At 40.4% G+C, this 288,358-nt stretch overlaps 3 protein-coding genes and 1 long non-coding RNA gene across 5 annotated transcripts; 3 read left to right on the top strand and 1 right to left on the bottom strand.

The window, feature by feature from the left end:
- Nucleotides 1-64,457: 64,457 nt before the first annotated feature.
- Nucleotides 64,458-106,646, top strand: LOC100551729 (putative N-acetylated-alpha-linked acidic dipeptidase). The gene is made up of 19 exons (XM_003219368.4): nt 64,458-64,730; nt 67,908-68,013; nt 75,202-75,388; nt 78,642-78,743; nt 80,661-80,786; nt 83,022-83,208; nt 84,187-84,280; nt 87,790-87,888; nt 89,762-89,847; nt 90,303-90,422; nt 91,742-91,824; nt 93,434-93,497; nt 95,660-95,727; nt 99,127-99,218; nt 100,957-101,047; nt 101,864-102,128; nt 103,245-103,326; nt 103,567-103,659; nt 105,447-106,646. The coding sequence occupies exons 1-19, from the start codon at nt 64,601-64,603 to the stop codon at nt 105,634-105,636; spliced, it is 2,265 nt and encodes a 754-aa protein (XP_003219416.3). The 5' UTR covers nt 64,458-64,600; the 3' UTR covers nt 105,637-106,646.
- Nucleotides 106,647-115,911: 9,265 nt separating this feature from the next.
- On the top strand, nt 115,912-166,770 carry LOC100564848 (N-acetylated-alpha-linked acidic dipeptidase 2). The gene is made up of 19 exons (XM_003219350.4): nt 115,912-116,124; nt 122,706-122,817; nt 133,356-133,542; nt 135,011-135,112; nt 136,667-136,792; nt 145,563-145,749; nt 146,293-146,386; nt 148,215-148,313; nt 150,085-150,170; nt 151,716-151,835; nt 154,519-154,601; nt 155,087-155,150; nt 155,769-155,836; nt 158,310-158,401; nt 158,852-158,942; nt 159,482-159,746; nt 161,762-161,843; nt 162,716-162,808; nt 163,805-166,770. Exons 1-19 carry the CDS (start codon nt 116,043-116,045, stop codon nt 163,992-163,994), a joined length of 2,223 nt encoding a protein of 740 aa, XP_003219398.2. The 5' UTR covers nt 115,912-116,042; the 3' UTR covers nt 163,995-166,770.
- Nucleotides 166,771-172,384: 5,614 nt separating this feature from the next.
- Nucleotides 172,385-193,397, bottom strand: chordc1 (cysteine and histidine rich domain containing 1). Of its 2 annotated transcripts, none has more exons than XM_062974524.1 (11): nt 193,188-193,397; nt 186,960-187,009; nt 186,103-186,159; nt 185,257-185,414; nt 182,517-182,617; nt 182,230-182,288; nt 181,632-181,702; nt 181,388-181,493; nt 180,023-180,139; nt 178,526-178,588; nt 172,385-176,823 (listed from the first exon to the last, which is right to left on the bottom strand). In XM_062974524.1, exons 1-11 carry the CDS (start codon nt 193,249-193,251, stop codon nt 176,671-176,673), a joined length of 999 nt encoding a protein of 332 aa, XP_062830594.1. In that variant the 5' UTR covers nt 193,252-193,397; the 3' UTR covers nt 172,385-176,670. The 2 variants fall into 2 exon arrangements, with proteins under 2 accessions (XP_062830594.1, XP_062830593.1); XM_062974523.1 differs by lacking the exon at nt 193,188-193,397 and adding an exon at nt 193,031-193,179.
- Nucleotides 193,398-210,970: 17,573 nt separating this feature from the next.
- LOC134297329 (uncharacterized) lies at nt 210,971-217,052 on the top strand. The gene is made up of 2 exons (XR_010004033.1): nt 210,971-213,349; nt 215,811-217,052. It is a non-coding gene; the product is annotated as an uncharacterized LOC134297329 (long non-coding RNA).
- Nucleotides 217,053-288,358: the final 71,306 nt, after the last annotated feature.

Here is a 288,358-nt window from a genome sequence, read left to right on the forward strand (position 1 = left end):
CATGAAGTGCTGGAATGCAAAAAGCACGCACAGGGAGAAACAGTGTGTGTTAAATACAGCTGCACATGCCAAGCCATGACAAAGGGCTGAAAAGAATGGAGCGGAAGCTGCTGGTCCTGCTTTCTGATGACTGACATTAAACTACAGCTTACCTCTCAGCATATGGTTTTAGGAATCAAATCAGATAAGTATGAATTATTAAAGGACGACACTATTGAAGATGAAGGGGCTGCATTGCCCCATCAAGGAGTGCCACAACCTTAGCGAAATAATGTTGAAGCATTTGTCCCCAAATTTCTATGGTATCAGACACATATTGTCCAACTTCCTGATGGCAACTTTTTAAAAGCCTATGTGAGGGCACGCTTATCAAATTTGCACATGATCCTAAATTGGGAAGGATAGGACATATCCCAGAAGCTAGGATCAATATCTAAAGCAACCTTAACAGATTAGAAAGCCGGGCCAAGACTAATAATATGAACTTCAACAGGGAAAAATGTGGGTACTACACTTAGGCAGAAAAATTGAAATGCACAGATGTAGGATGTGTGATACCGAGCTTGAAAACTGAACATGTGGAAGGGACCTAGGAGTCTTAGCAGACCACAAGCTGAACATGAGTCAATAGTGTGATGCAGCAGCTTTAAAAAAAAAACCCAATGCAATTCTAGGCTTCAATAGAAGCATAGTGTTGAGATCAAAAGAAGTCATAGTCCCACTCAGTTCTGCTTTGGTGAAACCTCACTTGGATTTCAATAAAGTTATTGACAAATTGGAACATATTCAGAGAAGTGTGGCCAAAATGATCAAAGCTTTGGAAACCAAGCCTTATGAGGAAAGGCTAGAGAACTGGGTATGTTTAGCTTGGAGAAAAGATGTCTGAGAAGGGACATGAGAGAGGGGATAGGACTTTGAATTTTGAGTGAAATGACTTTGGATTACAATAGACTCCCATTTAACCCATGATAAGGTCAGAAGGGATCCCCAGAGATCATCATCCAACCCCCCATCTTCAGGAAGACACCATCCGATCCCTCCCGACAGATGTCCATCCAGCCTCTGCTGGATTCCCGTCCCCTTGATCTGGTCATATAAGTGTTATTTATTGTTATAATTGTATTATTTTACTTTGCTTAATAATGTGTTATTATGTTGTTATGTAATGTTTGTGTTGTTTTTATGACTGGAAACCGCTCTGAGTCCCATCTGGGAGATAGGGCGGTATATAAATAAATAAATTATTATTATTATTATTATTATTATTATTATTATTATTATTATTATTATTATTATATGATAGCCATATTATAATATTTGAAAGGATGTCACATTGAAGAGGGGGCAGGGTTGTTTTTTGCTGTTTTGGAGACTGATAAAGAGCAATAATAGATTCAAATTACAAGAAAATAGATTCTTTGGGAAATATTAGGCTAAAGGCTATGCTTTTTTTCAAAGTGGAAGTCATCGAAAAATGACTGCATAGTTACTTTCAGTTGAAAAATGGCTCAGGGACCAAATTATATAGAGAATGTAACTGCACTTCCCCCAGGCAGCATTTAATGACAACATTATTTTTAAAAAGTGGCATAGTAAAAAAATATCATCAACAATGGACAGCTGTTGGAGAATAAGCATGTCACTGGTATATAGTACAATCATAGAATCATAGAGTTGGAAGAGACCTCGTGGGCCATCCAGTCCAACCCCCTGCCAAGAAGCAGGAAAGTTGCATTCCAACCATCCCTGACAGATGGCCACCTAGCCTCTGTTTAAAAACCTCCAAAGAAGGAGCCTCCATCACACTCTGGGGCAGAGAATTCCACTGCTGAACATCTCTCACAGTGAGGAAGTTCTTACTAATGTTCAAGTGGAAGATGTTACATTTACAAAGTGTTAAAGCATCCCTCCCCATTCCAAGAAGCTTTGTTGTTGTGTGCCTTCAAGTCATTTCTGTTATCACTTGGTTTTCTGGAGCTGTGAGTGTGCGACTTGCTAAGGGTTCACCTAATGGGTTTTCATGACTGAGTAAAGATTCAAACCTTGGTCTTCAAAATTATAATCTAACACTCAAGCCGTTACACCACATTGCCTCCTACGTACAGTTTTACTATCTAAAATGCAGCCCAGCAGAAGCAGCAGAAGAAGAGGGAGCAAATGGAGGTAAGTCCCAACAATAAATTGTCATAACTTTGTTTTTAGTAACACACATAATGAGTTACAGTATTGCACCTTCCCCCAAGGTGTGCCCCTTCAGGAGCCTTGAGCTAAAACTCTCATCATTCCCAGTCCTGCATTGTTTTCTATTATTTATCTTCTTTTCTCTCTTGAAGACAAGGTTCCAATATGATGTGATTTCTTTCTTCCTGCATTTCAAAGGATCACAAAGCTGGAAGGGACCTAAAGGGTCATCTACTCCAAGGGATCTCCTGCCATACTAGATGACACTACTTAAGCATTCCAGAAAGATGCCCATCCAACTTCATCCAACGATCTCCAAAGAAGAGGAGTCCACCACCCTCTCAAGTAGCCCATTCTACTGTTGAACAGCTCTTACAGCCAAGAAGTCCTTTAAAATGTTGACTGCGAACTTGCCACCATATATGAAGTTGTTTGGAAATCCCAAGATCACCCTGACGACTCCTAATAAACAGGACAAATTGATGCCAAACCTTCAAATGTCTGCAAAGTATTACCTAATCCTAAAGCCAGTTTTCATTTCATTGGGGATGGGGAAAATCATAATATGTGGCCTTGGAATAAGGGAAAAACCTTTCCTCTGTTTTCCAACATACATTCCTATTCTGTTGCTCATGCTTATTTGTCTAAGATGTTATGAATGATGTATAAACTAGAATAAATGAAAATGACATTAATTTCTCCATTACCTTGGGCCGTTGGTATGACCCCCACCTCTTGCTCCATGATCTGTTGTTGATCAAGACTATTTCATGGTCTAGTAATCCAAAACATGAATTCAAGCTATAATTCAGTTCTGGAAGCTGGGTTCCCACTGGCAAAACAAAATGCTTGTACAGATGAATCTGTGCTTTAAAATAGGTTTTCTCTGAGCATGAGGGCTACCCATGGGACCCCTGAAACTCCTCACCAGATCTCCAGGTGCCTTAATCTTTTGAAGAAGAAAAAAAGAAATTGCATAATGTTTGAAATCTTTGTCCCCAAACCAGGCAGAAAACACACAGCAAGTGTAGAAATATTCCATCCCCAGAAACACTCCAGAAACCCATACATATGTTGAACATTAAATCCTACTCCACACAACAGCTGCTGATGGCTGTAACCTCCCAGCGTGATGAAATACAGGTTTAGCATCCCTTATCTGAAATACATTTCTTGTCTGAAGGGTTTTGCACCAGAAATAATAATAGTAATAATAATAATAATAATAGAGTCATGTTGGAGGACCTAGAAATTCCTAGAGAGAAAACCTCTCTAGAGATTTGTAAGTCCTCTGGAGCAATTCTAATTTTCAGCAGAACTGCATTAATTCTACAGTATAGATGGACTCTTAAGATTGTAACAACAATCACTATGTAACCAAATTTGGAAAAAAAAATCTGTTCCTGGCTTGAAAATATTATTTCCTGTTTAATTAATAATAATAATAATAAAAATAAAACTTTATTTATACCCCGCCACCATCTCCCCAACGGGGACTCGGGGCGGCTTACATGGGGCCATTGTGCAGTACTTACTTTGAAAGTAATTGTTATACTCCAGAAGCTTCAGTTTTGTAGCATCCACAAACTAAGTTGAATGTGCTGCAGGATCTCCTGCAAAAGCAAAGTTTTTGCAGTTTAATAAACCCTTTTCATGTTTTTATGATAGAACCAATTAGAAAATGACATCTATAACTCGGGAACAACATTTGTGTACATAGTGTAATGAATGAAAGCCTCCAAGAGTTCCAGTCTTCAATTGCCCTACTTAAACATTGCAAATTCGAGTCTGTGGCTTCCTTCATTAAATCAATCACCTATAGTGTGGTCTCCCTGTTTTCCTTCTGCCCAATGCTTTATCAAGTGTTATTGCTTTTTCCAGCATAATCTTATGATATGTCCAAAGCAGGACAGCCTCAGTTTACTAACATTTGCTTCTAGTTGGGTTATCTGTTATCTGTGCAACTCTTCTGAAGCACCACCTTTCAAAATGAGATTATTTTCTCCCCACCAGCTTTCTTCACTGTCCATTTTTCATAGCTATACACAGAATCTGAATTCCTGCTGCTGTACATTTATCCATTTATCCATATTAGAACTCAATCTGTGTAGCCACCTCACCTCTCTTTTTTTCTAAGATGTTCCACATCTTTAACATCCTTATGATGGCCAAGTACATGTCTCTCTGTTGCATCTGAATGTGAATGGTGACAATGTTGAAGAATTTAATTAGTTTTTGACTAATTTACCCCCACCTCCCTATTGCACAGACTTCAAATTCAGGATAATAAGAACATGACTGGGAAATCTAATGCAAATGGGAATTAAAATGGATTTTCCCATCCTGTTCAAGATCACTCTTTTTATGAGGAATATTTTAATGATATTGAGGACGTGTGTATATCTCAATCCTCTTGAAGGGTAAGAAAGGATGCAAATCAAATGTAAAAAAATAATGCCATTCAACACTACTTTAAGTATCATGGCTCAAAGGTATGGAAACCTGCAGTTTTACAAGGCATTTAACCATCTCTGCCAAAGAGAGCCTGTGTCTTACCAAAATACAATGTCCATGATTCCACAACATTGAGCCATGGCAGTTGAAGTGATGTCAAACTGCATTAACTCTACAGTGGCGTAGTGGTTTAAAGCCTTGTTACTTGAAGGTTGGGTTGCTGACCTGAAGGCTGCCAGGTTCAAATCCCACCCGGGGAGAGCGCGGATGAGCTCCCTCTATCAGCTCCAGCTCCATGTGGGGACATGAGAGAAGCCTCCCACAAGGATGGTAAAAACATCAAAACATCTGGGCGTCCCCTGAGCAACGTCCTAGCAGACGGCCAATTCTCTCACACCAGAAGCAACTTGCAGTTTCTCAAGTCACTCTTGACACACACACTCTACAGTGTCACTAGAAGTCTTATAAGATCAGTGCAGCCTTTGGAGGGACTCATATGATCCCCCTATAAATAAGAATGTGCTCCGCACTACAAAATTCCATAGCCAGCAGGGGAAGAAGAAGGCACTCTGTTTTGAGAGGAGAAAGAGGGGCCCAAGATGTCGAGAAGCATTAATCTGTTGGCTGATCAAAGAGTGAACAATATCATTTTAAGGACTCTTGATCTGAAAGATGCTCATCATGAATGGTCAATGCAAAGCCAACCATTTGGAATGGCTTCGGATAATACGAAAAATTGCCCAAGCACATTCCTGACAAGGACATTCCATCCCTCCAAATCCTCCTTATTCAAACAAGCCCACGTTCTTGTGCTGCTTAAGAACAAGAATGAAGGGGCAATAGGAATGATCTCAATTGCTGGCTTCCAGGGTTAGTCATCAAAGTATAATTTGCACATGTACAATCCCATGTGCTGCTATGGTCACTCTTTGCCCACCACTCAATGGTGGTATAATATTCTTCTCTTTGCTGCTATTTACCAGTAATTTCTCCTTGCATACAGAAAGTCCCATGTCCAATCCTTGACATCTTGGGCTAGTTTTTCCATTCTAGGTTTTCCATTCTATAACCCAAGAAAAACTAGCTATTTATCATCTGAGTTGCTCAGGTTGACTAAGAAATGCACACCGGGGGGGGGGGGGAGAGAGAGAGAGAGAAAAAGAGTTGTTTTTCACATGGGGCCCAATTCATTTTTGGAAGGCCTTTTCATTAGCATTGTAAAAACATAATAATAATAATAATAATAATAATAATAATAATAATAATAACAACAACAACAACAACAACAACAATAATAATATGCCCTAGCAGAATATGTAAAGCAAAGTGAAGATCCTGCATTGATTGAAGTCAAAAATCAGAAACTCCTCAAAACACAGCAGACAAAAAACCAGTACAAGAAAACCACACTACAAACTAGAGCTGACAACTGGCACAACAAAACATTGCATGGGAAGTTCCTTGACAAAATTGAAGGAAAAGCTGATAAGGAGAAGACCTGGCTCTGGCTCACGAATGGGACCCTGAAGAAGGAGACAGAAGGCCTGATCCTTGGAGCCCAGGAGCAAGCCATCAGGACAAATGCAATTAAGGCCAAGATCGAAAAATCAGCTGATGACCCAAAATGCAGACTGTGCAAGGAAACCGATGAAACCATTGATCATATCCTCAGCTGCTGTAAGAAAATTGCACAGACAGACTACAAACAGAGGCACAACTATGTGGCCCAAATGATTCATTGGAACTTATGCCTCAAGTACCACCTGCCAGCAGCAAAGAACTGATGGGATCACAAACCTGCAAAAGTATTGGAAAATGAGCACGCAAAGATACTGTGGGACTTCCGAATCCAGACTGACAAAGTTCTGGAACACAATACACCAGACATCACAGTTGTGGAAAAGAACAAGGTTTGGATCATTGATGTTGCCATCCCAGGTGACAGTCGCATTGACGAAAAACAACAGGAAAAACTCAGCCGCTATCAGGACCTCAAGATTGAACTTCAAAGACTCTGGCAGAAACCAGTGCAGGTGGTCCTGGTGGTGATGGGCACACTGTGTGCCGTGCCAAAAGATCTCAGCCGGCATTTGGAAACAATAGACATTGACAAAATCACGATCTGCCAACTGCAAAAAGCCACCCTGCTGGGATCTGCACGCATCATCCGAAAATACATCACACAGTCCTAGACACTTGGGAAGTGTTCGACTTGTGATTTTGTGAAACGAAACCCAGCATATCTATCTTGTTTGCTGTGTCATACAACGTCGTCGTGTCAATAATAATAATAATAATAATAATAATAATAATAATAATAATACCTGGCTATGGCTCATGAATGGGACACTGAAGAAAAAAACAGAAGGCCTGATCCTTGCAGCCCAGGAGCAAGCCATCAGAACAAATGCAATTAAGGCCAAGATCGAAAAATCAGTTGATGACCCAAAATGCAGACTGTGCAAGGAAGCTGACGTAAGCATTGCTCATATCCTCAGCTGCTGTAAGAAATTCACACAGACAGACTGCAAACAGAGGCACAACTATGTGGCCCAAATGATTCATTGGAATTTATGCCTCAGGTACCACCTCCCAGCAGTAAAGAACTGGTGGGATCACAAACCTGCAAATGTAATGGAAAATGAACACGCAAAGATACTGTGCAACTTTTGAATCCAGACTGACAAAGTTTTGGAACACAACACACCAGACATCACAGTTGTGGAAAAGAAAAAGGTTTGGATTATTGATGTTGCCATCCCAGGTGACAGTCAGATTGATGAAAAACAACAGGAAAGACTCAGCCATTATCAGGACTTCAAGATTGAACTTCAAAGACTCTGGCAGAAACCAGTACAAGTGGTCCTGGTGGTGATCTGCACATTGGGTGCCATGCCAAAATATCTCAGCCGGCATTTGGAAACAATAGGCATTGACAAAATTATGATCTGCCAACTGCAAAAGGCCACCCTACTGGGATCTGCACACATCATCCAAAAATACATCACGCAGTCCTAGACACGTGGGAAGTGTTCGACTTGTGATTTTGTGATACTAAATCCAGCATATCTATCTTGTTTGCTGTGTCATACTATGTCGTTGTGTCAATAATAATAAACAAACACTTGGGAAGTAGCATATATATCTTGTTTGCTGTGTCATACTATGTATAATAATTATACTTTATTTGTAAACCATTCCATTTCCCTGAGGAGACAATACACACTATAGGCTGGGGAAAATACAATAATATTCTCCTGACATATATTAGGAGAAAGTTCCCCCTCTCAAAAAAAGTGTACATTAGGAAAAGAAAAACATTGCACATGAGGCAAGAAAGCCAGTATTATGTAATGGTTTAAGTTTTGAACTACACTTTCCATTTGCCACAAAGGGGCCCCGAATCAGCTTGGTGGTGGCCAGTGTTAAAGAAAGTTACATGATACTCTGAATTCTGGAACAGACCACCATATCATGCTGGCTCCTTTAAAGTCTGTTTATGTAATATTTATATATTTGTAGATTTTAAATTGTCCTGAAATGCTTTTAATGTAAGCTGCTTTGAGTCTCCTTATGGAGAGAAAAAGTGGGGTATAAATAAACATCATCATTGGGGTTGTTGTATAAATAAACATCAGCAGCAGCAGCATTGGGCAGAAAAGATGTGAGATTTTTTAAAATAATGTAATGCAAAGGAAATTAAAATTTAAAGTTGAGGTCCTGAGCAGTCCAAGAACTATGACTATTCAAACCTTAAGGCAGTTTAAAGCTAATAAAAAGGAAACACCCTGAAATCATTCACCAAATGCAGAATAATAACATCTGGTTCAGTCAAGAGTTGCAAGTGTTTCAGCAAAGTGCAATGCATTCTTGGAGAATGAATATTTATTTATTTTTAAAAAATATCACTCCTGTTTGCCACCATAGGCCTCCAAGGCATTTTACAATCCTATTAAAAGACAATCGGTCATAGCAACAAAACAAGATTGAGCAATGAAAAGATTCAGTTAGATTAAAAAAGAGCAGTAGGAACAGTCAATACATACTAAAGATGCATTACATTTCCTCGAAGCTTGGATTAACACTATATGTCATTTTGGGGGTTATGATTCAGTTTTGGACATCAGGGCCTAAGTGTGACAACCATACAGTCACACCTTGAAAGAGAATTTATAGCCAGTCCTCCTAAGGGATGTCTTTATCTTTATGATCTTCAGCCAGGCTGAAATGTGACCTTTCCGTTTCCTTTAGGAATGAAAACCATTTTGAAAAGGTATCTACTACTGTGTGCCTTCTAGTGATTTTTGATTAATGGAGACCCTAAGGTAAACTTTTCATGATTTTTTTTGGGGTGGTGGTGGTGGGGGGGGGGGGGTTTCTTCTGAGGAGGTTTGCTGGTGTTTTTGTCTGAGGCTAAGAGCGTGATTTGCCCATGTTCACCCAATGGGTGTTTAATTATCTATCTATACCCAAGTGAGGATTTGAATTGTGGACTTCAGGGATGCAGTCCAATGTGCAAACCACTATACCATGTGTGATGTCTCATGGGCCTTGTAGTCCCGTTCCTAGTGCTATTGTGGCAGACGAGGAGGAAAACGTGGGATTTCCACCGGTTCAGCTTGAATCGGAGCCTCGCCACCTGGAAGATGTTTGTCCTCAGGAAGTTGACCAAACAAGCCTTGGGCAGAATTCTCCCCCGTTTTCCCGAAAGGACAATTATAATAGAGATAGAGGAGTCAGAGAGGCTAATCGCCAGAGCCTCAGAATCGCTGCCAGACAATTAGCTGATTAGGTCTGCTTCCCTTGGGAAATTCTAAGGAGTCATGCATCTGGACACAGTTTGGGTTTCACTTCTTGTTCTCCAGGGAAAGTGTTCTATTGGCGGGAAAACAAGACCCTATATAGGGGTTTTGCCGCAAGGGGAACCTTGCGGAGTCAATTGTTCAGCTTGAGGAGAGAGATCGTGTGTGGACTTCGTACCCCAGTTCCTTGTTTCCCGGATCAAGTTTCCAGCCTTGCCTCGTTTCACGGACCAAGTTTCCAGTCTTGCCTTGTCTCACGTTTACCACAGACCTTGTTTCATGCTTCAAGTTGTCACGTTTCCAGTCTTGATCCAGCCAAGATTCTAGCTTAAGATCCAGCCTTGTTGTCAAGCTTCAATGGACTAAAGACCTTGTCATCTCCCCACACTATTGCTTGGCAAAGTGTGTGTTTCGGTTAAGGGATTATAACTTTGAACTCTAATATCTTATATTGGACATTACTTTCCTGGACTATATTTGGCCTTTCCTGAAAGGTCTGCTTCTGAACTTTATTCTTCACTTGTTTTTATTGACTTTATATATTTCTTTAATAAAGATATTAGATAGGTTCTGGTCTCTGCGCATGGTTATTGGTGCTCTGCAGCCTGGGTCCTGACACCATGCTGGCTGTCTTAAAATAAATGTTCGGGTTGAGAATCCCTCGTTTGGGATTCTAGAATCCAAAACTGTCCAAATGGGTGGCTAATGGCTCAGTGTGCAGAAATCTTGGTTTGTGTGCAAAATTATTAACATTATTATGTGTAAAATTACCATCTGGGTATATGTACGAGGTGTATTTGTGTTTAGACATGGCTTCCAGGTTCTCTCATTTGCGAATGCAGGTTTTCCAGAATCCAAACAAAAATCCAATGTCCCAAACGCTTCTGGCCCTAAGCATTGTTTCCAGATGTTTAATTTCTGGCACTTTTAGTTTTGTGAGATGTTTACCCTTCTCTGTCAAAGAGCTCTGCTGTCACCACAAATTACAAATCCCAGGATTCCACAGGATGGAGCCATGGCAGTGAACATTATGTCAAATTGCGATAATTCTGCAGTGTAGATGGTCAACCAGTCTCTGAAAGCCCTGGTGTCTACCAACCATGGAAAGTGTTGGGTTTCTATCAGATTCATGATCGCCCAAGAGTCAACTGAAAACATCCCAGTGTTTAACAAGAAAATAATAGACTGTTTCCCCATGTAATTGTTTGTTTCTCAAAGTACAAGACAAGGGATGTATACAACTCCTTTGCTCCATAGTGGAGAAAGATAAAGCCATTATATAACATTGTGTTTGTAGAGCTAAGTGCTTTTGAATGGAGTGGAGACCTAGGGATGTTATTTAAGGCATTTCCCTGGCAAGCCTATCTAATGCTTCTGTTTTTGAAGTCCAGGTCCTTTCTTTCGCTTTGTTTTGTTTTGCAAAGGACAGCTGCTGGAGATGAGACAGGCACACCCTGTTTAATCTGGTAATACGTGGATTGAGAATTGTTCAATCAGAAGATATTGCTGAAGTTAACAATGCTTAGTGGCACATTCCTGCAGGACAAAGAACAAGGAGGTGAATTCTGAATAGCCTATGATTTTTGGATCACTTTGAGCAAGTAGATAACACCAAGGAGGGAGGAAGAAGATAGCAAAGTGAACTCTTAAGAACTAATGCAAAGAACACACACATATATCCTCTTTCTTTGTACTCTTCCTTTGTGCGTTTTCTCAAGAGGCTTCTAGGATCTACTTTGTTTTATTTATAAGAACTTCAAAAATCATCAACTAGAGTGAGATGCAAAAGACATTTTTTGTTGAAGTGTAATGTACTTTTAAGTCGGATTTGGCCATCCTATCTTGGTTTTTTTCTGGCAAGATTTATTGAGGAAGGCTTTGCCATTGGCATCCTCTAAAGCAGAGATCCTCAAACTTTTTCAGCAGAGGGCCGATTCATGGTCACTCAGATTGCTGCGGTGCCAAACTGTAGTAAAGGTAAAGGTTTTCATCTGACATTAAGTATAGTCGTGTCCGACTCTGGGGGTTGGTGCTCATCTCCATTTCTAAGCTGAAAAGCCAGAATTGTCTGTCGACACCTCCAAAGTCATGTGACCGGCATGACTGCATGGAGTGCCATTACCTTCCTGCTGGAGCAGTACCTATTGATCTATTCACATTTGCATGTTTTCAAACTGCTAAGTTGGCAGAAGATGAGGCTTACAGCGGGAGCTCACCCTGCTCCTCAGATTCAAACCACCGACCTTTTGGTCAGCAAGTTCAGCTACCTTATGTAAAATACTTAGAACCAGTAGTGTTTTGGATATTGGACTTTTTTGGATTTCGGAATACCAGCATTTGCAAATGGCATATCTTGGAGATGGAAGCCAAATCTAAACATAAAATTAATTGATATTTTATATAAAATCATAACGGACTGTGGTGGAGGCTCCTTCTTTGGAGGCTTTTAAGCAGAGGCTGGATGGCCATCTGTCAGGGTGCTTTGAATGTGATTTCCTGCTTCTTGGAAGGGGGTTGGACTGGATGGCCCACGAGGTCTCTTCCAACTCTATTATTCTATTATTCTATGCTTTTATAGGTATCCCTGCTAAACTGTATGCATGTGTGTACAGAGAAAGAGAGGAGATAACACACTCTTATACTCTACTCTGGAAATGAAAAACAGCAATGATGTCAAAATAGGGCATTAACACCACATTGTGCACACTGCCTCTGTAACACAATATGTCATATATATTGCTAAGAATCTCTGACAGCTGGTAAGTGATTAAAATATTGTCATTGTTGTTAATATTTTAGGAGACAATGGCCTTCCAAAAATGAGAATGAACATTTGGAGGGTGCTGTTCTAGGCATCATAAATATATATATATATATGATAAGAAAGGAAACCACATTTCCATAAATAAATCATTTCTAACTAGCCTTCTGTGCCATGTTAATTTTTCCAATAAGCCTATTTTCCACATTTTGAAAAAAGCAGCTGTTGCTTCTCCCTTATTCTCCCTCTCATTCCATTTCTATTCTGGCATGTATAACTCTATGTATGCTTCTGGGATACAATTGTGATAAGTCCTGACATTTTAAGGCAAGAGCCTGAAATCTTGTGATGACTTTTTGTGATCTCACTGAGGACAGGACTTGCAGTTGTTAAAAGTATGATGTTACAAGGGATGTCTCTCAATGATGCTGTTGAAACATTGACCAGTGGTGTGCAAAATGCACCAACTAATTTTTAAAAAAATATTTACACTTACGTTTAACAAATTTGAGAAAGCATGCTTGTACTCACCTTTCAAGGTAGTGCTCTTGCCCTGAGATTCCTTTCTCTCACCTTGCGAATTGGGTAACAGAGGCAAGGTCCTGAGAACTGACAATCCTAACTCTAACACTTTGGCAACTGGAACTCAGAATTTCTTGCCAGTTACTTGTAATTCACCTTCAGATTTACTAGTTACAATGCCCATCTCTGTCCCTTTTCTTGCATCCATGCTAACAGATACTCAAACATTGCGAATGTTGTGTGTGAATGTGCTGATCACTATGTTCCTTTCATGGGTTTTCAGTCTAACATAGTCCCAATAGTTCTGTTTATTGCAGAGATTATTAATAGGATTTGACTTGCTTCTTTCACGAAGGTATGATAAGTATCAACAGAAACTAAGGTTTGTCCTTGTCACTGTGTCTCATACGTTCTCACACAGCTAAACACATCTAGTATATTGCACAGCAGTCAGGCAATAATCAGTAGCAACAAAATAGCACCCTAGCACCTCTGCATATGTTCAATTGAGCAATTTTCCTGATCCATAGTACCATGTCTGTATTTCCACTTAGCCTTGTAACTCTGTCCTCCTGCACTTGAGTTTTTCAAACTTTGAAAAGCAATTTTGCAATTCCAAATAATGTTATTTTTAAAAATGAAATAAAGCTTCTAATCAATGGAATAGTGATTGGGAAAATTGGAAAGAAGTAGAGTGGCACTATTACCCCAAGTAGGTGATGGAAACATGGTGTGATCTGCAGCTATAGATGGTTTTTCATGTCAATAGTGAGGAATACATTTATCATGAGAAGGAGGCAGATCAGTGGTGAGATGCTCACAGCATTATGCAACTGGGACCTGCTTCAATGCCAGTCTGCTTTCTTCATATAATAAAGTTCTAAATCTACTACACACTCAGCCTTTTCATTTTTGTGTCAGCTCCAATCTCTGCTTTTTGGCTTCAGTTTCTCTGCTGCCCTAGTCATGCCTGATTACCAAAAACAGCTTCCTTTCTTCCACCAGAATGGGTTCCCAGAGCATGAGGAAGCAGGTGGAGAATCCGGGGCACTTCCACACTCCAAGAAATCTCAAGAGAAACTGAGTTATTTTAACCCCGTTCCTCCTGAGATTTTGTCCCCACTCCCAACTCAAAGCCCAAAAGCATTCCTAGGAGTCAAGCCCCACAGGCCTGGCACCTGCAAAGATGTGGACCTTTGCAGGTGTCAAATTAATCCAGGTTTCTCTGAGGCATCATTTGGACACCTCGGATAAACCCATTATATATCATGGATATGGCAATCATACTCAGCTATTAGTGATAGCCTATTACGATGATGATGATGATGATGATGATGACAAAAGAGGATGGAAATAAGGTCCACTTTTTGTGATTGTACATATACTTACATTCAGCCTTCCAAATTTGCTTTGATTTAGGGTGCAGAATTCGAATGAAGTTTTAAAAGTGACTTTTTGTGAGAATGTTGACTTTTCCTTCCCATAGTGTGCATTTTAATGTTTGCCACTATAGCATTGAGTAATCCCATAATCTGGACCTCATCACATGGAGGCAGAGAAGCCAGGGAACAATGGGTGACACAGTGGGGGAAACCATGGGGCAGTGTACCACATTGTGCCCTTTCCATCTTTGGTCATGGGATCCCTTCCCATAACATTTTCCCGCTATCTCCAGCTTCTTCCCATATCCTCCCTGGCTTCTTCTAACAGGAGTCGGATGTACTCTGTCTCTCTGTACTTCCAATACACTGCCAGCATGAAGCCCGATGGGGTCCCACCTCCATGTGATAAGTCATCAGTTTCTATCTCTCCGGGATGAACTCTGTTGAACAAGCAAAATAGGGAAAATAAGGGCAGACAATTTTGAGCCACTCAACAGCTGCCAGAGCCAAGTCTTAGCAACAAGAATTTAAAATGGCAATTATATTCCACTGCATTGCAGATAGGAACATTAGAAACTGATAACCATCTGCAGAATACCTATTCAAAGATCCTGCAGCTGAAACTCTGGTGAAAGTCCTGAAAATATTCAGAAATTACTGTGAATGAAATAGGGATGGAGACACACACATACACCACGGAAGTGAAAACATACTAAAATATAATCTAAACCTTCAGTTCCCTTCTGTCCCATATAGAAAAACAACCACACAGACTGGTAAACTCTTTAAAAGACTTTATATATGTTTTATATCCTTATGTTTTATTGAATTTGTGTTTTTAACTGTTTTGTTATTTTTAACTATGCTTTTAGTTTAACCTATGTTTTCTGCTTTGATAGATTGTATTTGTGTCTATGGGGATTTTGTCCCATATGTAAGCCGCCCTGAGTCCCATTTGGGAGATGGTGGTGGGGTATAAGAATAAAGTAGTAGTTGTTATTATTATTATGATTATTATTATTATTTATCCTTTTCTGTCAAAGAATACTGATTCCTTTCCGAACTACAACTCCCAGGATGCCATAGTATTGAGCCAGGGCAGTTAAAGTGGTATCAAATTGTATTAATCCTACAGTATAGTCACATCCATGGAATAGAACCATAGAAATGCTATGAAGGAGTCCACAATCAAACTACTCCTAACAGATGGCCATCTATTTAAACTGAAATGAAATGATCCCCCATCTTCACTGGGAACATTCCAAAAATACAGCTTTTCCCAATGTGGAAAAGCTCAAGTTGCAGTTGTTTGTCATACGGTTTTCAATAATAAGAGACTTCTCAGAAGATAAGTGGCAACATCACTGAAAAACAAAGTGTCCAACCTTTGTTCCTCTAGGTGTTTTGGACTTCAGCTCCCAGAATTCCTGAGCATTGCACAAGCTGCCTTGGACTTCCAGGAGTTGGAATCTCAAACATATGGAGAACCAAAGGTTGAACACAACTGATCTAAACCATGACAATACTATTCCATGGCCATTGGAAGTTGACTATAAAATCATGCTAGAAGACCTAGAAATTCCTTCAATAGCAATGCCTCCATTTGCAGTTTTTCACTTCGTGAAGAACTCGTGCCTCTAACCCCAATGAATGTGGAGGGCTGACTGTATTATTTCCACTACAATGGGGAGATATTTTAGTTCTTAAGTGCATGCATCCTGCAATATGTGTGTACGTCAATGTGGGTGTATGTACATAAGTTGAATAACATTTGCAGGCACATAAAGGAGCCGTATGTGAAACCATTAGGGCTACTAATATCTGATATTATTCCAGTTACTTTCCATCAGCAAGGGAATGGAACAAAAGCTGCTCGTAAATACATACTGCCTATGAAAGAATTGAAATAGCCATTATTTTTTTGAATCCACCTTCTGAGAGACGCTGGAGAAAGAGGAAAGCGGTCCTTTGTGAGCAAAGTTCTCAAAACAAGTGGCTTTATTGCATGGTAGTTTTCAAACTAGTTGTTTTGTCATCAATTGCTTTGAAAGAAAACAGAGGTATTTGTCAAGAAAGGTTGAAACAGAGAGCAAAGTATGCAGTTTGAATTGGGTAATTGCTTCATTTCCCCCACTTCCAGTTGCAATTCTTTGCTTTGCTTCAGGGGGAAAATACAATGTCCATCCAAAAGATTTTCCAGGTGAACAGCTGACTGGAAGATGTGCTATTATTTTCAACTAGATTGGCCAGTGACTTGTAGGTGAAGATAACTGATGTTTGTTTTGACCTAGCCCGGTGGTTCTCATCCTGTGGGTCCCCAGATATTTTGGCCTTCAACTCCCAGAAATCCTAATCACTGGTAAACTGGCTAAGACTTCTGGGAGTTTCAGGTCAAAACACCTGGGGACCCACAGAATGAGAACCACTGGGCAAAACCAAAACAAATATCAATTATCTTGACCTACAAGTCATTGACCTACAAGTATCAATGTCAGCTGTAGAGGCAAATTGTCCAACATTTCACAGATAAAAACTGAGATACATATGGCTTGGCAAGATCAGAATATCAGGAAAATGACAATAGTTATTAAAGAGAAAAAAAACACAGAATCTAAGGCTGGATCTACACTGCCGGTTTTTAAGTAACTATTATGTTGTTTTTATCTTGTATTGCATTGTTTTTAAATCTCATTGCTTTAGTTGATTGTATGCATTGTATGCTATGTTGCTGCCATATCCTCGTTGTAAGCCGCCCTGAGTCCCCGTGGGGAGATGGTGGCGTGGTATAAATAAAGTTATTATTATATATTAGTATATAATCCAGTATCAAAATGTGGATTAACTGTATTGAACTGCATTATATCAGTCCACACTACCCTATAATCCAGATCAATGCAATGAATCCACATTCTGAAACTGCATTTTAGGACAGGGTAGATCCAGCCTAGGAACAGCTGTAGCAGTTTGTAGCCTTATTATTTTCCTTCTCCTTTCTACCCTACCAAGGATTACTGTCATTTCTAGTGAGTCAGGTCTTCTTCTCAACAAAGTATGCTAATCTCAGTTTAGTCATCTAACTGAACTCAGTTCGAGTTCAGACTTGATTTCCTTTATGTCCCATTTAGTGCCCTTCCAAACTGCAACATAATTGGAACCGGCATAAAAATTCCAGTTCCATGCTGTATGAAGTACACAAACAAGTGCTCCTAAGCCACCTCCGCAGTGGGACAGCAGACATACAGCCCAGCCATGCTGAAGTACAGACGCTTCAGGGATGGTAAGAGACCAGTTTATGTAGTTTTTTGTGGACACATGGTTGAGAGGGATGGGAATCAACTGGTTCTCCCATCCACCCCCCTCAACCCCATTCCCACAAAAAACTACATAAATGTGTCCTTTACCATTCCTGCAGGGTCCATACTTCTGAAATCAGCATCATTCTGGCAGTGATGGAGCCTGGGAGCAGTAAGCCTCCTGCCCTCCCCCAAAGCTCCATCATTGCCAGACTGACAATGATTCAGAAAGCACACAGCCTGCAGGGATAGTGAGGGGCACTTTTATGTAAACTAAACCAGGGGTGCTGGAGGGTAGGAAGGCATTCCCCTGAGCCTGGGAAGTGAGGGACAGCTATGGGCACACAATCTTGGATCGCTCATGGCTATCCAAAATTACAGTCCCTCCTGCTGAAACATGGGCACAAGGTCAAGATGGATTTTGTTTTACCCTGGATTAAAATACATTTGCCTGTGTGCATCATATGAACATACCAGGCTAGTGCCTTCCCTACACTGCATTAAATAGCAGTGTAGATGCAGTCATAGTTGTCTTTTTTGTCAGAATTCTCTTCCATTACCCGATTTTCTTCCTATCTTCTTTCTTCACTATCCAGCTTTCATAACTATACATAGAAATCAAAAACCCAGTGCACCTTTGGAGCCTGAAATCCAGGTCTCTTTTGACTTTAACTCCCAGAATCCTCTCACCAGCATGGTCATCCTCAATGACATGGGGGCTCAAGGAGCTGTAGGCCAAACTCATAGAATTGTAGAGTCAGAAGAGACTACTCTGTCCGTCCAGTCCAATCCCTGCTATGTAGGAAAAGCACAATCAAAGCACCACCAACATTCTAGTTAAGGTATTCTCAGAGTCAGCATTTCAAAAAGGAATTTTCCAAGTTTTACCTCTGTTTGTGTTGTTCCTCTAAAGCTTTTTAAAATTTTATTTTGCTACCAGAAGAGCATAAAATAGCCTCTGTTATTTATACATTTACTTATTTGTGCAAGTGGAAGGTAGTAGCTGTAAGCAAGCATAGCATGAACTCATGGAATCAACATGACTATAATCAACGGATTTACTTCCCTGGACTGAATGTGTAGCAAAACAAGATGTTGATGGGCTTACATATTAAAATACTAATATGGGGTGAGAAGAAAGGTCATATTAAATTGAAATCTTTCCAAAAGCAAAGGGAAAGAGGAGGCTGGTGGGTTATTGGCAACAAGTGCAGTGTGAGGATTGCCTCTGATCTAAGCTTTCAATAATTTAACAGGCTGTGATGATATAAAGAAGCGTTGGATGTTTCTGGTGGAAACACTCATTTATCAGCAAGATGTCTGCCTCAGATTAGAATGATGATAGAGTTGCAACAACTAAAATACTGATAAAGATGCTAGGAGCACATTTGGACTCATTTGAATTCTCTCTGCTACTTCAGTTCTTTTAAAGAAAGAAATTGTGAGCTTAAATTATTGTCTATGCCCATCCTTAATATACTTATTTGGGAGTGTTAGCTATACCAATGAAATCAAGACCTGCACTTTCAAATGTAATAAAGAATTTGAATTATACCAGTCAAAACTCATACTTGGGTTGTTCCTCGTGTGTTGCATATGCTAAGCTGTGATGGCATTCCCAAGCCTTTGGGAAAGCTATGGTATCTGGCTTTACTCAGGGGCTATCTGTATACCTTCTGATAAGACCAAGACCCTTAACACACAAAGGCACTTCAGGCAAGGTGAAAAGATAACCAGAATGAGTTTACTGAAAACAAGATGAATAAAGGGTTAACTTCACTCAGGACTATTGTAAAATGGCTTAAAACAATACATTACGAAAGGAGATTTTGCTGATTGCAATCATCTCTCTGGAATTCTTGAAAGTCTTTTGCCTCTGATGTAAAGTGGTTGTAGGCTGTCTTGATCTTCTACTTTGTGAAACTTGGGCTGACCACAAGCATCTGTTGTCACTGGGACTGAGGGTATACGAATACTGCTAAATGCAGAGTTAAGTGCTAAGGATGCCCTGTTTTGGATTGCTGGGCCTAAGATTACCACACAATGACCAGGCTTTTAATGACTGTTGCAGAAAGAAAAAGGAGTCTAACAAGAAAGCCTTGTAACAAGCAAATGGAACAGGCCAACTAAGGCTGGCCTCTAGGTGGATTTTTATGCTCCACCTCAAAACTAATACAAATGGAGGCATCTACACTATTGGGAAAACCTAAACAGGGGAAACTAAAGTAAAGGAGAAGAAAGGCAGAGCCAAGACTTCACTTCAACCTTCCTTTTCTGTATCTTGGATCATATGTGCCCGGCCTCCCATTTTATCAGATGGCTACTACAAGGCCAATTTTTGTTGTAATTTTATAGCTGGATTATTGCCATATTAAAAATACCACAAATGCCCATATTAAAATGTATTGCTATAAAAGGTACATATTAAAACATAATTCTATAAAATACATATTAAAATACCCGAAACAGATTAAACAAAAGACACAAGTTTAACATTCATGTTTTAGATGATTATTAAATTCTGACAGCTCATTCCGGCAGGTTGTTCCACAGTCTTGGAGTAGCCGATTAAAATGTCCTCTGGGTGACAGCTGCCAGTCGGGTTCTGGCAGGCTGGAGCAGACACCCTCCAGAGGACCTAAGCGTTCGGGCCAGTTTGTACGAGAGAAGGCAATCCTTTAGGTAATCTGGATCCAAACCATTTAGGGCTTTAAAGGTCAAAACCAACATTTTGTACTTTGCCTGGAAACTAATTGACAACTAGTAGAGTTACTTTAGGATAGGTAACTCTACCTATCCTAAAGTAGATGTTCCTGTAACCAACTGGTTGCCATATTTTGAACCAACTGGGGTTTTTGAATTTGGTACGAAGGTAGCCCAATGTAAAGGGCATTGCAGAAGTCTAACCTTGAGGTTACAAAATAATTACAGAAAGAACAACACTAAGCTAATTAATATACTAAAACTACATATCTTCACAGAAATAACAATGTTCTCACAGGGATAGATACATATAGGCAGTCCCCAAGTTATGAACAAGATAGGTTCTGTAGGTTTGTTTTTAAGTAAAACAGGTGCATTTTTAAGTATTACTCTGTCTAAAAATTTATATTCCTTAGCATTGGATAGCAAATGGAAGGGCTAACACCCTTGTGGGTGTTTGCTTTGATGTCTATGCACCTGTTTGTAGATTTCAACTCACTTTCTGTCCCCGTGAAATTTGGATTTTGAAAAATTTGACTTGCTGTGGAATCAAGAATTGATGAGAAAGCTTCAGTGGGGGGAGCCCCAGTTTCCCAGTGATAACTCTTTCAGGAATGAATTTCCCTTCCTAGAGGTAGATTTCTCTCACTCCCTGTTGTCTCAGCCCCCTTACTAACTATAAGTCATTGGTAAATTTGTAACTCGGGAACTGCCACTTTCCGGATTGCTATTATGTACTATATAATATATAGGCAGTCCCCTGGTTACGAACAAGATAGGTTCAAGGCTCATTCTAAAGCTGAATTTGGATATAAGTCAGGACAGGCCAAATTACAAGCCCCAGAATCTCACAGCATTGAGCCATGAAAGTTAAAGATACTATACTATACAGTTCTGGTTGGCTAGAACTGCATTGGCTTTTTTGGCCAACAAACTCAGCCATTTCACTGGCTGGCCCATGCCCTTCTTGCTTTGGATAAATAATGCTGTTTTGTCTGCAGACATCTTGCCTAAGGTAAGATGTTTTATCCCTTAGAACAGTACTGTTTAGTTTTATCGGTATGTCTAGCATTCGCTATATAAATAGATGTTGGTGAGGCCAGCAATTGGCTATATTTTTCATTGCAAAAGGACTGGAGTTAAAAAAAACCTCACGAAACAAAAAAGGACCAATTCAAGGAGTTTCTTTCAGGCAGTTCTGTTTTATAAAGAGATGCCAGGGCAGAAGGCTGTTTTGTACATGGGTGACTTCAGGCTAGTTGCATCTGCTTTCCTTTCCTTCAGAAAGCCCCAATTGATCAATAAGAACCAAGCTCAAAATGAGTGGTGGGTGGGCCAGGAGGGAGGAAGTTCTCCCCAAGTCCTCTCCCTGCCCTTTCCTCCCCTTCCTCTTCTCTTTCGGAGGCAGAAAGTGAAGGAAAGATGGGAAACATTTGGATTCCAAAAGGGTTAGCCTTGGTCAGGATGAGATGGTGGACAGGAGAGAAAAAATGTATCCATTAGACCCCATATTGCCTACTCCTGATATAGAATCCTAGAATCCTAGAGCTGGAAGAGACCCCCAAGGGCCATCCAGTCCATCCCCCTACCATGCAAGAAGGCACGATCAAAGTGCTCCTGATAGACAGCCTCTGCGGAAAAGCCTTCAAAGAAGGAGACTCCACCACACTCTGAAGCAGTCTATGCCACTCTCCAACAGTTCTTACTCACAGGAAGTTCTTCCTAATCATTTCAGTTGAATCTCTTTCCCTGCCATTTGAAACCATTGCTCCCTTGTGCCCTGGTCTCCAGAGCAGCAGAAAGTCAGTTTTCCCCCTCCCTCCTCCTCAATGGGACACCTTCTTAAATTTTGAAACATGGTTCTCATGTTCCCTTTCTACCTTCTCTTCTCCCAAATAAACAACCCCCAGGAGGAAAGGAGGAAGGAAAAAGAGAAGGAAGGAAGGAAGGAAGGGCAGAAGAGAAGGATGGAAGGAAATGGAGGAAGGGAGGGAAAGGAAAGAGAAAAGGAAGGAAAAACAAAATGAAAAGAAGGGAGGGAGGAGAAAGAGAGAGAAGGAAGGAAGGGTAAAAGGTGTAAGGGAAGGAATAAGGAAGAGAGAAAGAGGGAGGTAAGGAAGGGAGGGAGGGAAAGAGAAAGGTAAATGAAAAGGAAGGATAGGATAGTGTGGGAGAGGAGGGTCTGAGAAAGGAGCCCAAGGGGCCTAGATTTGCCCATACATGATATAACAGGGTGTTTGGAAAAGAACTCCCTATTCACCATTTAAATTAAATGGTGAATAGGGAGTTCTTTTTCAAACAACATGTGTACTCATGCATCCAGCCATTTATTCCAGAGCTTCCTGGAACCTCTGGTATGATCCTGCAGTTTTGGTAATGTGAACAGTTGGATTCTGGATCCATTGGTGTTGTGATCCAGTGCTCACACTACCACTATTCTTGTGTCACTGCCAGTGATAAGGCTACATTTAGAAATAAATATAATCACACCTATATATTGTATGCCTAAGCAGCTGTCTCTCAGAGGCTCGTTGGTGATGTCCCATGTCTGGTGATGTGCTGAGCCATCAGAGATGTGACACTGCCAGCAAGCCTATGGGAGGAAGTTGATTGCTGGTGGCAATTGCAGTAGGCAAATGCACTCTTGGTGTGTGTGGCCAAAAGACTTTGGGGACACACCGAAACTGTATCAGAGAAGCTTCAAAGAATTTTAACCTACGACCTATGAACATGACCTATGTATTCCAAAGTACTCAAATATTGTGGGACAGAAACAATATATTATATGGAGAAACCAATAGATTCTGCATAGAAAATAGTATGGCTATCTATTGTGGTAAGATGTTTGACTAGATGGATATTTATTTTGAGAATGTAAGTTAACATGGTGTCCAATTGATTGACATTGACTGAAATATTTTTGGTATCATACATAAGTGTAAGCTTCCACATGTGGTAGTATTTTGGAGGGGAGGGGGCTTTGGTATAAGTATACACCTATTCAGTTTTGCGTATATTGAGTCATACAAGTGCAAATGTGTAACATGGGTCTAAATCCTAGAGCAGAACCATTGAATTAATCATTTTTTCCTATTGATTCACAGCAATCAATTCAATGGATCTACCCAAGAATTCAATGGATCAACCAACAGGATTTGAACCATGAAGCTGTGCAATCCTCGATTGTGTACAACCTTTTTCTTCTGTGTCCTCAAAATTACAATGTATTCATTGGTTTTGCAGAGACTGACACTGTTCTTCCCACTGCAGAATAGATTAATAAGCAGCTACATTTGCAAATCCACAGTTGATTGCAGAATGTTAGTACAAGCATTCTTCCATATCCATGGATTCTGAAGCCACAGATTCAACCATCCATGGTTTGAAAATATTTTGCAAAATTCCAAAAGCAAATCTTAATTTTCCTTTTTTATATATAAGGGACACAATTTTGCTACACCATTGTGTTAAATGTGACATGAGCACCACAGGTTTGGTATCCACAAAGGATCGTGAAATCAAACCCCAGTGGATATCATTGGCCAGTTCTATTAAGAAGAGTGATGTACCACCACCATGTAACTAATAAGTATATATTTACACCACGTTATTGTATATATATATATATATAATTATATATATAATTTGCATATTCCAAAAAATGAAACAAATCTATATACATAGAGCAGTATAATACTACCTAACATCTATACAATATTTATATTTGACTATGCCCTTCCCTCCTCCCATTCCTCTCATTACAATGTTTATTTACACCGCGCTTTTCCTCTCCTCAAGGAAACTAGCACGATAGTCCAAGTGATGTCACATCTATGCCACACATTATCACCCAGAGACAAACTAAAGTACCTGAATCAAGTTTCATACCTTTGTGAAGAGTGAGATGACATTCTCCATCTCAAAGTACGGCAGGACTTTACTGTTCTTGATACCACTGAGAAATGCATAAGGCTGTGTATTGCTCATTGATTTGAATGTTCTCTTGATTCTAATGGAAAATGTTGCTTCAAAATCTGTTGAGTCAAGTTGGCCTTTCCATAAAGTGGAGGAAGCTGAGGGCAACTAAAAGCAGTGAAGTTACGAAAATAATGAGGGAAGTCAGAACTAGCCAAAGGCTGGAAATATGAACTTTAACAAGATATATTATTAAGTGAAGGAAAAGTACCCTTTAAAAAGTCCCATAGAACATGTGAAGAATGTAATTTGCAAGTGTGCAAAAGGTGGAAGTGGGATGAACATTCTTGCAAAGTAGATCAGAAACAGGTAGAATCAAAAGAAGCAAGATTCATGCCTGTAGAATAAGAACGAGCAACCAAAGGCTTTGGTGAAGGAACACACATTCATTCATTATTACTTAACCCAGTGCAGGGCTGCTGACTAATACCATTAGGGAGGAACTTGACAAAAGGTCACTGGACAGAATGTAAGTAAATGGATGTGAGGAGACAGAGGAACATCCTGGAACAGGACATATTCATGGTTTTATTTTTTGGAGGGGAGATATTATAATAGAACGGAGTGTAAAGGAAAGGACTTCCTGAACTTCTGTGAATGCATATTCCATCACTCACAATAGTAGAAAAAAACCCATAGAAAGCAAAGAAACAATGAAAAGATTAAATGTAAAAAGTAGTGTGTGATCAAACCCTTCAAAGGGGCAAAAAAGTGGGTGGGGTTCAGAGGGGAACCATGTGAACATAAATCCAAATGGTAGTCCCAGTTACAGTAGATCCAATGAAATAATGGAAGTTATGGAAGGGTAGAGAAGCAGCCAACATTTTATGGCTCTCAGCCACGCCAAAGTTTCAAGGGTGGTTTGGCCCATCTCAATGCACAGCACAGCGTAAGGCACACTTTTAGGGAGCCTCATTAGTTTCCAGAGAAACTTGAAATGTAATATATTAAATGATTTATTGATTGCAGAGATCCAAATAGGGGAACAGGGAAGCAATCCAAGCCACAAAAGCCTTGAGAGCAGTAGGAATATATTGGTTACCTTTACTCTAGAAAAAACGATATATTACTGCAGTGTTAGTATGTGCAAAAGCAATTACTGTTTATCACTGTGAGAGCCACAATAAGTTATATCGGTAGCAAATACCAAGATATTGAAACCACAAGAGGTTTTTTGGCAATGTTTCCTCAGAGAAGATTTGCCTTCATCTGAGGCTGCAAGCACGATTTCACCCACTGAATTTCCATGGCCAAGTAAGGATTTGAACCCTGGTCTCCGGAGTTCTAGCTGTTGGGAATTGATGAGCCATTAAGCTCTAATCACCCCCTTTATGAGGTAAATTCCCATTAAAATAGCAGAGTAAAATGCAGCAGTGAGACTTACACGGTGAGTTTAGGAAAGCCTCTGTGTATTCAGGATGGCAAAGAACTGCAAAGTTAGCTTTAAAATTTAAAAGCATGTATTGAGGTAAAAAGAAATCCATTGATGGATAGAAAAGGTTTGGAGCTAACTATCTAATCTAATCTGATCTAATACACATAGACGGATCAAAATAACAAAGATCTAGATAGCTACATCTTGGCTAGTAGAGGGACAAAGTGTGTCCTCTCTCTGGAACAAAGCAGGAAGCAGGAATGGCGACCAAACCTCATGGGTCGCTTCTTCTCTAGGGCCATAAACATTCCAAAAGCCAAATTGGGGAAGTTACGTCAAAGCCCTAGGAGAGATCACATTTCTAAAGCATCAAAGGGTGGGACTGACCTAAACAGGACAGGGAGGAGGAAACAATAGTAAAGCCTAATCAAAGCATGCAAAGGACTGGGGAAGGTGTGTCTAACTCTTTTCTTGGCTTCCTATATAACCATAGAGACTTAAGCAGTACAGGATGACCATTTTCCAACACTAGCCTCATCACATTGAGAGGGAAAAGCTTGAGTGACTGTCCCTTTAAGAGTAGAGAATCCCTCCTCTTACATTGTCAGCCGTCCTATTTTGCATTCTCCCTCCCCATCACACTCACATTCACATGTGGAAACAAGAGCTGGCTATACATTCATCTTACATTCATCACAAGGTCAGTATTACTTTTTTGTTTTTAATCAGGAGAAAAAACGATATCCAAAAACCAAGAAATCCCTTGCCCTGCCCAAAGCCCCTTACATTAAAGGAGAGTGATACCAATTTAAAACCATTGCTTTCTATGGGACCCTATGATTCTACATCCAAACCCATAGGATACAAGAGACAGTGGTCTATTTTAAAACCATTGCTTTCCATGGGATCCTATGTTTCTGCATCAAAGCCCATTAGATTCGAGATGTTGACCCCAGTTCAAACCATTGCTAACCGTTGGACAATAAAACAGGACAAGAAACTGTGATGGTTCCCATTGCACCTGTTTTTCAGTTGTAAACGTGGGAGTAAAAAGTGTGATAAGAGGTAGAAGTCCCATTGCTGTCCCATGTTCAGAATTCCCTCCTTTTGTGGCATTTCTGCCTCTTTTCGACCAGGGAACATGCAGTGAGCTCCATCTCTCTCCATGCTAGAAAAGAGGCTGACGTGTCCTATGAGGTGAAAAATTCTCAATGTGATGAAGCCGATTGTCAGTGTTACTTCCTTTCAGAACACTTCTCCCTCTTTTCAACTATGGAGGGCCATTCATGACAGCCAGAAGTAATTTAACTCATGTGATAAGCAAGTGGCTTCTGGTGTGAGAGAATTGGCCATCTGCAAGGATGTTGCCTAGGGGACGCCCGGATGTTTTACCATGCATAATTTTCTCCCTGATGTTGCAAGATGCTGCCAGATGTGTGCACATTACAAATAAACTTATAAAGATAATGATGGTGATTTTTTAAAATCCTAAATTGTATTCTACAAATGTGAAACTTCACATCAAATATTGTTATTACTTAAGTCAAGGACATTATGATGTTTAAGTGATGCGGTGTTCCTATTGACCACGGTGGATCATTTGGAGAATTGAGACTTCTTAAGAAAACACATTCTCAGGATAAGGCTGAGATAAACAGAGGATAAGGAATACAAATTATTTAATTTTATTTTCCTGGATGTAGGAAATGTTTTTATTATTTCTGGATAAAGTTGTTGAGTTTTAAATAATATTTGCTTTCCTGAAGATGACCAGTGTGTCCTAAAAACAGAAGGAATGGTGCCTAAAACAGCAGAGAAACATGAAAATATAAAACATATTTTGGCATGCAAGAACATCACCAACTTTTGACCTGAATTGGCTGGATCCATCCTGCTCAAGACCAGTAATAACAAATGAATTTTGTGCAAAATAAATGCCCCAAATGCTGTAGCATTTTATGGGAAGTAAGCATTATTGCAGAGTTCTCTTGGCAAGATATCATAGGATCATAGAATTAGAAGAGACCACAAGGGCCATCCAGTCTAACCATGTAGGAATACACAATCAAAGCACTCCCAACAGATGGCCATCAAGCCTTTGCTTTAAAACTTCCAGAGAAGAAGACCCCCACCACACTTTGAGGCAGTATATTCCACTGCCAAATATCTCTTTTCATTAGGAAGTCCATTCTAATATTCAGGTGGAATCTCTTTTCCTGCATTTTGAACCCATAACTCCATGTCCTAGTTTCCAGAGCAATAGTAAACAACCTTGCCTTTCCTCTGAGGCTGAGAGAGTGTGGCTTGCCCAAGGTCACCCAATGAATGTCATGGCTGAGTGGGAATTCCAACCCTGGTCTCCAGAGCTGTTATCCAGTGCTCAAACCACTACATCAACAATATAAACCACTAGCTTTACCCAGCCACGCATTGCTGTGGCTTATTGGAATCATTTGTTGACCAGGTGGAATAGCAGTGAATAGCCTTGCAGCCTCAAAACCTGACCTTTTTCTTCTTATGGGAATCCTTGTTTGGTGAGCTGGAATGCAATGGAATAGGCTTGCTGCTAGGAAGGCTGGGTACTTGTGTTCTAGGGGACTGCATTGAATAGTCTTGCAGTTTAAAAGCCTGGCCGCTTTCTACATAGGGCATCTTTGCTAGGCCAGTTCAATGGGATGGAGTAGCCTCGTGGCTTCAAAGCCTGGGGATTTTTCTCCTAGGGGAAATCTTGGTTGGCAGGTTGAATAGCACTGAATAGCCTTGCTGTTTGCAAGCCTGGCCACTTTCGACCTTGCGGAATCCTTGGTTGGCCAGTTTGAATAGCAATTAATAGTCTTGGTGTGGCAGGTATGAATGCTGCAATTAGCCACCTTGATTAGCATTTAATGGCCTTGCAGCTTCAAAGCATGTCTGCTTCCTGCCTGGAGGAATCTTTTGTTGGAAGGTGTTAGCTTGCCTGATTGTTTCCTTTCTGGAATTCCCAATTTCCCTGCTTTCAGAGTGTTGCTCGTTATTTACTGTCCTGGTTTTAGAGACTATATTGTTTTGTATTATTATATCACAGTAATTTTACATATTATATTTATAATCTTATACTATCTGGATTATATGAGGCCCCTCCTACACAGCCGTATAAAATCCACATTGAACTGGATTATATGGCAGTGTGAACTCTAGATAATCCAGTTCAAAGGAGATACTGTGGATTATCCTGCCTTGGCATTCTGGGTAATATAGCTGTGTGGAAGGGCCTTGAGTCTACACTGCCATATAATCCAGTTCAAATCAGATAATCTGTATTTTATAGCCAGTGTGGATCAGGCCTAAGTGCACTATGCCTCTGCCCTGGGCGCCAGGGTCCCCAGATGTTTTGGTCTTCAACTCCCAGAAATCCTAACATCTGGTAAACTGGCAGGGATTTCTAGAAGTTGTAAGTCAAAACACCCTGGGACCCACAGGTTGAGAATAATTGCTCTAAGCAATTGATTTTGTAAATGTAGCCTTAAAATATCTTCAAAAATTCTTTATTTAGGCCTTATATAATTCATGGTAACAATCCTCTAAAGGCAGCAGATCCTGTGTAATCTTGGAAGCTAAGCAGTTTTAGCCCTGGTTAGGACTTGGATGGATGAACACCAGGGAATACCAGGTGCTGTATGTGATATTTCATAGTAAGAACTGGCAAAACCACCTCTGAGTATTCTTTGCCAAAGAAAACCCTATTACATGCATAGGGTCAACAAGCAACTTGAAGACACATATACACACAATGGTCTATTATGACTGAAAAATACAGTCTTAAAATATCATCAGAAGTTATTTATTTTGGCTTTGTGTAAGTCATGACTGTGGCACCTTTCTTCCATAGCCCTGACAGTAGCTCTCAATTATGGCTGAGAGACTTCTAGGCACAATACAAAAGAGGCCAAAGATGAAAACAACCGAGAGACGAAAGGCACTGAAGAAGTCACTTCTGTGAGAATAAGAAACCAAAGCATCGTTGTTCTCTGGCAAGTTGCTGGAGGGATTCTTGATATCTCATCGTTCCCTCATGGCACCAGCTGGAATAGTCACAGATAGCTATGGCCCCAGAGGAAGAAAGTCAGAGGCAGCTGGTCTCAGCCAAACTGACAGGCAAGACTTCAATTTTTCCTTTTGAGGTAGCCAGAATAATAGCTGATTGTGAAATAGATTCAGCAGCTGATGGTAAAATGAAGGAGGGGTGGTAGTTCAGGATAATCCCAGTCCCTGATGTTTCTGGACCAAAATCTTCACTGTTATTAAGCATTATGCATTAAGTACCAAACACAGTTGCTCACAGATTGCCATTCAAACCCAAATTTGGATATTCCTAGATCATGGTGAAATTGGGGAGTTATTCCTCCTCACTTAGGTGTCACTCCCTGCAGAACCTAGTCAGTAATTTAGACCACTCACAAAGCTCCCTTTGAATATAGTTTATTGCCCAGGTTTCTACAGTCAAGAGAAAGTCATTAATGGTGCTCAAAAGTTCCTGATTTTACTACTCGCTATCCTGTCCGCTTCTTGCCATTTCAGTCTTCCCCTCCTCCAAGTCTCTTATCACAGTTTTCCCACTAGCTAAGAGTTAGTCCTTCCAGATGCAACATTGTCTTCCACTAGCACCTCCTACTGGCCATGAGATGTCATGAAGAAGATTTATGGTGAACATCTTAAACAGCAGAAATTGGCTTCTGACATAAGGGAAATTTGATAAGAAACACTCTAATCATCTTGCTTCTCATCAGTGAATGGAAAACATGGTCTAGTCATCATACTCTGTATACCTAGGTATTGTTGTGAAATGATTGTGGGAAGAAAATTGTTTGTTTGTGATATGCTGGAGAAGAATGCTACAGTACCATAGGCTGCTAAAAAAACCCAATAAATAGGTTCTAAAACAAATCAGGTCTGAACTCTCCCTAGAAGCCAAAAGAGGCCAGTCTGTGGTGCAGGCTGGTGAGCACCCAACAATTAAAAATAAAATATAGCCCCTGCTTGTTGTTGACCTAAGCATCCTGAAAGCATCCTGAAAGATAGTTGCATTTATCAAGTAGGAAATTTAGGTACCATTTATATGTGGGGAGGCTAATTTACGACACAAAAAAATCATCCAGCCGCTGTTGGAATGAGGAAGTTGCCATCACAGTGGATGATGAAGCAGCTGCTCCCCCTGTGGCCGGAATCAAGCAGGAAGCTGGAAGCTGGAGAAGGTTGCCTCTGAGTCTGTCTCTATCTCTGTTCTATGTTATATGGCATTGAATGTTTGCCTTATATGTGTACAATGTGATCAGCCCTGAGTCCCCTTTGGGGTGAGAAGGGCAGAATATAAATACTGTAAATAAATAAATAAATAAATAAATAAAATCACTAAACAGGGGCTGTCATATTTTGGCTATATCATGAGAAGAGAAGAGAAGAGAAGAGAAGAGAGAAGAGAATACTCATTAGAAAATACAATAATGTTTGGTAAAGTGGAGGGCAATAGGAAAAGACTCAGTTCCTCCCATTCATAGAGTCACCATAAGTCAAGGTTGACTTGAAGGCACTTAACAACTTTGTTACTTCTTTACAGAAAGTGGCTAAGAGCAGAGTGGCACCACCATGACTTAGGAAGAAAGGAGGAAGCTAGCACACAAACCCTCCAGAGAATCTTTGCAAATTGCAGCAGCAACTTTCAGATTAGGTGAATATTCAGATTAGGGAAGTGTAGAAGGGCCCCATGTTCTCCAGTACAACTCTGAGATAGAAGTCATCCTGAAGGACCTAGAGATTCCTAGAGAGAACATATGAATGAAATTTGTGAATAAGCAAATCCACAAAAATGAAACCCATAAATGTGAAGGACCAATTTTTGAAAGTCACCTAGGAGCTCATTCTTGAGAAAGACAGGATATAAACTAATTAAATTAATAAAATATAATTGTGCAGTGTGAATATATCCCAGGAGAGAACACCTGATCCCTCACATGTTTCTGGATTACAGAACAGCAATTATTATCATTCATAACATTTGACCATGCTGAAATATATTGTTGTTTTGTGCCTTCAAATTGTTTCTGAAGCTTGTTCTACAGCTTTATAAGCTATTGCTCAAAACACTATGCCACACTGGCTCTCTCTTCTAAAGGGACAAGAAGAGCACTCTCCAGTTTTCATCACCTAACCTTTCAAAGCTATTCCCAGCATGGCCAATGGGGAAGGATGGTGAGAGTTGCAGATGAAAATGTTTTCCCACTGAAGGTATGTAGAGTTTTGAGAACAGTTTTGCTTCTGGAATTTCTCTCTCCTATGAACTATTGAAGCAGAAAAATGACAGAAATATAAAGATGGAGGCACTGTGGAAGTCAAAGAGGTACCACTGAACTGTTGAACTCATCTTTTATAGCAGTCTTTTTATCTTGTGTCTGACCCTATAAAGAGAAGAGTTGCTGTTTACAGCAGGGAATACACTTCAGCAGCTCAGAATGTGGAAGCGATTAAAGTTCCTTCACAAAAGGCATATAAAGTTGTGTAATGTAGCTACACATCATCCTTTAATGTGCCCTTCCCAGCAAAACTATAAAGCTGCACAGCGAAGTTGAATGCAGAAGGGGAAACAGAGGTGTTTGCAAAGTATTTTTTATTAAAGCTATAGTTAAGGAATGAGAAAGTTTTTTAAAACAGTACCAGGAATTTTTCACAAGTGAAAACTGGCATGACTGTGGCCAAAAAACACCAGCATGTGCTCAGAATAGTCAAAGTTATAATTATCTCTTTGCATCATCTGCTTTAAAACCACTTTGTAGCAGTTCTCTACTAGCAGCATTTATTTTCTCAAAAAAACAGGTCTTGTCCACTCAAAGATGAAATCATCTCCAGATCTTTCAGGTTACAATGGTCATAACATTCCTTGTCTGTTTAACTTGTATACTGAATATATCACAGGTTTTTTTTCATGATAGGATAAACTTGAAAAATTGCAAGTTGCTTCTGGTGTGAGAGAATTGGCTGTCTGCAAGGATGTTGCCCAGGGGACGCCCAAATGTTTGATGTTTGCCATCCTTGTGGGAGGCTTCTCTCATGTCCTCGCATGGGGAGCTGGAGCTAACAGAGGAGGGAACTCACCCACTCTCCCAGGATTCAAACCACTGACTTGTCAGTCAGCAATCCTACCAGCACAAGAGTTTAACCCATTGCACCACCAAGGGCTCCATATCACAGTAAAGAGCATTAGCCTTGGAGGCAGGAGACATGAAAATTTGAGAGGGGAAATATCAATGCAGTTTAAGATATATAGGATGTCATACTACTAGCAGGAAAAAAAAGCAAAGGCGTAAATTGAAGCTGTTGTACTTTGGACTCAATCAAGGAAACTACAACCCTGAATCTGCAAGAACTGAACAGGGCAGTTGAGGATAGATTGACTTGGAGGCCTCTCATTCTTGGGGTCACCATAATTAAAAGTTGACTTGGTTGTAGCTGACACCAAATATTTAGCTACAATGGGAACTGAAGCATTGGTGGTGGCAGATAATGTCATAGTCCCTCCTGATCAAAGAGTCCCTGGATTTCAACTCAGCAAGCCCTGGATGCACTATATTGGTGCATGTAATGCAGTTGGATGGAAAGTTGGCATTTGCTTATTCTAACTCAGGTAAAATGAGTATACAAATCTTCTTTCTTCCTGAGCCAGTAAACCTTATCAGTGGTGCTTTCTCTGCTTCTCACTTGCTCGCTTTCTTTGCTTATAGGAAATCCAGTGGTGTCTGCTAATTAAGTCTCCAAAGGAAATCTTTGCTTTGGCAAGTTCCCTATTTTAAATTCACACTCCTGTGCTGACATCTTTGCAACGGCACTTCCAACTCCCCAAATGCTGCTTTTCTTTTTCCACTTCCTTGCCTCTCCCCACTTTCTCCTGTCCCTGCTTGCTACAAGAGTGCTGAACAAACATTGCCAGGTGTTAATGTAATGCAATATAGCAGAACATACTCCTTTTTGCATGGGGAATTAATAGGGCTGGTAGCTGACATTAAAATGCTGTTAGACGTTTCTTTCCAAAGCAGACTGATCCATGTCAAGTTCAGCACTGGTTGCTGTACGTTAATTTAAGTTCCCTGGCAAGCTGAGCACCAGTTGACCCAAAGCTTGGGAAAATCGCATTTTGTACTACATCTTCCAAAATCCCCTTGCTAGTATATTTTGGGAGTTGTCATCCTGAAAGAAGTGTAGTGGTCAATAACTGGCTTTATCATACTAAGCTCAACAGCAGACCTGAACACAGGTTCACATAGAAGGTGGTAAAGTCATTTTTTTGAATAACGACTCTCAAGATCCCCTGTTGACATTTTCTGGGAGATGTAGTCCAGAAAGGAATGTGGTGGTGGACAATTATGGTTTCCAGATTCAAAAACTGATCTATCATGTGTTTTGAAATCTTGGATGAGTCGTCATCATCATCATAATCTTTTCAATAGTCTCCAACCTTTGATTCTTCAGGTGTTTTAGACTATCACTTCCAGAAGTCCTGACAGTTGGTCAAGCTGACTGGGGTTTGTGGGAGTGAGGTCCCAAACAGTACAAAATATATGATTTTTCTTTATATTTTAAATATTTTCCATGGGTCCAAAGTTGCAAAATGCCGAAGCCGCTAGAGGTTCCGGGATGGACCTAGCAGCAGATGGATCCTAAAAACTCTATCAAATCTAACCCTTCAATAAATGCATCCACTTGGTGATTTATGTGTAACTTGTATCTTTTATATACTGTGTCAACTCTTAAAGATATAAATCTTTATATATGTATCAAATATATGTATCAAAATGTATTTAGAAGGCAGCTACCTCTCCATGCCCTGAGTTTGCATAATCACTTGGGAACAAAGATCATGGCAAGGGTCCCTCCAGCTATTTCCTAGTCAGACAAATATCAAAACCTTTTTCTGTGAATGCAGGCAGATGATCCCCTTTATCACCAAGGTGAGCTCAGGATGTTTGTCCATTTAACTTGAGGCTGAGAGTATGCTGCTCCAGTGGAAGAAGGTGTTCAGCAAACATGAATTCATTAACTTTCTGAATGGGCAGCCAAACCTCTGATTATATGGAATTAGCACCTTTGTCTTTTGGTCTTGCACCTTTTGTCTTACACAGAATTAGACACTTCAGTTAATCAGAGACTCATCAGCATATCCACGTCACCATTTCCTCCATAGGATGCATCTATGCAACAGATTGGTCCTTTAAACTGACCAACTACCAGCCGTCTTTCTTGACATCAATCCTGGTGCCGATCCTAGCCTGCCCCTCTTTTCAGGATGTAGCAGGAAGTTTGAATAGCTGTCAGAACTGCATAAAGTGTCATGCATTTTCCTGCAAATTTGTGCTTGTATCTTTTGAAGTGCATTGCTTGTACTTATACTGTTTGGCCAAATTGTAATAAATCTCAGTAGTTTTGCCTTCAGCCTGGAGCACTGGGCTGATCTGGTTTAGCAGAAGCTCACCCAACTCTCTGATTCTATGAAGCTATGAGTATAGTAGCTTTTCCAAGATCTGGTTAAGATAATTTTGAAGTTCCCAGTCTCTTAATGTCTCTGGTCTCATTGTGAAGTTAACAAAAATATCCTCATTATAAAAGTAACATTTGAACCAACTTTCTGAACAGTGAGGAATGGAGACAATTTTTAAGAATGTGGCGGTCTGCTCTGTGAGGGGGAAAATTGCAAATTGGTATTCAAAAGCAATCCATTCAGATGGGGATCTTTTAAAATAGTTTACTAGATATCTAGGAAATAGGGCATCTCATTAAAATACCAAGGCTGTGTATTGCTATCTTATATCAATGCTTTCTGTTGTGTTACTTGAGAACAGAATCCATAAACTAATCAAGACGTAATAGAGAATATGCCAAAAATCAAAGACAAAGAGCCAATGTAAAACCCAGAGAGGAAATCCTATACTTACTTGAATGAAGATGGTTTCAGACTGGATTTGAAATTCAAGGTTTTGTAGGAATCCCCAAATGGTATCATTGTCATTGTCCTCATGGCATGCAATTTGTAAGGAGGGATGCTAATTTGTTTGGATTAGTATTTCACCTTTTCTTTCTATGACCTTCTTCTATCAGGTATCACTCATCCACATACCATGAAAGCTGAGATTCTCCCAACTTCCATTCATATAGCTTTGATTCATTAATAAAAGAAAAAATACCAATGGCCTGGGCTCAATTGTTATTTTCAACTACAGCAGATGCTTTGAATTAGTTTCCAAATAGTAATTCAACAATGATGGAAGTACTGATGAGTTTACCTTATGAGGAGGGTCTAGTAATTGGACTTCTTTCATTGAAAACCTTGTTTTGGTTTGTGTTTCAGGAGGAGGAGGAAGTTAATGTGAAAAAAAAGGTTTAAGTTTTTAGAGGTATCTGATCAATTGGTTTTTTTTTTGCCCTTGTAGGATTCTCCCTTTTGTGGTTTCTTGACTCTTAGTCACTCGTTTGAATATTTTTTTTAATATTCTTTACATATTTGGAGGGTGATATTATTGTTTTGGGAACCTCCGCTGCAGTCTGGCCACCTGGAAAAGGCCAGATGGGCGAGGGTGAGCTGCGCGGGAGGCGGGGCCAACCCTGGCCCCGCCTCCAGCACGGCTCACCCTGACCCCGCCTCTCGCGCAGTGTGAGAGGCGGAGCTAGGGCGCACAGGGCGGGAGGTGGGGCTCTGCCTAGATGGGGCCCCGCCTCCCGCCCCGAGCGCCCTTGGCCGGCTGGCCTCCACGGCGCCCCCGGGACCGTGCGCCCGAAGTGGGAGCTTCAGTGGCCTCCGCGTTGGGCCAGCCCTGTCTATGGTTTTAACATTATTAATGCTATTATTCCAGCAAGAACAGCTATTTTTGATGTTGACGTTATGTTATGTTTTTATGTTTTCATTAATTGCAATGGTTCTATTTTAAGTTGTGTTAATTTCTGTTATTATTATTAGGCTGAGGAGAGCATGTGACATACCATATTTGGCTGTGCCACCCACTAGAGTTTGCTTGTGCTGAAGAAGAAGCTGCCTCACTGCAACTTGCAAAAAGTAATGAACTTCTTACAAAATCTCTGTTTTCATTCATTTATGAGGGGGGGGGGTGAGTGGTGCAACATCATCACATGGGTTGTTAGTTCCATAGCTGAGGAGCCACCACTGAGAAGGCCCTGTTTCTTGTTTCCACCAATCGAGCTTGTGAAGGTGGTGGGATCAAGAGCAGGACCTCCCCAGCCAATCTTACTATGAGAGAGGGAACATTCTGGAGCAATTGTATCAATTACCCTAGTCATCTCCCATTTCCAGAGAGCAGTCAGAGCATCAACAGGATCACCTACTGAGGTGGTGGGAAACTCCCCAAGAGACGCCAGGAATCCATCAAAGTGCCCCCCTCCCCCGGTAATCTGCAAAACTAAGATTCTAAAACAGCATAGAGTTATAGGTTGGTCAGTCTTTCTTCAGCCTCATATCTCATAAAATTGCACAAGTAGTTAATGAAAAAGATGTGAGGCTATTTCAAAAAGGTACTATCTCCCCAAATCCCCAAAAATCAGAGATACAGAATAGTTCTGATCCCAAACATTTCAGGTAAAGGATATTCAACTTTGTATAGTAATGTCAGGAAAGTCCACAATTACCTTCATTAGAATCTAAATTCTCACAATGGCCTCAAGTTATGAAAAATTGTGTTCCATTTTGCTATGAATATTTCCTCTAGCTCTGAGTATAGATTCTCCCCAAGCCTAATCAGTGTTCAAGGAGGCTTACAAGTATGTGAACAAAAACATTTCAATGTTCACTACCCCGTCTCAATAAATCAGTTGCAGGGACACTACAAAACCAGCTGTGTGGCCTACAATGTGTTTCTTAATTACTCTGATTGTTGGGTGAACTATGTGATTGGAATATCTGACCATGCATCCTTTCATTTGGTCACTTCTTTGTTCAAGTCAATTCCCACAATTGTTTCTTGCAAACACTTGATGTGATTTCTGTTAGATTAAGATTCTGGCTTTTGTACTTGTTCTATTTCCTTGATTATTTGAGGAAATATGAACAGTTCAACACCATATCGAATTCTAGAAAGTTCTGTTCCCAGGCAGCAATGTAATAAGTCCTTCCTCTACTGTATGGATCTTTTAATCATGGCCATGACCATATTTTACTGTCTCTATTTAATAGAGGTTGCTTTTATTAATTTTATATGTTGGTTTTATCTATTGTGTTATTGACCTGATATATCATTGTATTGTATCTTATATGTTATGACACAATTGTGTGTAATCTTGTAAGCCAACCCAAGTCCCTATGGGAGAAGGAGGCAGGATATAAATAAATGTTGTTGTTGTTGTTGTTGTTGTTGTTGTTGTTGTTGTTGTTGTTCACTTATATTCTACCTTTTCCTTGAGTCCTTGGGACTCAAGAACTTTCAAACTTTAAAACACCTAAGTTAAAAGGTGCCAAAAAAGTATTGTTTAAAAACTCAGTTATGTTGTGTTTATAGTTATAGGATATGGCTACATGTAGAAATTATTTATTTATCATATCACAAGTGAAACTGAGGGTACAGTTGTAATATATTTAAAAACACAAAGTTAAAAAACCTTGGCATTATGCTAAATAACCTTTGACCAGTAGCTGGCCACTTGGAGTGCCTTTGGTGTTGCCATAAGAAGGTCCTCCATTGTGCATGTGGCAGGGCTCAGATTGCATTGCAGTAGGTGGTCTGTATTTTGCTCTTCTCCACACTCACATTTTGTGGACTCCACTTTGTAGCCCCATTTCTTAAGATTGGCTCTACATCTCATGGTGCCAGAGCACCACCTTCCAAGTCTGTATGTCCAGGAGGGAGTTTCTCATCCAGTGTCAGCCACTGATTGAAGTTCCGGGTTCCAATCTGCCACTTTTGGACTCTTGCCTCTGTGGTGTTCCTGCGTGTATCTCTGTAAATCTTAAAAAACTGTTTCCTGATTTAAGACATTGGCATGCTGGCTGATATCCGAACAGAAGATGGGCTGGAGATATCATTGTCTTGGTCCTTTCTTTATTGGTTACTACTTCCCAGTGGATGTCAGGTGGTGCGATACCAGCTAAACAGTATAACTTCTCTAGTGTTGTGGGGCATAGACATCTTGTGGTGATGCAGCATGTCTCATTAAGAGCCACATCCACTGTTTTAACGTGGTGAGATGTGTTCCACACTGGGCATGCGTACTCAGCTGCAGAGTAGCAAAGCGCAAGGGCAGATGTCTTCACTGTGTCTGGTTGTGATCCTCAGGTTGTGCCAGTCAGCTTTCGGATGATGTTATTTCTAGTGCCCACTTTTTACTCGATAGACAAGCAGTGCTTCTTATAAGTCAGAGCACGGTCCAGGGTAACTCCCAGGTATTTTGGTGTGCTGCAATGCCCCTGCCAACCTAGCAGCTCGAAAACATGCCCATGTGAGTAGATCAATAGGTACCACTCTGGCGGGAAGGTAATGGCGGTCCATGCAGTCATGCCGGCCACATGACCTTGGAGGTGTCTATGGACAACACTAGCTCTTCAGCTTAGAAATAGAGATGAGCACCACACCCTAGAGTCAGACATGACTGGAAACCTTTACCTTTACTTAGGAATCAGATGGTAAAATTAATGTAGATTTAATGCCGTTCGACACCACTTTAACTTCCATAGCACAATGCTATGTAATCCTGGGATTTGTAGTTTGGTGGTGTAGGGAACCAAACCCCAATGAATTCCAAGGACCCATTGTTTCAACCTATCCTGAAACAACATTCTTCAATTCTTTCCCTTTGTGAATTTGACTGGAGTATTTTCATCAGCAGCTCAACTCAGCATACAACAGAAGAAAATCTAAAACACCAGAGGGGAAGAGATTGTAAAAAAAAAAAATCATAACTGCACAGCATGTCTCCTCTTTTCTCCCCTGTCCCTAATGAATATCTTCTTTCACAGCAAAGAAAGAGAGGGGGGGAGGAGAAGAAGAGAGACCAGAAGGCATTCTTGCAAATGACTCAGCACTGTCATGCATGCAGCTGTCCATAGCTAGCTCCATCTCCAGCTGGTTTCTCCAGAAACCAGATTATCTGAATGGTTGCTGGAAAGAATATTTTCATTCAACATTTAATGTAACTCAGTGGGAAACCGTCTCAGCGGAAGCTTGCTTCTATGTTTGGGTTATTTGGGGAATGGATGCCTGGGTGACTTTTGACTTTTGTGATGTTTCCATAACTTCCCACTAAATCATGGCAGTGAATACTAGTGGGGTCATCAAAAATGCTGAATACCACTGGTTAAGTTTGTATATGTGTCTTTTGCCTGAAATGGATCCTCCAGATCTGAAGACATTGGAGACATGATTTCCATTTAATGGGACTCAACACGTCCTATGCATAAAATGGAGGGTGATGTGAACTTGGATGCCCTGAAGTATCTCTAAGCACTATCCATGATTCGCACTATCTATATGCACATTGCTAACTGGGAATTTGATCATCAGATGTTATTGATATCTACAAGGGGGGTTCCAGAATCAAACGTCCATGAATTTGGAAGGCTCAGTATAGTTAGTACTGAAAAACTATGAAACAATTTGTACCTGCAGGAAGCAGTGATGAAGGAAATTAACACTTGAATGCTCCCTCTTTTGACTTGGGGACTTGATTGCATGAAACCATGAACATGGTGTAGAGGTACAAAAGGTGGAATAAGACTCAGGTACGTCTACATTATAGAATTTAAGCAGTCTGACACCACTTTAATTGCCATGGTGCAATGCTATGGGATTCTGGGATTTGTAGTTTTACAGTTGCTCGTGCCTCACCAAACTACAAATCCCATGATTCCATGGCAGGTAAAGTGGTGTCAGGTTGCATTAATCCTACAGCATAGATGCACCCTCAGAGAAACCAGAATCATATCCCCACTCAACCAGTAGAACTCACTGAGTGATCTTGGGTGAGACACACTCTCCCATATCTAGAAGTATGACGTGGCAGCCCTTGCCATGATGGGGTTACCATAAGCTGACATGAAGGCATGTCAGAACACCAAATATATGAGAAATGGAGCTAACTTGTTCTCTGCTTCTCATGAGGTAGTTTCCAAACCAATAAATTCAGATTTCGGACTGGAGATTTCACCTAAATAGGAGGAAGAATATTGGATCTATCTTAGAGAATATTGAGCTCCCCTTAGCTGAAGACTTCTAAATATTGCTTGGATGGACACTTCTTAGGGTTCTCTTGATTGTTGATTTTCTGCAAAGGATTGCTCACGGATATCCTTCAGGTTCTAGAATTGTATTATACAGTTACCTCCCCCAATTTTTAGATGGAAGTGTGTTTAAAAAGTGTCTTACAGATTTTTGATATATACACCTCTTCCAATGCCCACTTGTCAAATGCGCATATTTTCCTATCCACACTTGTCAGCAATGCACAAGGTTTTTGTTTTCCATGTTCCAGATGCCTCCATACCATCTGTCTATGTGAGAGCTCTGGAGTGCAAATATCATCAATCCTACAAAAAATCAGAAGCTACAGATTTAAAACTACCGTAATTCCTTGCATAATGCTTTTGGGGATTGGGCTGAAGAAGACTGACCCTTTCACCTGCCAGAAAAGTGAAATAATAATGTTAACATCATCAAAAACAAAATGTATTTATATAGCACCATCATTGTTCCTTAGTTTCCAACTACACAAAGGTTGCGTCTCAATATACAATTTATATATGCTTCTTTGGAAGCTTTTAAACAGAGGCTGGATGGCCATCTGTTGGGGGTGCTTTGAATGCGATTTCCTGCTTCTTGAAAGGGGGTTGGACTGGATGGCCTATGAGGTCTCTTCCAACTCTACTATTCTATGATTCTATGATTCTATGTGAAATTCCAAAGGATACAAAAAGTTGCAATAATATCGAGTTCTGTTGTTGTTATTATTTTAAAAGATCATAATTATAAATTTAGTTTAGCTTCTATGAATCTGTAAACATACTTCTTGGAATTCTGTTCACACCTGTTGATTTACTTTTACTTGTCATTCCTCTTTCTGAAGAAACATAATAAGGGAAAGTGAAGATTCAACATCCATACATGCCTGGCATGCATAATTGGGAAGATTTTATGTGGAATGACAGAGAGATGAAACACTCACGCTGCTTTTTCTGCAAACTCATGCTTAAAATTGTATTATGCAGGTTTATCTTAAGCCTTTTTTGCTTTATTTTTTTTAAAAAATTAAAGGATCTACAGTAGATTTGTATTATCCTCCAGGATTCATTATTTTTGGGGAAGTACATACTTTATCTTAAACCAAAGCACTAGTCTTAACTACAACAAACCCATTTAATTAGTAGAACTTTTATACATGTTGACTTACCAAGAATCATAACATATTATTAATTTGAAGAGACCACAAGGCTATCAAATCCAACCTTCTGCCATGCAGGAACCCACAATCAAAGTGAAGTGATTTTGGCTAGGACCATGGATAAGAAGGTCCATGGCCAGTGAGCTTCTGCTAAACCAGATCAGCTAGGACAAAGAACAAGAACTCTCGGTTGAAGGCAAACTACAGAGATTTATTAAAGTTTGACCAAAATGGATGCAAGTACCAGACAATGCTCAAAATGTACAAGCCTAACTCTATAGCAAAATACAAGACATCTAATACATTCTTGACAGCAATTCAGACTACCTGTGCCTACTCCTGATTGGATGAGAAACTGGGTTGGCTAGGATCCACACAGGGATTGGCTGGAGGTTTCCCTGACATCACTGACAGGAGGAGGACATGGTGGAAGGAGAAACAACTGATTATTAGTAGATTTAAAGGCCCAGTCTATTGCAGCCACCCCCGGGAGGATGCAAAACTGAGGGGGATGATAACGTGGGTATGCAGATGATTTCTTAATGGACTTAAGTGTCCAGTTCTGTGGGGACAAAGGTACAAGACACAGAAAACAAAAGGTGACAATTCCAAAAAACAATGTTTGTTTTAGCCTTCTCTTCCATGGAAATGGCAAGCCTCCAGTCTCAGTCAAACAGGTAAACATCCTAAACCCAACTTGGTGACAAAGCAATCGTCTGTCTAATACACATACACAAAAGGATCTGATATTATCTGGCTTGGGAGGTTGCTGGAGAGATCTGTCTTAATTGGGCAGAAATCTCTGTTCCCAGCAGTTTATGTAAATAGGGGTTACTGGGGAAGCAGATGCCTTCAGGATACATTTGATACAGCTTTGTACATTTAGAAATTGATATCGTCAATCAATATAAGTTACACAAGAAATATCATTTTTATACATTTATTAAAATATTTAGCTCTGATATAGTTCGGAGTACATTTGCTGTTGGGTCCTCCTCCAGGAGGCCTCCAGCGGCTTCAACATTGAAAACTTTGAAAGAATGGAAAATGTTTTAAAAATCATATCTCTTCTTGAAGTCTCATTATTGTTGAGTAACTTTTGGGGAGAGGGGTGCCCTGGCTCAACAACAACATCACTCCTGCCAATGCAGCTTTTCCTGCCCTCCATGTGTAAGGAGGGGAGGAGGGAGGGCACCCGGGGTGCCATGAGTCACCCCGTGCACCTTTCCTTTCTCTGACAAAAGCCAACGAGATGGAATGTCCTACCTGGACCATGTGACAATGTCCCTAGTGACATCATTTCACCATGGAAAAAGAAGCAAGCACATTCATAGATAGGAATTGGTTCCACAAAGTTTGCATTCCTCCAATGCGATTTCCTGCTTCTTGGCAGGGGGTTGGACTAGATGGCCCATGAGGTCTCTTCCAACTCTACTATTCTATGATTCTATGAATGAGTGGTATATCACAGCAATGTCTTAAAATGTGACTATAGACTGACACTATATGAGCACCATGTTGGATTTTAGCTTAGGTCTGTACTTTTGGGGCTAGTATGAACTCAAATCTTTGCTGGTTTTGCTTATATACTGTTGGTCCATCTACACCTTAGAATTAATGTATTTTGACACCACACTAACTGCCATGTCTCATTGCTATGAAATCTTGGGAGTTGAAATTTGCAGAGGTGCTAGCAATTGTTGGCAAAGGAAGCTATAAACCTTAGTAGAACCACAACTCCCATTGATTCCATAGCATTCAGCCCTGCCAGTTAACATGGTTTCAAGCTGCATTAATTCTACAGTGGAGATGTCCCCATATTCACACATCTGTCTCTATTTGCATCTATGTTTGGTAGTGGTAGGCATGGGACTCTTCCATGTTACACAATTATACCAATATGATTTTGTTTTGTATAACTTATATTATAATAATAAAGTATTTTAAAAAAGAAAGAAAGAATGAACAAGGGAAAATGAGTTTCAGTCCACGGGTAAATAAGTATCATTTTGCAAACTCTGTGATGGTCCTTTTGAAATTGGTGTACATTGATTGATACTATCATTTTGAACACAAAACAACATCGCTTTGTCATTTTAAATTAAAATGGGTATCTTCATTCACACAAAGTGCCCTCTGTTTCTCACACATCTTTCAGAAATGTCTTGTAAGTTAGAGATAGCGACATGGTTTAAATTAGCTCTGTCAGCCATATCTTTAACCCTGTCTTCAAACAACCCCACAAATATCAAAGCTTGTCTCTGTCAGGCATATCTGTCTTTAGACAATAATGCAGCTTTCACAGATTATTTGAGGATAGGTGTCTGTATTACATTCTTTTTTGTGTGCTTTCTGACCTACAGCAACTCCATCACATAGTTTTCTCAGGAAGATTTGTTCAAAAGAGCTAATCATTTGTTGGTCTTGTGTGCCTTCGAGGAGTTTTCAAACTATGGCTAGCCTACGACAACCCTATCACAATGATTTCTTGGCAAGATTTGTTAGAAGAGGTTTGCCATTGCCTTCCTCTGAGGCTGAGATAGTATGACTTGCCTAAGGGCACCCAGTAGGTTTAATGGCTGAGTGGGGATTTTAACCCTGGTCTCTAGAATCATAGTCCAACATGCCAAGCCTTCATCAAACTGGCTTTGCTACAATGGTTAAAATATTAGAGAAATGGGACCTGTAGTAAAATGTTGCCTTCTCAGGTATCCCTGTTGTAAGTTCGAGCCAATTATGCCTTCATCCAAGATCCTCCATTCCACTCTCTATCCTTTATCCAGATTTCACCTCTTGATTACAAGTCATATTGAGGAGGGAGTAAGCTTGTTTTCTGTTGCTCTAGAGCAGCGTTTCTCTGCTGCCCTAGACCCCTGGGGCAGGGTCATGAGTAGGGTGTCAGAGGGGTCAGAAAACACATATTACTCTTTGATTGTAAGTTAAATATAAATTCCAGCAACTACACCTTACAAATGACAAAATCAATCCCCCCCAACCCCACCAGTATTCAAATTTCAGCATATCAGGTATTTGTGCCAAATTTGGTCCAGATCCTTTATTGTTGTTGGACATTGGTAAGCCATTGAGAGTTGTTTACATCCAAAGTCGACTCACTGTTCATTCATCTATTCCATGTCCAGTCCACCAGGAAGCAAAACCCAGGCACTGACAGCTTTATTCATGTGATGAGCACATCAAATGTCTTCAGGAATTCATCTTGAACATGTTTTTAGAAAAACAGAAATGAGACAAAACCAAAAACAATAATTTCTAAGGCGCTTCTCTTTTATCATGCAATGGTCTTGAGGGCTAATATATGGCCATCTTCAACTTATAATTGGAGCCTCTGGTGGCACAGTGAGTTAAACCCTTGTGCTGGCAGGACTGATGACTTGAAGGTTGGGTTGCTGACCTGAAGATTGCCAGTTCAAATCCAACCCGCAGAGAGCATGGATGATCTCCTTCTATCTGCTCCATCCCCATGCGGGGACATGAGAGAAGCCTCCCATAAGGATGGTAGACATCAAAACATCTGGGCATCTCCTGGGCAACTTCCTTGCAGATAGCCAATTCTGCAAGCGACTTGCCAGTTTCTCACCAGAAGTGACTTGCAGTTTCTCAAGTCGCTCCTGACATGGAAAAAAATCTTATAATTGTCCAACGTTTTTACCAACACTTAATGCTCAGTTTTTCTTTTGACATTGTTTAAAGACAGGAAAGACAAAATGAAATTACACAATGATTAGGACCCCATTTATCATTTAGAGTGCATCTAAATGATAAAAGTAATGCAGTTTGATACCACTTTAACTGACATGGTTCAATGTTATGGGATCCCAAGATTTGTAGTTCTGCAAAGTTTTTAGCCTTCTCTACCAGAGTGCTGGGGTTTCACGAAATTACAAATCTCAGGATCCCATAGCATTTAACCATTACAGTTAAAGTGGCATCAAACTATACTAATTTTATAGTATAGATGCATCCAAGCATGCTGCAGTTACATTTTAAAAGTAGCATGCTGCAGTTATATTTTAAAAGTATCATTTTTTCCTGTCTCAAAAGTGTAATGCAAAAAAATTGCAACTCTGAAATTTGTAACTCTGAAACGTAACCAATTGATGTTATTCATTACAAACCCTATAATAAGTAACAACAGTTAATTATTTGAAAAATCTTTGTTGTAAGCCTGCTAGAAACAAAATGCATGCACATTTGTGTCATTTCTCCTAGTATATAGACACTTAATTGAAATTTGCCTTTCATGATCTTTCTGTAATATAATGAGGGTTGTCACACCAGCCAGACTTGCACTATTACAATGTAGGTTAATGGTGTGCAAGTTTGTAATGATTTGCATAATATGAAAATTAGCAATCCAGATGTGAAGGGCAAGAAATCATAAGCCCAAACATGATGCAGGAGCTAGGATGAGTCATGATCAGAGCATTATTATATGACTCTGAAGACCACAGTCCAAATCCCCACTCAGCCATAAAACTCACTGAGTGAACTTGGTCAAGTCACATGCTCTCAGCCTAAGAGGAAAGAAGTAATAGCCAACCCTCCTTGAACATATCTTGCCAAGAAAACCCTGCCTTAGGGTCACTATACAACTCGAAGGCACACAAGAACAACAAATTAGAACACCTTTCAAAAATAAATTATTATCAATATTCTCTAAAATATTTCTAATTGGAAAACTTTTGTATAAATGTTAGAGAAGTGCATGCCTATTGTTTCAAGAAAGCAAAATCAGATAAACTCAAGTGGAAAGGGTTGCATGCAGCTATGGCACTGCTGCCCCCTGGCTTCCACAAGCATAACTTTACAGCTCCCACTTTCTCCTTGACGCATTTCTCAATTTTGGGCGCACATGTGTATAAAACTGCAAATGCCTCAATTGCCCAAAGGCAAATAAACCCAATATTGTACTGTGAAATATATTGCCCCCCGAGCAAATAATTACCTCTTGAAAACATTCTCTCTTTCTCTTAATACCAGAACTCCTGAGGCATATTTTAACCATAGATCCTTCTCTTTGGCTATTTATTTAGTGGCGATGGGCATCCTGATTATGAAAAATTGCTTAACATATTCTTTCTTGTGTCTTTGATGCGTCTGCAGGACTTTTTACATTGATCTATCACAGTACAAATTCAGTATCTGCAGAACCGATACAAAGGGTTTCACTTACAGTAGAGTCTCACTTATTTTATTTATTTATTTACAGTATTTATATTCCGCCCTTCTCACCCCGAAGGGGACTCAGGGCGGATCACATTATAACACACATAGGGCAAACATTCAATGCCCATAAACACATCAAACAGAGACTGAGAGGCACACACGCAGAGGCAAGTTAACTTTCTTCTGAGGGGATGTTCGATTCTGGCCACAGGGGGGAGCAGCTGCTTCATCATCCACACTGACGGCACTTCCTCATTCCAGGTCGTAAATTAGTTAATCTTGCCTCCCCACTTTTATTAGTGGTACCTTATCTCCTACTTGATAGATGCAACTATCTTTCGGGTTGCTAGGTCAGCAACGAGCAGGGGCTTTTTTTTTTATTTTTAATTGACGGGTGCTCACCCCGCCACGGGCTGGCCTCGAACTCATGACCTTATGGTCAGAGTGATTTAAGGCAGCTGCTCAACAGCTGCGCCACAGCCCGGCCCCAAGCCCCGCTTATCCAACATTCTGGATTATCCAACACATTTTTGTAGTCAATGTTTTCAATACATCGTGATATTTTGGTGCTAAATTCGTAAATACAGTAATTACTATATAGCATTACTACTTTTTCTGTCAAATTTGTTGTATAACATGATGTTTTGGTGCTTAATTTGTAAAATCATAATCTAATTTGATGTTTAATAGGCTTTTCCTTAATGCCTCCTTATTATCCAACATATTCGCTTATCCAACATTCTGCTGGCCCGTTTATGTTGGATAAGTGAGACTCTACTGTACTTACATCTCTAGGAATTTTCTAGGTCTTCCAGGCAATTCTGTTGTTGTTGTTGTTGTTGTTGTTGTTGTTGTTGTTGTTAATTCTTAACTTTATACCCTGCCTTTCTCCCTGTGGGGATTCAAGGAAACTAACAATTCTACACTTTAGTCAAGTTTTAAAAAGCACAATACAAAACAATTACCGTATATACTCGAAGATAAGCCGAGTTTTTCAGCCCTTATTTATGAGCTGAAAAAGCCTCCCTTGGCTTATAATCAGGTCAAGGCCAGCAAGGAGCCTGCAGGCTATTGCTTGCAATATGTGATCTATTTCTCTCTTCTCCCCTGTTTACTTTTCCAAAGCCTCCCGCTCTTAATCCAGGGAATGTTTTGAAAAGAGAAGCACTCTTGCAAATCAAGAAGAAGAAAAATATATATTCATTAATCTTATGAAAGCATTTTCCCCTGAAATATTTGTTAAACTCTCCTACAGATATATAGGCATTAACCCCTTGCAAGCTTTTGACATCTCTATGTACTTTTATATGTGTATCTATCTATATACATTAATTTTATATATAAATTTCCCCTCATATGTTTGCAAGTTTCTGCAAATATCTATATAAAGAGAGATGTCTGGATAGATGAATATATTCTTGCCTACCTATATTACAGGAGGGAAATGCACACACACACACAGAGGGGATTTGCAAATGTTTCAGGGAGAAATACATATGTGAAATTAGTATCTATAATTATAGATCTATATCTAGCTCTGCATTGTTTATATAAGCATTGAATGTTTGCCTGTTACTATGTTGAAAGCCGGCCTGAGTCCCCATGGGGAGATAAGATGGCATCCAAATGAAGTTTTTGTTGTTGTTGTTGTTGTTATTGTTGTTGTTGTTATGTTATTGTTGATACCATATTGTTTTTGTTGCCGCTACTTTTCCACTTATAGAGCTAGTTTATTGTTTTTCTTTGAAATACAGTAAATATTCAAAAACATTTAACCTATTGATGCCTCGATTAATGAAATTTTATTGATATCTATTTTTATTTTGAAATTTACCCATAGCTTCTGCATTTCCTACCCTCGGCTTATACTTGAGTCAATAAGTTATCCCAGTTTTTTGTGGTAAAATTAGGTGCCTCGGCTTATATTTGAGTCGGCTTATACTCGAGTATATATGGTAAATAGTACAGAGTCCCCTCGGGGAGAAGGGCGGGGTAGAAATATCAGAAATAAATAAATACAGTGTGGTAAAACAGATTAAAATATAATACATACACTTACAATAGCCTTTAAAAGTCAACCCCATTCCACCAACAACTTCTCCAAAGCCTGCCTCTTATCCTTCCTCAAATACTTGCTGGCAGAAGACAGTGGTATAATTCCACCGGAAGGTATCACAGATTGGTGCTGGGGATAACTCTCTAGGACAGGTCCTCGAGCTTCACTTCATGGTAACTTCTGTGGAAGTGGTTCATTTCAATAGGTTTTGCTACAATCCATGAATCCTGTTTTCATAGTGCATTCAGGAAAGTATCCCCCTGTGAATATGGGGGTCTTACACTATAACACTAGATCCAGTGGGAGCATAATGTCTAGATTGCAGGAAGACGTGGTACCACTCTATTCTGTTTTGGTCAGACCTCACCTTGAATATTGCATCTAGTTCCAAGCACCACAATTAAAGAAAGATATGTGTCCAGAGAAAGGTGTTCAAAATGGCAAAAAGTCTAGAAACCAAGATTGAAAAAGCTGGGTATGTTTAACCTGAAGAAGAAATGATTTAGAGGTGCCATCATAACCATATTTAAATATTTGAAAGGATGCCATATTGAAGATGAAGCAACCTTGTTCTCTGCTGTTCCAGGGACATGGAAGAATGGATCCAAACACCAGTAATACAGATTTCATATAAAAGTTAGGATGAACTTCCTAAACTCAGAGCTGTTGGACAGTAGAATACACTGAATTGGAGAATGGTGGAGTTTCCTTCTTCAGGAGTTTTGAAACAGATGCCAGATAGACATCTGTCCAGAGTACTTTGTTTTCTATTTCTGTATGGCAGAAGGTTAGACTGTGTTATCTTCCAGCTAGGGTTGTGCACAGATCCATTTTTCAAAACGGGTTCTGGTTGTTTTGATCCTTTTGGCCATCCATAATGGCATAGGCTCCACCACCATTTTTTTTCCAGCCGTAACAGACCACATGGCTGCTGAAAATTATTGCTTTCAGTTTCTTTCAGCTACATGTGGAGCTTGGAAAGGCAGCTGCTACACGGCTCCCCATGAGCCCTGCCTGTTGAGTCAGTTAGAACAGAAGAAAGCCATGACATGCCTTTTAGCCAAGATGAGCTTCCATTTTTCTTTTGTAAGCAGGCTTCTCAGAGGGACAGATTTGTGATCTAAATTCTCAGTGCTGCTTGCAGCTCTGTGTGGCTTGACTTGGTTTTTTACTCAAATAGCAATAAATAAGCAGTTTGCTTTCTATACACTTAAGAAACTGCCACCAATGGTGCCCTTCACATGAGATAAGCTTCAAATATGGGGAAAAGATATCTTACCATTTCTAAAGCTACCATAAAATCAGGAGGTAATTGATATCTTTTTAAAGAATGGCTAATGTTTCTTCTGAAGGAGCTCTGGTGTGTTAAAGCACTGAGCTGCTGAACTTGCAGACCGAAAGGTCCCAGGTTCAAATCCCAGGAGCGGAGTGAGCGCCCACTGTTGCTCCAGCTTCTGCCAACCTAACAGTTCAAAAACATGCCAATGTGAGTAGATCAATAGGTACCGCTCTGGTGGGAAGATAACAGTGCTCCATGCAGTCATGCCAGCTACATGACCTTGGAGGTGTCTACGGACAATGCTGGCTCTTCGGCATAGAAATGGAGATGAGCACCAACCCGCAGAGTTAGACATGACTGGACTTAACGTCAGGGGAAACCTTTACCTTTACCTTTTTAATGTTCCTTCTGGTGGTGTGGCTCCCATTGAAATAAGTGTTTAAAAAGGGTGCCTTGACTCAGCTTCATTAAAAGGGTGTTGAGGAGAAACAATCCCAGAAAGGGTGGTTTTTTAAGTCTGATGCCTTTAATACAGGTCATATTAAAGAAGAAAGGATCCCAGAAAGAGTGGTTTCTCAAGACTGATGCCCTAAAAACGACAGAATGGGGAGCTTTGTAAGCTCCCTATTGCTGCCAACGGGCTGGGTCTTTCCGGATCTTTCCGTTGCCAGATCAAAGCCCTTTTTTTCCAAAACGAATTTGGGAAAAACGAATCATGGGGAACACCGAAATCCAGATAAAGAAAACAGAACGGGGTTTAACTGAATTGCACACCCTTATTTCCAACTTTATGACTTAATCAACTTAAGATAGAAAGAAAGAAGGAACTAAAGAAAACCTTTTCCTGAAGCAGAAATACACAAATGCTTGAGATGGCTACTAGAATTGCTTTCATCTAACTCTGTTAAGAAAGATGGCCCTTTCCATTTTACTTATCACCTCTATTAATCTCTGTATCCTTTATACCTTCCAACACAATCTCTAGTTCTGATATCATTGGCATTTGATGTGTTCAAAAGGCAGCTGATGAAAGATAGCTGATGAATTCCCAGGACCAGATGTTTTCTCCAACTGTTGTGGGGTAAATGAAAACCATCTACAAAAAAATGTTGCTGTCCAGTTATCCTGCACTGGCAACATCTGGTCATTTGCAGACACCCCATTTTGCCATTATGGTATTACCTCCTATGTATCATCTTTGTTGCCTTGAGTTAATATGACAATAGAGGCTTCTGTCAAGCAACAAGACGGAGTGTAAAGAAAAGTAGGTTCAAGAAGGAGAAAGAACATAATCATTGAATTACAACATAGACATGGTCTTAGACAACTTTAAAGTATCATTTGGGCATGTATTTCCAATACAGAGAGTTAGGCATGCTTGCACAAAGTCACTGGATCACAGCCATGCATTTGAAATTAAAATTAAGAAGCAAGAAATTAAGTGTGCACTCTGTTTACCAAAGTGATAGCTGTGTCTTTTAATCCAGTTGTATATAAACTGAAGTATGTGCATTGTGGTGTTTCTTTACATAATGGCCGTTATTATTGGTTTTAAAAATATGAAAACAACTTCCTCCTCCTCCTCCAATTAACCTTGCTTTTAAAAGACATGGATCCTTTTTTGAGAACCAATCCATTTTTCACCACACTCATTTTCCTCTTCATTTTGATTTGGCTCATTAATCAGACCCTCTTGTTGTACAAATTACCCCATTTAAATAGCTGTCTTATGCAACAGCTGCTAAACAGGGAATAGTTTTCATGGTAACGGTAGAGCAGTTTATCCTGGTTATGATTTTAAGATTTAGTCATTTTTATATTTAAAGAGTTGTCATCCTGCAGAATACATTTCTATCTATTTAATACATATATTGATTCACCCTTAATAACTCAACTAGAGATATTGGGCCGATCCTGCATTGTACTTGCATAGTAGAAATCTATCTTCATGTACTTACAGTAGCTACACCACACTGTTCTTCTGCTGAACACCAACCTTATGTAAATTGATCATGTTTCTGTCCATGTGGCTATTTTTTTCTGCAGTGTGGAATACACATTTTGTCACTGCAATCCCACACAGTTTTTGCTGACAAATAACTTAGTACCATCTAAGAATGTACAACACCTGTATGCCTAGAATCTTGTCGGTTAGTCCCAACCAAACTACACCCATTATATTAGTTGTTGGCTAGTGGATCTACGTTTAGCCAAACAATTAAATCAAGAGATCTAATCAAGCAGGAACTAACAACAGGAATTTGCTGTTCTTATTGGTTGTTTTTGTTGTTATTCTGTGTGCTTTCAAATTGTTTCTGAGTTATGGTAACTCTAAGGGAAACTTATCATGCAGTTTTATTGGCACAATTTATTCAGAGTTTGCCATTGCCATCCTCTGAAGCTGAGAGAGTGTGACTTGGTCAAGGTCACCAAGTACATTTTCAAGGTTGAGCAATGATTCAAACCCTGGTCTCCAGAAGCAAAAAACAAACTACATCATTCAAAGCAGATGCTGGCTATTAAGGTGGGTTTGGGAAGGCACTTACAATTGTGTTTAGTGTTTAGTGTTGATGCTTGCTTAGAATGGCATTTATGATTGTAGCGGTAGTGCCTTAATTATGAATATGTAATATTAGTGAATCCAGAATGATGATTGATCTATAATTCTAGATTATGAATCTGTAAGTGCAGTATTGAAAGCCAGCCAGCATTTTGTAACAGACATAACCACTTGGAACAAAAATGGCTGCAACAGATCTGTTGCTTTTTTGTACATCTTTCCATCAAAAGTAACAATGATGCAAACAAAGATACAAACAAAGATACAAACAATGATACAAAGATACAAACAATGTCTTGTCGAAGGCTTTCATGGCCGGGATCACAGGGTTGTTGTGTGTTTTCCTGGCTGTATGGCCATGTTCCAGAAGTATTCTCTCCTGTCCTTTCACCCACATCTATGACAGTATATGTACCTCACAACCTCTAAGGATGCCTGTCATAGATGTGGGTGAAACGTCAGGAGAAAATACTTCTGGAACATGCCCATACAGCCCGGAAAACACACAACAACCCACAAGCAATGTCCCTTGCTGTTATTATTTGTGAAATGTAGTGTCAAGAAGCAAAAGTGTTACATGGTTACCCACAATTGGGGTAGGGAGAATAAATGGTTCTAGTTGGTCCAGCTGGAAGGTTCAGGTAATCCCCATCATCATCATTATCATGCTTCATCTTCTACAACAATGTTATATGATTTCAGTGATAAATCTGCATACAAGCAAAACTGAAAGTTCATTTCTACACAGGTGCATTTCAAATGAATGGGAGATTCCCTCCTTGGATTCTGCCTTTTGAAAACACCAACTATTTGGTGCAGAAAGCTAAACTGGGAGGCTGGGTGGGGAAATCAATGAACATAAGCATGTGTGGTGTGCAAGCTAATGAGATTATTATTGCAGCGGAAGGAAATGGTGCAGCAAGCAAGAGAGGCAGTTTCAGCCAGCGCAATAAATTGCAGGCAGATGCTTGGCATTTAATTTTTACTATAGGCTGCACTAGATAGTTGGGGAAAGACTATAAATATCCCATCTTTTATTATGCCTTTTGGAAAAGCAAGAGACCAAGCAGTCCTGGAAATAAATGGAGAGGCAGCAGCACATTGTTAGAGAAATCAACAACAACCTTAAGTAGAGCAAACTCACAATTTATGAGTTGCAGCCCAAGGACAGGCTGAAAGAAAACTCAATTCCACTCATCATTCAAGTTCCACACATTGCCCTGACTCTCACCTTCTGTTGGTCTTGCCATGAGTTCAAACCAATTCCCTTTGTGGCTTTGTGTGCTCCGATAAATGAAAAAGTTGGAAAATGTAGGACTCTGTGTGGGACTGAGCAGACAAAGGATCTGCCTAATTTGACGGCCTTCTTGGTTCTTCTCCCATCTCCTGATCTTTTAGTAGAATCATAGATTCATAGAATTGGAAGAGAACACATGGACTATCCAGTCCAATCCCATTCTACCATGCAGGAAAAACACAATATAAGCACTCCCAACAGATGGCCATTCTGGTGTCTGTTTAAACTCCACCACACTCTAAGGTAGTATAGTGGACAGAACTTTGACACAACTTTAAAGAAAAGTATAACCACATATGGAAGGGACTTTCAACAGGTGTATGAAACCAACAGGATGCAGCTGCAGTATTGCTGTCTAAGTGGTTGAGCAAAGAGCCAAGCAAGTGATATCACAGTCATGAAACTAATCACACTTCATTGTGAGATGATATATGGAGCCAATCAGAGAGGAAGCCATGTCAGGCATATCACAATATACTCATATTAAAAAAACATAATGGCCTGAATGGGGCAGGGGAGGTTTGCAGCTAAATATCAGTGGGATAGGAAACCTGCTTTAGGTTTTAGTCTGAATTTTGAAGGATCTATGTAAAGTGCTGCTCATAGTTTTGGAGATAGGACTCAGCACCTTAGGTAATTCTTTTGAAGTTCAGACTTGAATGTATCTCAGTTTTATCACCCAACTGATACAAGAGCTCCCATGTTCTATGCAGAGGGTGGGATGGTGTGCAAAAATGGATTTTCTCTGACAATCCATTATGAGTCCTTCAGGATGGGAATGAAATTAGGCGGGAACAATACATACATAACTTAGAAAGATAAAGTGTAGATGAGCATGTTGTCTCCTGAACTCTGTTTCTACAACTGTCAGCAGAATACACCTGTGTGCATATTTCCCCAAGTAAATTCCAGCTTTAGTACATTTCCAGTGGTCAGGATGCAGAGTTTCGGTTGCAATCTGTATTGTCACCAAATTGTATATGTACGTGTGTGATATATGTACCTTCAAGTCTACTTAATGTGACTTCATGAATTTCATATGGTTTCCTTAGGCAGGGGATTTTGCCAGTTCCTTCCTCTGAAAGATAGCTTCATGAATTTCATATGGTTTCCTGAAATACAGAATGACCCTCTTATCTACAGAGCCGGTATCCATGGTTTTGCTAACCCACACTCCAAAAAATACTTTCCCCAGAAGTATTTGTTGACCTCTGTACGTCCTTCAGTGATTCTATGGTATGTATTTCATCTCAGTATAATAAAATTATAGATTTGTTATTATGCATAGTTTCTAGAATGCACAGGAGGTTTTGGAAGTTACTCTCCATGGAAACAGGAGCTGTACACCTGGTATTCATTGCGACTTTCCATCCGGGTCTCATCATACTCAAGCATCTATCCATTGTAATCCACTTTACATCTGGTTGCTGCCTCCTGCATAATTTAGAGGTTCATAGTTTAGGCCAGGGGTCCTCAAACTTTTTAAGTGGAGGGCAAATTCACCATCCTTCAGACTGTTGGAGGGGCTGAACTATAATGAAATAGTTCAAAATTAGGGTTGTTGTTGTTGTGTGCCTCCAAGTCATTTCAGACTTAAAGTTTAGGACAGGGGCCAGGTAAATGACCTTAGGGCCTTAGTTTGGGGACCCCTGAATTAGACCCAGGGCTTCTCTGGATGAGCAATTTAAAGGCCCTTCCCTAAACTACAAACTCCAAAAATCTTCAGGAGGCAGTCACAGCATTTAAAGTGGATAGATGCTCGAATATGATGATGCCCTAGGTCTGGCCCTGCATAGCTTCCTGAAATTCAGGCCAATTTTTAAAAGGCTTAATTTGTGTTGCTGTTATGCGTCTTCAAGCTGCAACTCATAGCAACCCAAAGGCTATCATGGGGTTTTATTGGTAATATTTAATCAGTGTTGCTTTTACCTTCCTTTTAGGATGAGAATGTGAGAATTGCCCAAGTTCATCCTGTGGGTTTCCATGGTTGGGCAGAGATTTGTACCTTGATCTCCCCCTTAAGGTAGTTTAAAACTCAAACTACATTGCCTTTAGTGCAATGCTTCTCAAGATGTGGGTCCCCAGATGTTTTGGCCTTCAACTCCCAGAAATCCTATCAGCTGGTAAACTGACTGGGATTTCTGGGAATTGTAGGCCAAAACACCTGGGGACTCACAGTTGAGAACCACTGCTATAGCATAATCATTTTGGTTTCCTTTAGCACTGATGACGCCTTAGAGATCCTGCCCAAAAAAATCAAAATTTCAAGAATTCAGTAGAAGATTCAAGTAGCCTATGATGAAATCATGGGATATAAGGGATAACCAAAAAAATGCAAGTGAAGCAGCCACATATAAAAGCCTATTCTAATGTATGAAGTGTATACGGGAGATATCCTGAAATGAAGTAATTCACAGTGCAAGCTTTTATTGTCCTCTCTTATACAGAGGAAATTACTGGATGCAGAATTTCTGCACATCCTCTACATGCCCTCTTGAATGATTTCCATCAGTTGGTTGATCGTCATGGCTTAGAAATGGCTGTCAATTTATTAACAACAGCAAAGGTCACCTAATTTTTTATTACTGGGAGCAGTCTATTTCCCTTCCTTTGTCTGCAGGATTTGATAGAAACTGGGACATGGCTATTATGTCTCAGCAAATGTATATTATACAGTCTATAGAAGCAGAGATTTGTAAGAATTCATTTAGAGACTGTCCATCCTTACAATGCTTTGGGACTTCAAGTTCCATGGAGATGATAATAGGCCTTGTTGTTGTGTTGTTATTGAATTCTTCCAAATCATTTCCGACTCATGGTGACCCTAAAGTGAATTTATCATGGGCTTTTGTGAGATTGAGAGAAGCCCATAGTCACCTAGGACCTCATCACACTAGAGAGTATGGTTCCACTTCAAATCCAGTGCTGCCTCCTGTAGAATTTTGGAGTTTGTAGTCCAGAATCTGCTGGCGCTGACTTGCAACTTGGGTCCCATTCACACTGCCTAATGTTATCAAAGGAATTCCACTATAATTTCCATGTCTATATCTTACAGAATGCTTGGGGCTGGACTGTAGCACAGCTGGTAAATCACCAGAAGTAATAAGATCTACCAACTGAAAGGTGGCCAGTTCAAAGCCCAGTCGGTGTGAGCTCCCAACCATCAAGCCCAGCTCACTGTTTACCTAAGAAGCTTGAAAACAGCTTATAAGCAGTAAGTAGAGAAATTAGGTTTGGCAAATTGAGGGGGAGGTATTTTATGACACCATAAATAACAAGACCAGAAATCCGGTGACTGAGAGGAAGGTGGAAGGAGGAAGTCCTGATGTCTCTTCATCATAGAGAATGGAGCATCAGCACCCCTTGTGACTGAATTTGAGTGCAACCTCGACCTCCAAGGCACCAAAAAACTGGACTTCAAGACTACATACCTCCTTCTGTCTGTCTTAAAATCACAGAATCAGAGAATAATAGAGTTGGAAGAGACCTCATGGGCCATCTAGCCCAACCCTCTGCCAAGAAGCAGGAAATCGCATTCAAAGCACCCCTGGCCATTGGCCATCCAGCCTCTGCTTAAAAGCCTCCAAAGAAGGAGCCTCCACCACAGTCCGGGAGAGAGAGTTCCACTGCCAAACAGCTCTCACAGTCAGGAAGTTCTTCCTAATGTTCAGGTGAAATCTCCTTTCCTGTAGTTTGAAGCCATTGTTCCGCGTCCTACTCTGCAGGGCAGCAGAAAATAAGCTTGCTCTCTCCTCCCTATGACTTCCCCTCACATATTTGTACATGGCTATCATGTCTCGTCTCAGCCTTCTCTTCTGCAGGCTAAACATCCCTAGCTCTTTCAGCTGCTCCTCATAGGACTTGTTCTCCATTCCCTTGATCATTTGAGTCGCCCTTCTCTAGACACATTCCAGCTTGTCAACATCTTCTTTCAATTACAGTGCCCTGAATTGGACACAGTATTCCAGGTATGGTCTGACCAAGGCAGAATAGAGGGTTAGCATGATTTCCCTGGATCTAGACACTATACTCCCATTGATGCAAGCCAAATCCCATTGGCTGCTTTAGCTGCCACATCACATTATAGGCTCATGTTTAACTTGTTGTCAGCAAGGACTCCAAGGTCTTTTTCACACGTACTGCTGTTGAGCCAAGCGTCCCCCATTCTGTATCTTTGCATTCCATTTTTTTTCTGCCTAAGTGGAGTATCTTGCATTTGTCCCTGTTAAACTTCATTTTGTTAGTTTCAGCCCATCTTTCTAGTCTGTTAAGGTCGTTTTGAATGCTGCTCCTGGCTGAGTTTTTCCTGTTGTTTTTTGTCAATGCGACTGTCACCTGGGATGGCGACATCAATGATCCAAACCTTTTTCTTTTCCACAACTGTGATGTCTGGTGTGTTGTGTTCCAGAACTTTGTCAGTCTGGATTCGGAAGTCCCACAGTATCTTTGCGTGCCCATTCTCCAATACTTTTGCAGGTTTGTGATCCCACCAGTTCTTTGCTGCTGGCAGGTGGTACTTGAGGCATAAGTTCCAATGAATCATTTGGGCCACATAGTTGTGCCTCTGTTTGTAGTCTGTCTGTGTGATTTTCTTACAGCAGCTGAAGATATGATCAATGGTTCTTCAGTTTCCTTGCAGAGTCTGCATTTTGGGTCATAAGCTGATTTTTCAATCTTGGCCGTAATTGCATTTGTTCTGATGGCTTGCTCCTGGGTTGCAAGGATCAGGCCTTCTGTCTCCTTCTTCAGGGTCCCATTTGTGAGCCATAGCCAGGTCTTCTCCTTATCAGCTTTTCCTTCAATTTTGTCAAGGAACTTTCCATGCAATGTTTTGTTGTGCCAGCTGTCAGCTCTAGTTTGTAGTGCAGTTTTCTTGTATTGATTTTTTTGTCTGCTGTGCTTTGAGGAGTTTCTGATTTTTGACTTCAATCAAAGCAGGTTCTTCACTTTGCTTTACATATTCTGCCAGGACATGTTCTTCTTCTTTGACTGCTTGTTTTACTTGTAAATTATTATTATTATTATTTTGGTTAGTCAATAGAGCTCTGTGAGTGAGAATTGAAAGTAATGTGCCTCTCTTTAAACTGGAAACCTTAGGGTTCCATTGCATGTTCCCATGGCAGTCAAAGCAGAATTATAGTGCTGAAATGTAGTGTGAAAGGATTAAATAAACAGGTGAGAACAGGTGGAAGACCATAAGCAATTTCCTGGATGACTCATGTGTAGCATGTTCCTGCCATCTAGTGGTAAAATTCTGACATTACAGAAAACTCATTAAAAAATGCTGCTCAAAACAATGCAAGGCAGATTTCTTTCCCTAGAGCTTGGAAAAACAACTTCTGTAGACTGTGGCTCTGAGCTTTTCACAGCCAGGTTGCCACTGACCCCAGGCCTTTGGTCTTTAATTGGATGAGGCAGGAGGGCTTTTCATAGAGTGATTCAGTATATAGGCATCAGATCCTACTTGATCTTGGAAGCTAAGCAAAATCAGCCCCAGATTGGATGGGAAATTGCCAAGGTGCTTGTAAGCTAGATTTCTGAGGAAGGAACTGCCTTTCCTTAACTAATAATACCATAAGGGACTCATGAAATCTATGTAAACTGGCAGACAACTGGAAGGTACATACAGATAATATTTTTAGTTTATATTTTGTGCACATTTTAAACTGTTTTATAGCTTTAATTTTTAAAATTGTTCATTCTTTTAACATTTTTTGTTATCATATGCAATCAGCCATGTTTGATCTCATATTGGGAGAAACATGGAATATAAATAAACAAGTACAGGATTTGGCTCACATTCTGAACATTTAAGACTTTATCAAAAGCCTGGATTCCTGCCATTACTCGACAGACAAGACAGCAAGATGATTTACTACTTGCTTGTCCAAGTAGTGCAGTTATATTTATCAGAAACAGACATAACTGTGATGGATGGGGTCAAAATGAAAGGGAGGAATCTCAGAGTAAGAGCACTGCCTTGAAAAGTGTGTGTGTGTATTTCCCTCTCTATGTAGATCTTCTGCTTTTATCTGGTGCCATAATGTAGCTTAGATTGACATCGGATGTATTGATCCTGAAGGCATCACCCTTGATACACATCATAAGGAATTGTTTTTGTGTTTATTTGTTTATTTGTTTATTTATTTACAATATTTATATTCTGCCCTTCTCACCCTGAAGGGGACTCAGTACGAATCACAATGTACATATACATGGCAAACATTCAATGCCATTAGACATACAACATACAGACACAGACACAGAGGCAATTTAACATTTTCCAGCTTCTGGTTTCGTGATGGTATGCTCATTTCCAGCCACAGGGGGAGCTGCTGCTTCATCATCCACTGTGACATCGAGTCCTTGATGAAGTACTTTCTCATGCTGCTGGTTGTTTTATGGTGTCATTAGTTAAATTAGCCTCCCTGCATAAAGCGGTACTTAAATTTCCTACTCGACAGATGCAACTGTCCTTCAGGTTGCTTAGGTCAACAAAGAATTAGGCTATTAAATGGCTGAATGCCCAATCCGACCCTATTATGTATATCTATGTGAAGTTTGGGAACCTATCCATCACAGATATGGGGTTGAAATCTACCCCGACATTTTGCCTCTTTTAAAAATAGGAACATAAGACTCTGTTTTCTACTAAGAGAGATGGTCATCCTACCCAGCACCGCCAACCCCAATGGAAATAGTTCAAACCATTTAAAAATACTTCAGATGCCCAATGAAGACATATAAACACATGCTATTTAATCTGGAAGCTATTTAATCTCATCTCTCCTTCAATGCCCTCTGCAATCAAATGCAAATCAAAATTAAAACTAATTCCCTAAAGTATATGTTTTATAAACCCAGGTTAGTTGTGTTTCTAAATCAATTTTCCCCTGTGCTTTGATAAGAGTGCTAGGGATTTCTTCTTTTCATTTGATGCATTTTCTGATGTTGGGCAGGCTAATAAAACATTCTTTAATATTGATGTGTATAAATGTGTTTGCAGCTCAATATTGATTTTTTCCGTTAAAAGTCAACACAGTTGGAATATCAGAATCGTTCGTAGTACAGAAGCTTCCACCAAGAGATGTTTTGAAAAAGGGAATGTAAGAATTTGTTAAAAAATACTGTTAAGTTGTTACCAAAGTTTTCAGGCAGGATTTCCTCCTAGCATTACATGGTGATCCCTGGATTGTTTACCATCCAAATAGTAACCAGGATTGGCCATGCTTAACTTCCAAAATCAGCATGTAGAGTATTGAAACATTTCAGGAACTTCTGGGATAGTTGCTATTGAGATATAAGAAAATAAATATGGAAAGATTGTTCAAATATATTTTAAAATGGATTGTTTTGTTCACAGAAAATTCTTTAAAAGGGTTTTATTCTACATAAATATCATAAATTATATAGAAAACAGTACTTTCTGTGCAGAAAAGGACATTTTCCATGCAAGGATTAATATTTCTGGACTTAAATGTTGTTTTTTTCCATGCAGAAAATGTTTTGCTGCAAAAACAAGGACAACCACCTGTGAATTTTGCACAGAATAAGTTACAAATGGCAATTACTCTTTGAAAACTCCACATATGTCTGTGTAATATAGGTGAACAAAGTCAGCTTTGACAGTATGAGAAATTATGGAGGTGGAAGTCACCACAGGGGCCATCCACTCCAATCCCCTGTCATTGAGAAACACACAATCAAAGCACTCCTGACAGATGGCCATCTAGTCTCTGCTTAAAAACCTTCAGAGGAGGAAAGTCCATCACACTCCAATATATTCCACTACCGAGCAGCTCTTACCATCAGGAAATTTCTTTTAATGTTTAGGAGGAATCTTTTACTTTTAATTTGACTCTACTGCTCCATGTCCTAGGACCTCATCAGATGCAGCCCCCCCCCCCCCCCAAACTCTATTTCTACACACTTTAAAAGCAATTTACAGAGCTCTGTGTCCCATGGAGCCTATCATATGATTCAAATCTACTTCTGGTCATTCTCCTTGGGACTCCATCTTAAAAATATGTTCAAAGTGTGCAGAATCTGAGATTTTAGGAGTTGGGTAGCCATTGTCTTTAGAGCTCCCTATTCATGCAGAAATGGGTAAAGGTGCTTATTTACATGTGGGATGATAATTGCCAGATCCCCTCCTATGTTAAGTCATGATAGGGACAGCAAACATTAATGCCAATTACACAGTTGACAAGGACAGACAACACAGAAGAGGTAAAGATAGTTCCTCGATCAGGTGCATTTATAACTACATTTAAAAGTGCTACATATTTTATCTAATCACATATTTGTTTTCGACCCTGCTAGGTGAGCAGGTGAGCTGGGGTTAACAGCAGGTGCTCATCCCCAACCCAGGCTCGAACTGTTGACCTTTCGATCAGTAGGCTCTTTCTGCAGCACAGTGGTTTAGCTTGCTGTGCTAAGCCTGGCTCCTTCTCTTCTCCAAGCTAAACATATCCAGCTCCCTAAAGTGCTCCTCACAAGGTGTGGCTTCACAGTTGATGCAACAAGTCTCCTTTTGTTGGAATTAACCAACAGGATTCTAGCCGTACGGTTGTACATTCCTGAATAGTGCAGAACTATTCGTCAGTGCCTTGAAAGTACAATCATCCCTCTAAATCCATGGATTCTGCATTCATGGATTTAGCCATTCACAGCTTGAAAATACATATTAAAAATCAAAAAAGGAAACAAGGCAGAATAGAGGGGTAGGATGACTTCCCTGGATCTAGACGCTATACCCCTATTGATGCAGGCCAAAATCCCATTGGCTTTTTTTTTCGCTGCTGCATCACATTGTTGGCTCATGTTTAACTTATTGTCCACAAGGACTCCAAGATCTTTTTCACACGTACTGCTGTTGAGCCAGGCATCCCCCATTCTGTATCTTTGCATTTCATTTTTTCTACCTAAGTGGAGTATCTTGCATTTGTCACTGTTGAACTTCATTTTGTTAGTTTTGGCCCATCTCTCTAATCTGTTAAGATCGTTTTGAATTCTGCTCCTGTCTTCTGTTGGCTATCCCTCCCAGTTTGGTGTCGTCTGCAAACTTGATGATCATGCCTTCTAAAGATATTATTAATAATATCTTTATTAATGTCATTTATATTAGGAACACCATTTTACTACATCATTGTATATAATGGGACATAATAATAATAATAATAATAATAATAATAATAATAATAACTTTATTTATAACCTGCCACCATCTCCCCGTGGGGACTCGGGGCGGCTCACAGTGTTACAAAAGTAACAGCGCAAATACATTAACAATATACACAGTTTAAAACACAAGAAGATGATAAAACAGAAGTTAAAACAAAGGTTTATACAACAGTAATAATATCAAACAACCACCAATGCAATTCAGTCAACTTTAAAGGTGGGGGGGACTTGGCCATCCATGGGGTTTGGTATCCATGAAGGGTCCTGGATACAAACCCCAGTGGATACCAAGGATCCACTGAACCACTTTCTTCACTGTGGAGTGTAAAAACTGCCCCTCCACATTGCCCCATACAATAATATGCAGGCCACTGGCACATACACAATTGGATGCACAATGTCAGTGTTCAGTATGTTAGTGTAAAGTAGTATTTGTCATCATGGATGCTTTGATGCTGTAGAAATAATAAAGTTTGACATCATTTCAATTGCCATTGCTCAAAGCAGTGGAATCATGAAGAACTTGAGCCCTTCTCTTCCAAAGAGTCCTGGTATCTCTGTAAACTACACACTCCAGGATTCAATAGCATTGACCCATGACAGTAAAAGTAGTGTCTTTAGCTGTTCTTTTCCAAAGAGTCCAGGTGTCTCAGCTAACTATACACCCCAGAATTCCATAGCACTGAGCCATGCCAGAGAAAGTAGTGTAAAACTGTATCAATTCTACAATGTAGATACACCCTTTGTTTGGGTATCTTTACATTGTGCCAGCACAACGTCACATCTTGGCCAATGAGATATGTGTAACAAATTGTGACTACAGTGGAAGCTAGCTACTTTTAACAGGGCTTAGAATGATATATCTAACTATTTCAGTTCAGAAAGCAGACTTTTCAAGCTCTGCCTCGGCTTCTGAAGGCACCTGTCACCCAGCTCCTGTGAACAAAGCGATGGCAGTGCCAGGCCATGAGTGTTGGCACGGGATCAACACTTGGAGCCTGGCCTGCTGAAGGATCTGTCTTCTCCCATCTGCATAGCCTGCAGGAGGAGCTGAGATCTGTGCAAAAGGAGCAGAGCGAGGAGGACTTCGCCCCCTTGAATGGAATGTGCGTGTGTTGCTTGTGTGCTCTTGTTGCAGGGATTGGAGGGGATCAGACTGAATACAGAGCTTGGGGAAAACACTTGAGAAGGAAGGATGTGGACCACTCTGCAAGCTGCCACCGAACCCACTTTCACTGGGGGCACCAGCTGTGGCAGCCGGAGACGCTTCTGGGTGCTGGCTGTGGGGCTGGTAGTCGCCGTGTTCCTGCTTGGCTTCCTTATCGGTATCTGTCAGACTGTGCCAACTTTTGATCTGCTAAAACAGTGTTTGTAGAGAAAGAATCGGGGGGTGCATGTGTGTGTGATTTGTCATTCATTTTGTCAGGAAAATGAATTCTACATTCTATGGAGAGAGGTCTGTTCCTGAAGATTGTTGGGGGCAAGGCCATTTTTCTTTCTTTTTTTGAGTAAGGAAATTGATACATTGTTTTACTAAAGGCTAACACAAATTTCCTTACTTACTTTCTTCTGTCCTTCCCTTTCTTTCTTTTTATGTCTCCTTTCTTCTTACATTTCTTTTGAGGAACCCAGAAAAACTACAGTCTTCTCCCTCGCAGCAAGTATTATTCACCAGAGACTTTGAGACAGGCAAAGCATTTATGGAATTCACTAAGCTGCACAGCCGGACTCAAAAAGGACTTGTTAAAAAAAGTCTGGAAGTAAAGGAAGTAAAGTCTTTGAGTACCAAGAAATGATGAGGTTTAAACTGAATTTTATGAATATAGAGCAGCACCTTTAAATGATAGATTATGAAGCCAAAAACCAAAGAAGAAAGGGTAGCTCTTTTTGTTCTAAATTGTCACTTTCCCAGGACTAGTTGTAATTGGGAGGGGAGTTTTGGATGACGTTTGTGTGAGTTTTATCTGGGTGGAAACTTCTTTGAATACTTTGGACTGAGCTGGAAGCTGATTTTTGATCTTATGTTATGTTTTAATCATGTATTATGTGAGGGTGTATCTTCATGAGCAGGAAATCCTGGGACCAGTCTGAAACTGAAATCTGCTTTTACATGGTTCTGCTCACAAACTGCATCAGTGGAAGGAACAGTGTCTGAACTATTCAGTTGGCCTGAACCCTGAGTTCCTAGCCATCACATTTGCTGACATTAGCAAAGGCAGGAAAAGCAGGATAGCCACGTGAACAGTGGGGTCATCACAAATTAGAGCTGGCCAAACTGTTCACACATATTCTGAAATGTGGGTCCTACAGAGCTTCGAAGAAACTTTGGAAAAGCTTTGGAGCATTTCCTGGCTTGTCTTCCTCGGGGCTCAACCAAGTCAAGCAAATGTGCCTCAGGTTGGGAGTGAGATGACTTTGTGAGTCATGTGGCTGTCACAGAACACCAAGGTATTTGGTCCACATGTACCCTTATTCTATAATTGTTAAAGGCACATTAACTGTATATTTTTGTGTATTTTAGAACACCTTATCTCCTGTCTGTTAAGATTAGGGAAAGGTTTTTTGTTGTTATTGTCTCTTCTTTCCCCCCCTCATTATTTCTAACATTCAGGGCTGTGAGCATTGTTTGCATAGCCCATCAACCCACAGGGAAAAGTTTCAGCAAACATAGGGAAATTTACACAAGTATAAAACTCTTTACAGAAGCAAACCTTTCGCTTGACCCCGTCCATAGCCTAGTGAGGATTCAGGGTGTTGATCTGTCATGGAATACTGCATATCTGTTTTGAGATGGAAGAGAAGGGAAGATGTGGACTAAAAAAATTGAATCCTCAATGGGAAACACTTAACACTAACACCTTTTTTATGGTTACTATTGTAGTATTATTTGCTATCCGTATCCATAGTTCTTCACAAGGGCGGGGATTCTAGTGGTGTAAGTTATTGAATATTAGTGTCCAATGCAAAATGTTGCATTTACTTATGGAAGTGACATTGCACATATAGATGTGGCCACTCATCTGAATACCCAAGTATATGTTCACATGGTTTGAATTCTGTATCCAGTTGTACCCTTTGGTATGCATCCAGTTGTGCAATGTTGTTATTCGGTACAGACAATTGTCTGCTATTCAGACAATGTGTAACTCTACAGTAGGTGATTTACTGTAGACAAATGTGATGTAGCTGGAGTTCTCACCAAGTCAAACAAAAAAATATAATAATGAAAGAATGGTCCTTCATCCTAGTGTTTATATACTGCTGGATTTCTATGAGGCAGACTATAACTGAATATTGCAAACATAATGACAAGAAGTCCATGTATATATAACTAGTTAAAGGTAAAGGTTTTCCCCTGACATTAAGTCTAGCCATGTCTGACTCTGGGGATTGGTGCTCATCTCCATTTCTAAACTGAAGAATCAGCATTGTCCGTAGACACCTGCAAGGTCATGTAGCCGGCATGACTGCATTGAGCGCCGTTACCTTCCCACCGGAGCGGTGCCTAGTGATCTACTCATATTTGCATGTTTTCAAACTGCTAGGTTGGCAGAAGCTAGGGCTAACAGCGGGAGCTCACCCCACTCCCTAGTTTCAAACTACCGACCTTTGAGTCAGCAAGTTCAGCAGCCTAGCGGTTTCAATCCACTGTGCCACCTGGGGCTCCTATATAACTAGATAGAATATAACTAGATAACTAGATAGAATATATATATTCTATATAACTAGATAGAATATATTAAAATTATGCAACAAATTCTATATTACATTTGACACATATGCACTGCCCCCAAAATTCCAGGCATCCAAAGAAGATACCAGTAGTGCAGGATGTGATTGCAGAAGCCAATAAAATTCTATGGCTAGCTTCTGGTGCAGCTATTGACAGAAGCTGACCTACATACTTGAGCTGGAAACCTAAAGAGAACACTCCTCTAGGCATTGCTAGGTTCTCCAGCACAATTCTACAGTATTTAAAGCTATCATATTTCCTCTTGACCTTCTCTTCTTCAATCTAAACACACCCAGTTCCCTATACCATTCCTCATCAGACTTGGCTTCCAGAACTTTGCCCACTTTGGTTGCCTTTCTGTGGACACATTCCATCTTGGATTCCCTCCATTTAAGTACTAGCTCAATTTGACTCTACTTAGCTTCCATGATCAGAGGGGATTCAGTGCCTCTATGATATTTAAGCTCTTCCTATTTCTGATGTAAAACTTCTGGCCCTGTTTCTAAGGAGAGAAATGCAGAGCATTGAATCCTGCACAGATCATATGGAGATGTCCTCCTGGTTTTGGAGACTAGCCTTAAAACATAAATGGATTCTTCAGAGCATGTTCAGATCACTTTGCTTGTAAAGACTTTGGGAATTAGTGTGTGCCTGTGCAAAGAAGGAAAACTCCATCTTCTTTTTGTAACAAACTCTGTAAAATGGTTTTTGCATATGTTGCCTGTCATATTTCCTTTTGGGAAAATCATCAATTTCATCTGTCTACCAGGCTGGCTGAGTAATACAGATCAATCACCAAAGACATGCTCTCATCAGAAGATGAAGAGGGTATTTATGAAAGAAATGAAAGCAGAGAACATCAAGGATTTTTTACGGTAAGTGAAACAGACCCTACTGAATGCCTTTACACACACACATGCACAGACTACTCATCCTTTGAATTTTATATCATGGTTGTTTTGTGCCTTCAAGTTGACTCCTATTTATGGCAAACTGTTTGGAGAGTGTTCTTGGCAAAATATATTCAGGGGGAGGCTTGTCACCACTTTGTTGTTGTTATCGACTTTCCAGTTTGTTAAGGTGAACCTGTTGTGGGGTTTTCTTGGCAAGATTTGTTCAGAAACTATTTGCTTTTGCATTAGGGGTTGGGCTTAGCACAGTGGGTTAAACCACTAGCTGCAGAAAATCCTGCTGATCTAAAGGTTGACAGTTCAAGCCCTGGTTGGGTGAGCACCCGCTGTCAGCCCCAGCTCCCTACCCACACAGCAGATTGAAAAAAGAAATGTGAATAGATAAATAGGTACTGCTTTAAGCGTTGAGGTAATAAAAGGCATCCATAAGGACATGCCAGTAATTCGATTAGGAGGACGTCTAAGGGCAAAGTTCCTTGGCATGGAAGATGGAGTGACAGCATCCCCCCCCCCCCCCCCATGGTCGGAGTCGAGTACAGTCTCCAGATGAAGGAAATGGAAAAGATGGGAAAAGCCTTTGCCTCTGTTTATGTATTGTTTGTTCTTGTTAAATTGTAGAATGGCATTGAATGTTTACCGTATATGTTCTGTAATCTGCCCTGAGTCCCCTCAGGGAGAGAGGGCGGAATATAGATAAAGTTTATTATTATTATTGGAAACACAACAAGATGAGTCCACAGCAGACACTCTGCTGGCTGTTGTACTGGATCACACGTTGGACACTTCCCAAGTGTCTAGGACTGTGTGATGTATCGGTGAATAATGCAGGCAGATCCCAGTAAGGTGGCCTTCTGCAGCTGGCAGGTGGTAATTTTGTCAGCTCCGATTGTGTTTAAGTGCAGGCCAAGGCCTTTAGGTACTGCACCCAGTTTGCCGATCACCACTGGGACCACCTTGACTGGCTTGTGCCAGAGTCTTTGTAGTTTGATCTTTAAATCCTCATATGTCAACTTTTCCAGTTGTTTCTCCTCAATCCTGCCATCACCTGGGATTGCGACATCAACAATCCATACTTTGTCTTTTAACACGATCGTGAGGTCAGGAATATTGTGCTCTAAAACCCTGTCTGTCCGAATTTGGAAGTCCCAGAGTAGCTTGACATGTTCATTCTGTGTAACTTTTTCCGGCTTGTGATCCCACCAGTTCTTTGTCACAGGCAGATGGTATTTGTGGCACAAGTTCCAATTAATCATTTGAGCAACGGTGTTATGCCTCTGCTTGTAGTCTTGTCTGTGCGATCTTCTTGCAGCAGCTGAGGATGTGTTCTGTTGTTTCATCTGCTTCCTTGCAGAGCCTACATTTGGGATCTGTTGTCGACTTTTCAATTTTGGCTTTGATGGCATTGGTTCTAATGGCTTATTCTTGGGCTGCCAGAATCAGGCCCTCCGTCTCCTTTTTCAAAGTTCCATTTGTGAGCCACAACCATGTTTTTTCTTTGTCAATTTGACTCTCGATTTTTCCTAGGAACTGTCCATGGAGAGCCTTCTTTTGTCAATTTTCTCTTCTGCTCTGGATTTTGTTTTTATGGTATTCACTCTTCGTATTTTGAACTTGAAGCAGTTTACTACTGTTGACTTCCCTCAATGTTGGTTCTTGACTGCCTTTTACATAATCTGCCAGGGCATGTTTCTCTTCCTCTACCGTTTGTTTCACTTACAGAAGCCCTCTTCCTCCTGATTTTCTGGGCAGGTGAAGTCTGTCGACATCACTACGTGGGTGTAATGACTAGTGGATTGTCATCAGTTTTTTATCTTTCTGTCCAGATCATCTAGCTCTGCTTGTGTCCAGTTCACAATTCATTATTATTATTATTTTATTATGACACAGCAAACAAGATATGCTGGATTTTGTATAATAATAATAATAATAATAATAATAATAATAATAATAATAATAACTGACAAAGTTCTGGAACACAACACACCAGACATCACAGTTGTGGAAAAGAACAAGGTTTGGATAATTGATGCTGCCATCCCAGGTGACAGTCGCATTGACGAAAAACAACAGGAAAAACTCAGCCGCTATCAGGACCTCAAGATTGAACTTCAAAGACTCTGGCAGAAACCAGTGCAGGTAGTGATGGGCACACTGGGTGCCGTGCCAAAAGATCTCAGCCAGCATTTGGAAACAATAGACATTGACAAAATTACGATCTGCCAACTGCAAAAGGCCACCCTGCTGGGATCTGCATGCATCATCCGAAAATACATCACACAGTCCTAGACACTTGGGAAGTGTTTGACTTGTGGTTTTGTGAAACAAAATCCAGCATGTCTATCTTGTTTGCTGTGTCATACAACGTCGTTGTGTCAATAATAATAATAATAATTATTATTATTATTTCTCTATGGCTGAGAGAGTATAACTTGATCAAGGTCAGTGGGTTTCCATGACTAAGCAGGGATTCAAATCCTGTTCTCCCAGGGTCCTAGGGTACATTCATACCATAGAATTAATGTTGAGTAAATACCACTTTAATCCTATGGAGTCATGGGAGAAAAGAAGATAATAGCTTTTTGAAGAGCCAATGTGGTGTGACAGAGTAGCATGAAAGTAGTCTGACAGAGACTATATTGTCAGTGGTACACACTGATTTCTTTTGTCTTGCTTTCCCTTCTACAGCAGGAATGGGAACAATGCAGCCCTCCAGATGTTGGTGGGTTGCCCTTGCTATCAACATGGCTGGTTAGATCTCCTAAGAGTCCAACAATATTTGGAAGGTTACAGGATTCTTGCAACAGCCCTAGGCAAATGAGAAAACAAGACCAACTGGGTAACCAGACTGATTGAAAAGTCCTATATATTGTTCTTGTTCTTTCTGTTGTTGTTGTTGTTGTTGTTGTTGTTGTTGTTGTTGTTGTTGTTATTAGCCTCCAAGTCATTTCCAATTTTTGGTGACCAAGGAGATTTGCTTTGCCATCCTCTGAGATTCCTAAAAGGTTATTTTCCCAGGTAAAATAGAAATGGAGAGTTGTGTGCTTTTTTCATTTTTGTTGGTGTCCTGACCCCTAACCTCAACAAATGTTAAGGGCTGACTATACTTCCAATAACAAAGAGATGATATGCATTTATCATTTCTGTGCAAAAGAAAAGGGGAAATCCAAAGGGAAAATAGTAAGACCCTCTGTCATTCAAGGCAGGAGAATCCATTTACATTGACTAGCAACCACTGTACCTGTTTTACAGCATCCTGGAAATATTATCAGTTATTGGGACTGTGGTATTTTCTAAGATTAATTTGGTTACATACTCTGTATCTTGCTAAAATGACTTACAATACACTGACTTGCAATTATGCTGACTTGTAATTACAACATCAGCTGGTTTTTCATCCATGCCGCTGTTATTATTCGGAATGCTAGAGCACAGCTCACTTTTCCAGTGGGGAAAAATACTATGGCACAGAATCATTAGTGATTTAACAAAGCCACTGTTCCAGTCATGATTTCTAACGTGTTGAAATTTGTCTACCCACTGTCAGCTCTATACATTTTGTGGTCATTAGGCAGCACTGAAAAGGAGTTTTGAAGTCTCTCTCTGTTTCATTCACTCGTTCATTCATTCATTTAAGACTGCAATATCTCTGAGGGCATGTTACATATTTTAGAAGTTAACAAGGGGAAAGCAGAGACTCATTTTGTTCCCCAAACAGCCAATATAAATCTTAAATTACAGAAGAAAAATGGCATTTAAATGATTGGGGAAATAGGTATGTGCGTCTTAATTAAGTAGGCCAATTGGGGTTTTCAAATTATAACTGCCTTCAGCCAAATGTGATTTTTAATTAACAAGAAGACTTCAGAATTGCAACCATGGAAGCCTGCCTTTCCCAACCTGGTCCCTTCCAGAGATGTTGTACTACCATCCCCATCTTATTTCAATTCTCCTTTCATCTCCTGGTTTGGGAATATTGGAAGCTATAGTGTCCTATACCTGGAAAGAAGAAGGTTGCATAAGCTTGATATTAGCTATGTGCTTCCCTTTCCCTTCTGCATCAGTGAAAAGTCCCTCTTTCTTTACTTTTTTACTTACTTAAGTGATCCCTCATTGTCAGAGTATGATGTCCCTCCAATTGTAGTGTCTTGGTGGTGGGTACGTAGGTGACTGTGGCGTCCTATTCTTGACTCACATGTTCTTTCACAGTGAGGACATTGATTTCCAGGTGGAATGTGGTCCCAATCAGGGAAATTTCTCCCTTTCACCTCTACTCATGCCTCTTCGAACTCCGCAGCACTGCTGGTCCCAACTAAACTCCAATTAGAGTGCTCAAGGGCCAGGGCTTCCCAGTTCTCAGTATCTATGCCGCAGTTTTTGAGGTTAGCTTTAAGCCCATCTTTAAATCTCTTTTTCTTTCCACCAACATTCTGTTTTCCATTCCTGAGTTGGGAGTATAGTAACTGCTTTGGGAGACGGTGATCGGGCATTCGGACAATGCGGCCAATCCAGCGGAGTTGATGGCGTAGGAGCATCACTTCAATGCTGGTGGTCTTTGCTTCTTTCAGCATGCTGACATTTGTCCACTTGCCTTCCCAAGAGATTTGCAGGATTTTTTGGAGGCAACACTGGTGGAATCATCCCAGGAGTTGAGTGTGACATCTGTAAACAGACCACGTTTTGCAGGCATATAGCAGGGTTGGGAGGACAATAGCTCTATAAACATGCATCTTGGTGTCCCCTCTTTCTTTAGTTGCCCATTGTATCTGGAGCTTGGACAGGTTGTTTTTAGAAAATATTGCCCCCAGAATCTTCAAATGGCTGATCAGCAAGGAAACCTAGAAGCTGAAGTCCCAACATTTTGTTTCCCCAAGTTCTGTCCATATTTCACTCACAAAATGATCTTCAAAGAAGATCATAAAACCTTTCTAGGTGGCTGGAAACATTCATTGATATGAACCCTCACATCCCAGCCTGTATGGGTCCTTCAGGTTTGTAACCAGCACTTTTACTGCTACCTTTCTCCTGATCCGATCCTGGAAACCTCAGGGTCTGGAATGATTCAGAGCTGGTAATTTGACTCCCTTGTCTTTTTCTCTTTCTTTCCCTGTCTCTCATTAGCCCTCTAGTGATAGACTGCAGACTCCAGTTTTTACTCTCTATTTATCAAGTGACACATTCTATACCCTCCCACATTTCACAGCTGAAAACCAGAATGAAGGCAGCCAAGATACAGCAGAATGTAGTCAAGTTGGTAAAAGTTATTGAGGAAGAACACACAAGCTAAGATATGCAGGAGCAGTTTTCTTATTCCTGAACCTACTGAAAAGGGAAAAATTTCATCTCCTCTCCACTCTGCTGAATTACCTATGTGTAAATTACTTTTGTACTTCGAACTCAGTTTGCAGCAATTGAAGCAAATGGAGAGCAAGGGTTTCAAAAGCAGCCCAGAAATGGGACAGCGAGGGCTTCATCAGGACCGTCCCTACCAAAACAGAATAGTTGGGGTGGGGGGTCTGGTTTTCTACTTCAGAAAAGTTCTTTCTTTTCATTAGTTAGGCTTTAGAAATACAATATGACCTTCATATCAACAGGCGATACATTGCTGAACTTACCATGGGAGTAGAAAACTGGATTATACTGAACTCTACTGAAATGAATGACTTCTGCTGGAAATTACCTTAGAGTAAAACTGGAGGGTCAAAAAAAAAGATAGATATCCTAGAAAGATATCCTCTCTAGAAATTTGCTAGACTCACCAGGGCAAATCTATGAGGGTTGAATGAAAAGTAATGCCTCCACCTTCATAACTCTTCAACAGATGACAGTACGGTATGCGGCAGGTACTGGCTTGTTTAGTAGACTCTCCTCTACAGTTCCATTTGGCGGGAAGCCTTAGCATTGAATGGTTGTGTTGTTAAAGTGCGAAGTATGGAACCCTGCGCAGACGGTCAGTAAACGCGACTTAAGCAACGTGCAGTCATTGAATTCTTGACAGCAGAAGGTGTCACCTCAAAGGAGATTCATCAGAGAATGCAAGCTGTTAATGGTGATTGGGTTGATGTGAGTACTGTGCATTGTTGGGTAAGTTTAAAGATGTTGAAGTGGGAACATCTGACTTACGTGACAAACAAAGAGTTGGACTGAGTTTCACAAGCAAAAGGTTGACAGATTGATTCAGGATGATCATCGTATCACTCAGAGAGAAATTTCAAGCATAATTGGCATTTTACGATGGGTACTGTGAGACGCTGGTTGCAGAAACAGAGTGTCACCTTCTTCCATCACAGCTTCAGAAAACTTGTTCATCGTTGGCAGAAATGTATCCAGTTGTCTGGTGATTATGTGGAAAAGTGATTAGTGATAGTTAAAGAGCACATTCTAAGGATTATTTCTGCATTTGATTTATTAAAATATTCCCATCCAAACTGAAGTAACGAAGGTGGAGGCATGACTCGTATGGTAATGTTCAGTGGAAGTATACTATATTTATATATTAATTTTTTATTTACAACATTTATATTCCATCCTTCTCACCCCAAAGGGGACTCAGGGCAGATCACAGGAAATATAAACGGCAAACATTCAATACTGTTAGACATATATGACAGACAATAGATAGAGGTATTTGTTGACATTTTTTCCAGCTTCGGTGTCCTGGAGGTTGTGCTCAATTCCAGCCACAGGGGGTGCTGCTGCTCCGTCATCTATGACAACAAGTCCTTGATCACCGACTTTTCCTCCTACTCTTTGATTGCCAGCATTTTCTGTTTTTTTCTTTTTTTATGGTGGTATAAAAATACCTCCCCACTTAAGTGGTGCTTAATTTCTCTACTAACAGCTCACAGCTGTTTTCTAACTGCTTAGGTCAACAGTGAGCTAGGCTGAAGGTCGGGTGCTCACCCTGACCCGGGCTTTAAACTGCCAACCTTTTGGTTGGTAGAGATCTATTACTGCTTGAGATTAGCCAGCTGTGCTAAAGCCTGGCCCCTGGAGGGCATAGAAAATTCCAAGGGCAGATATCTTTTGTTGAGCACAAGCACTTTATTGTACTGAAATTTCAAACTCCGTTTCAAAACTGGTTAACAAATCTAATGAAACAATGGATATAACTTCCACTCTCAAATAAATAACACACTTGTCTCTCTCTTCCAGTAATTTTACTCAGCAGCCTCACCTGGCTGGCACACAGGAGAATCTACACCTGGCTGAACAAATACAAGCCCAGTGGGAGGCATTTGGCCTGGACTCAGTTCACCTGGCTCCTTACGACGTTCTGCTTTCCTACCCAAATGAGACAAATCCCAATTACATCTCAATTCTTGATGAGCATGGAAATGAGGTAAATGAGAGAAAATCTTCCCCCACTTTTTTTAGTCAACAATTCCTTGTAAAAAATTTCACAAGAAGGAAACCATAAATACATGGAAAAATTGGTGTTCTCCACATAAGTCAAGACATATATGGATATGATTCAATGGTGTAGCTAGCTACCAATTGGGGGGAGAGAATTGGGGTACCCCCATATTGGGCTGCTGGAATCAAAACAGAGATGACTGTTCTACCTTTAATGGCTGTGTAGAAGAGGAGATTTCAGCACATGCAACCTGTTTGCACGACAAGTGACACGTACTGAAATTCCATCTTCAAAGGGTACAAAAGCCATTTCCAATTTTTTGTCAATTTTCACTCCTACCCTGTTCTGCCTTCTCCAGAATATTGCTAACACTGCAGAGAGTGAGGCCTGAAAACTGTACACATTTGTAACTTTGGAAATGTATTGCACCAATTTCTAACATTGCAGAGAGTGAAGCTTGAAAATTGTTCATATTCAAAATTCCTATAATGGCTGTGTTTGTTTATAATGGTAATTTTGCCTGCCTACTCCTTTTCTTAAGATACCTAAGCTATATTTTAAGCTATCAACTGAAGAGTTTTTATGGGTTTTTTAAAAAAATGTTGGGATCCCTTTTGCAATTGAGCGATGGTAAAAAGGCTTCTTACATCTAATGAGAAATCAAAATTAATGAGTGAGATTAGAAGTGATCCGCTGCATCAGAGGTATGTCTAATTGAGATTATGTTTCTGCAGTAGCACATCAGGTAGCTGTGGGAGTCTCATAAAGAGGTCATCGGTGCACATGCTCCATCTCAGTAACTGATATTTGGAAATGTAATGGAAGTTGGAACCCCTATCTAGACTGATCCACAGCTCCAACCCTTCAGCTCCAACCACTCACTTTTTCCTTTTACCCTCACGATCCTTCCTTGGATCCTTTGCTCTCAAGGTGGCTGCTACATTGGGAAAGTTGCTGTGTGGATCAGTGAATTCAGAGTAGTAACGTGGGACCAGTTCTCCCTTTCAGTTCAACACTGTTGTAGAAAATAAAACCAATCACGATGTGTTATGCAACAATTAATTTCAACATGAACTCTTTGAAATTTTTATATATATTCCCAGCTCTCAAAATCATATTCACACGGTGTCAGTTCTTCTCTTCCTGGCTGGTTTTCATGCAGTACCTTATTGCCTTGCCTGTTTCTCCCTGACTCTAGTCCCATCTACTTCGACAACCTAAATTATTTTTGCTTCAGACTGATGCTGGATTCTGTTAAGGGATTTGTACCAACCCGCTCTCGAACTGCGACAGCAGTGGGAGTGGTGTCCTGGCTGTCTAGTTGGGCCAAATCTAGTTCAGCCCTGCTGGATGGGCAACCTTATTTTTTGTGTTATTTGTCACTGCAGCAGCCGCCACAGACTTCTGGTGAACTCCTGGTTGTCACTCGTGACCTTTGCCAATGTCAGCAAAGGTGCCAATGTAACTTGGAAAGAGGAGGGGGAAAGTAGAGGGCAACCCCCTCCTCTCTACAAGCCTTTGCTAACACCAGTGATAGTCCAAAACTCAGTTGCCATGACTGTGGTGAAAACTGATGCAGAAGGAAGTGCTACCCATTTACTATGATCTGTGAAGCACGGGGAAAACAGGATAGTGGCACTGACATACTAGCAGGCTTATGTTTGGCCTGTGTGGGAAAATGTGATTGGGAAACTATGTTTTTTAATCTGTTTTATTGCATTTATGTGTTTTAACTGTTTTATAATTTGAAATGTTATATTTATTATTTGTATGTATAATGCGGCATTGAATTTTGCCGTAGTCTGTAAGCCGCTCTGAGTCCCCTTCGGGGTGAGAAGAGCGGGGTATAAATATAGCAAATAAATAAATAAATAAATGTGCCCAAGTGAGCCATTTCTGAATTAGAACCAGCCCATTTGTTTGCACCAACCTCAAAGTGTGGAGTTTCTCCAGACTTTTAAGAAAGCATTCACCAACTTCTGCTATCGTGAGTAAAATCAGGTCACCGTAACTGTTTTTACCTTGCATCAAGGGCACCCAGGAGCAATTTCTGGCCTGCTTTGGGATTTGTGGTCCATGATGATAAGCCCTCTAGCTCTTTAACAGACAAGTGTATAGATCTTGTGCCCCACTGACTCATCTTCATAGCATTCCAAAGGCTACAACGTGCTACCCAGGCTCTCTAATTCTTAGAAGATATTTGCAATCCCAACTTATTGCCCCTTATAGCCCCTTATCTATGGAATGCCTTGCCAGTTGAAATTCGAACTACCCGAGACCTACTTGCTTTTCGGAAAGCCTGTTAAACCCTTCTCTTCCGACAAGCCTTTGAAGGGTGAAAACTTGGGGCTATGTCCGCTCTTATTGTTATCTAAAGCTAACTGTATTGTTTTATCTATTTTGTAAACCGCTCCGAGCCAAATTGGGGGTAGTGGTATATAAGTCCAATAAATAAATAAATAAATAATCAGTTCATTGTTGAAGGCTTTTATGGCCAGAATCACTGAATTGCTGTGGGTTTTCCTGGTTGTATGGCCATGTTCCAGAAGCATTCTCTCCTAATATTTCATCCACATCCATGGTAGGCATCCTCAGAGGTTGTGAGGTATATTGGAAACTAAGCAAGGGAGGTTTATATATCTGTTTATATATCAACATATTATTTGAGAACACAGAAATGCTGGACCAATCTAACAACCACCATGTCAGACTACACAGAGAACCCATTGAATTCCACAAGCATGTGGATAATTTCAACAGAAAACCATGAAAATGAACAAAATCAGTATTAAAAAAATCTCTAAAATCAGGACAGTAAATAAAGTACAACACTCTGAAAACAAGAGAATTACAGGCACAAAACAATTAGGGCCAGCTAAAACTTCCCAACAAAGGATTCCCCCAAGCAGGAAGCAGCCAGACCTTGAAGCTGAAAGGCTATTCAATGTTAATCAAGCTGGCCAATTGCAACATTAACACTTGTCTCAAACAGACAAGAGTTCTTTCTCCCATCATGGACGTTCCAGATATGTAAAGCCCACTTGAGTAATTTTCAACATACTTCACAACCTCCGAGGATGTCTGCCACAGATGCAGGTGAAACATCAGAAAAGAATGCTTCTGGAACATAACCATACAGCCTGGAAAACTCACAGCAACCCTCTAATCAGTGCATTGCTTGAATGAATCAGATTTGTTTTTAATATGCTTCCTCCCCTTCTGTTTCTGTCTCACCTAGATTTTCAATACCTCGTTATTTGAGCCGCCACCCCCAGGATATGAAAATATTGATAATGTTGTACCTCCTTACAGTGCTTTCTCAGCCCAGGGAATGCCAGAGGTAAGAATCAATGGGAAAAATTGCTTTGTTAAAATGGTTATGGATTGTTCAAATTGTCACGTTCCTTTGTATTTTTTGACAGTGCAGTAAACCTCACAGTCTGGTATCTGGTGGCATATTGAAGCTGCTTGGATCTATGTAACTTTCCTCCAATTTGGTGGAATTTAAAGGTTTTTTCTCTCTCTTGGAAATGTGACAATGTGACAGCACTTAAAAGAGACTTATTGAGTACAGCAGTACTAGCCTTAAGAAGTTTTCATTGTCTCAGTGTCCTAAATTCAATTACTAGAGTAGACATATTGAATCAACTTTTGAATGGAAAGTCAACTCATGAAAATCCTATTCATTCAATAGATTTGGTCTAGTTCAAATTGCTTGTTGAATTTCTAAGTCCAGTATGACCCCTGTATCCATGAGTAATAGTGAACCCCAATGAAATGAAGAACATTAGTCCAAGAATACCATAAAATCAATCTCGAGGAGTCAGCAATTATACAAAGTGGATATATTTTTTCAAATATGAATCTCAGGTACTGGTCCTAACCTCTTTGAGATACCTTATTATCTCTTCTTTTGCTGCATCCTTGTTTTCTCACTACTACTAAATGTTAAACTATCTTAAGTTCTGTTTTGGCTTAGCACCCCTTTATAATTTTTAATGGAATCTGCCTAATGTGAGGGCCTTCCCCCATCTCCTGCTCTTTTCATAGAAAAATAGAGCTGGAAGAGACCACATGGTCCTTTCAGTCCAACCCCCTGTCATGCAGGAAAAGCACAATTAAAGCACTCCTGACAGATGACCATCCACCCTCTGTTTAAAAGCCTCCAAAAAAGGAGCTTCCACTGGACTCCAGGGCAGAGAGTTCCACTGTTGAACAGGTCTCAGAGTCAGGATTTTCTTCCCAATGTTTAGGTGGCATCTCCTTTCATGAAATTTGAATCCATTGCCCCGAATCTTAGTCTCCAGGGCAGCAGAGCCAATTAAAAAACATTAAAGTTTTTCTTACATTTGAGTTTGCCCCCAAAAGCTGTTGCTCACCACTGGAATATTTCCTCTGTATAGTAATAATGCAGTTATTATTGTTCTTCCCTGTGCCATTATCACACCCCAAAACCAAGGAACCTCCGGTGGCACAATGGGTTAAACCCTTGTGCCAGCAGGACTGCCTACCAGATTTGGCACTTCGAATCTGGAGAGCGGGGTGAGCTCCTGTCTGTCAGCTCCAGCTTCCCATGCGGGGACATGAGAGAAGCCTTCCACAGGAAGTAAAACATCTGGGTGTCCCCTGGGCAACATCCTTGCAGACGGCCAATTCTGTCACACCAGAGGTGAAAAAACCAATACCAGATAATGGATGCATCTGCACCATAGGAATAATGCCATTCAACACCACTTTAGCCAGGGCTCAGTACTATGGAATTATGGGAGTTGTAGTTTGCATCAGCATTTTTTGGCAGAGATGGCTAAAGTTATTATAAAACTACTGCTTCCAGGATTCCATTGCATTGAGCCTTTCCATTTGAAGTAGTGTTGAGCTGCATTAATTTAAGTGTAGATGAACCCTAAACTCAGACTAAAACCTGGAACACATTCTATTGATGTGGAAATGACATTATGGCATATGCTTCATGTGTGTGTTTAAATCTGAAAAAAATAGAAATATGCACAATGAATTTTTTCTGATTTCTGCTGGAGGGTGGTGTTGAAATAAAAAAGACCATCTAAGTCAAAATCCATAAATTACCATTAATCCCATTGGGAGAAGATACATGTGCTTTGCTCCTTCTTTTCTTCTTAGCTTCAGTGTTTCTGGTCAGTTATCTGCTCCCATATGGTCCTCTAATGAAGCCAAGTAGGTCTTCTGCCCTTTATCATTTTTTTACACATCTTTTAAACTTCTGCTTTCAATGCTCTAGGGAGATCTGGTATATGTAAACTATGGCAGCATAGAAGACTTCCACAAACTGGAGCGAGAGATGGGAATTAATTGCTCTGGGAAAATTGTCATTGCAAGATATGGGAAAATCTTCAGAGGAAATAAGGTAATTATAATATTGTATCTCAGAATGTGGAAGCCATACTCTCTGGGGACACAGATAGAATTTTTGTTAAAATTGTTAATGTTGCTTTGGTGTTTTGATGTAAATGTACTATAATGAAGGGAAAGCCATAGCTATGTGACAGATCTTATGTTCTTCATACTGAGGACTGATTTAGTGAAATTACAACAGCACTGCAGTCATCTCTCTTATCATTTCTGAATAATTCATTGATCACAGATGAGGTGGTAGCAGAAATCTCCGAATGTGCCTATGCATTCATCTATGGGTGTTCCCTATTTATTATACGCCTTCATATACAAAGCATTGTAGTGTAGTACAAGTGCCCCCCCCCCCCACATTTGTGTGTTTACATTTAGTGGATTTGATTATTTCCAAATGTTATTAATGTGGTCTGTCTAGAACAGTGGTTCTCAACTTGTTGGTCCTCAGGTGTTTTGGCCTACAACTCCTAGAAATCCCAGCCGGTTATCCAGCCGTTGGGATTTCTGGAAGTTGAATGCCAAAACATCTGGGGACCCACAGGTTGAGAATCATTGATCTAGAATCTCTAGCTTCAACTATTGTTTCAGTTTCTGCCAGAGGTTGAACACAAAGTTATGCTGGAACACCTAGGTATCTCCAGGAACTCTATCCTCCAGCACAACTCTGTAGTCAACTTGATCATAAAGTCACACTGGAAGACTTAGAGTTCATGGGAGTTGTAGTTTTTCAAGGTCTTTAGCATTCTCTGACAAAGTGGTGGACTTTCTGTAGGTATCTGGCTGGGCATTTTGGAAACAGTATGGTAGATGTGATGAACTTGATTCCATTAAACCAGGCATAGGCAAACTTCGGCTCTCCAAGTGTTTTGGACTTCAACTCCCACAATTCCTAACAGTAGGCTGTTCTGAATTGTGGGAGCTAAAATCTAAAATACCTGGAAGGCCGAAGTTAGCCCATGCCTGCAGTAATATATTATATTTTAATTATATTCTGCTCTCTCTCTCTGAGGGGATTCAGGGTGGATTACAGGTACCTATATGGCAAACATTCCAGATATTCTGTTATACAATGGACAGAGACATGGTACATAAACAGAGGCAAGACTTCCCTCTTTTCATTTTCTGGCATCTGACTGTGCTGAACTTGGCCATGGGGGGTTGCTGTGGTTTCATTTTCTACTCTGAGGAACCTGTTGTCCATGGATTCCTTTCCTGGTTGGATTTTTTGCATGTTTTTCAGTGGTACCTATTTATCTACTTACATAGTTGTTTTTGAACTGCTAGTTGGGCAGAAGCAGGATTTTCTATAGCAGGCGGTTTAAACCGCTGTGCTAGCCCAGCCCCAATTAAACCATTTAATGTGACTATAATCAATATTTTGCCTACTGCTATGATTCTCATTTGTGACATAAGAATGTAAGTGGAGTCATGTTAGATCAGACTGAGTAATAATAAATAAATAAAACTTTATATTCCTCCCTCTCTTCCCAAGGGGAGTCAGGGCGATTTACAACAAATACTGGCAAACATTCAATGCCGTAGAGACTGGACAAAGACAAAATACCAACCCACTCAGATCCCTGATCTACATCAAAAATAATAACACATTATTAAATTAAACAATAACAGCATATACAAAATATGAAGAATTGTGTAGTCAACATTCTGTCAACACTGTGGCCAACCAGTTGGGGACCTCATCAAATTGGATCTACTTTAAATCCAGTTTCTGTCTCCTGCAGAATCCCGTGGCTTGTAGTTTAAGGAGGGGTCTTTAAACTGCTCAGCCAGGCAGGTCCTGGGCCTCACTAAATGACAAACCCCAGAATTATGCAGGAGGCAGAAACTGGATTTAAAGTGGATCCATGCTCTGGTGTGATGAGGCTGTGTCAGCACAACTTCTATTGTACATTCTGTGCCTACTATATAGAGATATATTACCTCTGACACTAGGGCTACTTCACAGCTATCTTGATTCACAGTTTCTGTGACCCTTAACATCCATTAATTCAGTGGTTCGCAACCTGGGGCCCCAGATGTTTTTGGCCTTCAACTCCCAGAAATCCTAACAGCTGGTAAACTGGCTGGGATTTCTGGGAGTTGTAGGTCAAAAACATCTGAGGACCCCAGGTTGAGAACCACTGCATTAATTGTAAAACCCTTCACATGGACATTTACTACATCTTGTGCTAGCAAGTTCCCCAGTTTAACTGTGTGGCTCTTGCCTCCCTAGGTTAAGAATGCTGAAATGGCAGGTGCCAAGGGTGTTATTTTGTACTCTGACCCTGCTAACTCCTGCGCTCCTGGAGTAGATCCATACCCAGATGGCTGGAATCTTCCGGGAGGTGGGGCCCAACGTGGAAATGTGCTGATCCTGAATGGCGCTGGGGATCCACTTACTCCAGGCTACCCAGCAAAAGGTGAACAGTCCCAAGGAATAATCTCTACACAACTGCCTGGGAGTGTAGTGAAGCCTCCTTCAGAAGTTTTCAAAGGGAGTCTGGATGACCATTGACCAGAAGTGTTTTGGTTGTAAATTCCTGCATGGTAGAATAGGGTTGGACTGGATGAATCTTGTAGTTTATTCCTACTCTATGATTCGACAATGTATTGAGATTCCAGGCCATTTAAGGCTTTGAATGTTATCACACTTAAGTGATATTGATGGAAATGAGGAACACACCATGCCTCCTGCAACTACCACCAATCAACATCTGTAGAAGTGATAACTGCTCTTATCTTTACCATCCATGTTGCCAAATATGAGGTAGTTTCTTCCCTTCTTTTACTTTCCTTATGTTTCAAGGGGAAAAACAGGCTCTACTCTGTGATCCCTCAAGACTGTACGGATCAGGCTGCTTTTAGAGTCCCCCCGCACAAGAAGGATGTCTTGCGGTTCATAAAGATTGTATAGAATTGTCTTCAGACTCTATATATAATGCATTTCACAAATACCTTATAGACAGAGCCTGAAGGTAATTGTATACACTACTGTTAATCATCATCATCATCATCATCATCATCTTTATTTATATCCCACTACCATCTCCCTGAAGAGACTCGGGGCAGCTTACAAAGGCATATAACATGCAACAGGCAAAAATGGTACAGTTGCTTCTGGTGTGAGAGAATTGGCCATCTGCATGGACGTTGTCCAGGGGATGCCTGGATGTTTTTTTGATGTTTTTATCATCCTTCTCTCATGTCCCCTCATGGAGCTGGAGCTGATAGAGAGAGCTCATCCGCGCTCTCCGCGGGTGGGATTCGAACTTGACAGCTTTCAGATCAGCAACCCAACCTTCATGTCACAAGGCTTTAATCCACTACGCCACCAGGCATGCAAGTGAATGTATGTGTATAACATTTGACCTAATGCAAATTAACTTTTCTTGCTCCAGAATACCTTTACCGCTATGATGAATCTGAAGCAGCAGCTCGTTTATCTATTCCTGTCCACCCCATTGGCTATCACGATGCTGAAAGGCTGCTGAGGTAAGTGTGATTTCCACAACTTATGGTTTATGGTATCCTGTTCTAGAAATTGATTAGCAAAAAGATTTGCCATTGCCTCTCTCTCTGAGGCTGAAAAAGTGTGACTTTCCTAAGGTCACATCGGTGCATTAATATATTTGTGGATTGCTCATAACCTATAGAAGAACCAGCATGGTTTGTTTGGTGAACTACAACATTACTTGGACATAGAAACCCAGTGGTAGACAAGTCACACACTCTCAGCTTCAGAGAAAGGCAAAGATAAACACTCTTTAAACAAGTCTTGCAAAAAAAAACAACCCCGAGTTATATATATTCAACTTTGATATTTCATAAATCAAAAATGACTTGCTTACCTCTCAAGGCCCCTCCAATTCCTGCTTTCACACAACTATTAAAGAAACAGGATCTGTTTCCAGTTTTCATGATGCCAATCCTAATTCATCACAATTGAAAAGACTAGAAACATGGTTTTTAAAGCTTGTCAGCAAGCTGGGGTTATTGGGAAGTTGAACTCTTTGTCTTTCTAGACTTTGTCTTGGCTGCATTGTGATAAATCCCCCTCTTCTTATAATGTCTATTAGTTTGTGATTTGTTGCATGTTAACTCTTCACAAACGTCATGTACATGTATGCAAGCATGCATTTTGAATATGAATTGAAGACAGAGTCACAGCTGTATCCTCAAAAAGAAGAAAGTGAAGATCTGCTTGTAGTGAAGCAGCCTGCAATAAGTACCTTTGTTTCAAAACCATGACTTTTATAAGAAAGATCACTTCAGAAAACAATGCTTGAAAGAACACCCTGTGCTGGTACACGCTTTCTGACTTCTTCTTCCTTGTCTTACCCTTACTAACGTTTTTGCAGAAGTTGTTGAATTGAGCCAGAAAAGTGTTATGAGAAGAGGGAGGAGGAACAGCAAGTGCTTCATGTTGAAAACAAAGAGGCCCAAGAGCATGTTCCCAAATGTATTTCTTAAAGGTTCACACTGTCTCTCTTTATACTGGAGCATGAGTGTTCTTTCTTTGTTCTCTCATTTGGGGAATCAAAAAGGGACTTTTCCCTTCTTAGACATCCCTACATGTAAGAAAGTCCTAATTACTACAAGAAGATTTATTTCAAAAGTAAAGTTGTTACAAGCTCCACTGTTAACTATGGCTGTGTCTACACGGGATGCTTAATCCAGGGTCAGTCTGGATTACTCCTCTGTCATCCCATTTTTCTACATAATTTTTAAATGTCCCTTCCTCTCACTTTCCATTGTCATTCTCAGTTTACAGTTGCTGCAAAGTAAGGGCATTTCCAAACAGGCCATATATCCCAGGATCAGATCCCAGGTTTTCTGCTTTAAACTGGATTATATGAGACTGCCCTGCCAGATAATCTGGGATAAACAGGATTACCTTTGGGGAGATAGGCTGATCTATAAATAAATTTATTATTTATTTATGTATTTATTTAAAACCTGGAATCAGATCCTGGGATATAGGGCCTGTATGGAAGGGCCCCGAGGGAGCTTTTATCCCTGGAGCTCCCATGTCAACATGGAGGGTGGACAAACGACATCCCCAAAAATGCGGGAGCAATCTCAACAAAGGCCAAAAACCGCAAGATTTTCAGGTGCTGGAATATCCCAGTTCTGGCCAGAAAATGCAGATATTCAAATCTCTATATATCCTTACACTCAAAAAATAAGGGAATTTTTATGTTGGTTTATGTTGGTTCCTGATTGGTGTATCCTAAAAACATGGTAGCAGTTGACTAAAGGGCAAAAACTTTATCCTGGCAAGAGAAACTTCATCCTCCATACATTTAATGAAGTTTGTGAGACACAAACAAAGGTTTTGCCTTGTAATCATCTTTCCCCATGTTTTTATGATAAAAGCAATGAGGAACAGAAATATATAACACAAGAACAGCACCCTGTAGTTCCCAGGCACAAGTATATAGCATACTTGTCTGCACAGATGGCCACTCAGCCTCTATAACCCAGGAACGGAACATATACAATGATTCGCTTATTCACATCTCCAGTTTGTTTGTTTTTTAAAAAACAACACTGAAGTTTCCGGTGGACGTCCCACAGCAGCCATCTTGGGAGCCTCTAAATCCCGCAACAAAGCAGCAAGTGTGGACAATGGAGGCAGAAATACCAGGACCAGCGGGTCCCGGGATTTTTTGCCTCTGACTAAAACCCATGGAACAACAGACTGGTTCAAGATTGTGAAAGGAGTGCGGCAGGGCTGTATATTTTCACCCTACCTATTCAACCTATATGCAGAATACATCATGTGACATGCGGGGCTTGACGAATCCAAGGCAGGAGTTAAAATTGCTGGAAGAAAAATTAACAATCTTAGGTATGCAGATGATACCACTCTGATGGCTGAAAGTGAGGAGGAGCTGAGGAGCCTTATCACCAAGGTGAAAGAAGAAAGTGCAAAAGTTGGGCTGCAGTTAAACATCAGGAAAACCAAGATTATGGCAACTACACTTATTGATAACTGGCAAATAGAGGGAGAAAACGCGGAGGCAGTGACAGACTTTATATTTCTAGGCATGAAGATCACTGCAGATGCAGACTGCAGCCAGGAACTCAGAAGATATTTACTTCTTGGGAGGAAAGCAATGGTCAGCCTCGATAAAATAGTGAAGAGCAGAGACATCACAATGGCAACGAAGGTCCGCATAGTGAAAGCAATGTTATTCCCCATAGTAACCTATGGTTGCGAGAGCTGGACCATAAGGAAGGCTGAGTGAAGGAATATAGATGCCTTTGAACTTTGGTGCTGAAGGAAAATCCTGAGAGTGCCTTGGACCGCAAGAAGATCCAACCAGTCCATCCTCCAGGAAATAATGCCCAACTGGAGGGATGGATATTAGAGGCAAAGATGAAGTATTTTGGCCACATCATGAGGAGACAGGAAAGCTTGGAAAAGATCATGATACTGGGGGAAAAGGAAGGAAAAAGGAAGAGAGGCTGACCAAGGGCAAGATGGATGGACGGGATTCTTGAAGTGATTGGCTTGACCTTGAAGGAACTGGGGGTGGCGATGGCCGACAGGGAGCTCTGGCGTGGACTGGTCCATGAGGTCAGGAAGAGTCGGAGAAGACTGTGTGAATGAAGAAGAAGAAGAAAACCCATGATTTGGTGCTGTCTGGAAGTGCCCTGAGTTTTAAGTGCAAATTTACTTTGTTCTCAATTAGATATGTAGGGAGGGGGCAGGAGAGCCAAAATCTTGTCCTTCCCAGCAGGCTCAGGCAGAAGCAAGCTGCTACAGTCTTGCCTAGCTTGTCTGTTCTTCACATTAACCACTTTTGCCCACTTGTCCAGACTCTGCTATTGCTTGGCCATGTGTGTCCTAGTTGTCATTGGTGAAAAGCTGGAAAATATGGGGGGGGGGGGGGGAGAGAGAGAGAAATACTTCTGGTTGTGATTTGCTGTTGTTGTTTTTGAAGGAAATGATTTCCCTCAAATTAAAATCTCACATTGTTTTCTTTTTCCAATAGGGAAATGGGTGGACGTCCCCCACCAGATGACAGTTGGAAGGGAAATCTCTCCGTGTCTTACAACATTGGTCCTGGCTTTAAAGGAAGTGCTTCCAAAAGGTGTGTGTGGGAAGATACAGTTTTGTATCAATTTGAGAGGAGGGCTGAGACTTCCGCATCCTGAAGGCCCCATGTGATAGTCAAGGGTATTTTGTACCCCTTGCACTCACTCTCTTCAGTTATAACTTGCTTTTCTCCCAACATGAGACCCAAAGTGATTCACAATATAAATTAAAGCAAACAGCAGTTGAAATAATAGATAATACAAAGGCAAAAATAAACAATTAAATGAACAATTGTATTAAAACATTAATTTAAAAGATTGTGAAAAGATAGTCCTAATGAAAATAATGCAGCACAACCCAATTAAGGGGCATTTTGCAGCAGATATTTAACATTCAAAGACCTGAGTTAACCAAAAGGTCTTCCTCTATTAGTAGAAAGAGCAGAAAGGGGCCAGCCTACCTAACTCCACTGGAAGGGAATTTCCCAGACTGGAAAGCAGTCACCAATATGGTTTTATGTATGCTTTAATATGGAGTTTATAGAAATATGTCTTAATATGTATTAAAATACCTTTTATATGTGTATTTGTAGAATCCTTACAATGTTTATGTGTTTTAACTATTCTGTAACCCTCCTCGAGCCACGAAGAGAGGAGGGCAAGAAATAACGTTGTTGTTGTTGTTGTTGTTGTTGTTGTTTATCCTATATTCCTCCCTATATGTACCAGTCAGGTTGGTAAGAGAGAGAGAAAGCATCCCATAGAACGCTACTGGAACATGGCCATACCGCCCGAAAAACTCACAGCAACCTGGTGATTCGGGCCATGAAAGCCATCGACCACACATCTTACAGATTTTTTTTGTTCTTTCTTTTTCCTTTCTTGGCAAAAAAGATGAAATGCCATTCCTCTGAGGCTTGATGCATCACTGTGTCCCTGGGGGTGAAAAACTGGTATCTCAACTCCTGCCTCTCAGGGCTTGTCCATTAGGATTTAGAACAACTAAGCAACAGGATGAATCATAGAATCATAGAGTTGGAAGAGACCTCAGAGGCCATCCAGTCCAACGCCCTGCCAAGAAGAAGGAAAGTCACATTCAAAGCATGGAGCCACAGAATTAAAATTGAGACCCTTCTTGGTCTTTCTGGTTATCTAAAGGAAGAACCTCTCAGAATGAGGCCTTTGGAGGCTTGTGATGGAGCGGAAGTGGGAGACAGGTGGAATGAAGAGGGAAGCAACGGGAAAGAGACAGCACACATCTTCCCACCTCAGATGCTGAAACAGCTTGCCATTGTCACTAACCTTTTAAACATGTTTAGTTTAATAGACTCATACAAGAAAGCCACAATCCTGCATCTGTAAGACCTGAGCAGAGCTGTTGATGATCAGGGACTCAGAGGTCTTTCATCCAGATGTCAGAGTTGCCTTGACTGCGTTTTTGGTTTTTCTTAAGCAGATACCTGGTCATAAACTGGACATGTTATGACCAGCCAAGATTCCATTTCCCCAAACCCACAGCAGCCACTATTGGGATAGGCATGCCCTTCATGGCATTTATTTATAGCAGTATTTCAGAAATAGTCACTAGACCCCAAAGATTGGGTCTCCTTCCAGGAAAAAGAAAGAAAGAAAGAAAGAAAGAAAGAAAGAAAGAAAGAAAGAAAGAAAGAAAGAAAGAAAGAAAGAAAGAAAGAGAGGAGGAAATCATACATGGTAGAAAAATAAGAATGAAGTAGGTTCTTTCTTTAAGTTACTTAAGTTTTTCCCCAAAATAATTTTCAGAACTAATCAAATTACAATAGTCCATCATGCAGGATAATTGCAAAATTTCAGATCAATTCTCTTCCTGTGTTTTGCTATCAAACTTTTAAAGATCTTTTTAAAAATCTAATTATTTTTCCTTTTTCTATTTTTGGTAATTTTTTTCAGCAAAGTCAAAATGCATATCCACAGTCTCAAGGAAGTGAGAAGAATCTACAATGTGATTGGTACTCTCCGAGGTGCAATAGAGCCAGGTAAAGCTTTTCTTCTTCAGAGTCAGTACTACATGGAATAATGGCCCCTCTCAATATAAAGTGGCTTTCTATACATTCCTCCCTATGAGTTGGGGATTTAGGTAGCCATACAGAAACACACTAAAACCAAGAAGATTGTTGTCACCTAGATGAAGTGGCAGCCCAACCAAGAAAGTCTCTGCAGTTAAAGGACCAGCTTGGGTCAATGGTGCCAATCCAAATCCTTAAAATATGTCACCACTTAAAAAGCTACCTGACTTGGAAAGTCACCTTAAAAATAAGCTAGTCCATGGATCCATCTAGTTCAGCTGGAGGGGGTGGCTGTTAAAATGGAGTGAATACTTTGTTATCTCTGCCCTTTAGCTCAGTCTGACTTTTAGTAAGATCTTAATTAACTGAATAGTGATAATATATTACTCCCATTTCAAAACTATTTCTAAACTTCATTGTGCTAGACAGGTACGTTATCCTTGGTGGCCACCGTGACTCTTGGGTGTTCGGTGGGATCGACCCTCAAAGCGGAGCTGCTGTCGTTCATGAGATTGTCAGAAGTTTTGGGAAGCTGAAACAGGAAGGTAAGAGAATGAAGTACCTTTAGATCTGTTTGCAATGTGCTTGCTGGGAAAGTGGAAATGCATCCTGCCTTCTCTCAAAGTATTCAACAATAAAACAGTTAATAGGAAAATGAAACAAAACGGCAATGCAACAATCAAAACATATGCAATAATAAAAGCAGCAACTATTTTAACCATAAATCAGGCAATGAAAATCTGGAGTGCACTTAAGAAGCAGGGCAGAGATATATATATATATTCTCTGACATATGGTGACATTGCTTTGATGGAGTTACAAGTTAGTCTAAGAACTCATTTGCAAACCCTTTTTCAAGAGGCTGACTCTTCCTATGATCTTAAATTGTTTAGATAAAGTAGCAATATGACTAATATGGCCCACCAGATGTAGGCTGAATAAGGTGGTGCAGGTTTCAATGTCAAAAAATCTGGAGAACTGTACAGTTCTCACACTCAAGAGTGAAATAAACTAACATTAAACATGGTTCTAGATTCAAACATAACAAACTACAGTTAGTGGTGAAGCAATATTTCCAATCGTCTCCTTTTAGATGTAACAGAGGAAGAGAATGGAGAAAAAACGTGACAGTCTGAAGCTTTTCACAGACTTGTTTCTGCAATACAAAACTACAGTTGAGTCTCACTTATCCAACATAAACGGGTCGGCAGAACGTTGGATAACCGAATATGTTGGATAATAAGGAGAGATTAAGAAAAAGCCTATTAAACATCAAAATTGGTTATGATTTTACAAATTAAGAACTAAAACATCATGTTTTACAATAAATTTGACAGAAAAAGCAGTTCAGTACGCAGTAATGTTATGTTGTAATTACTGTATTTATGAATTTAGCACCAAAATATCATGATATATTGAAAACATTGACTACAAAAATGCGTTGGATAATCCAGAACATTGGGTAAGTGAGTGTTGGATAAGTGAGACTCTACTGTATGGTCAAACATTTATGTCTGAATGATGTGTTTTCCATGCATGGGCAGATTTAAAGCAAACAAGAACCAGAGGCTGAAAAAGATAATAGCTTGAACCATAACTCTCAAAATCCCCCATGACTAGGAGATTCTGGAAGCTGTGACCAGAACCAATAACTTTCCCATCATTGGAAAAACTGCTTTGTTCTTTATTTATACTCTTGATCTCCATTAACAGGATTTTTCTTTTTGGTAAAATCTTGTGTTTACATAGGATCACATTGCAAAGAAGGCCATGTTAGTACTTGATTGCTAGCTTAATGTTCTGATAGTATGTTGTTGTTTTTAATATCATAATGATCAAGGTGCTCTAAATATTGCAACTGTAGGATGGAGGCCTAGAAGAACAATAATATTTGCCAGCTGGGATGCTGAGGAGTTTGGCCTGATAGGCTCAACGGAATGGGCTGAGGTAAATCAGTAGTAAATTGTTAATTTCCCTTAGCCTTGGTATATTAAAATTGCCTGTATGAATTATCTAGTTCTCCTTACAACAATTTTTTGAGGAAAGTGAGTAAGATGGAGTAAGCTGAATCTGAGAATGAGAATGGTTTGCCAAAAGCAGAATGTTCATGGCAGGGACCAGATTTGAATTAGAAACCATGATGGCTAAACTGAGTCTTCATCTACACCTATTGAATAAATCCAGTGTAATGGATTCTGGAGTTACTCTGGTGCAGCCCGATCCCTGGAGTTCTTTGGCTATCTACAATGCCATTGCATCATTGCCAGTAAACAGCTAGTCTTCCAGAGTCTTGCTGGATATGTTGCATTTCTGACCACATGTATCAGTGCTAGAAATAATATCGCCAGAAATATAATGTTACTTGCAAGCATGTGGGAGAGAGGTGCTTTCTGGTGGTGACACAACAGTGGTCTTATTAGTAGTGTAGATAGATTTGGACCTATCCAGCTGTCCAGATCTCAGAAACTATGGGATCACGTTGGAGCTTCCAGAAACCTCTGGAATAAACATTCCACAAATGTTTGGCTAGATAGCTAGATTAGGCATGGGCAAACTTCGGACCTCCAGGTGTTTTGGATTTCGACTCTCATAATTCCTAACAGCCGGTAAGCTGGCTGAGACTTCTGGGAGTTGAGGTAAAGTAAAGACTTCCTTTATATATTTCAGATTTCAATATAATATGTAGTATGATTTTTTCATAGGATTTGTGCTACATTAGAGCAGTAAAGACAAATATTACTTAAGTAAAATAAACATTAAAGTTTGCCCGTGCCTGGGGTAGATGCAGTGATTGTTCTGCAAATCCAGCTGTGCCTCATATGAATTCTCCACTGCAGTTCAGTGGTGAGTCCATTATATTTTGGCAACCTAGAAACAGCCTGAGGGCATCATACTTTGAACGTATAATGAAAAGACTCATTAGAAAAGACTGTAATTCTTAGTAAGGTAGAAGGCAGTGGGAAAAGAGGCAGAATGCATATGAAGACCTGAATCTGGAAGACCTGAGCAGGGTGACTGATGATAGGGTGATTTGGAGGGCTCTCATTCATATCGTTGCCAGAAACAAGTCAACTTGATGGCGGTTAATCTACTGTGGGAGGGGTCTATGATGTGCGGGGGTGGTGGATGATGAGACGATATATTCTCAGTAAGTTTGTTACAAGTGGGACAACTTCTTCGTTGATGTTGATGCTATTGTCATTTATTTTGTGCTTCTCATTTGGCACAATATGCTCAACTATGCCAATTAACTACTTCCCTCTTGTTAATACTGAATATATTTGAGGGGACAGGTGAGGAGATAAAGACAAGGAGAAAAAGTAATAAGGTCAGGGATTTCAAAGTTTGGCAGCAGATCTTCCAATTGGGGTGGGCTTTTGCAGATACCCAATGCTACCTAATATCAAGTTAAGTCTGGAATGGAACACTCTCAAATACTCCCCAACAACATCATCATCCACATCATCATCACTTGTTAGCAAATGCATGTGTGAACCAATTTATAGGGGGCATTAGACACTAACATCAATTTGTTTTTCTATTTTTTCCACTGTAGGAAAATGTCAAAATATTACAGGATCGTGCAGTGGCATATATCAATGCTGATTCCTCCATAGAAGGTAAAACATACACCAACTTTGATCAAGAAAGGAATGATGTGCTCAATATGTTGCAATAATGATGGTTTGTTTTGCAAATGGTTACACTTCTTCAGTAATTTGACCACACAATATACCAATCAATTATTTTTGTTGTGGTTGGGAAGGGGAACTTTTGGCCTTCTCAAATTCTTTACATTACCATTTCAACTAGCATATTTCACCACTGAACAAGCTAGCTGGGAGCTGAGTTTCCAAGATCTTGAACTGAATATTTATTTATTTATTTATTTGCTTTGTTGCTTTATTGTTGTTCAGAACTTGATAAAGATAAACAAGCCAAATCATTTCTGTCTCTTAATTTTGCCTAGGGCAGACACATATCTCTGGAAAGTACATTATAAAGGCATAAAAGAGACATACTTTCATTTGCAGAGCTTGGATAAGTTAATGACTTAGATTACAGTTCCCAGAATCTCCCCAGCCAACATATCCAATGGTCAACATTGCTGCCGTTTCTGGGAGTTGTAGTCCAATCCAGTGACTTTTCCTATTTGTTTACTTATGTACAACAGATTGTATGCAGAAATAGACCATCTTTGTGGCAAAATAATTCATCTACCTATCAGCGAAGATCACCTACCTATCAGATCCAATGAAAGAAATCTTACTGTACTAGCATAATAATAGGGCCAAACAGAGACATTAGACAATGTCTAGTGGTTGCTGGTTGGTTGTTCTTGTGGTTAGCTAAAAAGTGTCATTGAAGGCTCTGAAGACTACACAAAATTGCTGAACCCTCTAGTAGCTTCCATTTCCTGCCCATAACATGCACTGACCCAAACCCAACATCAAAACACTTCATTATGCAGATAGAGTTTCCAGATTACTTCTTTTGTAGCAAGAAAACAATTGGAGAAGTCCAATTCTGAATGGAAGAGAAACAACAGAAGAGCCAAAGAGTCAGGTGTTCTATGAAACTGACTGCTTCTCTGGAGATATCTTAGCAAAGCTGGATAACTGCCTGTCAGGGATGTTATAGAGGTTCGTCTTGTATTTAAAAAAGTAGAAACCCTCATAGCTTCCCTTTCTGTGATCTTCTACCCTTCCATTTCTCAACCAAAAGAGGATTTTTCTACCACTTTCAACTTTTTAAATTAAAATGCATCTTCCATATACATGGTCCCAATACTCTGAGAATTCTTGGAATTGTAGCCTAACAATAAAGCCATTTCCCCAATCCCTGTTAACACTACAGTTTGCTGCCCATCATGATGTTTCTAGAAGAGCCCTTGACAACTTCAGGCCTTTGCAGGAAGCAGTTCCCTGTGCCCTCCATCTCTGCCCTCCCCAATTTCAGCCTTTTTTTATTTCCTGCTTATATGCAGACCTGGCCGACCACATTCCTTAGTGGGGGAAAGAGGGGAAGGAAGCATTGCATGTGGATATTTGTTGTCCATGGAGGAGGATACCTAGCACTTAATGGAATCTGCCAGGCTTGTCCAAATCTTTTAACCATTTAGTAGTCTAGGTCACAGAAGCACAAAGTTCACAAGAGGTCAGTCAACTCATGGCCAGTTCAAAATTCTTTATGCAGGCACTCATGCAAGAGCAAAGTAGCAGCAAAAATCTGTTTAAAAACAGAGAAATCACATAGTTTAAAACTACATCAAATGTATTACAGTAGAGTTTCACTAATCCAAGCTAAACAGGCCGGCAGAAGCTTGGATAAACGAATATCTTGGATAATAAGGAAGGATTAAGGAAAAGCCTATTGAACATCAAATTGGGTTATGATTTTACAAATAAAGCACAAAAACATCATGTTATACAACAAATTTGACAGAAAAAGTAGTTCAATACACAGTAATGTTATGTTGTAATTACGGTATTTACGAATTTAGTACCAAAATATCATGATATATTAAAAACATTGACTACAAAAATGGCTTGGATAATCCAGAAGCTTGGATAAGCGAGGCTTGGATAAGTGAGACTCTACTGTATTATGTTTGTTTTTATGTTTATTATTATATTTATTATTGTTTTCTCTCCATAAGGAGACTCAAAGGATCAAAGAGTCTCAAAGCTCAAAACATATTATTTGTAACATGTTTGGGAGGGGAAAATCACATTCAATCTAAAGTAGAGTTGAGATGCAATTCTTTCTTTCTTTTCTTCAGGAAACTATACTCTTCGAGTTGACTGTACTCCACTGATGCATAGCCTTGTATATAATCTGACTAGGGAGGTAAGAAACCCAAATCACCCTGTGAAGAAACATATTCATTAATGTTACTTCTTTTATTGTCTTTTATTTTGCCTTCAAGGAGCTCAACACATCATTGAGCTTGTCCTCATCCTCAAAACAACCTGGTGAGGCAGAAAAGGTGTTTGTCCTAAAATCACCCAATGAGCTTCATAATAATAATACTTTATTTATAGGCCACCCTATCTCCCTGGGGTGACTGAGGGCAGCTTCCAGACAATAAGACAAACATTCAATGCCTTGGTGATAAACGAAGGCAATGAATGTTTGATAAACCAAGGCATTGAGTCACAGATGGGGAGTTGTCCGGTCCCCCAACTCCCTTCACAATTTCTGTGGTGTAGATCAAATTGTTAATCCCCATTAGGGTAGCTCCATATAACAAACATTCTTTGGAATCTTGTGATCTAGTCCTTAATAGAACTTTACATATGCAGGCAGCCCACCATATTTGTGAGTTAACTTTTGTGAATTTGATTATTCATGGGTCCATGAATGCATTTAACTAGCTTCTTCTTTCCCTCCCAATCATTGTGATATTGAGGCTCAACCTCTTCCTTGTTATATACCCATCTTCTAGTTAGAACAGTTGACCCACCACATTTGTGGGTTTAGCTTGTATGGATTTTATTATTTGTGGATTTTAGGAATATGTTCTTTCTAGGAATCTCTAGGTAATCTGTGTTCAGCTTCCATCAGAGGCTGGTCACAGAACCATGCTGGAGGACCTAGAGGTTTTTAGAGATTTAACTTCTCTAGGTATCTGTAAAAGCTCCACTGCAGTTCTATGGACATTTGACAGAATTGTGCTAGAGCAGTGGTTCTCAACCTATGGGTCCCCAGATGTTTTGGCCTTCAACTCCCAGAAATCCAAACAGCTGGTAATCTGGCTAGGATTTCAGGGAGTTGTAGGCCAAAACACCTGGGGACCCACAGGTTGAGAACCACTGAACTAGAAATTCCTAGAAAGGTGTTCTCTCAAGGGAAAGGGGGACTTTTAAAAAAGTTGCCTTTTAAAACTTTTGTGAAGATTTACCCCTACCCCTAAACATGGAGGACCTACTGTACTTAGATAAATGACAGATGTGCCAGGAAACCCTATTAGCAAATTGTGGTAATATATAGAAAGTGCCTGATGCATGTTGGTATCCGATACATATTAATTAAGTGCATCCCATTCTGCACGCCATTCGGCATTGGTGCTTTTCTGGCTTTGCTCCTTACAATGAATATGGAGGTTATGCAACTGCCCATTTCTAATTCCTAAATACGTAAGTCCACTTATGAAGACTTAACTTCATTACAATCCAAAAAGCATTGACTTGATTGGGTCTGCTCCAGTTGGGACAAACAATGGGCTTTAGACCTATGAATGGAAAACATTGTCCTTGTCATTGAGTTATAGACTTTTTATAAAGGCAATTCTATAAAGCTGAGGAAAATTTAAAACAAGATACAGATCTGTGTGTAAATAGCGAAATCACAAACGTGACTGTTCTTTTAAGCCTACCTCAGAGCTAATCTAAGAGATAAAGATCTGCTGAGAAACTATAATTAAAGCCAACCACCTTCCTTTTAGAGACATAAATAACTTCATATCTAAAAGTACAAAGGTAATACAACTTGAGTAATGATACTGTGTGATAGACGAAACTTAATTGCTGCATTGGTGAATCCAATTTAGTATTGAGGTGCACTGCATACATGATTACTGTTACTGATTTAGCAGTAAGAAATCCAATTTCATAAAAATCCATGTCTTCATTAGGATTGGGGAAATCAGACAGTTTTTCTCTTGCACACATGCATTTTAAAAACAATGCTCACGATCTTTCTATCCCAAATGTAGGTATGTTGAAATACCTTGGTAATGTTAGGAAGTATCAAAAAGAAAGATTTTCTGGATAATTTTTGGCCAGAGCCACAGCAACTTGAAAAAAATCACAGTTTTGCTGTGATGCAGTCAGTTCTTCATGTGATAAGGCTTTGGTGATGTATTTCCTTTAAAAACAATAGTCAAACTTCCAAATATAAAAGGAAGTTTGAAGAGACATGGAACAAAATGAAGGAAAACACAATAACACAAAAAAATCTCAGATAAAATCTATAAAGTCAATAATTTGTGAGTTTCACTTTTGTGGATTTTATTATTCACAAATTTTATTAATATATATTCTTCTGGAATTTCTAGTTACTCTGGAAGACCCTGACCATAAAGATGCTCTTAAAGGCCTAGAGATTCCTATAGATGTGTTCTCACAGGCTGAAAAAAATAATTGTTTTTTTTAATTTGCATTTTTTTTTCCATTTTTCATGAGGTTTTGTGCTTCTAAATGTGGAAGGTCCACTGTACATTCTTTTACTCTAATGCAAAAGAGGTCAAGTTTTGGATATATAATGGAAAAGAAGAGGCAAGAAAGCCTTGTGCAGATTGCTTGACAAGATATTTATTTATCAGCTTATAGAGCCCCCAGTGGTGCAATGGATTAAACCCTTGTGCTGGCAGGATTGCTGACTGAAAGGTTGCCAGTTCGAATCCGGGGAGTGGGGTGAGCTCCCGTCTGTCAGCTCCAGCTTCCCATACGGGGACATGTGAAAAGCCTTCCACAGGATGGTAAAACATTAAACATCCGGGTGTCACCTGGGCAATATCCTTGCAGACGGCCACTTCTCTCACAACAGAAGCGACTTGCAGTTTCTTAAATAGCTCCTGACATGAAGAAAACTTACCAGCTGCTTTGCAGGATTATGTAACACACTGGTGTAGTGTAGACATATCATTGTGGAAGAAAACTCCCCAAGGGCAGAGGATTCAGAAATGTTTGCACTGGTATAAAGAGGGGAGAAGATAAGAAAGGGAAGATTCTGATCTAAACCCTCCTGCAAAATGTTGATTTTTAGTCACCATGAGAACTATGTTGTGGTAATTCCATGCATGTCCTTCACCAGTCTCATGCATGGTTTTAATGGTGAAATTATGAAGCTGTGTAATATTGGTTTGTCTCCCTAAATATTATTGAAATTGACTGGCAACTGCTTTCTTCAGGTAAGATTCTTTTCTAGCCTACCTGGAGAAGCAGATAATTGAACTTGGAACTTCATGAAGGGTGGAGGCTCCTTCTTTGGAAGCTTTTAAGTAGAAGCAGGGTGGCCATCTGTCGGGGGTGCTTTGAATGCGATTTCCTGCTTCTCGACAGGGGGTTGGACTGGATGGTTCATGAGGTCTCTTCCAGCTCTATGATTCTATGACTCTATGAAACTTTCCTTCCCTGAAGGGAAAGTACACCCTCTTCTTCCCACCTTGCTGAAAGGGATAGAGGATAGCACAGCAAAGCTTCTACCTGTTCATTTCCCTTTAATGAATGTATTCTGTTTTAATAGATACCAAGCCCCGATGAAGAGTTTGAAGGCAAATCTCTTTATGAAAGTTGGTATGAAAAAAACCCATCCACAGAACCTAAAGGTGTTCCCAGGTAAATGCCAAGTTGGAATGGAGGGGAAATCAATTGTGCTTCATTGTAGGGTGAGGTGGAGTTTCCTCCTGTAGCTCGTTAGACATCCTATAACAGATTCATGCTGGCAAATCCAGGGGCTGTGCTTGCATACATATTATTTATGAGATGCAGAAAGAAGTATCTGGTGCCTACTTGTCCAAAGCACTTCCAGCCTACCTGCAACCTCAACTTGATAGTGCCAAGTGTTATCACCTCATGACAATTTGGTATCTAGGGGAGTGAGTGGACTGTATCACACTAGTCTGCTGTTCTATCACATTCACATTCTTGTAGATAATGGATAGAAACATAGCAAGTTGAGGACATTTGGCATTGCATCTCTCTTCAATACAGCCCTGGGGCTAAGTTACTAATCCATAGTCTCATGATCATACTTCCACACACCATCATGACCTTGCCTTTTTGCACTTCTGCAGTTACTTGGTTTTTTTTTTTGTTTTTTTTTTAGTGCAATTGTTCAATTTCAGAATCAAAAACACCAAAAAGGGGCAAAAGAAAACAACCAACTTGGAAATACCAAGGGGGGAGGAGAGAAGGAGAATCTTGGTCTCTACTATCACATTACTGCTGGCAAGCTGGAAGGGACCCATTAGGGGATGTTAACATCACACGATGGGTTTGACCCATTTATTTGTGTTTAATATTTTGTCATCACATTTTAGTTGATTCTTTTTGCAATCCACCTCGAATTCCACTCCAGGAGAAATGTGGCATATAAATTAAATAGGTAGATAGGTAGCTGGGGATAGGAATATAGTTTAGCCCTTATCTCTTTGACCAGCAGACCCATGTGAAATGCAGAAAGCTAAATTCTATACAGTACAACACCCAAATCCATGAAGGATATATTCCTAGACTTTATTCGCATGGATACAAAAAACCATGAATAGCAGTGAATCCTATTGAAAAGAAAGACTTCCAAGTCAAGAATACAATAACAAGGCCATATATTTTTTTGGAAATGGATAATTGACACTATGGGTACCAGTCCCACAAATATCAGTGTTGTACTGCACATACAGTTGCTATAGCTATCTTTTTTAGATGTTGTGGTCTTTTTTAAAGAGTAAAATCATTGTTTTGAAAATGGATATTCTGGGAATTGTGATCCAAAGAAGTAACTTTTCAAAGCTCTCCTCTTGTTCCAAAACACACAACTGGATGGAAAGTCTCCTTATTTTGTTTCCTGCTTCCACAAATGATGTTACGATTTTAAATACCCTTGCATAGATACATGCAAGGATATATATAACCAGAGACATACTGACACACATATACAAGTACACACATTCTTTCCTTTTGTCACTGGAAAGAAATGAATCTGTCCTTGGTTCCATAGTACAGTAGAGTCTCGCCTATCTGATGTTCTGGATTATCCAATGCATTTTTGTAGTCAATGTTTTCAATACATCGTGATATTTTGGTGCTAAATTCGTAACTACTTTTTCTGTCAAATTTGTTGTATAACATGATGTTTTGGTGCTTAATTTGTAAAATCATAACCTAATTTGATGTTTGATAGGCTTTTCCTTAATTCCTCCTTATTATCCAACATATTCGCTTATCCAACATTCTGCCAGCCTGTTTATGTTGGATAAGTGAGACTCTACTGTAATACCAGGTGTTATAGTGTTTTGTTTAAAACCAACAATTTTGTAGTGATATTCATGCAATCTTTCTTCTGTCCTTCTTCCAGGATCAACAAGCTGGGCTCTGGCAATGACTTTGAAGTCTTTTTCCAAAGGTTGGGCATTGCTTCCGGCAGAGCTCGTTACACCAAAAATTTGGTAAGGCTACACTGTTTACTCACTGGTGTCAAGTTGACTAACATTATTCATTTTTACATATCAAGTTATGTATCATGAATTAAAAATGATGAAACCTTGGATATATGTGGTCTTGAACATGTTATATTGTGCCCAAGATGGCAACAGTTGTTAATATGGAATGATACACAAGCTAGTAGAGGCTTCAGCAGTTTACTTTTTCCTGAGTGTACTGAAAATAGCACTGCCTGACTACTTTCTCTTAGTGCCTAAAATGTATTTCTTAATGTTCAGCGGAAACGGTAAGATTCTGCAATGCCACAAATTTGATAACTTGAATAAATCTTTCATGGGGGTCAAAATTCTCCTGGAAAGTTAATGCCCTAATTCCCTCCATCACTACACTTCAAGTATACATTCTGCAACATTATTGTTGGCTATTGTAAAAAAAATATTGAGCATTCTCTCTCTTTTTAAATGCACTATACAGTAGAGTCTCACTTATCCAACATAAACGGGCCAGCAGAATGTTGGATAAGTGAGTATGTTGGATAATAAGGAGAGATTAAGGAGAAGCCTAGTAAACACCAAATTAGGTTATGATTTTACAAATTAAACACCAAAACATCATGTTATACAACAAATTTGACAGAAAAAGTAGTTAAATACGCAGCAATGCTATGTAGTAATTACTGTATTTACGAATTTGGCACCAAAATATCACGATGTATTGAAAACATTGACTACAAAAATGCGTTAGATAATCCAGAATGTTGGATAAGCTAATGTTGGATAAGTGAGACTCTACTGTATATAGCTTCATTTCTTTCTTTACAGAAAGTGGACAAATACAGCAGCTACCCAGTTTATCACAGTGTCTATGAGACCTATGAGATTGTGGAACGGTTCTATGATCCCACTTTTAAGAACCACCTGGCTGTAGCCCAAGTCCGAGGAGGGCTGGTGTTTGAACTGGCTGACTCCATCATCATTCCCTTTGATTGTCGGGATTATGCTGCAGCACTGAGCAGCTATGCAAGAGTAATTTACAATATAACCCTGAAACACCAAACAGCAGTGGAAACCTATGAGGTATCCTTTGGTAGGTATTAACTATCAAGTGTGTGTGTTCATATTGTGTATCTTCAGGCTGTTTACAACTTATGACATCCCACTGGATCTGACTGAGTTTTCTGGACTGAGAGTGTGTGACTCACCCAAAGTTACCCAGTGAGTTCTAAGGCCAATCAGGCATCAAATCCTGGTCTCCCAAGTCGCACTTCAATAGTCAAACCATGTATATGTGCCTTCAACTTGTCTTTCAACTTATAGCAAGCCCATGAATTCCACAGGTTTTCTTAGGCAAGGAATACTCAGACATGGTTTTGTCATTTCTCTGTCATTCTTCTGCGTTCTATAATGTATAGTTCCTAGTATTTGTTGTTAATCTCCCATCCAAGTACTCCCATCCAAGCTAAGCCCTGTTTGGCTTCCAAGATCAGATAGGGTCAGGTGCCTTTAGGATACTTAGTAGCAGATTCCAAAAGTGCAAACTGAGACCATGTGCTTTGTTCCTTGTTCCATGCATATCTCAATTAATAAAGTAGCTATGCATAAAGCATTATTTTAACTTGGTATTAGGGACTGAAAGAACATGGAAAGAACTGGATTAGATTCCTATTCACAAAAATTATGAACAGTTCTACATGTCTGAGCTGACTTTATATTTCAAAAGTATCAATATGCACATGGGCAATGAAACAAGATCAGGTAAGCTTTGGATAACTAAACAATACATTTGGAACATTTTAGAGATCGTTTGGATAATTTCCAAGGTAGTAGGTCCGTGACTCTGAAAATTGTCATCAAAAACAACAAAACACAATAGAAACATTCAATGGCTTTGAATATGGCTTTGGTTCCAGCAGGACTGCACTACTATTCTTTTTCACATTTTTATTATTGAATGGGATGTCAGGCATTGGACCTTACCCTTCAAGGTTTTCAGGGGTGATTTTTTGCTCATCCCTTCCCAATGTTTTTTTCATGGAATGCATGCTCCTTTGTAACCTTTTTCTCTTTTGAGGGACTGGAAAACAAACTGCAGACACAACTGTTTTATAATTGCATCCACATTCTGTCCCCGTGGGCACAATGATCAATCCAGACAAGATTTGTCTCATTGAACTGTAAGTATTATCTCTTGTTCTTGTTCCAGATTCCCTTTTTGATGCAGTGAATAACTTTTCAGAAGTTGCCAGCGACTTTCACAAGAGACTACAAATCCTGAACATCAATAAGTAAGTCTCCCAGGTCCTGGGCATCCAGACAAATTTCACATGAGCTATCCCCAAATTAAGAAATACATACTAAAGAAATTCATTCAATCCATATACTGGGTTTATCCAGGAGACCCCTTACATATTCCTTGTGATTATCCAAAGGTCTATATTCCTTTAAGACACATACTTTGATGTGGTTTCTGAAGGATGTTTGAGGGCAGCTCTTCTAACGTTTTGTCTACACTGTCTAATTTTCAGCCCAATTGAAGTGAGAGCTTTGAATGACCAGCTGATGTTTTTGGAAAGAGCATTTATTGATCCCCTTGGATTACCTGGCAGGGCATTCTATAGGTAAGAAAGATTGTGTGTTTCAATCAAGTTTGCTGCCCACCCATCTTTATATTTCTTAGGTTTCCAACAGTACCTTTCATTTATTTTAAAACCGTTGATGAGAAAGGGATATAAATTAAGATTGCCAGATTGAAAACAGAACGGCATTTCCAAAACCTTAAACTTTAACAAATCTTGGAACAGGATGAGATACTATAATGCTCCATCAAGAAGAGGGAAGCTACCTATCCTTTTTTTATCTTCCAAACCTCAACAGTGCCAACCTCTACCAATGAGGCATGTTGGGAGGTGATAGCTTTTATACAAAGCTGAGGTTTGGAAAGTAATGAAAGTAAAGCATACTTATCTATTGAAACCCAAACAGCAATCTGCTTTCATTGAAGACCAAATACATACATGCATCCACCTCCACTGATGTCTGATGCAAAAGTGAATACAAAATTGAGTCTTGAGTTTGAACATGCTAAGTACAATCACGTGTCTATAACCCCTCCCATACCAAAAAGGTACAAACTGGCAAATCAACATACACATAAAATACAGGTTAGCAAAAATATACATTAACAAATAAATAGAGGCTTGGGAGGTTGCTATTTTCCAACAACCCCGAGCAGAGATATTGAATCTGTTGCATTTATTTATGTGTTATCTCTGCATTCAATGGTAATTCAATCAATTTAATCTAACAGAATTCCAATTATGTATCTCCAAAAATAAGGATTTGGCTTGGCTCATTTCTGAACCAAAATGATATTCAGCTTTGTTTCTTTCCTATAAGTCCCCAAACCATTTATTTCAATCCATCCAACTCCTTTTCACAAACAAAAACAAGAAAACCTTCACTTTAAGTTGTATTGGGTCTGTATGACTTTTTCTAGATGCTTCAGGACTGCATTGTGTACATCCCTAGCAAGCCTGGCCAGTAGTGAAGGACAATTGAAGCTGTAGTTCAGGAACAGATGGAGCACCAACAATCTTTCATCGTCTTAAAAGAGGGAAACTATGACCCATGGGTCACAAGCAGCTCCTAGGTCCCAATTTTGTGGCTCCTGAAGCCCACCACATATTCCTGTAAACCCCCATTTTAAAAAATCAAGTAAATTTTGCCAAATCCAGCAGAAAGCCCCTCAAAATTGCCCCATCCTTTGCATATCATTCCATAAGATGTACTACTCCCCAATCTTATTTTTCTCTGCAATTCCTCACAAAATTACATCATGAAGTAAGACAGCTTAGCTTCTGGACACTGTGTTGAGGGAGACTGCAGTGGAAAATGGTAGTACAGTAGAGTCTCATTTATCCAACATAAATGGGCCGGCAGAATGTTGGATAAGCGAATATGTTGGATAATAAGGAGGGATTAAGGAAAAGCCTATTACACATCAAATTAGGTTATGGTTCTACAAATTAAACACCAAAACATCATGTTATACAACAAATTTGACAGAAAAAGTAGTTCAATATGCAGTAATGCTATGTAGTAGTTACTGGATTTACGAATTTAGCACCAAAATATCATGATTTATTGAAAACATTGACTACAAAAATGCGTTGGATAATCCAGAACGTTGAATAAGCGAGTGTTGGATAAGTGAGACTCTACTGTATTTGATTTCTAGAAAAGATGACTGATGTGTAGAAAATTGATTTCACTCAGTTGTCCATCCTTGTTTTAAAACTTCTGAAAGATTGACCCTCACCAGTTGCAATATCCCTCAGATATTACCATTGTAAGTGATGTTTCTCTAATGGCCATATGTTGTTGCTTTTTTAAAAAAAAAATTCAGACACATCATCTTTGCCCCAAATAACCACAATAAGTATGCTGGAGTATCGTTCCCTGGAATCTATGATGCACTTTTTGACATTGACCACAAGCCAGACCAGCACAAGGCCTGGGAAGAAGTCAAGAAGCAGATCTCCATTGCAGCCTTCACGGTGGCAGCTGCAGCTGGGACCCTGAAAGAACCATTTTGAAATATTTGAAATGCAGACTCTATTGCCTGAATGATACTTACTTTCACTGTCTAAGACTGTAGAGCCAAGAGGCCTTCCATGTTTACAGGTTTCACTTTGGCAGCTTTGATTATTCACAGAATGGACTAATATGTTATCTCTAAAAATGTCAAGGTTCTCCACGATCAACTTCAACCAGAGGTTACAGAGGTCCGATACTTCTAACACTTGCAAAAGTGCAGGACCTTTTGTACATAGTTTTGAGGCTGGTGACCTGCAGACTTCGTCCATTTGCTTTGTGGTTTCTGAAGAAATAATATCCATCAAGGCATGTTAATACAAAGATGTCATCTGATGGATTGCTAAAACTTCCATTAGATTACATCTTTGAAGAGCTGGAAACTAGGAGTCAGTAATGTCTGGGACTAAAATACCCTAAAGTCATCAGATTCTGGCTGATCCTGGAAGCTAAGTAGGGTCTGCCCTGGTAAGTAGGATGGGAGACCACCAGCAAATACCAGGTGATATAGGCCATATTTCATAGGAAGGAACTGGCAAAGCCACATTATTTGCCTATGAAAGCCCTATGAAATGTTCCTGGGATTGCTCTAAGTCAACATGCTAGTTGAAGTCACATATACACACATAAAGCTGTTTTTGTTTCATAAGGAATCACTTTCGCATAATAAATTTTTGTTAGGTTTTAAGGAAGGCACAAAAAATCAACATGTTAGCTAAATGCAAGTTCTGTGTTCTGCAACAGGGCTACTTCATTGCCTTACATGAGTGATCAAATTGCCGCAATTAGAGCATTCCAGAATACTTTCTGGGCTATATTTCAGAGCATCAATCAAATCAAAATAGTTTATTGTACGAGCCCAAGGCCATGACAGAAAGCAACACATGCACACAATAGTTTTGAGCAATGTATTGTCAACACAATCTCTGAGTATTTATTGCCTAAGAAAACTCTTTGAAATTCATTAATTTGCAATAAATTGACAGATGACTTGAAGACACACATATACAAACACGTCTATAAAATGCATTTCTGTTTCTACAAGGTAACAGAACCAGTAGGCCTAGATTTTATGTCCTGGCAGTAAAAGTTAAACTGACTGTCATTATCTCTCTGAGCCATGAATGTTTGCTGCTCTGCCATGTCTGGGAAAATAAATATGCTTAATGATGATGGGGAAAGGGGAAATCAGATTTCTGATGGATGGTGTGGCCTTTGTAAATATCTTCAGTCCAGTGATACCTGGTGAATCTCACATCTTTTAGTTAGTGAATGTGTCCCAGGTTTGGTTCAGAGGTTTAAAGGGTTTATCCAAATTGCTAAACCCATTTCTGAGATAAGGTACAACATCCTCAGCCTTTAAAATCTGAACTAAAACCCACAATAGATGGAGCACCCAGATGACCTGGAAACCTATAATCACCATAGAATGTCAGTGCATGGTTTAATCATGGACCAATTTTGAAAATCTACATTTAAAAAATGGATTTGTCCTCAAAGGTAATGCTCCCAAAAGCACAGGCATGGTGTATCAGGGAAGCAGGCAGGATGATTTGGGAAGACATATTGTAGTGATTTCAGCAGAGACCACAGACAGCTAGTCTGTGCCCAGTGAGCTTCCACTAAACCAGATTGGCCAGGACATAAAACAAAGCACTCTGGGAGCAATGGATTCAAACGAGAAGAAGAGATTCCACCTAAACATTAGGAAGAACTTCATGATGGTAAAAGCTGTTTGGCAGTGGAGTACACTGCCTTGGGGTGTGGTGAAATCTCTTTATCAGGAGATTTTTAAACAGAGCTGGATGGACATCTGTTGGGAATGTGCTGTCGTGCCTGGGGCTATAGTTCTTAGCGAAAGAGGCATGGACATGATATCTTTCCCCCGGGGGATTGCTTCTTGCCCTCCTTTAGGTAAGCTGGAGCTCCCAAGGATCAAAACACTGTAGATAACTCAAAACTGGTTTTATTGTTTACAAAAGGTTATCCCTTTAAGGCAATAAGCTGGAAGTTTCAAAGGGGTAAAAGAAAATATACATTACAGTCTCTGGTTGTCTTGGGTCCAAGGAGCTTTGCAGCTGAGAAACTTTTCCAGGTCCCTCTTTTTCAATGGCTGTGAATGCCGAAGCAATCCTCAACCTCAGTCCAAATGGTCTATGTTTGAAGATACAGAGCCTTCCTCTGGTGACAAAGAACTGATTTGAAGGCGCTTGAGACTTCTCAACGTCGTCCAGGTCGGTCTGAACATGAAGCATAAGTTTCAAGGGTAAGAACCTCAGAATTGGTGCTGAGAGGTAACTTAATCAACGGCTTTTAGAGCCAAGTCCCTCTCTCACGTCCATCTGATAGAAAGCTTGATGGTGGAATAATAAAAAAAAGGAAAAACAGTCCTATTCCAGGAAAAGGTGGAGCCAAACAACTGAGCTGAGGGAGCAATATAACTGGTGCAAACAACATTGATTGACCGCTATAGATAACCAATCAATCCTACTACATTTACAGGGTAAAAAAGCAAAATCAGGCATGATACAATTGAAATCTTGCAACTTACAGATCCACATATAGATGGCGCCACTTGCGCTGTCACAGGGAATGCGTTTGTTATCTCAAACCAGATCTACAAAAGTCAGAGCCCCAAGATCAGGGCTCAGATGGATTACCTCTCACCACCCCACTTGGATTTGGAAGCAGAAAATACCTGGTGTTGGGAAACCCTGCCTGATTCTTCTCCTTCCCACCACCATACCATAGGCACAAGTTACCAAATGACAGGTTTATTAAAATTTTGCCACAAGTGATGGAAGTCTGCAAATAACAGACCCTCGGAGTTGTTTCGGGTTGTTGGGGAGCTCCTCCACCCTCCTGGGGGCGGGGAGCCACCCGACTTCTCAGCAACTCGGTGCAGCGAGTTCGCTCACTATTTTGCAGACAAAGTCGCTCAGATCCATTCTGACTTGAAGCATTGCCAGGTGAGGTAACCGAGGCATCTGTCTGTTCGATCTTGTGGGATTCGTTTCAGCTTGTGCGCCCTGATGATGTGGACAAGATCCTCGGGGCTGTGAGGGCGACCACCTGCGCCCTGGATCCTTGCCCATCTTGGCTTTTAAAACAGGCCAGTGGCGGGTTAGTTGATTGGTTTATGCCTATAATTAATGCTTCGTTATCACAGGGCAAATTTCCATCTAGCCTAAAGCAAGTTGTGGTTAGGCCTATTCTGAAGAAGGCCTCTCTGGATTCGACCAACCTAGGCAATTACAGACCAATCTCTAACCTTCCATTTTTGGGCAAGGTCTTGGAGCGGGTGGTTGCCTCGCAGCTACAGGGATTCTTGGAGGATGCGGATTTTCTGGACCAATCACAGTCTGGCTTCAGGCCTGGGTTCAGTACCGAGACGGCCTTGGTCGCCTTGGTGGATGACCTCCGCAGGGAACTGGACAGGGGGAGTGTGACCCTGCTGGTTCTCTTGGACATCTCAGCGGCTTTCAATACCATCGACCATGGTATCCTTCTGGGACGGCTCTCTGGGATGGGCCTTGGGGGTACTGCACTCCAGTGGCTCCAGTCCTTCCTGGAGGGCCGTTCCCAGTTGGTGAAGCTGGGGGACACCTGCTCGGACCCCTGGCCTTTGACCTGTGGGGTCCCGCAAGGTTCTATTTTGTCCCCCATGCTTTTTAACATCTACATGAAACCGCTGGGAGAGGTCATCCGGAGTTTTGGAGTGAGGTGCCATCTCTACGTGGATGACACCCAACTTTACTACTCTTTTCCACCTAAATCCAAGGAAGCCCCTCGGATTCTGGACCAGTGCCTGGCCGCTGTGTTGGCCTGGATGAGGGCGAACAAGCTGAGACTTAATCCTGACAAGACAGAGGTCCTCCAAGTCAGTCGTATGTCTGATCGGGGTATTGGGTGGCAACCTGTGCTCGACGGGGTCGCACTCCCCCTGAAGGCGCAGGTCCGCAGCTTGGGGGTCCTCCTGGATTCGGGGCTGACGCTTGAGGCCCAGGTGTCGGCCGTGGCCGGGAGGGCCTTTGCACAATTAAAACTTGTGCGCCAGCTGCGACCATATCTCGAGAAGTCTGATCTGACCATGGTGGTCCACGCCTTAGTTACCTCTAGACTGGATTATTGCAATGCGCTCTACGTGGGGCTGCCTTTGAAGACGGCCCGGAAATTGCAACTAGTTCAGCGCTCGGCAGCCAGGCTTCTAACAGGAGCAAACTACAGGGCGCGTTCTACGCCTCTGTTTAAGGAGCTCCATTGGCTGCCGTTTGTTTTCCGGGCCCAATTCAAGGTGCAGGTTATCACCTACAAAGCCCTAAACGGTTTGGGACCCACCTACCTTAGAGACCGCATCTCCCCCTATGAACCTGCACGATCTCTTCGCTCTTCGGGGGAGGCCCTCCTCTCGCTTCCACCACTTTCGCAGTTGCGGTTGGTGGGGATGAGAGAGAGGGCCTTCTCCGCTGTGGCCCCCCGCCTTTGGAACTCACTCCCGAGGGAGATTAGACAGGCCCCCACCCTCCTTGCCTTTCGAAAAAGCCTTAAAACCTGGCTTTTCCAGAGGGCCTTCGACAACTAATTCTTGGGGGTTGATTTGTCTGCCCTTTTAATTTAATTAGAGAGTGTCCTTCCATGATTATTGATACCTTGTCGAGCACTTCTGCTACGAAGCTACCTTCTTCATGTAGCCCTCTATTTCGGCCCAGAACTGTTTTACCTCCTTGTTTTTAACATGTGATGTATGTTTTGATTGTATGGTTGTTTTTCACGTTTGATTTTACAATGTGTAATTGTCACTGTTTTTACTATTGCTGTGAGCCGCCCCGAGTCCCCTCGGGGAGATGGGGCGGGATATAAGAATAAATTTATTATTATTATTATTATTATTATTATTATTATTATTATTAGTAGTAGTAGTAGTAGTACCAAGTCACCACTTGGAAATGTACAAGCACATCTACACAGAGAAATACATGACATTATATACATTTTGACAGCTCTTTAATACATGACATAATATACATTTTGACAGCTCCCGGGCCTCCCCCTGATTGGCTGAGAAATTGTCCAGATAGGATCCATGCAGGGATTGGCTGGGGTTTCCTTTCACATCACAGGTGGGAGGAGAGGTTCCCCATCTTGGGAAGAAGAACAGGGGATTATTGGAGAGTTTAAGAGTCCAGTCCATTGCAGGGATGCTCCCATGAAGGGCACAAAACCAAGGAAGATGATGACATGGATATGCAGGTGGTTTCTTGATTTACTTAATGTCTAGTTTCAAAAAAGACTAAATTGAGGGGCACAGAAGACAAAAGGTGATAATGCCAAATATCCCAGGGGTTTATTTTAATAGAACGAACTGGATAAATGGGCACCTTCACAATACATTTGATTTAACTTTATGCAAAATTAATACAACATGCACCAAAATATCATTTAGTACGGGGTTTAGTCTGATAGAGCATGGGGTATAGCTACTGCTGAGTCCTTCCAAGGGTTTTGGCAGCTTTGTAATAACAGGGCTTTGGTGAAGTGGAAAAGAGTTAAAATGGAAAAATATACGTTCAAAGTTTTTCAAAGGTCCAGATTAATTTGGGAGGGGGTATGCCAGCTCGATAAAATACCCCTTTGTCTGGCAAAGGCTGTTGAACCCACCAGCCTCACATGATTCCCAACTAAGGGGAAGGTTTTGAAGTCCTGATGGATGAGGCCAGTTGGAAACAACATGGGACTGCACCTAGGGAGACAAAGAGTGAGAGATGTCAAGAGCCGCAGGATCTATAGCTAAGTGGTAGCTCCTCATTCTCCAGGCACCATGGAGCCCTGAGAGGCTGATGCTGCCACCACTGTGAACAGCCTTTTTGTGTCCCCCATCTGACCTATGGGTTTCCAGGTTCCTCTGGGCCTTTTCACGCAGGTAGGTTTATGTTTGAAATTCTAATGCACCATCAAATCTAATGTGCACCTCAATTTTGGCAATGTAACATCATCATCATCGTCATCATTATCATTATTAATAACTTGAGCATCAGCTGTGAGTAAATATGGTATGCTCATTGGAAAAGGAGGTATTATCTTAGCCATGGTATTCTAGGTTTCTACATGGGGAGATTTTCCTCTGGATGACAATTTTAAAGGGATATGTTCATGTACATGTGTGCAGTTTCAAATAATACAATCAATTATAATGCCTTATTTTCTCCTCATTCTGCAAAAGCTCAGTCACCATGAGATGCCTTGGCCTGTGGTTTCACTCACTGTAGCTGTTAATCCACTGTTACAACTACAGGTTGAGAATCCCTTCTTTGGAATTGCAAAATGCCCCTGCAGTTGGCTGAAATACTGTCACATTTGCTTTCTTGTAGTTCAATGTAAACAAACTGTTTCATAAACAAAATGATTCAAAATCTTGTGTATAAAGTTACCTTCAGGCTATATGTCTAAGGTATAGGAAGCATAAATGTATTTTGTATTTAGACCTGAGTTCCATATTCAAGATATCTCATTATATGCAAATACAGATATTCCAAAATCCAAATTCCAAGACACATCTTGTCTCAAGCATTTCAGATATGGGATATTCCACCTGTATCATTTCCACATACTTAATTCCCTTTGCTGTTGTAGACATCCTGTGAAACATAATGAAAATACCATTTCAGAAACGCTTGCAAAAATATGAAGCTGATGTTATTCATAGTTGTGAAATCAGGAGATATTTGAATAATAATTTCACAAACATAGTTGTAAAATCAGGCTATATTAGAATAATATTGCAGTCATGTTATACAAAGCTGTAGGGGGTTGTAAGTGGATGTTTTCAAGAGTTGGATAGTACCGTGGCATGGATTTCACACACACACACATCCCAGGGCAATTAATCAAGCATTGCTGCTATGACCAACCCCCTTCAATGTTTCACAAAGGAAACCTGTGAACAAGCAACATCGGCATGTGGTAAAGATATATGTATTTGGGTATGTTTCTGTGTTTTCTTGACAATATTTTAAAGATATGGACACCAGGGGAGAAATCACAAAGAAATGTAGGTTTTCCCCCTGCTGCTACACTAATCATTCTCTCTTGGACAGATTAATATTATTCTGAAAGCCATATGCCTTAGAAGGTCTGTTAAAATTTCCACTTTTTAAAAAGGATTCAAATGTAATCATAGCACTGGGAGAGGAAACATTTCTTTTTGGAAGTCTGCAGCAGCCAGTGTAAATATCAATTCTGTGGAACAACAACTGCTTTTGCATTTGTTCAAGGGCAGCCTGATATTGTGCATAGGATTATTGGGTAAGACTGAAATAACAGCCATATAGTAGCCTCCGGTGGTTCAGTGTGTTAAAGTGCTGAGCTGCTGAACTTGCAGACTGAAAGGTCCCAGGTTCAAATCCCGGGAGCGGAGTGAGCACCCGCTGTAAGCTACAGCTTCTGCCAACCTAGCAGTTCAAAAACATGCAAATGTGAGTAGATCAATAGGTACTGCTCTGGCGGGAAGGTAACAGCATTCCATGCAGTCATGCCGGCCACATGAACTTGGAGGTGTCTACAGACAACGCCGGCTCTTCGGCTTAGAAATGGAGATGAGCACCAACCCCCAGAGTCGGACATGATTGGACTTAATGTCAGGGGAAACCTTTACCTTTTAGTATCCTCCCAAGTGGGACACAAAGCGAGTATGAGCCCTCAAGCTAAGCAGGAAGGCATACAGACACCAAATAATAACTGGCCAAAGAAACTACCAAGCACAACAATGTTTTCAGTCCAGCCAACTCACAGAACTGGTAACAATAGAGAAATTTTATTTTATGCATCAGCATGTTATAGAACTTCACAGTAACACAGACAAAGAAAAAGTGTGCACGAGCAATATTGTATGCATATGTGGTAAATTCTTATCCAAGGTCTATGTCATCAGCACAGGATGGAGGAAGAGATTTTTTGTTATTTGTGAGGATGTTCTCAAGGTTTGGTACTGTCATCACAACACCAGATGGGAGGTGGCCCTGGGCACATAATTTTGCAGTTATAGCATTTTTAGCAAATGACAAGAGTTTAGCAAAACAATACGGACCATGAGTGCAATGTCAGCTATTATCAAAAAAGATTAGGTTAATTACAACAGAACACCAACAAAAATCATAATGATTTTAGAATCACAAATGAGCTTTTAGGTTTTCACTGGTTTAAAAGCTTGTTCCATGTCTTATTACCTTTCCACTGGAAAAAAACTTCCTTAGGAAATTTTGATGCCTTGTGATCTTTATGGTCTCTTTATAATAGGAGAACAAGCCCTATGATGCGCGGCTTAAAGAGCTGGGCATGTTTAGCCTACAAAAGAGAGGAGAGGAGACATGATAGCCATGTATAAATATGTGAGGGGAAGTCACAGGGTGGAGGGAGCAAGCTTGTTTTCTGCTGCCTTAGAGACTAGAATGTGGAACAATAGCTTCAAACTACAGGAAAGGAGATTTCACTTGAACATTAGGAAGAACTTCTTCACTGTGCGAGCTGTTTAGCAGTCTAATTCTAAGGTAAAGGTAAAGGTTTTCCCCTGACATTAACTCTAGTCATGTCCAACTCTGCGGGTTAGTGCTCATCTCCATTTCTAAGCTGAAGAGCCGGTGTTGTCCGTAGACACCTCCAAGGTCAAGTGGCCGGCCTGATTATATGGACTGCCGTTACCTTTCCCCCGGAGTGGTACCCATTGATCTACTCACATTTGCATGTTTTTGAACTGCTAGATTGGCAGAAGCTGGGGCTAAGAGCTGGAACTCATCACGCTCCCCTGATTCGAACCACCTTTGGTCAGCAAGTTCAGCAGCTCCACAGTTTAACCCACTGCGCCACTGGGAGCTCTATGTTTGTTATAAGGTAAAGGTAAAGGGTTCCCCTGACATTAAGTCTAGTCATGTCCTGCTCTGCGGGTTAGTGTTCATCTCCATTTCTAAGCCGAAGAGCTGGCATCGTCCATAGACAATTCCAAGGTCAAGTGGCCAGCATGACTGCATGGAGCGCCGTTATCTTCCTTCTGTAGATTTACCTATTGATCTACTCACATTTGCACGTTTTTGAACTGCTAGGTTGGCAGAAGCTGGGGCTATCAGCAGGAGCTCATCTTGCTTCCCTGATTCGAACCGCCGACCTTTTCGTCAGCAAGTTCAGCACCTCAGTGGTATAACCTGCTGTGCCACTGGTTTAAAATACACCAATCCTACAATGGAGGATTGTTGTTTCTAGGCATTGAATGCTTGCCTTTGTGTTTGTGTATGCTGGAATCTGCTCTGAGTCTCCTTGGGGAGATAGGGCACAATAAAAATAAATTATTATTATTTTTATTATTATTTTATTGTATGACACAGCAAACAAGGTAGATATGCTGGATTTCGTTTCACAAAATCACAAGTTGAACACTTCCCAAGTGTCTAGGACTGTGTGATGTATTTATTATTATTATTATTATTATTATTATTATTATTATTATTATTATTATTATTATTTGAAACACAACAAGATGCGTCCACAGCAGACACTCTGCTGGCTGTTGTATTGCATCACACGTCAGGCACTTCCAAGCGTCTAGGACTGTGTGATGTATTGGTGAATAATGCGTGCAGATCCCAGTAACATGGCCTTCTGCAGATGGCAAATGGTAATTTTGTCAGTGCTGATTGTGTTCAAGTGCAAGCCAAGGTCTTTAGGCACTGCACCCAGTGTGCTGATCACCACTGGGACCACCTTGACTGGCTTGTGCCAGAGTCTTTGCAATTCGATCTTTAAATCCTCAATCTTTATCAATATAAATATAATAATAATCATCATCATTATTAAGGTAGATCAGGCCTGGGCAAACTTTGGCCCTCCAGGTGTTTTGGACTTCAACTTCCACAATTCCTAAGCCTACTGGCTGTTGAAGTCCAAAACGCCTGGAGGGCCAATGTTTGCCCAGGCCTGATGTAGTTGCAGCACTGCTAGAAAATTGGGAAGAAAAAAAATTGATTGGGAGACAGGATCTTTACTGCTTCCCCACTGCCCTTATTTTAATACCTCTGTCCCCACTTTCCAACCAGGGCCCCCGATTGCTTGAATGACCCAATGCACGGGGACTCATTTCTGCCTGATCCTGCCTTCTCCTCTGGCTTCTGAACTTTGGATGCATCGCTGGGTCGGCTTTTGGTTGGGGAGATAAACAGGGGGAGGGAGTGGGCTGCAGTGGGCAGGAGGAGACACCCAGGACCCATTCTCCAGGGACTTCTCTGCCCTTCCTGCTGGCCCAGAAAGAAAGGGAAGGAGGGAAAGAGGGAAGGAGGGGAGAGGAGAGGGATGCACCTCCAGCCGCTCCTCCTCCCCTTGAGTCGGAAAAGTCCCGAGCCAACTCTTCTTTCTGTGGAGAGGCACCATGGCCAGGAGGACGATCGTTCTCTGCAGCTGGATGGGATTTGTGGTTCTCCTGGCGTTTTTCTTGCTGGGCAACCTGGTGGGTGAGTAACTTTCGCTTGATGGAGCAGTTTCTATTTGATGTGTTGTGGAAGGCTTTCGTGGAATCCCTGGGTTGTTGTGAGTTTTCCAGGCTGTATGGCCATGTTGCAGAAGCATTCTTTCCTGAGTTGTATGTTTTCCGGGCTGTATGGCCATGTTCCAGAAGTATTCTCTCCTGACGTTTCGCCCACATCTATGGCAGGCATCCTTAGAGGGTGTGAGGTATGGAGAAACTAAGCAAGGAAGGTTAATATATATATCTGTGGAAAGTCCAGGGTGTGAGGAGAACTCTTTGTCAGTTGGAAAGCCAGTGTGAATAGTGCAGTTAATCATCTTAATTAGCATTGGAAAGGTTCATCTCCTGGCTTTTCCTGCCTGGGGGCATCCTTTGTTCAGAGTCATTAGCTGCCCTTGGAACTCTTCTGTTTTCAGAGTGTTGCTTCTTATTTACTGTTCTGATTTTTGAGGTTTTTAAAATACTGGTAACCAGATTTTGTTCATTTTCATGGTTTTCTCCTGTCTGTTGAAGTTGTCCACATGCTTGTGGATTTCAATGGCTTCTCTGTGTAGTCTGACATGATAGTTGTTGGAATGGTCAAGCAATGACAGGCATCCCCAGAGGTTGTGAGGTCTGTTGGAAACTAGGCAAGTGGGGTTTATATATCTGTGGAATAATGTCCAGGGTGGGAGAAAAAAAACTCTTCTCTGCTTGAGGCAAGTGTGAATGTTACAACTGGTCACCTTGATTAGCATTGAATAGCCTTGCAGCTTCAAAGCCTGGCTGCTTCCTTCCTGGGGTCATCCTTTGTTGGGAGGTGTTAGCTGCCCCTGATTGTTTACTGTCTAGGTTTAATTTTAAACCACACATACAACTACAGGCTGAGAATCCCTTCTCTGGAATTCCAAAATGTTCCTGTAAGTGGCTGAGATACTGACACTTTTGCTTTCTAGTGATTCATTGTACACAACCTTGGTTTAATGCTCCAAATTATGAAAGAATATTGTATGTATTAATTGAGCCCCTGGTGGCACAGGGAGTTAAACCATTGAACTGCTGAACTTGCAGACTGGAAGGTTGGTGGTTTGAATCTGGGGAGAGGGGTGAGCTCCCACTGTTAGCCCAAGCTTCCACCAACCTATCAGTTCGAAAACATGCAAATGTGTGTAGATCAATAGGTACCATTCTGGTGGGAAGGTAACAGCACTCCATGCAGTCATGCCGGCCACATAACCTTGGAGGTGTCTACGGACAATGCCGGCTCTTCAGCTTAGAAATGGTAATGAGCACCAACCACCGGAGTCGGACTCAACTAGACTTAATGTCAGGGGAAAACCTTTACCTTTAACCTTACCTTCAAGCTATATGTATACTATATGGTATAAAAAATTATTGTCTAGACTTGGGTCCCATCTCCAAGATATCTCATAGATATATATTGAAACAGAGGATTTCCAAAATCCAAAGAAAAATCCTACATCCAAAGCACTTCTGGTCCCAAACATTTTAGATAAGAAATATTCAATCCGTAATAGAACTGGAGCATTGCAACCATGGGTTTTGGTATCCATGAGAATCCGAGAACCAAAGGAAGGGCCAACTGTATATTGAAACAGAGCATGGCTGGTGGCTGACACTTCAAACAAGAACTATGTAGATGGCAACATTTTATTGCAATAGCAATATGTTTTGTAGAAAGCCACCCTAGACTTCCAGTTTGATTCAAGTTTTTTTAAAATCTTGTATGAGGCAGAAAGAGGGTGTGGCAAGAGCAGAATCATACCCTGTTATCAAGAGCAGAATCAAAATATTCTCTCTTTTTCTAGCTTTATAGAGGTATTGTGTTGCTCTGACTTTCTACTTTGAGCCTGAGAAACTAGGGCTTAGCTAGCAACAAGTAGGAAGTCCACCCAAATGTTGCAAAGTTTTGTCTTTCCTAAAAGGAATGACCCTCAAGCCAGCCAGCCTTTGCTTCCAAACAAATCATTCTGCTTCACATCCTGGTCCTCCTTCCAGCTCATGCTCAGTGTTTTGTGTTTCCTGAACATAGGATCTTTCAATATGTGTATGCGCCTTTCGGTTTTTTAAAGCAGGGGTGGCCAAACAGCTCTGGTGACATATGTGATCTTTTCAAGCTGGGTTTACAACTTCTAACCTCTGCATGCCCCTGTTTTCTAACCTGAATCACTGAATTGCTTCCCTTGGGTATAGTACTAGCATCAATTCACTTTAATATTGGGTGCAGCTTTCCTATCTATCTATCTATCTATCTATCTATCTATCTATCTATCTATCTATACAGTAGAGTCTCACTTATCCAAGCCTCGCTTATCCAAGTTTCTGGATTATCCAAGCCATTTTTCTAGTCAATGTTTTCAATATATCAAGATATTTGGTGCTAAATTCATAAATACAGTAATTATAACATAACATTACTGCATATTGAACTGCTTTTTCTGTCAAATTTGTTGTATAACATGATGTTTGGTGCTTAATTTGTAAATTCATAACCTAATTTGATGTTTAATAGGCTTTTCCTTAATCCCTCCTTATTATCCAAGATATTCTCTTATCCAAGCTTCTGCCAGCCCGTTTAGCTTGGATAAGTGAGACTCTACTGTATATATATATTCCAAAATTAGGAGTGACATTTTGACCTTTTTACTGAGGTTGTGTTGACAGTTTTTGAGATCCTGCAGGGTCTTAATAGCATAAAGTTGGCCCTCAAATATTCTAAAGGACATTTTGTATTTTAAAAGACTGGGAATCTCCGAAGTCTTGTTGATACTTTTTTTCTCTGTGGTCTCATTTTAACTTTGTTCCTTTTGGTTCTCCTTACCACCCAAACAGAATATTAGAGGAAGTTAGGGAAATGATGTGTCAGTGTGGTATAGTGGCTTAACTGTTAGAGACTATCTCTGAGACAAAGGTTTGAATCCTCCTTTGCCATGAAAACCCAATGAATAGTGTATTTAGGCTACCTATGTAGAATTGAACAGCTGTAAAGTAAGATAGGCACAAGGCGATATGAAAAAAGATGGAGAGTAGCAGCATTTCTCCTAACACCAGTTCATCCTTTCTCAGGTCCTGTCTACACTACCCTATATCCCAGGATCTGATCCCAGATTATCTGCTTATCCCAGATTATCTGGTAATGGGGACTCATATAATCCAGCTCAAAGCAAATAATCTGGGATGAGATCGTGGCTATATAAGGACAGTGTAGGAGGGGGCTCAGACCCTTTCCACACAGTTGAATAAAATCTCACATTTTCTGCTTTGAACTGGAATATATGGTGGACTCAAATAATCCAGTTCAAGGCAGATATTGTGGGATTTTCTGCCTAGACATTCTGGGATATAAGACTATGGAAGGGCCCATACCACAATATCTGCTTTGAACTGGGTTATCTGAGTCCACACAAGAGGAGGTTAAGAAGGGAAATAATAATGATGTTTAAATATTTGGAAGGATGTCATATTGAAGATGGAGAAAGAAACTGGGGGTGCACCTACACTTATGATATACTACAGTTGGACACTTTAATTGCTGTGGCTCAGTACTATGAAATCATAGAAGTTTATTTGTATAAGGTCTTTACTCAGCCAAAGAGTGCTGTTGCTTTACCAAACTACAGCTCTCATGATTCCAAAGCATTGAGCTATGGCAGTAATGTGCTGTCAAACTGCATTATATCAACAGAGTAAATCCACTTAAAGACACAGAGCAATGGATTCAAACTACAGGAAAAGAGATTCCACCTAAACATTAGGAAGAACTTCATGATGGTAAGAGCTACTTGGCAGTGGAGTATACTGCTTTGGGATGTGGTAAAGTGTCTTTATCTGAAGATTTTTTAAACAGAGGCTGGATGACCATCTGTTGGGAGTGCATTCGTTATCTCAAACCAGACCCCAAAAGTCAGTGCCCCGAGATCAGGGCTCAGATGGATTACCTCTCACCACACCACTTGGGTTTGGAAGCAGAAAATACCTTGTGCTGGGAAGCCCTGGCTGATTCCTCTCCTTCCCACCACCACACCATAGGCACACGTTATCAAAGAGCCTAGGGACTTACTTTTCAGCTGAAGCTGCCAGGCTCAGTAAAAAGTTGGAGTGAAGATAATCAATTGGATGGGGAGCCAATCATGCCAGGATGCAATGAATTCCACCCAGTGATCTCCCATGATCTCAGGACCACTCCTCCTCAATAACAGTCAAGGTCGTCATTGTTTCCAAGTGACACCTATTTCCCTCCCAGAAAGGCCTCCCCTCCACCAGCAAGGAGGGAATGGACTTCAAATATTGAGACAGACTCAAGTTTTTCTCCAGTAAAGACTTTATTAAGTTTCCCGCCACACACAATCCACAGTCATGGCTGTAAACCATGACAACAACGAATGTACTCTGAACCAATAAGGTAAAAGGTAGGTAAAGGTTTTCCCCTGACATTAAGTCCAGTCGTGTCTGACTCTGGGGGTTGGTACTCATCTCCATATCTAAGTTGAAGAACCGGTGTTGTCCGTAGACACCTCCAAGGTCAAGTGGCTGGCATGAAGCACCATTACCTTCCCGTAATCTACTCACATTTGCATGTTTTCAAACTTCTAGGTTGGCAGAAGCTGGGGCTAACAGCGGGTGCTCACTCTGCTTCCTGGATTCAAACCTGTGACCTTTCAGTCCACAAGTTCAGCAGCTTAGCACTTTAACATGCTGCACCACCGTGGGCTCCAAACCAATAAGACAGTGGATCATAATTTGTACCAATCAGAACAATGTCTATTATTTTAAAGATCTATAAAATAGTATGTCTGTATCCAGAAGGCATGTTAGATTTGGGAATCTCCTCTGACAATCCTTCTTTGTCCATCAAAGCAATAAAATTATTTCTGTCCTCACCTCTGCATCTCTTGATTGGAACTAATGGGAGCTGGCACACCGGGAGCAGACCCCTGGGATTCAACACTTTGATTGTGTCTTCCCGCATTGCAAAATGAAGTTGAACTAGATGGCCTTAGGGGGTCTCATCCAACTATATGAATCCATGCCACAAATGTTCCTTTTTGCTTAGAAACAGCAAGTAAGGGCTATTGATAAAGGGATCTCAAGCTGGAAAATATAGTTGTAGATCCTGGGAAATAGAGTTTTAACATACTTTTCCAAGCTCAGCTTGAGAATTTGGGGACCTGCTGGTAGTTGGAGCAGGTAAGTAACTGGACTAGGAGATGGCGATGCCTGAGGCCATTTCCAGAGCCACATTACCCACTGCTATAGCAATGGAACGTTCCGATCTTCCTTTAACCCATTTTGTTGAGGTGAAGCTTTTCTGCCGCTCAGAGGGAAACAGGAAGGTCTGTGCTTAGGACGGGACATTGCATAACCTGTCCGATTCACTAAGGGGAACCGATCTGTCAAAGCAGAACGGCTGCGTTCTGTTCTTGCTAGCGCTGACACACAAAGGGAGCAATTTGGAAATGCTTTTGCTATGTTGGTCACGGAGAACAAAAGAGATGGGCAAAGAAAGGGGGCTGCTTTTCTTCCTCTTCAGCTACAGGTCAGCAATGTCATGTTTTGCCATTTCTCCAGGCAAAGCGCTCTTTCCAGGAACTATTGGAACACCTAGTTTTGTAATTATTGTGATGTATTGTATTTATGCTCCTCCTTTTCACAGACAGTGAATTAAAAAGAAGCTCATTGTAGAACTGAATCAAAATGCAATTTAAAAGAAAAACAACTATGAAGGCATAATTAAAGATTTACTTTTTGCATTCTGTGGCCAGGATCCTATTATCGTTTTTCATGACATAAGTTTAACTATGAGTACATCTACACTATAGAATTCATGTACTGTAGTTTATTTATTTATTTATTTATTTACAGCATTTATATTCCGCCCTTCTCACCCCGAAGGGGACTCAAGGCGGATCACATTACACATATAGGCAAACATTCAATGCCTTTTAACACAGAACAAAGACAGACAAACATAAGCTCCGAGAGGGCCTCGAACTCATGACCTCCTGGTCAGAGTGATTCATTGCAGTGATTCATTGCAGCTGCTCTCCAGCCTGCGCCACAGCCCAAGCCCGACACCCTTTCATCTGCCAAGACTTAAGGCCATGGAACCCTGAGAGCAACAGTTTAGTGAGGCATCAGCCCTCTTTGGTAGAAAAGACAAGAGACTTTTTAAATCCATAACTTGCATGATTTCATTTAATTAAGCTGTGGCAGTTAAAGTGGTGTCAAACTACATTAATTCTACATTGTAGATGCAAGATGCGCCTATTTGTAAAGACACAAATAAAGTTTACTTTAAATTGCCAACTCCATTCCTTGTCTGGAATCCAACAAAATCTATGAGATCACTATTAAGTCAGCATGTGACCTGAAGGCACATACACACCAAGAAAGCTAGCGGACAGCCAGGGTGGGCAAGTGAGGCCACACACTCCCATTTTGCATGATGAGCAAGCAGAGAAGACCCCAGTAGTTTGGCTGATATTACATCCTATCCTGCTGTTCTATGAATGGCCTTGGGAGTTTTTAAGTGCTGACATTTCTCTCCTGGTTGTTGCCACTTTGCAGGCTGGTGTGTGAAATCAGTTCATAAGTCGACCGGAACGTCCAACATCTTTCAAAATGTGCGAAGACAACTTCTTGCAGAAATGAGAGCTGAAAACATCCGGGATTATCTCCGGTAAGTTTAGTTGGCAATCAAGGGTTACATTTAGGGATAGATATGATATTTGAAGATTCAAGGGGATGGGGACGAAAGAAGAACTTCCCCAAATCCTCAATGAGGAAATATTTCTCAGGATCCTTTCTTCCCCCCTAACTCATCTATTCTGGTCTCCCATTGAAGAGGAGAGCCAAACCAGGGTCATGGAAGGCTACAGCTTCCACAAATCTCTCTGCTTGGCTCATCCCTTTCTTGATGTCATGTGTTCAGGTTGTGGAGAATGGAGTTAGGATGGAGGAAGGCTCAAATCCTCACTTGGCCTTCCTCTGGATGTCCCAAGTGGGACAGATGTGTGCAAAGGCGGTTCACCCTTTAGGCGAACTAGGCAGTTGCCGAAGGTGCCATGCTCTGGGGGGTGTAGTTGAGGCGCCTCTTGAGGCACCTCCAAGTTGAGCAGCTTCTTGTCTTGCTGGGCCACCGTAGGGCCTAGGGGCCAGCCAGCCCCACCCCCTCCTCCTCCTCGCGCCAACTGCATCCCTACCTTGCCATTTTCCAGACCGGGCTCCATAGGAGGAGGAAGGGGCGGGGCTGGCTGGGAGTGGGCAGCGCCAGGCCCCTGGGCCACCATAGGGCCTAGGGGCCTGGCACTGTCCACTCCCAGCCGGCCCTGTCCCGTCCTCCTCGCACCAGCGGCATCCCTGCCTTGCCATTGTCTGGACCAGGCTCCATAGGAGGAGGAGAAGGAGGAGGAGGAGGAGGGGATGGGGACAGGGACGGCTGGGGGCAGCAAAATTCTGTTTGCTTACACATGAAAATTACCTAGGGCCGGCCCTGTGTGTGAAAATATGGTCTTCCTGATCACTGCTTCTCCTTCACCCTATCCTGATGTAGTATAGGGATAGAGTAGATGACTAAAGGCTATATTCTCCAGTATTTTCATTTATCAGGATGGCTCAAGTATTTTGCATTGTTTTAAATCTGTATATTGCATATTGCTAATTTATTTAACTGTTTTTAACTGCTTATGTTTTATTCTTTTGTATGGTTGTGTATTGGCATCAAATTCTGCCAGTTTTGTAAGCCACCCTGAGTCCCTTTTGGTGAGAAGGGCAGGATAGAAATGATGGAAATAAATAAATTATATTTCCTCCACCTCACCTCCTGATGTCTCATGGTGTATAGCAGTGATACTCAACCAGTGAGTCCCCAGCAGTTTTGGCCTTCAACTCCCAGAAATCCTAACAAACTGACTGGGATTTCTGGGAGTTGTAGGCCAAAACACCTGGGGACTCACACGTTGAGAACCACTGGTGTATGGGTAGTGGGGAGCAAACTCAGTATTGTCAAAAACTTCAAACTCCAAGGTCTTTCCTGGAGTTCCCTTACTCTCCCTACTGTCAGTTGCTGCTAACTGGGTAAAAAATGATAAAAGCGATGAGAGATGCTTTCTCCCCCCTACAAGAACTCTTTGAAAGCTGCACAGTTTTGAAGATGCTTCTGAAGTGGGGAAAAAATTAAGTAAATTATTTTTTTCTCCTGTGTGCAAATGAATATATTTATAAGAACACAATCCTACCACAAAGACACTCTCAGTATCTTTCGGGAGGCAGGGGAGAAGATATTGGTCAAGAATATATTTCAGAATTGCTTGGTGTAAATTAATTATAATGTTGATTGTGCTACAAAATCCTAGTGTGGAATGGCAAGAGTATTCATCCTAATGCACTATGTCATGGGCAACCGAATGCTTTATCCAGCACACATCAACATGCACAATAAGTCCACATGCCAGCTTTCTTCTCGCAATCTTCAAATAAATGCGCATGTTCCACATTATTCCCAAATCATAGAATCATAGAGTTGCAAGAGACCTCAAGGACCATCCAGTCCAACCCCATTCTGCTCTGCGGAAACATACAATCAAAGTACTCGTGACAGATGGCTATTCTTTAGAGAAGGAGACCACTATTCTTCAAGGCAACAGCATATTCCTTTGCCAAGTAGCTCTTACTACCAGGAAGCTCTTCCTCATATTAAGATTGAGTCTCTTTTGTGCAGTTTGAACTCATTGCTTCATGACCTAATCTCTGGAGCAGTAGAAGATAAACTTGTTCCCTACTTAATAACATTCTTTCAAATGTTTAAACATAGCTTAGCTATCATGTCCCCTCTTAACCTTCTGTTCCTCAAGCTAAATATGCCCAGCTCCTTAAGCAGCTCCTCATAGGGCTTGGCTACCAGACCTTTGGAACTGATTTGTCCTCTTGATTCTTTTGTTCCTTATTTGTAGAATTCATCATTTAATCATTGAATCAACCAGTCTGCTTTAGAATGAGCCAGGGTGGAGTCATGTGCTCAAGACTTTCAGAGCTGAAATTCTGTTCTCCTGACTGGGGCACTATTAAGTCTCACGAAAGAACCACCAATCTTCTTGTTCAAATATTAACCAAGTTGAAAAACTGATCTAAATGCCCTCACGGGAAGGTGGTGTTTGCTGAGACAGTGGTGAATGAATCCCCCTTCCTTTCTGGCAATGGCTGTGTTACTTTATCTGTTTGCTGTTATATAGAACAATACACCCTATAAAACTAGTCAAAACAGAAAAGTTACAATTTTGGACTGGATCACGTAAAAAAGCTCTTGGTTCTTTAATGTATGGTCTCTCATTTAATTAATTTCTAATTCATAACTTCATTCTGGGATAAACTGGATATTTTGACATCAGATGCTCTCTGATCTTGGAGGCTAATCATATTTAAGCCTGGTTAGAAGTTGGATGGAGGACTGACAATGAGTAATGTAGGCTCTATTTCAGAGGAAAGCAATGACAAAACCATCTCTGAGTGTTCCTTGCCTAAGACAACCCTACAAAACCTAAGAGGTCACCATACATTGACAGGTGAATTGATACTACAGTAGAGTCTCACTTATCCAAGCCTCGCTTATCCAAGCCTCTGGATAATCCAAGCCATTTTGTAGTGAATGTTTTCAATATATCATGATATTTTAGTGCTAAATTCATAAATACAGTAATTACAACATAGCATTACTGCGTATTGAACTACTTTTTCTGTCAAATTTGTTGTATAACATAAAGTTTTGGTGCTTAATTTGTAAAATCATAACCTAATTTGATGTTTAATAGTCTTTTCTTAATCCCTCCTTATTATCCAAGATATTCGCTTATCCAAGCTTCTGCTGGCCCGTTTAACTTGGATAAGTGAGACTCTACTGTGTATATCCGTATGGCAATGATTCTAATCTGTTTTAAAGGGGACATCTTTCTCTATTTCTTATAGAGAAACAGAACTAGCATTAGTCCGATTATAAATCAAGCTTTGCCCTACCTTTTTTGTTGGTTTGTTTTCCATTTTATTTTTAAAGTAAAATAAAATCCGCTATGGAAAACATTTATGTATCCTCTAAAGTATCACAAATGAAAATCAGGATATATGTGGCTAAGCAACATCAGAGTGTAGTCAAGATATGTGTGGGTGCGCTTTCATGTTTCCTGCCAACTTATGGTGACCCCATAAATGTCATAGGGTTTTCTTAGGCAAGAAATATTCAGAGGTGGTTTTGTCAGTTCCATCCTCTGAAATAGCACACAGCACCTGGTGTTGTTGTTGTTGTTGTTGTTGTTGTTGTCTTCTCATTGTAGTGTCCCTGTGTGTTTCCTGAATACATAAAATATCACATGAAATGTCCTCCAACGTTTTGGCCAGTAGCTCTTAGCAAGTGACAAACCTCCTATATTAATAGACATAATCATTAAAAGTGGTCTTGATAAAGACTGTTGGTGTTCGTCCATTTGTGGAGGAGCAAAACACACCACCAGGTTAAACAAATGTTGTAAAGCAATGCTTTTGGGTTGGAAAGATTAGCCGTTTACAAAAAAAAACATTGCCCAGGGGACACCCGACTGTATTTACATAGTCTTTGAGGAGGCTTTTTCCGTGTCCCCCCACAATTTTGTGGGCAGCAAAATCAGACATTTCCAACGGGATGGCCCCCCACAAGGGTCTTTCTCCAGAGGCAAACCAAGAATGGGCAAGAGACCCTGAAGAGACTCAGAAGTGGAGTTAGCAGATCAAAAGACAATCTGGCAAAGTGGCACTACCTAGAGGAATCCTCCACCTTGTGTGAACAAACAACTCAGCATCTGTATGCTTGCCCACAATGACCTACCTCATACAAAGAGGAAGAACTTGTTTAAATCTACAGACAATGCAGTCGCTGTTGCCTGTTTCTGGTCTAAAACTGTTTAGCAGCTTTTGATCCCTTTATTTTATCAGTTTTAAACTTATCTATTTATGCAGTGCTTTTGACAAGAGATAAATTATTATTATTTTATTATGACACAATAAACAAGATAGATATGCTGGATTTCGTATCACAAAATCACAAGTTTTTTTTTTTTAATTTTTTATTGTTGTTTTGTCATCTTATCCCACTCCCACCCTCCCACCCTCCCCTCCTTGTACATACACTTTATACAACAAACTACAGAAGTTACATTTGAAATATCAATCTCAATCTTAATTTTTCCACTCCACATCTTAGTACATTCTCTAAATAGTTCTTAACTGGTTCCCACATCCCCTTGATTATTGCAATATTTTCAATTTTATCTATATTATTCCATTTGCAATTTGTGATTTCTACATTTAACATATCAATTATATACTTATACCAATTCGTCAGAGTCCATTTTGTTTTATCTTTCCAACCGCTCACTAAAACAATTTGTGCACATGCTATTAATTTGTCAATCATTTTTTCTTTTTGTATATTCTTCACTTCTGTTATCCTTGCATGTAGTACATTTCTATTAACTATTACTATTTGTAGATTTAGCATTCTATTGATTTCTCCTTCAATCATTCTCCAGTATTCTTGCACCCGATCGCACTCCCATATCATATGATTGAACACCCCTCTTTGTTCACAACCGTGCCAACACCTATCTTTCATCCCTGGTAAAAACCGTGAAAGTTGTGCAGGAGTTCTGTACCATTTTTGTAACATTTTCCTTCTTGCTTCCCTTAATACATTGTACTTTTCTTTTGCTATATTACTTATTTCCCTTTGTATATCTTCCCTCTCAATTTCCATGTCCATTCTCCATGTTTGGAAAATTTCCTCTACTATTTCTTCTTTTACCGTTATAATTTGTTCATACAGATCTCCTGCCACCTTCTTTTCCTCTCTCAAACATTTCCTAATCGCCTTCTCAAATGGACTGTCCTGTTCTCTAATTTTTTCTCTCAATCTAAAAATTTCCTGTCTTATAGCCCAGCTTTGAATCCAATTCCCTGATCCTATCCAATTCTGAATTTCTTTTTGTTCTACAGGGTCTCCATCTATTGTGTACAAATCCTCCACTAACCTTTTCCCTCTACTTTCAATTGATCTCAATGTTCTGCCTATAATTTCGTTGTTATTGTAATTAATTTGCCATATAGTTGCCATCTTATTCTCATTGCCTGGACTTAGCTTCTTCTTTCTTTTTTTCCACACTTTTATTGTTCCTTTAAAAGGTTCCTTAAATTCTGCTTCTTCTCTCCTACTCCATTCCCTAAATATTATTTCTTTTTCTTTAGTATTATTTATTATCTTCTCCATATTTGCCCATTTTTTTTTAGTATACTGTATTTCCAATAATCTTTGGATTTGAAACGCATCGTGATAGACTTCTAAACTTGGAATCCCCCAGCCTCCCTCTTCCTCTTTTGCATTTAACCATTTGTCCCTTATTCTGGGCCTTTTTCCTCCGACTGCCCATTTTCTTATTCTCCTGTCCCATGTCTTTAGTGTCTTCCTATCTACTGTGTTCGGTAATGTTTGAAATAAATATGTCAATTTTGGTATTATGAACATTTTTAGTGCCCTTATTCTGTCCACTCTTGTTAATGTTTTTCCTTCCCAATTCTTAAACTGTTTCTCTATTACCTTCCATTTTTGTTTATAATTCCCCTTGACTATACTCTTTGGGTTTTTATATATCCATACTCCTAAGTATTTCAGCTTCTTTAATCCTAATCTTAACCCTGATATTTTCCTAATCTCCAGTTGTTCCCTTGGTGGGGTATTAAGACATAGTATCTCTGACTTTTTAATATTAACGAATAGTCCTGATATATTTTTAAATTCTTCCAGTTTTTTAATAATATCTTTTACCATAATTAACGGTTGACTTGTAATAATCATTGCATCATCGGCAAAGAAATTAAGCCTTATTTCTTCCTTTTGTCCTCCTCCCTTTTCTATTTTGTACCCTGTCCAATTGGTGCTATTCCTGATACTTTCAGCTAGCATTTCTATCGCTATTACAAATAAAGTGGGGGATAATGGACAACCTTGTTTTGTACCATTTAAAATTGGTATCTCTCCTGTCCTTCCATTATTCACCCTTATTTTTGCTTTACAGTTGCTGTACAATTGTTGCAGCGTTTTGCAAAAGTTTTCCCCCATATTCAACTGTTGACATAATCTTAACAGATAATTGTGATTGACTTTATCAAATGCTTTGTAAACATCCAATTTGAGAATTCCCATTTTTTTTTATTCGAATTTGCATGATTCATTGCAATTACTACATTTTTTATTGGATCCCCAATTTTTCTTCCCTTCACAAATCCATATTGATCCTCTTTGATTATTTTTGGCATTATTGTTTCCAATCTTTTTGCTAAAATTTTTGTAAATATTTTATAATCTTGATTGCATAGACTAATGGGTCTGTATGACCCTGGTTGTGTTAAATCTCTCCCCTTTTTGGGTATAGTTATAATTTCTGATACTTTCCATGTTAGGGGGACTTTTTGCTTAGTGTATATTTCATTGAACAATTCTGTTAGGTGTGGTGCCAACTCTTCCATAAATGCTTTATAATATTCTGCTGGAAATCCATCTGGCCCTGGTGACTTGCCTCCCTTTAACCCTTTAATTGCCCTTATTGTTTCCTCTTGCGTTATTGGTTGGTTTAATAACTCTCTGTCTTCCTCTGCAATTTTTTCTCTGATATTTAAGTTCCCTTGCATTACCCTCTCTTCCTTATATAGATTTTTATAATATTTTGCCATTATCTCCCTAATCTTACTTTGCTCCTCTTGTTCTTTCCCATTTTCGTCTTTCAATCTCTTTATCCATGTTTTTTCTTTTTTCTTTTTCAAATAGTAAGCCATCCTCTTCATTGATTTTATATTCCAACTTTGGGAATAGCTTTTAACGTATAGATATTTATTTATTATATTCCTTTCCTCAAATGCTTCTAATTGGTTTTTTTTCTCCTTTAGCTCTCTCCAAATCTGTCTATCCTTAGTCCTTTTATGTTTGTCTTGCAGGGTTTCTATTTCTTTTATTCTCTTATCCTGTTCATTCCTCCATCTTCTTCTAAGATTTACCTCTAAACTTATACAGTGACCCCTTATCACTGCCTTACTTGCATCCCAAATTATATCTTTAGTTACTTGTCCATTGTCATTGGTCTCAAAATACTTATTTATTTCTTTCCTAATTGTTTCATATTCTTCCTCTCTACTGTTTAAAACTGTGTTATATCTCCAGGTTCTTTCTTTTCTTTCTATTTCTAATTTTACTTTTACTCTTAATGGTGCATGATCCGATAAATGTATTGGAAGTGTTTTTGCTTCTAGAATCACTGATTGGTTTGTATTTTTCCCCAGAATATAATCTATTTTGCTATATGTGTCATGTCTTCCCGAGTAATATGTCCATCTATTATTCTCTGGTTCCCCTTCTAATAAATCATTCATGTTGTATTCCCTTATATTTAACTTTCTATTACTATTTTGCCTTGTTGTTACCAATTCCAGGTTATAATCTCCTGCACAATACACTTCTCCTTGTGCAAACTTATCAATTTCCCCAAATAGCTTTTTTAAATACTTTTTTTGATTTTTGTTTGGGGCATATATACACACTAAAGTGATTCTAATTTTTTCAATTTTCCCTTTAATCATTACCCATCTCCCATCTGAATCCCTTTTTACCATTTCCACTTGGAAGTCTATTGTATTTTTAATTAAAATTGCCACACCCCGTGCTCTATTTGAACCTCTCGATTCATACACCTGTCCCCAAATCCTATCATTAAATAATGGAGTATGGTCCTTTCTCTTATGACATTCTTGTAAAAGCAGAATGCCAACTTTATAATCCTTTACCATTTTCATAACTTTTGCCCTTCTTTGTGGAGTTGATAAACCATTAACATTATGAGACATTATTACTACTTCACCCATAACCAGGTATCATTTGCATTTACCCTCCTGTAGTTTCTTTCCCCTGTCTGCTTGTCTTCCCATCCTCCCCCATGCCCCCCAGAGTCCAGACCTCTCCCTCCTCCCATCAGAGGGAGACCTGAAAGAGTTTTCCCTTTGTTCTCTTCCATTCCCAGACTCCCTCCCACCGGTGACTGCGTTGCCATCCACTGCTCTCCCCTCCTGCATCATCTTTTACCCCTTTAACCCCATTTGTCCAAATTTCATTATTCCACAAATGTTAGGCTGTTCATTCTTAAGTCTCTGTACTAGATCTCGTTTCAATTCTTCTATTCTCCTCTCTAATTTTCTGTTTTTTAAGATCTCTTAATTGTTTTTCTATAGATTTAATTTGTTCTAAATCCAGGTCCTTCAAATTCCTTAAAGTTCTCTTTTCTTCCCTGTCCTTTGGATCTCCCATTGCAAATAGACTCTGAAGTAAGTCTGTCTCTGTTGGTCCGCCTCTCTCTGCAGTCTCCAGCTCCCTCGATGCTTCTTGTCCAGTCGGCTTGTCCTTGGTCTTATCTGATTCCTCCTCCAGACCGTCTGTTTCTTTTCCGTCTGTATCCAGTTTTAACTGTTTAAGCATTTTCCTCCCACTTTCCAAGTCGGAAGCTTTATATAATTTATTGTCTTTATATACAATTAGGGTGGCTGGAAAAGCCCAGGTATAACGTTGTCCTTTCCTTTCCAAAGTTCCTGTAATTTCCCTCATTTCTGCTCTCTTTCCCAATGTCTCTGAAGATAAATCCAGGAGTGGCCATACTTTACTGCCAGCCAAGGTCAGGTTCTTCATTTTCCTCAATTTTCGATAAACAATGTCCCTTTCAGCCTCCCTTGTGAACCGTATCAAAATATCCTTGGGTTTCCTGCCTCCTCTGAAAGCCCAATGTATCCTCTCGATTCCTTGCGATGGGACCTGAGCATTTGTTGCAAGCCACTCAGCTATAACTCCCTTCAGATTCTCCTTTATCTGAAGACTCTCTCCTGCTGCTCTCAAACGCAGATTGGCTCTTCGGGATCTGTCCTCGAGGTCAGCAACTTTATCTAGAAGTTTTCTATTAATGTCTCTCAGAGTGATTAATTCACCTTTTTGTCTTCTGATCTCTGCTGCTGCCTCCTTAAACTTTTCTTGGCATTCTTCCACTTTATTCTCTATCAGCCCGAGTTTGCTATTAATTTGTGTGATTTGCTCTCTTGTCTGCTCATTTCCCTGTCTTAAAATCTCCATGTTTAATTTAAGATGTTCCAATGTAGTTATAATTTTGTTCAATTTTTCTTCCTCCCCTTCCTTCTCCTTTCTGTCCGCCATACTCACAGTTGTCCGAACTTCTGTTTGGATTCTGAGATTTATGGCTTCAGTCACCTTTGATTGTGACCTCCCAGCCTTCTCTCTTTTCTCCTTTGATCCGGACTCCAGTTAAGGAGAGATTTATGACCCTTTATGGGCTTTTTGAGGCTTTAATTGCCTTTATAGTTAGGAGAGCAATTAGGCACGTCTACTCTCGTTGACGCATGCGCAGCTCCCCCACAAAATCACAAGTTGAACACTTCCCAAATGTATTATTATTATTATTATTGACACAATGACATAGTCTGACACAGCAAACAAGATAGATATGCTGGATTTTGTATCACAAGTCAAACACTTCCCAAGTGTTTAGGACTGTGTGATGTATTTTCGGATGATGTGCGTAGATCCCAGCAAAGTGGCCTTTTGCAGTTGGCAGATCATAATTTTGTCAATGTCTATTGTTTCCAAATGCCAGCTGAGATCTTTTGGCATGGCACCCAATGTGCCGATCACTACCGGGACCACCTGTACTGGTTTCTGCCAGAGTCTTTGAAGTTCAGTCTTGAGATCCTGATAGCGGCTGAGTTTTTTCCTGTTGTTTTTCATCAATTTGACTGTCACCTGGTATGGCGACATCAATAATCCAAACCTTTTTCTTTTCCTATTATTATTATTATTAATAATAATAATAATAATAATAATACCCTGCTTTATCTCTCCCAAAGGAGACTCAAAGTGGCTTGCAATTAAAAGCATGACCGCATACTTTAAAATATTCCAGTATGCAAACTTTAAAACAGAAATAAACTTAAAAGTATTAAAATTCACAGTTAAAATCCATTTACTGTCCCTCTCCCATCCAGGTACTGTCCAGGGCTGACCCTGCTTAGCTTCCAAGGTCAGACAGGATCCTGTGTGCCTTCTTTGGTGTATGTGTGCCTTCTTTATTTACCTGGTCCTTTCTGTGCTTCTTTTAGTGCTTTCACCAGGCTCCCCCATGTAGCAGGAACAGAACAGAACCTTCACCTGGCAAGACAGATTCAAACTCAGTGGAAGGACTTCAGCTTGGATACAGCCAAGCTAGTTCATTATGATGTCCTACTTTCCTACCCGAATCAAAGCACCCCCAACTATGTTGCCATTATTGATGAACAAGGAAATGAGGTAAAGAAGAGGGCAGAATGTTCCGTCCATTGTATGCGAGCCTAACAAAGACAGAGCAGTGGGAAGAATTGTGTTGCAAATATGACTAGGAGGAAAGGAATGTTTAGATCTTAGGGAAAAAAAACATTGAAAACCCATCAAATCTGAATGGCTGGGTTGTTATACGAATGATACTCTAGATCAGGGGTCCCCAAACTTTTTAAACTGGGGGCCAGTTCACGATCCTTCAGACTGTTGGAGGGCCAGACTATAGTTGGCCACCAAGCAATAAATAATAATAATAATAATAATAATAATAATAATAATAATAATAATAATAATGAGGGTTGGAAGAGACCCTTTGGGCCATTGAGTCCAATCCCCTTCTGCAAAGCACCCCTGACAGATGGCCTCCCAGTCTCAATGTTAATAATAATAATAATAATAATAATAATAATAATAATAATAATAATAATAATTGGAAGAGAAGAAGAGAACCTTGGGTCATTTAGCCCAACCCCTTTCTGCCTTTGTGCCGTGGGAAGCGGATAAATGGCTTCGATGGGCTGCATGTGGCCCCCGGGCCTTAGTTTGGGGACCCCTGCTCTAGATGGACAATGGTTAGAAATCGGGTTGACATGGGAGATCTAGGTTTACATTTATCCCAAGCCATGTGATTTACTAGGAAATTTTGGACTGTATACACTCACTGGTCTACCTCCGAGGATTGTTGTGATTATAAAGCAAGAAGGAGGAAAGCTATAAATGCCATTGAAAGATCATTAAAATAAAATAAAATAAATGTATTAAAGTTGTTGCTATGTGATTCCAAGTAATTTCTAACTTTAGGCAATCCTGAGGTGAACCTATTATGGGGTTTCTTGGCAATATTTTTTCAGAGCAGGTTTACCTTTGCCATTTGTGAGACTTGCTTTTTGAAATTCTAATGGTGCATCTATAGTGTAGAAGTAATGTAGTTTGAAACTTATCATAACATCGTCAGCGTATAGATTAATCTTGATGACTTCCTTGCCCACCTTATAACCTTTAATAGCTGGGTTGTTCCTTACTGAATTTGCTAAGGGTTCAATGGTCAATGAGAATAGGGCTGAGGAAAGGGGGCATCCCTGTTTAGTTCCCCTGTTAATGTTTATTTGTCTAGTTTGTTGCCCGTTAATTGAGATAGTAGCTTTGTTTTGAGTATATAGTTCTTTTATTACCTTACATACTTTCCCCCATATTGCTTTCCTCACAGAGTCTGTTCAAATATTTGTGGTCTAATGTGTGCTGGTGCCTTACTGAACTAAAACTCCCAGGATTCCATAATATTGAGCCATGACAACTAAAGTGTTGTCCAGCTTTATTTATTCTCCAGTGTGGATGCATCCTAAGATACAAATGTTGTTTTCTGAAACTTTGCCAATGTTTTGACTGTATGTTACAGACCACTTCATTGATCTGTGTTTTTCATTTCTCCTCTTCCAACCAGATTTTCAAGACATCACTTTCTGAGCTGCCTCCTCCGGGATATGAAAATGTCTCTGGAGTCCTACCTCCTTATAATGCATTTTCGGCACAAGGCACACCTATGGTAAGGGCTGTAGAAGCAGACTTGCACAAACTGTGTTATTCAAGAGCGAAGTGTGGAAAGGTATTGAGGTGAGGAAAGATATTTTTAAAAATCCTAAGATAAATCAGACCAAAGATCCACACAACTATGTGCTCTGCCTCCAACAGTAGACAGTCAATTCCCAAGAAAAGTTCCCAAGCAAACCTCCAGAATCCATGATGCATTATTTGGTGGAGATGGGGATATTCTACAAATTGTAGTCCAAAAGTATAAAATTTCCAAGCACTGATTCATCCTGAGTATCACTACATTCTTGCCCTTGGATAGGAAAGTGTCATGTAAATATTATTAATGATTCCTAATACATTGATTCTCTATAAATTTGTTTACAGAGTCTTATAGTCAGGATTTGTCCTTTCGCTACTGGAGGCAGACAGCAAGATGGCATTTCACTAATCTCATATACAAAAACAGATTGTAGTAGCAACTGAATATTATTTCAAACCTGGCAACAGTGTAATAATCCTCCCTTGCATCTTGTTGCTAACTTCCAGTCATGGCAAAGGGCTAGCTAAAGGTGTCTCTAAGAATTAATTGCAGTCTGACACCACTTTCACTGACGTGGCTCAATGCTATGGAATTCTGAGAGTTGTAGTTTTACAAGGTCTTTAGCCTTCCGTGCCAAATAGTGTTACAGCCCGGGGCTGTGGCGCAGACGGGAGAGCAAACCAGCTGCAATTAACTGCAATCAATCACTCTGACCAGGAGGTCATGAGTTCGAGGCCCACTCGGAGCTATGTTGTTTGTCTTTGTCCTATGTTAAAAAGGCATTGAATGTTTGCCTATATGTGTAATGTGATCCGCCCTGAGTCCCCTTCGGGGTGAGACGGGCGGAATATAAATGCTGTAAATAAATAAATAAATAATACAGTAGAGTCTCACTTATCCAACACTCGCTTATCCAATGTTCTGGAATATCCAACGCATTTTTGTAGTCAATGTTTACAATACATCGTGATATTTTGGTGCTAAATGCGTAAATACAATAATTACTATATAGCATTACTGCGTATTGAACTACTTTTTCTGTCAAATTTGTTGTTAAACATGATGTTTTGGTGCTTAATTTGTAAAATCATATCCTAATTTGATGTGTAATAGGCTTTTCCTTAATCCCTCCTTATTATCCAACATATTCACTTATCCAACGTTATCCAACGTTCTACTATAGTACATCAGAAAGCTACAAATCTCATGATAGGGTTGTTGTGTGTTTTCCAGGCTGTATGGCCATGTTCCAGAAGCATTCTCTCCTGACGTTATATACCTCACAACCTCTGAGCATACCTGCCATAGATGTGGGTGAAACGTCAGGAGAGAATGCTTTTGGAACATGGCCATACAGCCCAGAAAACACACAACATCCCTGTGATTCCGGCCATGAAAGCCTTCGACAATCTCATGATACTTTTGCCATCTTGCCAAACTTTGATGTTGCTTGTAGCAGTTTTAAAGACCATATGAGTTCGCAATCACATCAAATGCATTTTTCTGTTTTTTCTACCCCTGAAAAAGGCAGATCTTGTGTACGCAAATTATGGCCGCACTGAAGATTTTTTTAAGCTAGAGCGCCAGATGGGAATCAACTGTACAGGAAAGATTGTCATTGCCCGATATGGGAAAATATTCAGAGGAAACAAAGTAAGTTGTAAATTTCTTTTGAACATTATCATTTCCTTCCCCACCCAAATGAGTAGGTGGCTTCCAAGTCATTGGGGATGTTGAATCTATGCCAGGTTTTTTTTAGTCCAAACATTACAGGGGCAATCTAAGAGTTATCACATAATAGTTCCCATATTTCTTGAGGGTCCCAGGTTGAGGGAGGTTGTAGTGTGTTCTTTATGGGTGAGATTCTGATCAAAAGATCATTACAGCAAGAACACAAGTATGTAACCCCCTGATGATTGCCTTGGAGATGAGATCAAATAACTTGAAAGCAAATCATGAAATTGAGTAGTTTTCAGGACTCATTCTGTACAAAAAATACATTAAGACTTTTTTTTAACAGAAAACTGTTTAACTGTTTTTTTTTTCTGCAGAAAACAGAAATGCTATTTTCCAGAGAAGGAAACTTGTTTTCTTCTCAGAACATGGTGCATTTTTCATGCACAAGTCTGGAACAACAAAGGTTCTTTCCTTTCTAGCATTTTCTTCATCAGGCTTTCCCAAAGTTTGTGAAACTTAGTTCTCCATAATTTTTTGCTAAAAGAATAATGGGAGTATCTACACTATATAATTAATGCAGTTCAACACCACTTTAACTGTCGTCATTCCGTGTTATGGAATTATTGCAGTTTACAAGATCTTTAGCGTTCTCTGCCAAATTGTGTTGATATCTCACCAAACTACAACACCCATGATTCTATAGAATTGGAGTCACGGTGGCGCAATGGGTTAAACCAGGGGTCCCCAAACTAAGGCCCTCCAAGGCCATTTACCTGGCCCCTATCCTAAACTTTATACTTAGGGTTGACCTAAGTTTGAAACAACTTGAAGGCAAGCAACAACAATAATCCTAATTTGGGATTATTTAATCATAATCCACCCCCCCTCAAACAGTCTGAGGGACTGTGAACTGGCCTTCCACTTAAAAAGTTTGAAGACCCCTGGGTTAAACCCTTGTGCCAGCTGGACTGCTGACCTGAAGGTTGTTGGTTCGAATCCGTGAGACGGGGTGAGCTCCCGTCGGTCAGCTCTAATTTGCGGTGACATGAGAGAAGCCTCCCAGGAAGATGGTAACACATCCGGGTGTCCCCTGGGCAACGTCTCTGTAGACAGCCAGTTCTCTCACACGAGAAGCGACTTGCAGTATGTTCTCAAGTCACTTCTGACATGATAAAATTCTATAGAATTTAAGTCATGGCAGTTAAGTAGTGTTAAACAGTATTAATTCTACAGTATAGATGTATCTCTAATGTCTTTCATCTCTCAGGGTGCATCTACTCTGTAGAATTAATATAGTTTGAAAGCACTTGTACTGCAATGCTGGGGAATCCTGGGGTTTGTACTTTGGTGAGGCACCAGCACTCTTTGGAGTGAGGGCTGATGAAGCTGCAAAACTACAACTCTCTTTATTCCATAGTTTTGAGCCATGGCAGTTAAAGTGGTGTCAAAATGCATTAATTCTACAATGTAGATGCATCCTCAGACTAGTACTTGAGCAATGCTTTTCTTCAGACCATTTAAAACTTAGTTTGCACATTTTTGATTTTAACTCAATGCTTTATGGGGAGCATGTGGTGTAAAAATAAAATCCAGGTGATTGATTGGCAAATTGGTTGGCAGAAGTGTTCCGTCCCCCAGGACGATGGTTTGCCTTACCTATTGGTCGTTTGTTTATTTTCCCTCCTTTATATTTTGTTTGAGCCTCTGGCTGCAAAGGCCTAGGAAAGGTGGCTTGGAATCTGCAAGAGCTGGCTGCAGTTTTCTTTGCAGTGATTGGTCAAAGAGTGCAACATCTTAGGACCACCCTTTTTACCAGGGTCTAGTCTCCATTTTAGAGTTTCATTCTGGCTATAGTCTTCCAACGTGCTGGAGCTGTGCAAGGCTAACTGGGACAAATCATCCTCAAAACCAGGCCAATCTAAGCCTATCCAAATTAGATAAGTATTGAATTATATTGATCTGGAATAGGAAATCTAGTTAGAGGAGCAGAGTTATTCCATCGCTTCTAGAACTAATCTTTGCTGTAAAGATAGGGAAGGAAAGAGTTTCTCCTTCTAATATAGGCAGCGTGATTAGGGTATAGTGGTTTTATAATCACTTTTGCCTTCTGGAACCAGGGATAATTCTGTGACTAAAACCCATAGAAATTTGTTTCATTTTCTGCAACTTTAAGATCTGTGCCAGGTTTACAACCTTGTATGAATAAACATCCTTTTTTGAAGTTATCCAGACTCAGTCGTTCAATATCTATAGGACAGCTTATAGGGATTTGCAGTTCGCCCGGATAAAGGACAGCACGTTTCAGTTTTATAGCTTTTTATTGTCCGGCGGACGGCACAGTTTTGAGGTCGATCAGCGGTTTTTCCGCTTCAGCTAGCTTGCACGGCTTTATAGTTTTTTATAGTTTAGGAAGTTTTAGTATAGGCTGCGGCTTTTCCGCCTGAGCTCAGTCTGCATACCTAAAGACTCTACCAGCGTCTGAGGCAGTGGAGCCCGCTCTCAGACCTGAAGGAGTCAAATAGTGGGGCTCTATTTCCTTGCTATTTGGCTCGCGTGTGCGCACGTAGCCCAGTGGCTTTCTGGGTTTGCACAGGCTGTGCAGTTCCCAGCAACGTCCAGGGCTCCCTCGGCGGTAGACCTCGAGCCGCGGAGCACCAGCGACAGTTCTTTGGCTGGCTCTGAGGCGTGAAGCCCACCAGAACCAGGCTAGAACCTGGACAGGCCTGGCAACGCTGCTGCGAGTTCGGCCGGAGCACTCAACCGGCTTTGACAGCCTCTTCATCAGGAGTTCGGCCGGAGCACTCGGCCGGCTTTGACCTGCCTCATGGTCCGGCGGTGGTGACCTGCCTCATCGTCCTGCGGTGGTGACCTGCCTCATTGACCTGCGGCGGTGACCTGCCTCATCGTCCTGCGGTGGTGACCTGCCTCATCGTCCTGCGGTGGTGACCTGCCTCATCGTCCTGCGGTGGTGACCTGCCTCATCGTCCTGCGGTGGTGACCTGCCTCATCGTCCTGCGGTGGTGACCTGCTTCATCGACCTGCGGTGGTGACCTCCCTTCACAGCGGGGAGGAGGCGTCTCTTCTCTCCTCCTTTCCAAAGCCAGCCTCGGTGCTCCTTCGGCGGCAGGCCTCGAGCCGCAGAGCACGAGGTGCTTGAAAATTTGGCGAAGTCGCCATTTTGGCAGTTTACGTCACTCGGGCAAGGGAGGTATCAAGTGGCAAGTTGCTGTCAGTTGACATTTTGCAGCTTGCCCACCAAAGTCTGGCGCCAAAGGTCACAATCTTTGTAAAGTATAGTTACTTAGTGATATATATTGCTATGGTTAAGTGCTGTGAATTGTATTATATATTGAATTTGCTTTTATTGTAAATTTACTTGCAGGTATATTGCATTTGCCTTTGTTGTAAATTTACTTGCTATTAAGAATACATAATGTCTATGCAATTCCAAGATGATACAGATGGCGTACCTCCTTCTGAGGCTGAAAGTAGGAATGAAAGGCCCCAAAGGATAAAGCACCCTTCAGCCAAAATGCTAGCCCATCTAATAGACGAAAAGGAGCTCCTCCATGTGAGGTTAGGTTCGGCATGGGAGCGCATCACAACATTAATGGACAGAATAGAGAGCTTGGGTATCACAAGGGTGCCAGCCATATTACAGACAGACCTCGAAGAAGCCTTCGGTCTTTGGAGGGGTTTAGTGTCTAAGATAGTCCAGGTCCTCGAGCGCATTAACGCCAAGGATTCAGAGTTAGAAATAGGGAGTGTTTTAGCTGACACTAATGAGAAAGAAAATAGGGTGAGGGCAATCCTAGCTTCCTTATGCAGCCATGAGACCAATCTTTTAAAATCACCTGCTGTGGCACTTAGTCTTAAGTCCAACCGCTCTAGCCAGGTATCTAAACTAAGGGAGTGTGCATCGTCTAAACACAGCCACTCTAGCAAGTCTTCTGCTGCTGGGAGTGCCATCTCTTCCCTAGCTGCCTTGCACATTAAGGAGGCTGCACGTCTGGAGCTAAAGAGCAAGGTAGCGGGGGTGGAGGCTGATGCTAAGGCAGCTGATCTCACCCTTCCCTTTAAAGAAGAAGAGCAACGACTGCAAATAGAACAGGCCCGTAGACAAAGCGAAATGCAAATGGAACAGGCCCGTAGACAAAGCGAAATGCAAATGGAACAGGCCCAAAGACAAAGCGAAATGCAAATAGAACAGGCCCGTAGACAAAGCGAAATGCAAATAGAACAGGCCCGTATAGAGATGCTTAGAATAAAGATGGATGCCGCAGCCAAAAGGGTAAGGGCTGAGACGTTGGCCAAGGCCCTAATTGAGCCACTCACAGAAGAAAATGTAAGCCAGTTACCAATACAGGACCCTTCTGCCAAAGTGTTTGCGCACCTTGGCAGCATGTACAGCCAGTTTTCGGATGAGGAACAGGGAGACTTCTCTCCTTACCCAGAGCAGGGCCCCAAAGTCACTTTTGAGTTTCCTGCAGAGCAGAGCGTCATAGCGGGGAGCTCACCCTTGCTCGAGCTACCTGTGCCTCCTGCTAAAACCCTAGGTCAGTCAATCAGGGCCTCAAGGCCGAGTGCTAGTTGGCCCCTACAGACAGCTGCACAGGGAACCATCGATTCGTCAGTGGTCGATGTCATCCCTCCAAGAGGCCAAAGGTTGACGCAAGGTACACGGTGGGAGTCCACTCCACAACAGCAAACTCCTCAATTGTTCCCTTCGACGCCAGAGTCCCAGCTTGTCTCCATCATCAGAAGCCCCAGAAGAGATCTTAAGGACAAGGGTGTCGAAAAGTTTTCGGACAAGCCTGAGGAATTTCTTCTCTGGAAGGCCACCTTCCAGAGAGCAATCAGAGACTTAAAGTTATTGCCTGAGGAAGAACTGACTCTTCTGGCTGCATGGTTGGGCCCAGCCTCATCCTCACAAGTTAAGAAGATCTACGCAGCCCACGTAGCCGATCCCGACAAAGCCCTGGAAAAGGCCTGGGCCAGGTTGCAGCAGAGGTATGGGGCCAGCACAGAGATTGAAGCATCTCTTATGGACAAGCTCCAAAGGTTCCCAGCTTTAAAACTCAAAGACTTCAAACTCTTGTGGGACCTCAGCGATCTCCTTGCGGAATTAGAGTCGGCCAAGGAGAATCCAGAACTGCCCGGTTTGAAGTGCCTCGATCAGCACCTGTCCCAGAGGCAGATCTTGACCAAGCTGCCCTTCACTTTGCAAGAACGCTGGGGACAGGAGGTCTTCAACTACAAGGAGGCCCACTCCCAGGCATACCCTCCATTTTCTCATTTGGTCCAGTTCATCACCAGGGCAGCCAGAGAAAGGAATGATCCACAGACGGGCCTCCCCACCTTATACCAAGGGACCCAGCCAGAGAAGGCACCTGAAGTGGACAAGAAACCACCTAGAGAGGCCAATAGACCTGTCAGCGTAAAGGCAGTCGAAACTCAACACAAGACTGACGAACCCAGGTCGGAGGTAAAGGAGTTGCTTTGCCCTATTCACCAAAAGCCTCACAGCTTGGCCAACTGCAGGGAGTTTAGTAGAAAGACATACAAAGAAAGGCAACAGCTAGTTCAAAAGCAGGGAATCTGCTTTAGATGCTGTGGAGCAACTCCACACTTTGCATCCAACTGCAAAGAAAACATCAAGTGTGAGAAATGCAACAGCCTCAAGCATTGCACCGCAATGCACAACTCCAATATCATCTCCCACCCCAAAGAGAACGCTTCACCAAAAGAAAAGTCAGCAGTCGAAGACACCGACAAGCCAGCCGCACCAGAGATGCAGGTGGAAGTTTCAGCAGTCGCCTGTACAGAGCTGTGTTCTGACTCGCACCAGTACAGAGTTTGTCATCCTATCTGCCTAGCGGATGTATATCCAGCCAAGAGCCCTTGGCTTAGAAAGAGACTCTATGTGGCCCTGGATTCACAGAGCGACGCCTCCCTGGCTACTCCAGAGTTCTTCCGCATGTTTGACCTTAAAACCAAGATGGTCGACTACACTATGACTACGTGTGCAGGAAAAAAGAAGTTGCAGGGTCGCATAGCATCTGGCTTCGTTGTCTCCTCTTGCGACCAGAAGAGACAGTTCAAGTTGCCAGACCTGATTGAGTGTTCCTCTATTCCCCGGAACAAAAGGCAGATTGTCACCAGAGAAGTTGTGGAGGCTCATCCACATTTGCGACGGTTAAAGAATGCTATACCAGCCTTTCAGCCAGATGTGGACATTGCCCTTTTGCTTGGCTCGGACTGCCCGAGCTTGTTCTGTGTGAACGACCAAGTTAAAGGACCTCCAGGTGCACCTATCGCACAACAATTGCCATTAGGCTGGACAGTCATAGGCCCAGTGTGCATAAACAAGATGCACCCACCATCGTCGTTGGACTCCAATCAAGCACAGGTGCTTAAAGGTGGACGTCCTACACTTGTGCGCAGTTGCCTAAGTCACATCTCAGTCTACTGCCAAGCAATAACTCCAGAGTATTCCTCCATCTTCAAAGTCTCTGAGAGAGACGAAGCCATAGCGCTCTCGAAAGATGAGCAAAGGTTTTCGGATATTATGAATGCTCAAGTCTCACGAAGTGCAGAGGTGAAAGTTTGCAAGACAACCACAGAAATCAAGATGGGCCAAAGATCTTGTCTGGAACGACACCATTTTGAACGTTTTTCGGAATGGCACAGTCTTCTTAGAGCAGTTGCTAGGCTTATACATCGCTTAGTCTGCAAAGATAGTCAGCCTTTGCAAGTTCAGGACATGTTGAAGGCTAAGGGAGTAATATTCAGGTCAGTTCAGAGGCATGAGTTTAGTCTAGAAATAGCCAGGTTAGAACAAGGGCTTGACACCCCCAGCCGGAGTTTCTTGCGTGAGTTAAACCCATTTCTAGACAAGGAGGGCATTTTAAGAGTGGGAGGGAGGTTAGCTAAGGCTAAACTCAAAGTGTGTACAAAGAACCCCATCATTGTACCCCCCAATAGCCATATTGCTTTGTTGTTGGTTCGTCACTACCATGAGAAAATCCATCATCAAGGTAGAACTCTGACTGAGGCGACCCTTAGAAATGAAGGCCTGTGGGTGGTAAATGCTAAAAGTTTGGTCAGCAGTGTTATTTTTAAGTGTGTCAAATGTCGGCGACTCAGAGTCAGCTGATGGCTGAGTTACCTCAGGACAGGACTTTGACAGACCCCCCCTTTTCCCATGTGGGAATCGATGTGTTTGGTCCTTGGGAGGTTGTCACTAGGAAAACCAGGGGTGGTGTTGTAAATAACAAAAGATGTGAGGTTTTGTTTACTTGTTTGTCAGTACGAGCTGTCCATATAGAGGTTGCAGAGGGAATGGACACTTCATCATTCATAAATGCATTGAAAAGGTTCATAGCCCTCAGAGGGCCAATTAAGTTAATTTGGTCGGACTGTGGCACCAATTTTGCATGTGCAGACCTTAGCCAACCACTTCTGGAAGAGGTGGAAGGCCGAATACTTAAGCCAGCTTCCAACCAGAAGACTCTGGCAAACCCAAAGGACAATGCCAAGGTGGGAAACCTTGTGTTGCCAAAGGACAAAGACTTGCCCCGCTATGCCTGGCCTATGGGCATTATACTAAAGACCTTTCCTTGCCCTGACGGTAAGGTTAGAAAAGTTCAAGTAAAGACTCATAGTAAGGACAAAATGTCTGTCCTGGACAGACCAATTAGTGACCTCGTGTTGCTTATTGGAGATGTTTAAAGTTCTAGTGTTTGTATTGTTGTGTATACAAAGGTGTTTGTATGTTTTTGATTGGTAAATTCCCACATCCTGGGAATTTAGCGGGGAGTGTTCCGTCCCCCAGGACGATGGTTTGCCTTACCTATTGGTCGTTTGTTTATTTTCCCTCCTTTATATTTTGTTTGAGCCTCTGGCTGCAAAGGCCTAGGAAAGGTGGCTTGGAATCTGCAAGAGCTGGCTGCAGTTTTCTTTGCAGTGATTGGTCAAAGAGTGCAACATCTTAGGACCACCCTTTTTACCAGGGTCTAGTCTCCATTTTAGAGTTTCATTCTGGCTATAGTCTTCCAACGTGCTGGAGCTGTGCAAGGCTAACTGGGACAAATCATCCTCAAAACCAGGCCAATCTAAGCCTATCCAAATTAGATAAGTATTGAATTATATTGATCTGGAATAGGAAATCTAGTTAGAGGAGCAGAGTTATTCCATCGCTTCTAGAACTAATCTTTGCTGTAAAGATAGGGAAGGAAAGAGTTTCTCCTTCTAATATAGGCAGCGTGATTAGGGTATAGTGGTTTTATAATCACTTTTGCCTTCTGGAACCAGGGATAATTCTGTGACTAAAACCCATAGAAATTTGTTTCATTTTCTGCAACTTTAAGATCTGTGCCAGGTTTACAACCTTGTATGAATAAACATCCTTTTTTGAAGTTATCCAGACTCAGTCGTTCAATATCTATAGGACAGCTTATAGGGATTTGCAGTTCGCCCGGATAAAGGACAGCACGTTTCAGTTTTATAGCTTTTTATTGTCCGGCGGACGGCACAAGAAGAGTGTCCAAAATTAAAGTCAAGTGTTTTGGCTGTGGAAAAGATGAGTTCATCAACAAAGCCTTAAATTATTAGCTTTTCCCTTCTGGAAGCAAGCAGCTCTATTCAACATGCACTGGCAGGAATATGAGGTGCTGTTTACTCATTCTTGGCTTATGATGACGAGCGATTTTTGAAAGCTGCTTCTTAATGTTTGACTGTTTTGTAGGTTAAAAATGCCATGTTAGCAGGAGCTAAAGGGATTATCCTTTACTCAGACCCTGCGGATTACTGCGCTCCCGGAGTCAAGCCTTATCCAGGTGGGTGGAATCTTCCCGGAGGAGGAGTTCAGCGAGGAAATGTGCTAAATCTCAACGGGGCAGGAGATCCTCTCACTCCAGGCTATCCAGCCAAAGGTGGGTGAGTAGAGTTGACAGTTCATAATCATTCCAGGCCATGAGGTTTCCAATAATCCCCAGTCATCAGGGCACTGTGGATTCTGGAAGGTGCAGCGTGCATCAACTCTGTACAATTAATACTTTAATTGCCATGGCTCAGTGCTATGGAATCCTGGGATTTGTAGCCTAGATCTTAATGGAAGTTACTTTGTGTATTTGAAATGGTATTGCTTGTTAGTAGTGCCTTGTGTCCTTGGTCCCAACATGGCCAAAAAAGGAAGTAACCTCTTCCTATATTGATATCCTCATAGACCAGTGGTTCCCAACCTTTGGTCCATCCAGTGTTTTGGACTTCAACTCCCTGATGCCCATGCCAGCTTGGAGAATTGTAAGGAGTTTTGGAGGCTGAAGTCCAGATACCTGGAGGACCAAACCACTGCTCTAAACTTCTTTAACTGACAACCAAAGTAACACCTTAGCCAAAATGTACTGTAGAGCTGTGACTCTAAAATCTTTTCTTCTTCTATAGAATTTTGTAACATCTTTACCTTGGTTTCTCAGAATACACCTTCAGGTATGAGACGAAGGATGGAGTAGGGATTCCCAAAATCCCAGTTCACCCCATCAGTTACAACGATGCTGAGATGCTATTACAGTATGTAGATGTTGCTGTCTTTGCCAAAAAACAGAGCCGTCTTATACAGATGAGTATCACTTATCTGGAAATGTAAAATCCAAAATGCCCCAAAATCCAAAATTATCCATATGGATGGTTGAGATACTGACGCTGTTGCTTTCTGATTGTCCAAGATATACAAACTGTGTTTCATGTGCAAAATTGTTAAAATCTTGTGTATAAATTTGTGTTTAGGCTATGTGTATCAGGTCTATATGAAACATCTCTTGTGTCCCAATCTTTTAACATATGTAATTATTCATAAACTTATATTCCAAATTCTAAAAAAATCTGAAACCAAAAACTTTTCAAGTCTCAAACATTTTGGATAAGGGATGCTCAAGCTGTATTGCTATTTTAGAATGAACTAGTCTGTTTTTTAAAACCGGTTATTTGTATTAGAGGATAAATCTAGAATGAGTTTTGAGATGTTATAATTAAGGCCAGTAAGTCACACTTAATGAAACCCACACATATAAGACAAGCAGAGGATTGCTAGTGCAGGCCACAGAACTTCCAGTTAGATAGCATGAAGGTTTCCCATAACTTCAGTGAAGACCAATAAAATAAAAATAAAACTCATTATGTGAAAGTGATCACCTACAGTCCCTTATAAAGGAAAAATGCCACTATTCTTGGACAAATGGTGATTATTAGCTATAAAGGTGTATATGGCTCAGGTGCATGTTATCTGAAGGATTATACTCTTCCCAAATTAGTCTGCCTGTGTTTTGAGATCTTCTGGGGAGGCCCTTCTCTCTGTCCCACCACCATCACAGGTACATTTAGCAAGAAGACAGACAGGCCTTTTTGATCCCTGCTTCACAAATCTGGAACTTTTTTCCCATAGAGATTAGACTGACGTTGTCTTTACTATCCTGCCGTAATCACAAAGCACATTGAAAGAGACTTCCATAGATTGCATCTACATAGTAGAATTCATGCAGTTTGACACCACTATAGACACCATGACTCAATGTGATGGAACTATAGAAATTTTAGTTTACAGGGTCTATCACCTTCTTCCAAAGAATGCTGATGGTGTCAAACTGCATTATTTTTGCCATGTAGGTGCACCAATCATGTTCGCTATGATCTATGTTTGTTGTGTATTGGTTTTTTTTTGTAACAGTCATACTGTTAGTTGCTTTGAATTCTAATAGCTTCATTATATTTTAAAATGTTCCTGATGTTTTACTATATCTATTTTAGTTTTTCAAAACTTTCTTGAATCACTGATAGGGGGGAGGGATTGAGGTTAGAATGATTGGGAGGTAGTGTCTGCAATCTTGGGGAGAATCTCATGCTTCGCAGAAATACCGTTTAAAAAAGGCATCTCTCTTGAAAAGTGGCCCTGATGAAGGCAAGAGAGTGCAATGAACAGTGAGAGATTTGTGAGGAATGGTGTACCATTCATGGCTGGTTAATTGTTTTTCTATTCTAACCCTCAAAATCAGTCAGTCAGCATTTTATGTTCACTGTCCCTTCTCATTGCATTGGAGTATCTTCATTTTCTTTAGGTCTTTTTCTTCCTCTGTAAAGATTGTTTTTCTACTTTCCAAACCTTGAGCTTCCCTCTTACTTGATGCCACTTCCTTGCACAGGTGTGGTGCCGTAATTGGTGCTCATACCTGAATGTCCGAAGTAAAGGGAATTGTATTTAATTACAAGCTTCCCATAAGCAACACATAATTAAATGTTGGATCTTTCCCAACTTCTAATTTAGGAAGCAGTGTATTAAAGGAGTGGTGATGGTTTGTGTGAAATGACCTTACAAATATTGTTGGCTTGGATTTTACTGACACAGGTTCATCGGAGGATCCAAAGCTCCAGATGAAACTTGGAAGGGAAATCTGAATGTGTCCTATAATGTTGGGCCTGGGTTTTCAGGCACCTACTCTACAAGGTCAGTTGGATCACTTCTGCCATTGTGCTATATACCCAAACCATGTATGCTATTGAAGATGAAAACTATTGTTATTTTCTAGAAAGGGTTCTAAATCTATGTACTTGTTGTTGCTAAGATAAACCATTGCTATATGAAAAGTTAACTCATCTATAAATCCTACAGATTCAGGGTGAGTCTACTGCAGTGGTTCTCAACCTGGGGTCCCCAGATGTTTTTGGCTGTAAACTCCCAGAAATCCTAACAGCTGGTAAAATGGCTGGGATTTCTGGGAGTTTACGGCCAAAAACGTGTGGGAACACCAGTTTGAGAACCACTGGTCTACTGGCTGATAATTGTGAAGCCAGTGGACAAGCCATGAAGGTGGCCAAACACATCCTCCTGAGATGGTGGATGGTCCAACTGGGCCAAGACTGTGTTTGCTTTACTGGAGCATTAATTCATCTACCTCATTATACCCACTCCCAGCTGGCCATAGAGCTCTGTGTGAGCTCCTAGCTGTTGTGGGCACTCAAGGCTGACATTAATACAGGTGACCAAGAAGAAGGCAGGGGGTACTATGGCTTTCTGGGAGTGGCAATGATGGTATCATCTCTCTTTCCCTCTGTTGATAAGGAAATGGTTGTGGTGTCCTGTGTGGATACTGGACCAGTCCAAATCAGACCTGATTCAGTTGTCCTCACTGCTCCAAAGATGCGGAATGCTCAGGAATTTCAGAGAAACTCCAGAGCATCCCCTGACTGCCTGAAGTGAGGGCAAAACCAGATTAACCCAGTATAAGATACTCACTGGAAGTGAAAGAACATTGTGAAGACAGCTAGGAGTTAATTCAGGGTGAGTGTGGGCTTTCATACCCAGGTAGATGAGCCCTCAGTAAGAAGAGATGTGAAGTGAATGGTCTGTTTTTCCAAAAATTTCCCACACCATATATCAGGGCCGTAGCCAGAAAAAAAATTCGGGAGGGGTTTTGAAAATTTCGGGGGGGGGGGGTTGAACCCCTAGCACACACCTCTCCCCGCTACAAACCTGTCAATATCTGCTTGAAATAGTGCCTGGAGGGACTCTTAATGTTTTGCGTCTCATAGACTTAGCATGGGGATTTGGTTAACCAGTTAAAATTCATGAGTAAACCAGGTTTTTTTATAACCTGAAAAATTTCGGGGGGGGGGGGGTTGAACCCCTAAAACTGCCCCCTCGCTACAGGCCTGCCATATATTATACTCTCTGACATGTCACAGATGAAAAATGGGACATGTGTGGCCACTGGCTAGGCAACATCAGAGTAGGAGTTGCAGCCCACCACCTGCACAGTCCATGTTGGTGCGATGGCTTAGCCTAGATAACTCTACAAATGGCAGTGTAAATATGGACCCATTGTCTACAGTGGTTTGAACATTGGACTATGTCTCTGGAGACCAATGTTCAAATTACTACTCGGCCATGAAACCCACTAGATAGTCTTGGGAAAGTCATATTCTCCATGCTTCAGAGGAAGACAATAGCAAACCTCTTCTGAACATATCTTGCCAAGCATATGAGGGTTCAAATATCTGTTCAGTCATACACACCCACTAAGTGACCTTGGGCAAGTCACACTATCTCAACCTAAAAAGACAGCAATGGCCAACCTAGCTTCTCCCCTAAGCAATAAAACCAAACCTGCTCCATATAACAGCTGGTGCATTACTTGCTATTTATCTGTTGAATCTGGTGAGTTTGATTGACTTTCATGTGAGTTTTCACACATTATTTTCCCCTTTTTAATCTTTAGAAAAGTCCAAATGCACATTCATACTGTCAACCAGATTACACGAATATACAATGTTATTGGGACCATTAAAGGAGCTGTTGAACCTGGTGAGTTTTGGCTTCACGATTGCTGATTTTAAAGTGTTCTAATGTAAAATTGAAATGAATTTGGAAATGGGAGAAGTCCCAACTGACTCTTTGTTCCCCTTAGATGACTTTTTGACAGTGTGGGACATGAATGTAGGATACTGTGGTCTAAGATGAATAAAGTGGTTAAGTGCTCCACCTAGATTATAGCTCTTTGCTTTAACCAAGGTTAGAGAATGGACATTCTCTACATAAGTGTGGTATAATGGTTTGAGCATTGGATGAAGACTCTGGAGACCAGGGTTCAATTCCCTAGAAAACCATAGGAATCCATGAGGAGATCTTGGGTAAGTCAAATATTCTCAGCCCCAGAAAACCCCATGAAGGGCTGTCATGCACTGGAAATTACTTGAAGATACATAGCACTAAAAACAACAAGATGAGAGCAAAATGGATGCAGTTGTACTTATCATACTAATGATTGTCCCAAAGGCAACTAAATAGTGATTGAAAAGAATAATGGAATACAGTGGCTTTTGCTCTTATCTAGCATGGATATTCTTGTATTTTTAATAGTGCTGTTAATGGCAATACTTTGGGGATGGAGAGTTATCAGAACTATTGAAAAATTGAAATAATTTCTGTTGGTAATAAAGCCAAAACTGTAGATGGATGATTGCAGTCCTATCCTAGTTTTTTTATTGTACCATGGAATGAAAAATTGTATGTTTTAACTCCTTTGGTAGTTGCAGTCTTTGTACAATTTTGGGAAGGAGTAGAGAGCTTTTCGTTCCTTTCACTATCTTGAATATTAACTGTGGCTACATCTACACTGTCGAATTAATGCAATGTGACACTGCTTTAACTGTCATAGCAGAATGTTATCAGATAATGGGAGTTTTACAAGATCTTTAGCCTTCTCTGTCAAAGAGTGCCAGTGTTTGCTAAACGATAAGTCCCATGTTTCCATAGTTTTGAGCCATGGCAATTAAAGTGGTGCCAAATGACTTTAATGCTACAGTGTGGCTGTATCCTATGATGAGAAACATCTTAGTTGGATGATGGAATACATTCATGCCATCTTTTTTGTATAATAATGTCGTATATTTTCTGCCACACTTCTTTGTTTGATTGTTTAGAACCTCAATATATTTTCTGTTTTTGTTTTTGTTTTTTAAATGCTATGGACAGCCGGCCTTCCGTATCCTTGGATTTTCCATTCATGGCTTCAACTGTCCATGGCTTGAAAATATTAAAACAACAACAGCAACAAAACATCCAAAAATAAAGCTTGTTTTTGCCATTTTATATATGGGGCTATGCCAATTTATATAATGGTACCTTTGAATCCATGGAACCAAATCTCAGCAGACTCAGGGCACACTGTATTTTGTAGCTTTTTTTGTTCCAAATTCAGACATAACTTGTATAATCATCATCATCATTTCTATCTCACAATATTTAAATGAAGAAGAGTTTTCTATGGGCAAGATAAAGCTGCCAAATACATTTAGAGTTATATCCATCTCTTTGAATCTCTTCCTCTTTCTCTATCATTTTCCTCAGATAGGTATATCATCTTTGGGGGCCATAGAGACTCCTGGGTGTTTGGTGGCATCGACCCAACCACAGGGGCAGCTGTTCTTCAGGAAGCTGCAAGGAGTTTTGGCAACATGGTAAAGAAAGGTAAATGAGTAACACAAAAATATGAAATAGATGGGAGAGATATTGTATAAAACATGAAATTGACTGTAGAGAGATGTCGGGATTTCCTTAATCAAAGTTTGTCTAAAACATTTCCAATTACCACAGTTTGATACCACTTTAATAACGATAGTTTCATCCTACAGAATCCTAAGATCTGTAGTTTGGAGAGATGTTCACAATTTTGTTAGAGAACTCTGGTGCTCTTGTTAAAGGTAAAGGTAAAGGATTTCCCCTGACTCTGGGGGTTGGTGCTCATCTCCATTTCTAAGCCAAAGAGCCGGCGTTGTCCATAGACGCCTCCAAGGTCATGTGGCTGGAATAACTGCATGAAGTGTTGTTACCTTCCCACCTGGGTACCTATTGATCTACACACATTTGCTTGTTTTCGAACTGCTAGGTTGGCAGGAGCTGGGGCTAACAGTGGGAGCTCACTCTGCTCCCCGGATTCGAACCACTAATCTTTCGGTCAGCGAGTTCAGCAGCTCAGTGGTTTACCCTGCTGTGCCACCGGGGGCTAACTTGCTAAGGCAAGTTAATTCACTTTAGCAGGAAATTCCAAGTTTGGGTTGTGGTGAGTTTTCTGGGCTATATGGCCATGTTCCAGAAGCATCCTGTCCTGATGTTTCACCCACATCTATGGCAATGTGGGCAAAATGTCAGGAGAGAATGCTCCTGAAACATGACCACACAGCCTGGAAAACTCACCTAGTGATTCCACCATGAAAAGCTTCAACAACACAATTTCAACTCTCAGGAAACTCCAAATCCCAAAATTCTACAAGAAGAAACCATGAGAGTTGAAAAGGTATTGAACACTGAACACACTCTAACCTAAGACATTCCAGTTTAAAGCAACACTTCCATAGCTTAATGAAAATGCACTGTAGAGATATCCCCTGCTTTTCAGTGACTTGTGTTTTGTTGATCTGCTTTTTTGACAGCTCTAAATTATAGCCATATTCCATACTTTTGACCTCTTGTCTCCTTTTTTGACCACTGCTGCTACATTTTTGGCATGCTGGGTTGACTCAGTGCAATCTAGTGTTTGGTCTTGCATTGACAAGCTAAGAAAAACCTCAATTCCACTTTTCAACTAACTTATCACATAAGTGGAGCCTTCTTGTACATATAGCAGGTGTGGCTAACCATATGAAGGTGAGGAGGACACCTCTCTGCAGGCCCAATTTTTTTTTTGTGTCGGGAGTGACTTGAGAAACTGCAAGTTGCTTCTGGTGTGAGAGAATTGGCCGTCTACAAGGACGTTGCCCAGCGGACGCCCGGATGTTTTGATGTTTTTACCATCCTTGTGGGAGGCTTCTCTCATGTCCTACATGGAGCTGGAGTTGATAGAGAGAGCTCACCCATGCTCTCCCCGGGTTGGATTCGAACTAGCAACGTTCAGGTCAGCAACCCAACCTTCAAGTCATCAGTCCTGCCAGCACAAGGGTTTAACCCACTGCGCCATATAACATGCACCCTGAATCATTTCAGTTATTGGCCAAAACACTGGATATAGATTTTCCGTGTTGCACTTTGTCACATAATATGGCTTTAGTTTTCCTTTCTGTTCAAGCTTCCATAGGCTATATTGACTGTCACAGATTGGTGCAGTTTTCCAAAATATGTTTGTCTATCTTTATTTCACAAAAACCTCCAGCTTAATGTGATTAAAACCTGAAGCTTCATTCTATTGTCAGTTATCTCGGCCTGAACCCTACTGTTAATACCAACTGGAGTAGATTAATTGAAAATGAGTGGAACTTACATTTGTGTTGACTTACAGTTTCCATTGATTAAGTGGATGTATGGTATTTAGATCGAGAGTATGATTTTAGTCATTACTTTTTCTCCTAGTTTTGTTGCTATTGGTACCTGAAGTGTTGACTGGGTGTTTAAATGTCTGATTTTACTTATATTACAGTAGAGTCTCACTTATCCAACACTCGCTTATCCAATGTTCTGGATTATCCAATGCATTTTGTAGTCAATTTTTTCAATACATCGTGATATTTTGGTGCTAAATTCGTACATATAATAATTACTACATAGTATTACTGCATATTGAACTACTTATTCTGTCAAATTTGTTGTGTAACATGATGTTTTGGTGCTTAATTTGTAAAATCATAACCTAATTTGATATGTAATAGGCTTTTCCTTAATCCCTCCTTATTATCCAATATATTCGCTTATCCAACATTCTGCCAGCCCGTTTATGTTGGATAAGTGAGACTCTGCTGTACTTATTTTGTTTTTTTGGATAGCTTTATTACTCAATAAAATGAGACAATTTACTCAAATAACCTTGTCCAATGAACTTCCATGAAAATAAAGACAAATCAATGAGCATAAACAAAAAGTTATCAGAAGAAGCAGTGAAATTATTTTACAAACAAGGAAATCAGAAATAGATACTTCTGCAGAGTTGTTGTTTAAAGATAGGTCTTTGAATGTTCCAGGTAACAGTATTAAAAATTTAAATATCATTTTAAGATGAATTCAGGCTGAAATGTTAGGCTCATTTATCTAACAGAAAGCAGCATTACTAGTGAGTTGATACACATAAACCTGAATCCTCTGGTCATCTTGGGAAAATTATTACCTTAAATGTTTTGGCGAATGAAGGCCTAAAAGAAAAATAATTGATTATTTGATTATCTAGGTTGGAGGCCTAGAAGAACTATCATTTTTGCCAGCTGGGATGCAGAGGAATTTGGGTTATTAGGTTCAACAGAATGGGCAGAGGTAAGTGAGTATCCTTGCCCAAAATATCTACAGTAGACTCTCGCTTATCCAACTTTCACTTATCCAACGTTCTTTATTATCGAACGCAGTCTGCCTTTTCATAGTCAGTGTTTTTGTAGTAAATGTTTTCAATACATTGTGATGTTTTGGTGCTAAATTAGTAAATACAGTAATTACTACATAACGTTACCGTGTATTGAACAGTTTTTTTCTGTCATTTTGTTGTAAACCATGATGTTATGGTGCTTAATTTGTAAAATCGTAATGTAATTTGATGTTTGATGGGCTTTTCTTTAATCTCTCCTTATTATCCAACATTTTCATTTATCCAATGTTCTGCCGGCCAGTTTATGTTGGATAAGCAAGACTCTACTGTATAATGTTCAGTAAGGATTGTCTTTCCCTATAGTCAAGACTGGCCTTACTCTTAGATGTTGCCTGTTACTACCCTGTTGATTTCTTTATTATTTTTAATGCCATTGTAGGAGAATGCCAAGATTCTTCAGGCAAGAGCTGTGGCTTACATCAACACAGATTCTTCTATAGAAGGTGAATATTTTTTGACCATTTTCTGAAAACCTGCAAATTATGTTTTGGGTTTCAATTCCATATGGCTGACATTTGGAGAGATTGTGAGTCTTGCTGCTCAGCTAATTCAAATGAAGCTTTGACTGTTCATATGAATGGCCTTCTTAATTGCTCACCTAGGATGATGCAGGGTTGTTTCAAGATGATCAGCTAGCAGATCTTTGGTAATCTGAACAAAATTCATGAAATCATAAGGTTGGAAGGAACTGAAAGAGCCATCTGTTCCAACACAAAAATGCACTCCTGAGAGATATCTATCCAAACTCAGTTCAAAGACCTCCAAAGATAGAGAGTCCCTCACCATCCAAGTCACTCTATTCTACGGTTGAATTGCTCTCACAGCAAAAAGGATTAAGTTCTTCCTAAAGTTTAGGTGGAATCTCTCTTTTTTTAAAATTTGAATCCATTGGTTCATGTTCTCTGGAGACAGAAAGCAAGCTCATTCAAGAGAAATGATTTCATTTCCAAGGTCTTCTTACATCCTAGAAAATTTACAATGTATAGGTGGTAGATTAAAAAAAAAAAGAATGACCCCTTAGTGTCAAAATAAAGCAACTCCTATCTATGTTTTGATTTTAGGCAACTACACATTAAGAGTTGACTGCACTCCCCTTCTCAATCAGTTGGTGTATAATCTGACAAAAGAGGTACAACTAGTCTAGTTCATTTCTTCTTCTCTTTTTCCTCCTGGCTTTCTTCTGATATTTCTTTGATTTTCACATTTCTAGACCTTGGGTTTGGAAAAAAAAAGGCAAATCTTGCATCATTGCTTGTGCAGGAGGGATGTGTTTATAGAAACTATTTTCGATAAAGGTATTCAAACTGGATGTTGCAACCTGGTCCTAAACACATTGCCTCTTGAGTTCAGCAGGACCTATTTCTTGCTAAGTGTGGTTAGAACGGCACCTGGAGTGCTGAACGGTAGAGATGTGCAAAGCTTCAGTGGTCTGTTTCGTCATTTGGAGATGACAAATAAAAATCTCCCAATTACTAATCTTAGCAGGACCCCTCTGAAGCATTATGAAAAGAAATTGAAGTGCCGGAAATGTTTCTGAGAGATTAGTAAAGATTTGTTGTTTTGAAGTGTTTCACGCTGTGCTTTTTGAAAAAACTTTTTAAAATTGCTAAAAATCAATAGATGAACTGAAACTTTGCAGGATTTATGCCCTGTCTATATTATCCCATTGTGCAGAAATTCAAGGGGGTACCTCTTTTAGGTTTTTTCAAAAATGAATTTGTAAAAGCTTTTAAAATTTCCTTAAAATCACCAAAACCAAACATTGTGAAACTTGCTGCCTACAAACATGCCATGTTTTATCCCAATAGCCACAAAAACGACAAAGAAATGAGCCTTGAAAATTTCCCCATTGCTGCTAATGGAACAACTCTTAACAAAACAATTACAAAACTTCACAGTTTCGGATTACGAAATAAAATGGGAACTGTCTGAATCTTTACAAAAAGATAGAGGAGGCATCTGAATCTCCAAAATGAATTACTAATTATATTTCAGCCACTTCACACGCCTCTACTGAATGGAATATTATACTTGTTGGGAGTAAGCAATGACAATTTGAAAACATAAATAAGTGCCTTGGGGTTATATAGCAGATTCAGGGTCTCAGTCTTCCCATGAATTCTGTTTGAAATTTCAACTTCCAGTGGGACTTTCTATTTGACTGCAATCGGTAGTTGTGGTGGGTTTAATTTTCATGCATCATAATACTGACTCTGCTGTCCCTCTGCTTCATCACTGCTTGTTTAAATTGTGTGTTAATTGCTTTCATACCGTGTTGTTGAAGGCTTTCATGGCCGGAATCACAGGGTTGTTGTGTGTTTTCCGGGCTGTATGGCCATGTTCCAGAAGTATTCTCTCCAAAAAAAATGCTACGTTCAGCAAAGGACAAGAGGGATCCTCTCACCTCTGCAGGAGTATACTGTATAGCAGTGGACAAATCTACATAGGCACCACCAAATGCAGTGCCCAAACACGAGTTTGCCCAAACACGAACATGAAAGGCACTGCAGACTAATTCAACCAGAGAAATCAGCCATAGCAGAGCACTTGATGAAGCAACCTGGACACAGTATATTATTTGAGAATACAGAAATGCTTGACCACTCCAACAACTATCATGTCAGACTACACAGAAAAGCCATTGAGATCCACAAGCATGTGGACAATTTCAACAGAAAGGAGGAAACCATGAAAATGAACAAAATCTGGCTACCAGTATTAAAAAACTCAAAAATCAGAACAGTAAATAAAGAGCAACACTCTAAAAACAGAAGAATTCCAGACAAGAATCAATCAGGGGCAGCTAATGACTCCGAACAAAGACAGGAAGAAGCAGGAGATGAAGCTATTCAATGCTAATTTATTTATTTCCAGCATTTATACCCCGCCCTTCTCACCCGGGGGGAGTCAGGGTGGCTTTAAGGTGATTAATTACAACATTCACACTGCCCTCCAACTGACAAGAGTTCTTCTCTCACCCTGGACTTTCCACAGATATATAAACCTTCCTTTCTTAGTTTTCCCATATATCTCACAACCTCTGAGGATGCCTGCCACAGATGTGGGTGAAATGTCAGGAGAGAATACTTCTGGAACATGGCCATACAGCCCAGAAAACACACGACAACCCTGCTTTCATACCATTACAGTCACATCCAAAATGTGTCTAAAGTACACATCAAACAAATGATAGAGATTATAAGGACAGCAGGACAGTCTTCATAGCCATTCCCACTTATGTTGTATGGTTTTTACTCCTGTCCTCTAATATTAACATGGTGAGCATGGATATCTGTAAGTGAAGGGTGTCAGTGTGGTGTAGCAGTTTCAGCATTAGACTACAACTCTGGAATCCAAGATTCGAATCCCAATTCAGCCATGGAAATCTACTGGATGGCCTTGAGCAAGTCACACTCTCTCAGTCTTGGAGGCAAAAGCAAATCTGCATCTGAACAGCTCTTGCCAAGGAAATTCTATCATATGACTTGAAGGCACACAAGAACAAAAATCTGCAAGTATAGCCTAAGAGGTAACATAATAGTATGGTATTTGTATACCTGGGTATGATGATAATATTTCAGCACATTATTTTCTCTCTCCAGATCTCAAGCCCTGATGAAGGATATGAAGGGAAATCTCTCTTTCAAAGCTGGATTGAGAAAGATCCATCTCCACAAAATAGGGATCTCCCCAGGTAAGATACTTCCTTGTCCAGTTCTGTTGGTGTAAATATACATTTTCATTAGCAGCCAGTCATCATTACAACCTCCATAGCCCTCCAGAAAAGTGGAAAACCCTCAGTGGCTGTTACAACACACACCAATACATAGGCCAGAAGGTTTCATCTCCACTAGGAATACATATTTTGCTAATGGTTCTTGATTCCCCATTAATTATTCTTCCATAGCAGGAGTATTGTAAAGTTAATGCCTCTTGGTTGCCTATTCATAACCAAATTGCAATATGCTGACAGGTAGACTTGGAGGCATATATAAAAGTAGGCAATTTCAGATCACCTTTGATCACCTTCACAATTTCAAAGGGTGGCCTTCTTTTTTTTGACACCATGCTCCAAAGCTACAGTATTTAACTTGCCATTGCAAGAGGTTTAACGGCAGCTTCTCATGTTTCTCATTCTGGGCAGGATAAACAAACTCGGATCAGGCAGTGATTTCGAAGCTTATTTCCAGCGATTGGGGATTCCGTCAGGAAGAGCACGCTATACTAAGAATAGGGTAAGCTGACCTGTTTATCCAAAATTTGACACCACTATTTGGGGTTTTATTTTTGGAAGGCTGCGATTTTGGAAGGCTATTGAAACACGACTTCTGTTTCGCTCTGCTTCTGTCCTGGCTCCTCTCATTCTTTGAACTTCCTTTCTTTTAAAGGATGGAAGATTTATTTGTTTGTTTTACTATATTTCTATATTGCATCCCAGATCACAAAGGTTGCAGAAAATGCTGTTTTTTGCACAAAACAACTACTTATTAATTGTACATAGAAGAAGTCTCAAATTGTGATGAGTCTTGGCAGGCCAGGACTCTTCCCATCAGAGTTTTTGCAAGACTTGAAAAACATTTCTACCATTTTCCAATTTTTTTTTAATATTCCTTCCATCCCTACTTTTAATGCACATGAGAGGGAAGCCTGTTATTGTTGTTATGCTATTTTCCTTTCCCAAAGTAGCTGAATTTGGCCGTATTCTGTTTGTAACCCACTGCCCAATAAGGGATGTGGCAATCTGTTGGCTCATTTTGTTTAATCTCCTTGACAGAAAGTGGACAAATTCAGTAACTATCCAGTTTACCACAGCACCTATGAAACCTTTGAACTGGTTAAGGACTTTTATGACCCTACATTCAAGAAGCAGCTTGCTGTTGCGCAAGTGCGAGCAGCCTTGGTCTATGAGCTGGCAGATTCCCAGATCCTTCCTTTGCATTGTCCGGATTATGCAACAGCTTTAAGGATCTATGCCAACGGGATCTACAATTTGGCCATGAAACACAAAACACAACTTGAGATGTACAAAGTATCCTTTGGTAAGCTTGACTCAAATGCAGATCTAAATTGATGCACATGAGAGAACCAGTATGATATAACGATTTGAGTGTTGGACTATGACTCCGGAGATTAAGGTTTGATTCCCCATTCAGCCATGAAATCCACTGGGTGACCTTGGGTGAGTCATATACTCACAACCTCTGAAAACCCTGTGATAGGCTCACCATAATATAAGTCAAAATGATTTGAAGGCACACAACAAAAATGCTTTATATGGCTGCCTCTTTTTATTAGGAACAGACAGGGAATTGTAAGCAAATACCTCAGTTGATGAGGGTAGAACATACTAATTTTCAGATTCAGGGATGTGCTTTTATAAGGGTGATGGTTCAAAAGGAGTATTTCTGGAGACTTGTGCAACCAATCATCAGGTAGGTGGAGCTCTGCAGGTGTTGTCCAGCAGTTGCACATCTTAGGAAAATGGTTCAACAGGGAGGTACTAGATACATCTTTATGCAATGCTGGGTAGCTATTACTGTATCGTAAGTTACCATAAGGGTTCTGTACAAAGAAATAGATGGAGTCTTGTAGATGAGTGCTGGTCAAAGTAGTTGTTAATGATTAAGTGCTGCTCCTTCACCTTCCGCAAAAAAGTGAAGATGTGGCTCTTTGACCAAGCCTTCGAAAATCTAGTGCAATAATTAGATACGAAAGTTGTGTAATTGACTTAATGGAACGGCCCCAGACTATGTCTATGGATTAGACATGTCTATGTCTATGGATTATGTGATTTAACTTGTATGGATTCAAATGCTTTTAATTGTTTTAATGGTGCAGTTGTACTAAGGCATTGCCTATGTTGTGAAGCTGGGGTTGTCTCCCCTGGGGTTGAGAAAGGCAGGATAAAAGAGCCATAAATAAATAAAATAAATAAATATTCTGCTGGTCCCTGTTCAATTTCCAGGGAAAATGGAGTAATTGCAAGTACAGTAGAGTCTCACTTATCCAAGCTAAACGGGCTGGCAGAAGCTTGGATAAGTGAATATCTTGGATAATAAGGAGGGATTAAGGAAAAGCCCATTAAACATCAAATTAGGTTATGATTTTACAAATTAAGCACCAAAACATCATATTACACAACAAATTTGACAGAAAAAGTAGTTCAATAGCAGTAATGTTATGTTGTAATTACTGTATTTACGAATTTAGCACCAAAATATCACAATATATTGAAAACATTGACTACAAAAATGGCTTGGATAATCCAGAAGCTTGGATAAGCGAGGCTTGGATAAGTGAGACTCTACTGTAATGTGTATAAATATATAATACATCTCTGGCACATTGGGGAAAATTGCCGCCCTGCCACATCATATAGCTTTGGAAGCATTGCTATTGACCAGTGATTCTCAAACTCTGGTCCTCCAGGTGTTTTGGATTTCAAATTTCAGCAATCTCATCACTTTGGCCAGTTTCAGAGATTCTGGGAGCATGTGGAGGACACAAATTTGGGAATGACTACTTCAGATTATTTACTCCAAGATTTACTCAAGGCAGAATCATACAATGCAAACTTCTCCAGCTTCAAGCAGAAACTTTGTTTAAATTGAGGAGGAATTCACCGCCCCCATTCAAACATATACAATACGAGAGAGTAGAATCCCACCATAATTCTGATCCAAACCCAGAAATCTGGTATGTACAGGAGTGGTCCTATTCTTGAGCAGAATGAGAAAGTTACCTTAAATTACAGATGCTATAGAAAAGAGAACTGCAACAAGAAATCTTGGGGACAGAGCCAAGGTGGGTTTTTAGCTTATCATGTATTTTGCATGTAATTATCTCCCTTGTTTGCTACAAACTGCCAGCATTCCATAGGATGTTGCCATGGCAGTTAAAGTAGAATCACAGTTGTTTATCTGTAGTGTGGAAGTGCCTGAGATGCTGAATATTGAACCTGGGATTCTTTGTATTGCCAAATTTGGGTTCTGACTCTTTCCGGAAGCAAACATTTTATTTTTCTTGCTCCTGACCATATAATCTGCATTTGCAGCTCCCCTCTTTTCTGCAGTGTCGAATTTTACAGATGAAGCAATAGATTTTCACTACAGATTATCACAGCTTGATAAAAATGAGTAAGGTTCTTTCTTTCTTTTTTTTCCTTTGAGAAAAAATGTTGTTTTGCAAACGGAAGACATTTGTGTTCCAAATTTAAGTAAATATACTTTAAGACTAATTATTTATTTGGATTCATGTTATATATTTGGTTGTTTCTATAACAACACTATGGTGTAATGGGAACAAAAGGGACCTTATTTATAAGGGAAAATATATCAACCAAAATTAAGAAAGATAGGACAGAAACAGGCTTAGAGCTGAATATTAAGAAAACAAAATAACAAGCACAGACAGATGTTAAATACAGAAGAATAGGGCTACAAAACCTGACCAAGGTTGTTGATTACCAGGACTTTTGGAAGTCTCTCATTCATAGGATTGCTGTAAGCCAAATCTGACATGACGACATGTAACAATAGGAAGCAACTAAGGTTGCAATTCTATATCTACTTACTTGAGGATAGATTCCATTCAAGTCCATGGGACATTTGAGTAAACATGTGCAGGACTGAACATCGAGGGAAATGTAATATATTTATAAAATTGAGTAGTTTTGTAGCTGGAAATGTGAACAGCACATGTAGTCAAGCCATGTGTAGTTTGGTGAAGTATTAGAGTGCTCTGGCTAAGAATTCTAAATGCACCTTCCCAAATTACAAATCCTAAGATTCCACAGAACAGAACCATAGAGGTTAAAGTGGAACCATAATGTTATAATTGTGTGATATGAATGGTCATCACAATTTTGGAGGAAGAAGTGGTTGAGAATCATTTGAAAAAAATTCACCTACACCAGACTAGATGTTGCATATCATCTTTTGCTTTTTGTGCAAAAAGTGTCTTCCATATGTGATGTTTGATGTGCTTCTGTCATATCCATCTCTTATAGTCCCATAGCCATGAGGAGCATGAATGATCAGCTGATGCTTCTTGAGAGAGCTTTCATTGATCCTCTTGGTTTGCCAGGCAGGCAGTTTTACAGGTAAGCCATCAAAGTGGAAAATGCTTGATTTGTAAAGCAATCCTATTACTATAGCCTTCATCTTGCAAAGGACACAAAATGCTTTTGGGAGGATTCCTCCTTGGGAGTACTCATTTTTTCTCCTATTCTGTAGCTTCTTTGATGTAAGTATACACAACTAAAGCTGTCAAACAACTCTTACTGTCAGAAAGTTTTTTTCTTAACATTTAAGTGGAATCTCTTTTCTTGCAATTTGAATCAATTAGTTTGTGCTGTTGTTTAGAGCAGTAGACAAGAAGCTAACTCCATCTTCACATGAGGGCCTTCCAAATATTTAAAGAGGGCTGTCTGGAAAAAATATTTAAAGATGACAGCCCTCTTTAAATATTTGGAAGGCTATCATGTTGAAGATAGATGAACATACCCACTCACTTAGAGCTTTGTTTCCTGATCTTTTGGTTGCCTTCCCCTGAACACTTCCTAGTTTGTTAATAAGTTCCTTGAATGGTGATACCAAGAACTGGATGTAATAATCCAAATGAAACTTGTCTAAAGCAGATATTACTCTTCTTAGCCTGGACACCATACTCCTCTCCTATTGATGCAGTCTAGAATTTTGTTGTCTTTTAGCCACTATAATACACTATTTACTCATGTTTTAGCTCACTGTCTGCTAAGACCCCTAGATCTTTTTCACAGATACCATTGCCAAGATTAGTATAATCCATCCTATATATTTGTGCATTTTATTTTTCCTACCAAAACATGGTCTCATATTCTAATTTTACAGCACACTAGAACAGACTCATTGCATCTTTTTTTAATGGGCAACACATAGGTAAATCATTGATTCAATCTGTCTATTGCAGTTGAAAAATGCTATAGAACTTAGGCCTTTGTTTTTCTATATCTCTCAAAATTTCCCAAAGAAAGTTTGCTGAAGGGTCCTGTAGGAACTTTACAATCTTTCTCTTTGCAAAAACTTGATTTTTGTCTTGTACATCTTTTACTTCACAGGCATATCATATTTGCTCCAAGCAGTCACAACAAGTACGCGGGCGAGTCCTTCCCTGGGATCTACGATGCTATGTTTGACATTGATAGCAGAAAAGACCAAAAGAAAGCTTGGGATGAAGTGAAGAGGCAGATTTCCATTGCAGCCTTCACAGTGCAGGCTGCTGTAGGGACATTAAAAGCTGTGATCTAGAATAGGAATATTTCAGAGATGCTCTGTTTGAACTCTACAACTAGGAAAAAGATCATTCTACAAGCATAAGGAATTTTCAACAGGACTACATACTACTTCATCTCATGGATGTGGATTGTGTGAATGCTGGTGTTCAAAACCATGCCCATGTTGTTGACTACAACTGATGAGAACAGCAGCCCAACCTCTGGAGACTCACACGTTCCTTATCTCTTTCCATTTTTTTTTTGCACAGATAATAAGGAATATCCACAAACTTTGACCATAAACTCCTTTCTTTCTACTTTCCTACCTTTGGTTGTAAATGTGATGGTCAGTTTCCAACCATCTGACCATAGTTTCAAGTAGCGGAAACTAGTCTAGTTTACTACTTCTGAAGACAGATTTCTTTTAGCTAATCCAACTAATGGCATCTGATTATCTTCACACTGCTATTGCTTATAAAGAAAACAATTTCTCTATTCCATGACAATATGAATACTAGATGCATGAGGGCCACAGCAAGGAAGGTTTGGTTTTATATAATACTTTCATGAAAAAGGGTATTGGATTGTTAGAACATGGGCTTTTGAAGGCACCAGGTTCAACCACTATAATGCCATTCTCCTATAAGAGTCAGTGCTAGCCTACTATAAAGATAGGGATTATCTGTGTAACAATCGAAATTAGCCAACACAGTCATAGATATGCCATCTTCTGACACAGTACTGGCACGCCCAATAGTATGATTTGATTGAAAGAACCATGTAACAATAGTAGTGATCAGTATATCCCTGCTCACAAATGTGCCTCCATGTCATGCTGTAGTAAACAAGTTGTTAAAATGTTTCTTCTTCGTGGTGCTTCTGTGGAAATCGCACATATGGGTTTTCCTGCGCAGCATTTCGGAACCTTCTAGAAGCTCTAGTGAAACTTTTTGGCGCGAGCCCCGCCCACTCTCCCCAGTAGAGTATATAAGGCCCTGTGGGCGGGGCTAAGCAGTTCCTTTTTTCCGCCGTTCAGTCAGCACTGAGGAACCTTTTGCTCTATAAAATATATACTTTGATTGCTTACTTGGACTTGACTCGGACTGGTTATTCTCTATCGATACCTCTCTCCAACCCTTAGACCACGGAAAGGACTTGATTTGGCATCCGGACTTCCTAAGGCAGGCTAGTTGAGATGGCTTCTTTTTTTAAGAAGTGTGGGGCTTGTGGAGGCACGCTTCCTGAGGCCGATGGCCATTCCAAATGCCTCCTGTGTCTGGGGGAAAGTCGTAATTCTCAAGCCTGCCAGGTGTGCCGAGGGTTTACTCCTCAGGCCAGAAAGAATCGTGAATCTAGGTTAAAAGCCCTCCTCTATGAGCAGGCCCTAGCCCCAACAACTCCTGGAACGGTGACCGAAGCTGGACTAGCTACTCCTGCAGCTGAAGGGGCAGATTCCCCTTCTACAGTAGGCCCCGCGTTGCCACAAGCGCCTCAAAATGGCACGTTGCCGCAAGTGCCTCAAAACGGCGCGGGGGAAGAGGCCCCAACCTCCTCAAGGCCGGGAGTTTCCCAGAAAGCAGCTCCTAAGGGAAAGGAGGGGTGCAAGAAGACTAAAAAGACAAAGCATATCGAGAGCGCCCCTCCGCAAAGATCCCTCCAGCCTGCTTCGCAGCGCCCGGGTGCTGGGTACTTACCTCATGAGTCCCCAGGATCGCGGGACCCCCCGCCATTGACTCCGATTGTGCCGCTGATGTCTCGAGCGCTTTCCCCAGTGGGGATTCTCCCTGCTCAGCCGGTACCACAGATACCGAGCGCACAGCAGGAGGCGCAAAGGGGGAGGAGAGAGAGGAGAGGAGAGAGGAGACTGACTTCATCTTCCAGCTCACAGAGTTCCTCTCCTTCTCCCAAGAGGCCCAGAGGGGCTCGTTCAAGCCGTCGCTGCCGCCATTCCTCTTCCCCGAGCTCGAGGGGCTCTAGGTCTCCTCTGCAGCGGGGTCCTGTTTACCCTTACGGGCCAAGCTACTTCCCACCAGATCCACACTTTCCAATGATGTTTTATGGCCATGGCTTCCCTCCGTATCCCCTTCCACCTCCCGGATTCGAAGGGTTCTACCCCCTCGATCCCTATGGCCGCCAGCTTGCACCGGGCTCTGTAGGAAGCCACGCCCACACAGCGTCACCGCTGGGCACGCCTCTAGGGCCACGCCCACAGAGCGAAGCCCCGGATTCAGGGCGGGCTCCTGGAGCTCTGAGGCCCGCCCTCCCTGTAGCGCGCCCGGCGCTGGGGACAAAGCCTGCTCTCGGTACCGAGGGGATTCAAACAACGCAAGAGGCTTCACAGCCTGTGCAGGCTTCTACTTCAAAACTCGCCCTGGGTCCCGGTCAGGCTGATCAGCTTGAGAACGATGACGGAAGGGCTCAAGAAGGCCCAATCCTGGCAGTGGACCCCCATGAGGATATTGACCCTCCTTCAGTTGAGGACATTAGAAGCTTCACAGCTTTATTGATAAGACTCTCCAAAGCATTGAATCTCCCTACTCCGAAACCCTCCAAAGTTGTTGAGGACCCTGTATTTCCTTCTTCAAAGCAGCAGGCTCCAGCCACCACATCATTGCCTTATCTCCCATATCTGGTAGAGTTAGTAAAGAACGAAGGGGTCCCACCAGCCTCCTTGCCTGCGACCCCAAGGAGGGCGGGGTTCCTTTATAAGATCGATCTCTCCGGAGTTTCATGGCTAGCAAAGCAGCCAAAACTTAATTCAAGAGTGGTGAATGTAACACAACCTAAGGCAGTCCAAAGATCTCAACCCACCCCCCCCCCCCCCGGATAAAGAAGGGAGAAAACTAGACAGTTTTGGGAAGAAGTTCTACACCTCAGCCTGCCTGTTTGCTCGCATCGCCCATTACGGTGCTTATATGGGGGCATATCAGTCCTACCTTTGGGACAAAATTGCCCCTTACATCGATTTGCTTCCTAGCAAGGGCTTTTCGTCAAGAGGCCGCCCTTTTGTCGGACCTCCAAAAGGAACTGGCAAAGAATACGGCTGATGCGTCCGGCAAGCTCCTGGCAGGGGCTATCTCTCTAAGACGCCATGCCTGGCTGCGGGCAGCTAACTTATCGCAGTCAGCGAAGTCTGTCATTGAAGATCTCCCTCTAGATGAGGCCGGGTTGTTTAACCCAGAGACGGACGCCGAGATTAAAGACACTCATGAAGTCACCCAAGCTGCCAATAAGTACGGCGTCCAACCTTCGTATTACTTCTATCAGAGACGTCGCTGGGGGCAGTACTACCGCTCCAAGAGGTCTAGCCCACCATCCTCTAGAGGGAAGCAAAGGCCTCCCTTTCGCCCCCAAGGGCCTAGGAGATCATCTTTCCCTTATAGATCCCAGCCGCGGGGAGGAGGCAGGTCAGGTGAGAAGCAAAGACGTCGTTTTTAGCGAGTGCGCTAGCACTCCATCCCCTCCAACCTCTCCAAGTTCGGAATCCTATGTTGACAGTTGTTCGGAGCCCCATGTTGGCAGTTGGCCTTCTCGGAGGTCTGCTACCCTTGAGTCTGTTCGCTCTTCATCGGTTTTAGCATTGCACCCTCGTAATGTACAGGAAGGATGTCTTCTCTTCAAGGACAGGCTGGCTCCATACCTGGATGCTTGGAAGGAAATAACTTCAGATGCGTGGGTCTTAGACACTGTGGAGAATGACCTATGCCATTGAGTTTTTCTCATGCCCCCCTACAGGGGTCCCCCGCCCGACGGCGCCCTCGGACTGCCTTCGGGAAGAAATAGCTACCCTGTTAAGGAAAGGGGCCATTTCGAGAACACCTTGTAGGAGGATCAGGAGATGCTTTTTTTCGAGATACTTTCTAGTTCGCAAAAAAGGTGGGGGTGTGCGTCCCATCCTTGACTTGAGGGTGGTCAACCGCTACATTCGGACCCGCAAGTTTAGGATGGTGACCCTAGCCTCCATCCTCCCTTTTCTCCACAAGGGCATGTGGTTTGCCACCATTGATTTGCGTGATGCCTATTTCCACGTGGCAATACGGCGCGCACACCGGAGGTTTTTGAGTTTTATGGTCGGAGATTCTTGTTTTTCCTTCAATGTACTCCCTTTCGGCCTCGCCACGGCGCCGAGAGTATTTACGAAATGCATGGCCGTGGTAGCCGCATACCTCAGACAGAATGGCGTTATAGTTTTCCCGTATATAGATGACTGGCTTTTGGTCAGCGACTCTAAGCCTCACCTTGAATCTGACATCTCGTTTACCCTCTCCCTTCTGCAGAGACTCGGTCTAGTAGTGAACGAGGAAAAGTCCCAGCTTACCCCGGCACAAAGAATCCAGTTTATTGGAGCCACTTTGGACTCCGTAATTGGAAAAGCCTATCTTCCAGAAGACCGATTTCGTACCATCCGCGCTACAGTAACCGGGCTTCGGGTGAAGAGACGTACTACAGCATGGGGAATCCAGTCTATCCTTGGCCATATGGCCTCTACAACGTCGCTTGTGGACCTGGCAAGGCTCAGAATGCGCCCGCTCCAAATATGGTTTTTGGGAGCATTCAACCCGCTCCTCGACAGCCAGCACAGTCGTCTGTCCCTTCCAGCCGGCGTCATCAGCTCATTGCGATGGTGGACGAAGAGGCGCAATCTTCTAGCTGGCCTGCCTTTCTACCCGTCAGAGCCTACCCACGAGCTCACGACAGATGCGTCCCAATATGGCTGGGGGGCGCACCTCGAGGGCCTTACCGTCAATGGGAGGTGGTCCAGTCGCCACCGTTCCCTTCACATCAATGTATTAGAACTACTAGCCGTGTAGAAGGCTCTCCATGCCTTCGCAAAGGTTCTCAAAGGGAAGACACTGAGAATAATAACAGACAACACCACAGTGAAATACTACCTGAACAAACAAGGCGGGACGCACTCCAAGGCCCTTTTGGCCCTCTCCATGAAGATATGGGACTGGTGCGTGCGCAGACGAATGAGAATCCAAGCTATCCATCTTCCAGGAAAGGACAATGTTCTAGCGGATGCATTGAGCAGGGCACCATCAACCAGCCACGAATGGCAATTGAACCACAGAGAGTTTTGAGTGTTGGCTCGCCGCTGGGGCTGGCCAGCAATAGACCTCTTCGTGTCACCTCAGAACAGCCACTGCCCCTCCTTCTGTGCTCGCCTACGCCCCCACGCCAGCCCGGGATGCCTGGGAGACGCGTTCCGCTTCACATGGTCGGGAGACCTACTCTACGCGTTCCCTCCCCTCCCGTTGATTGGCAAAGTAGTCACGAAACTAATCTTGGACAATTCGGATTATATTCTTGTAACCCCTTGGTGGCCCCGTCAAGCGTGGTTCGCACCACTTTGGCGAGCAGCCAAGGGCGATTACCTCCGACTCAGACCCTCGCCGGATCTTCTGACGCTCCACAACGGCAAGGTCAATCACCTGGACATAGAGACGCTACGCCTTACAGGGTGGAGGATCAGGCCCCGCAAGTCCTCTCCTCCCCTGTGAGGGCAATTCTCCAGGTGGCTCAAAAGTCCTCGACTAAGAAGGCCTATAGGTACAAGTGGGATAGATTTAGGAAGTTTGTTGAACCCCAGGGTCTGGACCCGGTTTCTGCCCCCACACCGGTGATTCTAAACTTCCTGGTACACCTCTCGAGGGAAGGTCTTTCACTGGCTTCTTTAAAATGCTACGTAGCCGCCTTGTCATGGTTTAGGAAGGGACCCTCGGGCCAGTCCTGCTTCCAGGACCCCCTAATAAAACTTTTCCTGAAAGGGTTCCAGAACTTGCACCCTCCAGCATCACCACCACCACCCGCCTGGAGTCTGGAGCTGGTGCTCTCTCAACTTTCAAAGTCTCCTTTTGAACCAATGGCCTCCTGTGACATCTGTTATCTCTCTTGGAAGGTGGCCTTCCTTGTAGCCATCACATCCGCGAGACGGGCCAGTGAACTCTGCGCCCTCAGGGCAGACCCGCCATACCTACGGTTCCACACCGACAAGGTAATATTGAGAACAGACATCACCTTTTTGCCCAAAGTTGTCTCAAGATTCCACATGTGCCAGGACATCTCATTGCCGGCCTTTTTTCAAAACCCCTCCTCAGCACTAGAGATCGCTCTGCACTCCTTGGATGTCAGAAGGGCCCTGGCGTTCTATACCCAAAGGACATCGGAGTTTAGGAAATCGCCTCGTCTCTTCCTCAAGTACAGGCCAGATGCATTGGGCACTCCTGTCTCTTCACAGCGTTTAGCCGCCTGGATAGTCTCGACAATTAGTCTAGCATACAGGCTTGCAGGTCAGGAACCTCCGCAGAGATTGACGGCGCACTCCACAGGGGCCGTGGCTGCGTCCCAAGCCTTCCTCAAGGGGGTTCCTTTGGAAGATATTTGCAAAGCCGCGACGTGGTCGTCATCTTCCACCTTCGCCTCTCACTACAAACTTGACATCATGGCTAAGAAAGACGCGGCATTCGGGAGAGCGGTCCTCTTTTCGTGCATGGCATGACCCGCCACCTCTGGTGAGTAGCTTGCTAACTATATGTGCGATTTCCCATATGTGCGATTTCCACAGAAGCACCACGAAGAAGAAAATGTAGTTGCTTACCTGTAACTGTGTTTCTTCGAGTGGTGTTCTGTGGAATTCGCACAACCCGCCCATCCTCCCCGCTGATTTCATGCCACTGGCTTCAGTTGCTTCCTGGCGGCGGGGAACTGCTTAGCCCCGCCCACAGGGCCTTATATACTCTACTGGGGAGAGTGGGCGGGGCTCGCGCCAAAAAGTTTCACTAGAGCTTCTAGAAGGTTCCGAAATGCTGCGCAGGCGCAGTAGGAAAACCCATATGTGCGAATTCCACAGAACACCACTCGAAGAAACACAGTTACAGGTAAGCAACTACATTTTCTTCATCCTCTCAATCCCCTCTCAAGGTATGGAGTTGTGGACCAGGACTGGGAAACTGGGTTCTTCAAATCCTCACTCACCCATGAATCTTCACTCACCCTACTCGTGGATAGTAAAGCAATTGTTACCTCTTGGCCTTATCTACCTCAACACTTAAAGACATAGGTGTGTCAGCCTGTATTAATTGAGAAAAGGAATGTTATAGGACCTTTGAGACGAACTGAAAGAAGATAGTATGATCTTTTGTAGATTGTGTCTACTTCAACAGATACAACTGATGAAATGTGTCATGATAGTTTACATACTACTTCTATAGTGTTGTGGATGTTTGTATTATCTGTAATTCTATGATATTGACAGGAAGGCATATGGGTAGAATTGTGTGCTGAGCTCAGTGAAGGAAGGGCTAGATAAAACATAAAATGTATACAAATATGGCCTGGAAACGAAATACAGATTTTGACTGGAAAGCCCTATCTTCAGAACATAATTTTAGAGGAACAAAATAATCACTCATACCAAATCAGGATATTTGGACACTGATGGTCACAGTACTGTGTACTTTGAATGGCTGCAGCTCCTCAGGTAAAAGATACATCCTATTACAGGCTCTTCATTATGGAAAGATCCTTCTGTATGTTTCTTCCCATTTTACTTTGGTTCAAAATTAGCTCAACTAATGGAACCAGTGACCTTTATTTTTAAACTACATCTTAAGCACAGTCTGCTGAAAACAATTCTTTGTACCAGTTGACACTGGTACTATTTCTGGTGTTTAATTGAACACAGCTCATTGCTAATATGCCTCAAGCCATGCTTGAAATTCTCATTTATGGAATGAGCTAAGTTTGAATACATCTCCAGCAGAGGGTACAGCTGTCAGCAATTTATAGTGCTACACTTGACAAAAGAAATCAGTTTTCCACAAGGTTCACCCTTTACATATATATAGTTTAACTTCGCCAATAGCATTTTATCAGAAGCCCAATGCAATTTGTTCCCTTTCATATTCATTCAGTTCTAACTAAGGTTTTAATTTAATGATATGGTTTTCTTAGCATTTCCACCTACATTCTAAAACAGTATAGATTTTGAAAGTTACAACTGGCCACTATAGAGAGAGAACATTTTAGGAAAAGCAGAAGGAAAATTTGGCTACAGGGCAAAGGATGGGTCTGAAGTTTTCACTTGTGATTAGAGTTGTGGAGTGTTTCTTTAAATAACTAACAGATATTGCCATGGCATACCCTCTAATATGTTGCTAGTCTGGAGAAAGCTAGACTTGTGTAAAGGAAGATTTTTGTTTGGGAACCCCCTCCCCAAAGAGAAGCAAAACCTTCCCTCCCCATTAAAAATTTCCCAACACTTAGATCAGGAGTAAGGATCATATATTTTTCTTCACATTATTAGACTGTCACCTCCAACATTCCTCAACTTTGGTTACGCTGGCTACAGCTGTTACCCTTTGTAATCTAATATCAAGGGAAGAACCTTATGGTCTCCATCAATAAGTAAGAAATATGAAACCAGCTTCATAACTGTTTATTCCACAAATTTATAAAAAGGTCCGAAAACACAAGACCTCTAATGTTCAACAAAAAGCAAAACTTACATTCATGCAGAGAAGAGGGAAAAAAACACTGAAGAAAACCAGTCAACCTCTAGTGTTCCAGACACCAATGTTTTTTTCTTCAGTTTTCAGATACAAATGATGCTCCTTGGTTGCAATATGGAAAGAACTTGATGAGCTCAACCGCTATTGCAGTTCTAAAAATTCTCATGCTATAATTTAAAGCAAATAATTGCATTATTGTACAGAATAAATTGATTTCTTCTTTTCAAGGCAAACAATGAATAGTATTGATTTCTGAAGTGGTGACTTTACTGTGTATTACTTTAACTATATGGAAATCTCAGCAGTTTGAACTACAATATGAGCATGTGTTGAACCAGGAACAAGTTCATCAAAAGTTGACTAGAAGACTTGGTTTGTATTGGAAAAGATGACTCTAGAACTAGAAACATGAAGCCTCTTGTTCAATCGGCCATCTATGAATTAACCACTTACATGCTGAGGGATCTATGATTACTGCAACAGTTGCTAGAACTAACAGCTACAGCACAGCATGTAACCAAATAAAGCAAATGAAAAGATGTCATTATTATGCAGATGCCTTTAGCTATCAGTTCTAACAGTTGCTGTGAGTCTCTGAACAAATGTGGGGTTGATGCACAATCTGTATGAAATGAATGTTAAGTTACAAAGAACAATACTGAGTGCTAAGTTACAGTAAAAATGACTGAACATTATTAAAAAGGGATAACCATATATGTTGAGAGTAGTTTGGTCTCTTATTTGAAACAAAATCATGCAATAAGTTGACAGTCATGACCAACTTAGATGTTGTTGTACTCTGAAAACAATACAGTGTTCCCTCACTACTTTGCGGTTCACTTTTTGCGAATTTGCTGTTTTTCAATGAACTCTAAAATAATATTATAAATCATAAAAAATTACAATTTACAGCCTAAGGAAGGGAGGAAGGAGAAGCCGAAGGGAGAGAAAAGGAGCCCAAGCGGCAACGGGAGGAGAAGGAGGTGATTTATTAACACAGTGTATAACTACTAAAATAATGTATAAATATATAGCGTCCCTACTTTGCGGATTTTCACTTATTGCGGGTGGTCCTGGAACCTAACCCCCACAATAAGTGAGGGAACACTGTATCCCAAGAACAGGAAAAGGTGTTTTATGCTAACAGTTACTCCTGACAAGAAACTGATAATATGAAGATAGCTTTCCCAGGTTTGCAGGCATACTGATTCTTGGAAACTAATTAGGACTGCATACTCATATTTGGCAAATTCAGTGACTGTAACACAAGGTGCGCACACTCTGTGCATCACGTTTCCAAGAAAAACTGCTAGAATTTGTCAGCAGTAGAAACTTTGGCATTAATCTGAAAGCCATTACACAAGCAACCATGTGTATCATTGATATAAAGCAAGAAAGGATTTGGAGTAAGAAATTTGTAAGTAATCTATAAGAAAATCCAAATCCGATTTTCATTTAAGATGTTCGACCATTATACCTCACAACCTCTGAGGATGCCTGGCATAGATGTGGGGGAAACATCATGAGAGAATACTTCTGGAACATGGCCATACAGCCCAAAAGACTTACAGCAACTCTATTTGACTGCTGTTTCGTATTAGTTTGTATTTGTGTTGCTCCCTATTTTGCTTTGGATACATTTTAGAGTTATGTCGTTATTCTGGGGTTACACTAATGGTCATGTTTCTATTGTTACTGAATGGATAAAGAAATTGTGTTGAACACAAAAGAGTTGTTTGGATTCACTGTGTTCAGTTAGGTGTTATGAGCAAGAATGCAATCCACTAAACCTTTCCGATGTAGTCCTAAATGTAATGCTCTTGACGTTTATTTATTTCAAGGGCATTTGGTGAAAATGAACTCTTGGCAGGTTGTCATACATGTTAGAAAAAATAACCTTTCCTGAGGATTTAAGAATTATCTCAAAAAAGAAAGGCCTGAGCATCATGAAGCCAGTGCAGTAAAGCTAGAACATAAAGGCAAATAGTCGTGATTGAAAAACATGGGACGGATTACTTGTTCATTCTGGATTTTACCTTTTTTGACAAAAAGACTGCAAAGAACTACCTTGGACTGGTTTACATTCAAATATTATTTTACCATTTTCCTAACAACTTCTTTTGAAATATCAAAATTAAAGCAATTAATGTTTTTCTACATGTAAAAAGAAACATGAACAGAGACAATGCTTTAATATTGTAATATGATTTCTACAGAAACTTTGTTCCCTCTTCAAATTCGTAGCTTTTTGAATCATATCAATAAACTTTTGAGTTAGAATCTATGCTCCATGTGATATAAGTCTGCTAGTTTTCCAAGAACTTGCCCAACCAATTTACTTCATTCCAAGTACTTAAATTCTACTTGCATCACGCCCTCAAGCGATGAAGAGACTGAAATGCTAGGTATAGTTAAGATTTATGTAGGAGCTGTAATGTATGGCCCCAAAGGCTGATTTTACAACAAAGGTTAGTTAACATACAAAAAGAGCACAGGCAGCTTAGTTAAGTGTCTGGTTCCATGCATTCTGATGTATAGCAAACAAACACTTCATAAACCTTTATAAATATCTCTGGTATAATATATCCTAATATGGGAAAAATGAAAGGACATGCAAGACAATTACCTGAAGTGCTGACATTCCTAGAGTGTCTGCCCCAATTCTTTGGCAAGGCCCTTTGTCTCCCGTTTTAGTAGCTCAATGGCATAGCCATATACCCTGAAACCCAAAGGGACTCAAGGGACTATTCTATTCTTCCTCAGTTTCCCATGATACAAACTGGCTGCCAGATTGTTTTCGGACACAATTTAAAGTGATGGTTATGACCAGTATAGCCCTATACATTGCCAGGTCTTGACTATTTGACAGATAGTATCTCCTGGTATGAAACTGCCTGGGTTCCGAGATGTTTCATTTCAAGCTCGGTTGGTGGGAACGAGAATGGGTCTTCCTTCTCAGTGGCTGCTCCTGGACTCTGGAACTCCCTACTTCTCAGGGAAGCCAGAATGGCCCCCTCCCTGCTATCCTTCTGGCAGCAGGCTAAAGCCTTTCTTTTCAGAAGGCTTTTAAAGTAACCTTTTAAGATTGTGCCGGGGGTGCTGTGTTTTACATAGTTTAATAGGGTTTAAGTATGTATTTTTAAGAAGTCCTGTGTCATGATACTGTTCCTGTTAATTCTGCTTTATGCTACCAGCACAACAATGACATAGTTATATGTGTGTACAGAATTTGGGTCTGCCTAAAGATGGTAATAACTCTTGTTCAAACCTTGTTGTAGAGAGAAAACCAAGTAATGTTGCAGCATCCAAATACTAGATACATATTTTAAAACCTCAATGGAGTTTTAACTGAGTTTTCATATACAGGATGGTTATCCGTATAAGATAGTAAAGACTAACTTCTTCATCTAGTTCAATGACCATTGAATTAGTAAACTCTTGCATCTTATAGTTCCCATTTCTTCTTTTTGGCAAAAGTTTGGTTAAATGCACACCTGGTTTGAAATTATGTAACCATAAAAGTATAAGTAAAACTTTATTGGACTAAGCCCATTCAGGAAGATAAGTCACCCTATCCTTTGTAACGCATTAAAAAAAAAAATAAGGCCTTGTTTTTACTGAAATTGCAACTTTATACTCCAGGTCAGTGAATGCTATTACACGTGACCAAATAAATAACATACAAAATTAGATGCCAGGGGAAGACATACATTAGTTTTTACTTGGAATGCATTATCCAAATGGAGGAATACTTAAATTAAATATGCCTTATTGTAGCCTTAAGTGGCGCCATCAAGGTGTAGGTTTACTCTTTAAATGAGAACTCGTTCTATGTGAAGACTAGGAAACTAAGGCACAAGTTCTCGAAGTATGGAAGTAAGTTGAGCAAGTTTGTTTTAATGCCACCATATAGGATTTTTCAAAAATTGTTATTGAAGGTATATCTATCTTGGACAACTGGAAGCCAGAGATCTCTTACATAGACAAGTGACTGCCCAAAGACTGAAGTTCACAAAGCCTTGGGCTGATAAGGATCAGTACAACAAAACAAGTGATCTGTTACCCTATTGAAAAACATAGCACTCTAACCATCTTTGGAATGCAGAATTTCAAAAAGAAAAAAAGCAATTACATATAAAATAATTTGTATTATAATTTCAAGTCACCACTTCAGAAGCAACAACCTTTTTTCAGATTTCAAGCTTGTTCTGCAATGTTCTGCTGCTGTTTTTCTTTTATTTTTGACACTGGAAATTCTAAGCCTGCCCATAACATGGGCTCAGCTTTCCGCATAGTGAGTTCAATCTTTGTCGCTGTCATATTTACATAACTCCTTTTCACATCGATCACCTGGAAGAGACAACAAACATTTCAGCTTCAACAGCAAATTATGTGCCAGATTAATGCCTTACAATAGTCCCCTCCCCAACATACTATAATGAATGTAAAATAATGTCACTTGATTCAACAGTCTCAACAGAAACAACCCTTTCATGCTGTCAAGCTGTTTAAAAAGAAACCCACTTGAGAATTGGCACATTTGTAAGGTTTTTGAGCCATTCCAGAGTAATGTAGTGGGCAGAAATCATTCACACATTTTAAAATGTGACAATGCTGGAAACTGAGCTAAAATGCACCGTTGAAAAAAGGATGTGAGCATATTTCAGTTAATGTGGGAAAAATGTTTTAAGGTAAGTTAATATGCAGCTAGAAGCTTGATTTTTTGCAGATTTGATTTAAAATGATCTCTCTAGGAATGTCTAGGCCCTCCAGTGTGATATTATGGTCAACTTCTGCCAGAAACTGACCATAATGTCTTGTTAGAGGACTTAGATAGTCCTAGAGAGGTGTTCTCTCAAATGAAGCAGTGGTTTTAATAATAATAATAATAATAATAATAATAATAATAATAATAATAATAATAATAATAATGTATTTATATTCCACCCTCTCTCCCTAAGGGGACTCAGGGCGGATTCACAACAAAAAATGGCAAACATTCAATGCAAGATCCAATTCATAAATAAGAAACATAAAACAACTATGTTCCCAAAAAAAATCTAACCTAGCAGACATTAGACATATTATATAAACTTTATATAAATTTTATTCACGTTTCCTCTCACTTTTATAGAGTCTTGTGTCCTTTATTCCAGAAAATGTGAAGGTCTGACTATATCCATTACAGAACATGCATTTATAAAAAGTTGACTAACAAGAATATGCAATATAAAGCTAGGATGAAAACACAAGTGGGATTCTGAAAAATCAATTAAATTGAGACAGGAGTGATTTCCACATTTCTCTAACAACAATGAAAAGAAAAAGGGTATATACTTTCAGTAGTGTAATCTCACTGATAAGGACCACACACTTTCCGGTTATATAGCATCAGAAAGAATGTAGTCAAGTGCAAAGTCTTTTAAATATAGTGACACCACTAGGCTCTGTCACAGGGAAAGCCACATTTCAAGCTACAAACATGGTTTTCATGCTGATATATCCCATATCCTTCAGACAGATCTTGGCACCACCAAGTAGAGATTCTACTGCTCAGTGACTACAAACAGCTCATTAGAACAATCTATCTACTAGCCTACAATTAGATACATAAAAAGCTTTGATCTCAACACAAAAGAAAGAAATAATAAAGGGCAACTGGGAAGCAAAAGCTCTGTATGCTAACAGTTCCAAATTTAAAAAAATACATGCCAAATGGACTCTTTAAAATGACTTCACTTTACAGCAAAAACACACAAGAGGCATAGGAAAAAGAGTGTATTGCCTACTACAGATTTCCATTTGACTTTCAAAGAGAATATGTTGATTAAAGGAAAATGAGTCAGCGGTGCTATATAATAGCTACACACCAGAATTTGAATAATGAATAAGCACACCCAGCATTTATATACCAGTTACTTTCATATACATTTAGATTTGTCATTGGTACATTTCTTGCAGCATGTAATTGCCATCATTTCATGTTGCAAATGTGCAAAAATAAAAGCCAAAAATGGCTTCAATAAGAAAAGCTACAAAGCTCTGTACTTACCCCCCATAAACTGAGATTCTGATTAAATTCCTTATCACCTTCAAATACAATATGGATATTTAGCTGCAAAATAAAGAGTGATTTTTACAACAAATGAATGCTGAATTGTTATTACATTGGGTGGTTGTTAGTTGCCTTGAGGAGAAAGGCAGGATATAAATAAAGTGAAGGAGGAGGTGATCCTGTTGGTCTCACAGTTATTACTGACTTTAAATCACACTGTCTAAAATGGAAAACTGCCATTCTAAAGCTCTGAGATAATCTAGCAGTACTAAAGGGACATAAGAATCACAACCTAAAGCACACTAAAGAGCTGCTAATAGCATCATAAATATAGTCTGCAGTACTAAACCTCTGTGACTTGTGAATATCAGGAAAAGAATAAAAGCAGTTCCATCCAGCCCCAATTTAGGCACAGACTATGATAGACTGAAAGTATTTTGATACGGATCTCAAAAAGATTTATTTTAGAATTACAAACCAAAATTTTTGACTCGAGTTTTGGCTAGACTTGCTAGTGATAATTTTTAGTGTTGCTTGCTTGATGAAATCACCTAGAACTACTGGCTGATACATGTGGCATGTCTATGAGGAAGAGCATGGTTCCTCAAAGTGCAGGCAGATGGACATAGTGACACATGCAGAACAAACATGTCAAGAAGAGAGAACAAGTTGGATTACTATGAACCACAGTTTTTGACTGCTCACTAGTCCAGTCACACATGAATATTGCAGGAAAATACTGTACTCAGAATGTTTTTTATTACTGAAAAGTTTCATGGCGGAAAATTCGCTATACCCTCGATTACTGGGGTGGGATTCCTGCCTTCCAGTGGTTCTTTTTGACCATAAAGTAGATACAGCATTCTCTGTATCCACTCAGATTTGAAGAGATGAAAAGCTGATCTCTTTTTTCATTTCAGGATTTTTTTAAAATTTTTATTGTTTTATTCTACTGTTGTTCCCTCTTTATTTATAACACTTGAGTTGTCCTTGGGTCTTATGAAATGTGCTCTTCAATTTTCCTAAGAGCTTTTAGATTTTTGGATCTCATTCTGGAAGTGTTAGCAATGACACTTTCACTTTTTGTGCTTTAGGCGAAAGGCAGCTGGTGACTTTCTACCAATCTTTCATGCAGCATGCATAAAGAAATCAAAACTCTTGCCTCTTAGTTCTACTTTGGGAGTGGGCCCTTCAGGCAGTATACACAGCAGCCCGCAATGCCCACCCTCCTAGGGGCAGAATACACACTCAAACGTGCATATAATGTACTGAAACCAGGAAGAATTAGGCTAGAACTCTTCTCCTGACCCTATGCCCATAAACAGGAAGGTTGCTTTCCTGCCCGGGATCCTAAATTGGAACAGTCTTCAAGATGACAAACGTATTTATAAAATAAATTTCCAGATCAGTCATTACTTTCAAGTAAGAAAGACACATTTCTAAGAAATATAGGAGGGATTTTTAGTTGAAGAACAAACCAAAATAGTAACTCACCTTAGTACTATTTGCTTCTACATAGCTAAATTCAGGAACTGAATTCTTAGCATAGATTGAAATGGTCACTTCACCTCCAGTCTGATGCCAATCATGCCTGCATGGAATCACTTTTTTCTACAAGTGACACAAAAACATGAATTAAATCTGTTATAAATACTTTCACTTATACTTGTTTCTCAGAAAAATAAGGACTTCCCTGGCAGTTCCGGCTCAAAGAATACAGTATTAAGCAATACTTTCACTAACATAGATAGTGTATAGGGATATTTCTGATATAGTGAAAGCCAAGATGCAAAGGTTACAAAATATAAGTATGTCTTCTTCAATGCAATAACTGATAATAAAATTTCTCTCTATAAAAAAATGCATCCCTTACACATAAGCCGAATTATTTTTACAGTCCCACCTTCTAAAGTCACACATTTTTAATTAAGTATACTGAGAAGTGTCATGCGACTTTTGTGGGTAGAAATGATACCAAACTACTTATTATGAGGAGAATGAACGAGTGCAGTAATGCTTATGGAGAGAAAATACTAAAAAATAATATTGCCCAGAGAGCATAAACGTAGGACTCTGATGCTTGTATAATTTCTATTGTGTTAGCTATTCTCAGTCAAGCTACATTTTCCCACCAAACTTATGTGAGCAAATGCAGATTGAACATTCCTTATCTGGGATTGCAAAACTCAAAATACTCCAAAATCATCCACATGCGTATCTGAGACAGTGACACTTTTGCCTTTCAATATGCACAGACTTTGTTGGATATGAAAAGTTATTAAAACAGCTGTGTATACAGCTGTGTATACAATTACCATCCAAATGATTTCTGATTCCAAGCTCTTTGGATTAGGGATAATCAACCTATATCACCTTGCTTCTATAAAAAATGTGGGGTGATGTTTTAATTAAAAAAACTATTTAATGTTTTAGTAAATGCTAAAATGCTCCATAAAATAATTACTAGCAAATTGGCACAGGGACTAAAGCAGATTACAACCCATGGAATAAAATGTTTTTCGAAGCATGAAGTGATTAATGGCACACTATGAAATTCTGGTTTTCCTCAAAATACAAATGCTTCTCAGACTTGCTCATTTATCCATTCTAGTGAAACTTCGTGACATTTCAGCCCTACAAAGCTGACTGAAAAAAATGTGGGGTAGTATTATGAAGCTTCAGAAATAATAATAAATACTATGTTTATTATATTTAGTTATATCCCACATTTTCTCTCCACAAAAGAGACTTACAGAGGCTTACATTAAAAGCATTTCAATACAATTTAAAGAAGCCTATATGAAGATGTCTCTTTGAACTTGGATGAAACAGCCAACTAAAACAATTCCAGCTACTTACGGCATCTTTCTTAATCCACACATGTGTTCCTGTACTGCAACCCTCTTGAGACAAGAAAGTATTGAAGTCTGATGTTTTCCTCTTACAACAGCTCCAGTATTTCATCCTATGAATTAATTTGTGGAGAAACCAAATGAAATCACAATGACACCATTTTGTTCTCATTACTTAGTAAGCGTTACAAACTGTATAAAAAGTAAAATAGAATTTAAGAAATCAATATGCTATTTGGAATGGTACTGACCCTTCATGAAATATAGGTACGCCCATGTGGTATGTACATGTTTCTTCCATGCTGTGTGGTCCTTCAAATGTCTATGAAAAACAAAATGTGTCTCTTATTAGCCACTGAACACACATTAGCGTATATGACATTATCTTCTAGCTAAACAGAAAAACCTTTTGACACAATTATTACCCTACATTTCCTACCCATCAGCAGCTGAAGTAGCAGTTTACCTTCCAGATTCCTGACATGTCTTTGAGTTGCTTGGTTCAGAGAGGAAAGGGGAGGCAAACAGTGTGGAATTTTAAAAACAACCTTTCCCAACGTTGTATCCTCCATATGCTTGTGACTTGTAATCTTCAGTGCTGGCTAGAGATTGTAAGAGGTGTATTCCAAAACACCCTAACAATGTCAGTGTAGAGAAGGCTTTTAGATAATTTCTTAAAGCAACTTCGAAAAGGTTAACTACACACTAACAATTTAAAAGCCCATAGTATCATATATAAAATCAATGAATTCGTTTTTCCAGCACAGAAACAACAACTTAGTATAGAGGAGTAAATGAAGAGTTATGAATATGTAGTACATTGTATATTAAATTTGAGATATTACTTACCTTTGCACATCCTGCATTTTTACATGTAGTCCCAATCTTTATCTCATCACTATCTTCTTCTGTAAAATAAAATGTTTTAACATTATCTTCTTACAAGTCCAGAAGAATGCAGTACATAGAAGCATACTTAACATTTTTTGTCATGAGATTATTATTTCAACTATTATCAATGATACCACTGAAAATGCTGATCCTTTGTAGTCTGTTATGAACTCGCAAGAACTACTAACTGTAACAGATTTGAATTACATTTATATAACAGCCTGGAGTCCAAACAAATTTCATACCTTCTTTTATTTCATTTCCCGTTGACAATTTCAGTTTCTCCAATACTTGTTTCAGGGAAGCTGAAACTTTCAGCTGCAAACAACTCATCGGCTCATCTGGGCTAAAGAAAACAAAGAATTGTAGTTAAAGTTGACAAAGATAATTACTGAATATGTTTATCAAATCTTCCAACACAGAGGTCCCAAAACTAAGGCCTGTGGGCTGAAGGTCATTTACTCTAACCCGCCCCTCCCCTAAAATTTACGACTTGAAGGCACACAACAACAATCCTAATTAGGCCCGGGCTGTGGCGCAGGCGGGAGAGCAAGCCAGCTGCAATTAACTGCAATGAATCACTCTGACCAGGAGGTCATGAGTTCGAGGTCCGCTCGGAGCCTATGTTTGTTTGTCTTTGTTCTATGTTAAAAGGCATTGAATGTTTGCCTATATGTGTAATGTGATCCGCCCTGAGTCCCCTTCGGGGTGAGAAGGGCGGAATATAAATGCTGTAAATAAATAATAATAATAAATAATAATTAAATTGATTATCTCATCAGCCAAAAGAAGGCCCACACTTCCTACTGAAATACTGTACGTTTATGATGTTTAAAATTGTTCTTTATTCTAAATATTATATTGTTCTTTCATGGTTTTTGCAGTATAAATAAGATATGTGCAATGTGCATAGGAATTTGTTCACGCCTTTTTCAAACTGTAGCCCCTCTCCCCCCACAACAGTCTGAAGGACCATGAACCTGCCCTTGGCTTAAAAGGCTTGAGGACCCCTTTTCTAAAGCATTAGTCTTCAACAAGGATGAGGAAGGGAGGTTAGGACATAAACTGGGTTGCACCCTGACTTCCACTAATTTATATCAGCAACCCTAAACATATTTTGGCAAGTAATCAGAAAGTATAAATCAAAAGTGTGCTCGGGTCAAAAAAGGAAGGAAGACTACTATTTTAAAACAACTAGAACATAGGGTTGGGGCCCCTGGTGGCACAGTGCGTTAAAGAGCTGAGCTGCTGAACTTGAAGACCAAAAGGTCCCAGGTTCAAATCCCAGGAGCGGAATGAGCGCCTGCTGTTAGCCCCAGCTCCTGCCAACCTAGCAGTTTGAAAACATGTAAATGTGAGTAGATCAATAGGTACTGCTTCAGCGGGAAGGTAACAGCGCTCCATGCAGTCATGCCGGCCACATGACCTTGGAGGTGTCTACGGACAACGCTGGCTCTTCGGCTTAGAAATGGAGATGAGCACCAACCCCCAGAGTAGATCATGACTGGACTTAATGTCAGGGGAAAACCTTTACCTTTACCTTAGAACATAGGGTGATATGAATCCGCTTTTTAGTGGTTCACCAAGTCCAGCACCCACTTACTCCCATGGGAATGAATCTCTACTACTTCAGACAAAGGATAATCTCCACCTCTGCTTAACTTTAGATGCCAAATACAGTAGAGTCTCGCTTATCCAACCTTCACTTATCCAACGTTCTGGATTATCCAATACAGTCTGCCTCCCGCCCGGATCCACAACTGTTTCTCTAGGCAGCAAGGACTGAACTTTTTACGGATTTAACTTCCAACAATATTGTTACTGTAAGTTCATTTTATGCAATTCTATCTTTATGTGTAGTCAATATTTTAGTAGCCAATGTTTTTGTAGTCAATGTTTTCAATACATTGCGATGTTTTGGCGCTAAATTCATAAATACAGTAATTACTACATAAAGTTACTGTGTACTGAATTGCTTTTTCTGTTGATTTGTTGTAAAACATTATGTTTTGGTGCTTGATTTGTAAAATCATAACATAATTTGACGTTTAATAGGCTTTTCCTTAATCCCTCCTTATTATCTAACATTTTAGCTTATCCAACTTTCTGCCGGCCTGTTTACATTGGGTAAGTGGAACTCTACTGTAAAACCAGAACTTGCAATTTCCTCCTCTATCTCCTTTTTCAATCTCCTGTTAATTTGCCTGTTTCTTATTTCAAGCACCTTTCAATAAAAAAAATTCTAGTCTGGACAGCATAGAAGTTGCTGAGCGTTTTGGAGTAGGAAAAAAAAGATGAAGAAAACTATCTCCTTGGATTATACTCAATTGTAGTCCAGTATGAAAATACACACTACATGAAATATTTTGTAAGTAAGCAATGCCATTTTTTTACTTTAGCTAAGTGCAAAAGTTAGCTTTGAGCACCTCCAGAACAACCAATAAATTGGAGAGGGAGGGGGAGGGAGGGAAGATCAAAATGGTTTTGAAAGTCAAAGCAACGCTACCCGGGGTTTTGAAGAGGGGATAAAAGGCGGCTTGTCAAAACATTTTAATTTCACAACTCAAAATTAATTTAAACTTATATTCAGAACTAAGACAAAGTTTTTCTTTTTATAGCTCATTCAGTGACACTTGGTCACAAAACTAAATATCCTCAGAATAGCACTATTAACAAATGACACTTCATTTGTTAAGATTGCAACTCTTAGCAGTTTCACCTAGTATGACTAATAGTCTAGAATGGTGTAAGTGTTAAGTACATCATCTCATAATTGCCTATTTTTTACCTCTGCACAGCTATTCACGTCTCAAAATCTAAACATATGGCATGTTTTGGCAGGTGTGAAAATAATGCCAGTGGTAACATTACAATTATGTAAAAGGTGAAATACCCAAGAGACTGAGCTAACATATGTTTTAAAACCTCTATATATTATCAATTCGAAAACGTATTTGTCATTAATGCTTAAACTCAATAACATACCTTGGTCTTTGAATAGCTTCCACTGGCTTTGGTGCCTGAATTATGTGTTCTTGAAATTTAGGTTTCAAGTTCAATTCTTTTGGTTCAGAGGTAGTTTTAACTTCAGGTTTAATAGGTTCAGGGGGCTTTTCACTGTTATGGAAGCCCTTGGTGCAACCCTGTTGTGGAAGAGACATATTTATATACAGGTAAATGATATCATATCACATCTGAGTTTGGAAGCCAAGCAGGCTCAACTCTGGCTAGTACTTGAATGGGAGACCACCAACAAATCCCATATGCTGTCGGCTCTATTTCAGAAGAAGGAATTGGCAGAACCACCTCTAAATATTTCTTCCCTAAGAAAACCTTATGAAATTCCTTATGGGATCACCATAAGTCAGCAGTTACATAAATACACACAAACTCAACTGTGTATCATCCTGCTAATTCAATTTCTTAAGCTGTCTATTGCTTCATCTAAATTCTATTTCTTTATCTGTCTCCACAACTAGGAGTATATACTTATCCTAAATGTTTCTCATACATACAGACTAACATTCTCTAAAAATCTAACTTACTTCCTAGGTATTTTATTATAATCATCATATAAATTAAAAGCAATCTCACATCTTACTTGGCCAATATTAAAAATATAAAGTGGCATTAGAGAGGGAAGCATCACCAGGCTCAGGGAAATTCAAAGATCATACATGCTGAATCTCACACACAGTAAGAAAATGTGTGTCTGCTAAAATCTGGTCTTTTACACAACTGTTAAAAGTACTGTATTGTATGATGCCCTATTGTAAAGTGACTTGGTCAACCATGATTTGTAATATCCGTATACACATTTATATTACATACCACAATGCTTAAAAAGTCGGAGAAGTCAGTAGTTCTTCTTTTACAGCATGACCAACCCTGTAAAATACAAGCCACAAGTATACATTTCATCACTGAAAGCATTCAGTTACATCTACCATTACAACTGCAAACACCCCTATAAAAACCTCTTTTTTGGAAGAAGTTTAACTAGTCACAATGTGGATTACACATTATACAGATGATAAAAGGTACACAAGTGTTTTAAAATTAGAGACCCATTTTTTACAACTTTGAAAAGTTTAATTATTTTTACATTCAGAATGACTTTTTAATCAGTTAAACATCTTTTTAAACAAAGATCAAATTTTATCCTGATTCAATTGGTTGAAATTAGATTATTTTTTTACATTTACACTGTACATTTACACACACAAGCATTTTTGTATTATCTAAGTATCTTGTATGTCTAGCTATAGTGTCTATGGTTGGCTCAAAATCCCAATACACTGCAAGGGCAGGAACTTCGCCATTAGGAAAATGGGAGGCTGAAGGCAGCCTTGAACAACATAATGTACAGCATGTCAGTAAGGCCCAATATAAAAACACTGTGGTCCCTATTATTATTATTACTATTATTATTATTAGAAACACAACAAGATGAAACCACAGCAGACACTCTGCTGGCTGTTGAATTGGATCACACGTCGGACAGTGATTTCACGTGCTTTATTTTAAAATCAGATTTTCACACACACCCCATTTTAGGGGGTATATTATATTCCATCGGACTCATGCAAACTTATACACAGGTCATGAAAAAATACACAATACAATCAAGTCAGCAATTTAAGCAGAAGTTTTTAAAGACTTCTCAGCAATTATGTTTGGACACCTACTTTAAGAGCATCATGGAAGACTGGTACTCCTGGGTGATATGTGCAGGAATCTAGGATGCAGAAAAACAGCAGAATCAGTGAGAGACCAGCATATAGTAACTGAAATGTGTATGTTACATTTATTTAACATCATAAATTAGTCACAGTCTAATTTCTTACATACATACACACACACATTTCCATGGAGAAAAAATTAAGTTGAAACCATACTGATCAAACACCTTTTCATGCCACTGGGTTGCTTTCTGTTTCTTCTCTGCTACCATTAGTTCTTTAAGCCCTGAAGCAAGCGTGTGCATAGATAAATAAAATACAGCTTGATCTCCCTTATCCATGGATTTGACATCCCTGGTTTCACTTACGCTCAAAAAAAATATTCCGACCCACATCCCAGAAGTGTTTGTGTATCGCTGTAAGTCCTCCAGAGTGATTTTATGGTATGCTTCTAGCCCTAACTTAACCAAAACATAGGGTTTGCTATTATAAATGGTTTTAAGTATGCAAGGAAAACTCTTGGAATGTATCTCCTACAGATACAAGGGTCATGCTGTATACATAGTCACTAGGGCTGAGCAATCGATGAAAAGAATGTTTCAAAACTCATTACATAATTAGGGGACATCTGTTTTGTTTCTAAAGTGAAATTCAAAATATAGCTCTTGTACTTTGTTTTGTAAAAAAGGTTTTTGTAAAAACCTAAAAAAATCCCAAAACACATTGGATGAGTGACACGTCCTGAAATGTGTGTGTGTGTGTGGGGGGGGGGGGGGGAGTGGTAAATACGTTCTACCATTGTAGCAAGTTTCACCCCAACAGCTATAAAATGAGTTACAAACTGACACTCGTTACAAAACTGACACTTACAATATTTTGGAAACACTTTAGAAACGACTTGCTGGCACCCCCTAATTTTGTAATGAATATTGAAACATTTTTCCATCAATTACACAAGCCTAATATATACCTGTGGACCGTCTAGGGAGGGAGGAAAGAACCACTGTCTGTCCCTTTATCCCAATGGCTAAACACATGTCTGTGAGAAGCTATCCTGGGTCCTGCTCTGTGACAAAGGGAGCATATAAATTATTCAAATAAGATAAAATAGATATAATAGGACCATAAGCTGGATATAGGTTCAATTGAATCCTCTCACTTGTGTGCGATAGCAGCTGATATACAGTGGTAGGACACAGTTACTATCACAAATAGCTGCATCTTCTACAATGTCATTATTTTAATGTGTTATTCCTCATCTTCAATTATCCCAGGTCAGTACAACTGCTATCCTTTTAATTGTTCTGTTCTTTCCCTCTTTCTTAATCTTTCTCTAGTTCACTCACCGTTATTCTCCCTCTCCTGGTCCAAATTTAGAAATTAAAGGATGGGTATGTCTCAATTTCTTCTCCAATGATATGATATAAATGTAGTTAATAATAACAAGAAAGATCATATCTCAGGGTCATTTACTGAAAGTTTCTTTAGTGGAGCATAATTCTATTAAAGAAGTCCAAGATTTAAAGTCTCCATCTTCCAGTCCAGAGAGTTCTACAACAATTTATCATTGAAGTCACCGAGTCTAAACGCCTAAGGTAAGTCAAATATCATTTGTAATTCAAGAATAATACTAATTTGCAGCTGCGAAACAAGATGTTCCCAAAACAGACCAGAAATATATTTGGTATGAACAAGAGACAGAGGTTTTTCTCCATTATTTATAGTCCCCAGAAATCATTCTGCTGCCTTAAGAGATATCTGAACATTTTTTTTTCAATAAAAAGCACAGGACATTATCTGCATCATACCGAGATAGAGGGGAACATGGTATTCTAGTTTCATGATTCATGCGTAGTAGGGCAGCTGCTCAACCAAACGAACATCAGATTAACTTATTTTTACCGGGAGACAAATGTAACCTGAGACATACAGCTCAAACTCTTGCATTCATCAGATTCTTTTCAAAGGTCACTACAAAGTAGGCTAAAAGGATGAGGGAAGGCAATATATAATAGGAAAATAAGAGATAAGAGAGTAGAAAAGTAGAGATTTCATGATGAACAAGCATGTAGGTAAAATATACCAAATACAGCAATACATAACAAATACTCAAGAAATTTCATCTAAGTTTTCATACTAAGAAATCATCTACATATTTGTGTTAAGGTTGTGTGGATGGGTTTCTTTTGCAGAAACTTGATCTCGTAAGTGTTTCTGAGGGAATACAATGGTTGGGAGGATGTGATTGGTAAAAAAGTATGGTAGTTTCTCCCTGGCCCTAAAAATATGTTACAGGGGGATCACAGTCACTGCTCAACAATATTTAGCCTGTTGTAAGTTGCACAGCCCTACTCTAAAATAAATTATAAGTCTGGTAGTGAATGGCAAGAAGTCCCCCACTTCTTCCACATGAATGACTAAATTGATCAGAAGTGCGGGAGAAATTTTCATTATGAAAATGTAAAATTAAAATACTTTCTGCCCCTAGGATCTTGCTATAACCTAATATGTTAAGAAGAAACAGCTCTCACAAGTGTCATAACTTTTAGATTTTTTTAAATAAAACTAAAAACTCACAAAATAAAGTATATATTTCTTATTCCCCACTCTCCATGTAAGCGCACTCCAAAATCAGGCACTGTCATTAGTCCAAGAGCTCAGCAGAATTTAACTTTTGAACACAGGTGGAGAACTGCACCATTCATCCTTTCTTAAAAAGAAATACAATGGAGAAATCACCACCTATCAATTTACTAGTGTAAACTGTTCTGAAATCTTTCGAATATTTTATCTTGTGATCCTGTTTGTTCCATGCATTATATATGACACATGTCCCATGCCTGTGACAGAAATTGAAGAAATACTTTGCTTTACATGTTCTGTGTGTATATATCCTCAGGAACAAGAACAATGGACAAGTACATCCCCTGGAAATTGTGTGAGTTGTTCATATGACACAATAAGCACCAAATTCATTTTGTATTTATAGCCACATTCATGCCATATTGTGTATGGCAGGAAACTCATAAGAAATAAACTGAAAACAGCTCCATTAATCTATCAGCTACATTAAGAGGGCTATTCTGAACAAGAGAGCAGTTAAGTTCTCTTTCATTTTCTACAAAGGTTTACTGCTCCATCCAACTTAACAAAGAAACTAACCAATTATCCTTAAAGTACCAATTAAAGGAAGACAGCAGGTACGAAATCAACTCATTTGAAACACGAGGCTGGATAAGAGTTCTTCAGATATAACAGACTGACAAAAATGAATGGGTTCAATAACAATTTAGACCTGATGCCTCTCTAGAAACCAAGAGGACTAAATTGAAGCTGTCATACTTGAGATACATCATGAGACGATAATGTTGGATAAAGTGGAAGGCAGTAGGAAAAGAGGAGATTGCATTATAGGTGGATATAATCAATCAAGGAAGTGTGGCCCTGCGTTTGCAAGACCTAAGTACAGTAGAGTCTCACTTATCCAACACTCGCTTATCCAACGTTCTGGATTATCCAACGCATTTTTGTAGTCAGTGTTTTCAATACATCGTGATATTTTGGTGCTAAATTTGTAAATACAGTAATTACAACATAACATTACTGCATATTGAACTACTTTTTCTGTCAAATTTGTTGTATAACATGATGTTTTGGTGCTTAATTTGTAAAATCATAACCTAATTTGATGTTTAACAGGCTTTTCCTTAATCTCTCCTTATTATCCAACATATTCGCTTATCCAACGTTCTGCCAGCCCGTTTATGTTGGATAAGTGAGACTCTACTGTAGGACCTTTGTGACAGATCCCTCAGGGGTCCCTCATTAATAATGTAACCATGAAAACAAATAATAAAAAAATTCTGGCATGGGGGTATGCTGCATCTCCCTCATCAAATGGTTAAGTTACACCATTAGTTCCCAGCTCTTCTTCACTTTTTATACTTACAACATTCCTCTCAGATGTAATTGAGAAAGAAAACTACATTGTGTGTGTGTATGCATGAGGTTCAAAGAAACCCAAAGACAGAGCTCTGATCCTGGCTCCGAAGGGGACTTAGGGCGGATCACATCACACATACAAGGCAAACATTCAATGCCTCAACATAGAACAAAGACAGAGACAAACGCAGCTCCGAGCCGGCCTCGAACTCATGACCTCCCAGTCAGAGTGATCTATTGCAGCTGACTGCTTTATCAGCCTGCGCCACAGCCCGGGCTATTAAATTCATGGGGTCAGTATAAGTCATATTTAAAGGCACCTGCACACACATAATTCAAAGGTACATACACACAGGTGTTGATGACAAGCAAGCACTACAGACATTCCTTCTTATACATGACCATTAAATCTACAGGGAGCCCTTTTTGCTTTTTACCCTACTTGCTCAGGCAATCTGACTGATATACCCTATGTTTTCCACATAATTTGATTAAGAATGTCAGTGTTCTTGCTTCTAACATTTTTGGTGAGTTCTAAAAAAAGATGTTGGATTAGGGTTGCCAGAATGAAAAGGGACATGATAGCCATATTTAAATATTTGAAATGACATAATATTGAAAATGGAGAAAGTTTGTTTTCCACTGCTCCAGAAAGCAGAAAAAAGTTCAAACTACAGGAACAGAGGTTCAACCTAAATATTAGGAAGAGCTTCTTTATGGCAAGAGCTGTTCAACAGTAGAATATGTTGCCTTGGAGTATAATGGACACTCCTTCTCTGGAGGCTTTAAAGCAGAAGCTGAATTGCCATCTGTCAGGAGTGTTTTGACTGTGTCTTCCTACATAGCAGAAAAGGGGGGGGGGGTGTATGATGATTATAATTGTATTAGCTGCTTCTCCTTGGGGCTCAAAGCAGGGTACATGATTAAAACAGAGAAAACATAAGACTATTAAAATTCATGTAACAAGATACACACAAGTAAATCGCAGGTTAAAATTCACAAGTTAAGATTGCCTGGGTTTGGACTTGTGATCTCTTCCAACTCTATGATATATGCTAAATTTCATTTTTTCTTTCCTTTGTGTGTACGCATTGGAACAATAATATATATAAGAGTTGTTGCTTGTTACCAGGTTGCATGACCATCGTGATGAGATTCCCTCTTCTATCCACCATTTAAGGTACAGGAATCCACTCCAGGGGTGCAACTACACTGTAGTTAATGCGGTTTGACACCACTTTCATTGCCATGGCTCAATGCAATTGAATTCTGGGCTCTGTATTTCATTGAAGCACCAGCATAGAATCACAGAAATAATAAGAGTTGGAAGAGACCACATGGGTCATCTAGTCCAACCCCCTGCTATGCAGGAAAAGCACAATCAAAGCATCCCTGACAGATGGCCATCCAGCCTGTTTAAAAGTTTCCAAGGAAGGAGCTTCCATAACAATCCAAGGCAGAGTTCCACTGCTGAACAGCTTGTACGCTCAGGAAGTTCTTCCTAATGTTCAGGTGGACTCTCCTTTCCTGTAATTTGAAGCTACTGCTGCTAGTCTTAAGTTTCCAGGACAGCAGAAAACAAGCCTGCTCCCTCTTCCTTATGACATCTTTTCATATATTTATACATGGCTATCATGTCTCCTCTCAACGTTCTCTTCTGTCGGCTAAACATACTTTAAGACGCTCCTCATTGGGCATGGTCTACAGACCTTTAATCATTTTAGTCGCTCTCCTCTGGACACCTTCCAGCTTGTCAATATCTCTTTTGAACTGTGGTGCCCATAATTGGATACAGCATTCCAAGTAAGGTCCAATCAAAGCAGAATAGAAAGGCAGCATGACTTCCCTCGATCTAGATCAGGTATGGGCAAACTACAATTCTTATTAACTGTACTTATACACCTCTGAAGGGGGACTCTAGGGAGGCTTACAAACTATAGCAATAATTCAATGTCAGATGCAGACAATATCAGTAAAACACTATAATTATAAAACTGTAAAAATATACATATCAATTAAAATAGTCTTTCAAACGACTAAAACATATCAAAGATATCAAAAGTCTAGCACTAACAGAGCTTTGTAAACATTGAACCAATTGCAGTATTTGCACCCTAACCAATTGCAGTATTTACTGGGACGACGGAGGGAGGACAACCATCCAGGAGGAAGTGCTGCTCTACGGTACTGCGCAGGCGCAGAAGGAAGTTCGCTCTCCCACCAGCCTTGCTCTCCCCCTCCGCGCTTCATCCCTCTACCGTTGGCGTGCCATTTCCGTCCCCTTCGCCTCACCTTCCCGGTTGGTTTCAGGGTCGAAGCGCTGCCCGCAGCCTCGGTTGTAGCAGAGCTGAGCCATGAAGGAAAGAGGAGCGAAGGCCCGAAGGTGATTGGGAGCGAAAGAAGCCGGCAAAGAAGCGAAGAGCCACTGGCTGGCCGATTCACTGACTGACTAAAGACGGGAAAAGGCTTCTCGGTCTCTCGTGCGCATGCGCAGTTTCCGGGAAGAGCCGAGCGAATTTTTCGGGAACCTTCGCGAAGAATAGGCAATGAGTGTGGGGAGGGAGAGGGGAGAGAAAAGCTTGAAAGCGCATGCGTGAAACTTTTCGCCGGCCGGGGCGAAACTAAAGCGCTGGTCGGCAGGAGGATTGGGAGCATGCGCAGTAGTGATTGCCCATTCTGGAAGGAACAGAGCAAAGTGCGAGTGGAGTGAGAAATCAAATTAATGCACATTGATACCACTTTAACTGCTATGGAACCCTGGGATTTGTAGTTTGCTAAATCACCAGCCCTCCATGGCGGAGAAAGGCAAAGACCTTGTAAAACCACAGTTCCCATTATCCCATAGCATTGAGTGGAATTGGTGCCAAACTGCATTCACTCTATAGTAGATGCACCCATGCTATGGATTCCTGGGATTTGTAGTTTGTTAAAGGCACTAGCCCTCTATGGCAGGAAAAGTTAAGACCTTGTGTAACTACAAATTCCATGATCCCATAGCATTGAGTGAAATTGGTGTCAAACTGCATTAACTCTGGAGTGTAGATGCATTCATATATGGATTCCTGGGATTTGTAGTTTGATAAGGCACCAACCCTCTATGGCAGAGAAAGGTTAGAGTTGTTGTAAGTTTTCTGGGCTGTATGGCCATGTTCCAGAAGTATCCTCCTGACGTTACACCGACATCTATGGCAGGCATCCTCAGAGGTTGTGAGGATGCCTGCCATAGATGTGGGTGAAACGTCAGGAGAGAATGCTTCTGGAACATGGCCATACAGCCCGGAAAACATACAACAACCCTGTGATCCCGGCCATGAAAGCCTTTGACAACACAAAAGTGAAAGACCTTGTGAAACCAAAATTCCCATGATCCCATAGCACTGAGCCGCTGGCAATGAAATTGGTGCCAAACGGCATTAACTCTGCTGTGTAAATGCACCCATACTATGTGTGTGTGGGTGTGTGTGAATTATAATTTCTTACCTACCTCTCATGGTGAATCACAGAATAATAAAGCACATAAACATTGTAAAATACCACAAATACACACATTAAAATATATTTCTATAAATTATACATATTACAACGTATTTCTATAAAATGCTTATTAAAATACACAAAACAAAGATTATATAATCTCTTTTATTCTCTCACTTCATTAAGGCACAAACCACTCATAAACCATGATTCCTTCCGTATCTGGCCCATGCCCCTTTTTTTAAAAAAAATCCTGCACAATTTTGGGATTCAGCTCAATATTATGCATATCTGAACCTTTTGTTAAGAGTGGATTCTGTGGTTGGAGATCTTAGATTTAAGGAGCAAACATGCCAAGGGCTTGGAGAAAGGAATTCCATTCTAAAATAGGAAAGTTCCTCAGGGAACTAATCTAACTAGCTACATCTTGGAAGGTCAAGAGAGGGAAGAAGAAATGGTGGAGAAGTATCCCAAAGAGTTTATTTTGATCTTCTTGGAAGCAAACTAGTAAAATGTGGGCTAGGCAAGGCTACTGTTAGGTGGATCTGTAATGGGTCAAGCAGCTATACCCAAAGGCTCAAAGGAATCAATGGTTCATCTTCATCCTGGAAAGAAGTGACTAGTGGAGTGCCATAAAGAGGGTTCGGTCCTGGGCCCACTATTATTCAACATTTTTATTAATGACTTAGATGAAGGTTTAGAGCAATGGTTCTCAACCTGTGGGTCCCAAGGTGTTTTGTCCTCAAACTCCCAGAAATCCCAGCCAGTTTAACAGCTGTTAGGATTTCTGGGAGTTAAAGGTAAAAACATCAGGGACCCACAGGTTGAGAACCGCTGGTTTAGAGGATGTGCTTATCAAGTTTGCACATGACACCAAATTAGAAGGGAGAGCTAATACTCTAGAGGTCAGGATCTGAATTCAAAATGACATCAACAGATTAGAGAGCTAGGCTAAAACTAACAAAATGAATTTCAACAGGGAGAAAGCTATAGCGCTACACTTTGTGAATAAAAATGTAGTGTGCAGATATAGGCTGGGTGACACCTGGCTTGAAAACAGTCTGTGAAAAAGGGATCTGTGAGTCTTAGTAGACCACAAATTGAACACGAGTCAATAGTGTGATATGGCAGCTGAAAATGCCAATGTGATTCTAGGCTGCATCGATAGGAATATAGTGTCAAGGGAGGTCATAATCTTACTCTACTTTACTTTGGTCAGACTTCACCTGGAAAAACCCTGTGTCTAGCTCTGGGCACCATATTCAAGAAGGATGTCGAGCATCTGGAATATGTCCAGGTAAAGGCAACCAAAATACACAAACTTTCCAAACTAGAACCCAACAAAGAGTTTATGAATGACAACAGCTTCCTCCATCAGCATGCTCCTAGATACATGCTAAACTGACAACTGAAGGGGGAAATCTTACATACATTCCTCCATTATTTGTGATGTCGCTGTTGTATTCGGGTCTCCCAACAACTCCTGAGTACAGTAGAGTCTCACTTATCCAACACTCGCTTATCCAGCATTCTGGATTATCTAACACATTTTTGTAGTCAGTGTTTTCAATGCATTGTGATATTTTGGTGCTAAATTCATAAATACAGTAATTACTACATAGCATTACTGTGTAATGAACTACTTTTTCTGTCAAATTTGTTGTATAACATGATGTTTTGGTGCGTAATTTGTAAAATCATAACCTAATTTGATGTTTAATAGGCTTTTCCTTAATCTCTCCTTATTATCCAACATATTCGCTTATCCAACATTTTGCCGGCCTGTTTATGTTGAATAAGTGAGACTCTACGGTACTTTCTCCCTCCTGTTTCATTTCAGTGGACTATTCCCTTCTTGATTCTCGGACCATCGTCCTGGAGGTCAAGCTCCCACATACCCTTTTGCCAAGTAAACTAGCATTCCCCTGCAGAATGCTATGTAGCTCCCAAGAATAAAAGGAAACTATAGGTTCCCTACTGTTCAGTTTATTATAAGCAATATATTCAAAGTTCACTACAGCTAGTATTCAAAATTCACCATTTTGATCTTTCCATGGCATTCCTGTCCCAACCTAGAGTGGTTCTTTTATGTCATCTTCTTCACTACCCCCTGAAAATATTAAGTTTTGTGGGGCCCAGACATGGCCTCTTGGATCTTGTGCTCATCCCTTATATCAACCAGTTCCTTTAGTTCAGTCTCCTTCTTTGTGATCTCCTATCACTTAACAAGAGAGTTGCACAGAGCAGTGGCTCTCAACTTGTGAGTCCACAGGTGCTTTGGCCTACAGCTCCCAGAAAGCCCTGCCAGTTTACCAGCTGTTAGAATTTCTGGGAGTTGAAGGCCAAACCATCTGGGGACTCACAGGTTGAGAACCACTGGTGTAGAGTCTTGGAATGAATTAATTACCAGATCAACCAGAGAACCAAGAGTTCACTCCAAGATCAGTTGCAATGAAATTAAAAAAAAAACAACAAAAAACAGAGTAATCCATGCATTGCTGTCCAGTTGCCAAAAGAAAGAAGAACTGATTTCCACTGCTGTAGCATTTTGCAATAGTGCCAAGTGGCTTCAAACAATTGAAGCTGGATGATGAGCAATTGTTTATTAGCAATTCACCTAATGTCAGTCATAAGAATTGCACAGTACAATTCAAAGAAAGGGATCACCCATGATGATTTTTGCACACCACCATCAGTAAATAGGCATCTTATTTCTCACAAACGTTCAGTGGAATTGGCTGTAATAGCTGCATTTTATGTATGTTGGTAGGCTGTTAGGAATTGTGGGAGTTGAAGTCCAAAACACCTAGAGTTTACCCATGCTTGCTCTAGGGTGACAAAAATCTATACATACATACATATTTTCAAGTGTATCTTTCACTGACTGCAACTAGAAGTGTGTCTATTCTGGATTGCAAAGTACAGTAGAGTCTCACTAATCCAAGCCTCGCTTATCCAAGCTTCTGGATTATCCAAGCCATTTTTGTAGTCAATGTTTTCAATATATCGTGATATTTTGGTGCTAAATTCGTAAATACAGTGATTACAACATAACATTACTGCATATTGAACTACTTTTTCTGTCAAATTTGTTGTATAACATGATGTTTTGGTGCTTAATTTGTAAAATCATAACCTAATTTGATGTTTAATAGGCTTTTCCTTAATCCCTCCTTATTATCCAAGATATTCACTTATCCAAGCTTCTGCCGGCCCGTTTAGCTTGGATAAGTGAGACTCTACTGTATATGCCATCTGAATAGTCTAGATCAGGGGTCATCAAACTTTTAAAGCAGAGGGCCGGTCCACAATCCTTCAGACTGTGGAGGGGCCGAATTATCATTTGGAAAAAAAAAAACCGAACCAATTCCTATGCACACTGCACATGTCTTATTTGTAGTGCAAAACAACAACAACAATGAAAGAACAATACAATATTTAAAAATAAAACCAATTGTAACCAACATAAACCTATTGGGATTTCAATGGGAAGTGTCGGCCTGCTTCTGGCCAATGAGATAGTAAAGTTCATTAGGATTGTTGTTGGGCGAGCCTAAGTCTAAAATTATTTATTTATTCATTTACTACAATTATTTATTACATTTATATCCCGCCCTTCTCACCCTGAAGGGGACTCAGATCAGTGTATGTCCATACAATATATTATGTTATTAGCATAGCACAATTTTAGCATTATATATTACTATATTGAACTATACCACTATACTGTAATATTATATGTAATATATAGCATATAATTAATATTATAGTATGGTATTATTAGTATTATATTGTATAACATCATAATATTATTATCAATATTATATGTATATACAATATATTAAATTATTAAAAATGATATAAAATATTATATTATAAAACTGAGGGCGGGGGCCAGGTAAATGACCTTGGAGGGCCGCATCCGACCCCCGGGCCTTAGTTTGGGGACCCCTGGTCTAGATCAAGAGTGAAGTCCATATTAAAAATCCTGCAGAGCAGATTTCTTAAATGAAGAAGTAAAGAAATGTACAATTGTTGACATTTCCATTGATCTGCAAAAGAGACCACTCTTTTTTTTGCCTGTTTCTCTTTCACTCACTTGCTTTAAGAACGAACCAAGGAAGGAAAATAGCAGCGATCATATTTTCTGCAACACAGTTTGGGGCGGGGGATCCAAAGGTCTGTGATGTTAAAGAACAAGAACAAAGCACATTGAATCTTGAATCCTCACAAAAGAAGAAAAAAATGCATGCATACATGTGTGTGCACACACTGTGCCATTCTGTATGCCTTCACAATTCAGTGGGCAGAAAGAAAGGAAAAAGCCTTTAGATAGCCTCAGAAACAGAACTACACACTGTGCACTATGAAATAGCCTGAAAATAAATCAATCTTATTTTTTTACAAATTCTCACTTAGTACAGTAAGATTATTTCAGCTAAGTCCCCTGTAGAGAACTATCTGTGACATTAAACTGTCTTGAAGCTTTTAAAAAAATACAATACATACAAGCAATCCATATATTCTATGGATATTCTACAAAGACAGTTGGTTTATCTTTGGTCTTGCCAATGTCAACCTGCCTTTTCATCCTCAAAGTGGGCTTTCCAGTTGCTATTATCGCTGTGAGATATGTTTTGGAGCTTGTTCCCCACTCGGACACCTGCACTGTTTTTCAGAAGATTATGTTTGCCTCCACCCAGAACCTTTCTTTCAACCAAAAGTACTCTTTTTCAAATCAGAAAAGATCTCATTCTTCTTCTGGACTGTCTAAGATCATCATTCTCACAGGACATGGTATGGCGCTTACTAGACCTCTGTAGAGCTTTAAAAGTTTGCATTCATAGGACCAGTTCATTTAGACATTCCTGTTTCCTTTTAGTTTCTTTCAACCTAGCTTCCTTGGGCCACAGAGGTATAGCTACCTGGATTAAGGCATGCATCATGATGGCATATGACCTTGCCCAAATGCCTTGAGCTTCTCAGTTCGTAGCCCACTCTACAGGGCTGCCCTCACTTCTGCAAAATTCTCTGCAAATGACCCCATCAATCACATCTGTCAGGCTGCTACCTAGAGCACCACATCCACATTATTATGACACTATAACATTGACAAATATAGGTTGGTGGGTGCTGCCTTTAGTGGAAGCGTGCTCCAGGAGCTTATCGGAGATTGCAGACTGTCACTCAAGAATCGTATGGAGAGCTTGGGCATTTCCTGAGATGTGTGGATTCGTCGTCTCTCCAACCAGATAATGCCACACTAGTCACGTACTGTGAAAGTGCTTTCCACCCTTTCCCATGCGTTTCATGGGGTGTGCTAGACCTCTGATTTTAATTCTTCCTGTTTTTCCAGTGGTTCCTTTTACAAGAGCTTGGCTAGGATGGGAACTGACCAAAGTAGCTGGAAGGAGTAACCAACTCTCATTTTTCAGATTTCATGATATTACTTACTTGTCTGCTCTGTGATAGAAGCTTGAGGTGTGTACATTTCTCCTCTCAACAATGCATCTCACACTATGCGACCAATGTGGCATTAAAAAAAGCTTTTATAGTTTGCTTTGTGTGTGTATGTGTGTGGTTTTTTTTTTAACTGATTGATTTGTATCTCTTTTATTGCTCTGGGATCATTTTGATGGGTTCTGTATCTGCAGGATTGTTACCCATGGTTTAATTCAGGCTGGTTCTACACGGCAGTATAATCCAGTTTCTGAATTCATATTGTCTGCTTTCAATTGAGTTGTATGTCTACACTAGTTCAAAGCAAATAATCACAATCCAGAAAGTGGATTATATGGCTGCGTAGATGGGGCCTTACCTTCATCTGGGAAAAAACATTTCTCTATGATTTTCTAGGTTTTCAGGTGCCATTCTACAGTATGTTTCTACCAGAAGTTGATGTAAAGTCTTAATGGAGGACTTAGAAATGCTAGAAAGGTGTTCTTTCATGGCATTTTCTAGATCCTCTAGCACAATTCCATGGTATGCTTCTGCTGAAAGTGGTTCATTTCAATAGGGTTTGCTGTTAGCCACATTATAGGTTGTTGTGTTTTTATCTGTATCTGGAGCCCCGGTGGCAAAGTGTGTTAAAGCACCGAGCTGCAGACCAAAAGGTCCCAGGTTCAAGCCCCAGGAGCGGCGTGAGTGGCCGCTATTAGCTCCAGCTCCTGCCAACCTAGCAGTTCGAAAACATGCCAATGTGAGTAGATCAATAGGTACCGCTCCGGCGGGAAGGTAACGTCACTCCATGCAGTCATGCCGGCCACATGACCTTGGAGGTATCTATGGACAACACTGGCTCTTCAGCTTAGAAATAGAGCACCACACCTCAGAGTCAGACATGACTGGATTTAACGTCAGGGGAAACCTTTACCTTTAAACCTTGTGAGTTACCTTGAATCTCATTGTTGAAAGAAAGACATGTTTATAAATCATCTCCTGAGATGTGTGGATAAATGGTTCATAAATAAAGGCATACTTCTAAATCAGTTTTACAACACTGGCCTAAAAAGAAGTGTAATTAGAAACAATACACATAACACACACAAATATGGCTTTGCAATTGCAGTTAAGTAGAGTTATGTTTACTACTGAATATGCAGTTATATATACATTTCCCTGGATCCTTCTTTTCTAAATGCTCGAATTGCAACAATGGCCACAAGGGCTTTCTTTCAGCTGCTAGTGTTTTACTGACAATGATTCCTCCTGAAAGAATGAGATCTAGTTAGTGTCATCTGTACTTTGATAACCTCGCAGACAGATTACGGTAATGTGGTTTAAAGGGGGCTGCTCTAGATAACTATTGGGAAGTGTCAGCTCACATAGGTGTCTGTGTCTCTGATATTAAATGGTCCAGGCAGGGCCAATTCAAGGCAGGTTGCCCTGTTACTGGCGACTGCCCCATGACCTCTCCCAATGCATCTCCTGCTGTGACTATCAGTTATTCACATCCTTTTAGGTCCAACAAGTACAGCTTACCAAGTCCTGATAATGGCAATTTCTTAAAGTAGAAGTACAGGTTGAGCTCCTCTTATTTAAAATGCTTGGCAAGAAGTGTTTTGAATTCTGGATTTTCTTTTGAGATTTTGTAATACTTGTTTTTTGTATATACTGTAGAGTCTTGCTTATCCAACATAAACGGGCCGGCAGAATGTTGGATAAGCAAAAATGTTGGATAATAAGGAGGGATTAAGGAAAAGCCTATTAAACATAAAATTACATTATGATTTTACAAATTAAATAGCAAAACATCATGTTTTACAACAAATTGACAGAAAAAGCAGTTCAATCCACAGTAACGTTATGTAGTAATTACTGTATTTACAAATTTCGCACCAAAACATTTCAACATTTACTACAAAAAAAATTGACAACTAAAAGGCAGACTGCATTGGATAATGCAGAATGTTGGATAAGCGAAGGTTGGATAATGATCATATTGGATAATGATCAACCTACACACCGCTATATATTCATTAGTATCAAAGCATTGAAAAGAAATGTAGTAAAGCATAAAATACAGATCATATTTCACAAGTGTTGATATGGGCAGAACATTCTGTCAATTTTCAGCCTCAACATTTGCAGTTAAATGTACTAAATTGGTATACATTGGCTAGACCATTTCTCTTTCCTCTTGACCTTCTTGTGGCTTAGACAACAATGCAGGCAATTTCTCTCTTACATGTCCATTGCAATATGAGTTATTAAGTCTCCGTCAGGAAAAAATAGTCTAATCTGTCAGAACTCATTATATGTTCTGTCCTTGCAAGGATATTAAAAGACACACTATTTGGAAGTGATGATTGCTCATTAACCCTATTTTTACTGCTCTTTCAGACTCTGCCCGATGACTCCCTTAATGAGTGTGATGGTCTGATAAATTGAAAAAGCTGCCATTTACGATGTCAGCATGACATTGAGGGGTACACCCGCCTTCAAAGGAAGTGGCACATGTTATAATTTGCAACTCCATTCATGCTGATGGACCATGACAATCCGTAGATTAATAACTCTCCCGCCCCTAACCAAGATTGTCAACCTCAAGCACTGAAATTTCCTCTTAAAATGTGATGTTGCCAATGCAGATTCAGTTGTTTTGTGTATCCTTAAGGATTCAAAACTGAGCTACTGTCGTATTTGTATGAAGGTGTGAGGGTTGCATCCTCCCACCTTTGTGGGAAAAGACAGATTTAAAATCCAGTAAGAGAATAGGACTCATCCACTGCATGACAGTGAGTTGGACATCCCATCCCATCTAGTGATCTCTTCCAACTCTATGATTCCTTGATTGGCAGCTGGTGAGTTTGTGTTATTGGATCAGTGAATCCATTCTTGGTTTTCATCTGAACTTTGTGAAAGCTTGAGTCACACCCATATTGTCCAGAAGCCATGCCAGATTTTTTTGTTCTTCAAATAATAATTGTATTTCACATGTTGCTATTTTATTGGATAATTGAACAATATTTTTCTCAATGATTTGGTTCACATTGCCAATTTGTTTGCTGCGATGCTAAAATAATATTTAAAAGAAAACTTCAAAACAGGGTTAAATAACGTATTTTATTCCCAGAACAGATTCTGCACTCTGGATAGTGCCTTCTATGTTAAACCTAATGCCCCAGTAATAGAACCATCTGTCCTATCTGGTCATATCAGATATCTAAGGCTAGGAGAAATAGACTGATGTCATTGATTCTCATCCACTCTCTTATACACAGTAGTGATAATAGCATCATCTCATCAGGGGCTTTGAGGATGGCTCATTGGATTCAAACTATAAGAAACCTCTGAGGATGCCCCGTCATAGATGTGGGCGAAACGTCAGGAGAGAATACTTCTGGAACATGGCCACACAGCCCGAAAGACATACAACAACCCTATAAGAAAAGAGATTTCACTTCAACATTAGGAAGAACGTCTTTACTGTAAAAGCTGTTTACCAGTGAAGGTGACATGATTGTCATCACTAAATGTCTGAAGGGATGTCATGTAGAAGATGGAGCAAGCTTGTCTTCTGCTGCTCCAAAGACTAGAACAAGAATTGATGGCTTCAAATTACAAGAAAAGAGATCCCACTTAAACATTAGGAAGGACTTCTTTAAGCCGTTAGTGCTATTCAATGGTGGGCTCTCCATCTTTGGAGGTCTTTAAACAGAGATTGGATGGACATCATTTCAGAGTGCTACAGTTGTGTATTCATGCATAGCAGGAAGTAGGACTAGATAATCCTTGCAGTTTCTTCTAACTCTTATGATTTCCCCATAGCCATTTCTACTATTAGGCAATATGAGCAACTCACCTGTGGTAATTGAACCCATTGAGTCCCATCCTCCAACAAGAGGAGCCTCTCCTTTAGTATTCTGGAGAGTTTCATTGCCTAAAGCAGGAACCATAGGGTTATCCAGAAACAAGTGTGGTAGGTTAGATGCCTTGGAAAGTTGCTTATGTTGCCATGGCATAGTCTCCCAGGGCAGCCCAATCACAATGCTTGTTTTCAAGGAAGATAGAACTTAGTAGTGTGGAGCTTTTCTTCCCAACATCTCCAATCAGTGTGATCTTTGGGACAACTGTGCAGTGGACCTTGGTATCCTTTGGAGTTTGGTTCCAGGACCACCTGTAGATACCAAAATCCATGGGTGCTCAATTTTACTTGATATGCAGTAGCATAGTAAAATGATATCCCTTGTATAAAATGACGCAATCAAGATTTGTTTGGTTTTTTTTCAATCTGAGAATGGCTGAATGCAGGGATACAGAATGCATGGATACAGAAGGCTAACTGTAATGCATTTACACATTCATTTTTGGCTAGTGATTCACAGTGATTCATAAAATTCATAGTAGTTCCACAAGATGGTGCTCATAGGCTAAATATAGAAAATGCTGGTAAATTTAAAATGAGGTGACTATAGCATATTATTTACCTAGATATTGCTTTATAACAATACTCAAAATAATAACAACCTGCTAAAATGGGACAATATATCAGTTTTACTATATGACATTGCTTTTTTAAAAAAAACAAACAAACTTCAAGCTCGCTTTATTTCACCTATAAAGATATCTGCAAATATTGATAAATTCTTTGGGAAAGCAAACTTAAATGAAATTCTCTCACATCTGCACTAGTCATTTTCAGTGTAGCTATTTTCAGTATGGAGGTTACCTATATGACAATTATATGGGTGATAGAGATAAGGAGACAAAAATACAGAGATGTCAAACTTAATTCAGCTTTAATATTGTTGAATACACAGAGATGACTCTAAAGAATTCACAGCCCTGGATGTAAATGAACAAATCTTCAATCTCAGTTTCTCTCAATATCAAATTCCTTTCTGTATCTGCATTTTCTTTTAAATATCTTTTTTTTAAAGTAAATGAATATCATCAATAACAATGGGGGGTAGAACCCAATGTTCAGCCTACAATCACTTCCATAACTGGAATGAGGAACAGTTAACTTCTTCCCTCTGTAGCCTCCACAATTCATCCTGCAAATCTGATTTGAAGGAGTGATAAGCCACTTGGAGAAAATTATGGGAAGATGTAAAGGAGACTGCAAGAAAAAAAAAGATAAAATGCTCACTGTGAAGGTGAATGATGGTTTATGAGACATTAGATTCCAGCATCTTTTGAACAGTGGTATTTACTTTTTATACTCTCTCACACTGAAGGCACCAGATCCCATCTAATCTTAGAAACTAAGTAGAATCAGACCTGATTGGATCATAGATGATACCAGTGGTTGTAATCTATATTCAGAGGAAGGCAGTGGCAAAGAAATTCTGAGTATTCCTTGCTTAAGGAAACCCTATGAAATTCATGAAGTTGCCTTGTGTCAACAGGTGACTTGAAAAACTATTATTTTCTTCTTCTTCAGATCTTTACAATGATTACCTGTATCACCAAGATCAGTCTGTGGTAAATCTGGGCTTTTATTTACAATCCACTCTCCATATGCAGTATAGTGATTTGAATATTGATGGAATACCTCATCACATTGATCCCTGGTGCCAATTCACCAGCCTCTGTGGTGAATCAGCAGGGTAGCAGGCCAATCGTAGTGCCTGGGGTCCCACCTCGCTAGCAGCAGTGCGTCCCCATCACATGTGATGAAGCATCACCACATGGCTTCTCTCCATGATAGCCCCATAGTTCTTAAGGGAACACAGGAAGGCTCCTGTGTTGCCAACACAGTGTTGTAGGATGCTTGTGCCCTGGTTGAGCCAAGGAGCCCTGCCAGAAGTGAGTGTTGTCTGATGGGAGGCGTGGGGCTCTGTTAGGTTCCGTGGATCAACTGGGGTGAAAACATTATTTATTATTTATTTATTTACAGTATTTATATTCCACCCTTCTCACCCCGAAGGGGACTCAGGGCAGATCACATTATACACATACAGGGCAAACATTCAATGCCCATAAACACATCGAACCGAGATAGAGACAGACAGACAGACAGACAATTAAAATGTATCAAGTGATGAAGTCCTAAGACTCTGGGAGACGAGGGTTCAAAACCCTACTCAACCATGGAAACTCACTCTCATTCTCTATATCTCTGCCTTAAGAGAAAAGCAAAGGCAAACTTCCTTTGAGAAAACTCTATGAGAAGGTTGCCATAACTTGGAGTTAATTTGAAGGTACAGGGGAGGATCGACAACAACATGCCTGCCAAGTCAGGGTAAGTGTCCTCATTTTTCTGCTATGTTTTGTCACCCCAACAAATCCCAACGTATTTTGATGCCAAACCAAAGGATAAAATAACTACCCTTTTCATTCCATATACAGGAGCCCACACTACTAACTGATGAAACTTGTTTCAACACTGAGATAACACTGGAAATGAGATATGGTGATATTTGAGGGCTACAAAATGGTTTACAGCAGGTATCCTCAAACTGCGGACTTCCAGCTGTTTGGGCCTCTAACTCCCAGGAGCCCTAGCAAGCTTATTCAATCATCAGGAATTCTGGGAGTTGGAAACCCAAACAGCTGGAGGGCCACAGTTTGAGGATGCCTGGTTTACAGCAAAGGTGGTGTGTCAGATATAGATCTGTGTTTACTTCATGATATCTGTTGCCTAAGGTAACCAGATGGGATCTGATTCCATCTTTTCTAGTGGTGGGGCATTTGAAGCTGGTTTGAAAGAACATGTCCATCTTTGAGACAGATCCAGCAGCAGTCTTGAACCACAATCTTTAGACAATCTATCTGTAGATAAATACCTGAAAAAGTCCAACAGACTTATTAAACTGCCTTTCTCCCTCATTCACCTATATTCTACCATCCACCGTCTCTCAACTTTCCAAGCTTTGACAAAAAGCCATTATTTGCCTGCTTCTATAAGCAGAGTTATCAAAGAGAAATCAAAATCTGAGAAAAGGAATGTCTGGGCCAAATGAAGAGGAACCCATTAACACCAAAATTGGAATTGGGCAGAAAAGCTGCCTAAACTTTTCTCAGCTTGTTTTCCCTCCTTTTCTTTTTGTCTCAAAATTCACTTCCAATATTACTTTTTTCCAGGGGGGTAAAAACAATATCTTCTTTCCTTGTATTGGAAAATGAGTTTGGGCATGGCAGATTATCAGCAAAACAAGCTAAGAAAGATGGAATAGGCAAAGGATGCCTTCTCACTCTCAAGGTTATTGTTGTTAATGCAAGTGCTCTCCCTCTTTGCTTCACCTTTAAAATCTCCAGTGAAAAGCTGGAAGGCAGTTCCATGCAATGTACCTTTTCAATCTATTTATTTGTTGCTGTAATGATTAATATTCCACAATTTATCCAGTGATGGGACTCACAGCAATTTTCAATTTATTAAAGACAGCACAAATAAAAAATGACACAAAAACGTGAAAAAATATGTGTTGTCAATCAAAGCCCAGACAGACCGTGCACAAAGAATCTGCGAACCTCACCTCCTCCAAGGTGAACTAAAACACCTAAACTGGGCTCTAAAGGCCAATGGATACTCCACCACAGACATCAGAAGAGCTGCAAGACCAAGAACAACCCATGAGAGCCAAGACAAAGATCCACCCAGAGGAAAGGTGTTCTTACCATACATCAAGGGAACCACTGACTGCATAGGCAAACTGATGAAGAAGCACAACCTACAAACTATCTACAGACCCACAAAGAAAATCCAACAAATGCTACGGTCAGCGAAGGACAGGAGGGATCCTCTCCTCTGCAGGAGTCTACCGGATACCATGCACCAAACGCAGTGCCCAAACAAGAGTCAAAGAACATGAAAGGCAATGCAGAATAATTCAACCAGAGAAATCAGCCATAGCAGAGCACTTGATGAACCAACCTGAACACAGCATATTATTTGAGAACACAGAAATGCTGGACCACTCCAACAACTATCGTGTCAGACTACACAGAGAAGCCACTGAAATCCACAAGCATGTGGATAATTTCAATGGAAAGGAGGAAACCATGAAAATGAACAAAATCTGGCTACCAGTATTAAAAAAACCTCTAAAATCCAAACAGTAGATGGGAACCAACACTCTGAAGGAAGAGGAGCCCCAAGGACAGCTATTGACTGAACAAAGGATTCTCCCAGGCAAGAGACAAAAACCTTTCCAATGCTAATTAGGGTGATTAACTGAAACATTAATACTGGCTTCCCAGTGACAAAGGACTCTTGCCACACCCTGGACTCTCCACAGATATATATATATTTTCCTTTCCTAGTTTATCCATACCTCACAACCTCTGAGGATGCCTGCCATAGATGTGGGCAAAACGTCAGGAGAGAATACTTCTGGAACATGGTGACACAGCCCGAAAGACATACAACAACCATGTGAAAAAATAGTTTAAAAACCAAACAATCTGTATAACTAAAAGCCATTAAAATTACAAAAATACCACATAAAAGCCAACAAAACAATGCAGCAGACCATTAAAATCCCATAGCATAAAATTTTGAAGAGCTTGATGAACTAAAATTGTTTTTACTTGTTGTGGGGACAAAGTAAGGAGGGAGCCATTCTGGAGAGATGGAGTCTGGGAACAACCACTGAGAAGACCCTTTCCCTTGTTCCCACGAAATCATCCACTACATCCTATTTGAAGGATTGTATATGTACAGTAGTTGCAGCCCTTCAAAAAGCCTGAACTCAAGACATACTTCACATGAAGTGTGATTTGCTAGCTCCATATGTATAGTAATTTTAGCTCCTGAAATTTCATTGTTTTTTCTTTTTTTGTGGCATCACAAATAGAACTGAAGTGAAGACTTATTAAAGAGGCAAAACCTCTATCTTTTATTTCAGTAAAAGCTGGCTTTCAAAACTGAAACAATCCTTTGACAAAACAACAAACTCGAGAAGGAATTATAATGATATGTAAATAAAAGCCAAAACAACAGAAGGATGAGAGTTGAAAATGTTAGATGAATAATATTTCCATAACTCTGAACAAGGAATACAAATCCCTTTGCTAAAATTAAGATATCATCTGTTTATCAAATAATTCATTCTAGCTCTGGAATTAAATCATTACAAGTTACATGATCACCATCTTTTAGTGTTATTTTTTCTTCTTTTCGAAAACAATTAGCTGGCCATGAGGTTTCAGGTGAGTGATACATCTGTGGCATAGCTCACCATGACCTGCCAAGGGCATTGCTTTTTCCTTGAGGATCTCTTTTGCTGCCAGCTCTCTGCATGGATTGCTTGGATGATCCTGGAATGACTGAGTATGGAAAAATTGGAGCAGGTTCATAGAAGGGCAATGAGGATGATAAGCCATATGGACAAAACATATAAAGGTAAAAAGAAGACTTATGGATAACTTGTCTACCTCTTTAAGATCATCAAGTGCTGTCACCAAGAGGCAAAGGGAGGCCTTTTCTTTGATGTCCCAAAGGGAAAGACCAGATCTAATTGTCTGAAGTAACAGGAGAGTACCTTTTGGTCAAACATTCAAAAAATCTCTTGACCATTAGAGCTGTTTGGCAGTGGAATCAATTACTTAGGGATGTGATGGGACTCATTCTTTAGATGTTTTCAAAAAGAGGCTTGACAGATTGCTGCTGGGCATACTTAACGTGGAGATCCTGCATTGGAAGAGCCCATTAGGTCTCTTCCAATGCCGTGATTCTTCTACATAGGCAGCTGCCTGGAACCCTGAACAGGACCTCTCCATGTTGTAGAAGCTACATGTGAATTTCATAACCAGAACTATAATAATAATCTCTGCTGTATAGTGTATATACTCAGTGGGATGGATTGAGACTCAGATGTGCCTTGAATAGATCAGCAGATGCAGCATGAGTCATGGCTGGGCCCCACGGCTATTCCTGTTCTGGAAAAAACAAACAAACAGTTAATTGCCTTCCATAGAAGCTCCTCAACACAGTTACTCATTTTTTCAAGATGTTCTTGTAATAGGGTGGGGTCAGAGATATACATTGCATTGATTATTTAAAAAGCCTATTTTTCATAATTAGAAATATACAGTAGTGTTATTGAACACAGCTACCCACAACCCTAATAAAAAGGAATTTATAGATCACCATGAAATAGATCTATAGTTTTCCAAGGGCAAGGGGCCAGAATGAATTGCAACATCGCCCTTCCCTTCCAAGAACCTCTCCCCTGAATCCCAGGTATTCCAGATGGCCACCCCAGTCCCAATACTGCAGCAACCAAAAGAGGCCCCCTGGCCCCCCAGCTGATGACAGGTCCCCACCATCATCCAAAGGACCCTGGTCCCGGAGGTCTCTCTAGGGACATATAGTATCTAGTCTAACAAAATGAAACATATTCTTATGATGCTACAATGTATCTACAACCCTAGGCTTTGCCAACACTTTATTTTTAGACTCTATATCAGGGGTCCCCAAACTAAGGCCCGGGGGCCGGATGTGGCCCTCCAAGGTCATTTACCTGGCCCCCGCCCTCAATTTTATAATATAATATATTGTATATACATATAATATTGATAATAATATTATAATCTAATACAATATAACACTAATAATAATACCATATAATGATATTAATTATATATTCTATATTGCATATAATATTACTAATAATATTACAGTATAGTGGTATATTTCAATATAGTAATATATAATGCTAATATTGTGCTATGCTAATAATATAATATATTGTATGTACATATAATTTGTAAGCCACTCTGAGTCCCCTTTGGGGTGAGAAGGGTGTGATACAAATGTAGTAAATAAATGCAGTAAATAAATAAATAAATAAATAAATAATAAATTTTAGACTTAGGCTCGCCCAAAGTCTGAAATGACTTGAAGGCACACAACAACAACAACAACAACAACAACAACCCTAATTAACTTGACTATCTCATTGGCCAGAAGCAGGACCACACTTCCCATTGAAATCCTGATAAATGTATGTTGGTTAAAATTGTTTTTATTTTTAAATATTGTATTGTTCTTTCGTTGTTGTTGTTGTTTTTGCACTACAAATAAGACATGTGCAGTGTGCATCAGAATTTGTTTGTATTTTTTTTTTTTCAAATGATAATCCGGCCCTTCAACAGTCTGAAGGATTGTGGACCGGCCCTTGGCCTAAAAAGTCTGAGGACCCCTGCTCTATATTATGTATCCATTTTTTCCTTCTCCCTCTTGGATATCCGCAGCATGTGTGGAGGGAAGTCAGACAAAACCAAAAAGGGGAAATAATAATTCTTCCAACCTTCTGTGCAGCCAAGTCTGACCCCTGCTTTTCTCCTATTTCCAAGACTATAAACTTACGGTGGATTTTATCTGATTTTAATTTTTATTATTTTATCTTCATTTATTCTAACAAATATATTAAATAGAAGGCAAAATGCAATGAACTATTCTTAACCTCTGCTGACTTTTAGGGCAATTCCAAGCATTCTAGGAATTCCTCTTCATGCCTTGGGCTGAAGGTGCAATTCAAAACAATGGTCACCTAAGCAGCATTCTTCCCATCACCATGCTGAGAGCCACCAGAGTGTCATCTCAAACTCCCTTCCAGGAGATTTGGGTCATCAGCACAGATAGCTCTGATAGCTCTGATTGTCCCACCATCTCCAATAGACATTTTTGGACTTAACCATTGTCCTCCTGACCTGGGAACAGACCCCGGATTTGCCACCCATTGTCCTGAACTTGATATCTGCCCAATCTCATTATTTACTTGCCCAGACGTTCATTGTTTTACAAATTCTATTGACAAACATCCAAAGATGGGTGCAATGACCTAGAAGCCTCCATATCCCAGGAAACACCTCTGACTGCTGATTGGCAGGGTGGGGATCCCCAGCTGCACCATCACCACCTGGGCCAATTAGGGCACGTGCCACCTAAACTCGCCCTCAACCAATCAGAGGTGAGTAAAATGCCAGCCGACTTTTCAGCTAATCAGGGAAAGGGAAGGGAATTTCAAACCATAGCAATGTTAATGCATGACATTCCTTCTATATAAAAGTGACTGCATCTCCCATATTGATTAAAGTAAAGGTAAAGGTTCTCCCCTAACATTAAGTCCTGTCATGTCCAACTCTGGGAGTTGGTGCTCATCTCCATTTCTAAGCCAAAGAGCCAGCATTGTCTGTAGACACCTCCAAGGTCATGTGGCTGGCATGACTGCATGGAGCACTGTTACCTTCCCGCCAGAGCAGTACCTATTGATCTACTCACATTTGCATGTTTTCGAACTGCTGGGTTGGCAGAAGCTGGGGCTAACAGTAGGTAATCACTCCACTCCCCGGATTCTAACCTGAGATCAGCCGCTCAGCGCTTTAACATGCTGTGCCACCAGAGGTCCATATTGATTATGCTTGTACATTTTGGCATCCATTACAGTATACAGCATCCCTTCTGCAGATTGAATAAATATTCTGTTGTTTGCTTTCACACTGGTGAGATCCTGGTGGTCTTCTGTAACCATGGCCTTTAGAAAACTGAAATTTTCGGCTTCAGTAGGCTCTTGGTTTCTGCTGGGGTTTGATTCTGGGATGCCTCCAGTGGACACTGAAATCTGTAGATGCTCATATACAATATTATAGTAAAATGGTGCCCCTTATATAAAATGGCAAAATCAGGGTTTTGGAGGTAACTTTTAAAATGTATTTTCAAGCCATGGATGGTTGAATCCCTGGGTGCAGAATCTCTGGATATGGAGGGATGGCTGTCTTTTCCATTTCTGGATTTGTGGCTGGATCTTTGGAGGGGTCTGAGAACAGAAAATCGACCCTTGGACCTATTGGATAGGCTCACCCTTGGAACAGCCCCACTGAAATAAATGAGACTTCACTGATTTATTACTTCAATTAATTGCGTTCAGCAGGTCTAATCTTAAGTATGATGAAATCTGGATGCAACGCATCAGTATTCAGCTTTGAGCACTGTTTGAATATTTCCCTTCCAGAAATATTTTGAGATTTCATGGGAAATAAAGGGAAATGCCAGCAAATGGCTCATTAAGTGACTGACTGTATAACTCAGTTAACTAATACTTGATAATATGACCATATTCCCCCATAATCAGGGTCAACACTTAAATCACAATTTTGCAGGAGGATATAAAAACTTTTAATTCTCAAATGAGATAGAGATGGCTTGGCAAAGGAAAAGCAAGCATGCACATGCATATACACCCACACACGCATACACATAATAGGTTATGAAAACTTCTTTCCAATCCATGGGACACCATTTCCATAATGTCTATTGGCTTTGGGAAAACAGAAAAATAGCAACTGCACAGCCCTGTAAATTGGTTTTTGCGCATTAAATAACTCCAACTCTCATTTTGTGGGAAACAGAACTGGAGCCTTGTTTATTCAAATCCTGGTTGTACGGCATGTTATACATCTTTCCAGAATGTTACACTGTGCATCTAGATGACACTGTTGTAAATATCTTTATTATTTCTTATGATAATATCCCTCTGATTTATCCTTTAGGAAGAAAAGACACACATCTGGTATTCTATTTGAACAAGGTCAGAAGCAATTTCTATATTTCCACTATGACAGAATTGGTTTTCTTAAAACAATCTTTTCTATTGTCTCCCAATGTTAACAGGTTTTTAAAAATGCAATATCAACATTATACTACCATATGCTTTTGACATAGTTACACATGCTTTGGTTATAAAAGAACTTATGCTTTTGGACTACAATCTCCAGAATCCCCCAGCCATTAAGACCCATGTTGGTAATGAGATTTTACGAGTTTCAGTTTAAAAAGCTAATTTGCAATGCACTGGTCTCCTATAATTGTGTGCATATTTAGAACCTCCTTTTGTACAAAAACTTGTACAAAACTAACAGCTGATGGAAGCTCTCCTTCATTTTCTACGACCAATATTACAGCAGATTCATTGGTTTCTGATTTGTTTCCACATCAGATTCAAAGTTTTTTTAAATCACTAATCAGAGATAATGGGAAAACAAATTTTCAAGCTGGAAGAACTTCAACCAGTCAATAGCCAGATGATCTCCATTTCTAATCTAGGAGTGTAATTTGACACCACTTTAACAGCCATGGTTGAATGCTATACAGTCCTGGGAGTTGTCCTGTTTTGAGGCACTACCAGAGAAAGCAAAAGGCCTGGGGAAAAAAACCACTACCACGATTTTGGAGCATTGTGCCATGGCAATTAAAATGGTGTTAAACTGCATTGATTCTAGTGTAGATGCATGCAAAGGGTGAAGATTTAAATAGGGTGCTGGGAGGTCTGGGATTCTGTGTTTGATGTATTTGCTATACAGTACAACCCCTGTATCCTTGGGAGATACATTCCCAGGCTTACTGAAAATTGCTAATAATGGCATACCCTATTGAATGAATGAGTTTCACAGAAAATACCTAGAAAATGCTGAGAAGAAATGTTTTGTCACATGTGGGTAACTGAAACCACAAGTACCAGTTCTATGGATACAGGGGTTATATTTTATCATGTTTACCTGTTTATTTATTACAGTGTCATTTAATAATTGTTAAGGAAGTTAGTCTCGTTTATTACACTAAACCCATTGATCCACACAGCCACTTGCACACAGCCACTTGTCCTTGATAGAGATCACCTTGAGGCCCAAGTTCCAGATCCAAGGTAAATGACAAGGAGCCAAAGGGTTGGGACAAAAGGGCTAACCTGGGGGAAGGAGGTCCATCACAGGTATATTTAAGCTGACCACTATTCCCAAGCTTCCTGAGACTGACTTCTTTCTGGCAAAAAGAGGTGAAATTCCAGATGTGGCCATTCATGTTTAAATAGATCATTGAGCTTGCTTTCACAATAGCACACTGGATGTGAACCTGGCCACTCTAAACCTTATCATAGAGACCAGGTGAAGTGTCCCAATTTGCCTTGCTTCTCAGAGGAAAGAGAGGGGCAGTGGGGTCATCTCTTGGCAATACTTTTCCCATCACACGTGGGAAGTGTTGCCCTTGTGGGGAGGATCTGTGCTGGCTCCATTGTCCTGTGTGACTAATGGGTATTTTATGAAAATGCTTGATAATTATATTTTATGGAACTGCATTTTAATATATGTGAAAGTTTATATTATTTGTGTGTTTTTTACTGTGTTGTGACACACCTCGAGCCATGGGGAGAGGCAGGTAAGAAATAATAATAATAACAACAACAACAACAATTTGCATAACATGAGAATTTTCCCCTGTTGTGAGGGAAACATCCAAGGATGCTTCCACCCGGTTGGGAGTTGCTTTCCACCAGAAGCAACGTGACATTGAGTGATGGCTGGCGTGGGGCCCCAAAACAGTCTGGAAGCATCCTAGGGCACTGAATTTGTTGAGTGTCATTAGACAGCATCCACACTGCAGAATTGTAGTAGTTAACTATCATGACTCCATACTAGTGTATTAAGGGATTTGGTCGTTTTGTGCCACCAAAGCACTCTGACAGAGAAGTGGAAATTTCTCACCAAGCTACAAATCTCAGAATTCCATAGCATTGAGCCATGGCTCAATATAGTACCAAAACTGCTACAATTCTGGAGTGTGGATGCAGCCTTAATCTTTTCTCATTACTAGGCATAGTCCTTGAGGTGGCCAGAGAGTTCGGGGTCAGAAACTAACACTGTTGCTGTTGCCCACCTCTAACATAAGGGAATAGTGGGCCATTCGTTTGCTATGTATACAATGGATCAATGACTATTATTCCAAAATGTCTATCTCACATCAAATTTTTACCTTGAAAAATATTTGTCTTTCTTCTTTCTCATCATTGGTGTCAATTTTACCACCAACGGTGTTTCGCATTCTCCTAATCCAGTTTTCGATTGATGTATCATTTAAATGGACTAGGGAAGGGAATCAAATCAATGAGATGCACATTTTTAAAAGAATCAATAAATGCCTACTGTGCTATACACTTCTTAAAGTGTACATATTTTAAATGCTTGCAATAGTCCTCACAAAATTGTATCTCTGTCTAGAATTTCATTGATCTACCAAGAGATGGCAGTCGAGCAATGTTTTCCTTTTGGACCTCAGATGGGAAATTTAGCAAGAAGAAGAAAAGGAAAGGGCAAAAGGCCCTAAATACGTTTCCCTCCTCTTTTAGGTTTCTTAATTTGAAAGCTAAATGTTGGAAATGGATGGTCCGGAGAATGGGAATCTATCTTTAAAAAAAATAGCCGAAAGTGCCACATGTGAAGTCAGCACAAATTGCCTCACACTGACCTGTCAGATTTAATCTGCTTCAAACATCTTTGTCAGAGATGATAGAGGATTTAACCATTTTGCTGACTTGGAAATTGAGATTAGCAAAATGATAGCTGGATGCTGTGGTTTAAAAGCACTGAATTCAATCATAGGCTGATCTTTTTAAAATGTTTTTTGGGAGAAGGTGCAAGATAACATTTTGCTTTTGTGATGACTCATGGGCCTTGTAGTCGTGTTCCTAGTACTATTGTGGCAGACGAAGAGGAAAACATGGGATTTCTGCCGTTTCAGCCAGAGCTGGGGCCTCTCCACCTGGAGGATGTTTCCCCTCAAGAATCTAGCCAAACAGGCCTTGGGCAGAATTCCCCCCCCCCGTTTTCCCGGGGGGACAATTATAATAGAGATAGAGGAGTCAGAGAGGCTAATCGCCGGAGCCTGAGAATCGCTGCCAAACTAGCTGATTAGGTCTGCTTCCCTTGGGAAATTCTAAGGAGTCATGCATCTGGACAGAGTTGGGTTTCGCTTCTCGTTCTCTAGGGAAAGTGTTCTGTTGGTGGGAAAACGAGACCCGATATAGGTGCTGGTCACAAGGGGAACTTTGCGGAGTCAATTGATCAGCTTGAGGAGAGAGATCGTGTGTGGACTTTGTACCCCAGTTCCTTGCTTTCCGGATCAAGATTCAAGCCTGCCTTGTTTCACGTTTTGCCACGGACCTTGTTCATGCTTCATGTTTGCCTCGTTTCAAGTCTTTGATCTAGCCAAGAATCAAGTTTATTTTCCAGCCTTGTTGTCAAGCTACGTTGGACTTTAAAGACTCTGTCATTTCCCCACACTTTGCTTGGCAAAGTGTGTGTTTCGGTCAAGTGGATTAAAACTTTGAACTCTAATATCTTATATTGGACAATACATTTCTGGACTATATTTGACCTCATCTGAAAGGTCTGCTTCTGAACTATATTCTTCACTTGTTTTTATTGACTTTATATATTTCTATAATAAAGATATTAGATAGATTCTGGCCTCTGTGTAAGGTTATTGGTGCTCTGCAGCCTGGGTCCTGACAGCTTTAAAGAAAGATCAGGTTATGAAGTCACTGCCAGTTATATCTTATTTGGCCCAAACGTTCCGGTTATCAAAATTTTAGCCCAATCTCATGGACCTCCTTGGTGTTCTCAGTGGAATGTTCTGTTAATCTTCAGGTGATAGGGATATGGGGGAAATATGTATTGTGTGAGTTTTAAGCTATTTTCTAACCCTAGTGAAGACTGTTATGGTGTAATGGACATTTGAGTTAAGGTTTGAGATGGGGGAATAGTGCAGATCTGGAAACTGTATTTGATCAAGGTGCCAGTTTTCTGTTCCTGTACATAGAGAGCAAAAGTAGCCAAAACCAAACTCAAAGTGTGAGAATGTAAAATGGGTTCATTTTACACAAGGCCTTTGAGTGGTCAGCTTCTAAAGCTTTGGTTTTGAATCTCTGTGTTTTAAATCAGATTTGAGTTCCTGCATTAGACTGCTGTCACAGAAGGTTAGACTTCAACAAGTGTGCAACTATAATGGAACTTGACATTAACTTGAAGTGTCAAGATATATCACTGAATCCTTAAGTTAGGATTGTCAATTCCACTGTAATTCCCATTTCAGTGAAGAAAGCTGAGAATCTTTCCTAGTATTAAAGTCAGTATTGATGTCAGGCTGACTGGATGGTAAATGTTTGTGTCCTCTTTTTTCCCTTCTTGAAGATAGGGACAACATCCTCCAATCTTCTGGGATTTCTCCCGTTCTCCAAGAACTCTAAAAGATGATTGCCAGTGGTTCTGTAATAACTTACGCTAGTTCCTTCAATACTCTTGGATATAGTTCATCTGGCCCTGGGGACCTGAATTCATTTAGAGTAGCCAGGTATTCCTGGACTACTTCTTTACTTATTTTAGGTTGCATTTCCCCTATTACCTCATTACACTCTGGGGCAGAGAGTTCCATTGCTGAACAGCTCTCACAGTGAGGAAGTTCTTCCTAATCTTCAGGTAGAATCTCCTTTCCTGTAGTTTGAAGCCACTGTAGTTTATTTATTTCCAACATTTATACCCCGCCCTTCTCACCCGAAGGGACTCAGGGTGGCTTACAACAATTGGCAAAATTTAATGCCTACAACACAGTTATAAATCAAAAACAGTACATACAATCAATTAAAAACTATTAAAATACAATATAAAATTTAAAATATGTAATTAGATCCATTTGTCCAGAAACCTCATGCTTCAGTCTTAAATTGGACCATGTTGACCTTGCCATTTACTCATTAAAAGCTTGAGCACATAACCATGTTTTTACAGCTTTTCTGAAGCCCAGAAGGGTTGGGACTTGTTGAAGCCATTGCTCCAGGCCAGCAGAAAACAAGCTTGCTCCCTCCTCCCTATGACTTCCCCTTACATCTTTATACATGGCCATCATAGAATCATAGAATCATAGAATAGTAGAGTTGGAAGAGACCTCATGGGCCATCCAGTCCAACCCCCTGCCAAGAAGCAGGAAATCGCATTCAAAGCACCCCCGACAGATGGCCATCCAGCCTCTGTTTAAAAGCCTCCAAAGAAGGAGCCTCCACCACAGCCCAGGGGAGAGAGTTCCACTGCCGAACAGCCCTCACTGTGAGGAAGTTCTTCTTGATGTTCAGGTGGAATCTCCTTTCCTGTAGTTTGAAGCCATTGTTCCGTGTCCTAGTCTGCAGGGCAGCAGAAAACAAGCTTGCTCCCTCCTCCCTATGACTTCCCTTCACGTATTTGTACATGGCTATCATGTCTCTTCTCAGCCTTCTCTTCTGCAGGCTAAACATGCCCAGTTCTTTAAGCCTCTCCTCATAGGGCTTGTTCTCCAGACCTTTGATCATTTTAGTTGCCCTCCTCTGGACACATTCCAGCTTGTCAACATCTCCCTTCAACTGCGGTGCCCAAAATTGGACACAGTATTCCAGGTGTGGTCTGACCAAGGCAGAATAGAGGGGGAGCATGACTTGCCTGGATCTAGACGCTATACCCCTATTGATGCAGGCCAGAATCCCATTGGCTTTCTTAGCAGCCACATCACATTGCTGGCTCATGTTTAACTTGTTGTCCACGAGGACTCCAAGGTCTTTTTCGCACACACTGCTGTCAAGCCAGGCGTCCCCCATTCTGTATCTTTGCATTCCATTTTTTCTGCCAAAGTGAAGTATCTTGCATTTGTCCCTGTTGAACTTCATTTTGTTAGTTTCGGCCCATCTCTCTAGTCTGTCAAGATCGTTTTGAATTCTGCTCCTGTCTTCTGGAGTGTTGGCTATCCCTCCCAGTTTGGTGTCATCTGCAAACTTGATGATCGTGCCTTCTAACCCTTCGTCTAAGTCGTTAATAAAGATGTTAAAGAGAACCGGACCCAGGACGGAGCCCTGCAGCACTCCACTCGTGACTTCTTTCCAAGATGAAGACGATGCATTGGTGAGCACCCTTTGGGTTCATTTGCTTAGCCAATTACAGATCCACCTAACCGTAGTTTTGTCTAGCCCACATTTTACTAGTTTGTTTGCCAGAAGGTCGTGGGGGACTTTGTTGAAGGCCTTACTGAAATCAAGATACGCTACATCCCCTTTGTTCCAAGAGCCTCCTCATTTTTAACAGTGATATGGCAGCCAGATATGTACAGCAGATATTACAAAGCTGGGAAGAGATGTAATTCTGCCCATACAGATTATTATGAATGTAGTTGGGTTTGTTTCCAATAGGAATGTCTGAAAATATGCAAATTTCTTCATAAACAGGATGGGAAAAGCTAGAGATTTTTTTAAAACTATCTGAAAGGGGAAAAAAGGAGTTGAGTGAATGGCAGCATATCTATTCTGTAAAGAAAACATGGTATGAGTTTGTGAGTGATGTCAAAACAAACTATCCTTTCTGAAATGACTCAAGGTGAACTTGCTACTAGACTCTATAGGATGAAATTGCCTGCTCCATTGTCTTTTCTCTTTTCTTCTTTGCTTTGCAGGAAGGAAGAACTCCTGTGTGAAATTGGGCAGTGCTTTGCAGGCAGAGAAAAGTTGCTAGAACTAAACTATACGGTACAACTCTCTTATCCACAGACTCAATAGTAACAGTTTCACTTATCCATGCTTTAGGTCCTCCAATGGGATTTTATGGCATTCATCCAGCCCAGTGCAGTTCTGTTATTCTTCCAGTCAGCTCTATGATACTTTTCCAGCCCAACCTTTGGAGAATTTCGGTAATCACACAAATTGAAGTGTGTCCTCAAGTGCTATTGTATGGCATGCTTCCTGCCCAAATATGGTCAAATATAGGATTTGCTATTAGGACCTCATCACATTAGTGACCCTAATATAGGTGACAGTGGGGGGATTTTCCAGGCATTATTGTGAATTCGTGGGACAGTGGAGGAATCCTTGCCCCACGCCCTGAAGCACCCACAGCACCGCCTTCCCCATCACATGGGGGAAAGCATTTCTGCCCTGCTTCCCACCGCGCTGGCCCCTTTGCTGTCCTAGGATGCTTTCAGCACAGTTCGGAGACAGAGCCCCACTAGAAGTAGCTGTCGTTTGATATATAGCAGGCTCTGTCCCCAAATTGTGATGAAGTCCTTAATCAGAGTTTCATTAGGGGGGGGGGTGTCTTGGAATTTATCTTCCAAATAAACATAGGTCGTATTGTAATTTGCTTGCAGGAGGCGATTGCATAGAACAGCAGAATATTAGTCTTCTGCACTGTTTGGCTGACAATCGAATTTGTGGTATTTATTTGGCCTCCCAGAAGGATTAAGACACTATAGACATTATCCAATGTGTGTGTGTGTGTGTGTGTTGGGGGGGGGGGTCTTATTACTGTGAAAACATATAGTTCCATTGTCATTTCTTATCACATGTTGTTCTTTCTAGCCTTTTTTCCTAAAATCATCCTTTTTTAGATTTATCACACAAGCATGTGCAGTTCCCGTGATTTTTTTTTTTTTAAGTAAATCTTGGAAAACATTTTTGGGGATAGTGGGCTTTCCCTTCCAGTCCTGTTGCTCTGGAGTGAACCCTAGGTACTGATCTTAATGAGACACCACTCTGGGGATACTGGATGTTCCCCTCAATCCTGCTGCTCTAAAGTAGATCCCAGGCACAAGTCTTAAAGAGACCATGTTGAGGATACTGGGCTATCCCCCCAATCTTGGTACTCTCCACTATGGAAGTTCAAAACAAAGACATTTTGAAATTTCGGTTTTTTGAAAGATTAAATTAATTTTTAAAAATATCATGCCATGCTCATGAAAAAGGATGTTGGGAGAGAAATGTCAGTACTTGGTAGGGGATTGCCCCACAGGAACACTCCTTAATCCATGTAACTGAAGCGATTCAACACAATTTGACAGCTCCCATCCCATGTGTTTTTGCCAGTCATGTACTGATTCCTAACCTCAGAAGATGATCTCTGCTTGTCTTCTCCCCCTTCCCTCCACCCCTCCCCCATTTTCTAAGACCTTTCTGACCATTTATGATAAGCTCAGACTGGAAGTCCCCTGTGTCATGGGAATGCTTTATCATACATTGTTATCATTTCACCATCATCATTTAATTACTTATTAATCGCCCTCCATCCAAGATGCTCTAGGCGATTTACAAGATAAAATTGTAAAGGATAAAAATACATACATACAAATATTGATAAAATTAACATAGATTAAAAGCTCTAGTAAAGAGCCAGGTCTTGAGTGCTAGGGTAAAAGGCCCTAACTCACGCATGGCTCTCATATAGGGCAGCAAGGCATTCCATAAGGCAGGGGCAGAAATAGAAAAAGCTCTGCGTCTGGTCCTTTCCAAGTGCACTTCTCTAGGACCCGGTATATAAAGTAAGTCGCGTTGAGATGGTCGTTGCGACCTCATGATAGGAGAAGGAGAGACGGTCCCTAAGGTACAATGGGCCCTGGCCGTAAAATTTTTTAAAGGTCAGAACTAGCATCTTATATAGACCACGGTAATCAGTTGGAAGCCAATGCAGATGCTGCAGCACTGGTGTTATATGGCATTTCATGGGTGTTCTTGTGAGTAGCCTGGCTGCCGCATTCTGAACAATACCGAGCTTTCGGGTCGTGGACATCGGAAGGCCAACATACAGGGCGTTGCAATAATCCAGCCTAGATGTGACCGTGGCATGGATTACTGTTGCCAGAGCCTCATCAGATAGATAGGGTGCAAGTTGCCTCGCTTGTCGTAGATGGAAAAAGGCCTGTTTGCTAGCAGCAGCAACCTGGGCTTCCATTGTCAACTGCGAATCCAAAACGACACCCAGGCTCTTAATGGTAGGCGAAGGAGATAGGGCAGCACCATCGAAGGTGGGTAGCAAATGGGTCAGACCAGTCGAGCGGCCATGCCAAAGAATCTCAGTCTTCGCCGGGTTCACCTTCAGTCTACTAGCACGTAGCCAGTTCGACAGAGCCTCCAGACATAAGGTGAAATTGTCTGGTATTGACGTTGCTCCAGGCTCCAAGCGCAGAAGGAGTTGGGTGTCGTCCTGTTATCTATCTGTTATCTATCTGTTTCAAATTATCTAGAAATGGGGTGGCGGGGGGGGGGGGGTAACATCCTTAGTCACTGATGGAGGCATGGCAGTGAAAATGCCCAACCTACTCACTAGCTGGTTCCATCCATAAGCCACAACAAAATTGCTCACACTTCAGCAGTGGAAGTAGTGGCAGGAAAACTTAAGGCACTTTTTTGGGGGAAGGGGACAATTGCAGGTGTTGACACACAAAATCATAGTACAATAAGAATATGTTGAGCAGTTCCATCCCCAAATCCCTTGAACTTATCAGTATGAAAGTAATCTTAAAGATTCACCTGGAGAGTCTCCTTACTTAAACCTTCCACAAAGAGCCTCAACAAAAATGGTGCTAGGCAGAACAAAAAAGAATGAAAGAAATGTGGTCCCAGATGGATGGATACATCCTGCTCTGTAATATGAAGAATGGAACTTACCCTCAAATTTGTGGATTGGGTGCAGCAGTGAGCAAGATACTCCAAACAACTGGCTGGATAAGTAGTTATAGGGATATTGATAAAGGCTCCCACTTGGTAAAGTATAATCTGTATTCATCAATTGTCTCTTCCCTACATCCCACAATTCAACATGGGGTTAAAAGGCCTAACTGAAATAGAAGAATCAAAGTACACAAGAGGATATTGCAGGTCCATCTGTTAAAACAAGACAATAATCCCTTTCAAACATGAGTAAGGGTAAGTTGGGATTTATTTCCACTTTCTTTGCTACTCACACGGATGTTTTCAGGTTAAGATTTGAAGAGACTCTAAACCAACAGTTGTGCCTTCCCTTCAGGCTTGTAGAATCAAGTTTGCTATTTTTAGCAGATCCTCTGAAATCCACCAGCAGGAACTGGGGTACAAAACAGTGATGGGTGTAGACAATAAGCTAAACAATATGTTCTGAGTTCCAAGTGAGCCTCATTTGAAATGACAGGTTATACATTACATTTCTTTTCTATTTTTTTTTTTAAATGCATTAAGTATCATTACAGGTTTGCATTCTTAGTTAGAATGTTAAATATGTAATTAAATATAAATTAAATTAAAAAGGTAGAAATAAAATTGAATAGGTATTAAAATTAAATTATTAATGATTAATTATTTCTATGTTATTAATTTATGATTTATACATTAAATAACTATCTTGTGATGCCATTGGTCCAGACTCCAATCTCTCCAACAACACAGACTGCAATGGTTCATTTGCTATAGCCCATTTGCTTTCTTGTGGTTACCAGTCTAATAAATCAGTCCCTCTGTCTTTATCTGGGCTACTTGCACTTTGATGATAGACATGTAGTCAACCTCTGGGGCTGTATTCAAAGCCTTACCACCCTGGTAGAATCTGGCATAAAGCTGCAATTCTAGAATTTAGGGTTAACTTCATACTATGATGAGGTGTAGGGTTTGCAGAGGTAACAAGGGAGTTGTTGTTAACTACTGTCAAGTCATCTTCAACTTATGGACATGTCATGAATGAGAGACCTCCCAGTCATCCTATACTCAAACTAGAGACTACAACAGCTCTATGTTAAGGCTTATGTGAAGGGTTGCCTTATTGTACATCTGCATGTTAAGAACTGTTTATTTGACTAGATTCAATGCTGAGACCGCAATTTTGATTGTTATCAAGTCAACTATAAGACTTTGTTTGGTTTTTATTTCTATTTGACAATATTGGCACTTAAACCATAAATAGGAATATTTTTTCCGTAATACCTTTGCAAGTGTTGCCAAGTGTATTCCTTTGTATTAAGAACTACACTAGTGTAGTGAATGAGAATACAAATAGTGGATACCTTTAGTAAAGTATTCATTGCAATATACACGACTAGTATACGTAAGAGATTCCATAGGGACGGGGCTATGATCTACCACTGTTTCTAGCCAAACCCAGTTTATATTGATGTTAAATACGACACCATAATTCCCTTCGTTTGCAGCTTGTATAACAAGTGCCACTAAAAGTTGTTTATGTAGAAGATAATATTACATCACCTACAGTACTTACATACTATATACTATACTTTCCTTTTTTTACGTCTCTCTGTAGCATAGATTAAGCCAGAAGCAGTGTGTTTAAAAAAAACTTAACAGAAAGGCCAGAATCAGCCAAAAAATCCACTACACATCAAATCTGTTACCAAAAAATGTGGAGTGATTGTCAGGACCCCGCTAGTGCTGGCACACCTTAAAAATAACAAAACACAGCTGGCCAGAAGGTAAGCAGGTACAACCCCCCCCCCCCCCCCCAAGGTAACCACATAATTCCCATGGGCATGTTGCTTTCCATCCCTTTGTTCTCATTTCTTGTTCCCTGCCACAGTCCAGCACAAATCCCCAATAGAAATAGAGGGGGGGAAACAGTCCTGGGGTGGATTGTGATCTGCATTTAGTGGATACTGTGAACAGTCTCCCAGCCCCAAAATGGTTCCTGGGGTAATTGTGTAGGAGCTCTGCAATCAAACTGGTTCCTTTCAACTTCCCAAATCAAATTTGGTGCCTGTGTAAAATTGCGTTGAAAGCCATCGCTTTCTTGCTTGAGTATATCCACCTGTAATATGGTTTTGCTCCTTTCCTATTGCCTTCTACCTTACCAAGTGTTATTGTCTTTCTCAGGGTGCATCTACTCTGTAGAATTAGTGCAGTCTGACACAACTTAACTGCCACTATACGATTTCTGGATACAGTACTGCTTTGACCTACTGTATAAAGACATATTCAGTTCAAATCCAAATTATTTGAAGGACTGTATTCTGCCTTGCAAACCTGCCAATGTTTTGAGATGTGATGGGATTATAGCTTTTTCGGAGACTCCCCACAAGCTCGGAAACCCTCTTCCCAGAGAAGTTAGACTGACACTTTGCCTACTCTCTTTCCACAGAGAAGTTTTTTTCTGTTTTGACAAGCTTTTAAGTACTGATTGTTTAGGTGGGGCAAGCCTCTTGCTTAATGTGCTAGTTTTTCTACCTGTTACTTTGCTGTGGCTTTTTGAATGGTATGTACTCGATATTTTTATCTGGGCATAGTTTTTTGATAACAAAATGTCCATCTACACTGTAGAATTAAAACAATTTAATACCACTTTAATTGCTATGGCTTAATGCTATGCAATTATGGAAGTTGTAATTTTATAACTTATCTGCCAAAGAGTAGTGGTACCTCACCAAACTACAATTCCCAGGACTCCAGAGTGTAAAGGCAGCTGAAATCCATTTCTACACTGTAGATGCACTGTTAGTCCTTTATTAACATTTGTATTTTGTGAAATTTTAACTATTCTTTTAATCATCTGGAAACAGTAGGGAATAAATCTAGGTATATAATAACAGTATCTATCTATCTATCTATCTATCTATCTATCTATCTATCTATCTATCTATCTATTTATCTATGTTTATATGTATTTTTCAAGATGGCTCCCACATCCATACAGCCCTGTGACTTCCACCAACAATGGATTTGGGCCAAACATGTCATACAGGCCCCCCATAACCAACAGAAAAGGCTAAAGGGGTTTGTGGGGGTTTGACCAAAGATGTGAGTTGTAGTCCACTCAAAACCAAAGAGTACTCTGAACCCAACTGACAATGGATCTGCATCAATCATCATGACCAACTTTAAGTACTTCTGGGCTTGGGGGGGGGATGGACCCGGGATGATGGGTGTTGTAGTTTACCCACATTTAGAAAGCACTGTGGATCTCACCAACAATAGATCTGGACCAAACTTGACACACATATCCATTTATGCCCAACTTTAACTACTGGCACAGTTTGACTGTAATAATAATAATAATAATAAATTTTATTTTTATACCCCACCCCATCTCCCCAAGGGGACTCGGGGTGGCTTACATGGGGCCAAGCCCAGGCAAAACAGACAATATGAAACACAACAATAAAACAAATCAATCAACAATAAAGCAAGTCATAAAACAAATAAGATCATATAAAACAAACATGCTTGATAAAATCCTGGGTTGGCTCCTAAAAAGAACTGGGCCATAAAAGTGCTAGTAGTATCAGATACAGTTGGGGAGAGGACGATACAAAACCATTTGTAATGACAGATAGGATGATAGGAGTTTAAGTTTACCCACACCCTTATGCATTTTCTAACAGGTCAATTCATAAAACCAAAAACCAAACAATGACTACTTCTAATCCTTATCCTTACAAAATCCCAAACCTGAGCATTGCAGGGTACCTAAGCTAGTTATAAATATAACAACCATTGCAACCCACCACTTCTGAGTAGGATTTCACATAAAATAAGCATTTTGGCCACAACAGGCACAGGATTATGACGCAAAGACAAATATCAACTTTGTGTGTGAAAATGCCCTGGATGCAGTTCACTTAGGAAGTTTTCTCCACGTAAAACTAAATATCTTCCCTTTGAATCTTTTCTGGTCAAAAGTAAAAAGAGCTGTGCCAGAAAGAAGAAGAAAAATGATCCCCCACATTTTCCGGCTTTGTAAATCTCACCATGGTATACCGATGTTCAGTCCTTTGCTGCCTCATTCCCCGAAGACTATTCTGAAAGAAATTATGATCTTAAACACAAGAAAACCCTTTTCCACACAATTCTCCATAGTCTATAATTTATTCCATCCTCCTTTTCACCAACCTCTGCGATATATACCGAGCCTGTAAATAGGCTTTAATCTACAGCCATTGTTAACTAAAGAATGCAGGTAGCATAAGAAATAAATTGCCTCCGTCTGCTTCGAACATCATGAAAGTAAAGATTTCCTGTGTGATCTTTCTTCTCTTCTAAATATAATGCATAATATATATGGCATGGTTATCTGTTTGCTGCCGCAATCACTTTTGTATTTTCTTCCTCCGCCCCCCACACCAACTACCCCCTCTTGTCCTGCCTGTAAGTTGCCTGATGAATAAAACAGAGGTAAAAGATGATTTAGCTGATAAAGAGGATTGAAATAATGCATGAATATTAGAACGCATGAGACAGATGGCCTGCATCTGTGACTTGGTGTCCCGCAATCCCCTGAGTTCAAACATATTGTACAACCACAGTTTAAGTTGTATGGCAGCTATGACTTACAGCACCAATATCTTTTATTTTTACTTTTGTGAAATACTCTTCTTTTAGAGCAACAATTCCACATTTAGGTGGCAGAGTACACAAGAACTTTAAGAGAAAAAGAGACATTAATAATAAAAGAATTGGATCCGAGATTTGCAAACCCTATGTCTACATTGGCCAAATAAAATGTATTCACCTTGAATTTGTAGCAAGCAATCACCATGATTCATGGCCAGTTTGGCAGCAGAAGCACTGCTTCCAGCCTTTCCACTGATGGTTCTCAAACTGGGGTCCCCAGATGTTTTTGGCCTTCAACTCCCAGAAATCCTAACAGCTGGTAAGCTGGCTGGGATTTCTGGGAGTTGTAGGCCAAAAACATCTGGAGACCCCAGGTTGGGAACCACTGCTTTATACTGTAATATGCATTGCAGATATAACCCTAGATTTAACCTAGAAGGTAACTCTGGAGAACCCCTGATGTTTTTGATGCTTGGACAACTAGATTGAATTGGACCTGGGATGGTCCAGTGTCGACATAGCAAAAAGATTGACCACTTTTTCATTGGTCAGAGCAGCTCCCCAGCGAAGACTTTTTGGCAATTGTCACTACTGGTCACACCAGATTGCTGAGTTATATAATTACCAGAAGTGATGTCCCAGCAAGACAGTGCCAGGGATCTGCTTAAGGCTGGTGGAACACCAATGGTGGTGGCCCCCAAGCAGAGTATCGGTCCTATGCACTGTTGGCCCAGATGGCCATGTGGCATGCAGAACAGTTTTGGGGCATTGTGTTGTTGAAGTCTTTCATTGCCAGAATCACTAGGTTGCTGTGAGTTTATCAGGCTGTATGACCATGTGCCAGTAGCATTATCTCCTGACGTTTCACCTGGAGAGAATCAAGATAGTAAATAAGCAACACTACTCAGAAACAGGGGAACTCCAGACAGCAAACAATCAGGTGCCAGTTAACATCTACCAAACAGAGAATGCCTTCAGGCAACAGAGGCAAGGCTACCTCTATGCAGATACGCTCATTGATTGATTTTGCAGCTTCATGGCTACTCAATGCTATTCAAGCTTGCTAATTGCAACATTCACACTTGCTTCAAACAGACAAGGGTGCTTCCTCCCACTCTGGACATGCCATAGATCTATATACACTCTACTTGCTTCATTGCCAATAGAATAGTGAAGATCCCAGCTGCAGATATAGGTGAAATGTCAGGAAAGAATGCTACTGGAACATGGTCATACAACCCAAAAAACTCACAGCAACCCAGCTTTGGGGCACTTTTACACTTTAGTGTATCCAAGACAGCTCTGGAGCAGACTACTCCACATTATTTATCCTGATGTAGACCCAGGACCCTTCTACACAGCCATAAACCCAGACTATCAAGGTAGAAAATCCCGCAATATCTGCTTTGAACTGGGTTATCTGAGTCCACACTGCCATATATTGCAGTTAAAAGCATAAAATTTGAGATTTTCATAGAATCATAGAATAGTAGAGTTGGAAGAGACCTCATGGGCCATCAAGTCCAACCCCCTGCCAAGAAGCAGGAAATCGCATTCAAAGCACCCCTGACCATCCAGCCTCTGCTTAAAAGCCTCCAAAGAAGGAGCCTCCACCACAGTCTGGGGCAGAGAGTTCCACTGCCGAACAGCTCTCACAGTCAGGAAGTTCTTCCTGATGTTCAGGTGGAATCTCCTTTCCTGTAGTTTGAAGCTGTTGTTCTGCGTCCTAGTCTGCAGGGCAGCAGAAAACAAGCTTGCTCCCTCCTCCCTATGACTTCCCCTCACGTATTTGTACATGGCTATCATGTCTCCCCTCAGCCTTCTCTACTGCAGGCTAAACATGCCCAGTTCTTTAAGCCGCTCCTCATAGGGCTTGTTCTCCAGACCCTTGATCATTTTAGTTGCCCTCCTCTGGACGCTTTCCAGCTTGTCAACGTCTCCCTTCAATTGCGGTGCCCAGAACTGGGCACAGTATTCCAGGTGTGGTCTGACCATTTCATTTAGCTGTGTGGAAGTGCCCCTAGTTAAAATGAAATCCTGGAAGATACTCTGCCATGCCTATGATGACTTGGATCCCTTCTTCACTGAGGCCCAATACAGGTCTAATCCAGCATGCTGGATTGTGCATGCATTAGAGATCAGTGTAGAAGGGGCCCAAGTCACCATAGGGATAATAAAGTAGGAGGGAGCCCCAACTGCCAGTCACACTGAACATGGTTGGTTTAGAAGGGGAACCCTAAAAAAGGAAACCGAAAGCCTGATTTTTGCTGCACAAGAACAAACCTTATGAACAAATGCAATAAAAACAAGAATTGGTAAGTCCTACAATGACACAAAGTGCTGAGAATGATGAGTGATGAGACATTGCAACCTCATTTGTGGTTGCAAGAAAACAGCCTAGACTGACTATATTGAACGTCACAACAGGCTAGCAGCAATGGTGCACTGGAAGCTTTGCAAGAAGTATGGCCTACCCTGCAGTAAAACCCGGTATGAGCACAAGCCAGAAAAGACCCCCTGCCCCCCATGCTACTGTGGCTCCCCACCGTGACACACCATCTACCTTTTTCCTACTTTTTGCTCTGATATCCGGTGGAGGAGGAAGGTGGGTCCCTTCGCTCCCCTTCCCTTCCCAGCACTTGAATTTTGCATCAATAGATGAATAAAGGCAATGTGATGTGTGAATATATGTGTACATATCTACCTATCTATGTATAATCTGTCTATCCATACACATACATCTACTCACATTCCACCCAACCACCCCACATACATCTAATTTATATCCTGCCTTATATGAAAAGGCAGGATGAAAATTAAATGTGTGTGGATGTATGAGTGGGTGTATGGATAGATAGAAAGCTAGATAGACTCACACAGGATAGCATGCATGTTCTCCCAGTTCTCTTTCTTTCAGATCTGAGTGTTTACAACCCATTTCTTCCCAGCTCTCACTTCTAGACCTTTTGTAGGCTTGTATGCTAAGCAGAGGCCTGTTTTGCACGAAAACACAACCATTATGATAGCCGAAGGCAGAAAAAAAAAATCTTCCATTGCTCAAATTTACAGAGCCTTACTATTTTTTCCCATTAAGAGACATTGAGGGTAAAGATTAAAAAGGATGCAACGGAAACTCAGAACTTTCATCTTGAAGAGCTGAAGCCCCATAATCTAAAGCCGATACTAAGTGACCTCCTCGGGGTTTTCGTATTAAGCCCAGCTACCAGTCCCTTTCATCTTTGACCCAAAGGATTGATTACCTATTTCCAGTGCATTAATAAATTTGCTGAGCATTTTTGCTGCACTAAACAGCCGTCACACTCTGCTCCTTTCCTCCAAGAGCTTTGCTATAGGAAGCAGACTAATTTTTCAAGATCTCATTTTAGTCAGATTCATACTTCTGTGTTATTTACTTAGGAGAGCTGGATATTAACTTGCACTTGCACTACTTTGAGAAATCCAGGCAGGAACGCATGACAGGGCAGGCTCTGCAGTGGAGTTCATGATAATTGGTGCATTTTCACCCATTAGTGTAGTCAGCCTAATGTGGTAGGACCAATTATTCCTGCTTATTTGAAGAGGAGGGTGAATTTAGCTTTGCTCTGACAGATGGATGTCTGAGACCCTTTGACAGGAAAATTCTGTTCCAAAGGTAGATGTGGGAGTGAAAATGGAAAGAGGAGGCAAAGGACAGGGTGAAAATTTGCATTCATGGTATTCCTTCTCTGTCTAGGTATAAATTCTGCACTTATATCCTGAGTGCTACAACCAGATGCAAAAATAGCCAGAGTAGCCATAAGGTGAATTCTAAATTCCACCTTGCAGTAATACACTTATAAGATTTTTCTGGCTATGGCAGTGGTTCTCAAAGTGTGCTCCAGAGAGCCCTTAGGGCTCCACGAAGCACAGTCGACATCTCTGCACTTCTTTCCCCCCGCTCCTCCTCCTCTTTATTGTTATTATTATTAAGGATTTATATGTACATAACAGCACAGCACATGTACATATTAGGTCTAAGTGTCTGGGATTCAATGTGTTGTCAAAGGCTTTCATGGCTGGAATCACTGGGTTGCTGTGAGTTTTCTGGGCTATATGGCCACGTTCCATAAGCATTTGCTCCTCTGAGGATGCCTGCCATAGATGTGGGTAAAATGTCAGGAGAAAATGCTTATGGAACATAGCCATATAGCATGGAAAACTCACAGCACCCTGTCTGGGATTCGTCTCTGAATATCGGTCTCTTCCCAAGAGCCTAGATTAAAAGAGGTGCCTTCTGCAGGATGTGGATTGATGTTCTGCCCAAATTAAGGCTTTTCCAGTCCTTTTTGAGGTTTCTTGGGATGCCTCCAAGCTCACCAACCACTATTGGTACCACTGTTGTTCTCTTTTGCCATAGCCGTTCAATTTCAGTTTTTAAGTCCTTGTATTTCCTTATCTTTTCAAGCTCTTTCTCCTCTACTCTACTATCTCCTGGGACTGCAGTGTCTATAATAAAAACATATTTCTTTCCCACAATGTTATATCTGGTGTGTTACGTGGCAGGTGTTATCTGTTTGGATTCAAAAATCCCAGAGTATTTTTGCTTCTTTGTTTTCCATGGCCTTTTCTGGCTTGTGCTCATACCGGGTTTTACTGCAGGGTAGGCCATACTTCTTGAAAAGGTTCCAGTGCACCATTGCTGCTAGCCTGTTGTGACATTTAATATAGTCAGTCTGGGCTATTTTCTTGCAACCGCAAATGAGGTACTCCACTGTCTCATCACTCTCTTTGCATAAACAGCACTTTGTGTCATTGTAGGACTTACTAATTCTTCTTTTTATTGCATTTGTTCATAAGGCTTGTTCTTCTGCAGCAAAAATCAGGCTTTCAGTTTCCTTTTTTAGGGTTCCCCTTCTAAACCACTCCCACATTTTCTTACTGTTGACCTTCCTTTCAATGTCTTTAAAATACTGTCCATGGAGTGGGTGCAGAGGACTGCAGACTTGAGCAGTGTGAGGTTGACTTCCAACAGTTCACTCTTAACCTTTTCTTCCCCAGGCTAAACATATACAGGTCGGTAAGGTCCTCCTCATAGAGTTTGGCTTCCAGAGCCTTTATCACTTTAGTTGACTTTCTCTGGACAAGGGGCCTTCGGTGGCACAGTGTGTTAAAGCACTGAGCTGCTGAACTTGCGCCTGCTATTAGCTCCAGCTTCTGCCAACCTAGCAGTTCGAAAACATGCAAATATGAGTAGATCCATAGGTACTGTGATGTCTCAGGCACCTTTGGCCCCTGACCCCACAGCCATTGCTGACCAAATTGAAGAGGCGTTTTTTCCCAAGTGAGCAGGATTCAGATGCCTTCTGTTGACATTTCCGTGCCAGAGCCAATTAAAGACAGCCTTGAGAAGGAGCCGTCTCTTCCCGGCTCTCCGGAGGAGTTACCGTTTGATAGAAGGGCTTTTTTGAAAACAGACCGCTCTCTAAGGCAATCTTTAAGAAGAAGTGTCAGATTAGCAGAGTGAGGCGATTGTGGCTGAACCCAGTTCTCTTGGGAAGAATTAGGGAGGCAGGAACCTGGCATGATGTTTTGGAGGTTCAGTTTTCTTGGGAAGTTTTGGGGAGTTTAACACCTGTTTTGGGGGAGCTATGAACTTCAATAAAAGTTGTGCGCGGAGAATCTTCTGTGCGGTGTCAACTTAACTTTGGACTAAGAAGTAGCGTCGCCTCTTGTTCCTGATTTTCTAGTGGCCTGACGATGCGCTTATTCTGGAATAGACTGGGTGTTGGTTTACCTACTTGCCATGATGGGACTACGTTTCAGCTCCTGAACTTCCAGCTTGCCTTGCCTTGAAACCCTGTTTGGAACTTTGCTTCTAAAGGACTCTTCTTGCTCTCTGCTCTTTTCCCCACTCAAAACTCGGGCGGAGTTTGAGTGTGTTTCGGATATTGGATTTTGAACTTTAATACCGGACATAAGACTTTATATTATTGGACTAAAATTGATCTTACCTGAAAGGTCAATTGCTACTTCTACTTAATTGCTTACTTCCATTTGGAACTTTTATTGCTTTAATAAAGATATTATATTGTTATTGGCTGTTGTGTTGGTTCCCAGTGCTTGCGCCGCTTAGGAGTGTTACAGGTACCACTCCGGCGGGAAGGTAACAACGCTCCATGCAGTCATGCTGGCCACATGACCTGGAGGTGTCTACAGACAATGCTGGCTCTTTGGCTTAGAAATGGAGATGAGCACCAATCCCCAGAGTCGAACACGACTGGACTTAACGTCAAGGGAAACTTTTACCTTTACCTCTGGACATATTCTAGCTTGTCAATATCCCCCTTGCATTACGGTGCTCAGCACTGGACACATTATTCCAGGTGAGGTCTTGCCAAAGCAGAATAGAGTGGGACCATTACTCCACTCAATCTAGACACTATGCTCCAATAGATGCAGCCTAGAATTGCAATGGCTTTTTAGTTGTCACTTCATAGTATTGATTCATATTCAACCTGTTATCTGCTAAGACTCTGTCACGACCCAGGCTGCAGAGCACCAATAACCATACACAGAGGCCAGAATCTATCTAATATCTTTATTAAGGGAATATATAAAGTTAATAAAAGCAAGTGTAAGAAATAGTTCAGAAGTAGACCTTTCAGGGAAGGTCAAAATTAGTCCAAAGAAACAATGTCCAGTATGAAATATTAAGGTCCAAAGTTATAATCCAATAACCGAAACACTCACTTTGCCAGGCAAAGTGAGGGGAGATGACAAGGTCCTTTAGTCCATGAAACTTGAGCAAGGCTAGGAAGTAACTTGATTCTTGGAACACAAGGCTTGAAACAAGGCAACAAGGAACGAGGAGCAAGAACAAGATCCGTGGTAATTACTTGGCAAGGTCCGGGAAGCAAGGCAAGATCCGGGGAGTAAACAAGGCTGGGAGCGGAGGCTTGGAAACAGGAACGAGGCTTGGGAACAGGAACGAGGCTTGGAAGCGGGAGTAGCGCTGTCCACACACACTACTCCAGTAGCTGACAAATTGACTCCGCAAGATTCCTAAAGGGCAAGGAACCTAAATAGGTTCTGGCTTTCCCACCAAAAAACACCTCTCTGGGGAATCAGAAACGAAAGTCAATCTCTGTGCCCAGATGTATGACTCCCTAAAATTTCTCATGGGAGCAGGCTTAATCATCTGAATGCTTTGCTGCGATTCTCAGGCTTCTGCGATTAGCCTGCTGAACTCCTTTTTGTTGCTGATAATAATTACGGCGAGAAAATGGGGGAGATTTTGACTCAGGGCTTGTTTGGCAGATCTCTGGAGGACAAACCTCCTGCAGGTGCAAGGGCTCCAAATCTGGCTGGGAAAGTTCCCTTTCTGGCTGAAATGGTGGAAAACCCAAGTTTTCCTCTTCATCCGTCACAACAGCACTAGGAACGGGACTACATGGCCCATGAGTCATCACAGACTCTTAAATCCCTTTCACATATATTGCCATCAATCCAGGTGTAACCTATCCTGTAACACTGCATTTCGTTTGCCAAATTGTGGCACCTTAAATTTCTCTTTGTTAATATTCATTTTGGTATTTTCCATCTAGATCTCTAATCTGTTAGGGTCATTTTGAATTCTGATTATAATAACCATCGTAATTTGGTGCCATCTGTGAAATCGATATGCATGCCGTCTATTCCATCCCCCAAGTCCTTTATAAAGGTTCTTCCTTCCACCTTCTTCACAGTTGCCTCCTGGTTTGTGAGGAGTAGTGGAGAATTCAAAAACCGGCTTGCTATTGTTGAACTGCAGTTGGTTCTAATAACAGTATTGCTCACCAGCAGATAATGAAATCATATGCTGGATGTGTTTTGCCTGGTGGGAGAAGGAGGGAGGAATTGTGCGCCTTTTAGCTTTTGCTTCGACAGCAAATACATTTGGACTACCACCTGGGGGGAAATGTGTGTTTCCCTTCAGGTGATTCTCCAGGTGTTATTTTAGATACTTTTGACAACTAAAGCAAAATCTATAATAAGCATAATTATTCCCACTCATCCACCCACCAGCCCCTGCAAAGCACATCAAATCCATAATTTTCATTAATGATTTTGGATTTTGGATGAGTTTCTCTCATCTTTATTAGCTTGATATTAGAAGGGAGGCAGAAATCATGAAGTCCTTTTGATATGGCTGAACTGCAAATGCTATGCCTGGACAGGACTGATGGGATTTGAAATCCATCAAGATCATGTAGACTGAGCCCTTGCTCCTATCATGTATGCCTGGATCAGTGAAAAAGAAAGGAACTGTGGGCAGCAAAGTCTCCAAACTGGAGCACCAGATATACCCCAAACTCAACTGAACATGGGCTTAATGAGGCCAAACACTGGCATTTCAAACTCTCCCTTTTGTGAGTCACTTGTCCTAATGATATCAGTCCTTTTTCATAGAGATAAAGAGATGAATCCTCAGATACCTTTATGATGAAAACCTTCTGCAATGAAAATCCAGGCTATCGAACTAAAAAAAAGTGCTTCCATCTTTTAAGAGAAATGTTCATGATTTTAATTAACCGGAGCTCTGCCTTCAAAATCCCTTTGCAAATTAGACACACTCAGAACCGAAAGGGGTCCCCAGAGTGAATTCATAATTTACGTGGCAGAGAGAGACTTGGCTCATCCAAAGCGAACGGTGAGAATTCCTCGGCTAATGAAATTTTATATGAGGTGTTCTTTCAGTTTAACTAATGCACCAATTTATGCTTCAGGAAAGGGCCAAGGGAATTCAGGGCTAGAGGTGGCAGCTCGACCTAACGATGAGGAGGAAATTGATTTTGTGGGTGTAAGATGAAAATAAACAGCTTCATGGCATCTTGCTTGCTACTGGAAGAACAGAATCCACATATGTTTGAGTTAGTGAATCCAACAGGTGCTAGCGTTTTCCTTAATCACTTTCCATAGTTAAAAGTAGCTTAGGAGAAACAATTTTAGGTTTCCTCAAATAAGTAAGGAACTATAATTGGGAAGAAACAGATAGCTGCATGTGATTACAGTTATTTTAAAAAATCGATCAATCATTTAAGACTGTGCTACTTAGAATCAAGAAACACAGAGTTGTAAGAGACCACGAGGAATATCCAGTCCAATCCCATTCAGCCATATAGGAATACACAATCCAAACATTTCCAACAGATGACCGGTGGCACAATGGGTTAAACCCTTGTGCTGCTGAACTTGTTGAGAGTACTAGAATGTTTGCAAAATTATATAGTTCATGTTCATGTACCTTTAACTGGTAGTATGCTTGTACCTTGAGTTTTATCAATTAGATACAGGTGGAGCTATGTTTGTCATTTATATATTCTTTGCACTCTGCCTGTATTCTCTCTCTGAGTTTTTGTTTTGTTCCTGTATTATGGTTTCTGTTATAGCATTAAAGTTGTTGCCTTTATGCTACAATGTAGTTTTTATTTTTAACCACATTACTTCGGGGCTTTGTTTCTGCTGACTCTGCAACTTAAGGTTTTTACCTTTGCGAACAGAACTGCTGACCTGAAGGTTGGCTGAACTACTGATCTGAAGGTTAGCAGTTCAAATCTGCAAGATGGGGTGAGCTCCCATCTGTAAGCTTCAGCTCCTGCCAACCTAGCAGTTGAAAACTTGCAAATGTGAGTAGATAAATAGGTACTGCTTCGGCAGGAAAAGGCAAAAAATGTTCCAAGCAATCTTGCCAGCCACACCACCAGGAGGTAACAACACAGTCTCTTGAGAGACTGAGAGCCAGAGATGAGCACTACCTCCAGAAGCCAGAAATGAAAGGAGAATCCTTTGCCTTTGTTTGTGTTTGTCTGCCTCATTGTATATGATTGTAAAGGCATTTAATATGTGCCGATTTATGTAATCCACTCTGAGTCCCCTAGGGGAGAAGGGCTGAATATAAATAAAATGTATTATTATTATTATTATTATTATTATTATTATTATTATTATTATTATTATCATCATCATCATCATTATTATGACCATCAAGCTTCTATTTAAAAACATTCAGAAGAGATGGCATCACACTCCAAGTGTTGTGAATGCGCCTTCGGGGACTGTGAATGATTGGATCAGGAGAGGAAGGAAAAACCCTCGTGAAGAGGGCTTGCTGGAGGATTTGCACAGAAAGAGAATTAGGGATCTCAATGGGGAGTCTTCTGAGGAAGATTCAGATGGGGAGTTTGTGGAAGAAATGGATGCTGGGGAACAGGTGGTGGCTGAAGAAGTGGGTACTGACTGGGCACGGGCACCGGAGATGCCTGGGGAGGAATCGGGGCCCATGGATACTGCTGACACTGGGGAAGCTTGGGTACCTTCAGAAGCAGACTCCACTTGGGCTGCTTGGAGGCGTGAGGATGGATCTCCTGGTGTGCATGGTGTTGGGCGTGGGCAGGTTGACTGGGATTCTGATGAAGAATTCAGGACACCCGACCCACGGGTTGGCATATTTGACTGTCAAACAGCTCTTACCATACTGAAGTTTGAATCCAGTAGTCTATGTCTTAATCTCATCTGATTTTAGCATCTAAGCAGGCTACTCGGGCATCTACACTGTAGAAAAAAGCAGTTTAACACAACTTTATCTGCCATGGCCAAAGCTATGGAATCATGGGAGTTGTAGTTATACAAAATGTTTAGCCTTCTCTGCCAAAGAGTGCTGGTGCCTCACAAAACTCGAACTGCCAGGATTCAAACTGCAAATGATTCTAGAGTGTAGATGCACCCCTAGACCAGGAATGGAGATCATGTGTCCATTGAATAGATATGGTTCATCTAGCTTGCAAATTTCATTTCTCATTACCGGTGATCAGTGACAGGAGACTTTGGAAACAAATCAGAAGCCACACTATTTGTATTAAAGTGCTGTTTATCTAACTTGTAAAATGTCTATTGCAGTCCATGGAGGAAACAATGGATCCTGGAAATAAAAGTAACAACGATACCAATAGTTTGATGGGGCCTTGCAGCTAATGCAAAAATAGCAATACAGTAGAGTCTCACTTATCCAACACTTGCTTATCCAATGTTCTGGATTATCCAACGCATTTTTGTAGTCAATGTTTTCAATACATCATGATATTTTGGTGCTAAATTCGTAAATACAGTAATTACTACATAGCATTACTGCGTATTGAATTACTTTTTCTGTCAAATTTGTTGTTAAACATGATGTTTTGGTGCTTAATTTGTAAAATCATACCTTAATTTGATGTATAATAGGCTTTTCCTTAATCCCTCCTTATTATCCAACATATTCGCTTATCCAACGTTCTGCCGGCCCGTTTATGTTGGATAAGTGAGATTCTACTGTACCAACAAACTGACAAAAGGTTGGGTGCTGAATAATATTTTCTCTTTTGAGCTCAGCAGTGAGAAACCAAAATGGAAATGCCATCCAAGCAACAACAAAAAAGAAGACATTTCTTAAGGTGCAGAAAGCAATTTGCAGCCTGACATCTGCATTCCGTTTCTGTTCTGTTTCCTGTTAAAGGGCCTGACAGCCAAGGAATACCTAGGAATGATGAGCATTGTGCTTCATTTAGATACATTCTGCAAAAGCTCTTTCGGATGTACAAGCCAATTACAGGAGAACACCTGGAGTGGTTTATATGAAGAGCTGCTTAGATAAATAATATCCAGCCAGGATATATTTCATAAGGGGATGGCTATGCATTAAACAAGGATTGCGGGAAACTGGATCGGTGCCTTTTCTTGCAATTTCAGGGTTTGGCTAAGAGAATTTAACACTCCTTCCTCCCTCCCCTCTAGTCTCATAACAATGCAGCTCGGGCATAAGGACTTTCACTGACAGTTTAATAAATGCCTGCACAAGCTGCTAAGGCAATACAGATACAGACAACAAGGCTCTTTCTGTGCAGTAGTGATAAACACAGGGCCAACTAGGTTTGTCAGGATTTCAGACAGGCAGCCAACTTGAAACAGAGACACGGGCAGTAAGATATAGTATAATCAGAGTAATAGAAATGGAAGAGACCACAAAGGGCCATGAAGTCCAACCCCCTGCCATGCAGGAACACACAATCAAAGCACTCCCAGCAGATGGCGATCCAGCCTCTGCTGAAAAGCCTCCAGAGAAGGAGACTACACTCTGATCAAACAGCTCTTACCTTCAGGACATTCTTCCTAATCTTTAGGTGGAATTTTTTATCCTGCCATTTGAATGTATTGCTCTGTGTTATAGTCTCTAAAGCAGCAGAACACAAGCTTGTTCCATTCTCAATGTGACATCCTTTCAAATATTTGAACATGGCTACCAGGTCACCTCCAGGCCTTCTTTTCTCCAAACTAAACATACCCAGTTTCCTAAGCAGTTTCTTGTAGGGCTTGGTTTCCAAACCGTTGATCATTTTGGTTGGCTTCTCTGAACATGTTCCAGCTTGTCAATATCCTTCTTGAACTGTGATACCCAAAACTGGAAACAGTATCCTAGATGAGGTATGACCAAAGCAGAATAGTGTGGTCCTATGACTTTCCTCGATCTTCACATTATATTCCTACTGATGCAGCCCAAAGTACATAGGGAAAACTCCCCCCCCCCCCTTGTTTCAATCTATGGTTCTTCCTCCATGAAAATATTCAGTTCCCATAAAAGGACCCAATTAAAGGAATATACAAATTAAGAATGATAAACTTTGGGGGAAAGTTCTCAGCTTGCTGCTTTTATTCTTGACACAATTTAACAACAAGTATAAGAAATACTGCTTAACAGGAAGTTTGATATCAGAGGCAGAAAATAACATGATAGGTTATTACACTATAAAACAAGGAGTAGTTCAAAAAGCTTTTAATCCAAAACTTAACAATATCTACATACAATATAAAACAACAGGTAAGGGAAGCCTTGCATGAGTATATTGATTGGATTTGTAACTGTGTCCATTTTAATATAATGGCTTTAGTTTCTGTCTGATGACACTGTTTTATTTGTTTGCTATGTTTAAGTTGGTGTATGACATTTTTGATAATTGACTGTTTTTGTACACTTGTTGGAAACCTCCCTGAGTCCTCTTGAGGAAATGGAGCAGTATATAAAGATAATGATGGTGGTGGTGGTGGTGATGATTAGGAAAAAATACTTTGAGCCTTCTAGAGCACTGATTCCCAACTTTTGGTCCTCCAAGTAGTTTGTACTTCAGCTACCAGAATTCCTGACAGTTGGCTAAACTAGCTGGGGTTATTGAGAACTAAAGTCCCAAACTCTAGAAGAACCAAAATTTGGGAACCACTGATCTAGAGAACACCTGAAGGATTCTTCCAGAATGCACCCATAAATGATTTTTTTCTTTCACCAGCCTGCGGTTTTCTTATGATTTTCATTTTAGTGGCTGCCACGAAACATACACCAATAGATGAAGGGTGTGGGGTCTTCGGAGGTCTTAAAAATGAGCTTCAAGACATCATGCAGACCATAGCTTGCATTTTTCGCAACTGTGCTTTAAGGGGACTCTCTATGGTGCTGAATCTGTTTTAGGACCAGGGTTCAGCACTGCTTCTGTAAGGTAGGGGTCAAAATAATAATAATAATTTTATTTTTATACCCTGCCCCATCTCCCCGAAGAGACTCAGGGTGGCTTACATGGGGCCAAGCCCAGACATCAGACAATATAAAAACATAGTCAATCATCAATAAAACAAATCATAAACAAATGAGGTCACATACAATAAATATATTGATAAAATCCTGGTTTGGCTCCAACAAGAAGTGGGCCAAAAATGCAAGTAGTGTCAGTACCATCAGGGAGAGGTAGATACCAGAGCTGTTGTTCCCATTAAAGTGCTGGGGAAGGTGTACACACATGTCTCTATATGTTGTATGTCTAATGGCACTGAATGCTTTGCCATGTGCAATGTGATCCGCCCTGAGTCCCCTTCAGGGTGAGAAAGAAGGGCGGGATATAAACACTGTAAACAAACAAACAAACAAAAACCTACAATGTATTCTCCACTCATGGAAACAGAAGTCACCAACTGACACTGACACCTACCTTATTGTTTTCAACCTCAGTAAGGTTTAGAGGACAAATGCTTCTCCCACACAAATTAGAGTATTTTTGCAAGCCCTTCTCTGCGTTGCTGTTCCAGACAAGAATGGGTTTTTGTTTTTTTCCCCCTCTTTTGCACATTGCTTCTCCTCTGCCAATGTCTCACACAACTGGCCATTGCTGTTGCTTTGATTTTCCCCCACTTCTCAACTGGACTCAGAAGCAGCCAAGCTTCAATTAAAACTGGACTGAAAACTGGACCAAAGGACATTTTTAATGGGGAAAATAGGAAGGATTAACTTGCATTCAGCAAATGCTACTGTTCTGCAAATGCAACTTGTCAAAGTCTAACTGCTGTTAGATATAGTGAAACAGCTGCCCTGGGAGGCTGATTTCAGGGGTATTAAAAGAACATCAACATGTTACTTTCCTGTAGCATTTTTACTGCCCAAGAACAGGAATGGGGCTTTAGAGATTTTTCTCTCTGTCTGTCTGCCAGAATCAAGCTGCCTGGCTTTGGATTTAATGTATCTTGGTTTGAGCCATGGAGCAGACCACCATTTATTGATCTTCTTCAGGCAGGAAAATATCTTGAGACAGCCCTGTACCTATCTAGTTATCCTTTAGTGGTACCTGAAAGATGCATGTTGGGAGGCAGTTTTTTTAAGGTCATTTCAACCTTCATGTCTGTCTGTCTCTCTTTCTAAGCAAAGCTTCCATAACTTCTGAAGGGCAGTTTTTTCTTCTCTGGATTGTTGACAACCTCATTAAAATGTACAGGTAACATTAACTCAATGAAAGACTGCAATTGTGACAGGCAGAATTTGCCCTTTACAATTACCAGCGGATTCCAAATCAAAGAGATGTATTCTTTTCTTGCTTGGTGTGCATATGAGGCAATTCCCCAGGGAACAAACAAGAAAACAGTGTAGCATAATGAAGGGATTAATGTAAGGACAAAAGAAAGTTTGCTCTAAAGATCCAATGTGGCAAAATCAATCCCATCATAAATTATATCCTGGATGCTAATTTGCAAAAACACAAAACACAACAAGAAAATGTGTTCAGGCTGTCTGGGGGAAATGAGCTACTACTGCAGACTAGGTATGCGTTCATTGAAACCTAGATGAAATTTCTAACTTTGTATGCATTCCAATGATGAAGAAGGGTTCATCATCACTTCTTTCGGAATTCATTTTAGATTGGCATGGGAAGATTGAAAACAGAAAATCATGTTATGCAAAGTATGTTTTATGCAGTTCTCTTGGGCATTTATTTATGGTTCTCTGCAACTGTCACAGAGGGCAACACCAAGACTTTGATTTATTTTATGAAACTTTTGATTGGTATCTTCTTGCTCAAGCAAACTTCTGATGTTCAATGCTATTTGTTCATTATAGAGGGATATGAACTTACATGGAATGCACAGTCACAGGATGTTGAAATAATGATGACCTTCTACAGGATTCCTATTGCTGAGACTAAGTTAGAGTAGACTCATTTACTCAGTTGTTGAATGCTAGGTAAATCACTGGGTTTAATCTAGTCAGAGCTATTGAAAGTTCAGATCATAAACTACCTTAAGAAAGGATTATGTCCATTCAAGTATTTTGTTTTGTATGTAGCAGATATGAAAAATCTTCAACCATCCAAATGTTTTGCACTACAACTCCTACAGTTCCATACTAGAGTCTATGCTGGCTGAATTTCTGAGAATTCAAGTCCAAAACATCACAAGAGTCAAAGTTTAACCACCCTGATCTATGAACAGATGCACATGGAAAGGTTTCTGGGAGAAGAATGCAAGTTCAGGTGAATATATATAACTTTTAGAAAAATAATGTTATACAAGGCCAACAGACAGGTATATAATGTATTAATTGCACAATGGTGTGTGTATACACACACACAAGGAGTGAATGCGGGACAGTTTACATATGACAGCCAATGTAGGGTAATGGTTTAGAACTCTGGGAGAGAAGGGTTCAAATTATCACTCAGCCAAGGAAACCCATTGGAAGAAATTGAGCAAGTCACACTCTTTCAACCTTAGAGGAAAGCAAGAGCAAAACATTTCAAAATTAAATGTGCTGAGAGAACCCTAAGACGGGGTCTCCATAAATTGAACTTAACTTGAAAGCACACAACAACAGCAACCATAGTATACTTCAGTGGTTCTCAACCTTTGGGTCTGCAGGTGTTTTGGCCTACAACTCCCAGAAATTCCAGCCAGTTTACCAGCTGTTAGGATTTCTGGGAGTTGAAGGCCAAAACATCTGGGGACTCACAGGTTGAGAACCAATGGTATACATTATCTGAATGCTGAAACAATCAATACACCATAGCCTATAAAAATATAATCAATTTCCGATGCATTGCAGCATTCCCATGGGATGACAAAGACTAGGCCTAAACCCAGTGGGCAAATTCTGTGATCCACAATCTATATGGTATTTCTTCCAGGCTCCATAATTTTAAGCAGAGAAAATTTTTGCATATTCTTTTATTCATATTCTTAAATTCCCATCCGCACATCTATCCATCTACACTGTTCACAGTCATCTCTTCAAAAGAATTCATAATATGGCCTTCTCTAATCCATGACCATTCACATACATTGATTGAATGAAAATTTCCAGGATTCATGGTCAAGATGGTCCATTGTCTGGGTTCATTGAGGGGTGTATTCCAGTACATTTGTAGGCTTCCTGAACAGGGAAGACTGCGTAAAAGTTGCCCTCCATATGTTGTTTGGTCTCAAATTCCAGCAAGCTTAGTCAGCATAACTGAGGGCGAGAGATCCTAGGATTTGTAGTTGAAAAACATCTAGTTTGTCACCACTGCCCAACACTGATATAGATAAAAGACAAAGCCATGGATGCTTTTGCTTAAAATTATTAATAAACAATTAGGGTTTTCCTTTTCAAGAATTATGTTATAACATCTGTCAGCCTTTTCTTATATGGCACATACATGGCCATAAAAATGATGACTCGTGCATTATTTCCCATTAAGCGTGGCACACTCATTCTCCAGAGATGGACTTTCCAATTCTCTTATTTGTCACTCCAGTGAAGCAAAATGGAAAGAGCCATTTAGCCATGTAATAAAGTAACCAGGAAGGAGGCAAGAAGGCAACCACACTGGTGTTATTATTCCACCAAAGTCAGCCTCCCCCTGTTCTTTGAATTGCTTTTTCATCATGAAGAGTTTCATGCCATTATTTCACCTTAGTGACGCCAGAGGTGCAATTACTTTGATTCAGGGCACTGGAAACATACAGGTAACGAATTCCATTGGCCACCAATGAGTAATAATTCAATTATTCAGTGGTTTTGTAACAGCTCTGAAATAGCCTCTTCTCATTTCACAAACATCATATTTACTGCGGGAAATAAACCCTTTCTTCAGAGTGAAATATTGCATCTGTATATTTCAGCTCATGTAGGCATACAATAGGATCAACATATAGCTACGTTCCTTTGCTCTTTTCAATACTTTAAGCAAGGGTGCTGGAAGGCTTAACGTCTTGGTGGTCTATTTCCTTTCTTTTCCACGTCCATAGGCTATTTGTTTATTGCCTGATACAGTTGCTGTGTCAGGGACCACAATTTCGAAGCAATGGGTCAGTGGAGGTGATATGGATGGAGCCCAAAGGCAGCTCAGTTTATTTATTTATTTATTTATTTATTTATTTATTTATTAGCAACATTTATATCCCACCCTTCTCACCCCGAAGGGGACTCAATATGCAATCAGCATTGTTTAGACTTGGAAACCAAGTCAGAACTAGTTGCTTTATAGCACTCAGTGGCTGTAACCCTCCATCATCTATCAAGTATAACTCTGCCTCTCTACTCTCACTGTTGTTAACTGTCATCTTCAACTTACTGTGGTCCCATGAAGGAGAAACCTCCAAGTGATCATATGGTCAACAAGTCTGCTCAAATCTTGCAAACTCAGATTGGTTCTATCTGTATTGTGGACTTCCCTTTTTCCTGTTACCTTTCCCCTTATAAATCACTGTTGTCTTTTCTAGTGAGTCATATCTTCCCATGATATGTCCAAGTGTAACAGCCCCATTAATTAATTTTGGCTTCTTGGGAGGATTCAGGCTTTATTTGCTCTCAGATTACTTTATTTGGTTTTTAGTAGCCTACGGTATCTATAGAACTCTTATTCTACAATGGCATGACAATCTTCTCTTAAGTATTCAATTATATATCTTTACACCAATTTTATTTATTTATTTACAGTATTTCTATTCCGCCCTTATAATAATAATAATAATAATAATAATAATTTTATTCTTGTACCCTGCCTCTATCTTCCCACAGGGACTCAGGGCGGTTTACAAATGCAAAAGAGTATACATACAAAAACATCAAAGACCGAAAACTCACAAATGAAAAATTAAAACATACGATTAAAATCAAACCATTAATAAGACACATCAATAAAAACATAAGGATGGGCTGATCAAAGTGCACTGAGACTTATAAACATGGAGGAAGTTAAAAGTGCTCACCCCGAAGGGGACTCAGGGCGGATCACATTGTACACATATAAGGCAAACATTCAATGCCATATATCATAGAACAGAGACAGACCCAGAGGCAATTTAATCCTTCTCCAGCTTCCAGCTCCCTGAGGGTATGCTTGATTCCGGCCACAGGGGGAGCAGCTGCTTCATCATCCACTGCAACAGCAACTTCCTCATTCCAATGGCAGCTGGATGATTTTTATGGTGTCGTAAATTAGCCTCCCCACATATAAGTGGTACCTAAATTTCCTACTTGATAGATGCAACTATCTTTCTGGTTGCTTAGGTCAGCAACAAACAGGGGCTATATATTTTTTAATTGTCAGGTGCTCACCCCGACATGGGCTGGCCTCACACTCATGACCAAAGTGATTGCAGCTGGCTGCTAACCAGCCTGCGCCACAGCCTGGCCCCTACACCAATGGTTCCCAACCTGTGGTCCGTGGAGAACTAAAGTAGTCCCCAAGATCTAAAGTATGGTCCTTGGCCTCACTGTTACTACACCATTGCAACTAGTGTGACTGGTCTCGTGAAACCCCCTTATAGTGCCAAGATAACGGGGTTGTTGGGAGGGGAGAGGATGGCTACCAATGAAAGGTGTGACAACAAGCCTCCTGACTACTGCTTCTCCTCCTCCTTCCTCTCCCTGAGTGGAGCCATTCCATGTAAAGCTTGGAAGTGGGGGGCGCCTTGGTGCCTTTGATTTTAGGCCTGTTTTGGGGGTTATTTGGGGTGTTAATTCAGAAAAATGCATTGGCTAGACCATGTCAGCTCTAGATTGTTAAATATGGTTTTCTGTGGGCGAGCAGATGGCAACTACTGGATGGCATATGTTCTGTATCAGAAACTAGAGCTGATGTGGTCTATCCAATACAATTTTCTGAATCAGCACCCCAGATAACCAAACCAATCTAAAGTTCACTTCACTTTATTTCTTAATTAGTCGCTCTCCACCAGAATGCTCCGAGCGACTTACAATTTAAAATATCATTCCACAATATAAAAACATTCAACATAAAAACATAGTTGACCAAAAACTGATTTGTAACCCTTTTGGTTGGAGAGTGGTTAGAGTCGTCCCTGCTCAAAATGGTTCCTGGTCAAAAAAAGATTGGGAACTACTGCTTTATACTCCAGGAGCTTGTCTCGTTTCCTTTCAGCTTCTGATTTCTTTACTACAGTCTCCATTTCAATTAATGACTGACTCAAGGTATGGAAGATCTGGAACTATTTTTACCTCATTATAAATCACCTGTAGGTATTATTTTTGTTTCCTTAATGCCTTACTATAAGGTTGCCTTTACACATTCCTCTTTGATTTTCTTATGCAAGTTTCCATTTTTTCCTTATAAATATAAAAATTCCATGACACTAGTTTACATTCTTGACTTCTCAGTCTAATTTCTATTTAATTTTACCATCCTTATCCATCACATTCATATTCAGACATTGTCATGAAAAAAGTCTAACAGCGGAACTTACCATAAGCTGTACTGTCAACCTTGTTGAGAGGGAGAAAGAGATTCATATTTAATATTTGTCCTTGAGCAGTAACTTAAATATGCTGGCAAGAAAGGAGGAAAATGGCAGGGAAAGAGGCTAAAATAGGAAATTAAGCAGCATATCTACAATTCTGATATCAAGGAGGTATGTGCCAGTATTCACAGACACACCTCTGGGAGCCTCAAAAAAGTCAACTAAAGTCTGTACGTGCACAGGTATAATGGATTTTCTCCCTGCTAGAAATTCATTTGAAAATGCCACCATCCATTTTTTTTCTGTCAGAACGAGAATCAAGTGCAGCAAAGTCCTTTTACTTTGTCTCAACTTTCTCTCACTTTTCTTTTTTATCATATTAGATATCATGTCAATCAACAGAGGCCTCCCAGTGAATATAGTGGCCTCCAGGGTCCAGAGCAGTGTGTAGAAAGGTGAGTTGAATGAAACCAAATTGGAATTGTGAGCTACCACTGCAACTAGAGGAGAATGAGGCATTTCTACTTTTCGCTGGAAGTACTAGCATGATATAATGGTCTGAAGATAAGGGTTTGTAACCCCCTTCAGTCATGAAATGCACCGAGTGACCTTGCGTCAGTCACATTCCCAGTTTTCTCCACAGAGTAATTCTGGTGGAATGCTTTGGAATGTTTGAATGCAAAGAGAATACAACAGAACATTTATTTTCTGCTGTAGTAGGGATTAACAACAACAACAACAACAATTTATTGATTGGCCTTATCAAAGACAGACAATACAGTAGGGAGAAAACTACTTGAATTTCCTGAAACACATGGATGAAACAGCCAAGAATTTACATGACTGTTGTTTTGTGATTCTACCTCCTTGATTTGGTGTCCTACAGTAATGTCTAGTAGGCAAATGTTGCAGAAACACTACCCTGGTTGACCCCAAACTTCCATTTCTTGAGCTCTGTTAAGTCACATTCCTCTTTTACCCTTAAGATCCCTTGTTAGATCTGGCACTTGAGCTACTATTCTGAGTAAGCCATTGACCAGTGGGTTGTTGTGTGTTTTCTGGGCTATATGGCCATGTTCCAGAAACATTCTCTCCTGATGTTTCACCCATCCTTGGCAGGCATTCTCAGTGGTTGAGGTTGGAAATTAAGTAAGTGAGGTTTATATATTTGTGGTTTCAATATATTAAAATATGAGTAGTTCCCCATGCACATCTTTGGGCATCTAATGAATCTGCATTATTATTTGAAAGAACCCTAAAGCCCTAAACATAATACCCATCTTGCAGTCACTTCAAATTGGGTGGAATTTATGTATTTGAAGAAGGCTTGCTCTGGGGCAGAATATGGATCATCAATGTCTCATTTGTCTCCTTTCCTGGCATTACCAGATGGTTTCTTCGGTGGTTTTGGCTATTCATCCTGAGGGACTTCAGCATCTATGTTATGGTTCTCTTTATGTCTTCCAAGAAAAACATGTCTTGGTCCAAAGTGATATCTGGCTTCAGGCCATTGCAGGACATGTTCTGGATGTGATTACAGTTGGAGGTGCTCTCTGTAGTGCTGTTGTCATAAACAAATCACTGCAAGGTGGGCTTTAGATATGCTAAAACTCAGAGCCTCTGACAAGGCAATAATAAGGCTTTGGATCAGAAGGGATCACGGGACTTCTAATGTCCTTTCATACAGGAAGAGACTACTAAAACACTCCTGAGAAAAATGGCCATCCAACTTGTACTTAAAGATTTCCAGTGAAGAACAGTCTACAACTTTCTGAGACAGCCTATTCCACTGTCAAGTAGCTCTTGCTGTCAGGAGCTTCTTCTAATAACTAGAAAGAATCTCTTTTCTTGTAATTTGAATCGACAATATTATTCTCCAGAGCAACAGTATACAGACTTGCTCCATTCAATACATGATGGCCCTTCAAAATGTTTAATGATGGCTCATGTCACCTGTCAATCTTCTCTTCTGCAAGTTAAATCTACTTAACTCAATAAACTATTTTCCATGGGGCTTGGTTTGCAGATCTTTTCCTATTTTGGGTTCCCCTGGAAATGTTGCCTACTTGAGTATATACGGTAATTACTTCCTGGGTCTAGTTGAAGAATATTAAGGGAAAGGATCCCAGAAAAAGTGGTTTCTTAAGTCTGTTGCCTTAACCAGGTCTAGCTGAATGATCTTAGGTGAAACAATCCCAGATCCTTTGACTCTTTCTTGTATTTTTCTTGTGGCTTCTGTGTGTGTGCACTCCTTTTCTCTGATCGTTTCCCTGTCTGTCTGTCTGTCTGTCTGTCTGTCTATCTATCTATCTATATCACACACACACACACACACACACAATAGGTGTGTGTGCTGCTGGGTCAAGTGACCAGGCTTTCAGGGGAATGAGACCCAGAGGGAGAGGGAGTGGTACTACTGAATCTCAATCAGATCCTCCCATGGGATACCTTTTTGGTTTTTTTCCAGAAACTTTAAGAATTTCCTAAAAGTCAGGGTAACGCAGCAGCTCTTGAATATTTTCTTTAAAAACCCTGAAAATCCCTTACTCAAAATCTTGTTTTTCCATGAAAGTGTTGACAGGACATGTTCTGCCTGACATTTGCTTTTTGCTCACAATGTAAGGTCATGCAAACCGCAGTAGTGATTCGGCTTGCTGGATAATGCATACATGGGATGAATTATGAACATGTCACCTGAGGATAGTACATACATGGAACAAACTATGGACACTTCACCTGATTTGATGAGTAATAACTTATATAAGTTACAAGGCAACTACGCTTGTCCAAAAGGATTATAATAGCAAATTCCATTGTCAGTTAGCTTTCTGCACATGCTTGTGTAAAATTGTATAAATTGGAAAGCCACTACAGGCAAAGGGTAGCATTGTGTTTTCTGGGCATTAGCTAACATTGTCACCTGCTCTTGGCCAAAAGTAAACTATCTTGAAACAACTTCTGCTGTCAGTCTGCTTTTTTCACCCACATCCAAACGAAATTCCGCAACAAGGGGATGACCCAAATATTCTGAAAGTTGGGGGGCTGGCAATGGTAAATGTGTCCTTTACATGTGGCTGTTTTCATCCTGATAGCCCTAAAAATGACAGAAAGGAAGTATTGGAAGTTCCTCCATCAATGGAGGAACCCCCCCCCCCAAAAAAACCCAGAACAGACACCAAAAATGGCATGAGGTATACCCCTACTCCACATCCACCATCACACAATGTCGTGTGACTTCCGGTGGAGGTCCTGCCCCCAACTAGGGTGAAAGCATTGCTGGAGACTGGGACCAGGCTCAGAGGCATATGGAAGCATTGAGACTTGAGTAAATCTGAGTCCAGAGATCATACTCTTGTTGATTAAGCCTAAGATTGAATTGGGGGTTTTGGGCTGCTGTATCATATTGTTGACTCATGTTTAGCTCCTGCTGTGAAACATCATATCACCAATTAAATAGTTGTGTCTTTTTCCTGCTTAAACATGGTGCCTTACATTTCTCCCTGTTGACCTTTACATTTCAGCAGTCTTTCGGTGTATTTAGACTGATAATGTGTACAGAATCTTTGGAGACACGAAGTCACAATGTGCATGTTAGAGATTTTTTTTTTGTCCACACATTTCTTCAGAGATGCACTGATAAGATTTTAGGAATTTGAATGTTGAGGAAACCAAAGCTGGTTTTACCATTCATTGTTGTTTCTTTTGGATATCTATGTGAAGAGAGCAGATTAAAATAAATTGCACTTGAGCAGCAACCTGAAAGTGCAAGACTACAGTCTTCGTGTGTGCGCGTGTATGTGTACCTTCAAAGCTGTCTGTTGACCTATTTTTATATATAGAAAAAACAGAAAAATCTAAATAGGGTTTCAAGAGCAAAGAGCATCAAAAACAGATCAAGAAATACAGCTGTTCCCTTGGGAAGTCTTCTTCTCTATGCATGAACACTGGAAGTAGTTTGAGGCATCCTCGGAGGGACAATGTAAAATGTTAGGGGTTAGGGGCCTAATTACCCTAAAAGCATCAGATCTTCTTAGGCAAGGAATATTAATTTATCTGGACTATATAGCCGATAGCATTTCATATTCTTTGGTGGTCTATCAACCTGGAACCAACCAGGTCCGACCCTGCTTAGCTTTCAAGATCAGGTGGGATCCGGTGCTTTAAGGGTATTTATACCCATAACCTCTAACATTATAGAGCTGGAAGAGACACCAACAGCCATCCAGTCCAGCCCCCTGCCATGAAGGAACACATGAAAGCATTCACAACAGATGGCTTTCCAACCTCTGCTTTCAAACTTCCAGGGAAAGAGACCCCACCGCACTCCAAGGCAGCATATTCCACTGTTGAACAAACTTTACCATCAAGAAATTCTTCTTAATGTTTAGATGCAATCTCTTTTCCTGGAGTTTGAATCCAGTGTTCCTAGTGACCTTACATGATGGTCACCTTAGGTTTCACAAGAGAAAGTACCGGTACATCAAAGATAATGTCAGTGTTGTGGTCTATTTCTGTTCCTATCTTACCTTTCATGAGGCAAGATCTGGTCAGGTAATGGGCAGCTTGTAATGACATTGTGCCATAATTGCGTTATTGCAGCTTTATTATTTGAAAAGAAAGAAAGGTAAACCAGCCATGAAGCATGAGACAGGGCTCGTACAGATGAAAAAATATAGAAGCCATGATGTTAAAGTATATATGTGGCAAGATTGCAGTACAAAAGGTAAAGGTTTTCCCCTGATATTAAGTCTAGTTGTGTCCGATTCTGGGAGTTGGCACTCATCTCCATTTCTAGGTTGTTCATAGACACCTCCAAGTTCATGTGGCTGGCATGACTGCATGGAGCGCCGTTATCTTCTCGCCAGAACGGTACCTATTGATCTACTCACATTTGCATGTTTTCAAACTGCTAGGTTGGCAGAAGCTGGGACTAACAGCGGAAGCTCACCTCGCTCCCTGGATTCGAATTGTTGACCTTTCATTCAGCAAGTTCAGCAGCTCAGCAGTTTAACTCGCTGTTCCACCGAGTTGCAGTGCATGGCATTAATAATCAATTATTATCATAAGTACAGCTGAAGTGATTTTCAAGTGGTATTACTTTTTATAAAAAGAGCATTAGTTTGGGCTAGAAATACATTTGATTATGTACAAAGTCTAAGCTTTTTTTCCTCCCCTGGTTCTAGCTAAAGTTAAAATATTTAGTTATCTGTTTCTGGCAGGCACCAATTGAATGTTCCTGAATGCTTCCCTTTGTTTGCCCAAAAAAATCCTTCCAATATTCTAAAGTGTAAGGGAGGGTGCATTTAGCTGTCACACTGTTTGCTGTGCAAAGAGCTAGGAAATCCTTCATGAATTTGTCTAATGCCTTTAAAAATAATGTAAAGTAGGAGTCAACCTCACCTCATCTTTCGGTACTTAATTTCTATATTAATTACATTTGTGGAATTTCCTATTCAGGCACCATCTAGTTAATCACACATATTAATTGTACACATCAATTAGGCACATGCTAAATTATGCAGTTTGTGAAGACATTGTCTGTTTTGAGAATCCAGAGGTTGTGGCTAGTTGATGTCTTTGAATCAGTATGTATTGTCTGATGCTCAGGAAGGAAGGGGATTTTCCTCTCTTTCTCGATCATTGATAATTCTGTCTCCCATAATGAAGCTTTTCTTATGTGATCCCACATTTCCCAACCAAGCATCTGTATTCCTACATTACAAAGGAAAATAATGTAATATAAGGCATGTGAAACTATGGAATTTACTGTCACAAGCTCTAGGGATGGTTGTCACCCTGTAAAGTTAAACAGCACCCAGGTAGTTAGTTACTATTCTGTCTATCTATCTATCTATCTATCTATCTATCTATCTATCTATCTATTTAAAAAAATGTTTCAATACTCATTACGAAATTGGTGGGTGGGAAAAATTGTTTCTAAAGTGTTTCTGAAATTGGACGGGATCGGCATCATAACTATAATGAGTTTACTACTTTTAAAGTAATGTGTATATTCAGTTTTATTACACTTATTTAGAGTATTGTTATAAGTGTCTTATTTAACTCACAACATAAGAGTTTTATTTCATTGTATCAAGCTTTATCGTTTGGTTCAATAAGGTGATATGGCCTAAGGGCTAATAAATAAATTTTAAAAAATTACTTTTTCATTACTTTTTGTTAAGTAATTAATTGTACCAATGGGGAAACTTCAGAGGCTGCTTTCTCCCTCATTGTTAGAGCTCTTGGCATGAAACTTGCTAGGATTATAGAACACACCACTGTTAGCCCATCAGGTTTCAGAACGTTTACCTCATCCATAGAGTTTTGGGAAATTTTCAAAGCTTTTACAAACAACTTTAAAAAACTACAAGAGTGATCTCCTTGAATTTTCTATACAATGACATAACATAATAAAGGATGATTCCTCCCAAGTTTCAGAAATATTCACACATCTACTTATTTTGGGGTGTTTTTAAATGTTTTGATAAAACTTTTTAAAACAGCCACAACAGCTATCTCATTGAATGTCTTTCATGTTAACCACAACCAATGGAACTTCAATTTAGGGATTTGTTCCCAGCACAGCCCAGAGATTTACTTACTAGTATTGAAGTATCAGTCAGTCTTCCTCTTTGCAGATTCAACAATTTATCGGAACTCTGACTGCTGCTAGGAGGGACAAGTCTCTTCCCTATGGGATTTTCTGATGCTGAGCAGAATTCTGGGAAATGTAGTTTAGGGGCAGGGCCTTTTGAATTTTCAGCCATAGGGATCCTCGCCTTCCCAAACTACATTTCCCAGAATTCTGTGCTGCCTCAGTTTCTTTCACTCAGCTCCCTGCTGCTTTCCTCTCCTCATGGTGAAAGGCCATTACTTTAGAGGAATGGCAGCCTTTTTCACTTGTGCTGAAAATGAAACTGTCTTTGATAGACTTCCAAGCATTACAGAATTCGAACAAAAAAGTATTGGGGGAGTTTGGAGTCTTAAGTTTTTTTTTGCTTGGGTGCACTCTCCCCATGTTTCTGAATATCTGTTTGTATATACAAAACTTAGGAATTAGATACAATTAACTAATTAAATTCGAAGTCTTGCACACCCCTAATGGCTATATGTATCGGTATCAGAAGCAGTATGCCTCTGGAGAATATATTTTAGGAAGTAACCTTTGCATACTTGTTCTCAGAAGTTGCTAGTTTTTATGTCGATCTGAGAATTTAGGCATAGCATGCATTGATACTTCTCCTGTTTGTTAATCAAAACTTCTTTCTTTCAGCATCTTTTACTCTGCAGTTAATCTCAATTTGCTCATCCTCCAGTTTGTAGTTTGCAGTTATTTCTGTCTGTCTATTACTTATTTGAAGAGCACATATTAAGAGCCTCTCATTGTGAGATGTATGGAACTCTTAGAATTTGGAAGTGAAACGTTTTTATAGATCTTTTTTCTTACATAGAAGAACAAGCCTATTTTATTTCTCTCCTAGCCCCTCAATATGATGTGGTTGTGTGGGACTGATTATTGCTCATCTTCTGTTTGTGAATATGAATAACTCTGCTTGTGAGATATATTGAAATGTAAAAAATGAGGTAGGGGATGCAGCAAAATGCATGTCATGTTTGTGGGCATCCCACAGACAGTTGGCTGATCCCTGTGTGAACTCTATGTTGGACTAGAAGGATTTTTTGATCTGGTCTTCCCATGGGTCACTATAACCACTGCAATGTACTTACCTTTCCACACAATTTCTAAGAATAATTCATTGGCTGTAAATGGGGCAGGGACTCTACTCCAAGTTTCAGTCTGAATTTTCAAGGAGCTATGCAGTGTTGTGAACCTCCTTTGAGGATAGGATCCAGCACTTTTTTCAAGTTCTAAGCTAAAGGTTAGAGCACATTTACTTAACTCCTGACATGGAAGCTCCCAGTTATCATTGACAAGAAGACCACTATTGTTCAAGCCATTCTAATATCTGGAGAAGGACAAGATAGTGGCTGAGCCCACCCCACATACAGTATGTGTCAGGATTTGTGAATGAATCTTATTTCAGTACAGTAGAGGCCCTCACATTCATATGGGCTAAGGATGCAGAACCTCTGCAGAAGTGGGGTAAAAACCTACAAAATAAAATACTACTATTTTTCCTTGAGGAATCGTCACACATCAACAATGACCCTATATGTGCAGTTTGAAGCTAGTTTCAAAGTGTGGTGGCCAGACAAAAAAAGAAAAGCCTTAATGTGCTATGTAGTTTGTGTAATCAACATCCAGGTCTCAAACTGATTCCAGGATTTCCTATGTAATTATCTGCACAGTGAAAGCACTTTCTTTAAAAAAACCCAGCTTGAAACTGCATTAAATGGTCAGGCCTAGATCTGCCAGTGTGATTCTGGGGTCAACTTTAATTAGAAGTTGACAATAGAACTGGACTGGACCTAGAAATTCTTAGAGAGAAAATATTAATTACATTTGCAAATAATGAAATCTGCAAAAATTAAACCTGCAAATGTGGATATTTGCAACGGACCACTATACTTCACATTTAAATGACAAAATCAGCACAAAGCTGAACACATGTTATTTTCCCTTCTTCACTCTTGAAAGTCATTTTAAAAAGTGATCCTGATCTTTGTTAGTGTTATTTGTACTAAAGATTGATGAATCTGCTGGTTCCGTTTACTCATTCCTTCAAATTCTGTGGTCTTCAGCAAATGCCATTCCAAAATGAGCTAAAACAAAAACGTTGCCCTTCTTTACATGACAAGGCAATGTTTCAGTTTCACTTACTTCTACATTAGCATTTTTTGAACTTTGGCAAATTCTGATGAAAGATTAACTGAAATAAAATTCTCATCCATCCTGACTCAATGCAGTTGTTTTTAAAACAAAGGGATCTGGCTGCATTACTTATTACTTTTTCATTTCTTTCTGTTGCTTATAGGAGTTAAGAGAAAAAGCCCCTAGGAGTGTCAAGAAAATGGCAAAAAATGTGAAATAGTCTTGCCGAATTCTTATAACTGTCTTTTAAGAAGAACTACAGTGAGCCCTTGCTATCCATGGGGAATTGGCCCCAGGACCTCCCATGGATACCAAAAAAAAGTGAAAAATGGGAACAAGAAATAATAGTAAAGAGGAAGAATATCAGGATCAGATATCGATCATGGACCACCTCTAGGCAATGGGTCCTATCAGGTGCCTAGTGTCCTAATGTCTGTCCTAGTCCCGAGTTAGATTGCATCAGTGATGTAGTGGAACTGGGACTCACAGGATCAAAGCTCTAGGACTGTTTGACTAATAGTAGACATTATTTGCCATTTCCCTTGCACTCCCTGCAAGGAAAATGGATTTCTAAGCAACAGTATTGCAGTGAGCTATTTTTCATTTCTTTCCAAGATTGTGAAAGCAGAGCAGTGAAGAAAGATGACAGTGTAGTCAAATTTAGAACAAAGACTGTGGATAAAAAGATCTGTGACCAGCGAGTGTTCAAGCTATACCAAAATAGACAGGACAGAGAAGTCACTCACCAGGGTGAAGACAAGGCACAAAGGTTTATTTGATCTGGCCAGAAAGGATGTGTGTACAAGCAAATGCTTTCAAAGGTACATTTGACAACTATTCAAGCCTCCCACTCTCTCCCCTGATTGGCCAAAAATAGGATCGGTTTGGATCTGCACCCTGATTGGCCAGTGCTCTGATGACGTGGAGATTCTCTCTGGCGGGAAGGAGATGAGATGAGGAATTGGTCTGGAAGATCCGTGCCCATATTTGGGAAATGTTAATGAGTTTCTGAGTGGCTTAATTGTCCAGTTCCAGGTGATGAGAAAATACTTTGGGAAAGCAAAGGTGAGGGGTCCTAGAAACAAAAGGTGATCTCTTTAATCAGGCTTCGGATTTGAAATGAAGGAGTCCACAAATGTACATATTCCAAGCTTCTGTTTCCACAGTCTGTCAGCCCATGTGGGATACTTGGCTGAACCAACATAGGTTGACTTTATCAAATCATGCATAGAAACTGTCTATTGTATATGCACACACATTATGGACATTGATTATCACCTTTGTTAGGAACAGCCAAGGGCTAGCCCAGCCTGGGAAATGCCTGGGTGAGGTGGCTGAAAGGTGAAAACTTCTGAGACTTGTCTGATTATATTTTGACACAAATCTTGCACATTGTATGTATTGTACACATAAAGAGATTTATTTATCATGTCAGAAGCAAAACGAGCATACAAGTTGTAATGTATTTGAAAACTGGTTTTCGGCTGCCCTGGAGACTAGGACGCAGAACAACAGCTTCAAACTACAGGAAAGAAGATTCCACCTGAACATTAAGAAGAACTTCCTCACTGTGAAAGCTGTTCAGAAATGGAACTCTCTTCCCTGGAGTGTGGTAGACGCTCCTCCTTTGGAGGTTTTTAAGCAAAGGCTGGATGGTCATCTGTTGGGGTGCTTTGAATGTGATTTTCCTGCTTCTTGGCAGGGGGTTGGACTGGATGGCCCATGAGGTCTCTTCCACTAATATGATTCTATGATGTGACTGACTGGAAAAGCGAGTTTCGTAAAGTGTAAGGTATTAGGGAACAGAGAAGACCACATTACAGGTGGGTTGGTTCAATCAAGGAAGACAGCATTGAAAGACATGAGAAAACATGACTGGGTGTCACAGACTGACCCTCCTCCCTCAGAAGGGGAACCTGGAAACCCTTAATTTGCATCTTCATTAGGGAAAGAATATCCTTACAATGTAATGGTTGTTTTTATTCTCTACAGCTCAACAGAAACTATAATACAATTGATCACTAGTTGGAGCTAACATTTTAACAATTCCTTAGCTGCTGTTGACTTGACAGCAAATAACAACAATTCATAGCTACAAATCCAAAGCATTTCAGGACTGACTTCATATTAAATGAGCAATTAAGACTTATTAGATTTACAAAAGACCTGCTTGGGAGGGAGACAGAAGCTGCTAGAAATCTGTTTTTTCAAAAAGTGTAGAGCAACATCACCACTTGTATTTTTGAAATCTCTTTTGGGGTGACATGATCAAAGGTGGGTTTGTTTCCAAATTTACCTGTATAGCACAGAATGCCACATGATAAAGCTTCTACAAAAGCACCCCCACCCCTCCATCCACAGCTTTCCCTCCCATTTCTCCATAGATCTATATATATAAAAGAGTGATGGCATCACAGCAATTCACAAAACAACAAAAGTACAGGCCCCCCAACCTCAAAATTTGACAACACAACCCATCATCCACGCCTCAAGGTTGATACAACAAAAAGAAAAGAAAAATAAAGTCCTAATTAGAGGGAGAGCAATAATTTTTTTTTATCCAATTGCTGCCAGTTTAGAGGGCTAATCTCTGCCCACTTGGTTGCCTAGCAACCAGCCAAGGGACAGCCAGGTTTCAGTTAGGGGACAGGCAGATTTAGGCCTCACTGAGTCTTCTTCCACAGATTATCTAATTTGCACTGGATTATATGGCAGTGTAGACTCAAGGCCCTTCCACACAGCTATATAACCCATTTATAATCTTATATTATCTGCTTTGCACTGGATTATCTTGACTCCGCACTACCATATAATCCACTTCAGTGTGCATTTTATACAGCTGTGAAGAAGGGGCCTCATATAATCCAGTTCTGAGCAGATAATATAAGATTAGAAATATACAGTAGAGTCTCACTTATCCAACGTAAACAGGCCGGCAGGATAAGTGAATATGTTGGATAATAAGAAGGGATTCAGGAAAAGCCAATTAAACATCAAATTAGGTAATCGTTATACAAATTAAGCACCAAAACATCATATTATACAACAAATTTGACAGAAAAAGTAGTTCCATGCGCAGTAATGCTATGTAGTATTTACAGTAGAGTCTCACTTATCCAACACTCGCTTATCCAACGTTCTGGATTATCCAACGCATTTTTGTAGTCAATGCTTTCAATATATCGTGATATTTTGGTGCTAAATTCATAAATCCAGTAATTTCTACATAGAATTACTGTGTATTGAACTACTTTTTCTTCCAAATTTGTTGTCTAACATGATGTTTTGGTCCTTAATTTGTGAAATCATAACTTAATTTGATGTTTAATAGGCTTATCCTTAATCCCTTCTTATTATCCAACATATTCACTTATCCAACATTCTGCCGGCCCGTTTATGTTGGATAAGTGAGACTCTACTGTACTGTATTTACAAATTTACCACTAAAATATCACAATGAATTTAAAACACTGACTACAAAAACATTGATTATGAAAAGGCAGACTGCGTTGGGTAATCCAGAACATAAGCGAATGTTGGATAGGTGAGATTCTTCTTTAATATGAAATAATTACTGGGATAGAATAATGCAGAACAATATAATCTCTAAAACCAGGACAGTAAATAAACAGGGGAATTCCACACAGGAAACAATCGGGGCCAGCTAACATCTCCCAACAAAGTATTCCCATCATCAAAGTCTGGAAAATCCTCTGTTTTCTCAGGGCCACAGACAGTAGAAGCACATAAAATATCGCAAACAACACCACTCTGAAAACAAGGGAATTCCAGACAGGAAACAATCAGGGCCAGCTAACACCTCCCAACAAAGTATTCCCATCATCAAAGTCTGGAAAATCCTGTTTTCTCAGGGCCACAGACAGTAGAAGCACATAAAATATCGCAAACAACACCACTCTGAAAACAAGGGAATTCCAGACAGGAAACAATCAGGGCCAGCTAACACCTCCCAACAAAAAATTCACTCAGGGAGGAAACAGCCAGGCTTTAAAGCTGCATGGCCATTACATCCTAATCATTTTTCCTAATTGCAGCATTCATACTTGCCTCCAACAAACAAAAAAAACCATTCAGAAATACTGTATATTCACAACCTTTAGGAAATAATATCCCCTGATGGCGCAGCGTGTTAAAGCGCTGACCTACTGAACTTCTGGACTGAAAGGCCGCAGGTTTGAATTGGGGGAGCGGAGAGAGCCCCCACTGTTAGCTCCAGCTTCTGCCAACCCAGAAGTTCAAAAACATGCAAATGTGAGTGCATCAATAGGTACTGCTCCGGCGGGAAGGTAACGCCGCTCCATGTAGTCATCCCACATGACCTTGGAGGAGTCTACGGACAACGCCGGCTCTTTGGCTTAGAAATGGAGATGAGCACCAACCTCCAGAGTAAGACACGACTGGACTTAATGTCTGGGGAAAACCTTTACCCTTTACCTTAACTACCACCAATTCCTCAATACTTTAGTTCCCATACCACCAGACTTCGCCACAGCAACGCGTGGCCGGGCACAGCTAGTATTATATATTTGCAATGATGAAAATGTAACCTAGTGCAAAACAAGCCGTCTTGTTTCAAGTGGCTGCAAATTGCCTTTGCAGTTCTGCTAGTTTTGCCAGAGTGATAAGACAATATCTGACAGCTGTTCTTATCAGATTTTTCCTCCTGATCAAAGATAATGACCTACTAACTGGTTGATGGAGGTGACCTACATTTTCCAACTCCTTTGAGATCTGAAGGATCTGGGGAAATAGGTCTGGGATTACTGAAACTGAAAAAATGCTTTTCTTGGCACTGCACTACTTGAAAAACTGTCTGCTGCATACTTGTTATCAGAGCAAAGAGCAGTCTTTTGATCTCAGTGCTCAAAGACCTTCCCATCACCTGAAAAAAAATCAGCATAAAGCACAAACAACACTATTCTGAACCAAGACGCTGCTAACATAAACATTCTTCAGGCAAACAAAACATCAAAATGTCGTTCTTTAAATTTTGAACCACGAACTACTTTCCCTAGGAACAAGACTAGTCCAAAGTACATCTCATTGTATTTTATGAGGCTGACACTCAGGTAAGGGACTACAGGATTCTTCTTCTTGTTCCTTCAAGCATGCATCCTCCAAGGGTTTTAGCTGCATCAACAAATCAATACTGTAATAGTTCTGTTTTGTGTTTCAGAGGATGTCTGGCTTTTTTAATGGACAGGAAGGTTTTAGTGCTATTTAACCTTCATTCATCTTTCTTGTCACAACCAAACTAGCCAAAATGGAATGAGGTAATAAAATGGATTTTGCTTTAATGTGTTATTTAATCCATACATTAGAAAGGAAACTATGAGATTACAAAAAGATGGTTTTAAAAACAGAAGAATTGCTCACCTGAGTCAGACCAAGGTTCATCAAGTCTAGTTCTAGTATATAAGTTCCAACAATCAGTGCCAAATACTGACCTTGCAAGTGTATTAACTCAAGTGTGTTAACTTTCCTCTATCGCCAAATTCTCTGTACTTGATACAACTCCATTGCACCATTGCACTCAGCCCTGAAGCAGAGAAAGGCGCTCTCTCTCAATCCCAACTGCCCTTGCTTTGGACAGAGAGAAGTAACTGACACATATCCAGTGATGAGATTAAATAAATAAATAAATGATGAGAATATCAGCCCGGGCTGTGGCGCAGGCGGGAGAGCAAGCCAGTGCAATTAACTGCAATGAATCACTCTGACCAGGAGGTCATGAGTTCGAGCCCTGCTCGGAGCCTATGTTTGTTTGTCTTTGTTCTATGTTAAAAGGCATTGAATGTTGGCCTATATGTGTAATGTGATCTGCCCTGAGTCCCCTTCGGGGTGAGAAGGGCGGAATATAAATGCTGCAAATAAATAAATAAATAAATAAATAAATAAATAAATATAATACATGGAAATTCAGAAAGAAAATCCAGTAGGACCTTTTTGTGTTTTACTCCAATGGAGTCTTTGGGCTGACTACTTCAGGCCAAATAGCTTAAGCCTCATTGTAGAATAAATACCCCCTCCCCGGCTTTCAACATTGTGTGATTAATAATATCACTCTTCCTAGCAAGTCAGGTTCTGGGTCGCTTGCTTCAAATATCATACGAATTTCAGTTTACTGGCATCTCATAGTTCTCATCAGATTGTTAGTTGTGATTTATTCCACTAATATATGTCTAGAAATATTTCCCCTCGTTCTCCTACTTCAAAAATAGTTTTATAGGCCTTCTGTTTAATTATTCCAATCCATGGCTTTCATGCACTTTGCAAGATAGTGCCATCTTGTATGGTGGTAAGAAAGATGTTTAGTCAAAGCAAAGCAGGTACGCATGTATGGAAGTCATTGGGTCACTGTTTTTCACATAAGATGGATTGTAATTCTGTTCAAATTATAAATACCATTTGTAATTTTGCATCTGTACATGTAAATTAACAAACAGACTGAGCGTGTCTGTATAATGTAGAATTATTGCAGTTTGACACTCTTTAACTATCATGGCTTAATGCCATGGAATCATGAGAAGTATTTAGTCTTCTGTGCCAAATAGTGCTAAAGCTTCACCAAACTACAACTACAACTACAACTATAACTATAACGATGACAATCTTATCACATTAGGAAATACTCAATTTCTATCAGTAGGCATCCCATAGTTTTTTTCTGACTAAATACATACTCGGTGCAGACGGGATGCATACTGACCCCATCATATCTAAATACTATGGTTCTTACTTTCAGAAAATGCTGCACTTGAACTCATGGAGGTCTATATGGTTCTAATTCTCCTCATTCTATATTCACAACATCATTGTGGGATTGATAAGGCTGAGAGAAACTGGACCAAAGTCAGCCAGTGAGCCTCATTGCTTGAGCATGGAGCTCCAAGTCCCAGTTAGCAATCTAACTATTGCATTACACGAGTAACACTCTGCTGTTGCAAGAAATAGTATGACAGAGGATATGTTTACTGCAATATTTTACTTTATGGGGATGCAGTTCAATGTGATTACCCTTTTGTTCTGTATAGAGCCCCTTTATATGAGGAGGCAAGAGGATAGAATAGCTTGGGTGAACTGAGAGCAAATAAAAACCAGATTGCTCAGACAGATTGTTTAGCCATGGGAGGTCAGAGTGGCAAATTCTGAAGCAAATGATGAAAACAGAAAGAAAAAAACAATGGTAAGAGAATGGCTAAACATTATGCAGATTTCTAGTTATGCATACCAAAGTGCATCATAATCAAAAGAAATTAAAACAAAGAAGACAATTTCAAGGTTATGAAGATAGAAAACTCAATGTCAATCCCAAATAGTAAGAAAAACTGGAAGATTCTGGGAATTTTATTCTTCCCCAAGTGACATTTCCAATTGCTGCATTTAGTCTGGCTTCACGCTGGATCCTTTGTAGTGCCAGCCCCCAATATGACTCTGTATGAACTTGATATTAAACATCATGTGTTGTCCCTCACCCCTGTCAGTGGGGTGAAAGTAGCTTTCCAAAGTGGTGAATTTACCTGTGAGGATAAGCTCTTGTACAATGGATCGTTCCTTCAAAACTTGAAATCTAGAGCTGATTGGTAACTCCATTGACACGGGAGTTATCAGCTATCACTGAAGACACAGAAGTTTTCTTCTGGCCACAAGAATGATGATATTGAGGTTTAATTTAGACTAGGACTGTGGATATGGACGTTCCTACCTGGCAAGCATTAACAGCCTAATGTTTCAGATTAAAGAATACAATTACCAGGTGAAAACAGCCATAGAGGTTAACTACTATCTGGCCATAAAAGACGCAAGTATGGCTAGCACCAAAATGTACAAGCAGAACCATGAATACAATAGCATAGATTTTTTAAGCAGTTCAATTTCCATTCAAGCTTCCCGCTCCCTCCCCAGATTGGCTGAGAGAAGGGGCCTGCCCGGGCCTGCCCTCTGATTCTGCTGATGTCCCTGGTTTCTGCTAATGTCAATGATTTTAGGCAGGGATTCTCTTCCAGCCAGGAGGGGATGGCTGTGGTTGGTTTCTGGCAACCTAATCAGCTGTGGGGGATACTCCAGAAAGTTCCTGTGACCATATTTGGAGGGCTTATGGGGTTTTGTAGGCTTGTGCATTTTGGTTGAACCTCGATTCATTTCTGCTGGCCAAATTCTGGGAGACCCGCAGATCCAGTTTTGCATGCCTCCCGGAAATGGGTGGATTGCCGCATAACCGTTTCTGGTCTGCAGCTGAAAGATCCGGAAAGATCCAGCCCATTGGCAGGAATTGGGAACTTATGAGGCTCCCTTTTCTGTTCCTGGGATCCTTTCCTTTCTTCCTTTCAAGGTCTGGGTTTGAAGAATGGGGTGAATGAAGCACCCCCTCCCAAACCCTTTCCTTTCTTCCTTTCAAGGGAGTCTTGGTTTGAAGAACTGGATTAAGGAAGCATCTATCCTGCGTGTTATATCCCAGCCAGCCATGGCTTCAGAGCCTGATCAGGAGTTGAACTCTGACACAGATGAGGCTTATTATGACTTTTCACCCAGTTCTGAGAACCCTTTGCAGCTCCAGGTGCCTGGAGAAATCAGCCAGGAAGGGCCGTTAATTGGAAGGGAGTCTCCTACTCTTCCTCCCTTGTTTGTGCCAGATGTCCTCAGCTCGCCTGAGAATGTGGATTTTAATCGAAGAGAATTTCTGAATCGTGAGAGAAGTGCAAAACAAGGCTGTCATAGAAGTCAACGTCTGGCGTCCCGAGGGGATAATGGTTAGAGTTCCCATGGGAAGTTTTTGGGAGTATTGCTCTCCCTATTTTGGATTCAGTTTAGGATCCACAAAAGTGTTTTGCTCAGTGGCTTCTTTGCGGTGTCAACTTTGCTCTTCCTTGAGGGAGGTTTTCCCGACTCCAGCTCCTGTTTGTTTCCAAGCCGAGTTTCCAGTTCCGTTGGGCTGTGTAGACTCTCGAGTAGAACCGGACTTCAACCTAGTTCCTGCCTTGTTCCTGATCCAAGCTTTGCCTCAGCTTCGTCTACGTTCCTGCCTGTTTGCAAAGAAGTATTCTAGTAGATTTGAACTTTGCTATTTCCACCCTTGTATTCTTGTTTCTACTCAAGAACATTCTAACCACTTCGGAGTGAACTTTTGCCCTCTGGACTTTGGATTATAATATTGGACCTTTTCTCTCACCTTATTGGACTCATCATTGTTTCCTAAAAGAACTATTTTCTCCTCAAACTCCATACCTATTTTCATTTGGATTTATATTTGCTTTAATAAAGATATTATATGTTATATTGACTCCTGTCTGGTTTTTGAGTGCTCACGCTGCCTTGGGGTGCAACACTGGGACCCTTTCCTATCTTTCTTTTAAGGGAGTCTGGGTTTGAAGAATGGGGTTAAGGAAGCATCCTTTCTGGGATCCTTTCCTTAGACACAGCTAACATAAGACATATCACAGTGTTCTTCTATTCTGATTGGTCCAACAGGCAGGTCTCACAGAGAAACCCTGTGTGAGCAGCACACCTCTTTTCAACCATGGAGGGCTATGCATGACTACCAGAAGGAGTTTAACTCATGTGATGAGCTCAGTGCCTCCCTATGTTTGAATAGAGACTAAAGTGTCCTATGACTGGGAAATTTCTCAATGTGATAAGGTAGTGAGTCTTATTTGAGCCCTTCTTCATATTTTTCAGAAAAGGGCTATCACTTTGGGAATCTGCTTCTAATCTATTTTGCTGTATGAGAGCTTTAGGGGACAGTCACAGCAAGGGAACCCTGAATGGCATGTGACATTCAGAGGTTCAGTCTTTTAGAAGCAACTTTGATCTAAGACTTAAATATTTTAATCTGAGGACACCATGAACTGTTATTAGGGAAAGAGATTAAGTAGCTACAAAACAAGGGCTGTAGGCTCTTTGTGACCCACAGATGACATACCCCCTCCTGTGGGCACTTTCCCTATTTCTGAGCACTGCATAATGACCTTGAAAAAGGAAAGTTTATGTACTTGTACTTCATATATTAGATGGCAGCTAATTCCATGTGCAACTAAGGGAGTGTAGGAGAGAAAAGGAAGGAAGGTGACATAGCTAAGCATGTCTCCCTGACAACTGTCTCCTCAGTTTCTGGGCTTGCAAAACTTGTACAGCATATGAAATATCAATTTACACTGATCTATACATAATACCAGTCTTACAGATCCCATTTGGTTCAGCAGGTCACAAACCGCTGTACTCTGAAAACATTTTCCTCCAATGCATTTTTGTCATATTGCCTGCAAGGCTGATGGCTCCACTGTTCATGAGTTAGTAAATCTGCTCTGGTATTTAGTTTGAACTTTAAATAATTTCTCCAAGATATTGAATTGATTGAACTTAGTTTCCAGACTTTTGATTATTTTGGTCATCTTCCTCTGGATACCTTCCAGCTTTTCAACATACTCCTTGAATTGTGGTGCCCAGAACTGGATTCAGTATACCAGATGAGGATCTGTGATGACTCATGGGCCTTGTACTGTTCCTAGTACTATTGTGGCAGACGAAGAGGAAAACATGGGGTTTTCGCCGGTTCAGCAAGAGCCGGAGTCTCTTCACCTGCAGGATGTTGATGTTTGCCCTCAAGAATTCAGCCAAACAGGCCTTGGGCAGAACTCCCCCCCCCCCCGTTTTCCAGGAGGGAAAATTATTCTAAAGATAGGGGAGTCAGGGAGGCTAATCGGAGAAGCCTGAGAATCGCTGCCAAACAAATGGCTGATTAGGTCTGCTTCCCTTGGGAAATTCTAAGGAGTCATGCATCTGGACAGAGTTGGGTTTCGCTTCTCGTTCTCTAGGGAAAGAGTTCTGTTGGCGGGAAAACGAGACCCAATATAGGTGTTTGGCGCGAGGGATTCTTTGCGGAGTCAATTGATCAGCTTGAGGAGAGAGATCGTGTGTGGACTTCGTAATCCCAGTTCCTTGCTTTCCGGATCTAGCTTCAAGCCTTGCCTTGTCTCACGGTTTTACCACGGACTCTGTTCATGCTTCATGTTCGTCTTGCCTCCAGTCACGGATCTAGTCAAGAATCAAGTTTATTTCCAGCCTTGTTGTCAAGCTTCATTGGACTTTAAAGACTCTGTTATTTCCCCACACTATTGCTTGGCAAAGTGTGTGTTTCGGTCAAGTGGATTAAAACTTTGAACTCTAATATCTTATATTGGACAATACATTTCTGGACTATATTTGACCTCATCTGAAAGGTCTGCTTCTGAACTATATTCTTCACTTGTTTTTATTGATTTTATATATTTCTTTAATAAAGATATTAGATAGAGACTGGCCTCTGTGTAAGGTTATTGGTGCTCTGCAGCCAGGGTCCTGACAGGATCTGCCCAAAGGAGAATATAGTGGGACTATGACTTCCCTCAATCTAGATACTACTCCTATTGATACAGCCTGGGATCACAGTGACCTACAAACAATAGACCTTTGCTTCTTTGCTATTTTTCCTTTGCTTCTCTGCCATTCATCCTTTCCTTGTAGCACTCTTGAAGTCCAGAGAGGCCAAACCTAAACCCTCCATATAACAATATAGTCAGTTCCTCTTATCACTCCCTTTCAATAGTACAGCAAAATAATAGATGACTTATCTTGACTCAAGACCCACTTTGGTGTTGAAAAAAAAATCCCACTGTGGCTATCCCATCTTTTTTCAATTGAAAAGCGCTGGGCTTTGTATTTTGAGATTTCATTTTCGGAGACGGGACTGAGACAGAATCCAAACAACTCATTTTAGCCTCTAATGAGGATGCCCTGGGGGTCCGGACTCCACACTTCACACAAACTGCAGCTGATGCCTTGATTAAAACAGGACCTGCTGATAAAATAAAATCTTCTTTCCTCTCTCTTTTTGCCGCCTACCACTCATCCACATCTTCGGAAGAGATTGTCAGTGAGAACGCTTTATAATATCTCTAAAGAGAAAAAAATGGAAAGAAAGAAGTTTAAGATATCTGCAGGTTAGGACTTGGCACATTTTTCTTCTATCAGTGTGTTTCTGAGATCAATGGAAATCGTGATAATGATGGATTGTATACCATTTGCCACTGGGTCATTGTTCCTCTGTTGTTGTAGGAAAATACTTTTAGATGTTAAACTCATGAGTGGGCCTGGCACTACTTTTTTAAAGGTGCCATTCAGCTGCAGATTCTGAGCCCAGAATCTTGTTGCAAATGCCGTAAACATGATTTCCTTGCACTTTCTCAGATGCTATGCAATTAGGTATCTTCTGGTAAGGGTCACACAATCCCTGGTAAGGGTCACACAAGAAAGTGTGATAAGTGTGACCCTTAGTGGTGGATGGAAAAATTGAGTGATATTTATGCAAAAGACCGAAAGGTTGGCGGTTCATATCTGGGGAGCGGCGTGAGTTCCCACTGTTAGCCTCAGCTTCTGCCATCCTAGCAGTTTGAAAACATGCAAATGTGAGTAGATCAATAGGTACTGTTCCAGTGAGAAGCTGTTCCAGTGAGTAATGGCGCTCCATGCAGTCATGCCAGCCACATGACCTTGGAGGTGTCTACGGACAACACTGCCTCTTTGGCTTAGAAATGGAGATGAGCATCACCCCTCAGAGTCGGACACAATTAGACAATGTTAGGGAAAACCTTTACCTTTACCTACGCAAAAGAAGAGTGCAGAACCATGTCAAGTGTTACACAAGTGATTGAGTTAATGCATAAACTAGTACCTCACCCTATATACTCTTTGCAGCCTATATACCCTGTCTATGGTGAGCCAACATTGTAGTTAGAACATTGGATTATGATTCTGGAGACTGTGGTTTGAATCGCTGCTCTGCCGTGAAACCCACTAGATGAGCTTGGATAAGTGACACTCTCTTAGCTACAAAGGATGGCAATGCTAAATATCTTGAATCTTAGGGTTGCCATATATCAGAGATGACTTGAAGGCACCCAACAACATCATCAGCAACAAACCAGTGATTAGGATCTTGGCTTGAGTATATTTCTCTGGAGGATTCTGGATGAAACTTTATCCAGCCCACAATTTATCAGTTATTCTAACTGTAATAACTCTGTTTCACATATCAGTTTGTGGAAATATTTTCTGTCTAGCTGTTAAGTGCTGCAATTGTCTGAAGAATGTTGTGTGAAGCATTGAAGGAGCTGGTGTGCTATGTGCTGCATTGTTGCATTGTTTTTGTGCATCTTGTGGTTTTTTAAAAAATGGATAGAAAGGATGTGACTTTATTCTGCTTTAATAGATTAATAATGAGAAGGGAAGGAGGTGAGGGGAAAGGAAGAAAGACAGAGGAGGAGATGATTGATTGATTGATTGATTGGTTTTCTATCTTTTCAGCAGCCCTGAAACCAACTTCAGCTTACAAAAATGTAAACAAACGCAATGTAAAGTTCTTTTCTGTACGTGTACATAGAAAGAGTATGTGCAGTAGAGTCTCACTTATCCAACATAAACGGGCCAGCAGAATGTTGGATAATAAGGAGGCATTAAGGAAAAGCCTATTAAACATCAAATTAGGTTATGATTTTACAAATTAAGCACCAAAACATCATGTTATACAACAAATTTGACAGAAAAAGTAGTTCAATATGCAGTAATGCTATTTAGTAAATACTGTATTTACGAATTTAGCACCAAAATATCACAATGTTTTGAAAACATTGACTACAAAAATGCATTGGATAATCCAGAATGTTGGATAAGCGAGTGTTGGATAAGTGAGACTCTACTGTATGTATGTATGTATGTATGTATGTATCTGAGTCACTGGTTTATGTCTTGCCCTTCTCCCAGCATGTGATCCAGTGATCCAAGGTGACATGCAAAATTTGAAATGCACAGTTAGATTTCTTAAAACCAAATATGCCATGCAAAAGTTAAGAGCATAAACTAGATAGTTGATAACAGTGATTATAATATAATAAAACATAATAACAGTGATTAAAACATAATTAAACAAAAACAGCTGAGTCCAAAGTTTTATCTATCCCAACCCACTAAAGCCTCCTTAAATAAACAGGTTGTTATCTGCTGGTGGAAAGAAAGCAGGGAGGAGGTGAATTGGACCTCCCAAGGAAGGGAGTTCTTGTGCTCACCATACTAGGAAAGGTGAAGGGATTGAGGGAGAGCCTTCCCTTGCAGATCATAAAGCATGATCAGGTTTAAACACGTAGGTATGCTAGTAGCAATTGGTGTTTCTTTTCTTCATCATCATCATCATCATCATCATATTCTTCATCGTCAATTATACCTTGCCTTCACTCTCAAACTGGGACTCGTGGTAATTTAAAGCAAGAATACAATGTACAGTTGGTCCTCCATACCCATAGATCAAATAATCAATGTTTTGAAAATATTCTCCCCCCAAAATTGAAAAAGCAAACATTAATTTTGCCATTTTATATAAGAGATAAGAGACACCATTTTACTATGCTATTGTAAATAACGGGACTCGAGCATCCGTGAATTTTGGCATCCAGTGGGGAGGTGCTGAAACCAAACTCCAGTGGGTACCAAAGGCCCATTGTAAAACATACAAAAGGTAGATGTAGAAATAAAATTCAATGGTCATCAACATCACAGTGAATTAAAACATTCAGAATAAGGAAGGGCAATTAAAAACAGTGGGATGTAAAATAGTACCATTGTTGTATGTTGGAAATGTGAGTATATAAGAACATTTTAGCACAAGTAGTGAGCATGTGAGAAAGCAAAAACGTTTTGGTCTCAAATACGTATTGTAATACAGAAGATTTTGAAGATCAAAATGGAACTGATAGAAATTGTGATCCAGGAGGAGCAAATATATTCTAACCCTGCTTTACAAGCATGAACACATTTTTTTAAAAAAAAAAATTGCTGCAATTCTTGTGTTATTAAGCTTTAATTTTCATTTGGTTATTCCTTTCTCTACAAGGCATATGTTTCACTATTTGAATTGAAACAAACTGAAATGAAGCCTTTTTGGAATAGAACAAAGTTACTTTTTGGGAATGCAATTATATCAGCCAGCAACTCTCTGTTGGCTGCGATATGATCCTGGGAGTTGTAATTTGAAAAAGTATCTGTCTGGAAACGAGCAGGGCCCTGGTGCAAACAGCATCAGAAAATGTGTGATGGGAGGCAATGGATATATCTTGCTACCCTTTTTGGCTCCTTCACTTGCCTCTCAAAAAGAAGAAAATGAAACATAAATGGTAAAACCTTGTTTTCATCATCATCATTTTTATCAGCTGTGATCATCAGTTGGAAAATAAAACAAATGAAACGCTTCAAACCGACAATGTTGCACGTCCAGTTGCCAAGAGTGCTAAACAGTTTCCCATGAAAATGCAAATGGGCGTCTGTCTTTTCTGGCTTTTAAAAATATATTGGCAGAATTCATTGCACAAATTGCTATTTTGTTTCTGCTACAGAAGTATGGATCTTTCACCAGTTTGGAGCAAAGTCCTGGTATTGCATAGAGCTTGTGAAACATTCAGAAGCTGGATAGGGGAGCATCGGTCTGTATGAATCCTGAGGGCTCTTGCAGATTAGTTTAAAGAAGAATTTTTAAAAAACAAACTCCACAAAAGAATGGAAGAAGTGGGCACAGGAGCAAGTATAAGCAGAAAACGGCAGCACAAACTAAGAAACTTTGTCAAGAGAACTTGCACTTGGATCTCCAATAGAGTATTTCATTTGTATATAAATATATATAAAGCTTGCTGAAGTGGTCTTATGGTTTGAATGCCAGATTTTCTTTTTTATGAATAGAATAGTAAGGTAAAGGTTTCCCCTGACGTTAAGTCCAGTCATGTCTGACTCTGAGGGTTGGTGCTCATCTCCATTTCTAAGCTGAAGAGCTGGCGTTGTCCGTAGACACCTCCAAGGTCATGTGGTCGGCATGACTGCATGGAGCATGACTGCATGAATAGAATAATAGAATCTTATTCTATATTCGGCCTCAGGAGTTGAATTGGATGGTCCGTGTGGTTTCTTCCAATGCTATGTTCCTATTATTCTACCTCATCTGGAGGAACTCATACTTTGCTTGTAGTACTGTACAGCACTGTGTTCAACTAAGACATGGGACATTCCCTGTGTGGCTTCAATCAATCCCTTTCATCCTAACTTGCCTTCCTGGATTGTTATGTGCTTTGTCAACTGGTGGCTGCAATTGTCAGCAGGTCATTGAAACTCACCCACATTTTAGCACTTTATTCATGTGGAGATGGCAAACAGCAGAGAAGCAAGATTGTCACCTGCTGTGTTGGTCCCTATCACACAACCTGGTGCCAGTTTGCCACTTCCCCGTGATAAATATGCCCCCTGCTATTAATGGGCAAAATCCTTCAATGGCCCCTGATAGTACCATGGTGTTACAGTTGCGATGATCCCAGTTGCTTTTCTGCTAGTATGCTGGTGATATCAGTGGGAAGGATTGCCCACCTATTCCACTCCCCTCTCACAGTGATTTGTGGTTGTTTTGTTTTTTTTTGCTGCTGTCCTGTGGAAATTGAGAAGTTTAAACAGATTAAAAACAGCAACAGAGAAGCAGAACATTGGGAGGGCAGAGTTACACTGCTCTACCAGAAGTGTGGCTGCAGGACCTTGGATTGCCAAAGCATTGCAGTTATATAATACTTGCAACAATGCCATACCAAAGAGTCACCATGTCAGTAAGTTGCCACGAACCCTGATTGTGTGAATGGTCTCCAGTCTAGAGTGAAATAAACGTCCAAGGAAGGCATGGGCAAACTTTAGCCCTCCAGGTTTTGGACTTCAACTCCCACAATTCCTAACATCTGGGGAGTTGAAGTCCAAAACCCTTGGAGGGCCAAAGTTTGAAGTTTGAACTTTATCTCTTACATCAGCTCATCTAGGTAAATAGACTCAGAATTAGGGTAAAACTGACTTAATTAGGTAATATGACAACCCAAAGCCATTAAAAAATAAAATCAAAACTTTTTAAAAAATGGCTGAGAAGGAGGCAAAATGTGCCTTGGAGCTATAGCAGCAGCTGCCATTCCCACAAGAGCTTGCTTCCCATGTGGTCTGATGGTACCTACGGCACATATGACTCATAGAGAGTTTTTCTAGGGGGCATGTAAGAGGCTTGTTGAACATATAATATACCTTCATGTGGCTCATGCTTCCAATAAACATTGTACATCTTTGATAACCTTATTGCGGTTAAAATACCATCTATACATCATTTTATATCTTTAAAAATATTTATGTTAAAGGACAGTGTATCTTTAAATGTACCCACATTCCTTCCCAAAATTGAAACTATAACCCAGATTTTGGCCTCATTTTTACCATGCGTTCTTTGACTTGTTCTTCTCCCAACTCATTTTTAAGCTACGTTTTATACATTTTCCAAATGGAGTATTCATGGTTTGTACAGAATTTAATCTCAATTTTAGTTTTCTCTTTTTCAGTGTTTTTGATTCACTCAAACTGTAGGCACGCTACCCACATCTATTACCTTTGTAATGAGCCAGACAGTCCTAGGAATGAATGAAGCTCCATGCCCAGCCTTTAAAGTCACCTGTGCACAAGAACCAAAGTTTGTTCTCCTGCAGTTTGTTCTCCCTTAGATTGGACTCCATGATTTGAGACTCAGAGAAGACCAGCCATTCCTTAGACTTCGGTCAGTGCTCTGAGGCCTGAAGGCCTCTCATACCTCACTTTTAGTACTGTGATTCCAGTTTAATCATCATGGTTCCATCCTCTGGAATCCTGCAACTTGGGAGGTTTAGAATTCTCAACTAAACAACAACAAAAACAACAACAAAAACTCTGGATTCTATAGAATACAATCAGGGCAGTTATAATGCTATAATTTCACAGTGTGAACTAGATGAAAGTACAATATGACTCCCATATCCACAAAGGATACATTCTTGGATGTACTGTGGAAATGGGAAAATGCTGATAAAAGCAATTCCTATTGAAACAAATGACTTCCAGCTGAAGTATGACCATAGAATTGCACTGAAAAGCCCAGAAAATGTTGGAAGAGAATGCCTCTCTAGCATTTCCAGGGATCGCATGCCCTATGCCGAGCTTGATGTGAGCCTGATGCAAATGTGATCATAAATCCAGAATCCCCTGATGCAGAATAATCGTGGTTTATGGCAGTTTCTTGGAGGTTCCTCAAGTGATTGATCAGTGTGTGGGGAAAATCCTGGAAAGTCAGAAGTTTGCAAACCACAAACTATACCATTCTCACAAAACTCTTCCAAAGATATCAGCATATATTCCTAGAGTTTTGTAGAACTCCCTCTGCTAGAACTATCTGCTTCCTCCCCCTTCAATAAAAGCTTCATTGCTTGAGGTTTCCAGCTCAAACTGCCAGGATTTCTGCTCTGTTACCCACATCATCCCATTCTTTGAATGCTGGCATTTGTATCTCTGAATCACCCACCCCCTCTGGATTCTAATTGCATTTGTGGTTTTTAATGACTTTTTCATCTCTGCCAAATATGCTGACTCCTGTATCTGCATCTCATGGTGAATTTCATCTGTCTTGGAGATGCGGGCTCTCTGAGAGTTTGTTCCCATAATTAGACACTAGCTTGGAAGCAGTCCTGGGTTTTGATTCCCCAAGTCACATTTACCTTCTGTTCTGGTTTGATGGAGTATGCAGATACTCTGACCACTTGAACAATATCAAGTTAGAAAAACAAATATTTTATTCATATGTGTTTAAAAACAAAAATTCAGATTCAGATTACAACATTGACCAGGACTGGTAGTCCATATACTGAAGCCCCCTTTAATTTTTCACTAGATTGGGGGCAAGATTCAAGTTTATTTCTCCTTTGATTCCAGTAATGTACAACAGGATTGCAGATCTTTTGGCTTTTTAGATGTTGAGCTGCTTCCAGCATTTCTCACCATTGGCTATATTACCTAGGGTTGCTGGAAGTAGCAGTCCATCATTATCTGAAGCATCACACAGTTCTCACTCCACTGGAGCAGGAGGAAGTATGTAAGGAGAGGCAGAATTCTGAGATTATAGTAAAGGTAGGTAAAGGTTTTCCCCTGACATTAAGTCTAGTCATGTCCAACTCTGGGGGTTGGTGCTCATCTCCATTTCTAAGCTGAAGAGCCGGCATTGTCCATAGACACCTCCAAGGTCATGTGGCAGGCATGACTGCATGGAACGCAGTTACCTTCCCATCAGAGCGGTACCTATTAATCTACTCACATTTGCATGTTTTTGAATTTCTAGATTGGCAGAAGCTGGGGCTAACAGCAGGAGCTCACCCCGCTCCCCAGATTCGAACTTCTGACCTTTAGGTCAGCAATTTCAGCAGCTTGATTACTTAAATCAATTCAAACTACAAGTTCATTTTTTGGATGGTTTTCCAGGCTGGAACACTTCTGAGGACTGAGTGGGACATAGAATACACTTGGTAGTGATGTTTGTCTTGGAGAAAAGCCTGGAGAATGTGGCTTCTTCCAATCTCAGCAATGCTAAGATACAGCAGAAAGAGGAAGATGGCAAGACAACCCAAACCTCATATGGCTCATAACATACGTCTTGTTTCTTCATAATGTAAAGCAAAGGATAATAAAGGGCACCCTATTTTCAACTCCTCAAGCCCTCCAGAAGCTTCTCAAATGCCCAGATCTCCAATTTTTCAGGGCTAATTTTGGGTGAAGTTTGTGCTCAAGAACTGTCCAGAAGCACCCCAGAGCACCTGCAAATGCCACGGTTTGCTTCCCCTGCCCTAAAAAAACCCCTAAATCAACTGAAATGCAGTAAAAATGGTGGCAGAACTGATGTCATGCCACATCTTCCATGCTAAAACGCACTGGTGCATCCCAGTGGACAGGCACAAAAGGAGGAAATGTCTCCTCTCTTCCCATCTCCACCTCAGTTGCGCACCATTGCCAATCAGAGAGCTAAGACAGCAAGAAGAACTGTATCTGATTTATTAAAAACTGTATTTCTTTTTTTTCTTTTTTTTAACATGGGGACATTTACAAAAAATGTATGGAGGAGCATCTTGAAAGGGCATCACCAGCATATCTACAAACAAAGTCAGTGGTATCTACTCAATCATTAAGGCAATCCTTAATATGAATAATAATATAAATTAGGTAAAATAGAGAACAATAGTTCATTAAAACATAAGCACTAAGCTTTTGAGGGCAGTCAGTTCAAATAGAGAAATGGACAGCAGTCACTAATGAAGAAACTTCAATATGCCAATTAACATAAAACACAAACATTTTTATTACAATTTATTTATTACAATATTTATATCCCGCCCTTCTCACCCAACAGGGGACTCAGGGCGGCTTACAATAAAACAGACATATAAAAACAGTACAATACACTATAAATCAGTTAAAAATTAACTTACATAAACATTCATAAAATGCATTTATAAAATATAGATAGGTGTGTACAAGTTTAAAAGACTGGGTCTGTCAATTGAGTTCCAGCATACATAATAGTAATTAATGCTGCTGATTCTTATTCGAAAGCCTGGCCCCACAACCAAGTTTTTACCTTCCTACGGAAGGATAGGAGGGAGGGAGCCTGCCTGATTTCAATGGGGAGGGCGTTCCATAGGCGGGGAGCCACTACTGAAAAGGCCCTGTCTCTCGTCCCCGCCAGCCGCACCTGTGAGGCTGACGGGACCGCGAGCAGGGCCTCATCCGACGATCTTAAGCTTCGAGGTGGGTCATAGTAGGAGACACGTTCAGACAGATAAGCTGGGCCGGAACCGTTTAGAGCTTTATAGGCTAAAGCCAGCACCTTGAATTGTGCTCAGTAGCTAATCGGCAGCCAGTGGAGCTGACGTAACAGAGGAGTGGTTACTGGCAGCCTCCCGTTGGACTAACTGAAGCTTCCGAACAGTCTTCAAAGGCAGCCCCACGTAGAGTGTGTTGCAGTAGTCTAAACGGGATGTAACAAGGGCGTGGACCACCGTGGCCAAGTCTGGCTTCCCAAGGTACGGTCGCAGCTGGCGCACAAGTTTTAATTGTGCGAAGGCTCCCCTAGCCACCGCTGAGACCTGGGGCTCCAGGCTCAACGATGAGTCCAGGATCACCCCCAGATTGCGCACCTGCGCCTTCAGGGAGAGTGTGACCCCATCCAGCACAGGCTGTAACCCTTTTTGGTGTTGGCCCCAAAAAAACTAGCAAGGATGGAATAATTTGGTTCTCAACCTGTGGTCCCCAGATGTTTTTGGCCTTCAACTCCCAGAAATCCTAACAGCTGGTAAACTGGCTGGGGACGCTAGGCTGAGAACCACTGGTGTATTTCATCTGTGACAAACAGGAATGCAGGGTAGAAAGAAGGTCTCTCTCAGGTATTTTTATATGGGAGAATGTAGTCTTCCAAAGAGAGCCAGCATGATATGGTTTGAGCCTTGGACTATGACTCTGAAGATTAGGGTATGAATTTCTGCTTGGATGTGAAAATTGGCTGGGTGACCTTGGGCAAGTCATGCTCTCTCAGTCTCAGAAGAAGACAAAAGCAACCCTCTTCTGAACAAATCTTACCATAGGGTCACCATAAGTTAGATATTATATAGAAGTATGGAACAGCATATTAATTTGCTTATAGATTTAAATATTTTATCCCACCATATATTTAAAAGGTTCAGAGGGCATAGTAGAAAACCATATTCCATAACTGGGTGTCACTGCAGAAAAGTCTCTGGCCCAAACACATACTGAGCATTTAAAAATCCCATTCTGTTATGTGCATAGATGGGCTTGAAGACAATCCTCTGCTATATTTGGGCCTATTGTTTCTTTCTAGTGCTTTCTCTTGGTGTTGTTGAGATAATTACTTTATTTCCTTCCTTGTCAGCAAAGAAGCGAGGCAGTCCTTTGAAAGCTCTGGTGTTATCAGATGACTTTGAGTGCTGCAATTTACCTAACCAGCATAAATTCATCTTGCAGAGATAGGCATTTCATTTGGGCCAGGCTATTTTGAGGACATGTCATGGAGGGATGGGTGACTCCAAAGGATCCCAAGGTATTGTCTAACTATAGAAGACCACAAGAGCAAAATAAATCTCTTGTGCATCCAACAATGGCCTTGCATCTTTTGTTGGCCATCCGTTGTAGTGTTGATTTACTCTGCCATGTATAATTATTGGTAGTTGCTTCTACTGATATCTGAAAGGCAGAAAGCCATTGAAGAAATGTTGATGGTTTGGAAATACATGATGCATCTTGTTCCCTTGTAAAGTACTCACCTCAATCAGGTTTACAGCCTGCTCCTGACAGCCAACAGACAGCCTGCCTTTCAAATCCTCATATACTTGAAAGGGATTTGATTCAAAGCTTGGTTTGTGTCAAGATGTGGGAGAATCAGAACACCTTGTATTCACTCTGGTATTAGCAAAGCTTGGAAAAGTCACATTATGTGGCCCCATTTACTACAACTGTATTATTTTAGTTTCCCCATATCTTCATGGACCCAATAAAATGTGCTCAACTTGGAGTCTACAGGTTGTCCACACCTTATTTTTAGCAAATTAAAAACTATTTAATGTGCAATAAAACTAAAAATCACTTTCTGACCAGTCAAGACTTCTCAGAAACACACTTTCAGGAAAGTGAGTGCAAGTATGGTGCATAGAAAATTCTGAAGAAACAAAAATCCTGGTAGGTGCCACCTTCTTCTTCATTCACTCAGTCATTTCTGACTTTGTGACCTCATTGACCAGTCCATGCCAGAGTTCCCTGTCGGCCATCGCCGCCCCCAGTTCCTTCAGGGTCAAGCCAGTCACTTCAAGGATACCATCCATCCATCTTGCCCTTGGTCGGCCTCTCTTCCTTTTTCCTTCCATGTTCCCCAGCATCACGATCTTTTCCAAGCTTTCCTGTCTTCTCATGATGTGGCCAAAATACTTCATCTTTGCCTCTAATATCCTACCCTCCAGTGAGCAGCCGGGCCTTATTTCCTGGAATATGGACTGGTTGGATCTTCTTGCGGTCCAAGGCACACTTAGAATTTTCCTCCAACCCCACATTTCAAAAGCATCTATCTTCCTTTGCTCAGCCTTCCTTATGGTCCAGCTCTCACATCCATAGGTTACTATGGAGAATAACATTGCCTTAACTATGTGGACCTTCGTTGCCAGTGTGATGTCTCTGCTTTTCACTATTTTATCAAGGTTGGCCATTGCTCTCCTCCCAAGAAGTAGACGTCTTCTGATTTCCTGGCTACAGTCTGCATCTGCAGTGATTTTCGGGCCTAAAATATAAAGTCTGTCACTGCCTCCACATTTTCTCTCTCTGATTGCCAGTTATCAATCAGTCTGGTTGCCATATTCTTGGTTTTCTTGATGTTTAACTGCAACCCTGCCGTACTTCTTTCCCAATCTTGAACTAGTCTGTTGTTCCATGGTCTATTCTTACTGTTCTTACTGGCATGGGAAATAAGTGCCCCTGTATGAAAGTTTGAGCATTCTTTGGCGTTTCCTTTTTTTGGTATGGGGATATAAATTGATTTTTTCCAATCTGATGGCCATTCTTATGTTTTCCATATTTGCTGGCATATGGCATGCATCACCTTGACAGCATCACCTTCCAAGATTTTAAACAACTCAGCTGGGATCCCATCATCTCCTGCTGCCTTGTTATTATTCTTAAGGCCCATTCAACCTCACTCCTTAGGATGTCTGGTTCTAATTCACTTACCACACCGTCAAAGCTATCCTCTATATTATTATCCTTCCTATACAAATCTTCTGTATATTCTTGTCACCTTTTCTTGATCTCTTCAGCTTCTCTTAGGTCCTTGCCATCTTTGCTTTTTATCATGCCAATTTTTGCCTGAAATTTACCTCCGATGTTTCTGAGGAAGAGGTCTCTTGTCCTTCCTATTCTATTGTCTTCTTCCACTTCCATGCATTGCTTGTTTAAAAATAGTTCCTTGTCTCTTCTGGCTAACCTTTGGAATTGTGCATTTAGTTGGGCATATCTTGTCCTATCACTGTTTCCTTTCACCTTCCTTCTTTCTTGGGCTACTTCCAGTGTCTCAGCAGACAACCACCTTGCCTTCTTGGTTTTCTTTTCCTTTGGGACGTACTTTGTTGCTGTCTCCTGAACAATGTTCTGGACTTCTGTCCATAGTTCTTCTAGGACTCTATTTATTAAATCTAGTCCCTGAAATCTATTCTTCACCTCCACTGCATATTCACTAGGGATATTTGTGAGATCATATCTAATTGGTCTGTGTATTTTCCCCATTCTCTTTAGTCATGATCTGAACTACAATCAGCTCCAGGTCTTATTTTCATTGACTGGATGGATGTCCGCCACCTTTGGCTGCAAAGGATGTAGTCAATCTGATTTCGGTGTTGACCATCTGGTGAAGTCCATGTATAAAGCCGCCTTTTAGGTTGTTGGAAGAGAGTGTTTGTTATGCACAGAGAGTTTTCCTGGCAAAATTCTATCAGCCTACGTCCTGCTTCATTTTGTTGTCCCAAACCATGCTTGCCTGTGATCCCGGTTATCATTTGACTGCCCACCTTAGCATTCCAATCTCATGTAATGAAAATAGTGTCTCTTTTCAGTATCTGTTTTATGTTTACAAATCCGTTTTGGCACCTTACCTTGCTCCTCACTCTATTTGTTATAGCACTTTAGTGGAATTGTTCCACGTTCCATCTTTACTTCCTCAGATTTTACCCACGGACCTTGTGGAACGTTACAGTAGTCTCTCCCTGCTGTGCAGAACAATTTTATACTCAGTTTTTAAGTAACTGTGATGTTGCTTATCTTGTGTTGCACTGCTTTTAAATCTTATTGTTTATTTATATTGTGTGTATTGTAATGCTATTCTGTTGTTCATTTTTTTCTTATGTAAGCTGCCCCGAGTCCCTTAGGAGAGATGGTGGTGGGGTATAAATAAAGTTGTTATTATTATTATTATTATTATTATTATTATTATTATTATTATTATTATTATACAGTAGGTGCTGCAGATCCTCATAGAACTGATCTAATTCTGCTTCTTCAGTAGCTGTGGTTGGAGCGTATATTTGGATCACTGTGATGTTAAACGGCTTGCCTTGAACTCGAATTGAGATCATTCCCTCATTTTTGAGCTGTATCCAAGCACTGCTTTAGCAACTTTGTTATTAATTATGAAGGCTACTCCATTTATTTGGTGTTCCTCTTGTCCGCAGTAGTAGATCTGGAGGTCATCTGTTGTGAAGTGGCTCATTCCAGTCCATTTCAGTTCACTGACTCCCAGAATATCTATCTTTAATTTTGACATCTCACCAATAACCATGTCCAGTTTGCCCTGGCTCATAGATCTTACACTCCAGGATCCTATAGTGTGTTGATCTTTAGAATATAGGATTTGTCGTTCACGTCCAGCACTGTCTGCTGTTAGCTTTCCTTTCAGCTTTGAGCTAACGACGTCCTCACATCTGGGGCTAGTTGGACTAGTCCTCTGCTCCTCACCAGTAGCATTTTGACCATCTTCCGACCTGGGAGTCCTATCTTCCGATGGTATACCGACATATCTCTGGTTGTAGTGATCCATTTAGTTTTCATGGAGAATATTGGAGTGGGTTGTCATTACCTTCCCCAGGGATCGTATTTAGTCTGACCTCTCCGCCATGACCTTCCCATCTTGGGTGCCCCTTCATGGTTTAACTCATGGCATCATCATGGCACGCAAGCCCCAGCACCACGTCAAGGTAACAATCCTTTGCATGGGGGGTAGATGCCTTATACAAGACAAAAGTAACCACCTTCAAAAAAGGGGAAAAAATCCAAGTGAAATAACATTCATTAAAGACGAGGTCAAAAATAATATGCCTAAATATTCTATTTGTAGTTTAGGGGATTTTTTGTATATATGTTCAATCTGTAACCCTTTTGTTCAATGGGTGAATCAGGGACAAAGGGATAAAACAGATATTCCATTGTGTGATCCTCTAATTGAAGAAGAAATGGGGAGGAAAGGAAAAGAATTCTTTCTTCTTTGGACAAAAGATGGAAAATCTCAATGGAAGCAAAAGTTCAAAGGAAAACACAGAGACAAATCGCAAGAGTGTTTCATAGTGTCAAAATATCCCAGTCTTTGTAAAATGTCTTCAAATATCATCATATGAGAACAGGTCCCATAGGTAGAAACTTCTCCATTACAGGGGATCCCTGAGTTTTCTAGATGACTGAGGTTAATGTGAGGTTCACATGAAGGCATATTCTCTTCCTCTTTCCCAGCCCTTTCTCCTACTAAATGTATAGTTGTTTGTTCTATAGAACCACAATTCTGCTCCTTGAGTTTTAAGGTGGATGTATTTTAATGCAATATAAATTGGGGGTGCTGCTGCTATTATAAGCTCAAATTTCAATGGCAAATTCAGGGCTTCACTAGAGCCCTTCAAAGAGTCTTGGGAGGACATTAACCCCAGATTCATGAAAGTTGCCCCTCTAGTTATAGATTTTCTGCATATTTAGTTTCATATCCAGGGAGCTTGTATTAGTAGCAGCTGATAGCTTCTGTGTTAGTGGGACAGCAAATTCACTCAGAACAACACGCGCTCTCCAAGATCCTGAATCCTATCCCCCAAAACAGTATCAGCATCTCAGATAACTTTTTTAAAGTTTGGAGTGACTGCAAAGGATAGGATGAACAGAGGAAGGCTGGTAGAACTTGGATTGGTGATGTTTTTTGCTGGTACAATTATTTTGAATGGTATTAACAACAATAATCTTTTATGTTCTGATGGAGTGTGGAGTTAGAGAGAGAGAATGGATTCTGTTGACTTGGGAAAGCTTCCACAAAAGCTGCTGCTGCTGCTGCTGCTGCTGCTGCTGCTTCTTCTTCTTCTTCTTCTAATTCTTCTTCTTCTTCTTCTTCTTCTTCTTCTTAATTATCTTTTAAAAGTATTTTCTGAAGGAGGGGAGGGAGGAGAAAATATATAGGGAGAGGAGAGAAGAAGCTAAAGGGTGGCTTAAGGCTCAGAGCCACCCTAATATTTTGAAAGAAAAGCACACCTACCCACCGAAGAGATGCTCTTTCACCCAAATCTCCAAACGTGTGTGCCCACCCGCACTTTTCAATTTCCAATCTCATTAAATAAATAATCAAGAAAATAAAGGAAAAGAAAAAGATGCAATGCTAGAAGCCAAGCCAAAAGCTAAAGCTACAAGTGACTGGCAAGGCAATTGAACTGAAGTGCCTATCTCTACAGGAGCCTCCGGTGGCTCAGTGTGTTAAAGCACTGAGCTGCTGAACTTGCAGACTGAAAGGTCCCAGGTTCAAATTCGGGGAGCGGAGTGAGTGCCTGCTGTTAGCTCCAGCTTCTGCCAACCTAGCAGTTTGAAAACATGCAAATATGAGTAGATCAATAGGTACCGCTCTGGCGGGAAGGTAATGGCATTCCATGCAGTCATGCCGGCCACATGACCTTGGAGGTGTCTACGGACAATGCCGGCTCTTCGGCTTAGAAATGGAGATGAGCACCCACCCCCAGAGTCAGACACAACTGGACTTAACATCAGGGGAAACCTTTACCTTTACCTTTTTACCAATCTCTAGAGCCAGGATGCAACTGAGAAATGGAGGTGCTTGCCCCATTAAATAGTCACAGCATGCATAAGCTTGAATAAGACATGTCATGGCTTCTACTCTGATTGGCCCAACAGGCAAGGCTCATAGGGTAACCCTGTGCAAGCACATGGCAGCCTCTCTGAGCTCCGCATAATCCCAAATAGAAGAGAAGGTAGCTGCAACTGGCAGCCACATGGGCTGTTTTGGTCAAAAAAACATGGCGGCAGACCACAACCCTAGTTCAGATAACCACCTGAAGCAGATTGACCACCCTAGTGAAATAAAAGCCACCATCTGGGAATAATGCTGGACATGTTACTCTACGACATGTCCAAACAGCAACTTTCCTAACCGATGCAAATGATGGAACTCAGAGGGTGCCTGCAGGACTAGAGAGACTGAGTTAATATCATCATGAGGTCTATTGGCATGGATAAAATGTGGGTTCTGGTTTATAATAGTGTCAGATCACTGCTTCCGGTCTAATGAAACCTGTTCTTATATCATCATCGTAATTGTTATCATCATCATCATCATCACCAGCACCACCATTTTGTCTGACTGCTAGTAGCTTAGGTAACTCCTTCAACATTTAGATTATAATCAAGAGTGGATTTATTATCCCACTGAAATGGTAGCTAGCTGCCTCTGTTTCTACATGTGACTTTGTTAGCAGGACTCCAATCAGGATCTCTTTTCATGTATGTGAAATCTCTGAGCACAACTTTATATGCTTAGAGAGTTCCTTCTGACATATATCAGCTATTGTGAAATGTTGATGACATGAGAACACAACATGATCCCTGTATCTACAGATGATACATTCCTGGATTTCTCACAGATGACAAAACAGCAGATAATAGCAAACCCTATTGAAATGAAAGATGTTTGACCCAAGAATACCATAAAGCCACACTGGAGAATCTAGAAAATGCCTAGAGATGACATATTTCAGGCTGTGGCACAGGCTGTTGAGCAGCTGCAATAAATAACTCTGACCATGAGGTCATGAGTTCGAGGCCAGCCCGTGGCAGGGTGAGCACCCGTCAATTAAAAATAAAAAATAGCCCCTGCTCATTGCTGACCTAGCAACCCGAAAGATAGTTGCATCTATCAAGTAGGAAATAAGGTACCACTTATAAAAAAAAAGTGGGGAGGCAAGTTTAACTAATTTACGACCTGGAATGAGGAAGTGCCATCAGAGTGGATGATGAAGCAGCTGCTCCCCCCTGTGGCCAGAATCAAACATCCCCTCAGGAGGTTAAATTGCCTCTGCGTCTGTCTGTCTCGGTCTCTGTTTGATGTGTTTATGGGCATTGAATGTTTGCCCTATGTGTGTATAATGTGATTTGCCCTGAGTCCCTTTCAGGGTGAGAAGGGCGGAATATAAATACTGTAAATAAATAAATAAATATTTTGTTGGACACAGATAAATGAAACTGCAAATGCAGGTCCCATGCATATGGGAGTCATATTTTGCAATAACAGCAGTAGGCAGAACTAACTCTTCAGTATAGCAGTATTCTCTGTCTGTTTGTTTAACTCATGGGAAAGACTGTTGCCCTTCCCCACCTTTCAAATACAGGTTATGAGACCCTGACTGCAGTCTCTCAACCTGTTCCCCATTCCTTGGTTCTGAGTACTGCCCAATATGTGAATGCATCTTTAAATGAATCTTTATCTCTGAAATAAAGCCACATTTTTCAAGACAGTTTCCATTCAATCCCCTGATTGGTTCTAACTTTCTGAGGCTGAAATGTTTCCAGATAAGATCTTAGGCTTAATGAAATTTTTGTGGGAGGAATATGTGCATAACAATGACACTGTAGCTTGTGTGTGCATGTAGCATATTTCCCCCATTATTTTCTAGATGCCCAAAAAGCTATTTTTTTCCGCTGTGCAGGCAAACCTTCATACAGAACTTTATACCTTTAATAATAGGCTTTACACAACCCTCCATCCATTTCCAACCCCCAACCTGTCACCAACATTTTAAATTGAGTTCAGGGAAGAAAGCAAGCATTGGATAGGAAATAGCATTCTATTGGAACACCTCAATCACCAATTACTATATTATTATATCATCTCTGTGCCAGCAGAAAATTCTGATGAATGCACAGAAGCCATTTAAGAGCTCAAGCCATTATCAAAACAATGCAGAGCTCTCAATTTAAAAACACTGGATGCATAGATTTCTTACATAAAATAGTACCCCTGCTCCATATTCTCACAAAGATACTGAAAATAGGGAAACCAGGAATTATATCTTGAACAAGTATGTACAGTTAGGAGACCAAGTGGAGAGTTAGTGGGAAGTCCTGGTCTGAGGTTTTTAAAAAACTTGCTAAAAGGTGTAAGGCAAACCACACTCTCTCCCATCCTTAGTTCTCCCTCCCATGTATTGCTTGCAAAATGGGTGACAATATAATGTATAAAATGCAAATATTGTATCCACTAGGGTTTCTTGAATTTACCATGGAAAATGGAAACTGTAGATAATGACAAACCTTACTGAAATTGACAAATTCTGCTGGTAGTTAGCATAGAATCGTGCTGGAGAAACTAGAAAATTTCTAGAGAGATCTAGAAATTTACTAAGTTAATGTCATGAATTTTATTTATTTATTTCGTGTCAAAAGCATTGCACGACAAATACATTTCAAAATGATGGGGGGAAAAAAGGAAATCACAAGCAACTAAATAGTTTTGGACCAAAAGCGGGCAACAGCAACCGCATTGTCTGTAGCTTTAAACAACTCCTCCTCCGTACATGAGGCAGGGCATTGTGGGCAAGCATACATATGCGGAGTTGTTTGTTCTGTTCCACAGTCACACAAGGTGGAGGATTCCTCCAGGTAGTGCCATCTTGCCAGATTGTCTTTTGATCTGCCCACTCCGCTTCTCAGTCTGTTTAGGGACTTCCAAGTTGCCCATTCTTGGTTTGCCCCTGGAGGAAGATCCTCGTGGGGGGCCATCCAGTTAGAATTGCCAGGTTTAGCTGCCCAGAGAGACACCCTTGCTGCTGCTGGAGGAACATCATGTCATGAATTAACTTACTGGCAATGTTCATGAAACACTTAGTAAATTTAGAAATGCTGGTCAAATGGATAAAATTTGTATAAAGCTTATTGTCCAGATTATCTGCAGGATTGCCTCCTCCTGTACAATCTGCCCACACACACAGTTTTTCTTGGGAACATTTACTTCAACAAGCTAGGCCTAGATTGGCAACTATCATCCAATCAATTGCTGTTGTTCATAGAACCATAGTTTGAAGAGACCACAAGAGCCATCCAGTCCAATGTCATGTTATGCTGGAATACACAGCTAAAGCACTATTGGCAGATGGTTCTCCAGCTTCTGTTTGAAAGTCTTGGAAACTCCAGGGCATCATATTCCACTGTCTAACATTAGGACACTCTTCCTTATGTTTAGGTGGAATCCCCTTTCCTGTAGTTTGCTCAAATGTCCTATTAGCTATGTTGCTGTTGTTCTTGTTGCCTGCTCTTCCAGCAGAGACTCTAAGCAGAAGCAGGGATATTTCTCCTTGTTTGTGGTGTCCTCGCAATGTGTGATATCATGTAATGCAGTAGCTTTCATTGGGTCAAATATTGTCATCCAGTCATTTGATTCCATCTCCTGATGCAAATGGATTCCATATTTTTGTATGGAAAGAAGTAAGAGGAGCAAGGCTTTCTCAGGAGAGCTTCAGGGGTCAGTATTCAGCCAGTGCTTGCAAACCCTAGGTAGCTTTGATCCTCCTCCTCCTCCCTCTTACAGACAAACCAATCAGCTGCCTTACCATTCTGCCCAGTTGCACCACTCCTGCTTTTCTTTCCTGACTTTGTTTTATCTTCCTTCCATTTTTCATCTTGACCAGTTCACATCAATTGAAGTATAGTGTCTACATCAATGGAGATAACAATACTACTATGGAATATTGTGTCCAGTTCTGGGAAGCACAATTAAAGAAGGATATTGACAAGTTGGAAGGTGTCCAGAGTAGAGTTACCAAAGTACCTAGAAACCATGCCATAATGTGATACTATGACTTTCTAGATACTATACTTCTATTGATGCAGCTGAAAATCGCATTGGCTTTTTGAGATGCCTTGTCACATTGCTGTCTCATGTTCAGCTTGTGGTATACTAAGAACTTTATCACATGAAGATGGAAATCATCCCACAATATCTATTGCTGATCCCCCACCTCCCTGTGATAAAGCCATCCAGACCTATTGATGATGCCTGATCATGATCGCACTATTGTCCTAGGACTTACCTTATGCAATTAGAGTCA

The sequence above is a fragment of the Anolis carolinensis genome, chromosome 3 (genome assembly GCF_035594765.1).
Source record: "Anolis carolinensis isolate JA03-04 chromosome 3, rAnoCar3.1.pri, whole genome shotgun sequence".
Lineage (NCBI taxonomy): Eukaryota > Metazoa > Chordata > Lepidosauria > Squamata > Dactyloidae > Anolis > Anolis carolinensis.

Bases quoted from the DNA above. Each gene is read 5' to 3' on its own strand.
- chordc1 (XM_062974523.1), bottom strand. From the start codon at position 193,145: ATGAAGCGCGGAGGGGGAGAGCAAGGCTGGTGGGAGAGCGAACTTCCT. The intron at 187,010-193,030 runs GTAAATACTGCA...TCTGCATCCTAG, and splicing joins GTCCTCCCTCCGTCGTCCCA to ATTCCTGCACATATCACCCA. The intron at 182,618-185,256 runs GTATGTTATTGA...TGTTTTCTTTAG, and splicing joins GAAGCTATTCAAAGACCAAG to CCCAGATGAGCCGATGAGTT.
- LOC100551729 (XM_003219368.4), top strand. From the start codon at position 64,601: ATGTGGACCACTCTGCAAGCTGCCACCGAACCCACTTTCACTGGGGGC. The intron at 78,744-80,660 runs GTAAGAATCAAT...TCAATGCTCTAG, and splicing joins CAGCCCAGGGAATGCCAGAG to GGAGATCTGGTATATGTAAA. The intron at 93,498-95,659 runs GTAAAACATACA...TCTTTTCTTCAG, and splicing joins TGCTGATTCCTCCATAGAAG to GAAACTATACTCTTCGAGTT.
- LOC100564848 (XM_003219350.4), top strand. From the start codon at position 116,043: ATGGCCAGGAGGACGATCGTTCTCTGCAGCTGGATGGGATTTGTGGTT. The intron at 161,844-162,715 runs GTAAGGTTCTTT...CATCTCTTATAG, and splicing joins TCACAGCTTGATAAAAATGA to TCCCATAGCCATGAGGAGCA. The intron at 162,809-163,804 runs GTAAGCCATCAA...TTTACTTCACAG, and splicing joins CCAGGCAGGCAGTTTTACAG to GCATATCATATTTGCTCCAA.